This window comes from Ranitomeya variabilis, chromosome 5, assembly GCF_051348905.1.
Source record: "Ranitomeya variabilis isolate aRanVar5 chromosome 5, aRanVar5.hap1, whole genome shotgun sequence".
NCBI classification, from domain to species: domain Eukaryota; kingdom Metazoa; phylum Chordata; class Amphibia; order Anura; family Dendrobatidae; genus Ranitomeya; species Ranitomeya variabilis.
In genome coordinates, this window is record NC_135236.1 from 269,750,943 (window position 1) to 269,992,533 (window position 241,591).

At 43.8% G+C, this 241,591-nt stretch overlaps 2 protein-coding genes and 1 long non-coding RNA gene across 4 annotated transcripts; 2 read left to right on the forward strand and 1 right to left on the reverse strand.

Moving 5' to 3' along the window:
* The first annotated feature begins 3,291 nt into the window (after positions 1–3,291).
* Positions 3,292–53,177, forward strand: LOC143773605 (uncharacterized). Its single transcript, XR_013215254.1, has 5 exons — positions 3,292–3,404; positions 16,908–16,989; positions 28,886–28,967; positions 40,866–40,947; positions 52,779–53,177. It is a non-coding gene; the product is annotated as an uncharacterized LOC143773605 (long non-coding RNA).
* A 28,592-nt stretch (positions 53,178–81,769) lies between these two features.
* Positions 81,770–119,783, reverse strand: LOC143773606 (guanylyl cyclase-activating protein 1-like). Its single transcript, XM_077261002.1, has 4 exons — positions 119,291–119,783; positions 96,740–96,889; positions 83,320–83,410; positions 81,770–83,039 (listed from the first exon to the last, which is right to left on the reverse strand). Exons 1-4 carry the CDS (start codon positions 119,486–119,488, stop codon positions 82,912–82,914), a joined length of 567 nt encoding a protein of 188 aa, XP_077117117.1. The 5' UTR covers positions 119,489–119,783; the 3' UTR covers positions 81,770–82,911.
* A 23,223-nt stretch (positions 119,784–143,006) lies between these two features.
* On the forward strand, positions 143,007–197,596 carry GOLGB1 (golgin B1). 2 transcript variants are annotated; one of them, XM_077264284.1, is made up of 16 exons: positions 143,007–143,153; positions 144,637–144,740; positions 152,746–152,913; positions 155,342–155,455; positions 162,817–163,110; positions 170,698–170,793; positions 173,896–175,798; positions 182,102–182,163; positions 182,271–187,357; positions 187,455–189,243; positions 191,188–191,328; positions 191,955–192,086; positions 192,863–192,957; positions 193,824–193,949; positions 196,217–196,307; positions 196,899–197,596. In XM_077264284.1, exons 2-16 carry the CDS (start codon positions 144,654–144,656, stop codon positions 197,028–197,030), a joined length of 10,317 nt encoding a protein of 3,438 aa, XP_077120399.1. In that variant the 5' UTR covers positions 143,007–143,153; positions 144,637–144,653; the 3' UTR covers positions 197,031–197,596. The 2 variants fall into 2 exon arrangements, with proteins under 2 accessions (XP_077120399.1, XP_077120400.1); XM_077264285.1 differs by having other exon boundaries at positions 182,102–182,151.
* The last annotated feature ends 43,995 nt before the right edge of the window (positions 197,597–241,591 follow it).

Below are 241,591 nucleotides of genomic sequence, written 5' to 3' on the forward strand. Positions count from 1 at the left end.
GCGCCCTCCAGACCGACGCAGACGTGAGTGCTGGTCATGCAGAAAGGTGGGACACATGTCCAGAAATTGCCCTACCCGAGAAGAGCGGTGGCAGAGATCCGCTCACCCCTCTGAGGGTCCTGCTAACTGGAGGGAACGTCGCCCCTGGAGGGAATGGTACGGCAGGAAGAGAAGAGTTCCACCTAGGACAAGACAGTATCACAATGTCGGACACCAAGGAGAGGTGGAGAAGGTGTCAAGCATCTCTGGTGAAATGACTGCGCTGTCCCAACGCGTAAAGGCGAACCTGGTGGATCTACAGCCTGGGTCTGAAGGTTTTGTTGGTGAGACTCAGTCCGGAGGAAAGAAAGTGACGTTCACTCAAGAAGACCACCGAAGTGCTTTACTACCTTGCCCAGCACGAGTTCCCGAAGAAGGAGAGAAAGTGCCAAGTGTTCCTGCGACACTCATTTTCAAGGTCCGAGCCAATGAGAAGGAGAAACCACTGATGTCATCCCCTGAGGTGAAGAATGTGCTGGCTGTCAGCTCACCAGTTCCTGATCGGACAGGGGAAATGGAACAGCTGTGTGAGACAGGGCGTGTGGTTGAGAAGCCCTGGGTAGTGATGTCCGCAGAGCCCGGCGCAGATGACAAAGAGTCCGGCCTGCATGGTCTTAATTCATCTGACTCAAGCTTCGACGAGAATGCTCCTGTCAAAGAGAGGAGGAGCTATGGAGAAGAATTGCTTGTACTAAGCCCCCAGACTGAGGAACCCGAGCAAGAAGCCCCTACGCAAACACCTGCTACCGGCAAGGCTAAGAAGAAGAAGAAAAAGAAGAAGAGGACAGCAGTTGTTGATGAAGCAGAGAAAGCATATCTCAACCTGACTGATGAGCAGCTCCTAAACCATTTAGTCTGGGAGTATGTACAAGAAGAAAGGCAGAAGGAGATGCGAGAATCGCAGGTATCTGACTCCCCTCCAAAGAACAAAGAGAAGCACGAAGAGTCCTCGCCCGTGGAATAGCGAGCTTTAAGAGAGGGGGAATGTAAGGAGGTTGCTTTCCCTGCTCCTTGCCTGGAACCACTTAGCCAGACAGCTGGGTTGCTGGGGGGAAGACTTTCTGCCCTGGACAGAGGGGACGTGGTGACTGCTGGGAAAAGAGAGGGGAGTGGTCAGAAAAGTGCAGGAGAGAGAGCGCGCCAGAGAGGGGACAGCGTGCCAGAGAGAAAGCAGGCTGCAGCGCCGCGCTCCCCATGACAGAGTGCTCCCCGTGAGGGCACTAAGGCTGGAGTGAGAGTGGGGACTTGGAAGCCTCCATAATCTGAGAAGACTCTTTCCCTGACAGTGCAGAGACAGTGACTCAGTGCAGCCCTGGTGATCGCAGTCACAAGCAAAGATCCCTGAGTGTGATAAGTAACTGCCCAGTGTGTGTGTGACAATCGTTATTACAGAGAAGCTGCCAGGCGTACGGAGACTCCTGCAGCAGTGACGGAGAGACTGTTATTTCCTGGTTCCAGTTTCACTTTGTGAAGAGCAGGCTGCAGAGACTTAACCCCTGACTTTCCAGGAGACACAGAAAAGACCAGAATCTCAAGCCCTGCTGGTGACTGTATCCATGTTGGTAAAAGGACCCTCCAGTCAGGACCTCCCTGGGCTGATAAGTTACAAGAACACTCGTTAACCCTTTTGATTCCGCTTAACTGTTTACTGTTTTACTTGACTCTATTAACCCCATTTACTCCCTGCGAGGAGAATTCTACCCCTGTTAATAAATCCCTTTCAACAGTTGGTCTGTCTGTTCCGTGGTGACATACTCAGTACCTGCATCCTATTACATATACGATTGACAATGGATGGAGGAGCCAGCATGCTTAAGTAGAGGACTACTCAAGGAAAGTGAACACAGATGATTGCAGCACAGACACAACACGGATCAGTCTTAGACAGCAGCAAGTGTACGACTGACACTGGATGGAGGAGCCAGCATGCTTAAGTAGAGGACTACTCAAGGAAAGTGAACACAGATGAGTGCAGCACAGACCCAGCACGGATCAGTCTTACACAGGCAGTAGCAAGTATACAATTCAAACTGCATGTAGGAGCGAGCATTCTTAAGTAGAGGACTACTCAAGGAAAGTGAACACAGATGATTGCAGCACAGACCCAACATGGATCAGTCTTACACAGGCAACAGCAAGTGTACGATTGACAATGGATGAAGGAGCCAGCATGCTTAAGTAGAGGACTACTCTAGGAAAGTGGACACAGATGATTGCAGCACAGGCGGATCAGTCTTACACAGACAGCAAGTGTACCATTGATACTGGATGGAGGAGGCAGCATGCTTAAGCAGAGGACTACTCAAACAAAGTGAACACAGATGATTGCAGCACAGATCCAGTACGGATCAGTCTTACACATGCAGCAGCAAGTGTACGATTAACACTGGATGGAGGAGCCAGCATGCTTAAGTAGAGGACTGCTCAAGGAAAGTGAGCACAGATGATTGCAGCTCAGACCCAGCACAAACAAAACAGACTGACAACTTCTACAGAAATTAACATCGCAGACAGGAACAGAATGGAGATGGTGACACTATGGTCTGAATGAGCATTTCATTTACATTAGTCTGTGGACTGACTGACCTCAGCATTTATACTAGACTGTGGACTGATTGGCCACATCTTCAGTAGACCTTGGACTGACTGATCAAAACTTTTAACCTAGTCTTTGGATGAATGATCACAGCATTTACATTAGTTTGAATACTGACTGACCACAGCATTTGCACTTGTTTAAGGCCTACTGACCTCGTCATTTTCACTAGATTTTGACTGCCTGACCACATTTCCAGTAAAGTTTGAATTGCCTGACTATAATATTTACACTAGTCTAAGGACTGACTGACCACAGCATTTATGCTAGGTGTGCAATTTCTGAACACATTTCCAGTAGACCAGAAGACTATGGACTGAATGAACACGACATTTACACTAGAATGTGGACTAATAGACTACTTTTACAGCGGACTGTGGACTGGCGGACCAAAACTTTTACACTAGTTTATGGACTGACTGATCATAGCATTTACGCTAGGTTTGCATTAAATGACCACATTTCCAGTAGACTGTAGTCTGACTATAACATTTATAGAATACTGTAGAATGACTGAACATAATATATACTGGACAGTAAACTATCAAATGACTGACTACAGGATTCACAATAAACTGACCACAATCCTTCTACCTGAAATAAGTAATTTTGTCCCTAGTGTGTTATATTTTTCTTTGTGTGCAGCATGTAGCAGGAACATATTATCACACCTTTGACTATTTACAGGTGACTGACGCCGAGTGAGATGGTGAACGTGAAATTTTTCCTTGTGGATTTCAAGAAGAGAATTAGAAAAATCTCCTAACAGGTAATTAATATTCTTATTAATTACTGATAATTGTTGGTCTAGGCATAAGTTTTACGCCTGCCGGGGTGTAATAACACCTTCCTTGTACATGAGAATATATTGTTTGTGTTTTTCACATGTATATCTTCTATACACAACTCCTAGTATAACACAACCATATTTCAGGTACAGATGTAAGGAACATTTCTTCTCCTTATACTCTGTCTTCTAAAATAAGAAAACTTTCTTATGTTTCATAGAATAGGCTTGTTATCAGCGGTGTAACATTCAATGCCTCGATTACAAGAGACTGATCTCCTCATTTACGCTAGGCTGTGGAGCTACTGACCACAGCATTTCCACTAAACTGTGGACAGACTAACAACATTTACTCTAGACTGTTGACCGGCTGACCCCAGCATTTCCTTAAGGCCATGTGCACACGTTCAGGATTTTTTGCGTTTTTTTTGCGTTTTTTCGCCATAAAAACGTGAAAAAAACGCTTACATATGCCTCCCATTAGTTTCAGTGTATTCCGCATTTTTTGTGCAAATGTTGCATTTTTTTCCGCGAAAAAATCGCATCGCGGAAAAAAAAGCAACATGTTCATTAAAAATGCGGAATTGCGGGGATTCCGCACACCTAGGAGTGCATTGATCTGCTTACTTCTCGCACGGGGCTGTGCACACCATGCGGGAAGTAAGCAGATCATGTGCGGTTGGTACCCAGGGTGGAGGAGAGGAGACTCTCCTCCACGGACTGGGCACCATATAATTGGTAAAAAAAAAAGAATTAAAATAAAAAATAGTCCTATACTCACCCTCTGATGGCCCCCGAGGTGTTCCCGCCTCTCCGGTGCATGCTCTCTCTTCCGTTCCTATAGATGGTGTGGTTCAGGACCTGTGATGACGTCGCTGTCTTGTGATTGGTCGCGTGACCGCTCATGTGACTCACGCGCCCAATCACAAGCCGCGACGTCATCGAAGGTCCTGAACCACACCGGCATCTATAGGAACGGACGCCACTGAGGAGATCGGCTGTCTGCAGAGGGTGAGTATAACAATTTTTTTTATTTTTTTTATTATTTTTAAACATTCTATCTTTTACTAGTGATGCTGCATAAGCAGCATCTATAGTAAAAAGTTGGTCATACTTGTCAAACACTACGTTTGACAAGTGTGACCAACCTGTCAATCAGTTTTCCAAGCGATGCTACAGATCGCTTAGAAAACTTTAGCATTCTGCAAGCTAATTACGTTTGCAGAATGCTAAAACAACCGCAAAAAAACGGACAAAAAATGCGGATTTCTTGCAGAAAATTTCCGGTTTTCTTCAGGAAATTTCTGCAAGAAATCCGGACGTGTGCACATACCCTTAAGACTTTGAATCGGCTGACAACAACATTTACACTAGACTGTGAACCAACTGAACAAAGAATTTACCCTAGACTGTGGACTGATGGACCACAGCATTTAAACTAGATAGTAGACCCACTGACGACATCATTTACACTAGACTGTGGACTGACTGGCCACATTTACATCAGACTGTGGACTGACGGACAAAAAGTTTTACACTAGTCCATGGACTAACTGATCCAAGCATTTACAGTAGTCTAAGGACTGACTGAGCACAGCAATTATGCTACATGTGGAATTCTAGACCACATTTCCAGTACACCAAAAGACTATGGACTGAATGACCATAACATTTACAATAGACTGTAGACTGACTGGCCACGCATTTATGCTAGGTGTGGAATTTGTGACCACATTTCCAGTAGACTAGAAGACTATGGACTGAATGAACGCAACATTTACACTAGAATGTGGACTGACAGATCACTTTTACAGTGGACTCTGGACTGGCAGATCAAAAGTTTTACACTAGTTTATGGACTGATTTGCCATAGCATTTAGCTAGATGTGAAATTCCTGACCACATTTCCTGTAGACCAAAAGACTAGGTGTGATGCGAGTCACTATAGTAAATGTTAGCCCCAGAAGGGGAGAGAAAGACTACAAATAACAGAAAGAAAAAATATACACTACTTACTGAATAAGTAAAAGGAGGTTAAACAATCCGAGGCTAGGTCCAGGAAATGGTGCAGTACAACAAGGGGAAGTCAGAGACTTAAACCAATTTACTAGCCGAGGTCAGGAATACCAGAAAGACAAGACAGTTTACAGGGAGCAGGCACAAGAGAAGTGAGATCACAAGCAAAGAGTCTAAGTCCAGAAAGGGAATAGTGTCAGGCTGGGTCAGGCACAGAGCACAGAGGGATCAGACTTACACAGGCATCAGCAAGTGTACGATTGACACTGGATGGAGGAGCCAGCATGCTTAAAGAAGTTGTCCACTACTATAAAGTTTTTTTTTTTTTTTCATAAATCTTGCTATTATGGGCCAATGAAAACATCTACTGTGTTTATTTTAACAATATTACCTGTTATCATGCTGTAGCAGCACATCTTCAGTGCTGGATTCAGCTCTCATGGGGTTAATCGACTACTTCCTTATTGTGCCCTAATACTACAAGTTCCATGATGCTTTGCACTGTCCTCTAAGCCCGAATTTAGCACACCCACTCCAAAACACACCCAAACCCCTCCCTCCTCTCCCTCCTCTCTCTTCAGGCTGATGAGGAGAGGTCACATCTTGGTCACAAGCTGTAAAGCAGCACCAAGAACTGCACAACCATGGTGATCAAGCTTTTAGCTTTTTTTCTTTCTCATCTATTTCATAGTATATATAGTTTAGTATACATATGATATACTGTAAAGAGATCCTACTGCGTATATGTCTTAGATATGTAAATTACACAGTACATGTGTGGTTATATGTGTCCATCTACATACGCTTGTGTGCATGTATATATATTATGTGTGTTCTTATTTTACACTATTTGTGCTCATATACAGGAGAGGCCCCAGTTTCAGAAACAATATATGGGCCATTTGCAGAAATAACAGCTCATCCTAAGTCACAATTCCACCTGCTTTCGAGGTAGAAATGGCCCCCATTGCATTTTAGCTGCACAGATTGCACCAATATGCGATCACACCTTTTATATACACACCAATATATACTTCTATGTGTATGTATGGAATAAATTATTTATTCATATACATACACTTTAATATTTTGTTGCAGTGATATATACATACATATAGAACTTTGAAGGGTTTGTCCACTATTCTAACAACCCCCTCTCAGTCTATGTTTACTAGATTCCAGTGCCTGCACGTTCCAATAGTGTCGGCGCGGTGTCTCGCAGCGATTGTACCTGTGGTCAATCAGTGGCCGCATCACTCTCACCACCTTCTAAGCAAACTCATATCTGTAGGAAGTGAGTGTTGCTGCATTTTTTTTAAGAATTACCAAATGTAAGCCACTTCTTCCTAAGGCGAAGACAGTGAAGCAGCCACTGATTGTCCACAGGGTTCACATAATGACACTGACACAAATTCTCCGTGAGAGAAACCGTGGTGACAACATTGGGAGTATTCAAATCACATCCTTGTATTCACTCTGAGTGTAATATGAGTAACCAAAAATCTGCATTCACACTGAGAAATTACAGATTTGTAGACTGTAGTCTACACTGTGCATTTTATAGATTCAAAACAGTTTTAGTATCATATATTAAAGGGATTGTTCAGTACTTGTTCATTACTTTATATTTATGGTCTTTACTTTGGTTATGTCATCACTGGGATTGCGATAACCATATCTTCCACCCTCACCGATGATGCGTTTTTATAGAAAAAAAACTGAAAAAACACCCACCACCATCACGGTGATAAAGGGATCCAAACCCTAACCCTACCCCTAACCTCACCCCTAACCGTTTAATGAACATTTTCTGACATAGTGCTACGATATTTCAGTGCCACGTATTTCAGTGCCACGTATATAAGTGCCACGTATGTAAGTGCCACGTGCCACGTATGTAAGTGCTACGTGCCACGTGCCACGTATGTAAGTGCCACGTATGTAAGTTCCACGTGCCACGTATGTAAGTGCCACGTATGTAAGTGCCACGTATGTAAGTGCCACGGATTTAAGTGCCACGGATTTAAGTGCCACGTATGTAAGTGCCACGTGCCACGTATGTAAGTGCCACGTATGTAAGTGCCACGGATTTAAGTGCCACGTATGTAAGTGCCACGTATGTAAGTGCCACGTATGTAAGTGCCACGTATGTAAGTGCCACGTATGTGCCACGTGACACGTATTTCAGTGCCACGGATTTAAGTGCCACCTATTTCAGTGCCACGTATATAAGTGCCACGTGCCACGTATATAAGTGCCACGTATGCAAGTGCCACGTGCCACGTATTTAAGTGCCATGTATGCAAGTGCGATGTATGTAAGTGCCACGGATTTAAGTGCCACGGATTTAAATGCCACCTATGTAAGTGCCACGTATTTCAGTGCCACGTGCCACATATTTCAGTGCCACGTACGTAACTGCCACGTGCCACGTATTTCAGTGCCACGTATTAAAGTGCCATGTATTTCAGTCCCACTCCCGTGTAGCGGTGGGATATGGGGTAATAAGGGGTTAATGTCACCTTGCTATTGTAAGGTGACATTAAGCCGGGTTAATAACGGAGAGGCGTCAATAAGACGCCTATCCATTATTAATCCAATACTAAAAAAGGGTTAATGAAACACACACACATTAGGAAAAAGTATTTTAATATTCTTCATTTAACCATACTTACCATACTCCAGCACCTGCAAAAAAGTAAAATAATAAACCGTATACTACCTGTCCGCTGTAGTCCAATTAATAACGAGTGTCCCACGACGATCTCCCCTATAGAACAGTGACATTGGGTGGTGTCACTGCTCTATAGGACCCTCAGTGACACACTGACAGAAGACAATGGCTCCTGTAGTGCATCACTGAGGTTACTAAAGTTCACTGGTCTCACTTTATGGCAAAAAGCTGCGTGGGAACTTTCTCATACAGCATGCCATAAAGTGAGACTAGGGACTATTTTCTCACAGGGGTGTAGGAATACATTGTGGGGAATACATTGTGGAAGGATACCTTCCTCCCCTCATTGTGTTCCTGGAGCCCCTGGAGAGTGGTTGCATCAGCAGAGGCTCCTGCTCTCCACGGGAGATCGTCATGGGACACTTGTTTTAATTGGATTTCTGCGGATCAGGGAGTATATTGGTTGTTTATTATTTTAATATTTTTTACAGATGACAATGGCTTCGGGGATCAAAGTGACAAGTGATGGTGAGTATGTAATCTATGTTATATGTACTGTATGTCTGTTGTATGTACGTACTGTATGTGGCATGTTTCATGTCGCATGTCACATGTTGCATGTCGTCGCATGGTGCATGTCGCATGTTGTCGCATGGTGCATGTTGTCGCATGGTGCATGTTGACGCATGGTGCATGTCGACGCATGGTGCATGTCGTCGCATGGTGCGTGTTGCATGTCGTCGCATGGTGCATGTCTCATGTTGACGCATGGTGCATGTTGACGCATGGCGCATGTCGACGCATGGTGCATGTCGCATGTTGACGCATGTGCATGTCGTTGCATGGTGCATGTCGTCGCATGGTGCATGTCGCCGCATGGTGCATGTTGTTGCATGTCGTCGCATGGTGCATGTTGTCGCATGGTGCATGTTGTCGCATGGTGCATGTCGTCGCATGGCGCATGTCATCACATGGTGCAGGTCGCCGCATGGTGCATGTCGCATGTCGTCGCATGGTGCATGTCGTCGCATGGCGCATGTCGTTGCATGCCGCATGTCATTGCATGGTGCATGTCGTCACATGGTCATGTCGCATGTCGTCGCATGGTGCATGTCACATGGTGCATGTCGTCGCATGGTGCATGTCGTCGCATGGTGCATGTCGTCGCATGGTGCATGTGGTCGCATGGTGCATGTCGTCGAATGGTGCATGTCGCCGCATGGTGCATGTGTTGCATGGTGCATGTCGTCGCATGGTGCATGTGGTCGCATGTGGTCGCATGGTGCATGTGGTCGCATGGTGCATGTCATCGAATGGTGCATGTCGCCGCATGGTGCATGTGTCGCATGTCGCATGTCGTCGCATGGTGCATGTGTCGCATGGTGCATGTCGTCGCATGGTGCATGTCGTCGCATGGTGCATGTTGTCGCATGTCGTCGCATGGTGCATGTCGTCGCATGGTGTTGTATGTATGTATGTACTGTGTTTTTTTTTTTTTTTTACATTCAACACATTAGCCGGATGATGGGACTACTACTGTCCCATCATTGGCTAATGTGTCACTCACTGTCAGTGTAGCAGGCAGAGCCCGATGGGACTTGTAGTCCCATCGGACGATGCCTGCACACACACGCACAGCGCCGGCACACACACACACACGCACAGCGTCGGCACACGCACACACAGCGCCGGCACACACGCACACACAGCGCCGGCACACACACACACACAGCGCCGGCGGGCAGAAGCACCGGCGGTCACAAGCACCGGCGCCGGCGGGCACAAGCACCGGCGCCGGCGGGCACATGCACCGGCGGGCAGAAACACCGGCAGACCCCCGGCGACCGAAGCACAGCCCAGCCACACATCATGATCCCAGCACTGAGCAGTGAGCACACACAGCCCCGCCCGCCCCCAGCACAGCCCTGCAGGCACCCCCCAGCACCGCCCACAGCCCAGTCACTCTTGCTGAGTGACTGCTGACTGTGGGGGCTGGTCACGCCTGCTGCTGACGTCACGTCAATTTTCAGAGCCTGGAAATTGACGTGACGTCGGCGGAAATGAGCGGCGGCTGCAGTCTGGGGGTCATGTGACCCGGACTCAGCAGGAGGAATAGCGCCGCTCACAGGCGAAAACGTCAACAGAAGGTAATGGCACAATTCATTAGGGGCCCCGGGGGGATACATTGGGGGGTTAATTGAAAGTAGTGGACAACCCCTTTAAGTAGAGGACTACTCTAGGAAAGTGGACACAGATGATTGAAGCACAGACCCAGCACGGATCAGTCTTACAAAGGCAGCAGCAAGTGTACAACTGACACTGGATGGAGGAGCCAGCATGCTTAATTAGAGGACTACTCAAGGAAAGTGAACACAAAAGATTGCAGCACAGACCCAGCACGGATCAGTGTTACACAGGCATCAGCAAGTGTACGATTGACACTGGATGGAGGAGCCAGCATGCTTAAGTAGAGGACTACTCAAGGAAAGTGAACACAGATGATTGCAGCACAGACCTAGCATGGATCAGTCTTACACAGGCAGTAGCAAGTGTACGATTGACACTGGATGGAGGAGCCAGCATGCTTAAGTAGAGGACTACTCTAGGAAAGTGGACACACATGATTGCAGCACAGACCCAACATGGATCAGTCTTACACAGCCAGCAGCAAGTGTACGATTGACACTGGATGGAGGAGCCAGCATGCTTAAGTAGAGGACTACTCAAGGAAAGTGAACACAGATGATTGCAGCACAGACCCAACATGGATCAGTCTTAGACAGGCAACAGCAAGTGTACGATTGACAATGGATGGAGGAGCCAGCATGCTTAAGTAGAGGACTACTCTAGGAAAGTGGACACAGATGATTGCAGCACAGACGGATAAGTCTTACACAGACAGCAAGTGTACCATTGACACTGGATGGAGGAGGCACAATGCTTAAGCAGAGGACTATGCAGCGCCCCAGAGTCCTGGTCGTTGCAGTACTGTGGATCCGTCACTATGGGGAGCCATGGTGCGTTCGATGGCACTGAAGGAGTTCCTCTGAGCAGGTATCACAGACACCAATATGTTTCACAGCTGGGCCTCCGGGGGGAGCTAAGGGTTCTATTCATTAGGCCACTCCCCACCATAGTGGGTAAACTGGGGGTCAGGCAGGAAGTTAGAGGAGAAAGCTGACTGGATTGAACGAAGCAACACCTTGTGGCAGAGGGTGTTGTGGAGGAAGAGACAGTAGGGCCTCTGTCAGGGGTGGGATCCTGACAGAGGCTTGGCATTGGAAAGAACGTAATGGGACCGTGCCTGCTCAGCATAGCAGCGGTGCCCTAAGAAAGGACTAGAAGCGAGATAGATTGTGCTGAGTGAGAAACGAGATCAAGCGAAAGGAGAATACCAGTAGGGGTCATGCTGTAAGACCGGAGCAACATCCTACTGAGGCGCACTACCGGTGGCCGGAACGCCGAGGGAGTGGAATAGCATACAGCTTCAAGCCATACTCCAAACAGCGGCAGGGCAGTCAGTTTAAGGCGGGCTGTCTAACACATATCACCTATGAAGTCTTGGGGGGCAATTGCGGGAGAGGGGCGTCTCTAGGGTCCCGGAAGAACTCCAGGCCTACCTGACAAACGGGTGCCGTTCCAACCTGAATAACAGGGCGGGATGGAATACGAGAAGAACATCAAGTAATCGAGTTGTGAGGGAACTTAAGAAACAGACACAACCGTTGTGGGGTACTTTCCGTGAGCACAGCAGGGAAGGACTACAACACACAGCGCTAGAAGGAGGGCACTGATTTCCACCTGTGAGGAGAACTCTGGAGGTGCCATTGGACCGGTCGGACTTGCGCAGCCTGGTGAACCGTATTCTGGACTGAGGACTCAGAGATCTCCAGTAAAGAGGTAAAGAGACTGCAACCTGGTGTCCTCGTTATTTGCCGCGACCTGCACCGCTACACCACCATTAACCCCACTTATTGCATCGGACGTCCCCCACTGACAGACAGGGCCACGGACCGGGCCTAGCCACCGTGATAACCCCAGGACTGAGACTCAGAGGCCCGGCTCCGGGTACCCCTCGGCCCTGCGGCGGTGTGGGGGCGCTCCACAACTTGGCGTCACGAACAGGATCTACTTAAGCCTGAAGAATCAGGTCATGTGTGCCTTGGAACTGTGATTTATTGCGCTTGAATTGTACTTTATTGAAAAGACTGTGTGCTGCGCCAGTTGCCGCCAAAATCCGCCGCCATTGCAGCGCCGAGGAGAGCGCAGGAGGAGAAGAGGGGCGTGAGGTGGGCGTAGACAAGCTGGAGAGCGCGAACCACAATGGCCGCCCAGTCTAAGTATTTCTGTGTCCTGAGGACGTGCCCGTCAACAGCCGAGGTCCGCCTCCTGATCCTGGTCGGAGGGTGGAGACCATGGGGACGGGACCGCCCACGGAAGAGACCGCGGGAAAAAGACGAGGGAGAAGCGATAAAGATGGCCGCACGAGAAGACCCGTATGAGAAGGATCGGGCGCGGAGAAAGGTTGGACAGCCCAATGTAGCCCAGGATACGCCGTCGCTGCGGGAACTGACCCTAGCCGGATCAACGATGAGCCGACCTCCCCGGCCGCCGTCGGAAGAGAGCATAGCCGCGGCAGAGGCCCGGCAGGACGTCGCCCGCCTGGAGGCCGATGCCCGCGTGGTTGCTAGGCTGGGCCAGCCCACGGAGATCTGCTTGGCTTCAATGTCCTCTGCTTCTCCTAACTCGGCCGCGGCTGGAAATGCGCTGCAGACAACAGGCCTGAAGATAATGCCCGAGGTCGAACACCCGCGGCGCTTGATGGCTGCGTGGCGGAGCCGGCCCCAGCCTGCGGAGCCGGTCGATCTGCAGAGCACTCCGGAGATCCCGACATCACATTGGGGCGTAGTGGTGGCCTTTAACCCTCAGTGTGGAAGAGGAGTGATCCAAGAGATCGGGGAACCGGTGCAAGTCCGTGTAGACCGGGAGGAGGTGGAACCTTGCTGCGGGAGGTTCGATCGCGACCTGGAACCAGGCGATGCGGTGACTTATACCCGATGGAGGAGGGCTACGGGGGAAGCTGGCTGGATGGCACGAGGCGTGCAGCGGTGCACTGCCTTCCAGGCTGCTGCTGAAGCACCGGAAAAAGGTGACCCCAAAGGGAAGACAGCGGAGCCCGGCCCTGCGGAACCGCAAGAAGCCCAATCTCGCCGTGCCCCGGAGGGACGTATACGCCTGTCGACAAGGAGGACCTCCCGGCGAGGGATTTTATCATTGCTGGGACCAGAACCGCGTCCTGGCTCACCAGTGCGATCCGTTGGCCTGGTGAGACCGGACAGGAGACCACCTCCCGCTTCACAACAGTAAAGTATTACTGCTCTTTTATGAAAATGTAAATAGTTTTGTCCGTTAACTGTTTGTATACTGTTTGCTGCTAAACCCTTCAGGGTTAACTCTTTATGGATCCCTTAGTTGACCCGGGATCCCTATTGTTTGTTTTTCCTACCAGTTTTTGCATAAGTTTTACAAACTGAGAAATCATGAACAGTGCATGATCCAAACTTTCGTGTAAATAGTTTGCACCTTCTTAAAGGCGCTTTCTACTGGTTTTACTTAAAGACTCTTTGCGAAGATACCGTTCTGGAACCTTTGCTGAGCAAAGACTGGTAGGCTGAGAAGACGAGCTACCTCAGAAAGACTTGATCCCCTCTTAAGGGGGATGTGTGACCTAAACTTGAAAGTGATACTGTTTTAGAACCGTAATATGATGATGCTCTGGAAGAAATGTAACTGTTATGCATAAAGAAAAGTTATGTGTGTTTAATCTGTTTGAAATGTGAAACCTAGATAATGTTCTTTAAAAGGAAAGATGCAGAGAGCCCGTAGGGGAAGAATTAGAGTCCTGCATAGTTGAAAGAAAGGAAGTAATAACGAAGGTGAGGATAGAAGGTAAACCCTGAGTCCCCATAGAAAGTTAGTTCGTTACTAAGGACAGAGAGTGAACCCGTAGGGGTTAGGGAGCGAGTCCTTATAGGAGCCAAGTAGAGCCGGCTCAGTGTTCTCAAATTGAAAGTAAAGTTATGTTCTATACTATGTATAGTAGTTGAAAAGGCAGTAGGCCCTGGCTGAACGGGGCGGTCCTGTAACAGAAAGGAGAGGCAGTAGGTCTGGCGCCGATAGGACAGGCGGTCCTGCAGATTCCAAAGAAGGCGAATGAAAAGTTAGAATACCTTATAATGTGATTATAGGAAGGTCTTTAGTGGATTTAGAGTGTGAATCCTTAAAGGCAATGTTAAATTATTGTTCACAAAATTTGCACTTAGTAGAATACCCGGTTGGGTAATGAGAGTTAATTGGAGCCTGTTGCTATGATATTTAATTATGTTTGTAACGTTAAAAGTGTCCTCACCTCCCATAAAGGGAAGCCTGTTCAAGTATACTTATTGTTTTGCACTCAACAAAATTGTATGTCTTTTTGCTAACCTGTATTGTTGTTTTCTTCCCAGTCCCGGAGTACTGTGTTTAACCAGGGGGGAGTGCAGCGCCCCAGAGTCCTGGTCGTTGCAGTACTGTGGATCCGCCACTATGGGGAGCCATGGTGCGTTCGATGGCACTGAAGGAGTTCCTCTGAGCAGGTATCACAGACACCAATATGTTTCACAGCTGGGCCTCCGGGGGGAGCTAAGGGTTCTATTCATTAGGCCACTCCCCACCATAGTGGGTAAACTGGGGGTCAGGCTGGAAGTTAGAGGAGAAAGCTGACTGGATTGAACGAAGCAACACCTTGTGGCAGAGGGTGTTGTGGAGGAAGAGACAGTAGGGCCTCTGTCAGGGGTGGGATCCTGACAGAGGCTTGGCATTGGAAAGAACGTAACGGGACCGTGCCTGCTCAGCATAGCGGCGGTGCCCTAAGAAAGGACTAGAAGCGAGATAGATTGTGCTGAGTGAGAAACGAGATCAAGCGAAAGGAGAATACCAGTAGGGGTCATGCTGTAAGACCGGAGCAACATCCTACTGAGGCGCACTACCGGTGGCCGGAACGCCGAGGGAGTGGAATAGCATACAGCTTCAAGCCATACTCCAAACAGCGGCAGGGCAGTCAGTTTAAGGCGGGCTGTCTAACACATATCACCTATGAAGTCTTGGGGGGCAATTGCGGGAGAGGGGCGTCTCTAGGGTCCCGGAAGAACTCCAGGCCTACCTGACAAACGGGTGCTGTTCCAACCTGAATAACAGGGCGGGATGGAATACGAGAAGAACATCAAGTAATCGAGTTGTGAGGGAACTTAAGAAACAGACACAACCGTTGTGGGGTACTTTCCGTGAGCACAGCAGGGAAGGACTACAACACACAGCGCTAGAAGGAGGGCACTGATTTCCACCTGTGAGGAGAACTCTGGAGGTGCCATTGGACCGGTCGGACTTGCGCAGCCTGGTGAACCGTATTCTGGACTGAGGACTCAGAGATCTCCAGTAAAGAGGTAAAGAGACTGCAACCTGGTGTCCTCGTTATTTGCCGCGACCTGCACCGCTACACCACCATTAACCCCACTTATTGCATCGGACGTCCCCCACTGACAGACAGGGCCACGGACCGGGCCTAGCCACCGTGATAACCCCAGGACTGAGACTCAGAGGCCCGGCTCCGGGTACCCCTCGGCCCTGCGGCGGTGTGGGGGCGCTCCACAACTACTCAAAGAAAGTGAACACAGATGATTGCAGCACAGATCCAGCACGGATCAGTCTTACACATGCAGCAGCAAGTGTACGATTAACACTGGATGGGAGAGCCAGCATGCTTATGTAGAGGACTACTCAAGGAAAGTGAACACAAAACATTGCAGCACAGACCCAGCACGAATCAGTGTTACCAGGCATCAGCAAGTGTATGATTGACACTGGATGGAGAAGCCAGCATGCTTAAGTAGAGGACTGCTCAAGGAAAGTGAGCACAGATGATTGCAGCTCAGACCCAGCACAAACAAAACAGACTGATAACTTCTACAGAAATTAACATCGCAGACAGGAACAGAATGGAGATCGTGACACTATGGTCTGAATGAGCATTTCATTTACATTAGCCTGTGGACTGACTGACCTCAGCATTTATACTAGACTGTGGACTGATAGGCCACATCTTCAGTAGACCTTGGACTGACTGATCAAAACTTTTAATCTAGTCTTTGGATGAATGATCACAGCATTTACATTAGTTTGAATACTGACTGACCACAGCATTTGCACTTGTTTAAGGCCTACTGACCTCGTCATTTTCACTAGATTTTGACTGCCTGACCACATTTCCAGTAAAGTTTGAATTGCCTGACTATAATATTTACACTAGTCTAAGGACTGACTGACCACAGCATTTATGCTAGGTGTGCAATTTCTGAACACATTTCCAGTAGACCAGAAGACTATGGACTGAATGAACACGACAGTTACACTAGAATGTGGACTAATAGACTACTTTTACAGCGGACTGTGGAGTGGCGGACCACAACTTTTACACTAGTTTATGGACTGACTGATCATAGCATTTACGCTAGGTTTGCATTAAATGACCACATTTCCAGTAGACTGTAGTCTGACTATAACATTTATAGAATACTGTAGAATGACTGAACATAATATATACTGGACAGTAAACTATCAAATGACTGACTACAGGATTCACAATAAACTGACCACAATCCTTCTACCTGAAATAAGTAATTTTGTCCCTAGTGTGTTATATTTTTCTTTGTGTGCAGCATGTAGCAGGAACATATTATCACACCTTTGACTATTTACAGGTGACTGACGCCGAGTGAGATGGTGAACGTGAAATTTTTCCTTGTGGATTTCAAGAAGAGAATTAGAAAAATCTCCTAACAGGTAATTAATATTCTTATTAATTACTGATAATTGTTGGTCTAGGCATAAGTTCTACGCCTGCCGGGGTGTAATAACACCTTCCTTGTACATGAGAATATATTGTTTGTGTTTTTCACATGTATATCTTCTATACACAACTCCTAGTATAACACAACCATATTTCAGGTACAGATGTAAGGAACATTTCTTCTCCTTATCCTCTGTCTTCTAAAATAAGAAAACGTTCTTATGTTTCATAGAACAGGCTTGTTATCAGCGGTGTAACATTCAATGCCTCGATTACAAGAGACTGATCTCCTCATTTACGCTAGGCTGTGGAGCTACTGACCACAGCATTTCCACTAAACTGTGGACAGACTAACAACATTTACTCTAGACTGTTGACCGGCTGACCCCAGCATTTCCTTAAGGCCATGTGCACACGTTCAGGATTTTTTGCGTTTTTTTTGCGTTTTTTCGCTATAAAAACGTGATAAAAACGCGGAAAAAACGCTTACATATGCCTCCCATTAGTTTCAGTGTATTCCGCATTTTTTGTGCAAATGTTGCCTTTTTTTCCGCGAAAAAATCGCATCGCGGAAAAAAAAGCAACATGTTCATTAAAAATGCGGAATTGCGGGGATTCCGCACACCTAGGAGTGCATTGATCTGCTTACTTCCCGCACGGGGCTGTGCACACCATGCGGAAAGTAAGCAGATTATGTGCGGTTGGTACCCAGGGTGGAGGAGAGGAGACTCTCCTCCACGGACTGGGCACCATATAATTGGTAAAAAAAAAAAGAATTAAAATAAAAAATAGTCCTATACTCACCCTCTGATGGCCCCCGAAGTGTTCCCGCCTTTCCGGTGCATGCTCTCTCTTCCGTTCCTATAGATGGTGTGGTTCAGGACCTGTGATGACGTCGCTGTCTTGTGATTGGTCACGTGACCGCTCATGTGACTCACGCGACCAATCACAAGCCGCGACGTCATCGAAGGTCCTGAACCACACCGGCATCTATAGGAACGGACGCCGCTGAGGACATCGGCTGTGTGCAGAGGGTGAGTATAACCATTTTTTTTTTTTTTTTTTTTATTATTTTTAAACATTCTATCTTTTACTATAGATGCTGCATAAGCAGCATCTATAGTAAAAAGTTGGTCACACTTGTCAAACACTATGTTTGACAAGTGTAACCAACCTGTCAATCAGTTTTCCAAGCGATGCTACAGATCGCTTGGAAAACTTTAGCATTCTGCAAGCTAATTACGCTTGCAGAATGCTAAAAAAACACACAAAAAAAACGGGAAAAAAACGCAAAAAAAAATGCGGATTTCTTGCAGAAAATTTCCGGTTTTCTTCAGGAAATTTCTGCAAGAAATCCGGACGTGTGCACATACCCTTAGACTTTGAATCGGCTGACAACAACATTTACACTAGACTGTGAACCAACTGAACAAAGAATTTACCCTAGACTGTGGACTGATGGACCACAGCATTTAAACTAAATAGTAGACCCACTGACGACATCATTTACACTAGACTGTGGACTGACTGGCCACATTTACATCAGACTGTGGACTGACGGACAAAAAGTTTTACACTAGTCCATGGACTAACTGATCCAAGCATTTACAGTAGTCTAAGGACTGACTGAGCACAGCAATTATGCTTCATGTGGAATTCTAGACCACATTTCCAGTACACCAAAAGACTATGGACTGAATGACCATAACATTTACAATAGACTGTAGACTGACTGGCCACGCATTTATGCTAGGTGTGGAATTTCTGACCACATTTCCAGTAGACTAGAAGACTATGGACTGAATGAACGCAACATTTACACTAGAATGTGGACTGACAGATCACTTTTACAGTGGACTCTGGACTAGCGGATCAAAAGTTTTACACTAGTTTATGGACTGATTTGCCATAGCATTTAGCTAGATGTGAAATTCCTGACCACATTTCCTGTAGACCAAAAGACTATGTGTGATGCGAGTCACTATAGTAAATGTTAGCCCCAGAAGGGGAGAGAAAGACTACAAATAACAGAAAGAAAAAATATACACTACTTACTGAATAAGTAAAAGGAGGTTAAACAATCCGAGGCTAGGTCCAGGAAATGGTGCAGTACAACAAGGGGAAGTCAGAGACTTAAACCAATTTACTAGCCGAGGTCAGGAATACCAGAAAGACAAGACAGTTTACAGGGAGCAGGCACAAGAGAAGTCAGGTCACAAGCAAAGAGTCTAAGTCCAGAAAGGGAATAATGTCAGGCTGGGTCAGGCACAGAGCACAGAGGGATCAGACTTACACAGGCAGCAGAAAGTGTACGATTGACACTGGATGGAGGAGCCAGCATGCTTAAGTAGAGGATTACTCAAGGAAAGTGAACACATAATTGCAGCACAGACCTAGCACGGATCAGTCTTACACAGGCAGTAGCAAGTGTACGATTGACTCTGGATGGAGGAGCCAGCATGCTTAAGTAGAGGACTACTCAAGGAAAGTGAACACAAAAGATTAGAGCACAGACCCAGCAAGAATCAGTGTTACACAGGCATCAGCAAGTGTACAATTGACACTGGATGGAGGAGCCAGCATGCTTAAGTAGAGGACTACTCAAGGAAAGTGAACACAAAAGATTGCAGCACAGACCCAGCACGGATCAGTGTTACACAGGCATCAGCAAGTTTATGATTGACACTGGATGGAGGAGCCAGCATGCTTAAGTAGAGGACTACTCTAGGAAAGTGGACACAGATGATTGCAGCACAGACCCAGCACGGATTAGTCTTACACAGGCAGCAGCAATTGTACGATTCACACTGGATGGAGGAGCCAGCATGCTTATGTAGAGGACTACTCTAGGAAAGTGGACGCAGATGATTGAAGCACAGACCCAGCACGTATCAGTCTTACAAAGGCAGCAGCAAGTGTACGATTGACAATGGGTGGAGGAGCCAGCATGCTTAATTAGAGGACTACTCTAGGAAAGTGAACACAAAAGATTGCAGCACAGACCCAGCATGGATCAGTGTTACACAGGCATCAGCAAGTGTATGATTGATACTGGATGGAGGAGCCAGCATGCTTAAGTAGAGGACTACTCAAGGAAAGTGAACACATAATTGTAGCACAGACCTAGCACGGATCAGTCTTACACAGGCAGCAGCAATTGTACGATTCACAGTGGATGGAGGAGCCAGCATGGAAAGTGAACACAGAAGATTGCAGCACAGACACAGCACTGATCTGTCTTACACTGGCAGCAGGAAGTGTACGATTGACACTGGATGGAGGAGCCAGCATTCTTAAAGGGCCACTGTCACCCCCCCTCCAGCCGTTATAAACTAAAAGAGCCACCTTGTGCAGCAGTAATGCTGCATTCTAACAAGGTGGCTCTTTTAGTTTTAGGTTCAAGTATACCCCAAAAAAAGCAATTTGATACTTAGCCACCATTGCTGTCTCTAGCCAGGGAGGCGGCTCCTCTCTCCCCAGCTCGAAACGCTCCTCTGCCGTCACTCACATCTTCTTGGTTTTTCTGCGCCGCCCCCTCAGCGCTGTTTACGTTTTCAAACCGGCGCCTGCCTTTGGATGAATGATCACAGCATTAACATTAGTTTGAATACTGACTGACCACAGCATTTGCACTTGTTTAAGGCCTACTGACCTCGTCATTTTCACTAGATTTTGACTGCCTGACCACATTTCCAGTAAAGTTTGAATTGCCTGACTATAATATTTACACTAGTCTAAGGACTGACTGACCACAGCATTTATGCTAGGTGTGCAATTTCTGAACACATTTCCAGTAGACCAGAAGACTATGGACTGAATGAACACGACATTTACACTAGAATGTGGACTAATAGACTACTTTTACAGTGGACTGTGGACTGGCGGACCAAAACTTTTACACTAGTTTATGGATTGACTGATCATAGCATTTACGCTAGGTTTGCATTGTCTGGCCACATTTCCAGTAGACTGTAGTCTGACGTCTGACTTAGTGATGTGTCGTTCGCGAACGAGCCGACACAAAGAGCCGGCTCCCTGCAGTGAACGATGGGAGCCGGCACACCAGTGAGAGCCACTAAAATCCCTGAATGGCTCTCACTGGGCGTAAAATCCTGGGCTTCGGGGGGCGTAACTCCGCCCACCTGAGCAAAACCCCACCCACTCTTCAATTTAATTGGCTCTCTAAGAAGTGGGCGGAGTTTCTGCGGTAGGTGGGCGGAGTTTCGGACACATGAACAGGTACTCAATAGGGATCTAATACGATCCAAAAAGAGCCGGTTCACGAGCCGAAAGAGCCGGCTCTTTTTGGTGAGCGGAGCCATGAGAGCCGGATCACCAAAAAGAGCCGGACTGCCCATCACTAGTCTGACTATAACATTTATAGAATACTGTAGAATGACTGAACCAGTAGCGTAGCTACTGGGGGGGCAGAGGGGGCCATCGCCCCGGGCCCTGTCACATGAAGGGGCCCACCGGGAGCCAGGGCAGGGCCACTTCTGGGACGAGGCAGAACACCGCATAGGAGCAGAGCAGTATACTGTCTGCTCCCATCTGACAAGCTGCACGCTGCTCGCACAGTGGCCGGCTGCAGAGTCTCCCCCCTGCAGTGAATGGTTTCGCCCGTCTGACCTGATAATGAAGGTTTTCCGGCTGCAGTTTTCTTCACTCTGTGCACGCTGGGATTGGCTCAGGCACGCTGGGTCCTAGTGCCCACCTTGCATTTCACTTACACACTTCCTGGTCCTGCCTGCAGTGCAAACTTTATCAGTAAGTGCTGGGGATGGGACTTATTAGGTTTATTAAATTCAGGTATGTCAGTGTGAGACCGTTGGGGTATTGTGGGGGCTGAAAGTGAGTGAGGGGGAACAGGGTACAGAGGGGTGGATGTGAGATGATGGGGGTATTGGGGCTGAAGTGGGGGAGGGGGGCAGGTCACTGGGGGCTGAATATTATGTTTAGTTATGATATTATATGTACTCCATCATGTAATATTTGCTGTCTGGGGAGGCTGGAGATGGGGGGGTCGGGGGCTTTTGATACGGACCACCTGGGTCTTTTATGAGTATTAGTATAAGGAGCCCCCATACAGTAACCAAGAGCTGCATCACATTTATAGCACCACTCCAGCATTATTTTTCATCTCATTGCTGGGGCGGTGCTGATAATCCCCGTCCCCTGTCTGATACTCACCTTCTGGCGTTTTCATATGTTTTAGTCTCCGCTCGGCTCCGTCTCCTGCAGTTTGTGACCTGTCCGAGGCTCCAGTGTTTCATGGAACAGCGCAGAGGTCACCAATCAATGTGAGTCTGTGGGAGCCTCGTTCTGGCCTCTTCCTCACTCTCAGGCTATGTGCACACGGTGCGGATTAGCCGCTGCGGATCTGCAGCAGTTTTCCATCTGGTTTACAGTGCCATGTAAACCTATGGAAAACCAAATCCGCAGTGCCCATGGTGCAGAAAATACCGCCCGGAAACGCTGAGTTTTATTTTCTGCAGCATGTCAATTCTATTTGCGGATTCCGCAGCGTTTTACACCTGCTCCTGTATAGGAATCCGCAGGTGAAATCTGCACAAAAAACACAGGAAATCCGCGGGAAATTTGCACAAATCCGCAACAAGTGCACATAGCCTCATAGTCTTACATTGAGCGCCTGTGACATAGCTTCTACCTTCTGGCCAGTCAGAACTGCGCTCACAAGTTGGAGCAGCGACACTGCAGCAGTGCCACAAAATAGTGAATACGTCGGAGGATGAGTAAATGACCGGGGCATCCAAATCATGACAGGGAGCTGTAAGTCCATCATACTGTGTATAAGGGAGCTGTGGGCCCATCATACTGTGTATAAGGGAGCTGTGGGCCCATCACACTGTGTATACGGGAGCTGCCGGCCCATCATACTGTGTATAAGGGAGCTGCCGGCCCATCATACTGTGTATAAGAGAGCTGTGGGCCCATCATACTGTGTATAAGGGAGCTGCTGGCCCATCATACTGTGTATAAGGGAGCTGTGGGCCCATCATACTGTGTATAAGAGAGCTGTGGGCCCATCATACTGTCACTAACCCAAGAGATACAAAAGTATCAGAACACACCACTAGGGAATTATTAAAAAGTAACAAGTTTTATTGAAGATATCCACATATTAAAAACATAACAATAACAATGAACAAAGAAAGAAAAAAATATATAAATATATTAACACGAGGAAGGATGGTACCCGAGTAGAGTGAGCACAAATCTCAGAGAGAAAGGTAAAACATAGAACAGGTTATGGGAGTGAAATAGAAATAAGTCTCCATACTGGCCAATATAGACAATTAACCACCATCAAAAGTGCACGTGCAAAGAAAGCATGGAGAACTAGTACTTATCAATACATACCCATAAAATCCACTGTCCTAACTCTCAAAGGAAGCCCCGACGCGCGTTTCGCGTTCTTGCTTTATCAAGGGAAAACAGAATTGTGCGTGCTATGTCTCTCATAACTCCCCAGTTTATAAAGGACGCCAATTACCGTCACCACCAATGCAGCGTCGCGCATGGCACCGCCGCCCCCGGGTCTCAGCTGCAATTGTTTCCGGCACTCAAAATCGGCGTGCGGGGAGGAAATCCTCCATGACGTCACATCCGCACAGCCGATAATACAGAGGCCTTCAACAAAATGGTGACTCCCGGGCGCAGTGCGCATGCGCGTCGCCATATTATAAAGATCAAGCTACAAAGTCCTCCCAAAACCGCCAGATCGATCAGGCAACACCACTGAAAGGCACCATTCCAACCCGCACGGTAAAAGATTAACTTTATAGCAGACAGGGTAAAGTATAGAATATACCACCACCATGAATCGGAGTAACTAGATATTTAAAGGTACAGTAACATGTACATTTTCCTCTTGCATAGACAACGTCATATATCATTTAACAATACAACAAAGCATAAAAAATCAAAAAACAAAATAATAAGAGGAAAATAACATCATATGCCCTCAAAGATGGTACATATTAGTTCTCAAAGACGTTCTCCATGCCTCTATGTCCTCCAATTGATGATCAATATATAGTCCTTCCAGTTAATTAATCACGGAGTAGATGTTCTTAATCTATCCCAATAATATCAGGGCAATATGGAGATCAGATAATGCACAGCGGAAGGCATCCAGAACCAAGAAATATATTTCTGGGGAGATTTGATCCAAGATATTACTATAACAAAACATACAAAAAGAAAAATAAAGACATAAACACATAATTAAAAAGCAGAGATTTATAAAAATGGAGCAAAACTAAGTTTCTCGTTAAGTCCCACAGGGGACATGGTACCAAGTTCTACGGTCCACCTAGTTTCAGTTTGAGCCAATAACTGTTTTAGGTCACCCCCTCTAATCCCACCATGAATCCTATCAATGCCTCTAACCTTGAGGCCACGAGGGTCAGAGTTATGATATTGTAAGAAGTGTTTAGGTAGTGTTTTCAACAAACTAACATCTTCTACCTCTATCGCAGCTGAAATGTCCCTTGCGTGCTCTCTCACCCTAATGCGCAGCTCCCTAGTTGTCAGACCGATGTACATTTTGGAACAGGGACACTGCGCAAGATATATAACATATGAAGTAGTGCAAGATATATAATGCACAATGTTATATTCATGGGTCCCAGCAGCATTTGTGAAAGTCTTAGCTCTCACAATATTCGACAAATTACACGCCATACAATTCCCACATGGGAAACACCCCCATCTTTGTTTGGGGTTCCCGAAAAAACTTTTCTGTGGAGCCACATAGTGACTTCTCACCAATTGGTCCTTTAGGTTTTTACTCCTCCGTGCAGTGATAAGAGGTCTTGTAGAAATGTCCTTGTTCATTATGGAATCGGTCTGAAGAACAGGCCAATGCTTGGTCAGAATTTGACGCATGGCATCCCATTGACAGTTGTATGTAGATATAAATCTAGTATAAGTCCCACCGTTATCAGTCTTCCTGCCAGAATTACAAAGTAATTTCTGACGTGGAGTACATTTAGCGCGGTGATAGCCATGCTTGATATTTCTCTGACTATATCCTCTTTCAAGGAAACGATTTCGCAGATCTTTGGCCTGCTCCTCAAACCTATCCATAGTAGAACAAGTACGTTTTGCCCGGAGGAATTGACCAGTGGGGATGGCTTTGATAGTTGAGTAAGCATGCCCTGAGGAGGCGTGGAGAAAAGAATTAACAGAAGTCTTCTTTCTGAAGATGTCAGTATGGACAAACCCCAATCCATCAACCGACAATGCGATGTCCAAAAAATCAATCCTGCGTTCATTCCATTTGTATGTCAGTTGAATATTGTAAGGATTGGTGTTTAAAGTTAGCATAAACTTCTCCAAAACAGGGACCGGTCCCTGCCAAATAATTAAAAGATCGTCAATATAACAAAACCAGCACTGCACATGGTCAGCGGCGCATGCCCCATCCCCACGAAACACCTCCCTCTCCCAATAACCAAGGAAGAGGTTAGCGTAGGCGGGCGCACACGCCGCCCCCATGGCAGTGCCGCGTTTCTGCAAGTAAAACCGGTCCCTAAATGTGAAGAAATTATGGTATAGTACAAACTGTAATAATTCCAAAAGAAGATCAATAAAGGGTCTGCCCAGACTGCTCATCTCCAGAAAGTATCGTACGGCCTCAATACCATGTTGATGGTCAATACAGGTGTATAGGGACTCGACGTCCGCGGTGACAAAGAGCATATCAGAATCTAAGCAGAGGCCGTCAACCCTCACCAGGACGTCCGTAGAGTCCCTGACATAGGAGGGCAGCGTTTCGACCAAAGGTTTAAGATAGTAATCAATGAATTTACACACCGGGTCACACAGCCCTCCAATGCCAGAGACTATGGGACGCCCAGGTGGGTCGACCGGATCCTTATGAACTTTAGGGAGGAGGTAGAAGGTGGGGACCTTGGGAAATTTTGTCATTAACCCATCCAGGATTTTTTTAGGAATAAGTCCTTTTTCCCATGCCTGGATCAGAATAGTATCAAGCAGTTGTGAGAATGCGGTCAACGGATTCTGAGGGAGTAACGCATAATACTTTTTATCTTTAAGTTGTTTAAATGCTTCCTTCTCGTATTTATCTGTTGGCCAGATCACGACATTTCCCCCCTTGTCCGCTGGTTTAATAACAACGTCATCTAAAGATTTAAGTTGCTTTAAAGCACGTCTATGATCAGGACTAAGATTATCCCATCTTATTTTAGTTGGGATTTTCTTAAAATCTTCAGTCACCAGACGTGCAAAAATGTCAATCTGTGGACAAATGGACAAGGGGGGAAAGGTTCTAGATCTGGGCACAACAGCACTTGGGAATCCGACCGCATTGTCAGAATCCTGCTCATTAAGTAGGCCCTCCAGTACCTCCAAAGCCTCCAGCTCGATGTCACCGCGGACGTCGATAATCCCGTCAGGCCGATGATGTAACCTCCTCAGGACAAGCTTACGACAGAAGAGATTGAGATCTTTTACTGTTGTAAAATAATGGAAATTATTAGTGGGGGAAAAAGATAGACCATAACTAAGGACCTCCTCCTGCGCTGTAGATAAAATATGTGAGGAAAGGTTAATTACCTCCAGGCTATTCTGGGCGCTGCGAGTTTTCTTATAATATTGTTGTGGAGGGGTAGTTCTCCCTTTATTAAACTTATTATTTCTCTTGGGATTTCTAGTGCTTGAAGAATCAGATAGAGTTTCAATAGATGGAGTACTAGCACTTGGTCTTGGTTCATCTATAGACGTAAAAGATGACATCGACCCGGATCTTGACCTATTTGGTCTTCCAAATTTTTTACTCCTCCTCCATCTATATACCGTCTTATTCTGGGAGTCAAGATTGTCACGTTGGAACTTTCGGGACTTTGTATTGACAATTTCTTTTTCCCATTTTTGAAAGCATACTTCAAGATCTTTATTAAACTCCTCCAGTGCTGCTCCAGATAGTTCTTTTTTAAGGTCTTTTTGAACCTCTTCAATTTCTTTTTCAATATCTGTGAGCTTAGCATCATCTATCTGCATCAGGATCTCCATGAATCCTCTGGAGCAACCATCAGCCACTTTTTCCAATTTATCTTTCAACATTTCGTCGTTAACCACAAACGATGGAAATATCTGTACTCGCAGACCACGTGGAATTAGATTTTTAGATATATAGCATTCTAAAAACGCACGGTTCCACCAAACCTTAGTACGCCTATGAAGGAGATCCTTAAGACAGGCTATTTGCCCCTGCGTGTCTCTGCTATTTAAAACCAAACTCGGGTCGTCCTTAAATACCTCATTTAATTTATGAAGCCACGTTTGATCACGGGCTCGGTAATCCATATGTTTAGGATCAAAAGCTGTGAAAAACACAACAAAATTAGCATAAACAAAAATGTCCAAAAACATAATATTACTGCTCATAGGGTTCCTCCACCAGGATAGAAAATCCCACAAAGAGCATATATGGGGTGTGGAGAACTAGCACTAACCCAAGAGATACAAAAGTATCAGAACACACCACTAGGGAATTATTAAAAAGTAACAAGTTTTATTGAAGATAAATAACAATAACAATGAACAAAGAAAGATACTGTGTATAAGGGAGCTGTGGGCCCATCATACTGTGTATAAGGGAGCTGCGGGCCCATCATACTGTGTATAAGGGAGCTGCGGGCCCATCATACTGTGTATAAGGGAGCTGCTGGCCCTTCATACTGTGTATAAGGGAGCTGTGCACACATCATACTGTGTATAAGGGAGCTGCGGGTCCATCATACTGTGTATAAGGGAGCTGCTGGCCCATCATACTGTGTATAAGGGAGCTGCTGGCCCTTCATACTGTGTATAAGGGAGCTGTGCACACATCATACTGTGTATAAGGGAGCTGCGGGTCCATCATACTGTGTATAAGGGAGCTGCGGGTCCATCATACTGTGTATACGGGAGCTGCAAGTCCATCATACTGTGCATACGGGAGCTGCGGGCCCATCATACTGTGTATAAGGGAGCTGTGGGGGCCTGAGGGTATGTGTCCACGTTCAGGAAACGCTGCGTTTTTGACGCAGCGTTGAGCCGCAGCGTCAAAAACGCAGCGTCCAGATGTTACAGCATAGTGGAGGGGATTTAATGAAATCCCGTCTCCACTGTGCATTAAAAAACGCATGCGTTTTTCCCGCAAAAACGTACATGCGTTGCGTTTTATCAGAACGCAGCATGTTGCTACAATGAGCAAAACACGCAGGAACACCGCAGGTGACCTGCCAGTGACCTCAGGTGCATTTTTGGTCAGGATTTTACCTGCATAAAATCCTGACCAAAGCCTGAAGCAAACCTGACCGTGGACACATACCCTTAGACTGTGTATAGGGAAGCTTTAATCTCACCATACTGTGTATAATGGAGCAGTACATGGGGGAACTTAGGGGACATTATTAAATGTAAAGTGGGCACTTAAGCATTATTGTTATAGGGGCACTCAGAGTATTGTGACCATCAAAGTTGCATATGGTCACAATATGGCAGTAAAGTCAATGTTCGTTTTTGTATATAGATTTATTTTCAATAACAGTAGGGTCATATTCTGAGGTTCCCCTATATTCACAACTAGAGTGCGCAACCGTAGCTGTAATCGGGGTTAGCTGGTTAGGGGCCCACTCAGATGTTTCGCCCCCCCTAAGTTGAAACCCTAGCTACGCCTCTGGACTGAACATAATATATACTGTACAGTAAACTATCAAATGACTGACTACAGGATTCACAATAAACTGACCACAATCCGTATACCTGAAGTAAGTAATTTTGTCCCTAGTGTGTTATATTTTTCTTTGTGTGCAGCATGTAGCAGGAACATATTATCACACCTTTGACTATTTACAGGTGACTGACGCCGAGTGAGATGGTGAACGTGAAATTTTTCCTTGTGGATTTCAAGAAGAGAATTAGAAAAATCTCCTAACAGGTAATTAATATTCTTATTAATTACTGATAATTGTTGGTCTAGGCATAAGTTCTACGCCTGCCGGGGTGTAATAACACCTTCCTTGTACATGAGAATATATTGTTTGTGTTTTTCACATGTATATCTTCTATACACAACTCCTAGTATAACACAACCATATTTCAGGTACAGATGTAAGGAACATTTCTTCTCCTTATCCTCTGTCTTCTAAAATAAGAAAACGTTCTTATGTTTCATAGAATAGGCTTGTTATCAGCAGTGTAACATTCAATGCCTCGATTACAAGAGACTGATCTCCTCATTTACGCTAGGCTGTGGAGCTACTGACCACAGCATTTCCACTAAACTGTGGACAGACTAACAACATTTACTCTAGACTGTTGACCGGCTGACCCCAGCATTTCCTTAAGGCCATGTGCACACGTTCAGGATTTTTTGCGTTTTTTTTGCGTTTTTTCGCTATAAAAACGTGATAAAAACGCGGAAAAAACGCTTACATATGCCTCCCATTAGTTTCAGTGTATTCCGCATTTTTTGTGCAAATGTTGCCTTTTTTTCCGCGAAAAAATCGCATCGCGGAAAAAAAAGCAACATGTTCATTAAAAATGCGGAATTGCGGGGATTCCGCACACCTAGGAGTGCATTGATCTGCTTACTTCCCGCACGGGGCTGTGCACACCATGCGGAAAGTAAGCAGATTATGTGCGGTTGGTACCCAGGGTGGAGGAGAGGAGACTCTCCTCCACGGACTGGGCACCATATAATTGGTAAAAAAAAAAAGAATTAAAATAAAAAATAGTCCTATACTCACCCTCTGATGGCCCCCGAAGTGTTCCCGCCTTTCCGGTGCATGCTCTCTCTTCCGTTCCTATAGATGGTGTGGTTCAGGACCTGTGATGACGTCGCTGTCTTGTGATTGGTCACGTGACCGCTCATGTGACTCACGCGACCAATCACAAGCCGCGACGTCATCGAAGGTCCTGAACCACACCGGCATCTATAGGAACGGACGCCGCTGAGGACATCGGCTGTGTGCAGAGGGTGAGTATAACCATTTTTTTTTTTTTTTTTTTTTTATTATTTTTAAACATTCTATCTTTTACTATAGATGCTGCATAAGCAGCATCTATAGTAAAAAGTTGGTCACACTTGTCAAACACTATGTTTGACAAGTGTAACCAACCTGTCAATCAGTTTTCCAAGCGATGCTACAGATCGCTTGGAAAACTTTAGCATTCTGCAAGCTAATTACGCTTGCAGAATGCTAAAAAAACACACAAAAAAAACGGGAAAAAAACGCAAAAAAAAATGCGGATTTCTTGCAGAAAATTTCCGGTTTTCTTCAGGAAATTTCTGCAAGAAATCCGGACGTGTGCACATACCCTTAGACTTTGAATCGGCTGACAACAACATTTACACTAGACTGTGAACCAACTGAACAAAGAATTTACCCTAGACTGTGGACTGATGGACCACAGCATTTAAACTAAATAGTAGACCCACTGACGACATCATTTACACTAGACTGTGGACTGACTGGCCACATTTACATCAGACTGTGGACTGACGGACAAAAAGTTTTACACTAGTCCATGGACTAACTGATCCAAGCATTTACAGTAGTCTAAGGACTGACTGAGCACAGCAATTATGCTTCATGTGGAATTCTAGACCACATTTCCAGTACACCAAAAGACTATGGACTGAATGACCATAACATTTACAATAGACTGTAGACTGACTGGCCACGCATTTATGCTAGGTGTGGAATTTCTGACCACATTTCCAGTAGACTAGAAGACTATGGACTGAATGAACGCAACATTTACACTAGAATGTGGACTGACAGATCACTTTTACAGTGGACTCTGGACTAGCGGATCAAAAGTTTTACACTAGTTTATGGACTGATTTGCCATAGCATTTAGCTAGATGTGAAATTCCTGACCACATTTCCTGTAGACCAAAAGACTATGTGTGATGCGAGTCACTATAGTAAATGTTAGCCCCAGAAGGGGAGAGAAAGACTACAAATAACAGAAAGAAAAAATATACACTACTTACTGAATAAGTAAAAGGAGGTTAAACAATCCGAGGCTAGGTCCAGGAAATGGTGCAGTACAACAAGGGGAAGTCAGAGACTTAAACCAATTTACTAGCCGAGGTCAGGAATACCAGAAAGACAAGACAGTTTACAGGGAGCAGGCACAAGAGAAGTCAGGTCACAAGCAAAGAGTCTAAGTCCAGAAAGGGAATAATGTCAGGCTGGGTCAGGCACAGAGCACAGAGGGATCAGACTTACACAGGCAGCAGAAAGTGTACGATTGACACTGGATGGAGGAGCCAGCATGCTTAAGTAGAGGATTACTCAAGGAAAGTGAACACATAATTGCAGCACAGACCTAGCACGGATCAGTCTTACACAGGCAGTAGCAAGTGTACGATTGACTCTGGATGGAGGAGCCAGCATGCTTAAGTAGAGGACTACTCAAGGAAAGTGAACACAAAAGATTAGAGCACAGACCCAGCAAGAATCAGTGTTACACAGGCATCAGCAAGTGTACAATTGACACTGGATGGAGGAGCCAGCATGCTTAAGTAGAGGACTACTCAAGGAAAGTGAACACAAAAGATTGCAGCACAGACCCAGCACGGATCAGTGTTACACAGGCATCAGCAAGTTTATGATTGACACTGGATGGAGGAGCCAGCATGCTTAAGTAGAGGACTACTCTAGGAAAGTGGACACAGATGATTGCAGCACAGACCCAGCACGGATTAGTCTTACACAGGCAGCAGCAATTGTACGATTCACACTGGATGGAGGAGCCAGCATGCTTATGTAGAGGACTACTCTAGGAAAGTGGACACAGATGATTGAAGCACAGACCCAGCACGGATCAGTCTTACAAAGGCAGCAGCAAGTGTACGATTGACAATGGGTGGAGGAGCCAGCATGCTTAATTAGAGGACTACTCTAGGAAAGTGAACACAAAAGATTGCAGCACAGACCCAGCATGGATCAGTGTTACACAGGCATCAGCAAGTGTATGATTGATACTGGATGGAGGAGCCAGCATGCTTAAGTAGAGGACTACTCAAGGAAAGTGAACACATAATTGTAGCACAGACCTAGCACGGATCAGTCTTACACAGGCAGCAGCAATTGTACGATTCACAGTGGATGGAGGAGCCAGCATGGAAAGTGAACACAGAAGATTGCAGCACAGACACAGCACTGATCTGTCTTACACTGGCAGCAGGAAGTGTACGATTGACACTGGATGGAGGAGCCAGCATTCTTAAAGGGCCACTGTCACCCCCCCTCCAGCCGTTATAAACTAAAAGAGCCACCTTGTGCAGCAGTAATGCTGCATTCTAACAAGGTGGCTCTTTTAGTTTTAGGTTCAAGTATACCCCAAAAAAAGCAATTTGATACTTAGCCACCATTGCTGTCTCTAGCCAGGGAGGCGGCTCCTCTCTCCCCAGCTCGAAACGCTCCTCTGCCGTCACTCACATCTTCTTGGTTTTTCTGCGCCGCCCCCTCAGCGCTGTTTACGTTTTCAAACCGGCGCCTGCCTTTGGATGAATGATCACAGCATTAACATTAGTTTGAATACTGACTGACCACAGCATTTGCACTTGTTTAAGGCCTACTGACCTCGTCATTTTCACTAGATTTTGACTGCCTGACCACATTTCCAGTAAAGTTTGAATTGCCTGACTATAATATTTACACTAGTCTAAGGACTGACTGACCACAGCATTTATGCTAGGTGTGCAATTTCTGAACACATTTCCAGTAGACCAGAAGACTATGGACTGAATGAACACGACATTTACACTAGAATGTGGACTAATAGACTACTTTTACAGTGGACTGTGGACTGGCGGACCAAAACTTTTACACTAGTTTATGGATTGACTGATCATAGCATTTACGCTAGGTTTGCATTGTCTGGCCACATTTCCAGTAGACTGTAGTCTGACGTCTGACTTAGTGATGTGTCGTTCGCGAACGAGCCGACACAAAGAGCCGGCTCCCTGCAGTGAACGATGGGAGCCGGCACACCAGTGAGAGCCACTAAAATCCCTGAATGGCTCTCACTGGGCGTAAAATCCTGGGCTTCGGGGGGCGTAACTCCGCCCACCTGAGCAAAACCCCACCCACTCTTCAATTTAATTGGCTCTCTAAGAAGTGGGCGGAGTTTCTGCGGTAGGTGGGCGGAGTTTCGGACACATGAACAGGTACTCAATAGGGATCTAATACGATCCAAAAAGAGCCGGTTCACGAGCCGAAAGAGCCGGCTCTTTTTGGTGAGCGGAGCCATGAGAGCCGGATCACCAAAAAGAGCCGGACTGCCCATCACTAGTCTGACTATAACATTTATAGAATACTGTAGAATGACTGAACCAGTAGCGTAGCTACTGGGGGGGCAGAGGGGGCCATCGCCCCGGGCCCTGTCACATGAAGGGGCCCACCGGGAGCCAGGGCAGGGCCACTTCTGGGACGAGGCAGAACACCGCATAGGAGCAGAGCAGTATACTGTCTGCTCCCATCTGACAAGCTGCACGCTGCTCGCACAGTGGCCGGCTGCAGAGTCTCCCCCCTGCAGTGAATGGTTTCGCCCGTCTGACCTGATAATGAAGGTTTTCCGGCTGCAGTTTTCTTCACTCTGTGCACGCTGGGATTGGCTCAGGCACGCTGGGTCCTAGTGCCCACCTTGCATTTCACTTACACACTTCCTGGTCCTGCCTGCAGTGCAAACTTTATCAGTAAGTGCTGGGGATGGGACTTATTAGGTTTATTAAATTCAGGTATGTCAGTGTGAGACCGTTGGGGTATTGTGGGGGCTGAAAGTGAGTGAGGGGGAACAGGGTACAGAGGGGTGGATGTGAGATGATGGGGGTATTGGGGCTGAAGTGGGGGAGGGGGGCAGGTCACTGGGGGCTGAATATTATGTTTAGTTATGATATTATATGTACTCCATCATGTAATATTTGCTGTCTGGGGAGGCTGGAGATGGGGGGGTCGGGGGCTTTTGATACGGACCACCTGGGTCTTTTATGAGTATTAGTATAAGGAGCCCCCATACAGTAACCAAGAGCTGCATCACATTTATAGCACCACTCCAGCATTATTTTTCATCTCATTGCTGGGGCGGTGCTGATAATCCCCGTCCCCTGTCTGATACTCACCTTCTGGCGTTTTCATATGTTTTAGTCTCCGCTCGGCTCCGTCTCCTGCAGTTTGTGACCTGTCCGAGGCTCCAGTGTTTCATGGAACAGCGCAGAGGTCACCAATCAATGTGAGTCTGTGGGAGCCTCGTTCTGGCCTCTTCCTCACTCTCAGGCTATGTGCACACGGTGCGGATTAGCCGCTGCGGATCTGCAGCAGTTTTCCATCTGGTTTACAGTGCCATGTAAACCTATGGAAAACCAAATCCGCAGTGCCCATGGTGCAGAAAATACCGCCCGGAAACGCTGAGTTTTATTTTCTGCAGCATGTCAATTCTATTTGCGGATTCCGCAGCGTTTTACACCTGCTCCTGTATAGGAATCCGCAGGTGAAATCTGCACAAAAAACACAGGAAATCCGCGGGAAATTTGCACAAATCCGCAACAAGTGCACATAGCCTCATAGTCTTACATTGAGCGCCTGTGACATAGCTTCTACCTTCTGGCCAGTCAGAACTGCGCTCACAAGTTGGAGCAGCGACACTGCAGCAGTGCCACAAAATAGTGAATACGTCGGAGGATGAGTAAATGACCGGGGCATCCAAATCATGACAGGGAGCTGTAAGTCCATCATACTGTGTATAAGGGAGCTGTGGGCCCATCATACTGTGTATAAGGGAGCTGTGGGCCCATCACACTGTGTATACGGGAGCTGCCGGCCCATCATACTGTGTATAAGGGAGCTGCCGGCCCATCATACTGTGTATAAGAGAGCTGTGGGCCCATCATACTGTGTATAAGGGAGCTGCTGGCCCATCATACTGTGTATAAGGGAGCTGTGGGCCCATCATACTGTGTATAAGAGAGCTGTGGGCCCATCATACTGTCACTAACCCAAGAGATACAAAAGTATCAGAACACACCACTAGGGAATTATTAAAAAGTAACAAGTTTTATTGAAGATATCCACATATTAAAAACATAACAATAACAATGAACAAAGAAAGAAAAAAATATATAAATATATTAACACGAGGAAGGATGGTACCCGAGTAGAGTGAGCACAAATCTCAGAGAGAAAGGTAAAACATAGAACAGGTTATGGGAGTGAAATAGAAATAAGTCTCCATACTGGCCAATATAGACAATTAACCACCATCAAAAGTGCACGTGCAAAGAAAGCATGGAGAACTAGTACTTATCAATACATACCCATAAAATCCACTGTCCTAACTCTCAAAGGAAGCCCCGACGCGCGTTTCGCGTTCTTGCTTTATCAAGGGAAAACAGAATTGTGCGTGCTATGTCTCTCATAACTCCCCAGTTTATAAAGGACGCCAATTACCGTCACCACCAATGCAGCGTCGCGCATGGCACCGCCGCCCCCGGGTCTCAGCTGCAATTGTTTCCGGCACTCAAAATCGGCGTGCGGGGAGGAAATCCTCCATGACGTCACATCCGCACAGCCGATAATACAGAGGCCTTCAACAAAATGGTGACTCCCGGGCGCAGTGCGCATGCGCGTCGCCATATTATAAAGATCAAGCTACAAAGTCCTCCCAAAACCGCCAGATCGATCAGGCAACACCACTGAAAGGCACCATTCCAACCCGCACGGTAAAAGATTAACTTTATAGCAGACAGGGTAAAGTATAGAATATACCACCACCATGAATCGGAGTAACTAGATATTTAAAGGTACAGTAACATGTACATTTTCCTCTTGCATAGACAACGTCATATATCATTTAACAATACAACAAAGCATAAAAAATCAAAAAACAAAATAATAAGAGGAAAATAACATCATATGCCCTCAAAGATGGTACATATTAGTTCTCAAAGACGTTCTCCATGCCTCTATGTCCTCCAATTGATGATCAATATATAGTCCTTCCAGTTAATTAATCACGGAGTAGATGTTCTTAATCTATCCCAATAATATCAGGGCAATATGGAGATCAGATAATGCACAGCGGAAGGCATCCAGAACCAAGAAATATATTTCTGGGGAGATTTGATCCAAGATATTACTATAACAAAACATACAAAAAGAAAAATAAAGACATAAACACATAATTAAAAAGCAGAGATTTATAAAAATGGAGCAAAACTAAGTTTCTCGTTAAGTCCCACAGGGGACATGGTACCAAGTTCTACGGTCCACCTAGTTTCAGTTTGAGCCAATAACTGTTTTAGGTCACCCCCTCTAATCCCACCATGAATCCTATCAATGCCTCTAACCTTGAGGCCACGAGGGTCAGAGTTATGATATTGTAAGAAGTGTTTAGGTAGTGTTTTCAACAAACTAACATCTTCTACCTCTATCGCAGCTGAAATGTCCCTTGCGTGCTCTCTCACCCTAATGCGCAGCTCCCTAGTTGTCAGACCGATGTACATTTTGGAACAGGGACACTGCGCAAGATATATAACATATGAAGTAGTGCAAGATATATAATGCACAATGTTATATTCATGGGTCCCAGCAGCATTTGTGAAAGTCTTAGCTCTCACAATATTCGACAAATTACACGCCATACAATTCCCACATGGGAAACACCCCCATCTTTGTTTGGGGTTCCCGAAAAAACTTTTCTGTGGAGCCACATAGTGACTTCTCACCAATTGGTCCTTTAGGTTTTTACTCCTCCGTGCAGTGATAAGAGGTCTTGTAGAAATGTCCTTGTTCATTATGGAATCGGTCTGAAGAACAGGCCAATGCTTGGTCAGAATTTGACGCATGGCATCCCATTGACAGTTGTATGTAGATATAAATCTAGTATAAGTCCCACCGTTATCAGTCTTCCTGCCAGAATTACAAAGTAATTTCTGACGTGGAGTACATTTAGCGCGGTGATAGCCATGCTTGATATTTCTCTGACTATATCCTCTTTCAAGGAAACGATTTCGCAGATCTTTGGCCTGCTCCTCAAACCTATCCATAGTAGAACAAGTACGTTTTGCCCGGAGGAATTGACCAGTGGGGATGGCTTTGATAGTTGAGTAAGCATGCCCTGAGGAGGCGTGGAGAAAAGAATTAACAGAAGTCTTCTTTCTGAAGATGTCAGTATGGACAAACCCCAATCCATCAACCGACAATGCGATGTCCAAAAAATCAATCCTGCGTTCATTCCATTTGTATGTCAGTTGAATATTGTAAGGATTGGTGTTTAAAGTTAGCATAAACTTCTCCAAAACAGGGACCGGTCCCTGCCAAATAATTAAAAGATCGTCAATATAACAAAACCAGCACTGCACATGGTCAGCGGCGCATGCCCCATCCCCACGAAACACCTCCCTCTCCCAATAACCAAGGAAGAGGTTAGCGTAGGCGGGCGCACACGCCGCCCCCATGGCAGTGCCGCGTTTCTGCAAGTAAAACCGGTCCCTAAATGTGAAGAAATTATGGTATAGTACAAACTGTAATAATTCCAAAAGAAGATCAATAAAGGGTCTGCCCAGACTGCTCATCTCCAGAAAGTATCGTACGGCCTCAATACCATGTTGATGGTCAATACAGGTGTATAGGGACTCGACGTCCGCGGTGACAAAGAGCATATCAGAATCTAAGCAGAGGCCGTCAACCCTCACCAGGACGTCCGTAGAGTCCCTGACATAGGAGGGCAGCGTTTCGACCAAAGGTTTAAGATAGTAATCAATGAATTTACACACCGGGTCACACAGCCCTCCAATGCCAGAGACTATGGGACGCCCAGGTGGGTCGACCGGATCCTTATGAACTTTAGGGAGGAGGTAGAAGGTGGGGACCTTGGGAAATTTTGTCATTAACCCATCCAGGATTTTTTTAGGAATAAGTCCTTTTTCCCATGCCTGGATCAGAATAGTATCAAGCAGTTGTGAGAATGCGGTCAACGGATTCTGAGGGAGTAACGCATAATACTTTTTATCTTTAAGTTGTTTAAATGCTTCCTTCTCGTATTTATCTGTTGGCCAGATCACGACATTTCCCCCCTTGTCCGCTGGTTTAATAACAACGTCATCTAAAGATTTAAGTTGCTTTAAAGCACGTCTATGATCAGGACTAAGATTATCCCATCTTATTTTAGTTGGGATTTTCTTAAAATCTTCAGTCACCAGACGTGCAAAAATGTCAATCTGTGGACAAATGGACAAGGGGGGAAAGGTTCTAGATCTGGGCACAACAGCACTTGGGAATCCGACCGCATTGTCAGAATCCTGCTCATTAAGTAGGCCCTCCAGTACCTCCAAAGCCTCCAGCTCGATGTCACCGCGGACGTCGATAATCCCGTCAGGCCGATGATGTAACCTCCTCAGGACAAGCTTACGACAGAAGAGATTGAGATCTTTTACTGTTGTAAAATAATGGAAATTATTAGTGGGGGAAAAAGATAGACCATAACTAAGGACCTCCTCCTGCGCTGTAGATAAAATATGTGAGGAAAGGTTAATTACCTCCAGGCTATTCTGGGCGCTGCGAGTTTTCTTATAATATTGTTGTGGAGGGGTAGTTCTCCCTTTATTAAACTTATTATTTCTCTTGGGATTTCTAGTGCTTGAAGAATCAGATAGAGTTTCAATAGATGGAGTACTAGCACTTGGTCTTGGTTCATCTATAGACGTAAAAGATGACATCGACCCGGATCTTGACCTATTTGGTCTTCCAAATTTTTTACTCCTCCTCCATCTATATACCGTCTTATTCTGGGAGTCAAGATTGTCACGTTGGAACTTTCGGGACTTTGTATTGACAATTTCTTTTTCCCATTTTTGAAAGCATACTTCAAGATCTTTATTAAACTCCTCCAGTGCTGCTCCAGATAGTTCTTTTTTAAGGTCTTTTTGAACCTCTTCAATTTCTTTTTCAATATCTGTGAGCTTAGCATCATCTATCTGCATCAGGATCTCCATGAATCCTCTGGAGCAACCATCAGCCACTTTTTCCAATTTATCTTTCAACATTTCGTCGTTAACCACAAACGATGGAAATATCTGTACTCGCAGACCACGTGGAATTAGATTTTTAGATATATAGCATTCTAAAAACGCACGGTTCCACCAAACCTTAGTACGCCTATGAAGGAGATCCTTAAGACAGGCTATTTGCCCCTGCGTGTCTCTGCTATTTAAAACCAAACTCGGGTCGTCCTTAAATACCTCATTTAATTTATGAAGCCACGTTTGATCACGGGCTCGGTAATCCATATGTTTAGGATCAAAAGCTGTGAAAAACACAACAAAATTAGCATAAACAAAAATGTCCAAAAACATAATATTACTGCTCATAGGGTTCCTCCACCAGGATAGAAAATCCCACAAAGAGCATATATGGGGTGTGGAGAACTAGCACTAACCCAAGAGATACAAAAGTATCAGAACACACCACTAGGGAATTATTAAAAAGTAACAAGTTTTATTGAAGATAAATAACAATAACAATGAACAAAGAAAGATACTGTGTATAAGGGAGCTGTGGGCCCATCATACTGTGTATAAGGGAGCTGCGGGCCCATCATACTGTGTATAAGGGAGCTGCGGGCCCATCATACTGTGTATAAGGGAGCTGCTGGCCCTTCATACTGTGTATAAGGGAGCTGTGCACACATCATACTGTGTATAAGGGAGCTGCGGGTCCATCATACTGTGTATAAGGGAGCTGCTGGCCCATCATACTGTGTATAAGGGAGCTGCTGGCCCTTCATACTGTGTATAAGGGAGCTGTGCACACATCATACTGTGTATAAGGGAGCTGCGGGTCCATCATACTGTGTATAAGGGAGCTGCGGGTCCATCATACTGTGTATACGGGAGCTGCAAGTCCATCATACTGTGCATACGGGAGCTGCGGGCCCATCATACTGTGTATAAGGGAGCTGTGGGGGCCTGAGGGTATGTGTCCACGTTCAGGAAACGCTGCGTTTTTGACGCAGCGTTGAGCCGCAGCGTCAAAAACGCAGCGTCCAGATGTTACAGCATAGTGGAGGGGATTTAATGAAATCCCGTCTCCACTGTGCATTAAAAAACGCATGCGTTTTTCCCGCAAAAACGTACATGCGTTGCGTTTTATCAGAACGCAGCATGTTGCTACAATGAGCAAAACACGCAGGAACACCGCAGGTGACCTGCCAGTGACCTCAGGTGCATTTTTGGTCAGGATTTTACCTGCATAAAATCCTGACCAAAGCCTGAAGCAAACCTGACCGTGGACACATACCCTTAGACTGTGTATAGGGAAGCTTTAATCTCACCATACTGTGTATAATGGAGCAGTACATGGGGGAACTTAGGGGACATTATTAAATGTAAAGTGGGCACTTAAGCATTATTGTTATAGGGGCACTCAGAGTATTGTGACCATCAAAGTTGCATATGGTCACAATATGGCAGTAAAGTCAATGTTCGTTTTTGTATATAGATTTATTTTCAATAACAGTAGGGTCATATTCTGAGGTTCCCCTATATTCACAACTAGAGTGCGCAACCGTAGCTGTAATCGGGGTTAGCTGGTTAGGGGCCCACTCAGATGTTTCGCCCCCCCTAAGTTGAAACCCTAGCTACGCCTCTGGACTGAACATAATATATACTGTACAGTAAACTATCAAATGACTGACTACAGGATTCACAATAAACTGACCACAATCCGTATACCTGAAGTAAGTAATTTTGTCCCTAGTGTGTTATATTTTTCTTTGTGTGCAGCATGTAGCAGGAACATATTATCACACCTTTGACTATTTACAGGTGACTGACGCCGAGTGAGATGGTGAACGTGAAATTTTTCCTTGTGGATTTCAAGAAAAGAATTAGAAAAATCTCCTAACAGGTAATTAATATTCTTATTAATTACTGATAATTGTTGGTTTAGGCATAAGTTCTACGCATGCCGGGGTGTAATAACACCTTCCTGGTACATGAGAATATATTGTTTGTGTTTTTCACATGTATATCTTCTATACACAACTCCTAGTATAACACAACCATATTTCAGGTACAGATGTAAGGAACATTTCTTCTCCTTATCCTCTGTCTTCTAAAATAAGAAAACGTTCTTATGTTTCATAGAATAGGCTTGTTATCAGCGGTGTAACATTCAATGCCTCGATTACAAGAGACTGATCTCCTCATTTACGCTAGGCTGTGGAGCTACTGACCACAGCATTTCCACTAAACTGTGGACAGACTAACAACATTTACTCTAGACTGTTGACCGGCTGACCACAGCATTTCCTCTAGACTTTGAATCGGCTGACAACAACATTTACACTAGACTGTGGACTGATGGACCACAGCATTTAAACTAGATAGTAGACCCACTGACGACATCATTTACACTAGACTGTGGACTGACTGGCCACATTTACATCAGACTGTGGACTGACGGACAAAAAGTTTTACACTAGTCCATGGACTAACTGATCCAAGCATTTACAGTAGTCTAAGGACTGACTGAGCACAGCAATTATGCTACATGTGGAATTCTAGACCACATTTCCAGTACACCAAAAGACTATGGACTGAATGACCATAACATTTACAATAGACTGTAGACTGACTGGCCACGCATTTATGCTAGGTGTGGAATTTCTGACCACATTTCCAGTAGACTAGAAGACTATGGACTGAATGAACGCAACATTTACACTAGAATGTGGACTGACAGATCACTTTTACAGTGGACTCTGGACTGGCGGATCAAAAGTTTTACACTAGTTTATGGACTGATTTGCCATAGCATTTAGCTAGGTGTGAAATTTCTGACCACATTTCCTGTAGACCAAAAGACTATGTGTGATGCGAGTCACTATAGTAAATGTTAGCCCCAAAAGGGGAGAGAAAGACTACAAATAACAGAAAGAAAAAATTTACACTACTTACTGAATAAGTAAAAGGAGCTTAACCCCTTTCTGACCTCGGACGGGACAGTACATCCGAGGTCAGATCCCCTGCTTTGATGCAGGGCTCCGTGCTGAGCCCGCATCAAAGCCAGGACATGTCAGCTGTTTTGAACAGCTGACATGTGCCCTCAATAGCGGCGGATGAAATCGCGATTCACCCGATGCTATTAACTAGTTAAATGCCGCTGTCAAACGCAGACAGCGGCATTTAACCGGCGCTTCCGGCTGGAGTGCCGGAATTGAGCACATCGCCGACCCCCGTCACATGATCGGAGGTCGGCGATGCTTCAGAATAGTAACCATAGAGGTCCTTGAGACCTTTATGGTTACTGATTGCCGGTAGCTGTGAGCGCCACCCTGTGGTCGGCGCTCACAGCACACCTGCATTTCGGCTACATATCAGCGAACATCAGATCGCTGCTATGTAGCAGAGGCGATCGTGTTGTGCCTTCTTCTAGCCTCCCATGGAGGCTATTGAAGCATGGCAAAAGTTAAAAAAAAAAAGTAAAAAAAAATGTGAAAAAAATAAAAAAAATTTAAAAGTTTAAATCACCCCCCTTTCGCCCCATTCAAAATAAATCAATAAAAAAATAATCAAACCTACACATATTTGGTATCGCCGCGTTCAGAATCGCCCGAACTATCAATAAAGAAAAGCATTAACCTGATCGCTAAACGGCGTAACGAGAAAAAAATTTGAAACGCCAGAATTACGTTTTTTTGGTCGCTGCGACATTGCATTAAAATACAATAACGGGCGATCAAAAGAACGTATCTGCACCGAAATGGTATTATTAAAAACGCCGGCTCGGCACGCAAAAAATAAGCCCTCAACCGACCCCAGATCATGAATCTGATCATTTGGAATTTTTTTTCACCACTTAGATAAAAAATAACCTAGTCATGTTAGGTATCTATGAACTCGCACTGACCTGAAGAATCATAATGGCAGGTCAGTTTTAGCATTTAGTGAACCTAGCAAAAAAGTCAAACAAAAAACAAGTGTGGGACTGCACTTTTTTTGCAATTTCACCGCACTTGGAATTTTTTTCCCGTTTTCTAGTACACGATATGGTAAAACGAATGATTTGTCCCGCAAAAAATAAGCCCTCACATAGCCAAATTGACGGAAAAATAAAAAAGTTATGGCTCTGGGAAGGAGGGGAGCGAAAACCGAACACGGAAAAACTGAAAATCCCAAGGTCATGAAGGGGTTAAACAATCCGAGGCTAGGTCCAGGAAATGGTGTAGTACAACAAGGGGAAGTCAGAGACTTAAACCAATTTACTAGCCGAGGTCAGGAATACCAAAGACAAGACAGTTTACAGGGAGCAGGCACAAGAGAAGTCAGGTCACAAGCGGAAAGGGAATAATGTCAGGCTGGGTCAGGCACAGAGGGATCAGACTTACACAGGCAGCAGAAAGTGTACGATTGACACTGGATGGAGGAGCCAGCATACTTATGTAGAGGACTACTCAAGGAAAGTGAACACAGATGATTGCAGCACAGACCCAGCGCGGATCACTCTTACACAGGCAGCAGAAAGTGTACGATTGACACTGGATGGAGGAGCCAGCATACTTATGTAGAGGACTACTCAAGGAAAGTGAACACAGATGATTGCAGCACAGACCCAGCACGGATCAGTCTTACACAAGCAGCAGCAAGTGTACGACTGACACTGGATGGAGGAGCCAGCATGCTTACGTAGAAGACAACTCAAGGAAAGTGAACACAGATGATTGCAGCACAGATCAGTCTTACACTGGCAGCAGAAATTGTACGATTGACACTGGATGGAGGAGCCGGCATGCTTAAGTAGAGGACTACTGAAGGAAAGTGAACACATAATTGCAGCACAGACCCAGCACGGATCAGTCTTACACAGGCAGCAGCAATTGTACGATTCACACACTGGATGGAGGAGCCAGCATGCTTAAGTAGAGGACTTCTCTAGGAAAGTGGACACAGATGATTGCAGCACAGACCCAGCACGGATCAGTCTTGTTCTGTCCCCACATGAGGCAAATGGAGGTGTGAGTGACTAATAGGTGTTGTGAGAAAGATTCGTACCTTCAGTATTTCCTCGATATGAGGCAGACAGGACCAATGCTTTCCGAAGAGATGATGCACACCAGGGATTGTGCAATCCAGTCTTGTTTATTTGGAAATCTGGACATACAGCGTATAACTGGTAATACAGTACTTTCTCCAGAAATGCAGGTGTAGACAAGGTACAGTAAGATGTAGCACCAAGTATGACTGCAAGTGTGAGCAGCAAGAGAGTGTGTGTGGTCGAAAGACTGATGCCTTCCTAAGCTGGTTAAAGAGCGTCCTCTCACAACAGTAAGTAAACTGAAAATGAAATGGCTGCCAGAGGAAGAGAAGACTTGACCCTTGAACCGGATGTGAAAGACATGCCCACATGAATAAATGAATAACAAGCTGCCATGCAGAAAAGGGCCATTGGGTGGCAGCAGAGAAAACATAACATACATAGCATGAAGAACATAACTTACATGGAACAGCACACTCCCCGTCTGAAATTCCATTAGGGATTTCACTATATTAATGTCCTTGAAATAAAGTCCAACAACCTAAAAAAGGAAACCAAACATGCATGCAATGCAATAACAACTTTAAACAAGATAAGACATTAAGTCAGTTCCTGAGATAATCTTAAGGAAAACCCATCTTCGGATCAGATAAGCCGCACTAGGCCAAACTATCTCCGACCCAACTGTAATCCAATGGACAAATACTATAGCAGAGTTCTGTTCATGGTTTATCCTACTGGAATGTGATAAGTAGAGAGTGGTTTTTGGCAGACGTGCCAACCATGACAGTCTTTGTCTCCATGTGAGTTGAGATAAGATCTCGCAATGTGGACTAACCTTGCAATAGCCTTGACGAGTTTCATTCAATTGGAGAAGCGTTCGAAGCGCTGGCAACCGAGGGTGGAGGTTGGTTTAGTGTTCGTGGCCAGAACACTGACCTCGGAGCGGACTTCTGGATCATCATCCGGATCCTGGATGCTGAAGACTTCCTGGACACATTCACGTCCCTTCTGTTCCAGCAGAAACTTTGGACCTGAAAGCCAAGAAGATTTAGTAAAGGAATTTATAGACATAGGTCTAGTGGCATGGTTGGCTGGATTAAGTTCAGATGGGATATAGTGCCACTGTTCAGGTTTGGAAGACCTTCTTATTCTCTCAATGCTGTTACTGACATACACGTAGAAGCGCCTTGTTTGGTTGTAGATGTAACCCAAGACAACTTTGCTGTCGCTGTAGTATTGTATGTCATCTATGTGAGTGTCCAGCTCATGCTGAATAAAGTCTGCAAGTTCTACTGCAAGCACAGCCCCACATAGTTCCAGCCTGGGAATAGTGTGGTCAGGCTTGGGAGACAATTTAGCCTTGCCGAAAACGAAACCAACGTGTTCTTGATTGTCGGATCCCGTCACCTTCAGGTAGGCAACAGCTGCAATGGCCTCCGTGGATGCATCCGAGAACACATGGAGTTCCGTCCTAGTGCTGGCAGCAAGTGAGATTCTGGCGTAGCATCTCAGTATATGGATTTCATCCAAAGCACACAAAGACTGCTTCCAGGTTTCCCATTTCGATTCCTTATCAGGAGGTAGTGGGGTATCCCAGTCCTTGACGGTTTCGGATAGCTGTCTCAGAAGGGATTTACCTTGTATGGTAATTGGTGCCACGTATCCCAGTGGGTCATATAGACTATTTACCACTGACAGGACACCACGTTTAGTGAATGGTTTGTCTGCACTGTTGATTTGGAAACCGAAGGTGTCGGCTGACAGGTTCCACCTCAGGCCTAAGCTTCTCTGCACAGGCGGATGGTCTGGTCCTAGGTCTATGTCCTTGAATCCAGGTGCATGGTTACTTGACTCAAAGGCTTTCATGACAGCCAGGCTGTTTGAAGCAATTTTATGCAAACTAAGCTTAGCTCGGTACAGCATACGTTGGGTCCTTTTAAGTAGGTCGATTGCCGCTTCTTCTGTGGGTAGAGATTTTAGTCCATCATCTACGTAGAAGTCTTTCTCTACAAAGTCTCTGGCATCTGTTCCATACTCGGACTCTCCTTCTAGTGCGGTTCTCCGCAGGCCATAGGTTGCCACTGCGGGTGAAGGGCTGTTCCCGAATACGTGCACCCGCATGCGATACTCCACCATCTCTTTGCTGGGGTCATTGTCCTTGTACCACAGGAACCTGAGGAAATTCCTGTGGTCCTCTCTGACTATGAAACAGTGGAACATCTGTTCAATGTCGGCGGTGATGGCAATGGGCTCTTTCCTGAACCTCATCAACACTCCTACTAGGTTGTTTGTCAGATTAGGACCTGTGAGGAGGACATCGTTGAGAGATACGCCTTGATGTTTGGCACTTGAATCAAAGACAACTCTAATTTGTTTAGGTTTCTTCGGGTGATATACCCCAAATGAGGGTAGGTACCAGCACTCCTCGTTTTCCTTTAAGGGAGGCGCTGGCTCCGCATGGTTGTTATGGAATATTTTGCCCATAAAGGTGACGATGTGTTCTTTCATCTCTGGTTTATTGCTTAGTGTGCGCTGGAGAGAGTTGAATCTGGACAAGGCTTGTTCACAATTGTTCGGGAGCCTTACCCTGGTAGCTCGGAAGGGTAAGGGAAAAACCCAGTGATTGGTCTTGTCCTTAAAGAACTCATTGTCCATTATCCTGACAAATTCCTTGTCTTCCATAGACGGGGCTACTTTGTTGTCATCCTTAGTGGTACGAAACACCGATTTTCCCAAGTCGTCTGCATAGGGAGAAGGGATAACATCAGGCAGCTGTACAGGATCTGGAAGCTTTTCCTTCACCTCATAGTGATGAGGACATGGTTTGCAGAAAGTAGTGCGCCCGTCTCGGCGTACGTAGGTCTTAAAGGAATGGACTCCTGTTAGGTCCAAGCATACATTTCCTATGACTACCCACCCCAAGTCAAGTCTCTGGGCGTAGGGGGCATAGTCAGGTGCTGCTGGTTCAATACTGACAGAAAGAAGGACTCGTCTGGCTACCCAAAATGTTGATGATCTAACCTTCATTAAAATGAACCAATCATGGATTTCTAATTATTTTGCCCCACCTTCCCCTGCTGACACTTAGCTTTCCTTTAAAAATATCTTGCTTTTGGACTCGTCTTAATGACTGCTCCAATTTCTCCATTTGCAGCCGCTGTATGTCCAGCATGGCCCATTTTTACACCTCCCTAAATGGGTTGACTCCCCCCAAGGGGCCGTGGGCACCACTTGGCGCAAGCACCCGTGCGAGTGGCGTTTGGCTGAACAGGTGGGTGTGCCCACTTTTGGGCGACGGCACTGGCACAGGGTCCCTCATAGTACAATGAAGTGTCTCTGGCGGTGGTGGTGCACACCCAACGTCAGACACACCGTCGTAACATAAAGGGCCCTGGGCCAGTACCGCCGCCCATGAGAGAGTGTCCCCCCCCAGCTCAAACAGTGCTCTACCACATGCAAAATTACCTCTCACTGCTCCACCACTGTTTAGTCTGTGCTGTAAAATCCTTCAATGGCACTGCCAATACCAATTTCTTGACATGATTGATGCTATTTAAAATATTCATGGGCCCTGTCCTACATTTACACCAGTTAATACTTTGCGCCAACTACCACTGTCTGCAAGTCAGCAGAAGAGCCCACCCCTGTACCTTGGTATGCCACCAGTTTGTTTGTTAATTTTTTTTTGCCAGACATTAACCTCACTTTATTATTTTGGCCTACTAACTGTGTCAGACACTCCTTACAGTTGTCCTCCACTGAACAAAGCTAGGCCGCCTGCATACTCCTGTAACCGATTTTTAACTGCATTTTGCCTATTCCTTTTTTGGCCCTACTAACTGTGTCTGCCCCTCGGTGCAATCGTCCTCCGCTGACCACACCAATGCTGCCTGTGTACCCCTGTAGCCAAATTTAAACTGCATAGAGGCTGGTTTTTTAGTTTAGGCCTAGGAAGTCTGTCTGCGGTCCCTCCTTGCAATCGTCCTCCGCTGACCACACCAATGCTGCCTGTGTACCCCTGTAGCCTAATTTAAACTGCATAGAGGCTGTTTTTTTACTTTAGGCCTAGGAAGTCTGTCTGCGGTCCCTCCTTGCAATCGTCTTCCGCTGACCACACCAATGCTGCCTGTGTACCCCTGTAGCCAAATTTAAACTGCATAGAGGCTGTTTTTTTAGTTTAGGCCTAGGAAGTCTGTCTGCGGTCCCTCCTTGCAATCGCCCTCCGCTGACCACACCAATGCTGCCTGTGTACCCCTGTAGCCTAATTTAAACTGCAGAGAGGCTGTTTTTTTACTTTAGGCCAAGGAAGTCTGTCTGCGGTCCCTCCTTGCAATCGTCCTCCGCTGACCACACCAATGCTGCCTGTGTACCCCTGTAGCCTAATTTAAACTGCATAGAGGCTGGTTTTTTATTTTAGGCCTAGGAAGTCTGTCTGCGGTCCCTCCTTGCAATCATCCTCTGCTGACCACACCAATGCTGCCTGTGTACCCCTGTAGCCTATTTTAAACTGCATAGAGCCTACTTTCCATTGTTGGCCTACTACCTGTGTCTGTCTCAGCCAGTCCACACCTTACAGTTGTCCTCCACTGAACAAAGCTATGCCGCCTGTGTACTCCTGTTACCAATTTTGAACTGCATTTAGCCTACTTACTTACTTGTGCCTAGTAACTGTGTAAGCCTCTCATAACAGTTGTCCTCCCACGCTGAAATAAGCTAGGCCGCCAGGTTAGTTCTGCTAGCAGTTTTGAAATGCATTTAGCCACCTTTCTTTATTGTAGGCCTCTGTCTGTCTGTCTGTCTGTGCCACAGATTACAACTGTCCCCCGCTGAAACAAGCTAGGCCGCCTGGTTTGTCCTGCTAGCAGTTTTGAACAGCATTTAGCCACCTTTTTAATTGTAGGCCTCTGTCTGTCTGTCTGTCTGCACCACACATTACACTTACAACTGTCCCCCGCTGTAAAAAGCTAGGCGGCCTGTGTACACCTCTTACCAATTTAGAATAGCATTTAGCCAACTTACTTATTTGGGCCTAGTAACTGTGTCAGACTCTCACAACAGTTGTCCTCCACCGCTGAACCCAGCTATGCCACCTGTATACTCCTTTTACCAATTTTGAACTTAATATAGTCTTCCTTTTTATTTTAGGCCTACTTACTGTGTCAGAGCCACTAATTACACATGCCCTCCTCCGCTGAACCACGCTATGCCGCCTGTGTACTCCACTTACCAATTTTGAACTGCATTTTGCCTAATTACTTATTTAGGCCTACTTATTGTGTCTGTCTCCCATTACAGTTGTCCTCCACTGAATAAAGCTGAGCTTCAATCTTCAGGCTTTCGGCCTACATTTTAAATATTAAACTGCAATTGGCCTACTTGTTTGGTTGGGCCCTAGTAACGGTGTCTGCTGCCCCTCGCTTGTCTCCTCCACTGAATAAAGCTGAGCTTCAATCTTCAGGCTCTCATTAATTGGTTGTTGTTAATATAACACTGCAGTTGGCCTACAAGTGTGGTTGGGGCCTACTAACGGTGTCTGCCGCTCCAAGGTGTTCTCCAGGTTTACTTGCCTGAGCTTCAATCTTCAGGCTCTCATTAAGTAGTTGTTTATCTAACACAGCAGTTGGCCTACTAGTGTGGTTGGGGCCTACTAACGGTGTCTGCCGCTCCAAGGTGTTCTCCAGGTTTACTTGCCTGAGCTTCAATCTTCAGGCTCTCATTAAGTGGTTGTTGTTGATATAACACTGCAGTTGGCCTACTAGTGTGGTTGGGGCCTACTAACGGTGTCTGCCGCTCCACAGTGTTCTCCAGGTTTACTTGCCTGAGCTTCAATCTTCAGGCTCTCATTAAGTAGTTGTTTATCTAACACAGCAGTTGGCCTACTAGTGTGGTTGGGGCCTACTAACGGTGTCTGCCGCTCCTTGGTGTTCTCCACTGAACAGAGCTGAGCTTCAATCTTCAGGCTCTCATTAAGTTGTTGTTGATATAACACTGCAGTTGGCCTACTATTTTGGTTGGGCCTAGTAACGGTGTCTGCCGCACCTTGGTGTTGTCCTGTGTTATTTTCCAGAGCTTCAATCTTCAGGCTTTCGGCCTACATTTTAAATATTAAACTGCTATTGGCCAACTCGTTTGGTTGGGCCCTAGTAACGGTATTTGCTGCCCCTCGCTTGTCTCCTCCACTGAATAAAGCTGAGCTTCAATCTTAAGGCTCTCATTAAGTAGTTGTTGTTAATATAACACTGCAGTTGGCCTACTAGTGTGGTTGGGGCCTACTAACGGTGTCTGCCGCTCCAAGGTGTTCTAAAGGTTTACTTGCCTGAGCTTCAATCTTCCGGCTCTCATTAAGTAGTTGTTTATCTAACACTGCAGTTGGCCTACTAGTGTGGTTGGGCCCTACTAACGTTGTCTGCCGCTCCAGGGTTTTCTCCTGTTTGGATTTCCAGAGCTTCAATCTTCAGGCTTTCGGCCTACATTTTAAATATTAAACTGCTATTGGCCAACTCGTTTGGTTGGGCCCTAGTAACGGTGTCTGCTGCCCCTCGCTTGTCTCCTCCACTGAATAAAGCTGAGCTTCAGTCTTAAAGCTCTCATTATTTAGTTGTTGTTAACATAACACTGCAGTTGGCCTACTAGTGTGGTTGAGGCCTACTAACGGTGTCTGCCGCTCCAAGGTGTTCTACAGGTTAACTTGCCTGAGCTTCAATCTTCAGGCTCTCATTAAGTAGTTGTTTATCTAACACTGCAGTTGGCCTATAAGTGTGGTTGGTTTTTTCAAATGTATTATTTAGCCTTCTGACCGTGCACTCCGCCTCCTAGTCACAGGTGTTTTAATTGCAGCAGGTCCATTACCCCTCCACAGAGAGTGAGAATGCTAGTCTAAGAAGAGGTTTTCATAGGTACCCATTCAGATGGAGACGTTTATTCTCAGCGAGGAAAGGAAAGCGTAGGACCTGGTATAAGAGAGATGCCTTAAAGTGGCTACCAGGTACACATAAAATTGGCCATTTTTATGCGCTAAACGCTTTCATTTTTCATATTTCTAGTGCAGTAATGCAGTTCAATTTTCGTGTTTCATGTTTGCATGTTTCAGCGCTGCAGTGTGCTGCCTTATTTGCTTGACTAGTGTGGTTGGGGCCTACTAACGGTGTCTGCCGCTCCTTGGTGTTCTCCACTGAACAGAGCTGAGCTTCAATCTTCAGGCTCTCATTAAGTTGTTGTTGATATAACACTGCAGTTGGCCTACTATTTTGGTTGGGCCTAGTAACGGTGTCTGCCGCACCTTGGTGTTGTCCTGTGTTATTTTCTAGAGCTTCAATGTTCTGGCTTTCGGCCTATATTTGTAATATTAAACTGCATTGGGCCTACTAGTGTGGTTGGGCCCTTAAAACGGTGTCTGCCGCTCCTGGGTTTTCTCCTGTTTTGTTTTCACGAGCTTCAATGTTCAGGCTTTCGGCCTACATTTTAAACTGCATTTGGCCTACTACTTTGGTTGGGCCTAGTAACGGTGTCTGCCGCACCTTGGTGTTGTCCTGTGTTATTTTCCTGAGATTCAATCTTCAGGCTTTCGGCCTATATTTGTAATATTAAACTGCATTGGGCCTACTAGTGTGGTTGGGCCCTTAAAACGGTGTCTGTCGCTCCTGGGTTTTCTACTCCACTGAACAAAGCTATGCCGCCTGGTTAGTCCTGTTACCAATTTTGAACTGCATTTAGCCCACTTTATTATTGGGGCCTATATCTGTGTTTCCTCCTCGTCCTGCCCATCGCCCTGCCAGTGCTAGATGAGTCTTGTGGTACATTGACCCAGACCACTACATTCCCCTTGCACGCTACACAGCCACAATCTGACCCTGCTGAAAGTCAGGTTCCCCTTCCCGCATACTATACCACCTTACACAGGGACAAAGAGGAAGGTGCAGATGAAAGTGCAGGTTCCTTCATCAGGTGGGGGGGCATACTCGTTGGCGACATCACTGGCACAGGGCCCCTCAGAGTACGCAAAAGTGTCGCTGCCGGTGGGAGGCGCCCCCGCCGTGCAAACACACCGCCGTACTTTGAGGGGCCCAGTGCCAGTGCCAATGCGAACGAGTGGGCCCCCCCCTGCTTGCTCAGGATCACAGCACTTGCAAACTTGAAATACTTACCTCTAACTGCTCCACCGCCGTGACGTAGTCCACGTTTCCTGGGCCCACTAAAAACTTGAACCAGCCCTACCCCCCACAACTTTAGCCAAATGACCCCCAATTTCCAATGCCTAACTATTATTATAAAGTAAATTAAGATTGACAAGCTTCAGTAACAAGAATGGATGTTTTTACCATTAAAATGGGCACTGTAGGTGTTTTCCTGGCCTCCACTCACTGCCGACTATGCTTCCCCATTGACTTGCATTGGGTTTCGTGTTTCGGTCGATCCCCGACTTTTGGCGATAATCGGACGATTACACTCGACTCAACTTTTGACAAAGTCGGGTTTCGCGAAACCCGACTCGATCCTAAAAAAGTGAAAGTTGCTCAACCCTAGTTACAACCACATGACTTACATGAAAATATGAGTTTCGCTCCATTCCTCTGAGTCCTTCATCCTGTTGTTTTTATCACACCCATCCTATTTCACTTTTAACATTACTTGTTAATTTTCATTTGTTTTCATTGTTCCTTTTATATACTATCACATTATTTCATTCTCCATGTGTTGAGTGTTCTTTCAGTTGAGATGGCCGTTCCCTGAAGGGATGTCAGTTGAAGGTGCCTTATTCTTATTCGATACCTACAAGGACATTTACATCTCTGAAGGGATGCCTGTTGGGAGAAGATATCTGAAACAAGTGAAGTTCTTCTTTATGTCCATCTGGAACCCACAAGGACATTTGCACTCTATACAACCATATATGCATTATGAAATATGTGCTCTTATCAAATGTGATCTATTTTATTGCGATCAGTTTGATTTATCTGGTACTCGACTATAGGTATTACCATTAACATACTATGTACATATGTATCCTATACAGTTTTTTTAAATGATATTATATTTATATTTATATTAGATTATTATGAGTGAAGACTCATATACTTTTTCACTCAACATTATTATATTGGCGCAATCTCATTTTATTACATTGTTTCCCTCACTTTGTTCTTGTTGTCATTTTCTCTTATATATATTTCTTCACTAACGATTTCTCATATTTTTATTGCTATTTTATATTGCTTTGTACTCACATTATTCATATACATGTATATTTAATACAGGTCTATTCTCTATAATTTACTATGATGGGCTTTGATGGGTTTACATGTATTTAGGTACTACAGGCTTCTCCTTCATACTTGTTTAAGATGGGTAGTAGTTACCACATTGCCCATAGTCTTTTACTTTGTTGTATATACTTTTGCAAATAATTTTGTATATTATGGGCTTTCTTGATGCACACACTCTTTCACAACATGATATTGATAAATCTTTAAAATTCTGTAGCATATCCCCTACTTTCCTTCACAGGCTTCTCTTTTCGGATACTTATCTTTAGTTTGTAATGGATCCGGCACACTCGCGTGTCGTCGTGCTGGGTGGGCGCATTCCTGGTAGTATCTCCGATGGTCAGTGCTCTGGTTATGTGACCTGACTCGTGATCACGTGACCATGCGGGCACGTTCTCGTGTTGCGTGATCGGCTATGACACCCCCGTACAGACGTCATTGGTTGGTGTCTGAGTGGCATAAATAAACTACAGGGAATAGCCTGTCTGGCATTGTGATTCTGTCCTGAGGGGCATTAATTATAATAAGAATATGATATGTGATCCATCCTCTACCTCAATTTGAAACTTAATACACCTTACAGTTAGTCCATTCATGTGTATCTACTAGCTGATTGGTTGGTTCAGGATATAAAGGGTTGCTCTTGATGGTGTGATGCCACCCCCGGAAGAAGGCAGTGCGTCGGGGTTTTCGCCTTCAGATTGGCACCATATTCCTGCATAGGTATAGTCTCTCATTTTTGTCATTATCTTGCATGAGTTGTCCATAATTTGCCATACGATGATTCTGTGACTGTACATATAGAATCAATGGTATGGCTAGCACTGATTTATCTACACTCACCGGCCACTTTATTAGGTACACCTGTCCAACTTCTTGTTAACACTTAATTTCTAATCAGCCAATCACATGGCGGCAACTCAGTGCATTTAGGCATGTAGACATGGTCAAGACAATCTCCTGCAGTTCAAACCGAGCATCAGTATGGGGAAGAAAGGTGATTTGAGTGCCTTTGAACGTGGCATGGTTGTTGGTGCCAGAAGGGCTGGTCTGAGTATTTCAGAAACTGCTGATCTACTGGGATTTTCACGCACAACCATCTCTAGGGTTTACAGAGAATGGTCCGAAAAAGAAAAAAAATCCAGTGAGCGGCAGTTCTGTGGGCGGAAATGCCTTGTTGATGCCAGAGGTCAGAGGAGAATGGGCAGACTGGTTCGAGCTGATAGAAAGGCAACAGTGACTCAAATCGCCACCCGTTACAACCAAGGTAGGCCTAAGAGCATCTCTGAACGCACAGTGCGTCGAACTTTGAGGCAGATGGGCTACAGCAGCAGAAGACCACACCGGGTACCACTCCTTTCAGCTAAGAACAGGAAACTGAGGCTACAATTTGTACAAGCTCATCGAAATTGGACAGTAGAAGATTGGAAAAACGTTGCTTGGTCTGATGAGTCTCGATTTCTGCTGCGACATTCGGATGGTAGGGTCAGAATTTGACGTAAACAACATGAAAGCATGGATCCATCCTGCCTTGTATGGAGCATCTTTGGGACGTGCAGCCGACAAATCTGCGGCAACTGTGTGATGCCATCATGTCAGTATGGACCAAAATCTCTGAGGAATGCTTCCAGCACCTTGTTGAATCTATGCCACGAAGAATTGAGGCAGTTCTGAAGGCAAAAGGGGGTCCAACCCGTTACTAGCATGGTGTACCTAATAAAGTGGCCGGTGAGTGTAGTTATACCCAATATATACAGCATGGATAAGCCACTGATGGCAATATAACTGTTATCATTTGATAGGTCAGATGACATTATGTTTTTTGTTGTCTGTAGTGATCTATATAAAGGTGCATCTCACAAAATTAGAATATCATCAAAAAGTTAATTTCAGTTCTTCAGCACAAAAAGTGAAACTCATATATTATATAGAGTCATTACAAACAGTGATCTATTTCAAGTGTTTATTTCTGTTTATGTTGATGATTATGACTTACAGCCAATGAAAATCTAAAAGTCATTATCTCAGTAGATTAGAATAATTAGCCAAAAACATCTGCAAAGGCTTCCTAAGCATTTAAAAAGGCCCCTTAGTTTGTTTCAGTATGCTCCAAAATCATGGGGAAGACTGCTGACTTGGCAGATGTCCAGAAGGCTGTCATTGACACACTCCACAAGGAGGGTAAGCCACAAAAGGTAATTGCTAAAGAAGCTGGCTGTTCACAAAGTGCTGTACCCAAGCATATTAATGGAAAGTTGAGTGGAAGGAAAAAGTGTGGTAGAAAAAGGTACACAAGCAACCGGGATAACCGCAGCCTTGAAAGGATTGTTAAGAAAAGGTCATTCAAACATTTGGGGGAGATTGTCAAGGAGTGGACTACTGCTGGGGTCATTGCTTCAAGAGCCACCCAGTGGCGTACCCAGGGGGGGGCAGCCGGGGCATGTGCCCCGGGCGCAGCCGGCAGGGGGGTGCCAGCGGGCCGCATGATGATGTGGCGGTCCAAGGAGGCTCCTCGTCGAGTCATACCCAGGGGTCGGCAGGGGAGGGGGAGCTGGGGCTGTCTAATTATACTCACCTGCTCCAGGTACGGTCCCTGCAGGTCCCTGGCTCCCCAACGCCCCAGCTTCTTCCTGTACTGTGGTCACATGGTACCGCTCATTACAGTAATTAATATGCGGCTCCACCTCCCAAAGGGGTGGAGCCGCATATTCATTACTGTAATGAGCGGTAATGGTGACCGCTCAGTACAGGAAGAAGCTGTCGGCGCCAGGGAAGCAGGGACTGCACCCGTGCCAGGAGCAGGTGAGTATAACGGGGAGGGGAGCGCAGCGCGATATTCACCTGCTCCTCGTTCCGGGCGCTGCGACGTCTTTAGCATCTTCTGCAGTGACGCTGAGGTCAGAGGGCGTGGTGATGTAGTTAGTGCGCGCCCTCTGCCTGAAAGTCAGTGCAGAAGATGGAGCGGCGGCTGGAACGTGGAGCAGGTGAATATTGAAAGTGCCGGGGGCCTGAGCGACGGAGAGGTGAGTATGTGATTTTTTTTATCACAGCAACAGCAAATAGGGCAAGTGTCTGTATGGGGCATCTTATGGGGCCATAACGTTTGTGCAGCACTATATGGCACAAGTGTCTGTATGGAGCATCTTATGGGGCCATAACGTTTATGCAGCACTATAATGGGGCAAGAGTCTTTATAGAGCATCTTATGGGGCCATAACGTTTGTGCAGCACTATAATGGGGCAAGTGTCTGTATGGAGCATCTTATGGGGCCATAATGTTTATGCAGCACTATATGGGGCAAGTGTCTGCATGGGGCCATAATCAACGTTTGTGCAGCACTATATGGGGCAAGTGTCTGTACGGAGCATCTTATGGGGCCATAATTAACGTTTGTACAGCACTATATGGGGCAAATATCTTTATGGAGCATCTTATGGGGCCATAATCAACGTTTCTGCAGCACTATACAGGGCAAATGTCTCTATGGAGCATCTTATGGGGCCATAATCAACGTTTCTGCAACACTATATGGCGCAAATATCTTTATGGAGCATCTTATGGGGCCATAATCAACGTTTCTGCAGCACTATATTGGGCAAATGTGTCTATGGAGCATCTTATGGGGCCATTATTAACCTTTATGCAGGATTATATGGGGCTCCTGATTCAATATGGATATTCAAAAACACTTAACCTACTGATGTCTCAATTAATTTTACTTTTATTGGTATCTATTTTAACATTATGGGGATTCAGGAATGTACCTTGGCTTGGTCATACTGTTTCAATAGAGTTAAGGTTCAAATGGGGGAGGTTTGGGGGGGGGGGGGGGCGCCAAACTGATCCTTTGCCCCGGGTGCAGGAGAGGCTAGATACACCTCTGGAGCCACCACACATATATATTCATAGATATCTCAGAAGAAGATGACATACAGTCTAAAGTAGAAAAACATCAAATCTTTATTATTAAAAATATTACACCAGGCATGAAGAGATGAAAACAACAGATAAAAAGTAAGAAAAAAGCTGCACAGGCAATGGCAGGAGGCCTGTGACAGGAGGTCAGATAATCACTAAAGTGGTGGGCAAAGCTCAGAGTGTGCTATCTGGCCATTACACAAGCTTAGTGCCCGGCACACTTCCATATTGCAGTATGTTAGGTCTGCATGCTCAATGCCGTGGCCATATAACAATAACAATCTAACAGCAAATGCTTGATTCTGAGAGCCAACAGCGCCACACAATAGATGAAATAAGCAGAGCACATAACATAACAAATAATAAATAATTACCCACCGCAATCAAAGGAGACTCTCCTGGCACACGCCTCCGCCCCAACGCGCGTTTCGGTGAACAACCTTTGTCAGGGGGCACTGAACTAACACAGACGCGTGTCTTAAGAAGTAATGACCCCGTAAGTATCCAGCGCACAGGTACCGGAAGTAGAGGAGCGCTGCCATGACAACGCCAACGCTTAGCGCGCACCGGCCCCATGGTGAGGGGAGGAGACCACGGGGGCCCAACGTGATCGCCAACACCCACCCGAGATCGGAAAGCGCGCATGCGCAGCGTGCCAGGCAAAACGCTCAACCACAAGAAGGTAAGCGTACTGATAAGATACCACCAGAAATTAAACATCGTGCTCTATGGCTGCCAGATCAAACCGGTAGATGGTGCCAACAACTGAAATACTCAACGATCTGAAACTTATTATACGGCTGTAAGGCAGGTGCTGGTAACCCCAATAGAATATAAAACAGGGGGAGCATAACATAACACACAGGCTGTCACAACATAAATCGCAGCCAACTACTTAATGTGGAACAACTGAAGGAATACAACTCCTCCAGATTAACAGTGATATCCGTAAAAATCGCACAGACATATAACAGCCGTGCTACAAGATCATAAAATGCAAAAAGGCATACGGCGGACATCATCATTAACTATTGCTCTATCAATAACAGCTTGCACGTTACAGGCATCAGAATAAATAAATGGGCTGAAGCTTGGACACATAGTATTATTAGTCCACAAACACAGTATAAACATATCAATCTATCATAGAATCACAAGGTCAGTCCATAAGTTATTCCATTTCACCCCAGGTGGGGCTGCGATCCATAATACGATGCCTCATGTGCTTCCTCCAGCCGAAACAGAAGACACCATCAGATGAGCAGCTTCTATCACATCACAACGGACGGGGTAAGACACGGGTCAAAACTAGGAAAAAACTAGGAAAAAATATATAACAGTTAAAAACAGGAATAAAAACAGGGATAAAACCAAAATGCCGAATGCAACCCTTCTCAAACGCTATTCCTGCGCGCAACTAGATACCAGTGTTCACAAAAATGGGGCATAACTAATATTCTCATTTAACCCTGCTGGATGGACCGTATGTAAGGTCCAGATCCATCTCGATTCGATTTGTGCAAGGCGTTGAAAAGTCCCACCACCTCGAATGCCCACTTCCAAAGAATCAATACCCCTTATTTTTAGGAGACTTGCATCACAGTCGTGAAATTGCTTGAAGTGGCGCGGTAACGTTTTTAGTGTGGAAACATCAGTCTCCTCGGCCGCTGCGGTGATGCCCAACACATGTTCTCTCACACGTATCTTAAATTGTCTTGTCAAAAAACCAAGAGAAAAGGAGGCATGTATAAATTGGGGATCACCACATCCAAGATTATATAAATATAATAAATTTTATTAAATATAACAAGCACAAAAACACTGCACAGAACTTTAAAAGCACATAAAACCACCAAAAAACATGGTAAATACAAAGACCCATAATAGGGTCTATAACCCTGGTTCAAAACACATCCCCATACATGAATTACGTATTCAACACCTGATGAAGTGCACTGAATATAAGTATATTATGCAATCCCAAAGGCTAAAATGATGATACAGACGTACACTTACATATAAACAAGGAATACCCCATCCAGTGCAAGACTGAGCCCCGATCCCTACAAAATGTCAAGGGATTCTAGGGAAGCAAAAAAAGGGGGGTAGAGAACCAGGGCATAGAATCACCCAACGCGTGTCGCCAGAAAAATCTGGCTTCCTCAGGGGCATTGAATGCAGAGAGGTGCCCGTGTTATAAATACCTGTTGATTGTACAAGGCTGAAAGCAGCTGGTGCCTGGTATGCAAGATGTAAAGCATGGCGCCGATACTGAGCGAGGAAAACCGGAAGTTGCAGAAAACGCCGGCGTCTGCGCAGTATAGTGAGATTACTCTGATAAGGAGTTCCCTGGTTGTGGGCCATCCAAAGCTGCGCATGCGCCCATAGATACTAGAGAATGCCGGCGTCTGCGCAATGCAGCAAGGCTGCAGAAGAGGGGAGAAGATTCTCCTATTGCGGATAGCTGGCAAGTGCGCATGCGCCGGTTGGCGCCTGCGCACTATATGCCAGAGAAAATAATAAGTCCGCATATGGACTCTCGGCCGAGAGTATTGAAAAGAACAAGACCTCTAACGGATACAAAGGATCCGGGATGAAACAGTTGTATATATTACATAAGGGACATAGGGCAGGGACTTGTCTACCTATTGAAACAAGGAGGAAGATCATTTGGGGGATAAGAAAGGTTTTTATATGTGTGTATATGTATACACATAAACACTAAATAATGTCTCTGAGGGGTATGTATGGAAAATACACCAGTAATACATACACTTTCTTCAACTGTAAAAGCCGCTCTATGGGCGCATGCGCAGCTTTGGATGGCCCACAACCAGGGAACTCCTTATCAGAGTAATCTCACTATACTGCGCAGACGCCGGCGTTTTCTGCAACTTCCGGTTTTCCTCGCTCAGTATCGGCGCCATGCTTTACATCTTGCATACCAGGCACCAGCTGCTTTCAGCCTTGTACAATCAACAGGTATTTATAACACGGGCACCTCTCTGCATTCAATGCCCCTGAGGAAGCCAGATTTTTCTGGCGACACGCGTTGGGTGATTCTATGCCCTGGTTCTCTACCCCCCTTTTTTTGCTTCCCTAGAATCCCTTGACATTTTGTAGGGATCGGGGCTCAGTCTTGCACTGGATGGGGTATTCCTTGTTTATATGTAAGTGTACGTCTGTATCATCATTTTAGCCTTTGGGATTGCATAATATACTTATATTCAGTGCACTTCATCAGGTGTTGAATACGTAATTCATGTATGGGGATGTGTTTTGAACCAAGGTTATAGACCCTATTATGGGTCTTTGTATTTACCATGTTTTTTGGTGGTTTTATGTGCTTTTAAAGTTCTGTGCAGTGTTTTTGTGCTTGTTATATTTAATAAAATTTATTATATTTATATGATCTTGGATGTGGTGATCCCCAATTTATACATGCCTCCTTTTCTCTTGGTTTTTTGACTTATATATATTTGTGGCATGTGATGGGAGATCCCTTGTAGTGGTGCCCGCCTATCTCTATTTTTAAATTGTCTTGTCGTCATCCCGATGTAGATTTTATTACAGGGACAGACAGCATAGTAGATTATATTCTTACTAGTACATGTGATTCTCTTACGAATAGTGAATTGCCGGGACCTGTCCGAATTAGAGAAGACATTAGTGCGTTCAATGTTTGGGCAAGCAACGCAGCGGCCACAAGGGCCACATCCCATCCTTGCCACTGCAGAGTCCAAAAAGGTACGTACTGGAGCACTAGTATAGTGACTGTGCACCAGCATATCTCGCAGATTCCTAGCCCGTCTTACCGCAATACTCACATTTTTCGGAATATACCGTGATACAATAGGATCCGCTGTCAGAACGTGCCATGATTTAGCTAGCACCTTCTTCATAAGTGGAAATTGTGAATGATAATTCATCACGAAACGTACAATCTCTTGATCCGGCCTAACCTTCCTTTCATACAATAGGGTCAATAGGGTATGCCTCGATGTATGTCGGGCCCTATTGAAGGCTTTCTTAATGTTACGCTTACTATGCCCACGTGCCAATAGCCTTTCACTTAGGTCATCCGCTTGTTCCAAGAACGACTCCTCCGTGGAGCATAGCCTACGCAGGCGAAGAAACTGCCCAGTGGGAATAGCACGTATGACATGACTGGGATGGTAGGAGGATGCATGCAATAAAGAATTTGTTGATGAGGGTTTGCGGTAGATGTCAGTCTGCAATTCCTCATTACAATCCCTTTTGATGAGAACATCGAGGAACTCAATAGTATCCTTATCAAATCTAAAGGTAAGTGCAATATTCTGATCATTGGTGTTCAGTGAGGTGATGAATTCCTGAAGACCTATTGGTGAACCCTGCCAGATCATAAGTATGTTGTCGATGTACCGCGCCCAAAAAAGGACGTGGCACATCGACGACAGCTGATCAGGCAGGGGGAGGTCCCTCTCCCACAGCCCCAGGAACAGATTGGCGTAAGCCGGGGCGAAGGGAGCCCCCATGGCTGTTCCCTGGAGCTGCAGGAAGAAGGACCCCTTGAAAACAAAAAAATTGTGAGTCAAAGAAAATTCCAATAGCCTGTAGATAAGACCAACTAGATCCCTAGGTAAATTAGACATCCCCAAGAAAAAATCCACAGCCCGCAACCCATCATGATGTCTGATGCTGGTGTACAGTGATTCAACATCAGCTGTCACCAGCATCTCATCCTCTTCCCAATGTATACTGTCAATTCGCCTCAATAGATCACCGGTGTCCCTAAGAAATGAGGGTAGGCTCTCCACTAAGGGTTGTAATTTAGAGTCAATCCACTGGTTGACCTTTTCCAAATAATTGCCCCTTCCTGATACAATGGGGCGGCCAGGGGGCGTCTGCATGTCCTTATGGATTTTAGGTAAAAGATAGAAAGTGGGAATTGTAGGCTCATTCACCACCAAGGCCGAAGCTAATTCACTCGTGATTATTCTCTCCTCCCTGGCGTTTTTAATGATGTCATTGAGTTGACGAGAATAGGCGGACAATGGGTTAAACGTAAGCTTTTTGTAGCATGTGCTATTATGTAACTGGTGATAAACCTCAGTCTCATATAGAGCCTTAGGCCAGATCACTACGTTTCCCCCCTTGTCCGCCGGTTTAAACACCACGTCAGGGAGGCTCCGTAGGACATGCAAACGCCCCCGTTCCCCACCAGAAAGATTGTCCCTATAGATGTGTCGTGGAATCTCTAAAAAGTCTTTGGTAACCAATTGTACAAACAAATCCACATTCGGACAAGAGGCAAGGGGAGGAAATTTTTTAGACCGTGGGCGAATTGACACAGGAATCCTACCTCCTTCAGGGGTACTGTGTTCAATGGCGAGCTCCTCCAAAGTACGCAGAGCTACCTGCTCTTCCTCTGTGGGAAATAATGTAGCTAAGTTACCATCAAAAAAATGTTTTTTAAAAACTAACGTTCTGGCAAATAAGTGGAGGTCCTTCACCGCACCAAAGACATCGAAAGGTGCCGCCGGAGAAAAAGATAGACCCTTCTCCAATAGTGCCAGGTCCGTATCAGTGAACTGGTGAGAGCTCAAGTTAATTACCTTATTGTTACGTCTCCTTTTCTCCAATGCATAATTGTCTCGTCTATAAGGGTGGAATGTAAATTCCTTTTGATTCCGTGTGGTCATTCCTGATCTTGTCATCATAGATGAACCTGAACGATCAGAGATATCACTTGCTGATGATATTGATGTCTGTGACGGAGTTCGTCTGATCTGTTCCTCCTGCTGTCTATTTTTTCTCCAAAGATATACTCTGTTCGTATCATAATCACGTCGGTCTCTGTTAAGCTTAGTAGTCTGTGTATCTTGAATTTTCATAACAACACCCTCTATAATTTTCTCAATATGTTCACCAAGTTTACCAATCTGGTCCGGTGTACCACTCGTTTTAAGGTCATTCTCTATTTGCTTAATTGAGGTGTCTAGTTGTGTAATAGTTTTCCTATTGAACTCATTCAGAAGTCTCATCAGTGTGTTAGAGCACATATTGCATGCCTCCTCCCAACCAGCTATCAGAGTAGTATCCTCAACCGGAAATGTTGGCACAACCCGGACCCGTAAACCTCTCGGTATCATATTTCTGGCGAGGTATTTATCCAGGAACATGCAATTCCACCACAGCTTAGTCCTTTTTACAATCATATTTTGAAGGGTTAACACTTGGTCATCTCACTTGTGATCACTGGTCTGTTGCGAGGTGGTCCCATCACCTCCAAATACCTGATCAATATGAGACAGCCAGGCAATTTCCTTGGCTTTGAAGTCCATACCTATAAGAAATACTGTGCAAAACACAGAAAGACATAAATACCCACTCAAGGTTAGATACTGCATGGTACAAAAATCCTAATATATAATAAGTACCAAAAACATAAGACCATATCTTGACTGATCATCGTATAGCCTAGATATCTCAGAAAAAAGATGACATACAGTCTAAAGTAGAAAAACATCAAATCTTTATTATTAAAAATATTACACCAGGCATGAAGAGATGAAAACAACAGAAAAAAAGTAAGAAAAAAGCTGCACAGGCAATGGCAGGAGGCCTGTGACAGGAGGTCAGATAATCACTAAAGTGGTGGGCAAAGCTCAGAGTGTGCTATCTGGCCATTACACAAGCTTAGTGCCCGGCACACTTCCATATTGCAGTATGTTAGGTCTGCATGCTAAATGCCGTGGCCATATAACAATAACAATCTAACAGCAAATGCTTGATTCTGAGAGCCAACAGCGCCACACAATAGATGAAATAAGCAGAGCACATAACAAATAATAAATAATTACCGCAATCAAAGGAGACTCTCCTGGCACACGCCTCCGCCCCAATGCGCGTTTCGGTGAACAACCTTCGTCAGGGGGCACTGAACTAACACAGACGCGTGTCTTAAGAAGTAATGACCCCGGAAGTATCCAGCGCACAGGTACCGGAAGAGAGTTAAGGTTCAAATGGGGGAGGTTTGGGGGGGGGGGCCGCCAAACTGATCCTTTGCCCCGGGTGCAGGAGAGGCTAGATACACCTCTGGAGCCACCACACATATATATATCCATGACATGGTCTACAAGTGTCGTATTCCTTGTGTTAAGCCACTCATGACCAATAGACAATATCAGAAGCGTCTTACCTGGGCCAAGGAGAAAAAGAACTGGACTGTTGCTCAGTGGTCCAAGGTGTTGTTTTCAGATTAAAGTAAATTTTGCATTTCATTTGGTAATCAAGGTCCCAGAGTCTGGAGGAAGAGTGGAGAGGCCACAATCCAAGCTGTTTGAGGTCCAATGTAAAGTTTCCACAATCAGTGATGGTTTGGGGAGCCATGTCATCTCCTGGGGTAGGTCCACTGTGTTTTATCAAAACCAATGTCAGCGCAGCCGTCTACCAGCAAATTTTAGAGCACCTCATACTTCCCTCTGCTGACAAACTTTTTGGAGATGAAAATGTAATTCTCCTGCAGGACTTGACAACTATCCACACTACCAAAAGTACTAATACCTAGTTTAAAAACAACAGTATCACTGTGCTTGATTGGCCAGCAAACTCGCCTGACCTTAACCCCATAGAGCATCTATGACGTATTGTCAAGAGGAAGATAAGGGACACCAGACCCAACAATGCAGTTGAGCTGAAGGCTGCTATCAAAGGAACCTGGGCTTCCATAACACCTCAGCAGTGCCACAGGCTGATCGCCTCCATGCCAAGCAGCATTGATGCAGTAATTGATGCAAAAGGAGCCCCGACCAAGTACTTAGTGCATTTACTGAACATACATTTCAGTAGGCCAACATTTCAGATTTTAAAATCATTTTTCAAACTGGTGTTATAAAGTATTCTAATTTACTGAGATAATGATGTTTGGGTTTTTATCGGCTGTAAGCCATAATCATCAATATTAACCGAAATAAACACTTGAAATAGATCACTCTGTTTGTAATGACTCTATATAATATGAGTTTCACTTTTTGTATAGAAGAACTGAAATAAATTAACTTTTTGATGATATTCTAATTTCCTGGGAAGCACCTGTATGTGGGAATGTGGCGCCACCTTGTGGTTTCCCACTATTTTATATGTTTTAAACTAATTTGTGTTTATATTATTAATAAAAATGTGATATTTGGTTTATAAGTATGGTTCTTTTGTACACTTTTTTTCTACATGATTTATGTTGTACTGTGTATTGAACCCTTCATTTTGTGCATACGGAACATTTAATCTGACACATCCACGTGCTTTTTTAATATTTGTGAGGTGACTTTGGACACATTTGCTAGATTGAGCAGCCTGTCTACAGCGACTCTATAGATTCAGCAGCCTGTCTACAGTGACTATAGATTCAACAGCCTGTCTACAGCGACTCTACAGATTCAGCAACCTGCCTACAGCGACTGTATAGATTCAGCAGCCTGCCTACAGCGACTCTATAGATTCAGCAGCCTGCCTACAGCGACTCTATAGACTCAGCAGCCTGTCTACAGAGACTCTATAGATTCAGCAGCCTGTCTACAGTGACTCTATAGATTCAGCAGCCTGTCTACAGCGACTCTACAGATTCATCAGCCTGTCTACAGTAACTCTATAGATTCAGCAGCCTGTCTACAGTGACTCTATAGATTCAGCAGCCTGTCTACAGTGACTCTACAGATTCAGCAGCCTGTCTACAGTGACTCTATAGATTCAACAGCCTGTCTACAGCGACTCTACAGATTCAGTAGCCTGTCTACAGTGACTCTATAGATTCAGCAGCCTGTCTACAGTGACCCTATAGATTCAGCAGCCTGCCTACAGAGACTCTGTAGATTCAGCAGCCTGTCTACAGCGACTCTACAGATTCAGCAGCCTGTCTACATTGACTATATAGATTCAGCAGCCTGTCTACAGTGACTCTATAGATTCAGCAGCCTGTCTACAGTGACTCTATAGATTCAGCAGCCTGCCTACAGAGACTCTATAGATTCAGCAGCCTGTCTACAGTGACTCTACAGATTCAGCAGCCTGCCTACAGCGATTCTATAGATTCAGCAGCCTGCCTACAGCGACTCTATAGATTCAGCAGCCTGTCTACAGTGACTCTATAGATTCAGCAGCCTGCCTACAGCGACTCTATAGATTCAGCAGCCTGCCTACAGAGACTCTATAGATTCAGCAGCCTGTCTACAGTGACTCTATAGATTCAGCAGCCTGTCTACAGCGACTCTACAGATTCATCAGCCTGTCTACAGTAATTCTATAGATTCAGCAGCCTGTCTACAGTGACTCTATAGATTCAGCAGCCTGTCTACAGCGACTCTACAGATTCATCAGCCTGTCTACAGTAACTCTATAGATTCAGCAGCCTGTCTACAGTGACTCTACAGATTCAGCAGCCTGTCTACAGTGACTCTATAGATTCAACAGCCTGTCTACAGCGACTCTACAGATTCAGTAGCCTGTCTACAGTGACTCTATAGATTCAGCAGCCTGTCTACAGCGACTCTACAGATTCAGCAGCCTGTCTACAGTGACTCTATAGATTCAGCAGCCTGTCTACAGTGACTCTATAGATTCAGCAGCCTGCCTACAGAGACTCTGTAGATCCAGCAGCCTGTCTACAGCGACTCTACAGATTCAGCAGCCTGTCTACATTGACTCTATAGATTCAGCAGCCTGCCTACAGAGACTCTGTAGATCCAGCAGCCTGTCTACAGCGACTCTACAGATTCAGCAGCCTGTCTACATTGACTCTATAGATTCAGCAGCCTGCCTACAGAGACTCTATAGATTCAGCAGCCTGTCTACAGTGACTCTATAGATTCAGCAGCCTGCCTACAGCGACTCTATAGATTCAGCAGCCTGTCTACAGCGACTCTACAGATTCAGCAGCCTGTCTACATTGACTCTATAGATTCAGCAGCCTGCCTACAGAGACTCTATAGATTCAGCAGCCTGTCTACAGTGACTCTATAGATTCAGCAGCCTGCCTACAGCGACTCTACAGATTCAGCAGCCTGTCTACATTGACTCTATAGATTCAGCAGCCTGCCTACAGAGACTCTATAGATTCAGCAGCCTGCCTACAGCGACTCTATAGATTCAGCAGCCTGCCTACAGCGACTCTATAGATTCAGCAGCCTGTCTACAGCGACTCTATAGATTCAGCAGCCTGCCTACAGCGACTCTATAGATTCAGCAGCCTGCCTACAGAGACTCTATAGATTCAGCAGCCTGTCTACAGTGACTCTATAGATTCAGCAGCCTGTCTACAGCGACTCTACAGATTCATCAGCCTGTCTACAGTAATTCTATAGATTCAGCAGCCTGCCTACAGTGACTCTATAGATTCAGCAGCTTGTCTACAGCGACTCTACAGATTCATCAGCCTGTCTACAGTAACTCTATAGATTCAGCAGCCTGTCTACAGTGACTCTATAGATTCAGCAGCCGGTCTACAGTGACTCTACAGATTCAGCAGCCTGTCTACAGTGACTCTATAGATTCAACAGCCTGTCTACAGCGACTCTACAGATTCAGTAGCCTGTCTACAGTGACTCTATAGATTCAGCAGCCTGTCTACAGCGACTCTACAGATTCAGCAGCCTGTCTACAGTGACTCTATAGATTCAGCAGCCTGTCTACAGTGACTCTATAGATTCAGCAGCCTGCCTACAGAGACTCTGTAGATCCAGCAGCCTGTCTACAGCGACTCTACAGATTCAGCAGCCTGTCTACATTGACTCTATAGATTCAGCAGCCTGCCTACAGAGACTCTGTAGATCCAGCAGCCTGTCTACAGCGACTCTACAGATTCAGCAGCCTGTCTACATTGACTCTATAGATTCAGCAGCCTGCCTACAGAGACTCTATAGATTCAGCAGCCTGTCTACAGTGACTCTATAGATTCAGCAGCCTGCCTACAGCGACTCTATAGATTCAGCAGCCTGCCTACAGCGACTCTATAGATTCAGCAGCCTGTCTACAGCGACTCTATAGATTCAGCAGCCTGCCTACAGCGACTCTATAGATTCAGCAGCCTGCCTACAGAGACTCTATAGATTCAGCAGCCTGTCTACAGTGACTCTATAGATTCAGCAGCCTGTCTACAGCGACTCTACAGATTCATCAGCCTGTCTACAGTAATTCTATAGATTCAGCAGCCTTTCTACAGTGACTATAGATTCAGCAGCCTGTCTACAGCGACTCTACAGATTCATCAGCCTGTCTACAGTAACTCTATAGATTCAGCAGCCTGTCTACAGTGACTCTATAGATTCAGCAGCCTGTCTACAGTGACTCTACAGATTCAGCAGCCTGTCTACAGTGACTCTATAGATTCAACAGCCTGTCTACAGCGACTCTACAGATTCAGTAGCCTGTCTACAGTGACTCTATAGATTCAGCAGCCTGTCTACAGTGACTCTACAGATTCAGCAGCCTGTCTACAGTGACTCTATAGATTCAGCAGCTTGTCCACAGTGACTCTATAGATTCAGCAGCCTGTCTACAGTGACTCTATAGATTCAGCAGCCTGTCTACAGTGACTCTACAGATTAAACAGCCTGCCTACAGAGACTCTATAGATTCAGCAGCCTGTCTACAGTGACTCTATAGATTCAGCAGCCTGTCTACAGCGACTCTACAGATTCAGCAGCCTGTCTACAGTAACTCTATAGATTCAGCAGCCTGTCTACAGTGACTCTATAGATTCAGCAGCCTGTCTACAGTGACTCTATAGATTCAGCAGCCTGTCTACAGTGACTCTACAGATTCAGCAGCCTGTCTACAGTGACTCTATAGATTCAACAGCCTATCTAAAGCGACTCTACAGATTCAGTAGCCTGTCTACAGTGACTCTATAGATTCAGCAGCCTGTCTACAGCGACTCTACAGATTCAGCAGCCTGTCTACAGCGACTCTATAGATTCAGCAGCCTGTCTACAGTGACTCTATAGATTCAGCAGCCTGTCTACAGCGACTCTACAGATTCATCAGCCTGTCTACAGTAATGCTATAGATTCAGCAGCCTTTCTACAGTGACTCTATAGATTCAGCAGCCTGTCTACAGCGACTCTACAGATTCATCAGCCTGTCTACAGTAACTCTATAGATTCAGCAGCCTGTCTACAGTGACTCTATAGATTCAGCAGCCTGTCTACAGTGACTCTACAGATTCAGCAGCCTGTCTACAGTGACTCTATAGATTCAACAGCCTGTCTACAGCGACTCTACAGATTCAGTAGCCTGTCTACAGTGACTCTATAGATTCAGCAGCCTGTCTACAGCGACTCTACAGATTCAGCAGCCTGTCTACAGTGACTCTATAGATTCAGCAGCTTGTCTACAGTGACTCTATAGATTCAGCAGCCTGCCTACAGAGACTCTGTAGATTCAGCAGCCTGTCTACAGCGACTCTACAGATTCAGCAGCCTGTCTACATTGACTCTATAGATTCAGCAGCCTGTCTACAGTGACTCTATAGATTCAGCAGCCTGTCTACAGTGACTCTACAGATTAAACAGCCTGCCTACAGAGACTCTATAGATTCAGCAGCCTGTCTACAGTGACTCTATAGATTCAGCAGCCTGTCTACAGCGACTCTACAGATTCAGCAGCCTGTCTACAGTAACTCTATAGATTCAGCAGCCTGTCTACAGTGACTCTATAGATTCAGCAGCCTGTCTACAGTGACTCTATAGATTCAGCAGCCTGTCTACAGTGACTCTACAGATTCAGCAGCCTGTCTACAGTGACTCTATAGATTCAACAGCCTGTCTAAAGCGACTCTACAGATTCAGTAGCCTGTCTACAGTGACTCTATAGATTCAGCAGCCTGTCTACAGCGACTCTACAGATTCAGCAGCCTGTCTACAGCGACTCTACAGATTCAGCAGCCTGTCTACAGTGACTCTATAGATTCAACAGCCTGTCTACAGCGACTCTACAGATTCAGTAGCCTGTCTACAGTGACTCTATAGATTCAGCAGCCTGTCTACAGCGACTCTACAGATTCAGCAGCCTGTCTACAGTGACTCTATAGATTCAGCAGCCTGTCTACAGTGACTCTATAGATTCAGCAGCCTGTCTACATTGACTCTATAGATTCAGCAGCCTGTCTACATTGACTCTACAGATTCAGCAGCCTGTCTACATTGACTCTATAGATTCAGCAGCCTGCTTACAGAGACTCTGTAGATCCAGCAGCCTGTCTACAGCGACTCTACAGATTCAGCAGCCTGTCTACATTGACTCTATAGATTCAGCAGCCTGCCTACAGAGACTCTATAGATTCAGCAGCCTGTCTACAGTGACTCTATAGATTCAGCAGCCTGCCTACAGCGACTCTATAGATTCAGCAGCCTGCCTACAGCGACTCTATAGATTCAGCAGCCTGTCTACAGTGACTCTATAGATTCAGCAGCCTGTCTACAGTGACTCTACAGATTAAACAGCCTGTCTACAGCTACTCTACAGATTCAGTAGCCTGCCTACAGCGACTCTATAGATTCAGCACCCTTCCTACAGCGACTCTATAGATTCAGCAGCCTGTCTACAGCGACTCTATAGATTCAGCAGCCTGTCTACAGTGACTCTATAGATTCAGCAGCCTGTCTACAGTGACTCTATAGATTCAGCAGCCTGTCTACAGTGACTCTACAGATTAAACAGCCTGCCTACAGAGACTCTATAGATTCAGCAGCCTGTCTACAGTGACTCTATAGATTCAGCAGCCTGTCTACAGCGACTCTACAGATTCAGCAGCCTGTCTACAGTAACTCTATAGATTCAGCAGCCTGTCTACAGTGACTCTATAGATTCAGCAGCCTGTCTACAGTGACTCTATAGATTCAGCAGCCTGTCTACAGTGACTCTACAGATTCAGCAGCCTGTCTACATTGACTCTATAGATTCAGCAGCCTGTCTACATTGACTCTACAGATTCAGCAGCCTGTCTACATTGACTCTATAGATTCAGCAGCCTGCTTACAGAGACTCTGTAGATCCAGCAGCCTGTCTACAGCGACTCTACAGATTCAGCAGCCTGTCTACATTGACTCTATAGATTCAGCAGCCTGCCTACAGAGACTCTATAGATTCAGCAGCCTGTCTACAGTGACTCTATAGATTCAGCAGCCTGCCTACAGCGACTCTATAGATTCAGCAGCCTGCCTACAGCGACTCTATAGATTCAGCAGCCTGTCTACAGTGACTCTATAGATTCAGCAGCCTGTCTACAGTGACTCTACAGATTAAACAGCCTGTCTACAGCTACTCTACAGATTCAGTAGCCTGCCTACAGCGACTCTATAGATTCAGCACCCTTCCTACAGCGACTCTATAGATTCAGCAGCCTGTCTACAGCGACTCTATAGATTCAGCAGCCTGCCTACAGAGACTCTATAGATTCAGCAGCCTGTCTACAGTGACTCTATAGATTCAGCAGCCTGTCTACAGTGACTCTATAGATTCAGCAGCCTGTCTACAGTGACTCTACAGATTAAACAGCCTGCCTACAGAGACTCTATAGATTCAACAGCCTGTCTACAGTGACTCTATAGATTCAGCAGCCTGTCTACAGCGACTCTACAGATTCAGCAGCCTGTCTACAGTAACTCTATAGATTCAGCAGCCTGTCTACAGTGACTCTATAGATTCAGCAGCCTGTCTACAGTGACTCTATAGATTCAGCAGCCTGTCTACAGTGACTCTATAGATTCAGCAGCCTGTCTACAGTGACTCTATAGATTCAACAGCCTGTCTACAGCGACTCTACAGATTCAGTAGCCTGCCTACAGCGACTCTATAGATTCAGCACCCTTCCTACAGCGACTCTATAGATTCAGCAGCCTGTCTACAGCGACTCTATAGATTCAGCAGCCTGCCTACAGAGACTCTATAGATTCAGCAGCCTGTCTACAGTGACTCTATAGATTCAGCAGCCTGTCTACAGTGACTCTATAGATTCAGCAGCCTGTCTACAGTGACTCTACAGATTAAACAGCCTGCCTACAGAGACTCTATAGATTCAGCAGCCTGTCTACAGTGACTCTATAGATTCAGCAGCCTGTCTACAGCGACTCTACAGATTCAGCAGCCTGTCTACAGCGACTCTACAGATTCAGCAGCCTGTCTACAGTGACTCTATAGATTCAACAGCCTGTCTACAGCGACTCTACAGATTCAGTAGCCTTTCTACAGTGACTCTATAGATTCAGCAGCCTGTCTACAGCGACTCTACAGATTCAGCAGCCTGTCTACAGTGACTCTATAGATTCAGCAGCCTGTCTACAGTGACTCTATAGATTCAGCAGCCTGTCTACATTGACTCTATAGATTCAGCAGCCTGTCTACATTGACTCTATAGATTCAGCAGCCTGCCTACAGAGACTCTATAGATTCAGCAGCCTGTCTACAGTGACTCTATAGATTCAGCAGCCTGCTTACAGAGACTCTGCAGATCCAGCAGCCTGTCTACAGCGACTCTACAGATTCAGCAGCCTGTCTACATTGACTCTATAGATTCAGCAGCCTGCCTACAGAGACTCTATAGATTCAGCAGCCTGTCTACAGTGACTCTATAGATTCAGCAGCCTGCCTACAGCGACTCTATAGATTCAGCAGCCTGCCTACAGCGACTCTATAGATTCAGCAGCCTGTCTACAGTGACTCTATAGATTCAGCAGCCTGTCTACAGTGACTCTACAGATTAAACAGCCTGTCTACAGCCACTCTACAGATTCAGTAGCCTGCCTACAGCGACTCTATAGATTCAGCACCCCTCCTACAGCGACTCTATAGATTCAGCAGCCTGTCTACAGTGACTCTATAGATTCAGCAGCCTGCCTACAGAGACTCTATAGATTCAGCAGCCTGTCTACAGTGACTCTATAGATTCAGCAGCCTGTCTACAGCGACTCTACAGATTCAGCAGCCTGTCTACAGTGACTCTATAGATTCAGCAGCCTGTCTACAGTGACTCTATAGATTCAGCAGCCTGCCTACAGAGACTCTATAGATTCAGCAGCCTGTCTACAGTGACTCTACAGGTTAAACTGCCTGTCTACAGCCACTCTACAGATTCAGTAGCCTGTCTACAGTGACTCTATAGATTCAACAGCCTGTCTACAGCGACTCTACAGATTCAGTAGCCTGTCTACAGTGACTCTATAGATTCAGCAGCCTGTCTACAGTGACTCTACAGATTCAGCAGCCTGTCTACAGTGACTCTATAGATTCAGCAGCCTGTCTAAAGTGACTCTACAGATTCAGTAGCCTGTCTACAGTGACTCTATAGATTCAGCAGCCTGTCTACAGTGACTATAGATTCAGCAGCCTGTCTACAGTGACTATAGATTCAGGAGCCTGTCTACGGTGATTCTATAGATTTAGCAGCCTGTCTACAGTGACTCTATAGATTCAGCAGCATGTCTACAATGACTATAGATTCAGGAGCCTGTCTACGGTGATTCTATAGATTTAGCAGCCTGTCTACAGTGACTCTACAGATTTAGCAGCCTGTCTACAGTGACTGTATAGATTGAGCAGACTGTATACAGTGACTCTATAGATTCAGCAGCATGTCTACAATGACTATAGATTCAGGAGCCTGTCTACGGTGATTCTATAGATTCAGCAGCCTGTCTACAGCGACTCTACAGATTCAGTAGCCTGTCTAAAGAGACTCTATAGATTCAGCAGCCTGTCTAAAGTGACTGTATAGATTGAGCAGACTGTATACAGTGACTCTATAGATTCATCAGACTGTCTACAGTGACTATAGATTCAGGAGCCCGTCTACAGTGACACTATAGAGTCATATTTGTTCAGCAGCCTGTCTAAGGTGACTTTATAGATTCAGCAGCCTGTTCACAGCAACTCTACAGATTCAGCAGCCTGTTCACAGCAACTCTACAGATTCAGCAGCTTGTCTACAGTGATGCTATAGGTAAAGCAGTCTGTCTACAGTGCCTATAGTGATACAGTGCTGCAAAGTTCTTACCTTGTAAAATACATATACAGCTACCATCCTTTAATGTTCTGTATTATGTACGTACTGTATATAAGATCATTCATGGGTTATTGATGAACATCACTAATGACCTAATAGTAATTTGTCTATATTCAAGTTCAACCATTGAAACAATCTCACAATCCAGCTATGACAGAAAGCTACATGTGGTCAGGCTATCACAAGGTGCAGTAATAATTATCTTTTTTTTTCTTCCCTACTATTTCCGCAGTTTTTGAGAATGGTTCATTTATAGAGATGGTAGGACCCCTGGATGTTCGGTAGCGGCGGGTTCGGCCAAACAGTTAAAAAAAAGTTCGGGTTTCAGTACCAGATCAGTAATAATAATAATAATTTTTATTTATATAGCTCCAACATATTTCGCAGCGCTTTACAACTTAAAGAGGGGACTTATACAGACAATAGACATTACAGCATAACAGAAATCACAGTTCAAAACAGATACCAGGAGGAATGAGGGCCCTGCTCGCAAGCTTACAACCTATGAGGAAACGGGGAGACACGAGAGGTGGATGGTAACAATTGCTTTAGTTATTTGGACCAGCCATAGTGTAAGGCTCGGGTGTTCATGTAAAGCTGCATGAACCAGTTATCAGCCTAAGTATGTAACAGTACAGACACAGAGTGCTATTAACTGCATAAAGTGTATGAGAACATGATGCGAGGAACCTTTTTTTTTTGTTTTTTTTTAATGGGCCACACAGGGATAGTGGTGGTAGGCCAATCTGAACAAATGAGTTTTTAGGGCACTCTTAAAACTGTGGGAATTGGGGATTAATCGTATTAACCTAGGTAGTGCATTCCAAAGAATCGGCGCAGCACGTGTAAAGTCTTGGAGACGGGAGTGGGAGGTTCTGATTATTGAGGATGCTAACCTGAGGTCATTAGCGGAGCAGAGGGCACGGGTAGGGTGGTAGACTGAGACCAGAGAGGAGATGTAGGGTGCTGAGCCATGGAGTGCTTTGTGGATGAGGTTTTGTACTGGATTCTGGAGTGGATGGGTAGCCAGTGTAATGACTGGCACAAGGTAGAGGCATCGGTGTAACGGTTGGTGAGGAATATGATCCTGGCAGCAGCATTCAGGACAGATTGGAGCAGGGAGAGTTTGGTAAGGGGGAGGCCGATTAGTAGAGAGTTACAATAGTCCAGACGAGAATGAATAAGTGAGACAGTAAGAGTTTTTGCAGAGTCGAAAGTAAGAAAAGGGCGAATTCTAGAAATGTTTTTGAGATGCAGATAAGAAGAGCGAGCCAGTGATCGGATGTGGGGGGGGTGAATGAAAGCTCGGAATCAAGGATGACCCCAAGGCAGCGGGCATGTTGCTTTGGAGTAATGGTGGAACCGCACACGGAGATGGCAATGTCAGGCAAAGGTAGGTTAGTAGAGGGAGAGAACAAGAGGAGTTCAGTTTTTGACAGGTTCAGTTTCAGATAGAGGGAGGACATGATGTTAGAGACAGCGGTAAGACAATCACTGGTGTTTTCTAAGAAGGTCGGCGTGAAAGCTGGAGAAGAGGTGTATAATTGGGTGTCGTCAGCATAGAGATGGTACTGGAAACCAAATCTACTGATTGTTTGTCCAATAGGGGCAGTATACAAAGAGAAGAGGAGGGGGCCTAGGACTGATCCTTGAGGAACCCCAACAGTAAGGGGAAGGTGAGAGGAGGAGGAACGAGCAAAACATACAGTGAAGGATCAGTCAGAGAGATAGGAGGAGAACCAAGAGAGAACGGTGTCCTTGAGGCCGATGGAGCGGAGCATAATGAGGAGGAGCTGATGATCCACAGTGTCGAATGCTGTGGAGAGATCCAAGAGAATTAGCATGGAGTAGTGACCATTAGATTTAGCTGTTAGTAGGTCATTAGAGACTTTAGTGAGGGCAGTTTCAGTAGAGTGTAAAGAGCGGAAGCCAGATTGAAGAGGGTCGAGAAGAGAGTTATCTGAGAGATAGCGGGTAAGACAGGAGTGGACCAGGCGTTCGAGGAGCAAAGAGATGAAGGGAATATTAGAGACAGTTCAATTTCCGTGTTTCATGTTTGCATGTGCTAGCGCTGCAGTGTGCTGCCTTATTTGCTTGACTGTATAGGAGTTGGTGACTCTAAGGTTCAGCACCTGTTCACACTTAGTCTATGTTTGGATGTGACGGTCAGTTTTTTCAAATGTATTACTTAGCCTTCTGACCGAGCACTCCGCCTCCTAGTCACAGGTGTTTTAATTGCAACAGGTCCAGTACCCCTCCACAGAGAGAGAGAATGTTGTCTAAGAAGAGGTTTTCTTTGGAACCCATTCAGATGGAGACGTTTATTCTCAGCGAGGAAAGGAAAGCGTAGGACCTGGTATAAGAGAGATGCCGTAAAGTGGCTACCAGGTACACATAAAATTGGCCTTTATTATGCGCTAAACGCTCTCATTTTTCATATTTCTAGTGCAGTAATGCAGTTCAATTTCCGTGTTTCATGTTTGCATGTGTTAGCGCTGCAGTGTGCTGCCTTATTTGCTTGACTGTATAGGAGTTGGTGACTCTAAGGTTCAGCACCTGTTCACACTTAGTCTATGTTTGGATGTGACGGTCAGTTTTTTCAAATGTATTATTTAGCCTTCTGACCGTGCACTCCGCCTCCTAGTCACAGGTGTTTTAATTGCAACAGGTCCAGTACCCCTCCACAGAGAGAGAGAATGTTGTCTAAGAAGAGGTTTTCATAGGTACCCATTCAGATGGAGACATTTATTCTCAGCGAGGAAAGGAAAGCGTAGGACCTGGTATAAGAGAGATGCCGTAAAGTGGCTACCAGGTACACATAAAATTGGCCTTTATTATGTGCTAAACGCTCTCATTTTTCATATTTCTAGTGCAGTAATGCAGTTCAATTTCCATGTTTAATGTTTGCATGTGTTAGCGCTGCTGTGTGCTGCCTTATTTGCTTGAAGGTCTATAATTAGCGGCACAATTTTGGTCGAGGGAGGGTTTTTTAAGTAATGGATGTATGATGGCATGCTTAAATGAGGAGGGAAAAATACCGGAAGTGAGGGAAAGGTTGAATATTTTTGTTAGGTGAGAGGTGACAGCCGGGGAAAGGGACTGGAGGAGATGTGACGGAATGGGGTCACTGGTGCAAGTGGTCGGGCGAGAAGATGCAAGGAGCCTGCTTACTTCTTCTTCTGTAACTGGTTCAAAGTCAGAGAGTGAACTAGATGCAGTGGGGGAGGGAGGACAGTGCATGGTATGAAGAGATTGGGAGATGATTTCCTGTCGAATGTGGTCAATTTTTTCTTTGAAGTAATTGGCCAGATCGTCAGCGCGGAGATCTGTGGTTGGGGCCTGCTCTCTTGGGTTAAGTAGGGACTGGAAAGTGTCAAAGAGACATTTAGGGTTATTGGACAGCGAGGTGATGAGGGTGTTGAAATAGGTTTGTTTGGAGAGGTGAAGGGCAGAGTTGTATGTTTTTAGCATGAACTTATAATGGATGAAATCTTTAGGTAGATTAGATTTTCTCCACAGACAATCGGCGCACCTGGAGCACCGCTGCAGGAAACGTGTTTGCAGCGTGTGCCACGGTTGTCGCCGGCTGTGCCGAGTTGTTCTATGTATAGGAGGTGCAGCTTCATCCAGGGCACTTTGCAGGGTTTCATTGTAATGCTTCAGAGCAGAATCAGGACATGAGATGGAGAAGATTGGGGCTAATGAGGACTGCAAGTTCTTCATAAGTTTCTGGGTGTTAATGGCCTGTATGTTTCTATAAGTGTGGAAAGTGGGGGTGACCTGAGCGGGATGGCAGTTCTTGATAGAGAATGAAAGAAGGTTGTGGTCAGAGAGCAGGAGAGGGGAGTTTGGGAAATCATCCAGTGAGCAAAGCCGGGAGAAGACCAAGTCAAGGGAGTTTCCATCTTCATGCGTTGGAGAGTTAGTATGCTGCAAGAGGCTGAAACAGTACCCGAACCCTAACCCGGACACCTTTCACTTGAATGGGGGACCCGATCAGAGTGTTTGACATGCTGTCATTTGCATGACAGCACGGCAAACACTGCTTCTGATCAGTGGTAAAACCATTACCGCTGGACAGACTGGTGCGGTTCCTGTGCTGTCAAATGACAGCACGAGCCCACAGCTGTGATCAGAGGTATAAAGTTTACCTCCGGTCACTGGCATGGGCTGATCGAACTACGTCTGCTGCTGCTAATAACAATGAGAGCAGGCACCTATGCTCTAAATAAATAAAAAAAAAACTGTGTGGGTTCCCCTGTATTTTCGATAACCAGCCAGGCTAAACTGACAGCTGAGGGCTGCAGCCCTCAGCTGTCAGTGTTAACAAGGCTGGTTGTCAAGAATAGAGGGGTCCCCATGCTGTTTTTTTTAATGATTTAAATAAATCATTTTAAAAAATGGCGTGGGGTCCCCCCATTTTTGACAACCTGCCTTGCTAAAGCAGACAGCTGGGGGCTGGTATTCTCAGGCTGGTAAAGGGTTATGGATATTGACTCCCCATCTAATAGATGCATCAATTCTGGCGCTTTGCCTGGCTTTTTTCACTTACATTGTAAGGGTTTATATTTATGGGGTTGATGTCACTTTGTATTATCTGGTGACATCAAGCCCATGGATTAGTAACAGCAAGAATAAATTATTTTATTTGAAATAAAAACAAAACACACTTTTCCTGATAGACACCGCTCCATTACTATTCTGTGGGATTGATGTCACTAGACAATACAAACATGGCATCAACCCCAAAAATATGCACCCCGAATGCCACCGCTGGAAGGCAAGTGACAAGAGCTGGGCAAAGTGCCAAAATTGGCACATGTAAGAGATGTGCCTTTTCTGGTCAGCTGCGGGCTGCCATTTTTATGCTGGGGGGGTCAATATTCATGGCCTTTTACCAGTCTGAGAATACCAGCCCCGAGCTGTCTGCTTTAGCAAGGCTGGTTGTGAAAAATGGGGGAAATCCCACGTCGTTTTTTAAAATTATTTAAATAATTGAAAAAACAGCCTGGGGAACCCTCTATACTTGATAACCTACCTTGCTAACACTGACAACTTAGGGTTGCAGCCCCCAGCTGTCCTGTACTCTTGGCTGATACAGGATCCTCTGTTTTGACAACTACATGCACTCATTGTATATATGGGCAAAGGATGACCTGGTAAATGTACTAATTAACTACTTCATCAAGGTTTATTTCTCTACATCCTAACATCGCTTTCAATTGATCGTGGGAAGTTCACTAAGCAATAGAAGTAATGCCTTATGTCCTCCATTTACAGTGAATTGTTCTCCCCTTTAAATTGTGGCTGTTCCATTTATTGTATCCCTCACTGTTGCCCCTCTTGTTTTCCATTTTTTGTAAGGACCTTTGGACCACTGTATGTGGCATAGCCAAGCAACACTTATTGTGTAAGGGCTAAACAGTACTATGCTGCAAGTCGCTGAGCTCCTCAGAACAACTTGTAGTAATGATAATAATTGCTGTCTTTGGAGACTTGCTCAGAAAACACTGTAGTGCCGATCCACGTAAGCAATGTCTCCCCACTTCGGAGCATCCTCATACTTTGTTGGCTTACTATAAAACTAAGTTTTCACATATCTAGGTATCTGTTTAAGTGTCTAGTATACCACTATGATTGCCATTATAAACTGTGCCAGTTCCCAACAGAGACTTATAAGGCCAATATAAATAGCGTCTCTGGGCGTATTTAGTAGAGTCGATACTCGTGAATGAGTGTTCATGAATCATGAGGGCAGGTGCAGACCATATTTTTTGGGACAACTGCGATCCGAGGAAACATTGGTTCTCGTTCAGATCAATGTTAGTCTATGGTGCAGTGCAAATGTCCAATGTTTTCCTTGGACACAGTCTGTCAGAGAAAAAATATCAGAGCATGCTCGAGTTTGATCTGATATTCATACTAGACTCGGCCATGCATGTCAATGAGTCCATGGAAACCACTGACCTTCATTCAGGTGACATCTGGGTTCAGTCCAATTTCCATGGACTGACACAATGGTGAAGAGGTAGACTCTCCACCTTCTCCTCATCTGAGAGAATCAGATCACACTATGATCAAAAGCTGATCATAATTTGGTCAGAATGTGATTTGCATAATTGGCCCGATTCTCTTGGATGAGAAAATACACAATTATCTGCACTTAGTCTTAAGGTACCGTTACACTAAACGACTTACCAACGATCACGACCAGCGATACGACCTGGCCGTGATCGTTGGTAAGTCGTTGTGTGGTCGCTGGGGAGCTGTCACACAGACAGCTCTCTCCAGCGACCAACGATCAGGGGAACGACTTCGGCATCGTTGAAACTGTCTTCAACGATGCCGAAGTCCCCCTGCAGCACCCGGGTAACCAGGGTAAACATCGGGTTACTAAGTGCAGGGCCACGCTTAGTAACCCAATATTTACCCTGGTTACCATTGTAAAAGTTAAAAAAAAAACACTACATACTCACATTCTGATGTCTGTCACGTCCCCCGCCGGCGCCCACAGGGTTAAAACTACTTTCGACAGGAGCACTGCTAATATGCAAGCGCTGCTGCCGAGAGCTTCCCTGCACTGAATGTGTCAGCGCCCTGAGCGCCGGCAGTAACAGCGGTGACGTCACCGCTGTGCTCTGCTTTACGGCAGGCGCTTTACGGCCGGCGCTGACACATTCAGTGCAGGGAAGCTCTCGGCAGCAGCGCATGCATATTAGCAGCGCTCCTGCCAAAAGCAGTTTTAACCCTGTGGACGCCAGGGGACGTGACAGACATCAGAATGTGAGTATGTACTGTTTTTTTTTTAACGTTTACAATCGTAACCAGGGTAAATATCGGGTTACTAAGCGCGGCGATATTTACCCTGGTTACAAGTGAACACATCACTGGATCAGCGTCACACACACCGATCCAGCGATGACAGCAGGTGATCAGTGCCGAAATAAAGTTCTGGACTTCTAGCTCCGACCAGCGATATCACAGCGGGATCCAGATCGCTGCTGCGTGTCAAACACAACGAGATCGCTATCCAGGACGCTGCAACGTCACGGATCGTTGTCGTTCTCGTTATAAAGTTGCTGAGTGTGACGGTACCTTAAGAATGCTCATTTGTGGCTTATCAGCTTAAACAAACATGACGACAATCAAAACAAGCAAAACACTGTTTCAACCACTGAGTGAATAGTTCATGTTGGCTTTAAAATCATTGTTATCGGCTGCACAATATTCTGTGTTGCTGAAAACATGATATTTTTTTATGCACAGAACGATTGTATTAGCAATCGTTCTATGGCACAGAATTCTGGTCGTCCTATAAACAGGCTGTTATGATGACCAATTTTCTTGTACATTGCCAATCATCATTTGGTTAATGGCTGTGGTTGTCAGGTGCAAATGTACTTTTACACATAAGATAGTGCTAAAACACAGGACATTTGTATTCTTTTTATGATATTTACAGTTTATTTATAGAAAGCAGCCATTTATGTACAGCTTACAAAGGCACAAACATACAAAAATCACAAAGACAGAATGCCCAATGGAGAGCACTCTTAAGTACTATCCAACACATACTGTGATTGCCCACTCTCCTTATTGGTATAGTCAACGGTGAAACCACTAAACGTTATTTAAAGATGGAAATTCAAAAATAATACAATTAATCACATCATTTCATACACATTATTTACACTCTGTGTTACCATTGTAAATGCATATATCAACTGCATAATCATTTGAATGCTGTCAAAGATTGTTTCCAATGTGCTGCTAGTCCTTCTCTGTCATACTTTAACATAATTCATAATCTCTGTTGAGAGTTTTTTGAAAATTGGGGAAAAATAGTGCATCTTTGCTACAACATGACTGCAGTGTGTGAACTCCTTAAAGGGGTAATCACATATTTGACAATTATTGCAGAACTTCAGTTTTCCGACCAGCACCCATCTCCAAAACAGGGTTCCCTTAATGGGAATACCTATTTGAAGGATACTTCAGGCACAAATGATGCAAGGGGTTATGCTCAGTGCCCAATTAATCAGAGAGGGGGTCCATGATTTCAATGTATGATAGTTGTATCATGGCCCACCCCCTCATGCCTGGCACTAGGCATAACACATTTATTCAGTTTTGCCTCGAGTGCTGCCTTTAAAGAAACATACCTGCAGACTTGTTGCAACATGCCACAAACAAGTACCCACAGTACATCCATATCATACATTTAGAAATCTTCCTGGTTTGTTGAACACTAGATCCTTATCGATAGTGAAAGCTACTCATTAACATTGCATAATGGATCAGACCTTTATTAACTATAGTAATTGGATAGATATTTTTGGTAGCTATGCACAAGCTATGAGTCAACTCATTGCTTATGTTATTCCATATTGACACCCATGTAATGTCCCATCTACCTTGACATGGTACCAGACATCTGAAAGGAGTGGGTACTGGCACATAGACTTCATTTGCACTGAATCCATAATTTTAACTGGATAGCTGATGACTCTTTAATGACTTTTTCTAATATGCACAGTGAGTCTTAACTTCTCATGTCATCTGCAAAATATACCCTGAACCATCTCAAACATAAACCTATCCTTGACTCCTAGAAATCACACACTGTGCCTTCGGTTGTTTATCATGGTCACTATGTGGGTCAAGTCCAGACTCTTCATCATCACATCCATAAATTCTTCATCTTTACGAGCACCCTCCACAAATTCCTCCAGAGACAGCTCCCCTGTGAAGAAAAAGTGTTTAGTTCATACAATAATAAAGACACATGGACAAGGTGGTTGTGCCTAAACTGCCTACTGCTGCCACCTTCCTTCAACACTAGGCAGATTGCAATTATTCTGCATACAACCTGATGGCCAGCTCCTGAGGACATGGTCCTTGTTCTTCCATCCTACTCCTTGTAATTGAATATTGTTGCAGTTTTCTTTCTTTTATTATTTTAGATGATAATTGAATGTCGACATAGCCCCCTAATTTTCTCTGTAAAGGTAAATAATTCTTACCATCTCCATTGACATCAATCTTGTCAAAAACCCGATTAGTAAACTCTTCTGCAGTGCTGTCTTGATCGCAGCCATTAATCGCCCGCACTGCCTGCAAAAGAAAAGGAAAAACAAATCAACTTTTGATAAGGAATTACTATGATCACCAGATTTCGGTAACAGCCCATCCAATCCACATAGGCAAATAAATAAAACCACATGACACAGGGAAAAAGTATTGCACACGCTTACTGAAATGTATTTAGTACAAAAGCCTTTGTTGGCGATGACAGCTTCAAGACACTTCGTGTATAGAGAAACTAGTCGCATGCATTGCTCAGGTGTGATTTTGGCCCACAAACACTCTTCAAATCCTAAAGGTTCCATGGGCTCATTCTATGAACTCTGAGCTTTAGTTCCTTCCATAAATTTTCTCTTGGATTCAGGTCAGCTCATTGGCTGGACCATTCTAGCAGCGTCATTTTTTTTCTATGAAACCAATTGAGAGTTTCCTTAGCTGTGTGTTTGGGATGATTGTCTTTCCGAAATGTCTACCCTTGTTTCTTCTTCATCATCCTGGTAGATAGCAGATATTTATATCAAGAATGTCTCAGTACATTTGTTCATTCATCTTTTCTTTTCATACTTTTTGTTCAGCAATTGAGTCTTGCGTGGGGAGCGTGCATACAGGCCATGGAGGTCGAGTGCATTACTTAAAGTTTTCTTTGAAACACTTGTACCTGCTGATTCCATGTCTTTCTGTAGCTGTGTACAGGTGGTCCTTGGCTCTTGGACAACTCTTCCGTTAATTATTTTCACTCCACTGTCTGAAATCTTGCAGGGAGCACCTGGTCATGGTGAAATGCTGTTCTTTCCACTATCGGATTTTGGCCCCAATAGTGCTCACAAGAACCTTTGACTTCCTGACTAACGCCTTTAATAATGTTCACATAGAGGCAGGGAGGCTGTTAAGGTAAGCGTTAAATTACTGCCACATGTACGCCTCCAATGAACTCAAATTATCTCATTTAACTTAAGATGGCTCCTAACGCTATTAAATAGCTTTCTGGAATTTCTCAAGCCATTTAAAAGTGCAGTCATCTAGGTTTATGTAAAACTCTGACCCACTGAAATTGTGATTAGAGAATTCTAAATTAAATGATCTGCCCATAAACATTTGTTAGAACAATTGCTTTTGTCATGTACAAAGTAGATATACAAGACAACTAGAGTAAACTATGGTTCTGTGAGGTGGAATCTGTGGTGGAGATAAATATGAATTTTATTACCTTCAATCTAAGTCTATGTAAACTTTTGACTTCAGCAGTATGTGATGGCCTCATTTTAACTAGTTTACATTGCAACTTGCATTTTTGTCTAATGTAAAGTAAAGCTTGTCAGTCATGCATAAAAATTTGCATAAACCTTATAATGCCATATAAAGGAAGTCAGTTTGTATGTTTCATTAGGGAAAAGATACAGCAATCCGATGACATTGAAGAAGCGCATGGATCTTAATTGTAGCTGATTTCTTACTTAGCTTTAAATACCCACGTTACTAGGTCACATTCAAATTAATCTCCATATATCTGTTCTTTGGAAGATTAAGACACTTAGTAGGAGCGGATTAATGATATCTAGGCTTAAGAGCAGGGCGGCTCAACAACCACCTTGAGACGTGACTAAACATCTTCTACAGGCCAGATGAAATCGATTTGAAGCAGAAATTAGGCTGGGTTCATACGGTACGATACGATACGATACACTTTATTGATCCCGTGGGAAATTATGGTATGAACCCAGCCTAATTTCTGCTTCAAATCGATTTCATCTGGCCTGTATGCCTGAAAACTACCTATATGCCTGAAAACTACTACAACCCATGGTCCTATAAGAGCAGGGAAATATAAAATGTTTGGGTAGGTTTAAGTTTCCTTTAAAAAAAAATAAAAAATAAAATATATATATATATATATATATATATATATATATATATATATATATATATATACTGTATATATCTCAAAATTAGGGACTAACAGTGGGTATACTTTTCCTAAGCTAAAATTAAGTATAGTTAAAATGATCCTGTTCCTTGCTTCCTTGCTCGAAAGAAATGTGTTAAGAACCTAGTAAAAATCCATGAGCTCCCCTGATTGTGCCATTTCTATCACCTTGCCCTGGGTCAATCAATTGCAGAGATATTCACATTTGTTGCTTTAGGAGAGCAGTTTGTCTGATCTTTTCTCACAGTCGAACTGTAGTGTCAAATCAAATCAAATCAAATCAAAGAAGCTTTATTGGCAGGACCAAATAAACATCAGTTTTGCCAAAGCACAAGTACAATAGGGAATAGGGAGCAGGGACTGTGGGGATAATGGGTGAGGACTGCGGGGACGATGGATGGGGTGCAGGGTGGGGGTAAGGACGTCCATGGCATATCATGGTTGTCTTTCTCGCAGTCTATGGCAAGCGCTCACATACTGGGCTGCTATCTCCACCGCGCTCTCTTCTTCCCCCAGCAGGATATATGTTTTCTCTTCCTCCTTCATGGAGCTGAAATCCGGGAAGAGATGTGAGAGTCTCCTGAAGTGAATGTCCCTCACTGCTGAGTATTTGGGGCAGTGTAGCAGGAAGTGGGTCTCATCCTCCAGGGTCTCCAGGTCACAGTGTAGGCACAGTCTGTCTTCTCTGGGCTTGTAGCTCTGTCTGTGCCGGCCGACCTCGATGGCCAGATTGTGGGCGCTGAGTCTATACCGGCTCAGGATCTGGCGGTCTCTGGGATCTGAGAGTTTCTCCAGATATGGGGCCAGTCTGTAGTCTCTCTGTAGACTCTGGTACACGGTCAGTTTCTGTGAGCTGCTGATTTCGTTCCTCCAGACACTGACGTACCTCTCCTGCCCCTCCTCTACCATCTTCCTGATTGTGGCTTTTGTCGAGTTGTTTTGGTTGACGGTTCGGGCAGGTTGGGTTTGGGTGAGCTGTTCTGGGGGTCCTGGTTTGTGGGGACCACCTATATGTAGCATGGCTTTATGGTGATGGGAGCTTGGGTTGCTACTCTGCAGGTGAGCCTGAAAGGACAGCACCCTCTTCAGGACAGATAGGTGCAGTGGGAATCTGCCCAGCTCAGCTCGGCAGGCATTGTTGGTGGTGCTCCGATGGACCTGAAGAAGGTGTTTACAGAATTCCAGGTGGAATATTTCTGTTGGACTGGAATCCCACTTTGACCAGTCTGGGTATGTGTGAGGGCCCCAGACTTCACTGCCGTATAGGAGGATTGGGGTGATTATGGCATCGAAGATTTTTAGCCAGACCCTCACTGGTGGCTTCAGATGATAGAGCTTCCTTCGGATGGCATAGAAGGTTTTGCAGGCCTTGTCTTTCAGTATCTCTATGGCTTGTTTGAAGCTCCCTGACCGGTGAATTTCCAGGCCCAGGTAGGTATATTTGTCCATTTCTGTAAGAGCGCAGTTGTTTAGCATGAATGGAAGGTGCTGGTTCGGTCTTGGCTTTCTCTTCTGGAACACCATGATGTTGGTTTTCTTTGCATTGACCGGTAGAGCCCATGTGGAGCTGAATTTCTCCAGGATTTTCAGGTTGTCTTGAAGACCTTTCTCAGTTGGTGACAGCAGCAATAGGTCATCTGCATACAGCAAGAATTTCACCTGGGCATTATGGAGTGTGAGACCTGGTGCCGTGGAAGATTCCAGAGTGGTGGCCAGCTCATTGATGTAGATATTGAAGAGCGTTGGGCTTAGGGTGCAGCCCTGTCTGACTCCGCGGCTCTGCTGGAAATCAGCCGTTCTTCTACCGTTCACACTCACACTGCAGCGGTTCTCGGTGTAGGAGCTTTTGATGACATCGTAGGTCTTTCCTCCTATTCCACTCTCCAGCAGTTTCAGTAACAGGCCTGGGTGCCACACTGAGTCAAAAGCCTTTCTGAAATCCACAAAACAAGCGTATATCTTCCCGTGCTTAGTGTTGTGGACGTGGCTCTGAATGAGGCTGTGCAGGGTGTAGATGTGGTCGGTAGTGCGATGGTTTGGCATGAACCCTGCTTGGCTTTTGCTGAGGACGTTATGCTCGGTGAGGAAATTAAGGATCCTTTTGTTCAGGATGCTATTGAACAGTTTCCCCAGGTTGCTGCTGACACATATGCCTCTGTAGTTGGCAGGGTCGTACCTGTCCCCACTCTTGTGGATGGGTGTGATGAGGCCTTGATTCCAGGTACGAGGAAAGTAGCCAGCACTCAGCACAATATTGAACAATTTGACCATTGCTGCATGTATTTCTGGTGGGCTGTACTTCAGCATTTCTGGTGGGATTCCATCTGGGCCACTGGCTTTTCTACACCTTATGGAAGATATTCTCTCTGTAACTTCCTGAAGTGTGATTGGTGTATCCAGTGGGTTTTGGAAATGTTTGACTTTTTCCTCCATAGCTTTTAGTTTTTCTGTTATGTTTTTCTGTTCTTGGTTTAGTTCTTCCTTCGGGATGTCTTTGTAGAGGTCTCTGAAGTACTGAAGCCAGATATTGCCATTTTGGATATGGATGATGTTCTTCTTGTTTTTTGTGCCCATGTGGTTCCATAGTTCCCAGAAGGAGTTGTCCTGGAGGGCGTCTTCCAGTTGGTTAAGTTTGGTGGAGATGTAACTTTGTTTCTTCCTCTTGAGGATGGTTTTGTATTGCCTTTGTATGGTGTCATAGGCATCCCTCAGACCCGGATGGTTGGGGTCTCTGTGTTTTTTGTTTGAGGCTGTTCTCAGGGTCTTCCGTATGGTTTTACATTCTCTGTCAAACCAACCATTGGTCTGTTTTTCTTTTGGCCTTTTATAGTTGACTTTTTTCAGGTCGGACAGTTCGGCCATGGTGTAGAATATATCGTTGAGGTCTTTTGTAGCTTGGTTCACTCCTTCTGGGTTAGGCTTGTACTCGTAGTTGTAGAAGTGGTGGAGCATCCGCTGTATTCTGTGTCTGCTGGGAGCCTCTTGATATTTTATTGCTGACGCCTTGGACCATTTATAGGATGGAGGCAGGTTGAAGAGGCCGCTCTGCTGAGGCTTTTGTGCTGATGGTTTCTCTGTAGATTTTATGTACAGAAGAAGTTGGCTGTGATCTGCCAGGTGCGTTTGTGGGGTGTCTCTGTAATCTTCTCTTGGGATGTGCGCTTTCATGCCTCCCATCCAGATGCTGCAGGTGGTCTGCAAGAAGAGATCTTACATACTATGCTCCAAAAGCATTAAAGCACACTCCAACATTTTTATATTGCACCGTTGGAGTGGTGCTTTAAATGTAATTTCCCCGTACCTGGTCATATACTGACCTGCCACCTTTATCTTTTTCCAGGTCACTCCCGTCCGTCTCCGGCAAAAAGTGACCAGTGTTTCATGGAGCGCGATGGAGGTCACTTTTCAGCACATCTCTGTAAGAGCCTTGTTCTGGCTCTCATAGAGTTGCATTGAGTTCTTGCGTCATAACTTCTGACTTTCAGCTATTCAGAAGTTATGGGCACAAGATGGCGCTGCGGGACCCGAGCAGCATCGGTAAAAGGTGAAGGTGCTGGAAGGCAAGTATAAGAATGGGGGCAGGGGTCTTACATTTAAAGCGCAACTCCAGTGATGAAAGAAAAACCCACTGGAGTGGTGCTTTAAATCTTAATTTCTCTGCAATGGAGTGACGCGCAAAATGGAAGGAAGCAGAAGAATTTCTGAAGGTATTTTTTGGAGCAAGTGACAGCTCCTCTTTAAATTCTAGGCAATACAAAGTTTCTAGGCTACATTGGCAATTAGTGGAAGCAGCAAAAGTGCACCATAATACTGCCACGTGCCGTGTCCTAAAGGCAATGTTACAGGAGTAATCCATATTGATATATGCTGTGTAAGGTGTTTTAATTTGTCTAAATAGAGCACGCAGCTATAATATTTTTGCATTTTAATTTTAATAACAAAATAAAAATGTACAGAAGTATAACATTACTATACATGTTGTGTGGTAGACATAAGTCAAAAATTGGCAGATCGGGATAATATTTATTTGGAGGTTACAAAAAAGAGTGGGTACCTTAAAAAAAGAATCTCTTTTCAATACTCATTTTTGGAAAACAAACATTTGCAAAATGTTATTTGAAAAAAAAGAGAACCATATTTCATACAAAGAATGAAAAAGTAAGTATAAGTGATGTGAAACTGACAATAATATTATATATTATATACATAAGGAACAAATGCTGTAAATTTAGGGCACTACCGTACATGTTTGTCACAGTCAGGGTGTTCCTGTACAGTGCGGGACTCAGGAACTGGGCCTGTTCCATACAGGGCAGATGTCAGCTATGTATTACAGCTAGAATAAAAGCTATCAGCACTAGCCATAATTGCTGCAGGTGAATTATTGAAATGCCACCATCAATCTCTGACGTCACTTGCTGTTGGATTGCCTGCTGAATACTGAATAGTGATGAGCGAGTGTACTCGTTGCTCGGGTTTTCCAGAGCACGCTCGGGTGATCTCCAAGTATTGTTAGTTCTCGGAGATTTAGTTTTCCTTGCCGCAGCTGCATGATTTACAGCTGATAGACAGGCTGAGTACATATGGGGGGGTTGCCTGGTTGCTAGGGAATCCCCACATGTATTTAAGCTATGTAGCAGCTGTAAATCATGCAGCTGAGGTGACGAAAACTAAATCTACGAGAACTAACAATGCTCGGAGATCACCCGAGCGTGCTCTGGAAAACCCCAGCAACGAGTATACTCGCTCATCACTACTGCTGAAGGCTCTGTTGCTGCTTTCTTGCTCTTCCTCTGAACCTCAACTGTAAGCTGCTTTTTAAAAGAAACTGCAATTTATACTATATCCTGCAATACTGTTGTATGTAGTCCATAATATAAGCGATCACAAATTAAAGTACCTTAGGGGGGACTAAAAATAAAGTGAACAACAATTGTAAAAAAATATGAAGAAAATAAAAAATATAGAAGTTTAGATCAACCCCCATTTCCGGGTTTTAAAGTAAAGAAATTAAAAAATAATAATAAACAGAATTGGCATCACCTCATCCATAAAAGTATTTAAAAAAATGTCAAAAAGCCAGATTTGAGATTTTCCAGTCTTCGCAATTCCCCCCCCCCAAAAAAAAATGCAACTAACAGTGTTCTATATGTCCTATATACCCCAAATTGGTATAAATAAAACCTCAAATCGACATGCAACAAAATAAGCCCTCTCGCAGCTTCATCAACAGAAAAAATACTAAAAAAACCTAGTAAAATAAAAAAGAACACTATACAAGTTTGATATTGACTAGTGATGAGCGAGTGTGATCGTTACTCGAGTTTTCCGAGCATGGTCTTGACCTATTGGGGTACAAATTCTGTGAGCATATATAAAAAAGCTGCACAAAAATGTAAATTAAAAAAAAAGTTGCAAAAAGTTCCACAGCATAAAAAAAATCATATAAAATGCATTTTATTGCATACATGTAAGAAGTAATACTACAAAAATGTACACATAATAGGTATCTAAAAAAATCACCTGGAGAATTCACTCAATCGGTAATTTGTATTGAAACATGAACAGTAAAAAAAAAATTAAAAATAAACCAAAAATGGCATTTTTACAGGATAAAGTATAAACAAAAAACTAAACCAAAAATCACTTTTACGACATTTGTGTCTCCCCAAAAATGATTTCAATTGCACAGTAATTTATATCTACCCCAAAGTAGTGCTAAAAACTAATACAATTTGTTGCACATAAGGGTTTGCTCACACTGGCAAGCACACTAGGACTCGCTCCAATGTTATACTATGGAGAAGTGCTGACTAGCGCTTTTTTTCTAATGCTAAGTCGGAATGAGAAAAAAATTGTTGCATGATGCTATTGGCAGCGCATACGGGCCATCCAAGTTTATGGGAGCAGGGAAAACATCGGACTGCACTCAGATGTCATCTGAGTTCAGTCCGATATACGAAGACTCACAGAATAAAGAAGATGGTGAAATTAAGTTCTCCATCTTCTCTGCCCCTGTGATCCGATTCTTGAATGTAAGAGAATCGGATCACAGTTAAATGACACTCTGATCACGCTTGCAGCAGAGTTTGAGCCGAGGATCATTTGCATATATCCGATTCTCTCTCATGGAAGAATCAACGGATGTGTGATCGTCAGTGTGACCGAACCCTGATCGTCAGTGTGAGCAAACCCTGATCGTCAGTGTGAGCAAACCCTAAAAGAAAGTCTCAAGCAGCCACATCAGGGGAAAATGGAGAAATGACGGCTGCTGAAAAGTAGAGAGAAAAAAAACTAAAAAAAATGGTTGGCCACTAAACTCATAGAATGTTTTGATGGATAATTTCTGTATTTTCTCGTTCTAGCAAAACGCAGTATAATTGAAATATTGGCAATACTGGATCTCTGACAGTAGAATTGTAGTGCTGACCCTCAAATTTACATGTACATTGTTAGCTGATCAATATCAGATATTCTATGGAGATCTGACACCTGAAGGCTATGTGCACACGTTTCGGATTGGGGTGCAGAATTTTCTGCACAAAATCCGCATCTCCTGGCAGAAAACGCAGGTGCTGATTTAACGCATTTTTTATGCGGATTTTGTGCATTTTTGTTGCGGATTTTATGCGTTTTTTACCCCTGTGGATTTCTATAATGGCAGGGTTCAGAAACGCTGCAGTTCCGCACAAAAGTGACATGCTACTACTTTTGATCCGCAGCGGTTTTCATGCGGATTTTTCCGCACCATTAGCACAGCATTTTTTTTTCTATTGATTTACATTGTACTGTAAATCACGTTGCAGAACTGCAGCGTTTCTGCACGGAAAAAAACGATGCGGATCCGCACTAAATCCGCATCGTGTGCACATAGCCTAAACCTCCACCCATTAACAGTTATCAGCTCTGGTGGTGGCCAAATGCAAACAAAGCACAGAGATGGAACTACGCTGTGTAGTGGCCTTTCTTGGGTTTTGCAGATTAGCTCCTATTGACTTCAGTAGGAAATGAGGTGCAGTATCTGAGAATGGCAACTACACAGTAGACGGAGCAGTGCGGTTTCATTTTTGTATGCTGTTCACATTGCCGCAGCTGATAACGCCAGATCTGTATTGTGCTGGGTTTCAGAACCATCTGATATTGAGTAATTTTTAACAACTACAGGATAAGGCATGAAACACAGAATCCCTGATATTTCACATCCCTGTTATTGATGATCTTTGTTTAATTTACTTAAAATACTCCATTGCAGAAACAGTATACATCCTATTTTAACTGCTTTGAAAAACACATTTTGATACAGGAAAGAAATATATCTTGGTACCGTGTTAGCCAGTAGATAGAAAAATATTTAGAATTGAGAGTCCTCAGTGGTTGATACCTTTTAATGGCTAACTGAAAAGATGGTAACAAATTGCAAGCTTTCGATACTACATACGTCTCTTCATCAGGCAAAGACTAAAACAAATTCTGAAGAATCACATATTTATGCACAACATAGTATAGAGAAAAAAAAAAAAGAGGGGGAAAAAAACCATGGATAAGCCAAGTGACATGAAGCAGAATTACCATGGGTGATAAACAGTTATGTCCATAAATACTGGGCCAATTCTTAGATAAGGATTGTTTTATTGTCCTGTGATTAGGGTCTCTGTTGTGATGACCCCACATGGTCTGATGGGCAAGTTCATTAGTTGTAGTTAGTTGATGTAAAAAGACATAAATCCATGTGACACATTCATTCCTGCAGTTAGTGTCAAAGGTCGTCATCAGTTTATATTCCCAGACTCTCCTGTCTTTCTGCGATTTGAAGTTACCCTTTAATACAGGTAATTTCATGTCAATAATGTTATGATTTGGGAGACAGAAATGTATTGCCACAGGTAGATCCATTCTTTTTTCTCTTATTGTATGGCGGTGAGAGTTCATCCTTGTTCTCAGTTTCTGCCCTGTCTCCCCCACATACAGACCCCCCAGTTGGACATTTAGTACAAATGATTAGGTACACCACATTAGAAGTGACGCAGCTGAAAGTACCTGGTATCTTGTAGTCCTGATGTGAATTGGGAATCTTAATCTTGTCCGTGGTCATTATAAATGGACAGGTTTTACATTTTTTCTGGTTGCAAGGAAAGGTACCTGCAGCTGTTGGAGAGGACAGGGAGCTCTTGACAATGATGCTTCTTAGATTTGGGGGATGCCTAAAACACAGTAGTGGGGGGTCTGGAAAAATGGATTGTAAGCGGGCATCTTTTTGCAGTAAAGGTTGTAATTTCCATGCAGCTCCCCTTAGCGCCTCCAGATTTGGATTGTAGGTAACTACTAGAGGTACCCGGTTATTTTCTTCTTTAGTTTTGTAATGTAGCAGGTGATTCCTTGATATTCTGGTGGCTCTTGTGATCTGATTTTCAATTGTTCTTGGATGGTAGCCCTGATTCAAAAATGTCTTTCTGAGGCGACCAAGGTGTTCATCTCTATCCATTGGGTTGGAACATATACGATTGTATCTGATGGCTTGGCTGTAGACAATGGAGTTTTTTATGTGTTTTGGATGGAAACTGTCCCATTTAAGGTATGTTGGATGGTCGATTGGCTTCTGATACAGGGATGTCTCTATTTTATTGTTCTGCAGCTTAATGATGGTGTCCAGAAAGTTAATTTCAGTGCAATTTTCTTTGCCTGATGAAGAGACGTATGTAGTCTCGAAAGCTTGCAATTTGTTACCATCTTTTCAGTTAGCCATTAAAAGGTATCAACCACTGAGGACTCTCAATTCTAAATATTTTGAAAAACACAGTCAAGTATGTTTTTTTAATACAAGTCTACCCATAAAATAGTACACTAGGCAGTATTATATTCTCATTATTTTTTGTCAATGGCAGACATATGCTAAGGAGACATTACCCCCCCCAAAAAAAAAAAAAAAAAAGAAGAAAAATAAAGAAATCCAGAGATATACTAAAAAAATATTATTGAAGGCACTGATGTCACATTGACAGCATGCATGGCAGCCAATCAGTGAACTCAGCGACTCTGAAGGGGGTGTTCCGTCTACACGGGCAGAGTGGCTGAGATACCTGATTGGCTGTCACACTGTCGGCGTGACTGTAGGGAGGTGTAGTTGCTGTGTACAGCCATTGAAAAATTTGTGCTGAAATAATGCATTTTGTTGTTTTGCACATTCACAGTAATGCATGTTTAGTAATCTGCATTGTCATGTGATGAAGTTGTAGTCTGCCCAGCAACAGGCAATTAGTAGGGATAGACAGAGTTAATAGTTGGGACTAGTCCAGAATGGAACGAGCTACATAGGGACACAGGACATGATTTCCTGGTACTGAGGCAAAGAGAGCACAGTATCCAGCAGCACCAGACCTAAGGTCTGATAGTTAGCAGATTCACATGTTAATGGGTGTTCATGTGGCAAGAGGGAGACTAAAGACCCAGATAGTAATATTCTGAGGAGAGGAAAGAAACAGGTAAGCTGAGTTGCAGACAGGAGGCTTAAAAGGAAAAAAGTGGACTGAGGCCTGGACCTGGAAGCCCATCAGGACGGTGTGGAGTTTTAACTGAGAAGTAACAGAAGGCAAAAGTAAAGAAAAGCAAGAGGAAGAGAATACATATAGCATTGTAGCTACTAAGCGTCTATAGTGAAGGAAGCCACATAGTTGCCATATTGGAACACATCCTCTCCTACGGAGAAATTAAAGGACGTGTTGCTACAGGATGGAGTCTGACTCTTGTGGACTGGACTTTGGAAGTGCAATTGAGAAGTGATACAAAGAACCCCTCCCCATGGGGTCCTAATTAGTCAGCTGAGAACTGAGAGTAGCTGTGAGGCGTAGAGTTACACCTTGACCCATGCAATCCCTAAGGCCGGTTTCACACGTCAGTGATTCCGGTACGTGAGGTGACAGTTTCCTCACGTACCGGAGACACTGACACACGTAGACCCATAAAAATCAATGCATCTGTTCAGATGTCATTGATTTTTTGCGGACCGTGTCTCTGTGTGCCAAACACGGAGACATGTCAGTGTTCGTGGGAGCGCACGTTTTACACGGACCCAATAGAGTCAATGGGTCCGCGTAAAACACGGACCTCACACGGACATTCTCCGTCTGGGGTCCGTGTGCGTGCAGGAGACAGCGCTACAGTAAGCGCTGTCCCCCCCACATGGTGCTGAAGCCGCGATTCATATGTTCCCTGTAGCAGCGTTTGCTGCAGAGAAAATATGAATAATAGTGTTAAAAATAAAGATTTAGGTGTCCGCCGCCCCCCCACCCCCTGTGCGCCCCCCCCCCCGCTGGTCAGAAAATACTTACCCGCTCCCTCGCTCCTTCCTGGTCTGGCCGCGCCTCCTACTGTATGCGGTCACGTGGGGCCGATCATTTACAATCATGAATAGTCGGCTCCGCCCCTATGGGAGGTGGAGCCACATATTCATGACTGTAAATGATCGGCCCCACGTGACCGCATGCAGGAGAAGCCGCGGCCAGACCAGGAAGCAGCGAGGGAGCGGGTAAGTATTTTCTGACCAGCGGGGGGGCGCACAGGGGGTGGGGGGGCGGCGGACACCTAAATCTTTATTTTTAACACTATTCTTCATATTTTCTCTGCAGCAAACGCTGCTGCAGGGAAGATATGAATCGCAGCTTCAGCACCATGCAGAGTGGGTACCACACGCTCCGTGTGGTACCCACTCGCCATACGGGCGGCACACGTGTGCCGCACGTATGGCCTCCGTGAGTTCCCAGGCACACGGACACGGATAACTCCGGTACCGATTTATTCCGGTACCGGAATTATCTGGACGTGTGGGACAGCCCTAAGGAGAACTATGGAAGCTCCCAAGCTAGTTTGCTGGGCTGTAGTGAGAACAGAGAGAGACAGTATAACATTGCATGTGAAGGCAAAATGTACAATTCTGCTTACTGCTAAAGAAACGACCACCATGTACAAGGTTTAGTAAAAATAAGTTTGTTTTTTAACTGTGGTCTCCCTCACTAATCTCCATAACATCTGGTCCTGGTCAGCCAAATACAGCGGTACCTTGTGGTCTGCAGAGGCACATCGCCAAAGTAACACAAGTCCACACAACCAGCCAGGACCCCCGTTTTCATGCAGTGTGCCGTGGCGAGGAAGATGAGTACCTTGCCTAGGGCTACAGCCCAGCGCCACATTAAATGACATCAGGATGGTAGCCAATGCAAGACAACAGGAGCATAGCCAGAAATTCAACGCAGGACCCAAGGATGGTGAGATAAGTGCGGTTTATTTGTTTTTTATAACAAACTGCAGCCGGGGACCAAGATTTCATAAATTTACTATGACAGTAAAATATATAGGAAATATCTTAACACACAAAAATATATGAGAGAACAAAGAACAGCCTAGGTATAGAAAGTAGGTTCAAAGATACAACATTCGCTTACCTTAATTATATTAAGAAGTTCATGTCGGTCAATGCAGCCATTTCCGTCCACATCATAAAGTTTGAAATACCAACGTAGTTTTTGTTCAATCTTTCCCCTGAGAACAAGGCTAAGTGCAGCCACATACTCCATGAAGTCTATATATCCATCCTGTAATAATTAGACATATAGATGAATAGGTAAGCAATTTTAACATTGTAAGTGTGAACATGTAAAGTCATTAACTAACTAATTAATTAATTAAAATATGCATGACATTTTTTAACGTCGATAATTCTAAAGTCCGAAAAAGAAGGTAGAAATATGCCAAGGTGTTTTCACTAAAAAGTGGCGTATTTTGCCACATGTCATTATGTCACAAAAATTGTGAGCTTTTACACTTTTGAAACATTGGTTGTAATATAGATGTGGTTAGCCAGAAAAATAGGTTGGACCATGCTTGGATAAAAAGACCTGGCTAGACCTCCAGGACTGCAGACCAGAACGAATCACCTCATAGGCCTATATGAGGCAATTGGGCCTTGTCTTCTGATCAGAGCAGGATCCATGGTTCACGGACGTGTGAAACCAGCCTAAGCCATATTTATGAATTGAGATGTTTGAAACATAACAAAAAAGGCCACAATTCTCATTCCAGTAGAGGGGTGTAGCAAAAACTAAAACATCTATAGATAGAAGTGCCACAATGTGGGACATTTATCAAACATTGGGAGACACTTCCTGACTCCATTCATGATAAATCTCTCCCAAAATTTATACCTGCATTTGCACTAAAATTGGTAACATTTCCTGGTTTTAGGCTTAAAAAAATAAAACAGTTTAAAAGTTCTTGGCTATAATTCCACCTTGTGCACTGCACCCACTTTTTCAACTTTTGGTCCATTTTCTGTGTAAAATTGAGGTTCATGATGAAATCTATAAAGGCTTGTCTCATACAAATAGTGAAAGGCGCGTCAGGAAGTTGGTGGGTGAGCGTCCATGTACTAAGTCTCTTACATATCCTGATCATTATTTGCATTATCGCACTTTTCAGGACGTTTTATTAGTGCCATCACTTAAATCTTATGTATACACATTTTATATCTCGTCCTTGATTACTCCTATATCTTTGTGATATGTACCTTTTATATACCTTCTATTTTGATTGTTGGTACTTACATTTACTTTCCCTTATTATTAGGTATTAAGGGTACTGTTCACTTCATTTACCAAACAAGTATTTCTCAATATCTTCAGGTCAACCATTTTTTCAATCCTGTCCTACTTTCCGCATATCTGTGTTTGCTATGTGGGATTTTTATCTTTCCTACTTTTTTCCCTTGTTTTCATTGTAATTTATAAAGATTTACACTATTTATATTGAACCACTTCCCAGCACAATTTTTTCTTTATTTGGTTTTGGAACATATACCCTGCCTTGGATTACAACCTTTTTCATCCAAATTTATTCTGCAGTAGGGCAACAACCTTAAACATACATACAATATCATTAAGAACTATCTTTAGCATAGAAAAGAACAAGGAGTCCTGGAAATGATGACATGGCCCCCCAGAGACCTGATCATCAAGTCTGTGTAATTACATGAAGAGAAAGAAGGATTTGCCCAAGTCACCATCCACAGTGGGTTAGCTCTCCGTGTTTTTGGAGGAACCATGCGGGGTTCCTTCAAAATATGATTTGCTATAGATCTCTCTTGTTCATTAACTTTGCATTTTGTTAAAAAAAAAAAAAGTTTTTCTAATTCACTATGTCACTTTTCTCTTATGGAAGCATTGCAGGACCTTAGGTATCCATGGTTACAACAACTAGCAACTAGCTATCTAACTTATATCAGTGGTCGTAACCATGGATACATAAGGTCCTGCAATTCCTGCACATGAGGAAAGAAACCTAGCGAATCAGAAAAACTATACTACATTTCAAATTGGAGGTATTTACTAATATTATTATTACGCCTAATACATATTGGGATAGGATCTTGGAAATTGGAATACCCCTTTAATTGATAAAATTGATAATTAGTACAGTATTTAAATTATGCAAATTGTCAACTCTCACTTATGGGTGTGATTGGGCATTTTCTCTTGTGCCACCCATAAGGCCCAGCGTCTCTGACTTCACATTACCAGTTGCTTTTAAAATTAAATATTAGCTCAAATGATTTTGTGTTACAATCAGGCTACTGGTGTCTTACATCTCCTCAATATGTAGCTTGTACCATGTGGTTTTTCATTAGTATAAGCAGCAATACAAATAAAATAATGTCAGTCTGTGGACTAAAGCTCTGCCACGCAGATTCAATCTGTAGGAAGTAAAAATACCTGCTCACTACAAGTGACAAAAATGGTATATTATCATCTTTCTATTCACTTCACACCAAAGGAATTCCATAAATGTCACTTTTTAAATAAAAACAATTCTACATTAATTATCTATAGAAATATTTAGTAAAAAGTGTGGATTTCCCATTCTCACCTATTTCAATCAGCTCTTTATAAAAATTATTTTGAAGTGCTCTCTTTAGCTTTATTGTGGTCTGGTTGGAAAATGGAACAACAAATAGAATAGTATGGACTTAACGAAGATAGTGAACAAGCCATAACCCTAACGGGTTAATTAAGGCCTGAAACTTTGGTCAAAGTTATCTGAGCACACAGATTTCCAAGGATGCTCAAACTTTTGCAACAGCCTATGTTCCTTTTTGTCATTTTTAAAATGTAAAAAATGAAAAAAAATTATATAATAATCAGTGTGTATATATATACTGTGTGTACTGTGTGTACAGCTCCAAAATTTTCAGTTTGTCTGATTTTTTGTCTTTATAGGTATATTTTTGAGTAAAATGTAAATTGTTCTTTTAGTCTATAAACTTATGACAACATGTCTCCGGATTTCCGAGCAATAAATTTAGTATTTTTTTTCTGACAAAGAAAAATGTTCACAATGAAAAAAACCCCCCCAGTGCTTTCAGACCTCAAATAATGCAAAGAAAACAAGTTCATAATCATTTAGAAACAACAATACTAATGTTTTAACTCAGGAAGAGTTCAGAAATCAATATTTTGTGGAATAACCATGATTTTTAATTACAGCTTTCATGCGTCTTGACATGCTTTCCACCAGTCTTTCACACTGCTTCTGGCGCAAACATTTAAAGCAGTTCTTCTTTGTTTGATGGCTTGTGACTATCCATCATCCTCTTGATTACATTCCAGAGGTTTTCAATGGGGTTCACGTCTGGAGATTGGGCTGCCCATGACAGGGTTTTGATGTGGTGGTCTCTTAATTTTTGCCAGCGCTATATATTTAAAAATACAATGAAAATTTGTCTTCTTTAACCCCTTAAGCCCCGAGGGTGGTTTGCACGTTAATGACCGGGCCAATTTTTACAATTCTGACCACTGTCTCTTTATGAGGTTATAACTCTGGATTGCTTCAACGGATCTTGGCAATTCTGACACTGTTTTCTTGTGACATATTGTACTTCATGATAGTGGTAAAATTTATTCGATATAACTTGCGTTTATTTGTGAAAAAAATGTAAATTTGGCAAAAGTTTTGAAAATTTCGCAATTTTCCAACTCTGAATTTTTATGCCCTTAAATCACAGAGATATGTCATGCAAAATACTTAATAAGTAACATTTCTCACATGTCTACTTTACATCAGCACAATTTTGGAACCAACATTTTTTTTTGTTAGGGAGTTATAAGGGTTAAAAGTTGACCAGCAATTTCTCATTTTTACAACACCATTTTTTTTAGGGACCACATCTCATTTGAAGTCATTTTGAGGAGTCTATATGATAGAAAATACCCAAGTGTGACACCATTCTCAAAACTGCACCCCTCAAGGTGCTCAAAACCACATTCAAGAAGTTTATTAACCCCTCAGGTGTTTCACAGGAATTTTTGGAATGTTTAAATAAAAATGAACATTTAACTTTTTTTCACACAAAATTTATTTCAGCTCCAATTTGTTTTATTTTACCAAGGGTAACAGGAGAAAATGGACCCCAAAAGTTGTTGTACAATTTGTCCTGAGTACGCTGATACCCCATATGTGGGGGTAAACCACTGATTGGGCGCATGGCAGAGCTCGGATGTTACGTTTGCAGAGCCCCTGATGTGCGTAAACATTGAACCCCCCCACAAGTGATACCATTTTGGAAAGTAGACCCCCTAAGGAACTTATCTAGATGTGTGGTGAGCACTTTGACCCAACAAGTGCTTCACAGAAGTTTATAATGCAGAGCCGTAAAAATAAAAAATCATGTTTTTTCACAAAAATGATCTTTTCACCTCCAATTTTTCATTTTCCCAAGGGTAAGAGAAGAAATTGGACCCCAAAAGTTGTTGTGCAATTTGTCCTGAGTACGCTGATACCCCACATGTGGGGGTAAACGACTGTTTGGGCGCATGGCAGAGCTTGGAAGGGAAGGAGCGCCATTTGACTTTTCAATGCAAAATTGACTGGAATTGAGATGGGACACCATGTCTCGTTTGGAGAGCCCCTGATGTGCCTAACCATTAAAAACCCCCACAAGTGACACCATGTTGGAAAGTAGACCCCCTAAGGAACTTATCTAGATGTGTTTTGAGAGCTTTGAACCCCCAAGTGTTTCACTACAGTTTACAACGCAGAGCCGTGAAAATAAAAAATCTTTTTTTCCCACAAAAATGATTTTTAGCCCCCCAAATTTTTATTTTCCCAAGGATAACAAGAGAACTTGGACCCCAAAAGTTGTTGTCCAATTTGTCCCGAGTACGCTGATACTCCATATGTTGGGGTAAACTACTGTTTGGGCGCACGGGAGAGCTCGGAATGGAAGGAGCACTGTTTTATCTTTTCAACGCAGAATTGGCTGGAATTGAGATTGGACGCATGTCGCGTTTGGAGAGCCCCTGATGTGCCTGAACAGTGGAAACTCCTCAATTCTACCTGAAACCCTAATCCAAACACACCCCTAACCCTAATCCCAACGGTAACCCTAACCACACCCCTAACCCTGACACACCCCTAACCCTAATCCCAACCATAAATGTAATCCAAACCCTAACCCTAACTTTAGCCCCAACCCTAACCCTAACTTTAGCCCCAACCCTAACCTTAACCCTAGCCCTAACCCTAGCCCTAACCCTAACGGGAAAATGGAAATAAATATTTTTTTTTAATTTTATTATTTTTCCCTAACTAAGGGGGTGATGAAGGGGGGTTTGATTTACTTTTATAGTTTTTTTTATATCGGATTTTCATGATTGGCAGCTGTCACACACTAAAAGACGCTTTTTATAGCAAAAAAGTTTTTGCGTCTCCACATTTGGAGACCTATAATTTTTCCATATTTTGGTCCACAGAGTCATGTGAGGTCTTGTTTTTTGCGGGACGAGTTGACGTTTTTATTGGTATCATTTTCGGACACTTGACAGTTTTTGATCGCTTTTTATTCCGATTTTTCTGAGGCAGAATGACCAAAAACCAGCTATTCATGAATTTCTTTTGGGGGAGGCGTTTATACCGTTCCACGTTTGGTAAAATTGATAAAGCAGCTTTATTCATCGGGTCAGTACGATTACAGCGATATCTCATTTATATTTTTGTGCTTTTATACGATAAAAGCTATTTTATAGAAAAAATAATTATTTTGGCATTGCTTTATTCTGAGGACTATAACTTTTTTATTTTTTTGCTTATGATGCTGTATGGTGGCTTGTTTTTTGCGGGACAAGATGACGTTTTCAGCGGTATCATGCTTATTTATATCCATCTTTTTGTTCGCGTGTTATTCCACTTTTTGTTCAGCGGTATGATAATAAAGCGTTGTTTTTTGGCTCGTTTTTTTTTTTTCTTACGGTGTTCACTGAAGGGGTTAACTAGTGGGACAGTTTTATAGGTTGGGTCGTTACGGACGCGGCGATACTAAATATGTGTACTTTTATTAGTTTTTTTTAAAATTTAGATAAAGAAATGTATTTATGGGAATAATATATTTTTTTTTTCTTTATTTAGGAATTTTTTTAATGTTTTTTTTACACATGTGGAATTTTTTTTTTTTACTTTGTCCCGTGGGGGACATCACAGATCGCTTATCAGCGCCTGCAGTGGACCCGGAAGTAATCCCTGCAGGACCCGGATGCAGCCCCGCAGCCATTTTGGTTCCGGGGCCTGCAGGGATAGGAGGTAAGAGACGCTCGGAGCAACGCGATCACATCGCATTGCTCCGGGGGTCTCAGGGAAGCCCGCACGGAGCCCCCTCCCTGTGCGATGCTTCCCTATACCGCCGGAACACTGCGATCATGTTTGATCGCAGTGTGCCGGGGGTTAATGTGCCGGGGGCGGTCCGTGACCGCTCCTGGCACATAGTGCCGGATGTCAGCTGCGATAGTCAGCTGACACCCGGCCGCGATCGGCCACGCTCCCCCCGTGAGCGTGGCCAATCGCATATGACATACTATCCAGTCGGTGGGAATTAAGGCCCACCCCACCTCGACGGGATAGTACGTCATATGGGATTAAGGGGTTAACTTTAGGCCTTTTAGAGATCGTTTCCTCTTCAACTTGCTTAACTATTCACAATAACAGTAATTTTAACCAGGGGTGCCCAAACTCTTGCATGACACTATATGCCTAGTTCATTGTCTTTAGAAACAATGTGAATTTCTCTGGAAAGTAATTAATGAGGCCAAAAACTAGATGCTGAGAACAAAAATAGTATTTGGAAAATATTTACTTGGGGAATGCGAATTCAAACAAAAGTATTTGTTCGATCACCTGTGATATATAACATTATGAACCAGTATGCTATTTTGTATTTATGGCACATTCTGTGCAACCTTTTCCTTTGCATATGAATGTGTTATGTCTCACTCGGAGAGACACTGGCACAATGCTTAGACTGTGCACAGGTCCTAATAAAGAGCCTCTTGACAAAGTCCATCTTTGAAAGCCAAAATAAATTTGGGGTATATATGCTGACATTATAAAAAATGATATATATGTGTGTATATAGTGTATGTATATATTTGGGGGGATATACTGAACAGGGACCCAGGAGTTAAAGGGGCCCACTAACTTTATATCTCCAAAGCAGCAAGCAGCTTTAGTCATAGACACACAATTGGACGGCAAACTGCCATATCCTGTTCTTGCACAGGGGCCCCCTTCTGTCTGTGTTGATCACTGACACAGATGCTTCTCACAAAATTAGAATATCATCAAAAAGTTAATTTCATTTCTTCAATACAAAAAGTGAAACTCATATATTATATAGAGTCATTACAAACAGAGTGATCTATTTCATGTATTTATTTCTGTTAAAGTTGATGATTATGGCTTACAGCCAATGAAAACCTAAAAGTCATTATCTCAGTAAATTAGAATGATTAACAAAAACACTTGCAAAGGTTTCCTAAGCATTTAAAAAGGTCCCTTAGTTAGTTTCAGTTGTCTCCACAATCATGGTGAAGACTGTTGACTTGACAGATGTCCAGAAGGCAGCCATTAACACACTCCACAAGGCGGGTAATCCACAAAAAGTCATTGCTAAAGAAACTGGCTGTTTAAGGTTTGAGGTTGAATGTGGAGCAGGTGTGTTAAATTTGGTGTTATCGCTCTTACACACTCTCATATTGGTCACTGGACATTCAGCATGGCACCTCATGGCAAAGAACTCTTAGGATCTGAAAAAAAAGAATTGTTGCTCTACATGAAGATGGCCGAGGCTATAAGAAGATTGCCAACACCCTGACACTGATCTGCAGCCCGGTGGCCAAGACCATACAGCGGTTTAACAAGACAGGTTGCATTCAGAGCTGGCCTCGCCATGGTCTACCAAACAAGTGAGTGCACGTGCTCAGCATCATGTCCAGAGGTTGTTTTGTCAGAATAGATGAGTATGAATGCTGCCAGCACTGCTGCTGAGGTTAAAGGGGTGGGGGTTCAGCCTATCAGTGTTCAGACCATATGCCACTGCACACTGCAACACACTGCTCTGTCATCCCAGAAGGAAGCCTCTTCTAAAGATTATGCACAAGAAAAATTCAAACACTTTGCTGATGGTGTCAAGTGTGTGTGATGGCAACATGTTCTGTGACATCCAGAAGCAGAGCATGATCCTCTCCCTTCAAAAACTGAGTTGCAGGGCACTATTAAAACATGATAACAACCCACGAACACACCTCCAAGACTACCACTGCCTTGCTAAAGAAACTGAGGGTAAAGGTGCTGGACAGTCCAAGCATGTCTCCAGACCTAAACGTAAGATGGAGGAGCACAAGGTCTCTAACATCTACCAGCTCCGTGATGTCGTCATGGAGGAGTGGAAGAGGATTCTAGTGGCAACCTGTGAAGCTCTAGTGAAGTCCATGCCCAATAGAGTTAAGGCAGTGCTTGAAAATAATGGTGGCCACACAAAATATTGACACTTATGCACAATTTGGCCATTTTCACTTAGGGATGTGCTCACTTTTGTTGCCAGCGGTCTAGACATTAATGGCTGTGTGTTGAGTTATTTAGAAGGCACATCAAATATACACTGTTATACAAGTTGTACACTGACTACTTACATTGTATCAAAGTGTCATATCTGCAATGTTGTCCCATGAAAAGATAGAATAAAATATTTACAAAAATGTGAGGGGTGCACTCACTTTTCTGAGATACTTCATGTACAGTTAAAACCAGAAGTTTACATACACTATATAAAAAGAAATATATGCATCTTTTTCTCAATATCTGACATGAAATCAGAATAAACCTTTCCCGTTTTAGGTCAGTTAGGATTACCATAATTATTAATATTTGCCAAATGCCAGAATAATGAGAGAATGTTTTAAGGCATTTTTATTAGTTACTGCAAAGTCAAAAGTTTACATACATTTCATTAGTATTTGGTACCATTGCCTTTAAACTGAATGACTTGGGTCAAACGTTTGGGATATCCTTCCACGAGCTTCTCACAATAGTTGGTAGGAATTTGGGTCCATTCCTTCTGACAAAACTGGTGTAACTCATCCAGGTTTGTAGGTCACCTTACTCGAACCTGCCTTTTCAGCTTTGCCCATATATTTTCAATAGGATTGAGATAAGGGCTTTGTGATGGCCACTCCAAAACATTGACTTTGTTATCCCTAAGCCACTTTGTTACCATTTTGGCAGCATTCTTCAGGTCATTGTCCGTTTGGAAGACCCATTTCCGCTCAAGCTTTAACTTCCTGGCTGATGTCTTGACATGTTGCTTCAGTATTACCACATAATCTTCTTTTCTCATGATGCCATCTATTTTCTGAAGTGCACCAGTCCCTTATGCAGAAAAACAACCCACAACATGATGATACCACCCCCGTGTTTCACAGTTGGGATGGTGTTCTTTGGCTTCCAAGCTTCTCCTTTTTTCTTTCAAACGTAACAATGGTCATTATGCCCAAAAAGTTCCATTTTAGTTTCATCAGACCACAGGACATGTCTAAAAAAAAGCTATTTGTTCCTGTGTGCGTTTGCAAACATTAATCTTTCTTTTTATGTTTCTTTTGGATTAATTGCTTCTTCCTGGCAGAGGGGCCTTTCAGTCCATGTTGATACAGTACTCGTTTCATTGAGGATATTGACACAATCTTACCAACGTCCACCATCATCTTCACAAGGTCTTTTTCTTTTGTCTTTGGATTGATATGCACCTTCAGGAATCTTGAAATTGTACCCAAGGTTGAGCCAGACTTGTGCATGTTCACAGTTCTCTTCCTGATATCTTGGCTGATTTCTTTAGACTTTCCCATGATACAAAACAAAGAAGCAGTGTGTTTCAGGTGTGCATTAAAATACATCCACAGGTGTGTCTCTAATTAACTCAGATGTTGCCACAAAAACAGAGTCACAAGCGTCCAAACACATGACATCATCATATGGGCAGTCCAGAATTGTTTAAAGGGAAAGTAATCTTAGTTTATATAATCTTTTGACGTTGCAGTAAGTAATAAAAATGTCCTAACACATTATCGCTTTTATTAATCTGGCATTTTGCAAATAATAATTATGGTAATCCTAATTGATCTAAAATGGCAAAGGTTTATTCCGATTTCATGTCAGATATTGAGAAAAACATGCATATGTGTCTTTTTATATAGTGCAAAAGACAGATTTTAATTTTTTGTTTTCAGTCTCCCCTATCTCACTACCTACAGATATATATATGAAATCAGTACATGTGTTAGATCACCATCATTAAAAAGTTTATATGTTCTCCCTATGCTTCCTTGGGTTTCACTAGTCGCCTCACACACAAAAATATACTAAGAAGTTAATTGGTTTCCCATAAAATTGACCAATGTGTTTGTCTAAAAATAGGATAAAAGTAAGCCTGATTGCGGATAAGAGTTTGATGGAAATGGTGACAAACTCTGTACAAAGTTACAGAATATGTGAGCACCATATAAGGGTTGTGGTGCCAAAGGGCATCTATAGACAGGAATTAAAGAAATGAAATGCCCCAGTAACTGTGCACCCTCCCAAAGGTGCTTTAGAGATTTGCCATTGAACATAAAGAGCCAATATGGCGAACCTTGTACAGATATACAAATTTATTTAGCTTTTATGCCTGTATTTTGTTTTATAATGATGCCAAAGAGGAAAAACAGAGTTGGTATTTTCAGTTTGTCCTCTGTTCACATCTTGATCGGAATATATAGAGAGGAACCCAATGCACAAAAAAAACACATGGGCCTCGATTTGTCATTTGTGGGAGGCGGTGGGGGGGACTGGTAGCTTTAAATTATTATTTTTTTTGTCTTATGGTACTTGTTGCAGGTTTTTGTGCAAATTTTTTATAATGATGCACGTGATATATGAATTTTGCGTACAATTAAAACTTTTCTTTATTTTTATCTGTGATCTGTTTAGTGATGACTGTTTAGTACAAAAACTGGCATGTTCCACTAAAATGGGGCACAATTTGAGCAAAAATTTGTGCCACACATAAAATAAACACTAGGGAAATCTGGAGTACTTTTGCACAAAAATGTGTGATTATTAAATTGGCACAGTTGGTGAATCAGCTGAAAAATATCAGAAAATCCCAAATCTCACCCACACTGGTGAATATATATATATATATATATATATATATATATATATATATATATATATATATATATATATATATATATATATATATATATACAGGTCCTTCTCAAAAAATTAGCATATAGTGTTAAATTTCATTATTTACCATAATGTAATGATTACAATTAAACTTTCATATATTATAGATTCATTATCCACCAACTGAAATTTGTCAGGTCTTTTATTGTTTTAATACTGATGATTTTGGCCTACAACTCCTGATAACCCAAAAAACCTGTCTCAATAAATTAGCATATCAAGAAAAGGTTCTCTAAACGACCTATTACCCTAATCTTCTGAATCAACTAATTAACTCTAAACACATGCAAAAGATACCTGAGGCTTTTAAAAACTCCCTGCCTGGTTCATTACTCAAAACCCCCATCATGGGTAAGACTAGCGACCTGACAGATGTCAAGAAGGCCATCATTGACACCCTCAAGCAAGAGGGTAAGACCCAGAAAGAAATTTCTCAACAAATAGGCTGTTCCCAGAGTGCTGTATCAAGGCACCTCAATGGTAAGTCTGTTGGAAGGAAACAATGTGGCAGAAAACGCTGTACAACGAGAAGAGGTGACCGGACCCTGAGGAAGATTGTGGAGAAGGACCGATTCCAGACCTTGGGGAACCTGAGGAAGCAGTGGACTGAGTCTGGTGTGGAAACATCCAGAGCCACCGTGCACAGGCGTGTGCAGGAAATGGGCTACAGGTGCCGCATTCCCCAGGTAAAGCCACTTTTGAACCATAAACAGCGGCAGAAGCGCCTGACCTGGGCTACAGAGAAGCAGCACTGGACTGTTGCTAAGTGGTCCCAAGTACTTTTTTCTGATGAAAGCAAATTTTGCATGTCATTCGGAAATCAAGGTGCCAGAGTCTGGAGGAAGACTGGGGAGAAGGAAATGCCAAAATGCCTGAAGTCCAGTGTCAAGTACCCAGTCAGTGATGGTGTGGGGTGCCATGTCAGCTGCTGGTGTTGGTCCACTGTGTTTCATCAAGGGCAGGGTCAATGCAGCTAGCTATCAGGAGATTTTGGAGCACTTCATGCTTCCTGGCACCTGCTCACAGTGCCAAAACCACTGGTAAATGGTTTACTGACCATGGTATTACTGTGCTCAATTGGCCTGCCAACTCTCCTGACCTGAACCCCATAGAGAATCTGTGGGATATTGTGAAGAGAAAGTTGAGAGACGCAAGACCCAACACTCTGGATGAGCTTAAGGCCGCTATTGAAGCATCCTGGGCCTCCATAACATCTCAGCAGTGTCACAGGCTGATTGCCTCCATGCCACGCCACATTGAAGCAGTCATTTCTGCCAAAGGATTCCCGACCAAGTATTGAGTGCATAACTGAACATTATTATTTGATGGTTTTTTTGTTTGTTATTAAAAAACACTTTTATTTGATTGGACGGGTGAAATATGCTAATTTATTGAGACAGGTTTTTTGGGTTATCAGGAGTTGTATGCCAAAATCATCAGGATTAAAACAATAAAAGACCTGACAAATTTCAGTTGGTGGATAATGAATCTATAATATATGAAAGTTTAATTGTAATCATTACATTATGGTAAATAATGAAATTTAACACTATATGCTAATTTTTTGAGAAGGACCTGTATATATATATATTTTTTTTTTTCTATTTTTTTTTTTTAAGTAAATAATGTTATTTTAGAAAAGTCACAAAATAAAATTATTAGATGCAAATCGCAAAAAGGGGAAAAACACCAGAAGCTGAGCACAAAAGGCACTAATGAAATGACTTGGGCCCACTGTGGACAGCTAGCTTCACTAGTGTTTTGCACTAGGTATGCACATTGATGGTCATAGTCTTTTACAACTGAAAGGAAAAAATGGGACCAGAGTACAAAGGGCTGAGTGATTAATGTTGACATCAATTTATCTTTTGGTCTATGCGCTAGAAAGGCCCAAAATACCTTGAGAATTAAAGGTTTAAAATAAAAAGACTAAATTGTCTACTCTTATTAAGACTTCTTTGCAATGATGTGACCTCTCTGATTTAGTTACGTAACTTAGTCAGAAAGACACAAGTCTATAAAAGCTGTCCACAACCTGTCCCCTCATTACATCTCTTACGTAATCTCCTACTATCTCCCCGCACGTAATCGCCAGTCCTCACAAGACCTCCTTTTTTAGCTCTTGCCTTGCCTGCTTGTCACGCAATCATCTTAAAGAATAAAAGAGAATTGCGCAAGTCATCTTGAAGTCTCTACCCCAATTAAATAGACCTTCAACCACTCTTTCAAACCTTAAAATGCAAAAACACCTTATAAAAAAACACCACTTCAGAAAAGCCTACAATCTACAATAACCCTACTACCACTACACCGCTATATGAGCAGCTTCTACGGCTTCTATCCTCAACTAATGTCTGCTTCCCTTGTAGATTGTAATCCCTCGTGGGCAGGGTTCACTCTCTCTATACCAGTCTCTCATATATTTAGCCATGTTTAATTGTACTGGTTGTGTATCTTGTGTTTTATACATATTTTTTATGAAACCTATGTACATAAGCATGTACGGTGCCCTTAAATTAAGGGCACTAAAAAATAATAATCATAACACGCTGCTATCCTGCACTGATGATCAAAAGATTAACCATTAAAAAACAATTGCTCCTCCTGGATTCAAAGTTTCCCCATCTAAACAAAACCCTTACTCGCTCAATCTGACTTGTTTAACTTCACTGTCATAATCAACTATAAAACGTGCATTCTACATTCCTACGATGAGCTGAAAACAAAACTCTCCCTCTCTTACATTATTTCAATATATTAAAATTATGCACTTTGCCTCATCGTTATTCCACGGTCTACAGACCTCCATTCCTACCTCCTTTGAAAGATGCAAGAATAGTTCAACAACAAGAGGTTTAATATCTAGTATTTACAATATTCTACAGGCTCCAGACACAGATTCCCTAACTAGACACTCTTATATGCTCAAATGGGAGGACTATCTGGGTAAAACACTGACCGTGGTAGAATGGAGAAATGTTTGGACCAGAGCAGCCAAGACTGCATCTTGTACTTCATACAAAGAAAATTAGTACAAAATCCTTCATGTCTGGTACCATATGCCTGAATTTTTACATAAAATGGACCCATCTATTCCTTCCCTTTGCTGGCATTGCGTCCTGTCTAGAGGTTCTATATTTCACATTTTTTGGGACTGTCCACGGATTAAACCGTTCTGGGTGATAGTCCAACTCCTCACTAAGCAAGTTTTTGGAGTGGCTCTCCCATTAAGTCCTCAGCTCTTTCTATTAAATATTTTCCTTGAATTCATATCCAAGAGATCCATTACATTGCTTTTACGTATGTTAACAGCAGCACGCTGTTTCATTGCCTACCACTGGAAGCAAAGCTCTCAACCTTCCCAACTAGATCTATATTCTCCAATCAAGGATATCAGGAACCTTGAATACCGGGCAGCCCTTAATGAGAATACTGTAGAGAGATATAACCTTGGTTAGTCTCCTTGGGTTTCCTTTTGGGCCATGTTAAATATATGACCTCTATGAGATGGCTAGAACTAGGTCGTAACATGCCACATCATTTCCCCCCTTTCATTTTGTCTAAGTCTGTGTGTTTGGTTATAAAATTTTACTCTTTATCTACTTGAAAATGTTTAACTATTACTATAGTATAAGATTGGTTGTTAACCTATAAATGATAGTGAAAAATCTAAAATGCTTAATTAATTTTTCTTTCCTGTAAAATTTGAAATCTTTTCAATAAAAATTACAATTTAAAAAAACAAAGCCCTTAGGTTTTGTTCATGCACTGCATCTTTTTTCTTCCACGTTTTTCAATGGAAAAAAATGCTGCAATTTACAATATTACCAAAATGAATGAGATTTCTGAAATCTCATGCACATGCTAGCTACTTTTCCCTTGCAGATTTGAACCATCAAAATGTTTTTTTTTTCAATTCTGCAGACTCTTTCAGCGTTTCTGTAACATTTTTGAACCCATTATGGGTAAAAACGCAATAAGAAACACATTTAAAAAAAAAGTATTTAACTCATTTTTTCAGACAGTACTTTGGTTTTTGGTGCAGAAAAATCTGAACAAGATGAAGAAACTATCACTTATATTTTGTTATATTGTATCTTTGTTGGTGATTCATTGAACAAGTTTTCCAATGTGTGACAGCGTGAAACAGTAGACAGTGGGAAGGAGCTGCACACCTAAAGGCATATGGAGATGCTTCAAATGGAATTTAATTGCCAGGATTTTATATCTATTGCTTAAGCATAGTAAGTACAGTATTACATAACGTTTCAGGTGAAGAAGACCAGGATGCCTTGATAGAGATGGATCCTGCTTGCCCTTGTTTGGGGAAGCTCACTCCACACCCTGGATCACCTTATCCTACATGCAGTGAACACAGCCTATGCATTGGATGAAGGGTTTTTCACTAAAAACGTTATGCAATACTCTACTTACTGCGGTGTAACCAATGGATATGAAATACTGTCAATAAAGGCACATGGAGATGCTGCAAATAGAATTTATTAACAGTATTTCAGCTACACCGCAGTAAGTACAGTATTAAAGTGTCATGTAAAAGTTTGGCCACCCCTGGTCAAAATTACTGTTACTGTGAACAGTTAAAGGGAACCTATCACCCCGTTTTTTAAAGATTAGATAAAAATAGTGTGAAATAGGGGCAGAGCTGGGCTTTACATTAGTGCCTCTTTGGTGCCTTTACACCCCTGTTAGGCTGCCGAAATACCTAAGTGAAGTGTCCGTTTTGACCTGTCACTCAAGCTGGTTAGGTCGGATGGGCGTGGTCACAGCGCTGTTTGTCCCCCAGGATCCTGCTCATCATTACGTTGGTGGCGTAGTGGTGTGCGCATGTCCAGCAGATGAATCCACTGCCCAGGAGATGAATAGCGGCGCGGTCTTCACTATTCAGCCGTTTACCGGTGGGCGCGGCCATCTCCATCTGCGCACGCGCGGAATCCCGCGGCCATTTTCCTGAAGCCCCTGGCAGCAGAGCGCTCCATCTGCGCAGGCGCGGCCACAGGAAAGATGGCCGTGCCCACCGGTAAACGGCTGAATAGCGAAGACCAGCGCCGCTATTCATCTCCTGGGCAGTGGATTCATCTGCTGGACATGCGCACACCACTACGCCACCAACGTAATGATGAGCAGGATCCTGGGGGACAAACAGCGCTGTGACCACGCCCATCCGACCTGACCAGCTTGAGTGACAGGTCAAAACGGACACTTCACTAAGGTATTTCGGCAGCCTAACAGGGGTGTAAAGGCACCAAAGAGGCACTAATGTAAAGCCCAGCTCTGCCCCTATTTCACACTATTTTTATCTAATCTTTAAAAAACGGGGTGATAGGTTCCCTTTAAGCAAGTTGAAGTTGAAATGATTTCTAAAAGGCCTAAAGTTAAAGATTGCATATGTCCTTTGTATGTTAGGTAAAAAAACATATTGTCATTGTTTAAATGTTAAAAATTACAAAAAAGAAAATGGGACTATGTAAAAGTTTGAACACCCTTGTAGATTTGTGTGCTCAGATAACTTTGACTAAGGTTTCAGACTTTAATTGGCCTGTTAGGGTTATGGCTTGTTCAATATCCTCGTTAGGTCCATACTATTCCATTTGTTATTCAATTTTCTAACCAGACCACAATAAATCTTAAATCTAAAGAGAGCATTTCAAAATAATTTTATATAGAGCTGATGGAAATAGGTGAGAATGGGAAACCCATACTTTTTACTAAATATTTCTACAGCAAATTAATGTAGAAAGGCCAGGTGAGGCAAATTTCCCAGCTTTATAAAAACCCAAAATCCAAATAATTGAACAACAGGGTCTTGATAAACAAAGAAAAACAAATAGCCCTAAAAAATACCTATTCATATTAATTATTAAAAGTTTAAAAAAAAAAATACTTTCCTAAAAATAGGGAAAGTTGAGGATCTATACTGTAGATGTCAGTGACGTAAAAAAATTGATTGGTGAAAAAATTTTTGTATACCAAAGAACATCACGCCAACCATTAAGCATGGGGGTGAGTCAATCATGCTTTGGGGTTATGTTGCAGCCAATGGAAAGGGGAACATTTCAAGGGTACAGGGAAGAAAAAAGCTGAAGTTGAAAAGAGGATGGCTTCTACAAATATATAATGATCTTAAACACAGGTCAAAATTAACAATAGACTACCTCAAAAGCTGAAGGTTTTACAATGGCCCTCACAGTCCCCTGATCTGAACATCATTGAAAATCTGTGGCTAGACCTCAAAATAGCAGTGTATGCAACATGACCCAGGAATGTCACAGAACTGGAAGAATGGATGAAAATCCCCCAAACAAGAATAGATGACTCTTACTTTCAAAAGGGGGTGCTATCCATGCAGGGAGCCCAAACATTTGCTTTCGCCCATTTTCTTTTTTGTAATTTTTAAAGTGTAACAGATAAAAAAAATATTTTGTTTTGCCTAAAATATAAAGGAAATGCGTCATCTTTAACTTTAGGCCTTTTACAGATCAATTTATCTTCAACTTGTTTAACTTTTCACAATAACAGTAATTTTGACCAGGGGTGCCCAAACTTTCAACCCCTTTCTGACATTTGATGTACTATCCCATCGAGGTGACCTGGGCCCGTATGACCATTGACGGTATAGTGCATCATACGCGATCAGCCGCGCTCACAGGGGAATGCGGACGATCGCGGCCGGGTGTCAGATGACTATCACAGCTGACACCATGTGCTAGGAGCGGTCACGGACCGCTCCCGGCACTTTAACCCCTGGAACACTGCGATCAAACAAGATCGCATTGTTCCGGAGGCATAGGGAAGCATCGCGCATGGAGGGAGCTCCCTGCCTGCTTCTCTGAGACCCTCAGAACAAGGCAATGTGATTGCCTTATTCCAAGGGTCTCTTCCCTGCAGACCCCCGGATCCAAGATGGCCGTGGGGTCCTTCTGGGTCCTGCAGGGAGGTGGCTTGTCAGTGCCTGCTGAGAGCAGGACCTGAGATGCCTCCTTCACTGCCTGTCAGATCGCTGATCTGACACAGTGCTGTGCAAAGTGTCAGATCAGCGATATGACACTATATAGTGATGTCCCACCCTGGGACAAAGTAAAAAAGTTTTAAAAAAAATTAACATGTGTAAAAATAATTTTTTTTAAATTCCTAAATAAAGAAAAATAAATAAATATTTTTCCAGAAAATACATTTCTTTATGTAAATAGAAAACAACAATAAAAGTAAACATATTTAGTATCGCCCTGTCCGTAATGACCCGACCTATAAAACTGTCCCACTAGTTAACCCGTTTAGTGAACCCCTTAAAAAAGTCAAAGAAACAATGCTTTATCATCATACCGCCGAACAAAACGTGGAATAACACGCAATCAAAAAGACGTATATAAATAAACGTGGTACTGCTGAAAACGACATCTTGTACCACAAAAAACAATCCACCATACAGCATCATCAGCAAAAAATTTAAAAAGTTATAGCTCGCAGAATAAAGCAATGCAAAAATAATTATTTTTTTATATAAAATTGTTTTTATTGTATAAAAGCACCAGAACATAAAAAAATATAAATGAGGTATCGCTGTAATCATACTAAACCGAAGAATAAAGCTGCTTTATCAATTTTACCAAACGAGGAACGGTATAAACGTCCCCCAAAAGAAATTCATGAATTGCCGGTTTTTGTTTATGCTGCATCCCAAAAATAATAATAAAAAGCGATCAAAAAAATGTCATGTGCCCGAACATGGTACCAATAAAAATGTCAACTCGTCCCGCAAAAAATAAGACCTCAAATGACTCTGTGGGCCAAAATATGGAAAAATTATAGCTCTCAAACTGTGGTGATGCAAAAGTCTTTTAGCGTGTGACAGCTGCCAAACATAAAAACCCACTATAAATAGTAAATCAAACTCCTATTTATCACCCCCTTAGCTAGGGAAAAATAATAAAATATAAAAATGTATTTATTTCCATTTTTCCATTAGGGTTAGGGCTAAAGTTAGGGTTGGGGCTAAAGCTAGGGTTAGGGTTGAGGCTAATGCTAGGGTTAGGTTTGGGGCTAAGTTAGGTTTGGGGCTAAAGTTAGGATTAGGGTTGGGATTAGGGTTGTGTTAGGGTTAGGTTTGTGGTTAGGGTTATGGTTAGAATTAGGGGTGTGTTGGGGTTAGGGATGGAGTTAGAATTGGGGGGGTTTCACTGTTTAGGCACATTAGGCACTCTCCAAACGCGACATGACGCCCGCAGACCATTCCATCAAAGTCTGCATTCTAAAACATCACTACTTCCCTTCCAAGCCCCAACATGTGCCCATATAGTAGCTTTCTCCCAAGTATGGAGTATGAGCGTACTCAGGACAAATTGAACAACAACTTTTGGGGTCCAATTTCTCCTGTCACCCTTGGGAAAATAAAAAATTGGGGACTAAAAGATCATGTTTTTGGAAAAAATATTTTTTTTTATTTTCACACTCTGGCATTATAAATAGTGATGAGCGAATATACTAGTTGCTTGGATTTTCCTGAGCATGCTCGGGTGGTCTCCGAGTATTTGTGACTGCTCAGAGATTTAGATTTTGCTGACTCAGCTGAATGATTTACTAAATCTTCGAGCAGTCGCAAATACTCTGAGACGACCTGAGCGTGCTTGGGAAAACCCGAGCAACGAGTATACTCGCTCATCACTAGTTATAAACTTTAGTGAAACACCTGGGGGGGTTCAAAGTTCTCACCACACATCTAGACAAGTTCCTTGGGGGTCTAGTTTCCAAAATGGGGTTACTTGTGGGGGTTTCCACTGTTCAGGCACATCAGGGGCTCTCCAAATGTGACATGGTGTCCAATCTCAATTCCAGCCAATTTTGCGTTGAAAAAGTCAAACGGCGCTCCTTCCCTTCTGAGCTCTGCCATGAACCCAAACAGTGGTTTTCCCCCACATATGAGGTATCAGTGTACTCAGGACAAATTGCGCAATAACTTTTGGGGTCTTGTTACCCTTGGGAAAATAAAAATTGGAGGGGAAAAGATCATTTTTATGGAAAACTATGATTTTTTTTTACGGCTCTACGTTATAAACGTCTGTAAAGCCCTTTGGGGTTTGAAGTGCTCACCACACATCTAGATAATTTCCTTAGGGGGGTCTAGTTTCCAAAATGGTGTAATTTGTGAGGGGTTTCCACTGTTTAGGCACATCAGGGGCTCTCCAAACTCGACATGGCATCCAGCCAATTCTGCGTTGAAAAAGTCAAATGGCGCTCCTTCCCATCTGAGCTCATCCATGCGCCCAAACAGTGGTTTACCCCCACATAAGTGGTATCAGCATACTCAAGACAAATCGCACAATAACTTTTAGGGTCCTATTACCCTTGGGAAAATAAATTTTGGGGTGAAAAGATCATTTTTATGGAAAAAAATTATTTTTTTTAATTTTGTGGCTGTACGTTATAAACTTCTGTGAAGCCCTTGGGGATTCAAATCTCTCACCACAGATCTAGATAAGTTCCTTGGGGGGTCTAGTTTCCAAAATGGGGTCACTTGTGGGGGGTTTCCACTGTTTAGGCACATCAGGGGATCTCCAAATGTGACATGGCATCCGATCTCAATTCCAGCCAGCTTTGCGTTGAAAAAGTCAAACGGTGCTCCTTCCCTTTCGTGCTCTGCCATGTGCCGAAATAGTGGTTACCCCCCACATATGGGGTATCAGCGTACTCGGAACAAATTGGACAATAACTTTCCGGGTCCAATTTGTCCTGTTACCCTTTGTAAAATATAAAAATTGGACCTGAAGTAATTTTTTTGTGAAAAAAAGTTAAATGTTCATATTTTTTAAACATTCCAAAAATTCCTGTGAAGCTCCAGAAGGGTTAATAAACTTCTTGAATGTGGTTTTGCACACCTTGAGGGGTGCACTTTTTAGAATGGTGTCACTTTTGGGTATTTTCTATCATATAGACCCCTCAAAAAATGGTGTTGTAAAAATGAGAATTCAACTTAAAAGCCTTCCTAAAAAATTTTGGTTCCAAAATTATGCTGATGTAAAGTAGACAAGTATTTTGTGTGACATATCTGTGTGATTTAAGGGCATGAAAATTCAATGTTGAAAAGTTGAAAAATTTTCTAAATTTTTGCTAGATTTCCATTTTCTTACAAATAATCGCAAGTCACATCAAAGAAATTTTACCACTATCATGAAGTACAATATGTCACGAGAAAACAGTGTCAGAATCACTAGGATGCATGGAAGCATTTTAGAGTTATTACCTCATAAAGGGAGTGTTCAGAATTGTAAAAATTGGCCGGCTCATTAACGTGCAAACCACCCTTGGGGGTAAAGGGGTTAAATGCCACAGTACGTAAAGTTTTAAGTGAACAACCCATCATCCGACGCATAGGCTATGCTCACTGCAAAAAGGGTAAAGTGATCCAGGGTGCGGGGTGAGCTTCCCCCCAACAAGGCCACCAGGATCCCAAGGACAACCAGAAGCCCACTCTGCACCCTGGATCACTTTACAGTGAACATAGCCTATACATCTCATGACGGGTCTTCACCTGAAACATTATGTAATACTGTACTTACCGCAGGTACACAATGGATATGAAATACTGCCAATACATTCTATTTGAAGCATCTCCACATGCCTTTAGGTGCGCAGCTCCTTTCTATCTGTAATTTGCTGAATGTGCCACCTACCCGTTTGATAAGAGAGTTCCATAGTGTCACTGTTGGGGAAGTAAACAATACCGGTCTATAGGGTGATACCTTTATTCCTCTACCTGTAGAGGATGCCTCCTTGTCATTGCTGCAGGACTAGGTAGAAATACTGAAGATCATTAAGCAGACCTCTGTATTGTCCATTGGTCTATTTCTATATAGTGTATAAAATTCAGTGCCTCAAACTGTACAAAATATTTCTATTGTACTGTAGAGAGGCAAAATCATGTTGTCACCACTTGCATGTATGACTAATTGACGGAAATGATAAGTACTAAATTATGGATAAAGCACATCTAGCTCTGTGATATAATTCATGGCTAAACAACTCGATATTTAGAAAATATGATGTACAGTCGTATCTGTATTTTTTCCATTGGTAGCTTTAGTATATAGCTGGGTATAATAATATATATGAATATAAATATAATAGTTTATAAACTGTTTAGACAAATTCTTCATGAAACGCCCAATAATACACAATATATGTCATAATTATTATCTCCTGAGTGAACAAACAAGCCAGAGCCATCATTACAAACTAAAGGCAACCAGACGAGTTGTGCTCCCTTTGATCAGAGGAATGATTCTATGTACAGCAGAATGTAAGTAATTGATATTTGCCAATTAATAGGTTGCATTGAAGAAAGAGTAGAACGTAAGATTCTATAGAACAGTACATGATCTTACCTTATTCATATCAAACGTACGAAACATTTGCTCTATGTAGCTATTGGCTTCTCCACTAAGTCCTCGCAAACCGAAGAACTGCTTGAATTCATGTAGGGTTAGCTGTCCTGATGGACATTCAGTCATGAACTTCTTGTACCAGTGGTGGATTTCCACTGCCTGCAGGTCATCCACCGTAGAGCTGCTTGAACTACCCATTACTTTTATGTTTTATTTCTTTCTAGAAGTAGATTTTTGTTGCGGCTACAATCGCTATTTACAGCTCTTGAGGCTTTCTTCGAAAGGTAAAGGCTTGTGTTTCGGCAGAAGAATAAGTTAGGATGTGTCAACTGATTAAGCAATTACACTTATGCTTTAAGTCCAGATAATTCTTTCAGCTTCTTTGTTCTATTTTGATAGCAGATAAAAATAACTTAGGGTGTTCTGTATTCTGGGGTCTCTCCGTTACTGGCAGTCCCCTCAGCACAGATCCCCTACTATGGGTCTTTCAAAAGTGTTGTATAGTGGCTTTTAAACTGACCCCGGTATGTCTTGGCAGTCACAGGATGCTTAATCCAACCTGATGCCATCCAAAGAAGGAATGTATTCATGTACCATGTTAAGATATTAACAGTGTCAAGGTTAATCTTGGTCTTTACAAGATTACAAGACTCCTGTCAGAGTCCCTGATATGTTTGTCTCAGGGTATTCCTTGTCCCATAAAAAATATGTTTCATAACACTATAAAGTGAATTCAGTCTCTGCTACATATAACAGGAAAAGGCATTATCATCCATATAAGATGTATTATATTGATGTATTATATTACATGATATCTAGGACAATATAAAAAAGTAATTTAATTTTATGCAAAAAATTAAAAAAAATCAAACACATAATAAACATAATATAAAACATAGGTATATTATATGGCCATACTAATGATGTACAGTTCAGATAATCCAAGATCCAGGGTAAACTTTACAAGCGGTACTGAACTCAGAATATCAGATCATAGCTGCTCAGGTTAATCGGATAAATCTTTTCTCCACCTAAAAATAGTCTTGGATGGAAACTTAAATAGCTGGAGAATTATGAGACTAGAGTACGGTTGAGATATACATCCCTTAAGACAGAGAAGCATTGCCTGCTTGGGCGCCACATTTTCAGATTGAACTGATTTAAAGAGAGTCTGTCAGCATTATCCCCCTTCTCAACTGTTAAATGCTCATGTTGATATCTGAAAGATAATATCATCCACACCTTTATCGATGCATTCTGTAGCTCTCTGATAAAAAAAAAATACTGTTTAAATTTGTGTCCAAAAAAAAAGATAAAAGGCTTAACCCCTTCACCCCCAAGGGTGGTTTGCACGTTAATGACCAGGCCAATTTTTACAATTCTGACCACTGTCCCTTTATGAGGTTATAACTCTGGAACGTTTCAACGGATCTTGGCGATTCTGACATTGTTTTCTCGTGACATATTGTACTTCATGATAGTGGTAAAATGTCTTAGATATAACTTGCGTTTATTTGTGAAAAAAACGGATATTTGGCAAAAATTTTGAAAATTTCGCAATTTTCCAACTTTGAATTTTTATGCCCTTAAATCACAGACATATGTCACGCAAAATACTTAATAAGTAACATTTCCCACATGTCTACTTTACATAAGCACAATTTTGGAACCAAATTTTTTTTTTGTTAGGGAGTTATAAGGGTTAAAAGTTGACCAGAAATTTCTCATTTTTACAACACCATTTTTTTTTAGGGACCACATCTCATTTGAAGTCATTTTGAGGGGTCTATATGACAGAAAATACCCAAGTGTGAAACCATTCTAAAAACTGCACCGCTCAAGGTGCTCAAAACCACATTCAAGAAGTTTATTAACCCTTCAGGTGTTTCTCAGGAATTTTTGGAATGTTTAAATAAAAATGAACATTTAACTTTTTTTCACACAAAATTTAATTCAGCTCCAATTTGTTTTATTTTACCAAGGGTAACAGGAGAAAATGGACCCCAAAAGTTGTTGTACAATTTGTCCTGAGTACGCTGAGACCCCATATGTGGGTGTAAACCATTGTTTGGGCGCAGGGCAGAGCTTGGAAGGGAAGGAGCGCCATTTGACTTTTCAATGCAAAATTGACTGGAATTGAGATGGGACGCCATGTTGCGTTTGGAGAGCCCCTGATGTGCCTAAACATTGAAAACCCCCACAAGTGACACCATTTTGGAAAGTAGACCCCTTAAGGAACTTATCTAGATGTGTGTTGAGCACTTTGACCCAACAAGTGCTTCACAGAAGTTTATAATGCAGAGCCGTAAAAATAAAAAATCATATTTTTTCACAAAAATGATCTTTTCGCCCCCATTTTTTTATTTTCCCAAGGGTAAGAAAAGAAATTAGACCACAAAAGTTGTTGTGCAATTTGTCCTGAGTACGAAGATACTCCATATGTGGGGGTAAACCACTGTTTGGGCGCATAGCAGAGCTCGGAAGGGAAGGAGCGCTATTTTACTTTTCAATGCAAAATTGACTGGAATTAAGATGGGACGCCATGTTGCGTTTGGAGAGCCCCTGATGTGCCTAAACATTGAAACCCCCCACAAGTGACATCATTTTGGAAAGTAGACCCCCTATGGAACTTACCTAGATGTGTTTTGAGAGCTTTGAACCCCCAAGTGTTTCACTACAGTTTATAATGCAGAGCCGTGAAAATAAAAATTCCTTTTTTTTTTCACAGAAATGATTTTTTAGCCCCCAGCTTTGTATTTTTACAAGGGTAACATAATAAATTGGACCCCAAAAGTTGTTTTCCAGTTTGTCCTGAGTACGCTGATACCCCATATGTGGGGGGGAACCACTGTTTGGGCGCACGGCAGAGCTCGGAAGGGAAGGAGCGCCATTTGGAATGCAGACTTAAATGGATTGGTCTGCAGGTGTCACGTTGCATTTGCAGAGCCCCTGATGTACCCAAACAGTAGAAACCCCCCACAAGTGACCCCAAATTGGAAACTAGACCTCCCAAGGAACTTATCTAGATGTGTTGTGAGAACTTTGAACCCCCAAGTGTTTCACTACAGTTTATAACGCAGAGCCGTGAAAATATATATATATTTTTTTTCACAAAAATGATTTTTTTAGCCCCCAGTTTTGTATTTTCACAAGGGTAACAGGATAAATTGGACCCCAAAAGTTGTTGTCCAATTTGTCCTGTGTACGCCGATACCCCATATGTGGGTGTAAACCACTGTTTGGGCGCATGGCAGAGCTCGGAAGGGAAGGAGCGCCGTTTGGAATGCAGACTTAGATGGATTGGTCTGCAGGCGTCACGTTGCATTTGCTGAGCCCCTGATGTACCTAAACAGTAGAAACCCCCCACAAGTGACCCCATATTGGAAATTAGACCCCCCAAGGAACTTATCTAGATGTGTTGTGAAAACTTTGAACCCCCAAGTGTTTCACTACAGTTTACAACGCAGAGCCGTGAAAATAAAAAATCTTTTTTTTCCCACAAAACTTATTTTTTAGCCCCCAGTTTTGTATTTTCCCAAGGGTAACAGGAGAAATTGGACCCCAAAAGATGTTGTCCAATTTGTCCTGAGTACGCCGATACCCCATATGTTGGGGTAAACCCCTGTTCGGGTACACGGGAGAGCTCTGAAGGGAAGGAGCACTGTTTTACTTTTTCAACGCAGAATTGTCTGGAATTGAGATCGGATACTTCTCCCGTTTGGAGAGCCCCTGATGTGCCTAAACAGTGGAAACCCCCCAATTATAACTGAAACCCTAATCCAAACACACCCCTTACCCTAATCCCAACGGTAACCCTAACCACACCCCTAACCCTGACACACCCCTAACCCTAATCCCAACCCTATTCCCAACCGTAAATGTAATCCAAACCCTAACCCTAACTTTAGCCCCAACCCTAACTGTAGCCTTAACCCTAGCCCCAACCCTAGCCCTAACCCTAGCCCTAATCCTAGCAATAACCCTAATCCTAGCAATAACCCTAGCCCTAACCCTAGCAATAACCCTAGCAATAACCCTAGCCCTAACCCTAGCAATAACCCTAGCCCTAACCCTAGCCGTAACCCTAGCCCTAACCCTAACGGGAAAATGGAAATAAATACATTTTTTTTATTTTTTTATTTTTCCCTAACTAAGGGAGTGATGAAGGGGGGTTTGATTTACTTTTATAGCGGGTTATTTAGCGGATTTTTATGATTGGCAGCCGTCACACACTGAAAGACGCTTTTTATTGCAAAAAATATTTTTTGTGTTACCACATTTTGAGAGCTATAATTTTTCCATATTTGAGTCCACAAAGTCATGTGAGGTCTTGTTTTTTGCGGGACGAGTTGACGTTTTTATTGGTAACATTTTCGGTCACATGACATTTTTTGATCGCTTTTTATTCCGATTTTTGTGAGGCAGAATGATCAAAAACCAGCTATTCATGAATTTCTTTTGGGGGAGGCGTTTATACCGTTCCGCGTTTGGTAAAATTGATAAAGAAGTTTTATTCTTCAGGTCAGTACGATTACAGCGATACCTCATTTATATCATTTTTTTATGTTTTGGCGCTTTAATATGATAAAAGCTATTTTATAGAAAAAATAATTATTTTGGTATCGCTTTATTCTCAGGACTATAACTTTTTTATTTTTTTGCTGATGATGCTGTATGGCGGCTCGTTTTTTGCGGGACAAGATGACGTTTTCAGCGGTACCATGGTTATTTATATTCGTCTTTTTGATCGCATGTTATTCCACTTTTTGTTTGGCGGTATGGTAATAAAGCGTTGTTTTTTGCCTCGTTTTTTTTTTTTTTTCTCACGGTGTTTACTGACGGGGTTAACTATTGGGGCAGTTTTATAGGTTGGGTCGTTACGGACGCGGCGATACTAAATATGTGTACTTTTATTGTTTGTTTTTTCTTATTTAGATAAAGAAATGTATTTATGGGAATAATATATATTTTTTTTTCTTTATTTAGGAATTTTATTTTTTATTTATTTTTGTACACATGTGGAAATTTTTTTTTTTTACTTTTTTACTTTGTCCCAGGGGGGACATTACAGATCAGTGATCTGACAGTGTGCACAGCACTCTGTCAGATCTGCGATCTGCTGTGCAGGGCTGCAGGCTTACCAGAGCCTGCTCTGAGCAGGCACTCGGTAAGCCACCTCCCTCCCTGCAGGACCCGGATGCCGCGGCCATCTTGGATCCGGGACCTGCGGCGAGGAGGGAGGTAGGAGACCCTCGGAGCAACGCGATCACATCGCGTTGCTCAGGGGTTCTCAGGGAAGCCCGCAGGGAGCCCCCTCCCTGCGCGATGCTTTCCTATACCGCCGGCACACCGCGATCATGTTTGATCGCGGTGTGCCGGGGGTTAATGTGCCGGGGGCGGTCCGTGACCGCTCCTGGCACATAGTGCCGGATGTCAGCTGCGATATGCAGCTGACACCCGGCCGCGATCGGCCGCGCTCCCCCCGAGAGCGCGGCCGATCGTGTATGACGTACTATCCCGTCAGTGGTCATACGGGCCCACCCCACCTCGACGGGATAGTACGTCAGATGTCAGAAAGGGGTTAAAGGGGTTTTAGAATATTATGTTTATTTATATAGCACCATTGATTCCATGGTGCTGTACATGAGAAGGGGCTACATACAAATTTCAGATATCACAGTAAACAAACTACCAATGACAGACTGATACAGAGGGGAGAGGACCCTGACCTTGCGGGCTTACATTCTACAGGATTATGGGGAAGGAGACAGTAGGTAGGGTGGTTGCAGCAGTTCCGGTGTTGGTGAGGCGGCTGCTCTATTTGTGGTGAGGAGGCAGCGGGGTCAGTGCAGGATGTAAGCTTTCTTAAAGAGATGGGTTTTCAGGTTCCATTTGAAGGATCCAAATGTCGTTGATAGTCGGACGTGTTGGGGCAAAGAATTCCAGAGGACGGGGAATATTCGGGAGAAGTCTTGGAGGCAGTTGGGTGAGGAGTGAATTAGTGTGGAGGAGAGAAAGAGGTCTTGGGAGGACCGGAGATTACGTGAGGGAAGATATCGGGAGATTAGTTCAGAGATACAGAGATATAAGGATACATAAAAATAAGTTCCACAATTGAATGTGCTAAAAAAAATGTTTCTGTGCTGAGATAATCTTATAAATGTGCCCCTGCTGTGTACTGTGTGATGGCTGGGTCTGACTGTGCAGGAACATGGTCTGATCACACCACATCTCCTGGCCAGATGAGGAAGTAAAAGAATATGCAGACAGGACAGCGTGGGATTACAGATGATTCTTTCCGGGAGGTAAAAAAAATAGATTTAAAACAGGCAGGGAAATCTTTTTCCTTATAGAAACCTGTAGCTGCGATCCCATGCTGTCCTGTCTGTATCCTTTCGTTTGCTTCCTCCCCTGGCCAGCAGATTTGGTATTATCAGACCCACCTTCCGCTATTAGATTTGTTAACAGGTACATGGATGCAACAGAGCAGAAAATAAAGAAACAGTGCCAACAACTATTTTTTTATTAGCACAATCAAGGGTGTACCTATGGCACAATATTGGCAGATATTGCAAATGGTGAAAATGAAGCAATCATGTTGCAAGTAAAATACAGCAATACCAAAAAACAAGATATTAACACAATGATACTCATACACTATCGTTCTAGTATTACAATTAAACAGCTGTTAATGTCAGTGATGTCTTAGTCCTAATTCCCCAACCTAAAGGGCACCATCGTCACTCTCTAGGCATCAAAAGACATAACACAGGCCCTAACAGGGGTCAACAATAGGGTTGAGCGAAACGGGTCGGCCATTTTCAGAAGTCGCCGACTTTTGGCAAAGTCGGGTTTCATGAAACCCGACCCGACCCCTGTGTGGGGTCGGCCATGAGGTCGGCGATCTTCTGAATCTGGTATCGGAATTCCGACTGTTGTGATTTTGCTTTTTGCTCCCTCTAGTGGTCATTAGTGATTTGACTCTGGAGCGTCTGTCTTTTTCTATATCCTCACCTGGGCCGTTAGTTCAGGGGCGTTGCTATATAAGCTCCCTGGACCTTCAGTTCAATGCCTGGCATCGTTGAAATCAGAGCTAATCTGTTGTGCTCTTGTCCTCTGATCCTGGTTCCTGTTTTTCAAGCTAAGTCTGCTTCTTTGCTTTTTGCTTTTGTTTTGTTTGGTATTTTTGTCCAGCTTGTTCCTATCTGTATCCTGACCTTTGCTGGAAGCTCTAGGGGGCTGGTGTTCTCCCCCCGGACCGTTAGACGGTTCGGGGGTTCTTGAATCTCCAGCGTGGATTTTTATAGGGTTTTTGTTGACCAGATAAGTTATCTTGCTATATTCTGCTATTAGTAAGCTGGCCTCTCTTTGCTGAACCTGGTTCATTTCTGTGTTTGTCATTTCCTCTTACCTCACCGTTATTATTTGTGGGGGGCTTGTATCTTGCTTTGGGGTCCCTTTCTCTGGAGGCAAGAGAGGTCTTTGTTTTCTTCTCCTAGGGGTAGTTAGATTCTCCGGCTGGCGCGAGTCATCTAGCGATCACCGTAGGCATGATCCCCGGCTACTTCTAGTGTTGGCGTTAGGAGTAGCTATTTGGTCAACCCAGTTACCACAGCCCTATGAGCTGGATTTTTGTATCTTGCAGACTTACACGTTCCTCTGAGACCCTGTCCACTGGGGTCATAACAGTATGCCAGGCCAGTATTAAATGTGTAATGCATTGCAGAAGTGGGATTATAAGAAAGAAAATTTTGAGTTTTTTTTTCTTTTCCCCTTTACCTCAGAGTGGCTTAAGCTTGCTGCAGACATGAATGTCCAGACCTTGATTACAAGTGTGGACCAGCTTGCCGCTCGTGTGCAGGGTATACAAGATTATGTTACCAGAAATCCTAGGTCTGAACCCAAGATTCCGATTCCTGAACTGTTTTCAGGAGACCGATTTAAGTTTAGGAATTTAAGGAATAATTGTAAATTATTTTTGTCCCTGAAACCTTGTTCGTCTGGAGACTCTGCTCAACAAGTAAAAATTGTTATTTCATTCTTACGGGGTGACCCTCAGGATTGGGCTTTTTCGTTGGCGCCAGGAGATCCGGCATTGGCTGATATTGATGCGTTTTTTCTGGCGCTCGGTTTACTTTATGAGGAACCCAATCTTGAGATTCAGGCAGAGAAAGCCTTGCTGGCTATGTCTCAGGGCCAGGACGAGGCTGAGGTGTATTGCCAAAAATTTCGGAAATGGTCCGTGCTGACACATTGGAACGAGTGTGCACTGGCCGCTAATTTTAGAAATGGCCTTTCTGAGGCCATTAAGAATGTTATGGTGGGTTTTCCCATTCCCACAGGTCTGAATGATACCATGTCCCTGGCTATTCAAATTGACCGGCGGTTGCGGGAGCGCAAAACCGCAAATTCCCTCATGTTGTTGTCTGAACAGACACCTGATGTGATGCAATGTGATAGAAAAACCGCAAATTCCCTCATGGTGTTGTCTGAACGGACACCTGATTTGATGCAATGTGATAGAATCCTGACTAGAAATGAGAGGAAAATTCATAGACGCCGGAATGGCTTGTGCTACTACTGTGGTGATTCTACACATGTTATCTCAGCATGCTCTAAACGTATATCTAAGGTTGTTAGTCCTGTCACCGTTGGTAATTTGCATCCTAAGTTTATTCTGTCTGTAACTTTGATTTGCTCACTGTCATCTTATCCTGTCATGGCGTTTGTAGATTCAGGTGCTGCCCTGAGTCTTATGGATCTCTCATTTGCTAAGCGCTGTGGTTTTATTCTTGAACCATTAGAAAATCCTATCCCTCTTAGGGGTATTGATGCTACGCCATTGGCAGAAAATAAGCCGCAGTATTGGACACAGGTTACCATGTGCATGACTCCTGAACACCGCGAGGTGATACGTTTTCTCGTTCTACATAAAATGCATGATTTGGTTGTTTTGGGGCTGCCATGGTTACAGACCCATAATCCAGTCCTTGACTGGAAGGCTATGTCAGTGTCTAGTTGGGGCTGTCGTGGTATTCATGAGGATTCCCTGCCTGTGTCTATTGCTTCTTCTACGCCTTCGGAAGTTCCGGAGTACTTGTCTGATTATCAGGATGTCTTTAGCGAGTCCAGGTCCAGTGCATTGCCTCCTCATAGGGAATGTGACTGTGCAATAGATTTGATTCCAGGCAGTAAATTTCCTAAGGGAAGACTGTTTAATCTGTCGATACCTGAACATACCGCTATGCGTTCATATATCAAGGAGTCTCTGGAGAAAGGACACATCCGTCCGTCTTCTTCCCCTCTTGGTGCGGGATTCTTTTTTGTGGCTAAAAAGGACGGATCTTTGAGGCCTTGTATTGACTATCGGCTTTTAAATAAGATCACTGTCAAATTTCAGTATCCTTTGCCGCTGTTGTCTGACTTGTTTGCCCGGATTAAAGGTGCCAAGTGGTTTACCAAGATAGACCTTCGTGGTGCGTACAACCTTGTGCGCATTAAGCAAGGGGATGAATGGAAAACCGCATTCAATACGCCCGAAGGTCATTTTGAGTACTTGGTGATGCCTTTTGGGCTCTCTAATGCCCCTTCAGTTTTTCAGTCCTTTATGCATGACATTTTCCGGAACTATCTGGATAAATTTCTGATCGTTTATCTGGATGATATTCTGGTTTTTTCTGATAATTGGGACTCGCATGTGGAGCAGGTCAGGATGGTCTTTAAAATTTTGCGTGAAAATTCTTTGTTTGTCAAGGGCTCAAAGTGTCTTTTTGGTGTACAGAAGGTTCCCTTTTTGGGGTTCATTTTTTCCCCTTCTGCTGTGGAGATGGACCCAGTCAAGGTCCGAGCTATTCTTGATTGGACTCAGCCCTCGTCAGTTAAGAGTCTTCAGAAGTTCTTGGGTTTCGCTAACTTCTACCGTCGTTTTATCGCTAACTTTTCTAGCATTGTGAAACCTTTGACGGATATGACCAAGAAGGGCTCCGATGTGGTTAATTGGGCTCCTGCTGCCGTGGAGGCTTTCCAGGAGTTGAAACGTCGGTTTACTTCGGCGCCTGTTTTGTGCCAGCCTGATGTCTCGCTTCCCTTTCAAGTTGAGGTGGATGCTTCAGAGATTGGAGCAGGGGCCGTTTTGTCGCAGAGAGGCCCTGGTTGCTCTGTTATGAGACCTTGCGCCTTTTTCTCTAGGAAGTTTTCGCCTGCGGAGCGAAATTATGATGTGGGCAATCGGGAGTTGTTGGCCATGAAATGGGCATTTGAGGAGTGGCGTCATTGGCTCGAGGGTGCTAAGCATCGTGTGGTGGTCTTGACTGATCACAAAAATCTGATGTATCTCGAGTCTGCTAGACGCCTGAATCCTAGACAGGCCCGCTGGTCATTGTTTTTCTCCCGTTTTGACTTTGTTGTCTCGTATTTACCAGGTTCAAAGAATGTGAAGGCCGATGCTCTTTCCAGGAGCTTTGTGCCTGATGCTCCTGGAGTCGCTGAACCTGTTGGTATTCTTAAGGATGGTATTATCTTGTCAGCTATTTCTCCAGATCTGCGACGTGTGTTGCAGAGATTTCAGGCTGATAGGCCTGATTCTTGTCCACCTGACAGACTGTTTGTGCCTGATAAGTGGACCAGCAGAGTCATTTCCGAGGTTCATTCCTCGGTGTTGGCAGGTCACCCAGGAATTTTTGGCACCAGAGATCTGGTGGCCAGATCCTTTTGGTGGCCTTCCTTGTCTAGGGATGTGCGGTCATTTGTACAGTCCTGTGGGACTTGTGCTCGAGCTAAGCCTTGCTGTTCTCGTGCCAGCGGGTTGCTCTTGCCCTTGCCTGTCCCTAAGAGACCTTGGACACATATCTCCATGGATTTCATTTCTGATCTTCCGGTGTCTCAGGGCATGTCTGTTATCTGGGTGATATGTGATCGCTTCTCCAAGATGGTCCATTTGGTTCCTTTGCCTAAGCTGCCTTCCTCTTCCGATCTGGTTCCTGTGTTTTTCCAGAACGTGGTTCGTTTGCACGGCATCCCTGAGAATATTGTGTCAGACAGAGGATCCCAGTTCGTTTCCAGATTCTGGCGATCCTTTTGTAGTAGGATGGGCATTGACTTGTCGTTTTCGTCTGCTTTCCATCCTCAGACTAATGGACAGACGGAGCGAACTAATCAGACTTTGGAGGCTTATTTGAGGTGTTTTGTCTCTGCTGATCAGGACGATTGGGTGACCTTCTTGCCGTTAGCTGAGTTTGCCCTTAATAATCGGGCTAGTTCCGCCACCTTGGTTTCGCCGTTTTTCTGCAACTCTGGTTTCCACCCTCGTTTTTCTTCGGGTCATGTGGAACCTTCTGACTGCCCTGGGGTGGATTCTGTGGTGGATAGGTTGCAGCGGATCTGGAATCTTGTGGTGGACAACTTGAAGTTGTCACAGGAGAGGGCTCAGCGCTTTGCCAACCGCCGCCGCGGTGTGGGTCCCCGACTACGTGTTGGGGATTTGGTGTGGCTTTCTTCCCGCTTTGTTCCTATGAAGGTTTCCTCTCCCAAATTTAAACCTCGTTTTATTGGTCCTTACAAGATATTGGAAATTCTTAATCCTGTATCCTTTCGCCTGGATCTTCCTGTGTCGTTTGCTATCCACAACGTGTTTCATAGGTCCTTGTTGCGGCGGTACGTTGTGCCTGTGGTTCCTTCTGCTGAGCCTCCTGCTCCGGTGTTGGTTGAGGGCGAGTTGGAGTACGTGGTGGAGAAGATCTTGGATTCTCGTCTCTCCAGGCGGAGGCTTCAGTACCTGGTCAAGTGGAAGGGCTATGGTCAGGAAGATAATTCCTGGGTGGTAGCCTCTGATGTTCATGCGGCCGATTTAGTTCGTGCCTTTCACGCCGCTCATCCTGATCGCCCTGGTGGTCGTGGTGAGGGTTCGGTGACCCCTCACTAAGGGGGGGGTACTGTTGTGATTTTGCTTTTTGCTCCCTCTAGTGGTCATTAGTGATTTGACTCTGGAGCGTCTGTCTTTTTCTATATCCTCACCTGGGCCGTTAGTTCAGGGGCGTTGCTATATAAGCTCCCTGGACCTTCAGTTCAATGCCTGGCATCGTTGAAATCAGAGCTAATCTGTTGTGCTCTTGTCCTCTGATCCTGGTTCCTGTTTTTCAAGCTAAGTCTGCTTCTTTGCTTTTTGCTTTTGTTTTGTTTGGTATTTTTGTCCAGCTTGTTCCTATCTGTATCCTGACCTTTGCTGGAAGCTCTAGGGGGCTGGTGTTCTCCCCCCGGACCGTTAGACGGTTCGGGGGTTCTTGAATCTCCAGCGTGGATTTTTATAGGGTTTTTGTTGACCAGATAAGTTATCTTGCTATATTCTGCTATTAGTAAGCTGGCCTCTCTTTGCTGAACCTGGTTCATTTCTGTGTTTGTCATTTCCTCTTACCTCACCGTTATTATTTGTGGGAGGGTTGTATCTTGCTTTGGGGTCCCTTTCTCTGGAGGCAAGAGAGGTCTTTGTTTTCTTCTCCTAGGGGTAGTTAGATTCTCCGGCTGGCGCGAGTCATCTAGCGATCACCGTAGGCATGATCCCCGGCTACTTCTAGTGTTGGCGTTAGGAGTAGCTATTTGGTCAACCCAGTTACCACAGCCCTATGAGCTGGATTTTTGTATCTTGCAGACTTACACGTTCCTCTGAGACCCTGTCCACTGGGGTCATAACATCCGATACCGAGTTCCGATATGTTTGCGATATCGGAAATCGGTATCGGAATCCACATTTAAGTGTAAAATAAAGAATTAAAATAAAAAATATTGATATACTCACCTCTTCGGAGGCCCCTGGACATCGCCGCTGGTAACTGGCAGCCTTCTTTGCTTAAAATGAGCGCGTTTACGGCCTTCCATGACGTCACGGCTTCTGATTGGTCGCGTGCCGCTCATGTGACCGCCACGCGACCAATCACAAGCCGTGACATAATTCTCAGGTCCTAAATTCCTCATTCTAGGAATTTAGGACCTGAGAATTACGTCACGGCTTGTGATTGGTCGCGTGGCGGTCACATGGGCGGCCGCGACCAATCACAAGCCGTGACGTCATCTAAGGCCCTTCACGCGCTCATTCTTAAGAAGGAAGGCTGCCGGAAAGAAGCAGGGCGCGTCCGAGGGTGAGTATATACCTAATACGCGAAAAAAACGCGAAAAATCCTGAACGTGTGCACATGGCCTGACTCTCATAGACAATATGCAAATTGCCTCTTCTGAGAAAAAGAGGACTTAAACTCTATAGCGCCACCTGTTGGAAGTAGCGATCCTACAAGTCACAATCAACCCTTTAACGAGTCGTGCAATATGACTTAGGATAAAAAACAAATCAGTATCTCAATTCGCAGACACGGTGTTTCAGGCTGTTGGCCCTCGTCAGTGCGAAGCATGAGAACTAATTTGGCCAGGTGAGAGGCTCTGGACTGGGGTCTAAGGGGTATTCGTTTCTCCTTATGGAGAGTGACATACCATCTCTGGCTTGTCAAGGTAAGGAGGCTTATTCGCCGTGCAATGCTCCTCTGGGAAAAATATGCAAATTGCCTCTTCTGAGAAAACTTCCAACAGGTGGTGCTATAGAGTTTAAGTCCTCTTTTTCTCAGAAGAGGCAATTTGCATATTATATTTCCCACATTGCACGGCGAATAAGCCTCCTTACCTTGACAAGCCAGAGATGGTAAGTCACTCTCCATAAGGAGAAACGTTACCCCTTAGATCTCATAGACAACACAGCAGTGCTCAGCTAAGCCATCTGTCCCTGTGTATGAAGGACTCAAGAAAGATAGCGGCCAGGCAAACCATCAGCCAAACAATTGTTTGGCCAACAGCCATAAATTATTTATGGAAAGCCACTACTTGGGCCACCCTATTTTTACATGAAGTAGTCCTTCTTCTAACATAAAAATACAATGGCTTCAATTCATACATAATGGTGTTTTTCTCTATGGTCTTGATGAGGGGACACACGCCTCTTAATGAATTAGGAGAGGTATAAAGTGGCATTTGCCCTGCCACAAATCTTATTCCACTAAGGAACACCACCACTCATCGTGAGAAACAGAGGTCGCCATACCCAGTCACAACCAGCTCCGCCCACTTTGTCAGAGTTGGGCAAAAACGCCATGAAAACTCCAAAAATCGCAAAATATGTGTGTGCAGGCTTGTGATGCGCAAACATTTGGCAAATTTTCAAAGCTTTTTACTCTAGTTTTCTGGCTTTACTGAATCGGGGCACATATACCCACCTCCCACAGCGGCACCATCTCAGCGATACCTGCACTGGGGTATGTACACCGCTCAAAAAAATAAAGGGAACACTTAAACAACAGAATCTAAGGGTACCGTCACACAGTGCCATTTTCATCGCTACGACGGTACGATTCGTGACGTTCTAGCGATATCGTTACGATATCGTTGTGTCTGACACGCAGCAGCGATCAGGGACCCCGCTGAGAATCGTACGTCGTAGCAGATCGTTTGGAACTTTCTTTCGTCGCTTGATCACCCGCTGACATCGCTGGATCGTTGTGTGTGACACCGATCCAGCGATGTGTTCGCTTGTAACCAGGGTAAACATCGGGTAACTAAGCGCAGGGCCGCGCTTAGTAACCCGATGTTTACCCTGGTTACCAGCGTAAACGTAAAAAAAAAAAAACACTACATACTCACATTCCGGTGTCTGTCCTCCGGCGTCTCAGCTTCTCTGCACTGTGAGCGCCTGCCGGCCGGAAAGCGAACACAGCGGTGACGTCTGACGTCACCGCTGTGCTTTCCGGCTATGGTGCTTACACAGTGCAGAGAAGCAGAACGCCGGGGGACAGACACCGGAATGTAAGTATGTACTGTTTGTTTTTTTTACGTTTACGCTGGTAACCAGGGTAAACATCGGGTTACTAAGCGCGGCCCTGCGCTTAGTAACCCGATGTTTACTCTGGTTACCCGGGGACTTCGGCATCGCTCCAGCGCCGTGATTGCAAAGTGTGACCGCAGTCTACGACGCTGGAGCGATAATCATACGATGCTGCGACGTCACGGATCGTGCCGTTGTAGCGATGAAAATGGCACTGTGTGACGGTACCCTAACTCCAAGTAAATCAAACTTCTGTGAAATCAAACTGTCCACTTAGGAAGCAACACTGTTTGACAATCAATTTCACATGCTGTTGTGCAAATGGAATAGACAACAGATGGAAATTATTGGCAATTATCAAGACATACTCAATAAAGGAGTGGTTCTGCAGGTGGGGACCACAGACCACATCACATGTGTCTGCACAAACGGTTAGAAACCAACTCCATGAGGATGGTCTGAGTGCCCGACGTCCACAGATGGGGGTTGTGCTCACAGCCCAACACCATGCAGGAAGCTTGGCATTTGCCACAGAACACCAGGATTGGCAAATTCGCCACTGGTGCCCTGTGCTCTTCACAGATGAAAGCAGGTTCACACTGAGCACATGTGACAGATGTGACAGTCTGGAGACGCCGTGGAGAGCGATCTGCTGCCTGCAACATCCTTCAGCATGACCGGTTTTGGCAGTGGGTCTGTAATGGGGTGGGGTGGCATTTCTTTGGAGGGCCGCACAGCCCTCCATGTGCTCGCCAGAGGTAGCCTATTGGGTACCGAGATGAGATCCTCAGACCCCTTGTCAGACCATATGCTGGTGCGGTTGGCCCTGGGTTCCTCCTAATGCAGGACAATGCCAGACCTCATGTGGCTGGAGTGTGTCAGCAGTTCCTGCAAGATGAAGGCATTGAAGCTATGGACTGGCCCGCCCATTCCCCAGACCTAAATCCGATTGAACACATCTGGAACATCATGTCTCGCACCTTCCACAACGTCACGTTGCACCACAGACTGTCCAGTAGTTGGCGGATGCTTTAGTCCAGGTCTGGGAGGAGATCCCTCAGGAGACCATCCGCCACCTCATCAGGAGCATGCCCAGGCGTTGTAGGGAGGTCATACAGGCACATGGAGGCCACACACAATACTGAGCATCTTTTCCTTGTCATGAGACAGTTCCACTGAAGTTGGATCAACCTGTAATTTGATTTTCCACTTTGATGATTTTGAGTATCATTCCAAATCCAGACCTCCATGGGATATTAATTTTGATTTACATTGATAATTGTTATGTTTTATTGTTCTGAACACATTCCACTATGCAATGAATAAAAATTTGCAACTGGAATATTTCATTCAGAGATATCTAGGATGTGGTATTTTAGTGTTCCCTTTCTTTTTTTGAGCAGTGTATATATTTGTGATGCGATGTCTGCCACATGAGCTTTGCAGCAATCAGCAGTCGCTATTGTTCTGCTGCGCTCTCATTTCTAGTGATGAGCGAGTGTACTCGTTGCTCGGGTGACCTCTGAGTATTTATGACGGCTCAGATTTAGATTTAATCGGGGCAGCTGAATGATTTACAGCTACTACCCAGCCTGAGTACAGGCGGGGGTTGCCTGGTTGCTAGGGAATCCCCACATGTAATCAAGCAGGATAGTAGTTGTAAATCATTCAGCTGCCGCGATGAAATCTACCGTAAATCTCCGAGCAGTCATAAATACTCGGAGGTCACCGAAGCACGCTCGATAAAACCCGTGCAAGGAGTACTCGCTCACCACTACTCACTTCCCTTGGAAGAATGTCAAACAGAATGAGAGCATAGCAGCGCAATAAGGGCTGCTGATTGTCTGCAGGGCTCATTAAGCATATGGGTATGTTCACACGTGGCGTTTTTGCTGCGCTTTTTTCTGCAGTAAAACCTGCTCTCCAAGCAGTGAAAAAAAAGCAGATTTTGCTGTTTTTTTGTGTGTTTGCTGCTGCGTTTTGGTCATGCTACATTTGTCTCTTGTGCATGCTGGTAAAGTTAAGTGACAAACAAAATCTGATTCTATTTCATAAGGTTTTGACACAAAAAAACTTGATACCTGCATTTTTGCTATCTTTTTTCAGCATTTTTTCACCACCCATTCCTTTCAATGGGTGAAAAACACTGAAAAAAACTGAAAGTGACATTCTGCAAAACTATGCAAAGCACAAAATGCTGAGGACAAAAAAAACAAGGTGCGTGCATGAGATTTCTGGTATCTCAAAGGCTTTGCTGGTACTGTAAAACGCAGCTGAAAATTTCCACCAAAAAATGCAAGAAAAACGTTCCATGTGAACATGCCCTAACAATGTGACTTGAGCCCTGGCACAGACATTGCTGGAATGATGCCGGCGCGGGAGGTGAGTGTATAGTGGCTTTCTTTTAGAAGGGGGGCATTTTATTTACAGGAACTCTATCAGCACAGAATGACTGTGCAAACTAAGTACAGGGGCTCGGTGCATCATTGCGGGGGCCAGTCATTTATATACACGTTCCCACTTACTTATTTTCCATCTATATAAACCCCCCCTCTTCTTTGATTGACAGCTCAGGCTTCCTAGAGCCAGAGAATGAAGGTGATATCGGGAAACCAAGCAGATGGCAAGGAGTATATAAATGATTGGCTCTGAACACCAAGGTGGGACTGGGCTGTCTGAGGCCCAGAGGAGAATTGACCCTAGGGGCCCACCCCACAGATATCTGTCAGCCATTATCCCCGATATAGTGGAGCATCGACTGCAAAACACCAGCGGCTCCTGCACATCTACTGTGAGCCCCATAACTGGGATGTATAATTACGGTAGTTTGCATTAAAGCGATTCTATAGCTAAAACAAGTTATTACCGATCCATGGGCTCCACAGGATAGGTAATCAGTGGGGTCCAACCATTGAAAACTGCACAGATCACAAGAATTGGGAAGTTTTATCACTGGTAGACAAAAGGTTGATTCCAGCTCCAAAAAGATGTCTTGAATAAAATTAAATCCTTTATTGGTGCATATTTAAAAAGACACAGGCTGTATTACTCTCCATAATAAAGACGGGAAACGAGCTACGCGTTTCGATCTATTACAGATCTTTGTCAGAGCTACATAGACACAGACATACCAACATTTTAAAACTGCCACCAACCAATCAGCATAGAGTGCAAAAACATGTGACTTAAGGTCCTTCTAATGCAATACAAAATTATTTTAAAAACAACATTTCTATGCAAAATTTATCAAAATATAAATATATATAAAAATAAAAAAGATAGAAAAAAGAAAAATAAACAGCTCATAAATATGATGTTAATAATGGTACATTAACTCGTTGCGTTTATTAAGACCGGCTGGAAACCGGGTATTCAAGTAATAAATCCAAAAGGCTTCACGTGTGAGAAGACAGCGTTTGAAATTCCCACCTCGCTGGGGTTTATTAACACGTTCAATACCGTATGCCAAAAAATATTTAGTGCTGCAAGCATGTTGAGTAATAAAATGTTTGGATGCAGCTGAAACTGATCGGGAAGAGTTACCCCCATTTTCAATGTCATATAAGTGTTCATTGATCCGTACTTTCAACTTGCGTGAAGTACAGCCAACATATGACAATTGACACATAGTGCAGTCAATTTTATATACCACGAAAGCAGTGTTACAATTAATATATTGTTTAATAATAAAGTTTTTTGATTTATCCGAATTTGTGAATGACTTATTGACTGACGTGTGAGCACATATCTTGCATCTATTACTGCCGCATTTATAAAACCCGTTATAATTCAACCATGTTTTGTTCATGTTTTTATCTGAACGGAACATACTTGGAGAAATTCTGTTACCTATAGTGGCAGCCCGTCTAGATATTACATTAATTCCTGTGTCAAGAATTCTCGCCAGACTTGGATCCTCATAAAGGATAGGTAGGAATTTATTGATAAGATTTTTAATTTTGCTGAATTGAGGGCTGAATTGGAAACAAATAAAAGGTTTTTTATTTCTGGTTCTATTTGTTGGATTTAAAACAGGTTCATTTGTAATGATCGGTGTAATTAAATCGTTGCGATCTCTATGATCAACAATTTTACGTGCCCTATTTAACATCCAATACGGATAGCTGCGGCGTTTTAATTTGTTAGATGCCATATCAATTTCATTTTTTAAAACTACATTGTCACTGCAATTTCTCTTGACTCTAACGAACTCGCCAACTGGTATAGATTGAATAGTATGCATGGGGTGTCCACTAAAAAAACGCATGCGGCGCAAAACGCTGCGTTTTTTGTTCAAAACGCAACTGCGTTTTTGTTTGCGTTGTGCGTTGCGGCGACGACGCTGCGGCGCACAACGCAAATGTGAACGTAGCCTAACCTCTCTAACTCACCTCTTCCTGACCACAATCTACTCACATTCTTTTCCCTCTCCACTCCTTGTCTACAATACCCACCTCACAAACTTGCACACCCTCGCAGAAATCTTAAACACATTGGTCTACATTCACTCTCTGAATCGCTCCTCCCTCTCACAGACATAAGTTCCCTACACAATGCGGATGACGCTGCCGCTCTATAACACCACAATAGCTGCAGCTTTGGAATCTCTTGCCCCTCTCACACATACCAAAGCTCGCAAAATCAACAGACAGCCCTGGCACACTAGCCTGACCGAATAACTGAGGCGAGCTTCCAGGGCTGCTGAGCGGAGATGGAAAAAATCCAACTCCAATGAGCACTTCATCGCATTCAAACAGTCCCTCACTACTTTCAAGACCACACTCGCCACAGCAAAACAAACCTACTTCTCATCTCTCATATCCTCCCTGTCTCACAACCCTAAACAGTTATTCAACACCTTCAACTCTCTCCTCCATCCCCCAGCACCTCCTCCCTCCCCACTCATCTCAGATGAAGACTTTGCCTCATTTTTCAAGCAGAAGATTGAGAACATCAGAGACAGTTTTAGTTGACAACCCCCAGAGCCCTTCCTCCCAACTACCCAGCCCTCCACCTCCAAAACCAACTTCTCCACCATTACAGAAGATCGACTCTCCACCCTACTCTCAAGATCGCATCTCACCACCTGTGCACTTGACCCGATCCCTTCCCACTTCATCCCAGACCTCGCCACAGTCTTCATCCCAACTCTAACCCATCTCTTCAACCTATCACTAACTGGTGTTTTCCCCTCAAGCTTTAAACATGCCTCAATCACACCTATCCTCAAAAAGCCCTCTCTTGACCCATCCTCCGTATCTAGCTATCGCCCTATAACACTCCTCCCCTATGCCTCAAAACTACTGGAACAACACATCCATCTTGAACTGTCCTCCCATCTATCTAATTGCTCCCTCTTCGAGCGATTACAATCAGGCTTCCGGTCACACCACTCCACTGAAACTGCCCTAAGGTCACCAATGACCTATTAACCGCCAAGAGCAAGCGACACTACTCTATCCTCCTCCTCCTGGACCTGTCCTCTGCCTTTGACACAGTGGACCATTCCCTATTACTACAGACCCTCTCATCCCTTGGCATCACAGACTTGGCCCTATCCTGGATCTCATCATACCTAACTGACCGAACATTCAGCGTCTCCCATTCACACACCACCTCCTTACCTCGCCCCCTATCTGTCGGAGTCCCGCAAGGTTCAGTTCTAGGGCCCCTGCTCTTCTCCATTTACACGTTTGGCCTGGGACAGCTCATAGAATCTCACGGTTTTCAGTATCAGCTCTATGCTGACGACACACAGAACTACATCTCTGGACCAGATATCACCACCCTACTAACCAGAATCCCTCAATGTCTATCCGCTATTTCATCCTTCTTCTCCGCTAGATTTCTAAAACTTAACATGGACAAAACAGAATTCATTGTCTTTCCCCCATCTCACGCGACCCCCCCAACGAACCTATCCATTACACTAAACGGCTGCCCACTCTCCCCAGGCCCACAAGCTCGCTGCTTCGGGGTAATCCTTGACACTGATCTCTCCTTCAAGCCGCATATCCAAGCCCTTTCCACTTCCTGCCGCCTTCAACTCAAAAATATTTCACGGATCCGTACATTCCTAAACCAAGAATCTGAAAAAAAAACCCTAGTCCATGCCCTCATTATCTCCCGCCTCGACTACTGTAACCTCCTGCTCTGTGGCCTCCCCTCTAACACTCTCGCACCCCTCCAATCTATTCTAAACTCAGCTGCCCGACTAATCCACCTGTCCCCCCCGCTATTCCCCGGCCTCTCCCTTCTGTCAATCCCTTCACTGGCTCCCCATTACCCAGAGACTCCAGTACAAAAGCCTAACCATGACATACAAAGCCATCCATAACCTGTCTCCTCCATACATCTGTGACCTCATCTCCTGGTACTTTCCTGCACGCAACCTCCGATCCTCACAAGATCTCCTTCTCTACTCCCCTCTTATCTCCTCTTCCCACAATCGCATACAAGATTTCTCTCGCGCATCACCCCTACTCTGGAACTCTCTACCACAACATATCAGACTTTCACCTACCATCGAAACCTTCAAAAAGAACCTGAAGACCTACCTCTTCCGGCAAGCCTACAACCTGCAGTAACCACCAATCAACCAAGCCACTGCACGACCAGCTCTATCCTCACCTACTGTATCCTCACCCATCCCTTGTAGATTTTGAGCCCTAGCGGGCAGGGTCCTTTCTCCTCCTGTACCAGCTGTGACTTGTATTAAGATTATTGTACTTGTTTTTATTATGTACACCCCTCCTCACATGTAAAGCGCCATGGAATAAATGGCGCTATAATAATAAATAATAATATAGTGTGTAATGTACAGGTAATGCAGTGATCACAAGTGACCTTATACACAGGAGCTCTGTATATGGTGTCAGTGTACAGGTAATACAGGGAACACCAGTGACATTATGTACAGGAGCTTTGTATATAGTGTATAGGTTGCGTGTACCAGTGACATCACTTGGTGAAATCCTTCATCTTCGCTTTTCTTCTTCATCAGCACAGACTGCCATCACTTCTTATAGCCAGGACTCATCTCTGCAGAAAAAAAACACAGTCACGAATAGCTGACCTCTTCTAGCGCATATTGTACACTTTTTCCCAGATTTATACACTATGCCAGATGAAGAAAAAAAGCGACATATTGCCGCAGTAACAGGACCTCCCTTGTGTTTCCCCCATGGAAACAGTGTCCTAAATTAAGTAAATGATTATTAATTATAAGTAAATTATATTACAGCAGTAATAATATCTCCTAATTGCCCCCTACAGTAATTATGTCCCCCACTTGCAACCAGAAACTAATAATGTATGTTCCTCATTCTGTCCCTCATACAGTAATTAAGTCACTCATCATGGCCTCCTCTATTTAATAATGTAACCCATCCTGGGCCCCTATGTCTCTTGTCCATCCTGCCCCCATATGTCCATCATAGCCCCCATATGTCCCTGGTTTATCCTGGCCCATATGTTCCTTGTCCATCCTGTCCCCCATATGTCCATCATAGCCCCCATATGTCCCTTGTCCATCCTGTCCCCCATATGTCCATCCTGGCCCCCATATGTCCCTTGTCCATCCTGTCCCCCATATGTCCATCCTAGCCCCCATATGTCCCTGGTCTGGCCCATATGTTCCTTGTCCATTCTGGCCCCCATATGTCCATCATAGCCCCCATATGTCCCTTGTCCATCCTGGCCTCCATATGTCCATATTGCCCATATATTATATGTATGCCCCTTGTCCTGGTCCCCGCATCATGCTGCACCCACAGTAGAAAAAAAGATTCCCTTACCTGCCTGCGCTCTCACACCGCCCTCCTCTTGCAGATTCGTTGCGCTCATGTTAAAATGGCCACCGACCTAGCAGAGGCCAGCGACTGACGTGAGTGCGCCCCTGACAGGAAACGCATGACAGTGACATCATACGTTGGCGACATCATACACACCATCAGCGATCATCGTGATGTGGCGAGTCAGCTAAAGAACGTTGCGGGAGTTCTCGCCTGCATGTTTAAAGGACCCATGCCCCTAAAAAAATGCAGGCTTTTTTTTACGCTCTCGTCCGCAGCAAGGTCCCCCGGGGGTACCCCACCATGCCAGTCTGACCCTGCACAGCGCCTGTACTCGGTTTGAACAGTCATTCTGTGCTGACAGAGAATGTTTAAAAAAGGAGACAACCCCTTTAAGCGTCCTGATGTGGCAGTATGTTACACAGTCTCCCAGCACAGAACTCTGCAGCAATTCACAGCACATATGGCCAGTATGTAACGCTCCATCCACACTTAGCAAAACAGCAGTGCAGCCCCACATGCCCTCCCTCAGGTCCCTCTGCCATTGGGGCTATGGAGAGTCCGGCGCACACGTGATCAGAGCATTTTATAGGACACGATCTTGTGAGTTGATTCCTGCAGACGCCTGAGCTCCGGTTTCCCTGTACAGTTCTCCATTTTAGAAGCCATAGTTGCGTCTCCTAGTAACGCATGCCTGTCATTCCTCCACTTGACTGCATCAGTACTGCACCGGGTCTGTGCGCAGCCTCCTATCCCCGCGCAGTACGCAGGTGCGGGGCCCGAGGCTCTACCTGCTCACGGATAGCTGCAGAGTCACCGCCTGTGATTGGCCGGAGAGTGGGCACGCCCACAAACACGCCCCCTTTTGGAAGCTCAGCTCTTAGGTCGTGACGTCATTGTTTTTACTAGCGATCCCCGTCTTCTGATTGCTCCTCATATGGCAGTGGGGCGGGGGGACTATACAATAGATGTAATTGGTCAACGTCTAAAGTACGACACACCTACTGGGCGGGGAAAGCAGAGGTCCTTCGCACTGATTGGATAGCTACTTAGAAGGAGGTGGAATTCTGATTTCATCCGGAAGTGCTGCGCTGCTGATGTGGCCAGAGGCGGAGCCGCAAGCAAGGGAGACGCGAAGCCATCAGTGTGATCGGAGCCGTACACGAGCCCCCCGGAGAGAGGAGTAGGGCACACAGTCAGGGTGGTCCGGGGAGAGGTAAAGCTAATGGTGGCCCCGGGCTCTCATCACAGTGTACACCCGTCACTCCACCGCTGCCCCTTCAGTACATGGCACTGCCGCAGCCTGGCACAGTGACACTGGTGGGACCAGGCTATTGCTACCCCCACTGCCTGCTGTATTATTGGGGCTACCCTCAGTGTGTTCCCCGGCGCTGCTGTCTGTGACCTGTAGAATGTGTCCGTCTCCCTGAGGTCCTGCTCACTCCTCGCCCCAGTGTGGGCACTGCCACTGCGTGCCATGTACACTGTGCCCGTGTCCTGAAGCCGGCTCCACACGTGGCACAATGGGGGTCACCTCATCACTGTAAATGGGTAAAATTGCCAAGAGTTTGCTATAAACGGGGAACGTAGCATTTTACCTCTTATCGAAAATCCTCTGGAGTCTGGAGAACCGAGGGATTATTAATTTTATGGTTGCCTGGGTTACTAGACACCATGCAGTCAATCAACAGTGACTAGTCTCCTAGGCAAGTAGTGGAGCGCTTACCAGGTCTGCTCTTTCCAACCAGATCTGTCGCCGCCTCCCCTTGCGCGCCCCTGTCGCCGCCCCCCCTTGCGCCCCTGTGTCGCCGCCCCCCTTGCGCGCCCCTGTGTCGCCGCCCCCCCTTGCGCGCCCCTGTGTCGCTGCCCCCCCTTGGGCCCCTGTGTCGCCGCGCGCCCCTGTGTCGCCGCCCCCCCCTTGCGCGCCCCTGTGTCGCCGCCCCCCCCCTTGCGCGCGCCTGTGTTGCCGTCCCCCCCTTGCGCGCCTCTGTGTCGCCGCCCCCCTGCGCGCCTCTGTGTCTCTGCCCCCCCTTGCGCGCCCCTGTGTCGCCGCCCCCCCTTGCACGCGCCTGTGTCGCCGTCCCCCCCTTGCGCGCGCCTGTGTTGCCGTCCCCCCTGCGCTCCTGTGTCGCCGCAGAGACCAACAGAACTGTTAATCATCAAGAGCGCCTCTCCCGTTGACAAGCTTAAATGTTATCGTTTTTCCAGAGTGACTGTAACCCACAACGCCCTTGTACCCACTGCACGTGGCGCTGCCGTCAGATTGGCACAGATTCCCAGCCTGTTGGTGCTAGAAGCCTAGATAATATTTGTGCCTCCTTTATTCTCCACAATCCTGTCACTCCACCAGATTCCCGCGGCTCGGGCGGGTGTTTGGGGCAAAGACCTACGTTTGCCTTCCAGCTAGTCGGCCGCCCACTGCCCATCATGTCCTCAGAGATCCTCCCTGTGGGGATCCTGCACATTCTAATGACACATAATGGCATACACGATAATTACACACATTTCCGGAATATGACTGAGGGCTTTGATGACCACTTTTTATTATTGTTGATACTTCCTTTTATGAAAAAAAACACATTTACACATCGTTCAAGATGTCAAATTAGTAATAAAAATAAAAATCTGTACAGAAATGTTCTTTGATTGAGATGGAGATGTAATTTCTCAGTGACTAATGGGCCCCCATTGTATTTTAGGCTGGATTCAGCTCGGAATGTTCAGCCGTCTTTCTGGGATCGCCAACACCGTCCTTCATGAGCTTTCCGGTGATGGCGAAGGATCTGACAACGCGACGAGCCCTGTAAGTTATAATGAGAATGGACAGGATGGGAGACCGAAGTGTTAGTAAAATGACTCGCAAACATTGTTAGTCCTCTTGTGTTCTTCTACTCCTCTGTGTACCCCATCAGTTAGCTAGTTGCTAGGGGTTCTAACTGTGGATACCTAAGGTTCTGCAAAGCCTGCACTTGAGGAAAGACTTAGCAAATCAGAAAAACTATACAACATTTCTAGTTGGGAGGTATTTGCTAATATTATTTTTATTATTTCACCTACTGTACTACATATTGGGATAGGATCTTGGAGATGGGAGTACCCCTTAAGGGGAACCTGTCAGCAGGATTGTAACCTACAGGCAGTATCAGGTCGGCACCATTATACTGATTAATGATACCTTGGTTGGTCAAATCCGTCTTGTGGTTGTTGTTTAATCTTTGTTTTCAGTTCAGTTAATGATATCGTGCTCCAGGGCGGCTTGTGGTGCTCTGCTGAGATATTCATAATGCAGACTACTGACAGATCACTGATCCCTCACTGACCCGCCCTCTAATTTGCATAATGAATATCTGTATATACTTAAAAAAAAAACCTTCTGTGGGCAGGTGGCAGAATATCTGTATATACTTAAAAAAAACAAAAAAAAAAAACACTTCTGTGGGCAGGTGGCAGCCTCGCTCAATACAAGTGTGAGTGAGGCCGGACACAGTCTAGTCTAAATGTGGCCAGAAGTATGCAAATTGTATATTTGTGGTCACATGACTGTCCCACTCCCGGTGTAAACACCCGAGAATCCCCACAGCATGAAGAGTGCGTGATGTGAGGATTCGCCAGTCTACAGTTACATAGAGTGAATACAGACTTGTAGCCTAGAGCCGGACAACCCCTTTAATTCTTGGCGGGGTTAGCCAACTGCCAATGTGTATGGGCTTCAAAACTGCCCCCTTCCAGGTGATTTCAGTGATCATAAGTAAGGAGCAGTTGGAATCCAGTCCTCCAATATTAGCTCAGCAGTCTGATCACTTATCTACAGCTAATGCCATATACTAGTTTAATTTCCAAACCTCATTTTTACATTTAGTTAATGGTTGACAGTGACATATTGTGACCTAGAAAATTAGGTGTTGTAAACATTCTGGCAAATGGCCATGTTTTGTATTAACCGGCTTATTTCATCTTTTTCCTACACTTGTTTCTGACCTAGTTGCAATTTTTTTCAATTAAATTGTAAGACATTTACAAAAAGTGAAGCCGTTCTTTGTCACTGCTCCATGCATTGTTTCCCCATATAGCCGAGCAATGTGTACCTGGTTTATAAAACAATAGGAAGCATTGTCCCTGCAGAGTAGATCGCTGATCGCATTAATTAGGGTACCGTCTCACAAAACGATTTACCAACGATCACGACCAGCGATACGACCTGGCCATGATCGTTGGTAAGTCGTTGTGTGGTCGCTGGGGAGCTGTCACACAGACAGCTCTCCAGCGACCAACGATGCCGAGGTCCCCGGGTAACCAGGGTAAACATCGGGTTACTAAGCGCAGGGCCGCGCTTAGTAACCCGATGTTTACCCTGGTTACCGTCGTAAATGTAAAAAAAAAAAAAAACAGTACATACTCACATTCCGGTGTCCGTGAGGTCCCTTGCCGTCTGCTTCCCGCACTGACTGACTGCCGGCCGTAAAGTGAAAGCAGATCACAGCGGTGACGTCACCGCTATGCTCTGCTTTCACTTTACGGCCGGCAGCCAGTCAGTGCGGGAAGCAGACGGCAAGGGACCTGACGGACACCGGAATGTGAGTATGTACTGTTTGTTTTTTTTACATTTACGACGGTAACCAGGGTAAACATCGGGTTACTAAGCGCGGCCCTGCGCTTAGTAACCCGATGTTTACCCTGGTTACAAGCGAACGCATCATTGGATCGGTGTCACACACACCGATCCAACGATGACAGCGGGAGATCCAGCGACGAAAGAAAGTTCCAAACGATCTGCTACGACGTACGATTGTCAGCAGGGTCCCTGATCGCTGCTGCGTGTCAGACACAGCGATATCGTATGGATATCCCTGGAACGTCACGGATCGTGCTGTCGTAGCGATCAAAGTGCCACTGTGAGACGGTACCCTTATTCCTGTTCCACAGCACAATGGCAGCATGGTTTACTTGGTAACATGGCAATAGATAAGGAGACGTAATAAGAAAGTGCATAAGTGCAAATATTAACATCCCTCTGTATTTTAGATGTAGACTGTTAAAGGGGTTGTCCATTTTAAGCAATAGGTTTTATGATAAAAAATAAGTTCCACAAAAATAATGTTCCGGTGCTGAGATAATCTTATAAATGTACCCCTTCTGTGTACTGTGTAATGGCTGTGTCTGACCGTACAGGAACATGGTCTGATCATACCAGAAGAAAGTATACAGGACAGCAGGGGATCACAGCTGATTCTTTTTGTGAAGTAAAAAATTTGCCTGGTTGTAAAACGGCAGTAAAATGTTTTACCTCACAGAAATATGTTCCACATCCAGTTGTGTAAAAAAATATATATATATATATTTCAAGATGTGATGATTAAAATGCACTTTGTTCATGGGACAATCCCTTTAACTGTAGGCAGGGTGTATGCTAAAGCCATTGCCCATGAAGAATTTTCTCAGAAACACTGTTTAAAAACCATCAGGGAAATATTTTACCGCACAGAAAGAATCAGCTGCGATCCAATGACAACTGGGAAATTTCATTTTAAGGTACCTTCACACTAAGCGACTTTGCAGCGAGAACGACAGCGATCCGTGACGTTGCAGCGTCCTGGATAGCGATCTCGTTGTGTTTGACACGCAGCAGCGATCTGGATCCCGCTGTGATATCGCTGGTCGGAGCTAGAAGTCCAGAACTTTATTTCGTCGCTGATCACCCGCTGTCATCGCTAGATCGGCGTGTGTGACGCCGATCCAGCGATGTGTTCACTTGTAACCAGGGTAAACATCGGGTTACTAAGCGCAGGGCCGCGCTTAGGGTATGTGTCCACGTTCAGGAAACGCTGCGTTTTTCCGCAGCGTCAAAAACGCAGCGTCCAGATGTTACAGCATAGTGGAGGGGATTTCATGAAATCCCGACTCCACTATGCGTTAAACGCATGCGTTTTTGCCGCGAAAACGCACATGCGGTGCGTTTTTTCAAAACGCAGCATGTTGCTACAATGAGCAAAACGCAGGCACACCGCAGGTGACCTCAGGTGCAGTTTTGGTCAGGATTTTACTTGCATAAAATCCTGACCAAAGCCTGAAGCAAGCCTGAACGTGGACACATACCCTTAGTAACCCGATATTTACCCTGGTTACCATTGTAAAAGTAAAAAAAAAAAAAAACACTACATAATCACCTTCTGATGTCTGTCACGTCCCCCGGCATCCACAGGGTTACGCGCTGCTGCTCTGAGCTTCCTGCACTGAATGTGTCAGCGACGGCAGTAAAGCAGAGCACAGCGGTGACGTCACCGCTGGGTCATTCCATATCAAGTGATCCAAATATGAATATTTTTTTTACCTGACGTCTTTAGATTTTTTTTTATTTTTTGTTTTTATGAAGTACAACTTTAGTTAATTACAAATTAAAAGTTTAGAATTTTTTTCTTCATCAGTTAATTTTTTACAGATTTTTAAAGTTTTGAAAAAGCGCGGATTTTGGCCTGGTATGGCTTTACATTTTTTATCATATCTCGGGCTAGAATTAAGATATAGAGGTGGGAGAGGCATCATTTTTCTCAGAACGGTACCGGCTTTCATTTGATATGTCACAAGACTATGTTTCTTTATATTTTGTTTTGGAGAAATCAAATTAAATATTTTGATGCGCAATTCTGAAAAAAACGTATGTTTTAAAATTGTGAAAACATGCATGTGTGTTACTTGTGTCCTTGTTTATATTTGTACAGGGATTCAACTTGGGATCTATCACATTTGTATTTTTTTTTTAAGCCTTGAATCATCTGATTTTATGTTTGTGTGAGTTTCTTCCTTTTTTCTTTTCAAATTACAACTGACTGCATTCAACATTTATATGTAACAATAAAGGAACACAAAAAACAAATACCGAAGTGCCAGAATAAATACATCTTAATCATCATAACACAACTTGCTCAGCATTTTCAACCTGAATTCATTGAACAAGCCAAAAGAAAAAAGGTGATCATATCCTCAAGTGTGATTCTCTAAATACAGTCTCATCCTGATTATATGTTAAAAACAAGATTAAAATAACCAATATTTCTACCACCTATTTATACATGGAACAATTTTTTTTCTACTATATCACTAAACATGTCATTTCTGAAGTGTTTAAGAAGAATAGTCCAGCAGTTAAATCCTCGTACTATAAAATATGAACTAATCAAACAATTAATAGTAGATTTTTACACTGGCCTGTTATCATCAATGTGTCCCTTCTAGTGGGTGAAATGTCATCTTGCCCATAAGCGCTCACTAGTAATGGCCGTTTCCTTCTGTGTCAGAGTATGTGCGGCTGTCATGGTGCTCGGCTCCACCTGAGTTATATCTGATTTTTGTTCACTTTTACAATGTCTGATTTTCTTGGATACACAAAGGACGGCGCTGGACGAGACGGTGCAGAAAAGTCACTTATACGTCTTCATTTTCACAATCTTTGGAGAGTCCAGTAGCCGCCAGCGCCGATCATATTCACAGGTCGCATCACCAGTTGTGTCATCCATTGCTGATCTTGTGCCGCCTTCTACCACTTCATGGACGTCACTGTCTTTATTTCCACTACATGTGATGACAGTCCGGTATTGCTGAGTCCCTGTGATGGGTTCTGCTTCCTGTAACCGATATAACAAACTCTCCTCCTCTTCGTAGGCCTGGTTCGTACAATACATGAACTGGATGTTAAGAGTATTTTTCTCCCTCCATTTGAGGAGTTGCCTGGGTGATAAGATTTGGTGTGAATACGGCCTCTGGAGTTGCCGGCCTGTCACCTGCTCTGTAGTCACCGTCTACCCCTGGTCATTCTCAGCCCTAACAAAGCTTCTCCTCTGTCCTCTCCTGCTTCTAATACTCTGTAACATAATAAATAATACCGTAATATCTAGCAATCATGGATTATTTGGTAAATATAGACCTCACACTGTTAGACCACAGGCTGAGCAGATCTGAAATCAAGATTTTTGAACTGACACTGTAATAGTTTTATTTTTTAAAATATGATCCCATCATGATCCCAGCTTGTATTTTGGTACAGATGTGAACAGGAGCATAGCAGGCACATGTGCAGTTTTTGAAATTTTTATATTAAACGTTTTTTTCGGAAATGCGTTTTAAAGTTTTGCGCTTGCGTTCGCATAGGTAAAATATTATCAAAGATACTCTTGTGACATATCTGGTGAAAGCCTGTACAGTTCTGAGTAGAATGGTGTTTATTTTGTTTCTCTATCTCTTTTCTAGCCTGAGTTATGGGGAGAAATGTAAAGGCAGGCAACACCGAAATTCACACTTTTTCCGAACTTTGAAAATCAATAAAAAATAAAAAAAAATCTAGAATTTTTTTTTTCCTCACATTTTGCATTCTCTGACACACTATTACCAAATAACAAAATCTCAAAAGAATTAAAAATATAGTGGTAAAAATCATTGGTTCACTTGACATGGAATGACCCCGCTGTGCTCTGCCGGCGCTGACACATTCAGTAACCCGATGTTTACCCTGGTTACCCGGGTGCTGCAGGGGGACTTCGGCATCGTTGAAGACCGTTTCAACGATGCCGAAGTCGTTCCCCTGATCGTTGGTCGCTGGAGAGAGCTGTCTGTGTGACAGCTCCCCAGCGACCTAAACAGCGACGCTGCAGCGATCGGCTTGTTGTCTATATCGCTGCAGCGTCGCTGAGTGTGACAGTACCTTTAGTCCAAGATCTATTGTTAAAATATACTTTGTTCACAGGAAAACCCCTTTAAGGTCTGTTTACATGGACCGACCATCTTTTCAATCTGACTGCTGATCAGTACACTTGTACTGTTTACACAGGCAGATAAAAGCAAACGATGCGCTAGTGCATGTAGGCTGCCATTGTTCTTGACCCTGCGCTCCCTGTTTACACAGGATGATGCTCCATCATTTCACCTGATGAACAAACGTTTTGCTTGTTGATCGCTAGCCTGTTTACACAGTAAGATATTGTGAAACAAGGGTTTTTAACAGCTATTGTTCACAATTATCTTGCAGTGTAAAGGCCCCGTCTCACACAGCGACGCTGCAGCGATACAGACAACGATGCTGATCGCTGCAGCGTCGCTGTGTGGTCGCTGGGGAGCTGTCACACAGACAGCTCTCTCCAGCGACCAACGATCAGGGGAACGACTTCGGCATCGTTGAAACTGTCTTCAACGATGCCGAAGTCCCCCTGCAGCACCCGGGTAACCAGGGTAAACATCGGGTTACTAAGCGCAGGGCCGCGCTTAGTAACCCGATGTTTACCCTGGTTACCAGCGTAAATGTAAAAAAAAAAAAACACTACATACTCACCATCTGATGTCCGTCAGGTCCCTTGCCGTCTGCTTCCTGCTCTGACTGAGCCGCCGTACAGTGAGAGCAGAGCGCAGCGGTGATGTCACTGCTGTGCTCTCACTTTACGGCGGCACTCAGAGCAGGAAGCAGACGGCAAGGGACCTGACGGACATCAGATGGTGAGTATGTACTGTTTGTTTGTTTTTTTTACATTTACGCTGGTAACCAGGGTAAACATCGGGTTACTAAGCGCGGCCCTGCGCTTAGTAACCCGATGTTTACCCTGGTTACCAGTGAAGACATCGCTGGATCAGTGTCACACACACCGATTCAGCGATGTCAGCGGGACCTCAACGACCAAAAAAAGGTCCAGGCCATTCTGACACGACCAGCGATCTCGCAGCAGGGGCCTGATCGCTGGTACGTGTCACACATAGCGAGATCGCTACTGAGGTCGCTGTTGCGTCACAAAACTTGTGACTCAGCAGCGATCTCGCTAGCGATCTCGCTATGTGAGACGGGGCCTTAAATGCCTCTCTACAGATCCTATGCAATTTAGGCTACTTTCACACTTGCATCTTATGGCGTACGTCGCAATGCGTCGTTTTGGAGAAAAAACGCATCCTGCAAAGTTGCATGCCGGATGCGTTTTTTCTCCATAGACTTGCATTAGCGACGCATTGCAACGGATTGCCACACGTCACATCCGTCGTGCAACAGATGCGCCGTGTTTTGGTGGACCGTTGGCACAAAAAATGTTCCATGTAACGTTTTTTTGTGCGTCGCATCCGCCATTTTGACCGCGCATGTGTGGCCGAAACTCCGCCCCCTCCTCCCCAGAACTCACAATGGGGCAGCGGATGCACTGAAAAACAGCATCCGTTGCCCACGTCTTGCAGTTATTTCACAGCGTCCGTCGGTACGTCGGCCCGACGCATTGCGACGGGCCCATACCGACGGAAGTGTGAAAGAAGCCTTAGACGACGTAAATTCACTGTGGCTCCTGCTGGATGATAAATTTGGTGCACTTTTAGACGCTTGTAGAATTGTACACAACCTATTGGTTGGTTTAGTTTACACCAATATCTTGTGCCAGAATTTTGGCTTAATTTTCATTCGAGGAGTTAGAAGTGCAGCCATTTTTTATTTGGCTATGCCAACTTGCTGGTGAGGCAGAAATGATATCTAAAACGCGTGATAACTTTGGATTGATGGAGGTCTAAGATCTGCACTATTCCCGAAAAATGGGCTCTGAAATTCCTTGACAAGTGGGCCTCCATATGACATGTATTCTTACAGGAATGGTAGATATCCGAGCGTTGTACCTTATTTTGACGGGGAATTTCAGAGCTGCTACTTGTCACCTCTACTGGGAGATGATGACTTTACATTTTGGAGAGGAGAAATGGTTGAAATACTGCAGTTGGACTTGTGATCAATCCTGATCCTGAGTGGACCTTGGGAATAGAGTCTTGACTTGTCCATTGTAAGTGTGTTCTTCTGTGTTCAGGACCCTGGACCAGACTCTGGACCTGCGGAGGACATGTCAGAGGACCAGATTGAAAGATTGGCTCATTACGAACAGCTGGTGGTGCAGCTGAAAGACTTGATCCAGCAGAAGGATGTGGAGATACAGCACAAAGATGAAGAGCTTCAGAAGAAGGAAAGTCAGATCAAGGTACAGACCTGTGTGAGGTGACTGCTATCTCTTCACAACAAAGGTCCTTTTTCTTCTAGTGTTTGTAGAGTGAAAGGGAACCTGTCAGCAGATTTTGCCGATATAAGATACGGCCATCACCTTTCAGGGCTTATATACATCATTCTATAATGCTGTAGATAAGCCCCCGGTCCGACCTTAAAGATAAGAATAATAAGTTTCATTATACTCACCCGGGGGGTGGTCCGGTCCAATGGGTGTCGCAGGTCCTGGTCCGGTGCCTCCCATCTTCTTGTGATGCCGCCCTTTTACTTCTTCATTGCTCCCCGACATCGCGCTCTTGTGCAGGCGTACTTATCTGTCCTGCTGAGGGCAGAGCAAAGTACTGCAGTGCGTAGGATAACGATACGCTCCTGTAATATTACTGGGTCTATGCTGCCTGGTGTAAAGCTGTGCAGATCAGTGCATTGTTGGCCCATGTTCAGTTCTTTTTTTCCCCCCTCTCATATCTTTCTCTTTCTCTCGTATCCTTCTTGCATTGTTTGCATATCCTGGAGCACATTGTTTTCTACATAGACCCTTGTCTTCAGATTTGGCGGGACAAACTGACCGTGCCCTGCTGTGTGTTCAGCACTCTACATTAATTCCACACCAGTTATTGTTGTATACTACTATTTTTTTTTTCTTTTTTTTACATTACACAGTATATTAAAGGGAATCTGTCAGGTAATTTTTTGTGTAAGTATACTAATAATATCCTGAAATAGGGTATGGGCAGCTGTTTGAGGATATGCAACTTTTATTTCTGTACGTGGCCCCCGCTGTTTTACTGTAAGCCCCGGACAATTTTATAATCTCGCAGCGGCAAGTCAAGTGTATGTAAATGTGAAATGAATATTCAGCCCTTCCCCCGGCCATAATCCTGCCCACCCCTCCCGGCCGGTGTCAATGATTCAGTCAGACTGCTAAGTTACTCGCCCAAGGATCGCACCGCAATGCTCGGACTGGCCCTCTGCTCTCTTGACCTGAGACTGTCAGCTGCACAGAAATACATGTCACGCTGGCTCAGGTCAGGAGAGCAGACGGCCAGTCCAAGCATTGCGGTGCGATCCTCGGGCGAGTAACTCAGCTGTCTGACTGCATCAGTGACGCCTGCATAGAGGTGGGCGGGATTATCGGTGGGTGAAGGGGTGAATAAAGGGCTATCCAAGCCTTATTTCAGGATACTCTTGGTGTACTACACAAAAATGACCAGACAGACCCCTTTTAACACCCCCCTGACATTCACCATATGTTTCTACAGATCGGCTGGCCAGGAGCGCTGCTGACTGTGCTATGTGCATGGTACTGGTGAGCCCGCACATCTACCTCCTGTATCCAGCTGGGATCAGGGGTGGCTCTGGCTCCTCCCAGCTGATTAACACCTTAGATGCTGGATCATCCAAACTACTAGGCAGACTGATAGTTTTCCTCCTGTTATGCCATTGGCAGGCCTGCAATGTGGTCACGGGAAGCCACTGTGTTTCCATGGCAGCTGGTGCCTAGTGAAGGTATGCCAAATCTGAAAAAACTTGGCACTCTAGATGAATAATTATCATATGCAAAAGGTTTATTGATGTGCATCCATAAAGGCAAGTCGAACGTTTTCGGTCCACATCCGGACCTTCATCAGAACAGATATAAGAGATATGGTGCAGGGAGAAACTTTAATCCTGTCTCTATAAATTCCAATATTGGTAGGGTAGCCTGGATGCAGCAAGAAGTCCTGTCCACGTAGGCGCACGTGTGATGCGACCGGAGTCGCTGGGTAAATGGCACTTCCCAACCCTCCCTTCGCAAAAAAAAAAGGAAAAAACATTGGCAAAATGTTTTATGTGTTTTGTGCATATGGAAACAAGTCATATGTTCTCCATATTGTTAGCAATGAAAACTGCAGCTCATCCTGCAAAGTATTGGTCCTTCTCTCTGGAACTGATGACGTTATGGTTCACACAAAATGGCTTCAGGTGTCAATTATTACTTTCCATGGGGTTTCCAGCATGTGGGGTCGGCTGTTCTCCTAGGAGGTTTGGGGTGTTTATATTCCTAGTTCTAGCACTGACTACTTATGCAAATCATAACTATTTAGCCCTAGGAGCCAAGGAATTGGCCGTGTATACAAGCAATTTGTAAGTGCTATTTGCTGTGATTTCTAGGGTTCCTTGGGCTGCTTCTGAAACGTTTTGTAACTTCAAAGTTTTCTATTAAGCCATAAATGAGGAAAAAATGCCTTCTAGATGAGGGAAGCAGCACAGAGGGTAACCTCTGATATTAGTCATTTACTTATCCATAGGCTTCATGTGATGATGGCGGCATATGGAAGTCATTAAGTGTACAAACCTGTAGTGTCTGACTCATTTTGTCAAATATGTAATGGGATTTTCTCCCATTTATTGGTGTTGTGTTCTAGTCCGAGAGAGAAGCCTCCGATGCGAAATTTACCAAACTGAAACTTCAGGCGAAAGCTAAAGTGACAACTCTGAACAAGCAGATTGAAGAGCTGAAGAAAACGGCCAGTGACCAGGTAGCTGCACGTACAGGACGTATTTCTGTGTTGTTGACATTCTTGTCAAAAGTAGGTTTGAGGAAGTTGTGGGGGGCACAGCGATACGTCACCATTCATATCTGTACAGAAGGTTCCGTTACAAAGCTCCTTCAGTTTCCATCACTTTAACTCAAAAAACCTTTAATCCATTTTTTTTTTTTTTAATCATTTTTTTATTTTTTATTGTGTGATGAGATCCAATGGGTTATGGAAAGCTGGGGATTTTTCTTTGACTTAAAAAGGATATCCGTGACTTAAAAATAAAAAAGCTTAAAAAAAAAAGAATAAAAAAAAAAAAAAGTGTGTAGTTGCTAACAGAGGCAACTACCTCCCTGTTGTACTTGGCTCTGGTCATTGACTGCTCCTGCCAGAGATTCAGCTACTCCCTAACAGAGCGGTAGTTTCTCTTCCTGTTGACAGGGCAGGATTACTTTTGTCAGGCTGATTGACAGCCAGCTTCCACTGCCTACTTGGGGGAAGTGAGCTGTCAATCAGCATGTCACCAGTAGTCCTGCCCTGTCAACAGGAAGAGAAACTACTGTTCTGTTGACAAGGAGTAGCTGAATCTCTGGCCTGGAGTGGTCAATTACAGGAGCTGGGTACAACAGGCAGTAGTTGCCTCTGTTGTCAGCTACATGCCTTTAAAAAAAAAAAAAAAATGTTGTTTTTTTTTTTCTTAATTTAAAGACCCGGATATCTCCTTTAACCAGTTTTATAGGACCCATGGATTTGCAGAACACTTGGATGCAGCAAATAAGCCCAACAAGGAGTTAAACTCTATGCATAGGCTGATTAGGTGCACACCCTTCTGATAAATTAGAGGGGTAATATCACTCTCTTTCTAAACCTATTACCCTACTTATAATAGAAATCCATCTGCTGGCCCTAAAAAACGTTCTATCAACATAAATGGAAGTGATTACCACTGAAAAGGATTTTACTTTTAATGAAGACTTATCTAATATATAAAGCTGAATGTGTGTATGTGTGAATGTCCTGGATTGGCATCTGAACCGTCGCAGCTACAGGCACAAAATTTTGCACAGTCACACGTCTGGACCCCGAGAGCGTCAAAGCTATGTTGTGAGGTGAAATTTTAACCCCGCGCTTTCCAATTCACCAAACAATTTTGCCCCTATCTACATAATGGGGAAAAAATGAAAGGAAAAGTGTTGGAGGCAAATTAACAGCTGCCAGATGTGAACAAGGGGGACTTAAAGAATGAGAGCGATGGCGCCAAAGAGTATATACTGTACAGTTGCTAAGGTGGGGCCCCGACATGGGATAATCACCACACCACCACGGGGATATGAACACACACACAAAATGCGCCACACACTACCACGTGCTCGAACACATATACCACCCTCAGCGCACATTTCACCACACATACACCAACCTCGCCACATAAAAGTCGAAACACAAAAGTCGCCGCTCAAAACTCGCCACGCGCAAAACTCTCCACATGCAAAACTCGCCACACGTGCAAAACTCACCTCATGGAAAACTCGCCACACGCAAAACTTGCACACGCGGAAAAATTGCCACATGCACAAAAGTTGCAACACATGCAAAAGTTGCCTCACACAAAACTTGCACATACTCAAAAGGCACCACACATAAAACTCGCCACGCGCAAAACTCGCCATGCGCAAAACTTGCTGCACACAACTTGCTACACTAACCTGTCACATGCAACTCGACACACAAAAAGTTGCTACACGCATGTCGCCACACAAAGCTCATCTCACAAAAGTCGCTACATGCATGTCGCCACACGCAACTCAACACACACAACTTGACACACGAAACTCGCCCTAAAACACACACAAGTCTGGTATTATCCTTCAAAAATAAAAATCTGATTAATAAGCAGACAAACTACAAGAGCAACAAATGTACCATATAGGAATCCGGCAGCTGTCAGTCACATGACCAGTCTATTATGTGTATGTGTGAGCTAATATATACTGCCAGGGGGTGGGCTTACTGTTGGCTGGGGATTTATCAGGCTGCCAATTTAGCTTACAAATACTGAGGTAAAAATACTGACCAAATAACGTGTGAACGAGGTCTAATACAGGAGGAGATGACATACAGATATATACTATATACAGGAGGAGATGACACACAGATATATACTATATACAGGAGAGATGACACACAGGTATATACTATATAGAGGAGGAGATGACATCCAGGTACATACTACATACAGGAGGAGATGACATACAGGTATATACTATATACAGGAGCAGATTACCTACAGGTATATGGTATATACAGGAGGAGATGACATACAGGTATATGCTATGTATAGGAGGAGATGACATACAGGTATATACTATATACAGGAGGAGATGACACACAGATATATACTATATATATAGGTGAGATGACACACAGGTATATACTATATACAGGAGGAGATTACATACAGGTATATACTATATATAGGAGGAGATGACATACAGGTATATACTATATACAGGGGAGATGACATACAGGTATATACTATATACAGGAGATGACATACAGGTGTATACTATATATAAGGGAGATGACAAACATGTATATACTGAGGTGAAAATGAGAGGTGTGAGGTGAAAATGAAAAGGTGTGAGTGCAAAATGAGAGGAGTGAGGGAAAATAGTGGAGTGATCGGAAAATTACAGATGTGAGGTCGAAATGACAAGTGTTAGGGGGCAATGAGAGGAGTGAGGGGGAAAATAAGGAGTGAGGGGGAAAATGAGAGGTGTGAGGGAGAAAATGAGAGATGTGAGGGGGAAAATGAAAGATGTGATGGGGAAAATGAGAGGCGTGATGGGAAAAAAAGAGAAGTGAGGTGCTATAACTAACCACAGATATTTACTATGCCCAGGCAACACCGGGCTCTTCAGCTAGTCTAATATATAAAGCTGAATGTGTGTGTATGTATGTATGTATGTATGTATGTCCGGGATTGGCATCTGCACCGTCGCAGCTACAGCCACAAAATTTTGCACAGTCACACATCTGGACCCCGAGAGCGTCATAGGCTATGTTGTGAGGCGAAATTTTAACCCTGCGCGTTCCAATTCACCAAACAATTTTGCCCCTATCTGCATAATGGGGAAAAAGTGAAAGGAAAAGGCAAATTGACATCTGCCAGATGTGAACAAGGGGGACTTAAAGAATGAGAGCGATGGCGCCAAAGAGTATATACCGTACAGTTGCTAAAGTGGGGCCCCGACATGGGATACTCACCACACACGGGGATATGAACACACACACAAAATGCGCCACACACTACCACGTGCTTGAACACACATACCACCCTCAGCACACATTTCACCACACATACACCAACCTCGCCACATAAAAGTCGAAACACAAAACTCGCCACACGCAAAACTCGCCACATGCAAAACTCGCCACATGCAAAACTCGCCACACGTGCAAAACTAGGCTCACGCAAAACTAGCCACACGTGCAAAACTCACCTCATGGAAAACTCGCCAGACGCAAAACTTGCACAAGCGGAAAAATTGCCACATGCACAAAAGTTGCAACGCATGCAAAAGTTGCCTCACACAAAACTTGCACATACTCAAAACGCACCACACATAAAACTCGCCATGTGCAAAACTTGCTGCACACAACTTGTCGCCACACAAAACTCATCTCACAAAAGTCGCTCCATGCATGTCGCCACACGCAACTCAAAACACACAACTTGACATATGAAACTCGCCCTAAAACACACACTAGTCTGGTATTATCCTTCAAAAATAAAAATCTGATTAATGAACAGACAAACTACAAGAGCAACAAATGTACTATATAGGAAATACAGCAGCTGTCAGTCATATGACCTGTCTATTATGTGTATGTGTAAGCTAATATATACTGCCAGGGGGGAGGGCTTCCTGTTGGCTGAGGATTTATCAGGCTGCCAATTTAGCTTACAAATACTGAGGTAAAAATACTGATCAAATAACGTGTGAACGAGGTCTAATACAGGAGGAGATGACACACAGGTATATACTATACACAGTAGCAGATGACACACAGGTATATACTACACTATGTTCCAAATTATTATGCAAATTACATTTTTATCAGATTTTCCTAAATGGTCGGTGCAAATGACAGTCAGTCTAATAAAAGTCATCACCCGTTAGGTTATACATCGAATTTTATTGAAGAAACCTCCCAATGATAACAGTATAATCTCCAAAATGAATAAAAACTCAAAATGCACTGTTCCAAATTATTATGCACAGTAGAATTTTTATACATTTGATATGTTTTCAAGAACTGAAAATGCTCATTTGTGGAATTTGCAGCATTAGGAGGTCACATTCACTGAACAAAAAAGCTATTTAACGCCAAAACATCTCAACAGGCCAAGTTACATGTTAACATAGGGCCCTTCTTTGATGTCACCTTCACAATTCTTGCATCCATTGAACTTGTGAGTTTTTGGAGAGTTTCTGCTTGTATTTCTTTGCATGAAGTCAGAATAGCGTCCCAGAGCTGCTGTTTTTATGTGAACTGTCTCCCACCCTCATAGATCTTTTGCTTTATGATACTCCAAAGGTTCTCTATAGGGTTGAGGTCAGGGGAAGATGGTGGCCACACCATGAGTTTATCTCCTTTTATGTCCATAGCAGCCAATGACTCAGAGGTATTCTTTGCAGCATGAGATGGGGCATTGTCAGCATGAAGATGATTTTGCTCCTGAAGGCACGTTTCTGCTTTTTAGACTATAGAAGAAAGTTGTCAGTCAGAGACTCTATATACTTTGCAGAGGTCATTTTCACACCTTCAGGAACCTTAAAGGGCCTTACAAGCTGTTTCCCATGATTCCGGCCCAAAACATGACTCCTCCACCTCCTCGCTGACGTTGCAGCCTTGTTGGGACATGGTGGCCATCCACCAACCATCCACTACTCCATCCATCTGGACCATCCAGGGTTGCGCAACACTTATCAGTAAACAAGACTGTTTGGAAATTAGTCTTCATGCATGTGTGGGCCCAATACAACCATTTCTGCTTGTGAACACTGTTTAAGGGTGGCCGAATAGTAGGTTTATGCACCACAGCAAACCTTTGAAGGAGCCTACACCTTGAGGTTTGAGGGACTCCAGAGACACCAGCAGCTTCAAATATCTGTTTGCTGCTTTGTAATGGCTTTTTAGCAGCTACTCTCTTAATCCGATGAACTTGCCTGGCAGAAATCTTCCTCATTATGCCTTTATCAGCACAAACACATTTGTGCTCAGATACAGCCACAAATCTCTTAACAGTACGATGATCACGCTTATGTTTTTGGAAAATTTCTAATGTTTTCATCCCTTCACCAAGGCATTGCACTATTTGATGCTTTTCAGCAGCAGAGAGATCCTTTTTCTTTCCCATGTTACTTGAAAACTGTGACCTGCTTAATAATGTGGAACATCATTTTTAAGTAGTTTTCCTTTAATTAGAATCACCTGGAAAACCAATTATCACATGTGTTTAAGATTGATTTCAGTGATCCATTGAGCCCTGAGACACAATACCATCCACGAGTTTATTTGAAAAACAAAACCATTAAATCTTTGACACTTAAATCCAATTTGCATAATAATTTGGAACACCGTGTATATACAGGAGGAGATGACTTACAGGTATATACTGTATACAGGAGGAGATGACATACAGGTATATACTATATACAGGAGGAGATGACATACAGGTATATACTATACACAGGAGCAGATGACACACAGGTATATACTATATACAGGAGGAGATGACATACAGGTATATACTATATATAGGAGGAGATGACACAAGTATATACTATATACAGGAGCAGATGACACACAAGTATATACTATATAAAGGAGTAGATGACACAGCTATATACTATATACAGGAGGAGATGACATACAGGTATATACTATATACAGGAGGAGATGACACACAGGTATATACTATATACAGGAGCAGATGACACACAAGTATATACTATATACAGGAGATGACATACAGGTATATACTATATATAGGAAGAGATGACATACAGGTATATACTATATATAGGAGGAGATGACATACAGGTATATACTATATACAGGAGGAGATGACATACAGGAATACACTATATAAAAGAGGAGATGACACATAGATATATAGAGGAGGAGATGACATACAGCAGGTATATACTTTATACAGGGGAGATGACATACAGGTATATACTATATATAGGAGGAGATGACATACAGGTATATACTATATATAGGAGGAGATGACATACAGGTATATACTATATACGGGAGGAGATGACACATAGGTATATACAGGAGGAGATGACATACAGCAGGTATATACTATTTTCAGGAGAGATGACACTGGTATATACTATATACAGGGGAGATGACATACAGGTATATACTCTATACAGGAGATAACATATTGGTATATACTATATATAAGGGAGATGACAAACATGTATATACTGAGGTGAAAATGAGAGGTGTGAGGTGAAAATGAGAGGTGTGAGGGAAAATAGTGGAGTGATCGGAAAATGACAGATGTGAGGTCGAAATGACAAGTGTTAGGGGGAATGAGAGGAGTGAGGGGGAAAATGAGGTGTGAGGGAGAAAATGAGAGATGTGAGGGGGAAAATGAGAGGCGTGATGGGAAAATAAGAGAAGTGAGATGCTATAACTAACCACAGATATATACTATGCCCAGGCAACGCCGGGCTCTTTAGCTAGTTATTTATAAAAATGATAGTAGATGAAATGATAAAACATTTTTTTTTTATTTTTTTTTTTAAATGTGATTAGCAAATCGGATGATTTCACTTAGTAGCACAGAGATGCAGGTCAAAGAGTAAGTGGGTGAGATTCTCTTCTCTCAGAGATGCTGTCTCTGCAAGGGAAGCTGCTTCTGCACAGCAATGTGGAGCCTCGTGCTCAGGTCTGGCAGGATCTTCAGTGTTTCATTGTTTTGTCCATTTGATAGTCCATAAAATATAATGGAGAGGCCAAGATGGGATTGCAGTTGCTTTGTCCTCCTGCCCCTTTTCCTAATTATTTAAAGTATATCATAGTATCTCCTTTTACATTCCAAAGTTTTCCTAGAAGTAGTAGGTCCTCTTTAAGTTGGTTTCATGCTACAAGATGTCTCTTTTGATGACATTTTTGTCTTGCCTTTGTTAAGTAGTTATTTGTGTTAGAATCTACTTTTTTTAACATGGTAAGGTTTTGTTTTGGTTATTTTGCATTGATTTTGTTGTTCTGTCCTGATTTTATTGTTTGTTTTTTTATTTTTATTTTTTTATTTGCTTGTATTTTGTAAACAGGGAAGTCAAGGTGAAAGTGAAGAGAAAAGGAGCAGTGGACAAAATAAATCCTCAAATAGTGTTCAGGATAATGAAGAAACCATCTTAAAACTCCAAGATGACCTCAATGAACTTACAAGGCAGTTACATGAGAGTCAAAGTAACATCACTGTCCTCACAAAACAACTTTCTGAAAGTCAAGAAACAATTGCTGGTCTGACAAACCAGCTTCAGGACAGTCAGGAAATTGGGCTGGAGCTCACAAAATCCCTCCAGGAAAGAGAGAATGTTGCCAAAAGTGTTCAAGAGCTTGAAGTAAGACCACAATAACCACAAGATTCATATTCTGCTATATATGTACTTAGATTATTTATCGTAGAAAGTTTAGACTAGTTGGACAGAGGGTTCCCGACGGCTTATCCTCTCCCGCTACCCTGGATTCACAGGTCTCTCGCTACGTGCATTTATAGGGAGTGACCTGTCATTCCAGGACAGCAGGTGGGAAGACATCTCCGGAACCCGACTAGTCAATGGGACAGCATGTATCAGCTGTCATGTTTCCTTTAAGGTTTTTGAAAACAATTACTAGTTTTCCATGCAATCATGGTTTTGAGTTAGAATGGTTATCTGGAAACTGTACTTGGTAGTGTATGCTAAAGATTCAGTGGTCTAACCTCATAACTACTAAATGTCATAAATTTACAGTATGTGGTTCTGCTTTTTAACCCTGCGCTATAGTAAATTTACTGTACTAGGTTAAAGCTGCTCCTCCAACCTTCCAGTTTGCTGGCTACATAGCGCTCAGTGAGCACTTTGTAGTTGTGGTGTACTGAAGTGTTGTCATCACTGAAGCTTCTGTAGGACCTGGCGAGCACATAATCACTGGGTGTCTACCGGCATAGCGGAGCTGCGGAGTCCTAGTAGACCCTGATAACCTCTGCCACTGACTTGTCACTTTACCCTCTTACTAGGACTCCTCTATATGCCCCAGTAACTGTTGGGAAATAAAGGAGATCAGTAATTAAAAAAATATTTTCCATTAATCTTTGATCGCTTAGACAACAAAAAATTATGTGCAAAAAATAACTAAAGTAATAAATAAAACTTCCCCACTGCAAAAAACTGTGTATTTTTCATATAAAATGTATTACATGTAAGAAAAAAAACAAACAAAACTTAAATATATTAGGTATGGTAATTACATAACCAAAATAACCTGGAAATTTTATTCAACAGATTATTTAGTGTGAAACATGAACAGTAAAAAATATAAAATAAACCAAAAAGGGTTATTTTCTATATTTATGTTGCAAATTAATTCAGTATTCATATGTACTGTAATAAGCAGGCACTGGGATGCAGTAATACAAATGCTGCAGAGCAGGGATAAACTATATTTAATTATTTAACAGTGGGGAAAAATCACAGGGAGATAGTAGGGTAAACAAAAAGTACAAGGGTAAAACTGAATAAATGTTGGTTAACTAAACAGTCTCTTGTAAACGGTTCCACTTATCGTGACTGTAGCCTGTCACTCTCTGAATGCCCCATGGAGCGCAGAATGCCGGCAGTGTTCGGTGTAATGTCTGCTGGTGTCCTCGTCTAGCACATGGTCCTTCTGGCTGCAGCGGGCAGTCTCCGGTTCTACCCGCTGAGCCTCTAGTCCATATACAGTGGGGCAAAAAAGTATTTAGTCAGTCAGCAAAAGTGCAAGTTCCACCACTTAAAAAGATGAGAGGCGTCTGTAATTTACATCATAGGTAGACCTCAACTATGGGAGACAAACTGAGAAAAAAAAATCCAGAAAATCACATTGTCTGTTTTTTTAACATTTTATTTGCATATTATGGTGGAAAATAAGTATTTGGTCAGAAACAAACAATCAAGATTTCTGGCTCTCACAGACCTGTAACTTCTTCTTTAAGAGTCTCCTCTTTCCTCCACTCATTACCTGTAGTAATGGCACCTGTTTAAACTTGTTATCAGTATAAAAAGACACCTGTGCACACCCTCAAACAGTCTGACTCCAAACTCCACTATGGTGAAGACCAAAGAGCTGTCAAAGGACACCAGAAACAAAATTGTAGCCCTGCACCAGGCTGGGAAGACTGAATCTGCAATAGCCAACCAGCTTGGAGTGAAGAAATCAACAGTGGGAGCAATAATTAGAAAATGGAAGACATACAAGACCACTGATAATCTCCCTCGATCTGGGGCTCCACGCAAAATCCCACGCCGTGGGGTCAGAATGATCACAAGAACGGTGAGCAAAAATCCCAGAACCACGCGGGGGGACCAGTGAATGAACTGCAGAGAGCTGGGACCAATGTAACAAGGCCTACCATAAGTAACACACTACGCCACCATGGACTCAGATCCTGCAGTGCCAGACGTGTCCCACTGCTTAAGCCAGTACATGTCCGGGCCCGTCTGAAGTTTGCTAGAGAGCATTTGGATGATCCAGAGGAGTTTTGGGAGAATGTCCTATGGTCTGATGAAACCAAACTGGAACTGTTTGGTAGAAACACAACTTGTCGTGTTTGGAGGAAAAAGAATACTGAGTTGCATCCATCAAACACAATACCTACTGTAAAGCATGGTGGTGGAAACATCATGCTTTGGGGCTGTTTCTCTGCAAAGGGGTCAGGACGACTGATTCTGGTACATGAAAGAATGAATGGGGCCATATATCGTGAGATTTTGAGTGCAAACCTCCTTCCATCAGCAAGGGCATTGAAGATGAAACGTGGCTGGGTCTTTCAACATGACAATGATCCAAAGCACACCGCCAGGGCAACGAAGGAGTGGCTTCGTAAGAAGCATTTCAAGGTCCTGGAGTGGCCTAGCCAGTCTCCAGATCTCAACCCTATAGAAAACCTTTGGAGGGAGTTGAAAGTCCGTGTTGCCAAGCGAAAAGCCAAAAACATCACTGCTCTAGAGGAGATCTGCATGGAGGAATGGGCCAACATACCAACAACAGTGTGTGGCAACCTTGTGAAGACTTACAGAAAACGTTTGACCTCTGTCATTGCCAACAAAGGATATATTACAAAGTATTGAGATGAAATTTTGTTTCTGACCAAATACTTATTTTCCACCATAATATGCAAATAAAATGTTAAAAAAACAGACAATGTGATTTTCTGGATTTTTTTTTCTCAGTTTGTCTCCCATAGTTGAGGTCTACCTATGATGTAAATTACAGATGCCTCTCATCTTTTTAAGTGGTGGAACTTGCACTTTTGCTGACTGACTAAATACTTTTTTGCCCCACTGTATTTGTGAAGTAAGAGAGTAGAGCTCCCCAAACGATTCCTCTCGGCGCGGGTCTCCTTAAATAGCCGCTGTGACCTGAAGGGCTGCGCGGCAATGTTTTACCCAGTGTGCACCTCTCTGGATATCGGCCGACACCCAGACGTCTGTACTGCAATGCTCCGTCGATCGCATGCTCCCCTGCACACCCGCCGGTTTGGATGAGTCCCTCACTAATGCTGTCTTTCTCATCACTCCCCTCTCCACCGGCTTTCCAGTTTTCACCAGCGCCTCTTATTCCAGACCAAGACTCTGTCCCCCGAGTCTCAGAGCTGTCCCGCGAATAGGTGGTGCATCATGGTGCTTAAGTTCCTGAAACTTAGTCTGCACCAGTCGATGGAGAGTCTGCAATGCCAATGTTCCTTCCAGGAGTCTCCTCCACATCAAGTTCCTAATCTCTGTTATGGCCAGGACGTTCGTGTGTCATCCTGGAGAGGGTGTCTGCATGAGTATTCTCGGCCTTGGCCCTATAAACAATCTTGTACCGATACAAGCCATGCGGACAAACCCCCCCCCCCCCCCCCCCCCCTTCGTTGCTCCAGGGCCCCTAGCTTTACATTCTCAAGGTGGGCTAAGGGGTTGTTGTCCAATCTCACCAAAACCTCTGATCTGGATAAGTACTCCGTGAACTTCTCAGTATGGGCCAGCAGCTCCAACTTGAAGGAGCTATAATTGTCCTGATTTCGCTCTGAATCATGTAGGGACCGGCTCGCGTAGGCTACCACCCGTTCTTTTTCTCCTTGTACCTACGACTGCTCCCAGGCCATGTAGACTCCCATCAGTGTGAAGGATGAATGGCTGTGAAAAATCAGCATAAGCAAGTATGGGGGCTTCGGAGAGGGCCATTTTCAAGGTTCGAAAGGATTCTTCTTGCCGGTCTCCCCACTGGATGATCTAGTTATTCGAGCCGGCCAACATTCCCTTCAGCAGTTCCAGCAAGGGGTTCGCTATACGGCTGAAGTTTTTCAGTAATAGCCAGTAAGCCCTAGGAAAGCCCGTACATCTTTCACCATCTTAGGAGTGGGCCATTCTTGCACCGTTGCCACTTTCTCTCATGCAGGTTTTAATCCTTCACTTGACACACTATGCCCCAAATGCTCAGTTTGCTTACGGAAAAGATGACATTTCTGTGGCTTCACCTTCAGGCCATGATTCTGCAACCGGCTCAACACTTGTTCTAGCTGCTGCAGGTGCTTCTCAAAGGTGGGAGCGTAAATGATGTCATCAAGGTAGCCTCAAAATTAAAATCTCCCAAAATTGCTCCATTAAGCGCTGGAATGTCACTGGAGCGTTAGTCAGGCCAAAGGGCATGCAATTGAACTCGAACAGTCATATGGGCAGTACAAATGCCGTTTTCAGCCGGTCATGTTCTGCCATTGGCACCTGCCAGTACCCGCTGGTCAGATCGAGGGTTGAAAAATACTTAGCCCATCCCAGGGCAGAGAGGGACTCCTCAATTCGAGGTGACGGATAAGAGTCCCGCACAGTGCAGGCGTTCAGCCACCTATAATCGACACAGAACCGCAGAGTCCCGTCTTTTTTTTCAGACTAGCACAATGGAAGCCACCCACGGACTCTGACTCTCTCGTATTACTCCACTTTACAGCACATGAGCCAGCATCTCCTTTACCTCCTTGTACATCTGGGGGGGGGGGAGAGAGTATGTGGTGAAATCTCTCTGGTGCGGTACTCCCAGTAGGAATTTAATGAGTGACGGTCTGAGTGCAACCGAAGTCCTCTTCATGGCGGGCAAAAACATACTTACAGCGCTCCAGTACATCCTCTGCTTGCTGCACTTGTTGAGGTGACAGTCCCGTCAATTCTGCCCACCTCCATTCTAAAATTCTACGACCTTTCTGGATGCCAGGCGGAGACTCCGATGTGACTTTAACTGCTAGAGTCCAGGGATCCCTCGCACAACGGCCAGTTGTACTACTTTGGGTGGCATTAGCTTCTCCGGCATTCCCAGGATCTTGGCCATCTCACTCTTGGGTAAAAGAGTAATACTGTTGGTCCCCAGGTTGATGCACCGCACTACAACGTTGTTGTCTTGAACTGGGGCTAGTGTTCGAGCAGCGAGCAATCCAGGGGGTATTTGGTCCATCGCTGCTGGCTTGATCTGCACCTCCACTCCCTCCAGAGGAGTACAAGCTCGCACTTGCAACGTGAGCACAGTTTGGCCGGGTGGTAAAGTAATCTTTGCAGCCGCCGGCACCATTACCTTTCCCAGGACTCTTCTGATGTTTCCTGGGCTTGAGCTGCTCGGGTTAGCTTCTGAAACACCTTCCATTGGTGGGTTCGTGGGCGCCATTGGTTCAAGAAAGGTCCCTGCGGCTCACTAATCAGTTGTTGTCCCATCTCCTTCAGCCTGTTGATCCCCAGAGTCATTACGGGTCCACGACTGGCATCTCCTGTGACCAACACGACCCCTTTGCGGCCTACATCCTTCCCGCATACTTTAATCTCCATCTAGACCACTCCTGCGATCAGAATAGGCAACTGATTGGCCACTGTTAGGCCTCTTTCAAACATCAGTTTTTTGCCATCGGTCACAATCCGTCAACTTTTGAAAAAAACAGACCCATCGCAGATTGTGAATAACTGATGAAACGGATCCGTTTTTTGCCGGAACCGACTAGCTGATCCGGCTAATTGGATTCTAAAAAAATCGAAGCATGCTCTGTTAAAAAAAAAACGTAATCCGTCGCCGGATTCCATCATTTGCTTCCATAGGCTTCCATTCTAGCAAACGACAGACGGCAACGGATCAGTCGCTGTCCATTTTTAAGACCGACACAAAAAACGTTACTATTTCCGTTGTCTCTGGCCACCGGACAAACAATTTTCAACGGATCCGTCGAACGACGGATGAAACGTGAGGCAATCTGTCACTAATAAAAGTCTGAGAAAAAAAACGGATCCGGCGGCATCAGTCACCGGATCCATGTGTGTTTTGGTTTTTTTTTAATTCTGATTGCGACTGATGGCAAAAAACTGATGTGTGAAAAGGGCCTGCTTCCAGCAGAGTAGTCACTTGTGACCAGGTGTCGATCAAGCAGTCATTCCCACATCTTCCCTTTTTGTAATATGCGCATGTACCTCCTGCAACGCATCGATATATTGCGTCACTGTCTCCCCATCTCATTGGACGTGACCAAACGCATGCACAACTCTCTAACGTTAGTGGGGCCCCCGTGCATCTCTTCCAAAACCTGGATCACTTCTTCAAACGTTTCCCGCTCATGTGAAGGGTGGAACATTACATAACACCGGGCCTCGCCATCTAGTGCCATGAACGCTATATCCGCCTGTAACATAGGGGTCATAAGGTGCATTCGCAGCATGCTCCTGACCCGTTCAGTCCAGTCCTACAATATCATGTTATCTCCCCTAAATTTCTATAGATTACTAACCATTGCTCCCAATGGCAAACTGGACCTGGAGGCACCCATAGTGGACTGGTCTGCAGCATCTGTATCCCCGGACTGCATCCTGCTGGCTATGCCAAATGTAATAGGCAGGCACTGGAATGCAGTAACACAAATGATGCAGAGCAGGGATAAACTATATTTAATTATTTAATAGTGGGAAAACTTCTTGGAGGGAGATAGTAGGGTAAACAAAAAGTACAAAGGTAAAACTGAATAAACGTTGGTTAACTAACAGTCTCTTTGTTAACGGTTCCACTTATCATGACTCTGTAGCCTGTCACTCGCTGAAGGCACCCTGGATCGTAGAATGCCGGCGATGTTCGGTGTAATGTCTGCTGGTGTCCTCGCCTAGCACACAGTCCTTCTTCTGGCGGGCGGTCTCCGGTTCTAACCGCTGAGCCCCTAGTCCATATATTTGTGGAGTAAGAGAGTAGCGCTCCCCACAAGATTCCTCTTGGCGCTAGTCTCCTTAAGCAGCCTCTGTGACCAGAAGGGCTGCACTGCAATGTTTTACTGAGCATGCGCCTCTCTGGATATCGGCCGACACCTGGACGTCTGTACTGCAATGCTTCGTCGATCGCAAGCTCCCCTGTGCACCCACCGGTTTCGGTGAGTCCCTCACTATGCCGCCCTTTGTCTTTACACCGCGGCCTGTCGCTCCCCTCTCAGCGTCTGTACCTCATGAGCGTTCTGGCGGGAAGACTGCTTCCGTTGCCACGCAACCCATTTTACCTCACACTGACTGGCCATGCCCCTTTCACCCTGGTTACTAGCTCGCTTAGGCTGCAATCTCGGTCCCCCCCAGGAATAGGAGGTTTGACCCCAGCAGTACCGGACCTAGTGCTTCAGCAGCTCTGGAAGCCCAGTCTTCCCTTCTACAGTACCACAAAGTAGTGCAAAAATAATAAAATGTGTTGTCCATAAAACAAAGGCTCATAAAGTCAAATGGGTGAAAAAAAAAAATTATTGCTGCTATAAAGAGAGGCAAAGCTGGGGAAAAAGTGGCTTGGTCATTTAATAAGGTGCTTACATAATATGTTTGTGGTTTAATCAGTGTTTCATTAGTTTGTCATTTCTCTGTAAGAAAAAACACAAGTTGTTTTGTTTATTTCTTATATTATTATTTTAATAATGAGGCTTATGATCATTTTGTGTACAGAGGACACTGGAGGAAAAGAATGAAGCCCTCCATTCCCGAAATCAGGTAGTAGAGATGTTGGAGCAAGAATTACAGAGTGCTGAGTTTCAGAAGCGGGTAAGTAGTCTCCCTTTTTTGCATTTTATATTATGGTACAGGGCAGGTGATTCCTGGAGGATCCATAAATGGCTGTAATGTTGGCCCTATGAATTGTGGAAGCTGAATTTACTTGTTTTTGTTCCTTTAAAGCGAACCTGTCAGGATTTTGCGTAGTCAACTACAGACACTGTCAGGTTGGCAGTGTTAAACTGATTAAAATGATACCTAGAATGAAGAAATCCATCTTGTGCTTCTTGTGTAATCAGTATTAAAAGTTTTCGGTTAATGAGATGCTCGTGCTCCGGAGAAGGACTGTAGGCAGAGTCTTATGGTCCTGCTCTAAGCCAGAGAAACCAAGGAAAGACTCTGCCCACAGACCGCCTCGAAACACAAACATGTTCCTCATCATAGAGGCAGAGAGAGAAGACCGTTTGTGCTTCGGGCGGTCTGTGGGCAGGTCTCTCCTTGGTTTCTCTGGCTTAGAGCAGGAAGGTAAAACTCTGCCTACAGTCCTGCCCCGGAGCATGAGCATATCATTAACTGAAAACTTCTAACACTGATTACACAAGACTGATTTCTTATCAGTTGGACACATCAGCCACGACCAGTGTTGGTACCGACTATTGTAGTTTAACCCCTTAAATGCTGCTGTCAATAGTGACTACAGCATGTAGGTGGTTGATAGTGTGACGGCTTCCTCTTTAACCCCATCGAAACCCTGAGATCTCGATCATGTGGTCCTGATGTTGGCGATGGCAATTCATAGCCAAATAATGACCTTAAAGTCTGCCGACTACAGTGGCCTGTTCAGAAGATATCAACATTTAGGTGGTAAAAATAAATTTCTTCATTCCTGTTATGCATTTTTGCATTAATTCTTGGAAAGTACCTGAAGGGTTATTAAACTACATGAAGCAATTTTGAACATGTTGAGGGGCGCTGTTCTTAAACTGGTATCACTTTTGGGGGTTTCCAATATATACGATTCCCAAAGTCATTTAAAAACTTAATAGGTCCCTAAAGAAATAAGTTTTGTAAATTTCCTTGAAAAAAATGAAAAATTGCTGCTACATTTTTTTAAACCTAAGATGCAAAAAAAATAAAACCTTTTACAAATGGTGCTGATGTAAAGCAGACATGAGGGAAATGTTATTTATTAACGTTTTGTTTGATATGACTATCTGGATTAAAGGGATAATCATTCAAACTTCAAAAATTTCTGATCTTTTTATAAATAAACGCAGAAAATATCAACATAAATTTTTCATTTATCAAAAAGTACAATGTGTCACGAAAAAAAGTCTCAATCAATGAGATTCATTGAAGTGTTCCAGAGTTACTACTACAAAAAGTGACACGTGTCACATTTAAAAAAAAAATTTGGCCCGGTCACTAAGGAGTTAACTGCCAACCTGACAATGCCTGTAGTTTACTTAGCAAAATTTTTCTGACAGGTTCGTTTTAAGTAAAAGTAGAATGGAACCAATTATATTTTAAGAATTGAAACAAAATTGTGGCTGTGAATAAAAAAAAAATATAGGTATCTAAACTACTAGCATACTTCAGTATTATCGTCATCATGTTTAAAGGCTACCTGAACATGAATAGGTGCTCTTGTAAATTTGTAACAAAATAATATTTCAAAGGGGTGTTCCTCGAAATAATAAAGAAAATGATTGAAAAATACACTACTATGAATGAATTGCCAAACAATTATTTTTTCACACTCCTCTTGTCCAGGTGGAAATTATTTATTTTTTCCACGGCTGCCCTCATTAGTGAAGACAAGACCTGCCCCTAAACACAAAGCAGGAGATGTTGTGCCAGTCCAGCGAGCTGTATACCTATGTGAGCCTTTCTGCCTTCTCTGATTGTTAGCTATGAGGAGAGACCTGCATCTGACTGTGAGGATGTGTGTAGGGAACAGCTGAGATTAACTATAAAAGTCAGCAGTTGTGGAGAGGAAGGGGCGAGGTGCAGGCTCAGGTAGAAAAAGGACATCAAACCAAGCCTGGATCATCCCTTCCTTCATCCTTCCACTCCACAACTTCTGAAGTGTCCACTTCATTTATGGATACAGAAAATGTCATCTTAGCTATAATCTGTACTCATTCTCTCCTGTAAGTTTTCTGTCTTTCCTCATAGCTAACCACCAGAGAAGGCTCTCTAATGACACAACACATCTTGCCATGTTTCATACAAAAAAGAAGAAAAAATGCGATGGTGCACTCACCGGTCCTGTGAAAACAATCCTTTATTTCGGCATGTGCAGGAAAAGACAAGGGAGAACAGAGACAAGAAAGACGACGGCTGTTTCGCACGGCTGCGCTTCCACGGGTCCTAATCGCATTTTTTCTTCTTTTTTGTATGAATCATCGTATACTATTGGATGTAGTGCACCCGAGGGTCCGTATTATCAGTTTTGGCACAATAGCAGTGGCAGCAAACGGTTGGGACTATGACTATTTGAGGTTCAGCAGTGCCACGCACCTTCTTTTACATATGACATCTTGCCATGTGTTTAGGGTGGGTTTTCCATATACCAATGTGTTTGCAGCAATGAAAAATAAAATCAATCAAATTAATAATTATGCCCTAGACAAAATGAGTATGTATTAATAATAAACCTTTTTTTTCATTTATTTTACGGAGTGCTCTATTCTAAATAATCATATCAGTCACTTCAAATTCCAATGTATAGGAGCAGCAAGATGGAACTCTATTTAGTTAAATCCTTCAGTTCGATATTGTTCATAATTCAATATTGTCTTGTCAGAAAACAATCTATATGCAGTGGGTATTTAGAATTTTTTACGTCACCTTTTCCACATTAAATGTAGCTAATCTCTTTTTCAATGGATCCAAATAAACAGACAGATGTCATTATAGTAAATGGACAAAGTTAGGGTATAGTTTTTTTTAAACCCGAGTAGTGATGCAGAATGTTCTGTTCTTGCTGTCAAAAATAATGGAATATTTAACAGAAACGCCAAAGTCCCAAACAACGATGTGAACAGTCTTATTTGTTTTTTCTCTCTCTTATGCGTAATTTTTTTTTATTATATAACTTACTCCTCGTCATGGGTCAATACATTCTAACTTATTTGCTTACTTTTATAGGTTCTGTCTGAGCAGTTTCGGGAGATGGAACAGGAATTGATATCTCTGAGAGAATCTCTAGTTATTGAACAAAAAGGAAGCTCTCAACAAGCTAACCTGTACAAAGATGTGTTAGAGGAGAAAAGTGTTTTATGCAAGCAATTACAGGAAGCTCTTGATAAAGAAAAAGAAGCATCATGTGAGATGGAAAATCTGAAATCACAACTACAAAAGGCTAAAGAGCAACTGGATGCTACACCACAGCCTGGCTTGGGACAAATTCATGCAGAATTAGATAGAGGAGCACAAGAGGAGCTAGAAATATTGAGAGCAGAGCTGGAGAAAGAGAAGGGAGCTCAGGAGGCATTGCAGCGGTTAAGTGAAGAGCTTCAAAAAGAGAGAGGTGCCCAGGAAGAATTGCAGCATTTAAAAGAAGAGTTTGAAAAGGAGAAGAATGCTCATGAAGAATTACACCAACTAATGAAAGAGTTTGGAAAGAAGAAGTGTGCCCAGGAAGAATTACAACAACTAAGGGAGGAGCTAGAAAAGGAGAAGGGTGCCCTGCTAGAACTACAACAACTAAGGGAGGAGCTAGGAAAGGAGAAGGGAGCCCAGGAAGAATTACAACAACTAAGGGAGGAGCTAGAAAAGGAGAAGGGTGCCCTGCTAGAACTACAACAACTAAGGGAGGAGCTAGGAAAGGAGAAGGGAGCCCAGGAAGAATTACAACAACTAAGGGAGGAGCTAGAAAAGGAGAAGGGTGCCCTGCTAGAACTACAACAACTAAGGGAGGAGCTAGGTAAGGAGAAGGGAGCCCAGGAAGAATTGCAACAACTAAGAGAAGAGCTAGAAAAGGAGAAGGGTGCCCTGCCAGATCTACAACAACTAAGGGAGGAGCTAGAAAAGGAGAAGGGAGCCCAGGAAGAGTTGCAACAACTAAGAGAGGAGCTAGAAAAGGAGAAGGGTGCTCAGGAAGAATTAAAACAACTAAAGGAAGAACTTGAAAAGCAGACAGGTGCTCATGAAGAATTGAAACCGCTCAAAGGAGAGCAAGAAATGGAGAAAGGTGTCCAGGAAGAATTGCAGCAACTAAGAGGAGAGCAAGAAAAAGAGAAGGGTGTTCATGAAGAATTGCAACAACTTAGGAAAGAGTTAGAAAAGGAGAAGGGTAATCGAGAGGAGTTGCTGAAACTAAGGGAAGAATTTGAAAAGAATAAAGGTGCCCAGGAAGAGTTGCAACAGCTAAGAAGAGAGCTAGAAAAGGAGAAGGTTGCCCAGGAGGAATTGCAACAACTAAGAGATGAGCTGGAAAAGGAGAAGGGTGCCCAAGTTGACTTGCAGAAACTAAAAGAACAGCTTGAAAAGATAAAGGTTGATCAGGAGGAGTTGAAGCAAGTAAAATCAGAACTGGAGCAACAGAAAGAAACTCAAAAACAGTGTGAGGTAGAGCTGGAAAGGTTGAACAAAGCTAATGAGGAGCTACTGGTTAAAACAAAAGGAGAGCAAGGTCCAGACAACATAAATAAATCTGAAGTCCATATAGAAATGGAAAAAGTGCAAATTGAGCTAGAAATGGAAAATAAAAAACAAGACGAGTTATCTAGACTGAAAGAAAAACTAAAAATAGTAAAGGAATCCCTCAAAGAATTTGATAATGTGAAACAAGAGTTTGAAAGAGGGCAGAAAACGCTGAGTGAATTGGAGATGCTGAAACAAGAGATGCATTTAATGAGAGAAGCACAAGATGAGTTGAGTAAATTGCAAGCAGAGCAACGCCATGTCAAAAAACATATAGAGCAAAGTGGTGTGGGTTTTACATATCTAACCGGACAGGGGTTAACTCAAGAGGAGCCAGGAATGCATGAAAAGGAAGAAACCTTGGTCTCATTTGCAAACCTCAATACCCAGCATGACGCATTAACAGGTAAGCTGCTTAAAAAAATATAACTTTTATTGATGAAAATAACTTAACTTTTCAAAAAAGTCTTGATTAAAAATATCCAGTTTCCTCCTACGCCTCATTGGGGGACACAGGACCATGGGTGTTATGCTGCTGCCACTAGGAGGACACTAAGTAGACAGAAAGATTAACTCCTCCTCTGCAGTATACACCCCTTCACTGGATACAATTTCAACCAGTTCTTGCTTAGTGTCTGTAGGAGGCACGTGGGTCTTTTTTTTCAGACCCCAACTTTATTTTTAATTTTATGTAAATTTTTAATTTTTTATCTAACGGAGTGAAGGGGGCGACGGGTCCTTTTTTCATAGGGTCCGCTCTCCCCCGAACCAACAACAGGCGAGCACGGCGAGTATACCTCCCCGTCCCTCTCCTGCGACGTATGGCGCACGAAAAACTTGCGCCGGGGCAACGGTTCCTCCTTGGTCCCGAATTTCCCCAACCCCCTCCAGGACCCCGCAATAGAGCAATGTGCTCTGGAAGATGAATGCAGTCCGGAGGGGATGTTGTGCCGCAGCCCCCCTTTGCTATAGCAAAGCAGCGTGGATGCATCAGGGGCCTCTCCATCCCCATCCAGGGTGCATGGATTGAGTACACACCCTCACAGAAGCGCCCTGCAGACCTGTGAGAACCGGGACAACTGCGGCTGTAAGTACTCCTTCAGGAGACTCTCCCCCTGCTCCCCCGTTTGCGGCAGCGATGCGGTCCGGGTCCCCAGGGAGAGGCGCCGCCGACCGGGGGTCGGTGGTGCTCGGCGGCGCTCCGTCGCGGCCGCCGCCGCACATCGCCGGCAGGCCCCAAAAATTTAGTCCCCGGCTTCTCAGCCGGAGTAGGCCGCAGTGGGTAAAATCTCCTCCCATGGCCGTAGCTCCACCCCCTACATCGGCGCTTCTCGTCTGGGACGAGAAGCGCCCTCCAAATCTCGGGGGCCATGTTTCCTCTCTCCCTCTGCACGGAGCCCACGCTTCTACAGCGCTCCAAGGAGAACAAAGAACCGCCATATCTCTCTCTGGGGACACAGACAGGACCGTGGGTAAGCTGCTTCAAGAAAGCTTAACCCCTTCCCTGCGTATACTGCCCGCTCTGTCTCCAAAGGCACCATGTCTCAATCCAAGGAGACAAAAAAGGGTAACAAGAAGCACACAGTGTTTTTCACTGTATGTGCCACTTGCAATGCGGCCCTGCCCCAAGCCCACACTAGCCCTTTGTGTGCAGATTGTGTCTCGCCCCCTGTGCAGCCGCTTCTTGCCGCCGCCGGTACTGTTGCCGATGCCGCAGCCGTCGACCCTGTAGAGCCTAGCCCCCCTGAGTGGGCAACCTCTCTGTCACGATCTGTGGCTTCCCTAGCCAGGGCAATTGACTCCCTCCGGGGCCCCTCTCCAGGTCGGACCGTGGAGGATTCAGACGACGGTATGGATCCGTCTACCAGCAGGGGACGTACCCGGTCACTTTCTACCCGGGGCTCTAAAAAACGTGTTCACGTTTCATCCCCTGATCATGAGCTAGCGGGCCCTTCAGTACCTGCAAGCTCTGCTTCCCGGTCCCCTTCCCCAAACTCGGATGACTCTGAATATGAGTCCGACATTGCCTACGTTCAGGACTCCCCCCTCCTCACAAGAGTCTCTCGACTCTCTCATCGAGGCGGTCAACCAGACCCTGAAGGTGACTGAGGACTCCGTATCGGAACCCGAACACGCGGTGTCTTTCAAAAGGACTAAACGTGTTCAAAAGGTTTTTGTCACTCACCCTCACTTCAAGGAGATTGTACAAAAACATAGGGATCGCCCAGATAAACGTTTTATGGGACAAAAGTCCATCGAGGCCAAATACCCTTTTTCTCGGGAATTAGTCAAGGACTGGCTGCAGTCTCCCTCAGTGGACCCTGCTGTGTCACACCTCGCGTCCAAGACCATCCTGTCTCTTTCGGACGGTTCCTCTGTTAAGAACCCCTCAGATCGCCAGATTGATTATCTGGCTCGCTCCGCCTTCGAGGCCACAGGAGCGTCTCTCTTCCCATCCTTCGCCGCCTCTTGGGTGGCTAAGGCTATGGTCTCTTGGACCGAGACTCTTTCCTCTAACATCCAAGCCAGTGACTTACCTCCAGAAGCCAGCATCCTGGTTAACCAGATAGCGCAGGCCGGAGACTTCATAGTCAACGCCTCTATGGACGCAGCCAATTGCGCTGCACAGGCAGCCGCCAATGCAATCTCCATCAGGAGAGCCCTGTGGCTCAGGGATTGGCGAGCAGATTCGGCTTCCAAGCGTTCTCTAACAGCCCTGCCTTACCAGGCGGGTCGGTTATTTGGAGAAAAATTGGACCAAATGATCTCGGATGCTACCGGAGGGAAAAGTAAATTTCTCCCCCAGCAAAAACCTACCCGGCCCTTTCGGTACCAACAGCAACCTCCATTTCGGCCTTTTCGGCCCAATACCAACTGGTCTTCTACATCCTCTACCCCCGCATCAGGACGAGGTTCGCGCGGTGGCCGAGGCACCCAGGTCTCTTACAGACCTAATCGTAACTGGAAACCCAGGCCTAAACCACCCGGGTCTAAGGGATCCACATCCCATGGATCCTCCGCCCAATGACTCCTTGCATCATCCGGTGGGCACCAACAAAGTAGGCGGACGTCTGCTCTTGTTCCGTCAAGCCTGGCTCTCAGTCGTTTCCGACGAGTGGGTCAGAGAACTGGTGTCCACCGGATACAAAATAGAATTTTCCTCCCCCCCCCCCTACGCGCTTCTTCCAGTCTTGCCCTCAAAGGTCAAAGGCCACAGCGTTTCTCCAGGCAATACGGGCACTACAAAGGGACGGAGTCATCATTCCGGTCCCCCTAGAACAAAGATTCAAGGGTTTCTATTCGAATCTATTCGTGGTCCCAAAGAAGGACGGATCTCTACATCCGATCCTAGACCTGAAGCTACTAAACAGATTCGTAAAAATCCGACACTTCAGGATGGAATCCCTCCGTTCTGTGGTCGCGTCTATGGAAAAACGAGAATTCCTGGCATCCATAGACATCAAGGATGCCTACCTGCACATACCGATCTTCCCTCCACATCAGCAGTTCCTCCGCTTCGCTTTTCGCGGGGAGCACTTCCAATTTGTGGCCTTGCCCTTCGGTCTCGCCACCGCTCCCAGAGTCTTCACGAAGGTCATGGCGGCTGCCATGGCCATTCTTCATTCCAGGGGAGTGGTGGTAATTCCGTACCTGGATGACCTACTGATAAAGGGTCCTTCCTACCCAGCGTGCGAAGAGTCCGTCGTTCTCACGGTGGATACTCTTTCTCGCCTGGGATGGAAGATAAACTTCGAAAAATCTTTTCCAATTCCGGCTCAACAAATCTCCTTCCTGGGGATGATACTGGACACTTCCCGCGGTCTGGTCATACTCCCTCAAGACAAGGCCTTGGCCTTACAGCAGGGAGCCCAGAGTCTTTCCCGTCCAGTCTCCCACTCCATTCGTGCCAGCATGCGAGTTCTCGGGCAGATGGTAGCTGCCATGGAAGCGGTCCCATTTGCGCAGTTTCACCTCCGTCCCCTGCAGCATGCGCTACTGTCGGCTTGCGACGGCAACCCGTCCTCCCTCGACCGCCGATTCATCCTGTCCCCACGGGTCAGGAAGACCCTCAGGTGGTGGACGCTGAAGTCCTCCCTAACCCAGGGAAGGTCCTTTCTCCCAGTACGGTGGCTGGTGGTGACCACCGATGCCAGTCTCATAGGCTGGGGAGCGGTCTTCACCCATCACACAGCCCAGGGGCGGTGGTCCACTCAAGAGTCTCGCCTTGCCATCAATATCCTCGAGATTCGAGCGATCAGGCTAGCATTGTTCCAGTTTCACCGCCTTCTGGCGGGTCACCCAGTCAGAATCCAGTCCGACAACGCCACGGCCGTGGCGTACATCAACCGTCAGGGCGGAACCCGCAGCAGGACGGCTATGCTCGAGGTGTCTCACATCCTTCATTGGGCGGAGTCAAACCATTCGCCCATCTCAGCGATCCACATTCCAGGTGTGGAGAATTGGGCGGCGGACTTCCTCAGCCGCCAGGGCCTCGCCTCCGGAGAGTGGTCCCTTCACCCGGAGGTCTTCCAGCAGATTTGCCATCGCTGGGGGACCCCGGATGTGGATCTCATGGCTTCCAGGATGAACAACAAGGTTCATCAGTTCTTTGCTCGGCCCCTCGACCCACGGGCCCTCGGAGTAGACGCCCTGGTCTTGCCTTGGCGCCAATTCCGCCTCCCGTACATTTTTCCTCCTCTTCCCCTGCTACCGAGGGTCATCAAAAAGATCAGGGCAGAGGGGGTACCAGTGATTCTCGTCGCGCCAGAATGGCCGCGTCGGGCATGGTACGCCGAACTGGTTCAGCTGGTAGCCGATGTCCCCTGGCGTCTTCCAGATCGCGTGGATCTTCTTTCACAGGGCCCGATTTACCACCAGAACTCAGGGGCCCTGTCTTTGACGGCTTGGCCGTTGAGTCCTGGATTCTAGGCCAAGCGGGTTTCACTCCCAAGGTGTCCTCCACCATGATCAGAGCTAGGAAACCTGTTTCCATGCGCAGTTACCACCGTACCTGGCGAATTTTTTTATCATGGTGCGATGCACAGGGACGATCTCCTCTGGTATTTTCTATCCCTTCCATACTGGAGTTTCTTCAGTCCGGACTAGAGTCGGGACTTGCCCTTAGCTCCCTAAAGGGTCAGGTTTCGGCATTGTCAGTCCTTTTCCAGCGGAAGATTGCCAATAGGTTGCCGGTGAAAACTTTCTTCCAGGGAGTTTCCCGTGTGGCGCCTCCCTACAAATCGCCCTTGGATCCGTGGGATCTTAATTTAGTTCTCGGAGCTCTTCAGGAGACTCCCTTCGAACCGCTACAGGACGTTTCCTTGACCTTCCTTTCTTGGAAGGTAGTCTTCCTAGTAGCCATTACGTCCATCAGAAGGGTTTCGGAGTTGGCTGCACTCTCCTGCCGCCCTCCCTTTCTAATTTTTCATCCAGACAAGGCGGTATTGAGGACCTCTCCCACCTTTTTGCCCAAGGTCGTCTCCTCTTTCCACCTCAATGAGGAGATTGTTCTGCCTTCGTTCTGCCCGGCACCAGTCCATCGCATCGAAAAGGCTCTACACACTCTTGATGTGGTGAGGGCTCTTCGTCGGTACGTCTCGAGGACGGCTCCCTTCCGCACGACGGACGTCCTGTTCGTACTTCCAGAGGGGCCCAGGAAGGGTTCCCCTGCTTCAAAAGCCACTCTGGCTAAATGGATTCGGTCAGCCATTCAAGAATCCTATCGTGTCAAAGGTGTTCCTATCCCAGCTGGGTTCAAGGCCCATTCTACTCGGTCGGTGGGCGCCTCGTGGGCCATTCGGCACCAGGCGTCAGCACAGCAGGTCTGCAAGGCTGCGACGTGGTCCAGTTTGCACACTTTTACCAAGCATTACCACATTCATTCTATCTCTTCTGCAGACGCCGCCCTTGGCAGGCTCATTCTGCAAGCGGCAGTTCCTTAAGCCGTAAGCCAGTGGTACATGGGGTATTAGCATATTGCTCCCCACCCAGGGACTGCTTTTGTACGTCCCATGGTCCTGTGTCCCCCAATGAGGTGTAGGAGAAAAGGAGATTTTTGTGTACTCACCGTAAAATCTTTTTCTCCGAGCTACTCATTGGGGGACACAGCACCCACCCTGTTAGCCTATTTTTTGGCTTGTTGTTACTTCTTGGTTTTGACATAGTTGTCTTTGTTCATGCTCCTACTGCTTTACTACCGAACTGGTTGAAATTGTATCCAGTGAAGGGGTGTATACTGCAGAGGAGGAGTTAATCTTTCTGTCTACTTAGTGTCCTCCTAGTGGCAGCAGCATAACACCCATGGTCCTGTGTCCCCCAATGAGTAGCTCGGAGAAAAAGATTTTACGGTGAGTACACAAAAATCTCCTTTTTATGTCTACAATGCCTATTAATGTGTTTCACTGATTTCCAGACTACAAATAAACACGGTGTGTAGAGTAATTGTACAATTATCTTCAACCACTTTGCCCTCTCTTCTTGCTAACCTCAAGACAATGAACTCTAAAGTTCAATTTCTTTTAGAACCATTTTCACCATCTAAATTTGGACTCTAGATTTTGAGCATTATAGGTGACCCATCTGTTGTAACACAATTTTGATATGCAATAGAAAAATATCAAGGGTTTTTAGCGTATTTTTCCTTTTATCAGAAAGCTAATGACCTTTCCATGTTCTGAAATATAATATTTTAAAAAATCTTGTTTCATAGGTGAAAATTCTATTATCCTATCATCTACAGAAGTATGTAAGGAATCAGAGGTGAGCCACCAGGTGAAGTACTGGTATAAATTTTGAATGTATGTACAATTACTGCATGTGCAATTTTTATATACTGTACAGTTATCAATAGCATAAAAATTTCCTTTTTCATTTTTCAGAAAGTGCAATCTACTGTTTTGAATGTCCAAACTAGTTCAGTGTCTCAGGAGCTTGTTCTTAATGTTACCAGTGAAGATTTAAAGGAAAAACAACTGTCTATCCTAATGATGGACCTGCTAGATACTCAAGAAGAAATAAATAGACTCAAAGGAGAACTACCTTTGGAAGGAAACTTGAATGAATGTGCATTAAGTGAGCAAGCTATAGAAAAAAACCAGAATGTATCAGAGGAAGCTGACTCGTGTATTCAAACGCATGACCCTTCTGATCTCGCTTACCAGAATGTTACTACAGACAATGATGATGATAATGAAATTCTTTTAATGAAAAAAATGGTTAAAGAGCTTCAAAGTCAAATAGAGACTGTAACATCTGAGAAAGAGCAAATCTCATTAAAACTTGAGACCATTCTAAACAAAGAGAATACTGTTGAAGGTTTGTCCACATATGAGCTTTTAGAGACTGAAAAGCAACAGCTGACAGTCTATGAAAGTCAACATATACTTGTAGAGCAAGTAAAGAGTTTAGAAAATGAGTCAAAGTCTAAAGACTTAAAGATCATTGCTTTACAGAAAGACCTAGACCATATGAATCAACTATTGTCTGAGAGGAATGAACTTTCAAAACTACAAGTAACCCAGTTAGAAAATAAGGAGCAGCACATTGAAAGCCTAAACGAAATACTTGGCCTTAGTCAAACTAAGGAGGAGAGACTTTCTGAAGAACTTGCCTCTAATGAGCGTGAAAAAGTCTTACTTCAAGAACTGCTTTCACAAAAAACATCAGAGATTCAAGGCCTTCAAGAATCTATTTCTGAGAAGGATCGACAAGTTGAAGAGATAAGCCACAGCTTATCTGATAAGGTGGTCATTCTAAATGAGGAAAAATACTCAATGAGCAAGGAAATAAAATCCCTGAAGGAACAGTTGAACGCGAACATCCAAGATCAAAATGGAATTGGGGAAGAATTAATACAGACATTAAGAACAGAAAATACAGAAATCCATTTACAAGTGGAAAAGGTTACTAACGAGAAATGTCATCTTCAGGAAATGTTTGAGGCTATTCAAAGTGAGTTTGCAGAGTTGAATAGTCATTTGGAAACTGCAAAATTGACCCTTGCCCAAAACGAAGAAATGATTAAGATTGCACAGGAAGAGCAGGAAGTACTGCATATGCAATTACAAGATCAGAAATGTGAACTTTCAAAGAAAGAAAAGGAATTTGAGGAGCTTCAAATTCAATTAGATCTTCAGAGGTATAACCATGTGCAAGAGCTACAAGTTCTAACTGAGGAACAACAAAATAGTTTAGAAGTAATTAATGGTTTGCAAGGAGAAAAATGTATTTTAGAGAGTCAGCTACAGTCTTACATAAACAATTCAGAACATGATACGAGAGAGGTGGGATTAAAAGAGACGGAGGAGCATCAGACTCGACTAGAGGGTTACAAAAAAGAGATTGAACAGCTAAAGAGAAAGTTACAAGCTGCACTAACAAGTCGAAAAGAGCTAAATCGCAAAATCTCTAAACTAGAAAAACAAATGGTAAATTCTGCAGTTAATCAGGACAAAGACTTTACTGTTAGTGGTGATGTTGATGTGAAAGCCTTTGAAGAGATATCTGAGCAAAGCATTACAGATTGTCTAAAAAAGCAACTGTCTGAAAAGGAATCTGATCTGGAAACTGCCCAGAAAGAACTGGCTGAAAAAAGTGCAGCTAATGTGCAGTATCAACACTTGATTGAAGAACTAACGTTAGAGCTAAAAGCTAAATCAAGTCAAATTGATTCTTTAAAAATGGATAAAACATCAGCAGAATCTTACATTTCAGATACAGTAAATGCTGTAGATCAAGATGCAAGAATTCAACTTGAAAATGCAATTGCAACTCTCGAGGAAGACAAAGAAATATTACAAAAAAAAGTACAAGAGGTGTTGAATTCTCGCAGAGATACCATTAAGAAAGCACAAGAGAAAGACCGGCACCACCGTGAACAGCTAAAGCAACAGAAAGAAGACTTTAATCTCTTGCAAGAAAAGTATGAAAAACTACAATTAAATCAAAAGTCTTATCAAATGAATGAAGTAAGTCTTGAAGAGAGCAGTACACAAACTATGAGGCCAGGAAAATCACAAAATACCAATACTAATATTTTTGAAGATGCTATTTCAGTGGATGTTTCAGGTGAAAATGCTGAAGAATCACACTGGGAATCGGACTGGGTAGATTTTTCACCTGCAAGTATTGTGGACCCTGTAGCCCACAAACCTGCTATTTTAGAGGCGACAAGTACAGACTACCAAATGCAGATGGAAGTCTTTCAATCCCCAAAAAATGAACTGGAATGTAAGGCTTTGCAACTAGAAGAAAAACTAAATGTCAGTTTGGAAGAGATTTCACATATGCAGAATACTATAGAACAATTAAATAGAGAGCTACAAGTTGCAAAGGAAAAAAATCTGAATTTAGAAGTGCATGTATCTACCCTGAAAGAAGAGATGGAAAGTAGTAACCAGGAAACATCTCGGCTGAATGAAGTTAACATAGGGCGTTTAAAGGAAGAATTAATAGAAAAGGTGGAGCATATTGGACAACTTCACAAGGAGCTAGAAGTTGTAAATGGAGCTCTTAAAAGTGCAAATATTTTGTTGGCTGAGAAAGATGATGCTATACTATCTCTTCAAACTGAAGTAGAAGTTAGGGCTAAAGAGCATGAAGAACTCCACAAAAAACTTGAAGTGCAGTCTCTTGAATCACAAAATAAGCTGGATGAAGAGGTGGAGGAAGCAAAGGGCAAGCAGCAGCTTCAAAGAAAGCTTCAGGCTGCACTGATCTCTAGAAAAGAAGCTCTTAAAGAAAACAAGAGTTTAAAACTAAAATTGGACACTGTTTCAAATCTCAAGGATGACTTGTCTAAAAGATTACAACGTTCAGAGGATCTGGTTAACCAACTAAGTGTTGAAAAAGACTCTTTGCTTAAGACATTATCTGCTCAGAAAGAAGAAAGAGACAGAATTATTTTTGAAATTGAGAACCGTTTACGGGAAAACCAAAATTTGGAAGCATCTTGTGAAAGCTTTAAACTAGTTTTGTCCGGTATCACACAAGAAAAAGAAGATTTAGGAAGAGAGTTGGAAACTTTAAAGTTGTCTCAAGTTTCAGAGATCTCTGAGTGGCAAGAAAGGCTTACAGACCTGCAAAAGGAATATGAGACCCTGCTACAGTCTTATGAAAATGTGAGTAATGAAACTGATAGGATGAAACGTGCAATGGAAACGGTGAGACAGGAAAAGCAAGAGTTATTTAGTCAAATAAAAACTGTGGAGGCTAAAAAGAAAGAAGTAGAGAAGCAACTGGAAGAGGCTGAACAGGAGATTGAAAATATTAAAGAAAAAATGAGGAAATTTGCCAAATCTAAGCAACAAAAAATACTTGAACTGGAAGAAGAAAATGACCGATTAAGAGGAGAATTGCAACCAGTAGTGGGAGAGCAGCAGAATACTAGTACAGAAACTTCAGGACTAAAAGAAGAGCTAGATAGGCTCCACTCAGAAAACCGTAGTCTTTTACTTCAGTTAGAACAGGTAACGTCTGAAAAAGATAATGTAGCGCAAGAAACTGAATCACTAAGACTACAATTGCATAATGTTGAGTCTAATGTTCAAATGAGTCTGCAGGAACAGACATCTGAAATACATGAAGAGGTTATAATTAAAAATGAGGTTGAAGTGATGTGCTCACAGATCATGGGAAATGAACAGCAGCCTTATGTAGAGGTGGCTACAAAACACAATATAACCCAAACTCAAGAATCCTTGGAGGAAAATTCACAAATGAAGGAACTGATACAAAAACTTGAATGCAATGCTAATATCAGGCAAAATGAAATGGAGAGAATGAATGGAGAAATCAAGGTTTTGATGGAGAAGAACTTAAATTTGGAGACTCTGCTCAAAGAAGGACAAAATAGGGTTGCTAAAATGGAAATAGAAATTGTACAGTTGGAAAAGAAACATCAAGTAACCGTTGGTGACCTGGATGAAGTCAGCAGGCAGAAACGTGCAATTGAGCTTGAGAAAGACGAGCTAGAAGAGAGGCTAATGAACCAGATGGCTGAGCTCAATGGAAGCATTGGAAATTTCCAGCAAGATGCAATGGATTTGGAGGTAAAAAATGACAGCCTACTAAAAGAAATAGAAAACCTTAAACTCCAGTTAGAAGAGGAAACACGACAGCTAGAAAGACAGAAGATTGACGCTCTGTCAGAGGCACAAAAAGAGTATGTGGAAAAGTTAAAGTCTGCTAATCAGAGTGCAAAAGGCAGGAAAACACAATCAAAGGAGCTTCAGGAGCTGCTCAAAGAAAAGCAGCAAGAAGTTCGACACTTGCAAAAAGATTGCATACAATATCAAGAGACTATCAGTGGTTTAGAAAGGGCAATTAAGGCGCTTGAATTTGAGTACAATAAATGTGAAAAAGAAAAATTGGTCTCTAACGATAAAATAATTAAAGCAATGGAGGAGGCAAACAAGGCTCGGGATGATCTAACATCTTTTCGTGTGCTTCTTGATGACACACAAAGTGAGGCAGCAAGGGTCCTGGCGGAAAACCTGAAACTGAAAGATGAAATGCGGATCATAGCTGAAAATACAACAGTATTGTTGAAAATGAAAGAGGAAGATATGGAAAAGAGGCTTCATACTGAGCGAGACAAACATGTGAAACAAGTCTCAAATTTACAAGAGAAGATAAATGTGCTACAACAAGAAAAAGAACACCTTGAGGGGTCTATTGTCAATTTACAGAGCCAGATAAGGGAAAAGCACCAGGAAATGAAGAACTTACAGGGTGAATTAAATCAAAATATAGCTAAGCTTGCAGCTTTTACTCGTAGTATGTGTTCTTTGCAAAATGATAGAGATCGCGTTATAGAAGAATCCAAAAAGTGGAGTGAGAAGTTAACTGATGCAATGCATAAAAAGGACATTGAGATAAACGACAAAGAGAAAGTTTGTGAGGATCTTAAAAATAAGTTGCTACATATCACAACCCAAGTTGAAAAGCTTAAGGCTGAGGTAACCAGGTATGATATATTTTATTTCTAATTCTTATACTTAAATTATGCCTTTAAAGTAATTTTTACTTATTCCTCTTTCGTCTATTGTACCTTTTATTTCCAGAATTCACTCAGAGAATAAGGAACTTGTCACAAACCAGCAGACAGAAACTGAAGTCCACCTAAAAACGAGAGACTCTCTGTTGGAGGAGAAGGCAATTCTTTCATCCTCTTTGGAGGAAGAGCAGAAGATGCACAGTACCTGTCTGCAGGAACTGAAACTGCGCACCCAGGAAGCAAATGATCGTCAGAATCAGTTGGATGCCCTTGAAGTAAAAGTAAACCAGATTACATCTGAAAATAAGAACCTTTTGGAAGCGTTAAAAAGATTAGAGACAGAAGTCCAAAACTGGAAGTTGCATAATGAGCAGATTCAGAGTGATCTTCAGGCTTCCAAATCTTTGACAGAAAAGTTGCACAAAGAATTGGAGCAAAAGGAGCAAGATGTGGTGCAGCTGTTAAATTCACACGATGAAGCTGTGAGTACAGCCGTTAATGAGCTGCAAGATGTACATGCTATCGAATGCAAGACCTTGCAAGATAGACTTAAAGAAACTGAAAAAGAGACATTAGACATGCAGGACAAATTAAAACAATTAAAGACTCAATTAAAAACTTCGCAAGACGAGGTTGGCCAAACTAAAGGTCAACTAGACTCCTTTACTAAGTCTATGTGCTCCCTACAGGAGGAGAGAGAACGTGTATTAGGTGAATATCAACAGTTGGAGCAGCGCCATCTTGATGCAATTCTTGCCAAAGATGGTCTAATTCAAGAGGCAGCAGCAGAGAGTAACAAGCTACGTGAAGAATTAAGACTCCTTCGTAGTCGTACCGATGATTTAAATGCACAAAATGCTAAATTGAATGCTCAGCTGACTCGCTACCGGGAGGACTTGAAGGAGCTTATTTCATTGAAGGACTCTCAACTTAAACAGCTTCTGGGTGAAAAATTGCAGGAGATTGAAAGCCTAAGACATGAGCAAAGTAACCAAGAGCAGCAGTTGAATCAAGAAAAAGGCCAACGAGAGATTTTACAACAGGAGCTAGATGAAAGCAAGCTAGAAAAGCAGAAAATGCTGGAAGAGATTGATAACCTAAAACTATATGTATCTCAACTGCAAACTGAAATTGGGACACAAGGAAACCAGCTTGAACAGGCCAAGCAAGAGATGCAGCATTTAAAAGACGAACTGAAAAAGATGCAAACCGAGTTGACGCATTTACAAGAGGAAAGCTCTCGCATCCAATTAGAAGCAGAACAGCGAGTACAGCGTGCAGAAGATGAACTAAATAAGAAGTTAAAGAGCATGCAGCATGATACTGGAGTCTTGCGTAACGAGACAGAAACTGCAGAGGAACGAGTAGCCGAGCTTGCAAGAGATCTTATGGAATCGGAACAGCGATTGCTAACTGCAAATGAAGAAATATCTGGTCTAAAAGCTCAGCTACAGTCATTTGGCGGCTCAATGAGGTCTTTGCAGGACAGTCATGATTTAGCTCAGGAAGAAATACAAAGACTGCAGGAGCAACTGACAGAAGTATCTGTCCTGAATACTGAGCTTAGTTCTGTAAACACAGAAAAGGACCGCCTCACCACTATGTTATCTGAAAGCAAGGAACAGCAATATGACTTGGAAAAGCAGCTTAATGATATAACTAATACTTTACAATCAAGGGAAGAAGAAATGTCTAGGATCACATCTGAACTTCACATCTCGCAGACACAGATACAAGATATGTCCAAGGCAATGGCTGGTCTGCAGGAAGATCATCACAGATTGCAGAGCACCTTGAAGGCCCCACGCAAAGAAACTGAAAGACGTCTGCAGAGTCCTTCTCAAACAGAAGTAAAGGTATGGTAGAAAACAAGAAAATAACAGTACCTTGATCTTGTAAATGAAAAGTGGACTTAAAATAATGCAAGTTACTAAAAGTACATATAGTAGAATGCAGAGAAAGTTGAAAAGAGATAATGTGCCTCTGCCAAAAAATGCACTCCATGGACATTTTTGGCGGAGAGGTGCATAACAGTTGTGAGAAACTCATCTTAATGAATTAGGCACATTTTACTCCATCGCTACCTTCATTAAGAATGGCATAAAAAACACCAGTCTTAAAAGACAATGGGTCCAATTCGTTATTTTAGGCTTTATACTTGTACTACAGGGACATTAATTTTGTTGAATTTCCCAGGCGAGCTTAGCCACATTTTGTCCCATCCAAACCTCACTCCCTTCGATGAAGCTATCAGTGCTAATATAAACCATTTTCTAAGATTTCAAGTCGTTTTATGGTACAAAACTGGTGAAAGGCACCTTAAGAATAAAAAGATGAAATGTGTTGGATAAACTGGTGGAGAAAATGGGAGGATTCTTAGTGTCCTTGGTCAAGTCCAAGTAGACCGGAGAAAAATCTATTTGGCTCATCCATGTTAGTAGAAATTAGCATTGACCGAAGAGCAATTGTATAAAACCAAGACACTATATAATATATAGCAATTAAAATATTAAATTCATGATTTTTACTTTTAATCCCTTAATGACCGCCGATACCCCTTTTAACAGTGGTAATTAAGGGTACTTCTGCCTCAGCACCGGGTTTTAACGGCGCTGAGAAATAAGTGTATAGCACCCCTCCACCCAGAGTCGGAATTTCTCCGGGGTCTCAGCTACCAATTGGTATCTGAGTCCCAAGAGAACATGATTCGGGTCGGTTTTTATCGCTGTTAACGAAATAACGGTGACCGCAAAAAAAAAGTCTGATTTCCCCCCCCGACCTCCGATGTCCCTGCAATCTCTCATGAAATAAAACCTCCCTTTATCACCCCCTTAGTTAAGTAAAAATGATGAAATAAAAAATACATTTATTTCCATTTCTCCATTAGTTGGGCTAAAGTGAGCTGGGGTTAGGTTTGGGGTTAGAATTGGGGGGTTCACTGTTTAGGTGCATCAGGGGGTCTCCAAACGTGACATGGCGCCACCATTGATTCCAGCCAATTTTGCGTTCAAAAAATCAAACGGTGCTCCCTCCCTTCTGAGCCCTGCCATGCACCCAAACAGTGGCTTTTCCCCACATATGGGGTATCTGCGTACTTGGGAGAAATTGCACAACAAATTTTGTGGTCCATTTTCTTCTGATACCCTCTAAACTCACTTCAAGTGTGAGGTGGTCCCTAAAAAAATAGTTTTGCAAATTTTGTTGGAAAAATGAGAAATTGCTGTTCAACCTTTAACCCTTATAACGTCCTAGCAAAAAAAATTGTTTTCAAAATTTTGTTGATGTAAAGTTGACATGTAGGAAATGTTATTTATTAACTATTTTGTATGACACCACTCTCTGATCTAAGAGCACAAAAATTAAAAGTTTGAAAATTGCAACATTTTCTAAATTTTTGCCAAACTTCCATTTTTTTCATAAATAAACGCAAGTTATATCAAAGAAATTTTATGGCTAACATGAAGTACAATATGTCACGAAAAAACAGTCTCAGAATCGGTGAGATCCGTTGAAGCGTTCCAGAGTTATAACCTCATAAAGGGACAGTGGTCAGAATTGTAAAAATTGGCCTGGTCATTAAGTACCAAATTGGCTCTGTCACTAAGGAGTTAAAGACGTTAATGTAGAAAATATTGAAGTCCTCGGGAGTTAGTAGTTATGCCTAGTGCAGGGCCTGAGTGGATGAAGCTTGACACTGGGATTCTCTTTGGTATTTTGAATCTGTTTTTCACTGCCCTTCCATGACCATAGACGTGCTCCACTAAGCAAGAAGACAGTAATTCATGCAATTTATCTTTCAGATCTCCAGTAATGAGGCTAAGGACTCAGTTGAAGAGCTTCAAAAGATGCAGACAGAGGTGCAAAACGTGCACACCCAGCTCAGTGAAACGCTTACACAAGTGCACCATAAGGAACTCCGGATCCAACAGCTAAACTCAAAGGTCAGATATGAAATGACTCTGGATGTTAAAAAGTATTTCCATTTATTTGTTCATGGCACTTACACAAAACAAGTCATCAGATTATGTCCCGTGATTTTACAATCTTTGTCTCTGTCAATAGCAAAAAAATGTACTAGCCTAGTAAAAAAAAAAATTTTGGAAATGCATTTTCATAAATTTGTCCTTTAATAGTCCATTACCTATAATTTCTACACATAACTGAACAATGAACATTCACATCGGTAACTGCTTCAACTACTTGCTTAAGTTTGGTAGTAATTCTTGTTTTGCTATCAGATTTATTGGCTTTTTTGAAGGTCATCTTCAGAAAACTGCCAGTCGATCGCAAAGCCACAGTGGCTGAGAGACTTCTACACTTGTCATAACCAATATGACAGCACTTCCTAGAAAACAATAATTAAAAAGCCCTATTACAATTGAGTAAAAATGCCATTTTTTTCTGTAAGAAACCCAGTTGCCTAACTTCATGTAACACACACACACAGTGCTATGTACAATTTTAAGTGTTGAGTAGAAATCCTCTGGAAGAGTTTCTGTGAATTGCTGGACTATTATGCCTTTGCCTTCTTGTCTGGGCCTCTTATAATTGTGTTTTTTCTTTGCAGCTTTCTCAGATATTTGAAGAGAAGAATGCTTTATCTCTGCAATTGCGTGGCAGCAGCCAACACCTGCGAGATGCTAATGGTCGCTGTTCATCTCTTGAAAGACAACTTCAAGAATTACAGCAGAAGAACTTGGTAAAAAATGCCAAAATTTCTTAGAAACACCAATACAACATTTAATAGTTAAAAAGGAGTAGAAAAATTGTAAAGAATCTAGTTCACAGTTGAAAATGATGTGCTGGACAAAGCCAAAGTCCTTAATGAATATCTATCTTAAGCCATTTTCTTAAAGGGTCATTGCTACCATGGCCAGAAAAAGGCATATCTCTTTGGTATACGCTTACCAAATTGTCTATGCCCAGATCCTGCTGGCCATGTCGGAATTAACAAGCAGCCTAAAGTGTGTGGGGTAGAACCAGGGCTGTGGGGTCGGTAAACTAAACCTCAGACTCCACAATTTCCCTGACTCCCGACCCCACAGCACTGGTCACTACTGAGCATGTGCATAAAGTGCAGCACAGATTCATCTCAACTAGAACCCAAGATCCATAGATCAGGAGCAGAACTGACATTTATAGGACATTTCATAACTTTCCCAACTTTTTATGAAAAAACATTTACATCACATCCTGCACTGTACTACTGTACCGAATGTATTATATATTTTAGGAGTCTGAGTCAGTCCATTTTATACCGACTCCACCAAAATGGACACCGACTCAGACTCAACAGCCCTGGGTACAACTCAATGCTTTAACGGTAGAAATCAGACAGGTTGGATGTCGACATCCCTGATCGCTTGTTTTCGGCTGATCCTTGTCTGCATGTGATGTCAGGAGAGGTTGTTTTATTTGTAGAGACAGCTTGAATTTGGATCCGTATTGTTATAATCTTCTTACTGTATAATGTAGGAAGCTTTGCCAAGTGATTCAGCCCCTGGAGCCCCACAGGAGAAGAAGGAACCTCAGACCGAGACTGATCAGCAACTGCTGGAACTACATGAAAGGTGGGTTGTTCCTCATTAGCACATCATTCACACTGTATGGCCAGTATACAGGACTGTATGTACTGTTCTGTGCATTCTATTTATCCTGTTAAGGGCCAGGTGATTTTTAGTTTTTGCACTTGTTTTTTTTTTTTTTTTCTCCCCCTGTCTTCCAGGAGCTAGCTATAACTTTTAACTTTGGGTGAAAAAAAACTGTGTTTAATTAGGGGAAAAAAAATGTAATTCTGCCACTGTTTTCTTGTTTTCATAGCGTTCATTGTCCAATTCTGGTAGTTGTGTATTGTTTGTTTTTTTGTCATTCATGGTGTTAACCGAGTTATTTAATTGTATATTATGCTAGAATAGATTTTTACAGATGTGGTGATATCACATATTATTTATAACGGCGTGGGGGGGGGGAAGGGGCTGACTCAGATTTTTATACTTCTTTTTTTTTTTTTTTTTTTTTTTTTTTTTTAAGCCTTATAATGTATTGCAGTATTCAGTATAACTCAAGGCCTCAAAGGAAGCTCAGCTGCAGGTTGGCCTTTATAGTTGTGACATCATGGCAAGTTTGGAGGTCTTCAGCAGACTCCCGCCTGCCATGGCAACTCATCAGCACCCCGGGATGCAGGCTCTGAAAGAGGATCTCTCATGTGAAAAATCATTATTAACCTGCTGATATGAATTAGGCACATGTTTTAACACATATTCGTTTTTTAGTTTCAGACATTTGACCACAAATTTTCCAACCAGGAAAGTAATTTTTAAGCAGTAGTTGTAAATGTACTAATTTTTTTTTCTTATCTGAAAAGTATTTGAAACTCATCTGTTTTGGGTTTTTTTAATCGCTTTCATTATATATTTAATATTGTCTCTATACACAGGTATTTGGAAATAAAGCAGCAGAATACTGAACAAGAGCAAGTGAGGTCGGTTCTGGAACAACAACTGAGAGAAGAGCGACAGAGATCAGAGTGCAGGATTCAGGAACTAGAGGAAAATCTGAGCATGTGAGTACAATACTAAGAAGAAATAATGGGCCCCTGGCAAGAACAATACATGGGGCCTCTGCAGTCCAGTAGCACTTCCTAATGCACAATTCCAACTGCTTTGCAGGTAGCATTGGGCCCCCTTAGCTCTTGGGCCCCTGTGCGATTGCACCGGTTTCTGATATGTCCGCATCTGATACTAATAACAAATGCAAAAAAAAGAATGCAATAGAAAGTGACCATTAATTTTTGCCGTGTAATAATTAAAGATTCCAGCATCCGCAGTGGTATCACAAAATGTTAAAACCTGACTTTTAATGCGTAAATTTAAAAATGTATAAGAACAAACATGTTAATAAAAAAAGGGGGAGTGGTGGGGGGTGTACAAGGGGAGGGACAGGTTGACAAGTTTCGAGCTAGCAGCTCTTAGTTCTGGGCTGGCTAAAACTAGGTCAGGACTAAGGCTATGTGCACACGTTGCGGATTAGACTTAGGAATTTCTGGTGTGGATTCTGCCTCTCCTGGCAGAAAACGCACCTGCGGATTTGTCGTGTTTTTGTGCGTTTTTGCTGCGGTTTTCTTGCGGATTTGCTGCGTTTTTTACCCCTGCGGTTTTCTATAAAGGAATGGGTACAAAAACGCTGCAGATTCACAAAAAAGAAGTGCCATGCTACTTCTTTTAAACCGCAGCGTTTCCGCAGCGGATTTTCCGCAAAGTGTGCACAGCATTTTTTTTTTTTCTCATTGATTTACATTGTACTGTAAATCACTTGCGGATCTGCAGCGTTTCTGCACCTCAAAAAACGCTGCGGATCCGCAGAGAATCCGCAACGTGTGCACATACCCTAACAGTTTCTAGCTTGAAACGTGCCGACCCGTGACCCGTGTCCCCATCCCCAACACCCACCCTTTTTTTATTAACCTGTTTGTTCTTATACACTTTAACATTTATGCAGTAAAAGTCAGGTTTTAACATATTTTTTCATACTACTGCGGATGCTGGAATCTTTCATCCTTCTGCTGCTCTCTGCCAGAAGCCGGTCTGGAGTCAGTGTGCTGCACTTTTTTGATGGGAGGTAATTATTTCCACACTTGGTAAGCTGAACTTCCCACTTCCTCATATTTGTATATTGATTTTTGCCATTTTACACCAGCTCCAACACTCCAGGGAACTGGCCAATTGCTGCAGTTCTAAATCGCTAGACTCAGCCGCTTGTGATGTCTATATCAGCAGAGCTGATGAGCCCGTGATGGGTTGCAGCGGTCATGTGAGCTACAATCATGACTTTACCAATGTAGCATCTCAACAAAGAGCAGGAGCAGTATCGAAGCGATAGTGCTGGGTATGGTGATTAATGCCGGGTTTGATGTTTTAATTGATAACAGAAGAGGTATATCCCCTTATTAACCAGCAGTACAACTTAAAACTGAGATATAAGAGAATATCATCAACCAACAGTGGCAATCCAGCAGCTGTACACAATAGCTGACACCCTGCTGTATCCGTCACGATCAGTGTTGGCACCGACCATGGCGTTTAGCCCCTTAGATACTACTGTTAAGGCCGGGATCATACATACGCGAGATACGGCCGAGTCTCGCAGGTGAAAACCCAGCTCTGGCGCTAGCACTCCGGAGCGGAGCGTGCGGCCGCACAGCAATACATGGAGCTTCACGATCCGCTCCCAAGTGCCGACGCCAGAGGAGGGTTTTCACCTGCGAGACTCGACCGTATCTCGCGTATGTGTGATCCCGGCCTAATACTGACTTAGACATCTAGATGCTTAGAGAAACTCCTGCCAAGCTCAACGATCATAACTGATCTGCTCACTTGGTGTGATGGGTTTACAGCTGACCACAGAGCAGGGCTGAAGTGGTTTCCAACTGACCATGGAGCAGGGCTGAAACAGGAGAAGGAGAAAAATCTCCTCAGCTGATGGAGCTGGTATGAAGCAGGGTAAAAAAAAAAGAAGCCCATTCTGCTCAATGTTCAACAGCCCGAGTGAGAAGATCCGCTCTGCTCTTACACAATGCTGCTCTAACATTGCTCAGACACGTTTCTCGATTAGTGTGTCTTCTAATGCATGCTTTGGACAGATCACCTCTAAAATATGTGACTGGGGCCATATGTGGACACCTTCTCCGAGAACCTATTAAAAACCTATCATACCGTAATAGAGCATATAATAAACATCATGCCATATAAACATGAGATTAAACTGCGCTGGTAATGGCTTGGTATGCCATGTCTGTGTTCATACAATCGCTTATCTCCTGTCTCCTTACAGGCTGAGATCACAAGATTGGTCAGCTCCTCAGGACCCCGCACCACATGAAATGTCACTGCTGATTGAAACCCATGGGACCACAAGTGTTAAGGTAGATGCTTGGAGTAACCTTTCAATTGTCTATTTTTGTCATGTCCTTCCAAAGAGTGAATGGTTTTATATTCTCTATGTTGCAGGGTTCTTTTCATAATCATAAATGGTTAAAATTGCAACACTTTTTAAAACACCTTTTGTGATTTCAATGTATTAAAAATCCTCACAATGTTTAATTTTGTTTCCTGCTCATTGCCGAAGCTCTTTGCTATAGAGCTTGTAAGAACTGCTCTGCAGATGGCTAGAACACTTCAGTGCTAGTACGCTTCCTTGTTGCCGCAAAGGCAAAGTTGCCTCCGCTTGCTTGTTGGAGATAGCACAGTTTGAGCGAGCAGCGCAACCATGACACTGGTCCGAACTGATCACACCATCCCACCTAATGTTAAGACAACTCCTTATTAGCCATTTACTCACCCTCTTAATAATGTTTTCCAGTTAGCTAAAGTTCTACCTAATAGAATATTTTCTACAAATACTTTTGTAAAAAGTAAACGAATGAGAATTTACATGAAAATGTGAAACAAAGTTTTCCATATTTGCTGTTGATGTGTGCTTCTTTTATTCATCTTTTATCTCTTCACGTCTACAGACTCGGAGCTCGTCTTTACGGAGATTTCTTCGGTTTCTCTTTTGTTCTCGAAACAAGGCACCCCTGCTCTTCTCCATTTACCTACTTCTCATCCATGCACTGCTGCTCCTGTGCTTTACTGGACACCTATGAGAGAATACACCTCCACATGATGACCCAGGGGAACATTAGAACCTACATGCTGCATAAGATCAGGAAATGACCTAAAATCACAATTGGTGCCAATCAGTGAAGCTGTTCTGTCACATGGCTGGACCCATACAGGACATGGTGGTATTAGTTCAGGGCTACAGCACAAAAGACCCTCATCAGTATGGGCAGAGGAGCAGGACACAAGTGTTCTCCATGATGTGTTCGCTCTCAACAAGATAATGTCCTTAGTTAGAAATGGAATCCTTCCCAGTTCACCTTTGATGCCTTCTCCGCAACCAAAAGCCTGACGTTTAGCTCCTTGTGATTTCTGGAAATCATTTACTCTTCTGGGCGTTTTATGGCCTTTCATCTGTGCTTTTCTAGCAGTATGATTATATAAAAAAAAATGAAAAATCTTTTGTGCAATTATCTGTAAATAATTTTGTATTAAGACTGTCATGTATAAATCTACATAATCTACTCCCTTTAGGGAATCTTTAAACTTATTTATTATAATTATTTGATGAAGACCATGATCATTCATTCCTATAAATGGTATATGTATTTTAGTGGCTATTTGTTTTGTTGTTTTTTCGTCCAGATTTCGCCCTCTTCGGTTTGTTTCTTCTTCCTCAGGAGGAATGTTTTATGATCGTGTCTCGTAGTTTTTAATGACGAGTGTTACTGATTTGGGTCTAGGCCCGTGCTACAGTACAAAGGAGTGTACAAAGCCGTAGCTGCTAGTGGTCCATTTAGATAGGTCGATAATCGGGGGAAAAAAAATTGATTACTCCTGAATATTGGCTCATGCAAACGCAAAGAGGTTGTCAGTGGGTTGCAAGCATTTTGTCTAAAGTTCAGTTGTCAACCAACCAGTAAAGGCAGTAGTGTAGTGGCCCATTTACACGAGCCAATAATTGGCGAACGAGCGTTCATAGATTCCAGATGCTAATCGGGTGTTTTGATTTTTATACATGCACAAAAATCATTAACGGCAGCATATGAATCCATGTAAACTAGGGTTACACAACCTGTGTCTTGGGGGGCACATGCCGCCCACTAATGCGCTCAGCCATCTGCATAGTATCTGGTCACATTTATTTTCCATGTCATGGAGAAGACCATTTGCACCATTAGGACAGGTAATTACAAATGACGCGCTGTGTGGTCATGTGTCGGACAGCCATATTTTGGAGTATGTGAGCCATGATTCCTAAAGAACAGAAGAGAGTAGATAAGGTGAAGGAATGGTCATGCAGGAGCTCCGCTATATTCATATTGTACCTTATGGGAGAAGGGAAGCGCTGTTTCAGCATCTGGCACATACAATGCAGTGAGCTGTATGGACGGTCTCTTCCTTTAAACCCCTCTGTCTTCCTGATAGGTGGGAGCCCAATAAATGGAACCTGCACCTAGTAGATATTTATGGCACATACTTTTAATGCATATTACAAGTATCCTAAGGCAGTTTGTTGTCAGGTCAGACTCCTAGCATGGTCCGCAATATTACCAATGTAGCCCTTGACCTCAAAAATGTTGCGCTTTCCTGGTCTAGACAAATGATGTGCTGCCGATAACATGCACGGTGTTTGAGGACAGAACAATTGTTAATACGATCGTTCTGTCCCCGTCATTGCTTGTCAGCCAGTGTAAGCAAACAAGCACCAAACTACTTGTGTGTAGTCGATCAGCGCTCGTTACTGGCCTGACACAAGTCCGTGTAAATCGACCATTACTCCAGAGGATCGCACTGCTTTGAAATATATCTGATTACAGCTTTATAAATTATATTATGTGTAATAACCAAATATTCGAGGCTTTCGGTCTGCCAGCTGAAGGCTTATTGTTATTCGTGACCCCTACTTAACTGCTATTTTTAGTAGAAAGGAAACTGTGGGCTTTTATTGGACCTCGTGTATCAAATCACTTGCTGACCATAGCAGCCAATCAGAATGTGGCTTTTATAATCCTGAAAGTGTCTGATAAGTAAGAAAAGGTGGGTTACTATGAACATTATGCCTTCTACTATAATGTGGTAACATTTCTGTGGGCTTTACCCTAAACGGCATTTACCTTTTGGGTTCTTGGTGCACTTTAAAAGCCGCGCTGTGACAAGGGTTAAGAAACTGATGTCATATTGCGCCATTGTAACAGCTTACAAGGGATGATCTTAGCTGTGTACTATGAGGTTTACCTTCTGCACGAAGTCTTGTGTATATGCTGTATTCATGTTTGCATCGTTCTTCATGCACTTGAACACTTTCCAATTAACAGAACTTAAATGGCATTAAGACCTTTGCAACCATTTTTTTTTTGTTGTCCCAGTGCATCTTAAATTAAAATTTTAGTAACCTTGCAATAAGTCTTGAAAATGCTCTCGGCAGACTTATGCATTTTCATGGCAAAAGACAACAAAATCTTTACAATTTGATTGTGCTCTCATACTCTATTCCATTTGTTGCCAAGTTCACGCTTACATGGTCAGTACGCTTCCAAGAATTAGGGCACAGATGCAAGGGTCAGACTACACTGGGTTTGATTGTAGTCTGTTACCATGGAGACGTATAGGTTTATATCCAGTATTAACTGTATGATCAAAACAAATGGAATTTTTTAATCAAGACACATTGCAATGTTACTTCAAATCTATTGCCACTGTTGGGCTGTGTCTGGATGGCAGTTCAACCGTTTTTCAGTAAACAAAGATACACTGCATCATGGGTAAAAGTGGTGCTGTTTCTGGGCTAAAACAAATAGTATACAGCACTATGCAAGTGTTTTAGGCAGGTGTGGGGAAAAAATCCAGCTCACCATAGTTGTAGTCCCTGGAGGCTCGGAGCACGGAAACACTGTGTCAAGGCGTGAGGAATGCAGGAAATAGAAAAAAATCCAGCTCAACGAGGTGGTGAAAAAGCAAAGTCTTGGTACTTTATTCACTTCATATCAAAAAATAGAGGATAAAACAACAGCACAATATAATTAAAAACACTATCTACGCGTTTCTGGTGACATAGCACCCTTAGTCATGACTAAGGGTGCTATGTCACCAGAAACGCGTAGATAGTGTTTTTAATTATATTGTGCTGTTGTTTTATCCTCTATTTTTTGATATGAAGTGAATAAAGTACCAAGACTTTGCTTTTTCACCACCTCGTTGAGCTGGATTTTTTTTCTATTTCCGGAAAAAAATGCTGCAAAGTCAAAATACTGTAAAAAAAGAAAAATAGTGCTAATAGTTTGCATTTTAATGATTCATAAAAACTAAGTGAATGAAAAAAGAGAAATATAAATCAAATCAATGGTGTGACCAGCCTTTTGCCTTTAAAACAACATCAAATCATCAATTCTTCTAGGTACACTTGTACACAGCTTTTGAAGGAACTGAGCAGACATGTTGTGCCAAACATCTTGGAGAACTGACCACAGAACTTCTGTGGATGTAAACTTTTGCAGTTGTTTCTGTCTCTTCATGTAATCCCACACAGACTCTCTGGTGTTGAGATCGGAGATCTGTCTGGGCCAAATCCTCACTTTCAGGACTCCTTGTTATTCTTTACGCTAAAGACAGTTCTTGATGACATTGGCTGTATGTTTGGGGTGACTGTCCTGCTGCAGAATAAACTTGGAGCCAATCAGATTCCTCCCTAACGATACTATATGATTGATAAGTAGCTACCGGTATTTCTTAGCATTTAGAGCTCCAAGAAATTGACATAATTGAGGTGTGTTGAACCTGTGGTCAGCCAAGGAAACTTATAAGTAAATGCAAGGAGGCATCTGATTTAGCTCCAAATTTATTCTGCAGCAGGAAAATAGTCCCAAACATATAGCAAATGTGATTAAGAACGATCTTCAGCGTAAACAAGAACAATGAGTCCTAGAAGTGATGATATGGCCTCCACAGAACCCTGATCTCAATATTATCGAGTCTGTGTGTGATTACATGAAGAGATGGATTGTTCAAGCCTACAGCCACAAATCTGTGGTTATTTCTTTAAGATATTTGGAACAACCTCCCTCCCTAGTTCCTTCAAAAACCTTGTATAAGTGTTCCTAGAAGAATTGTTTCTTTGATGCTATTTTGAAGGCAAAAGAGGTCACACCAAATATTGCTTTGATTTTTTAAAGGATATTTACTTTCTTGCATTTTTTTCAACACCTGTCTACAACTTTTTGCACAGTGCTGTAAATTCCTTTTCCTAACGATGTTCATTATTTGTGCATCTGATTTTTAAGTACTCCTTACTTTTGATTTGATGCTTACTTTTTCAGTGTTCCGATGCATTCATAGCCCTTTTTACAGTCAGCTTGCCTCCAACCAAGGGTTGACAGTGAATTTTTTTCCCTTTATCAACACTGAATTTCTTAATAAACTATTTATACTTGTTTATATGGACAATATTCTATCTGATGGGTAATAAGGGTGTAATGCAATGGTTTAATTTACTTGATTGAGGGATTTGATATCCTCTTAATTAGAAAATGAGACTGTACAGCTTTGATATCATTTCTATGTTTCCAAAACAAACTGTAATGTGGTATAATGTAAATTAATAAAATTCCGTTAATCCAAGCTCTAACTCAGACTTTTTCTAATGCAAACGCTCTCATTTTTATGAGCCTTGACGAGAAGACCAGATTTGGGAAAAACCTGAAACGCAAGACTTAAAAGGGTTGTCCACTACTCTAGCAAATCCTTCTCAATCATTCTATTTCGGCCATGTCTGTAATGTCCAAAGCAGGTGAGAGTAAAGTGGCCACTTACTGGCTGCAGGGCTCACGTGACATAAAATAAATGTCCCAGGAGACCAGGTGCCAAAATGGCTGGAACTGTGACGACACCAGAGATGCAAATAGCGGCTATTATTTTACATGGGGGAAACATTGATTGAGAAGGGTATTATGAGTAGTGGAAACCCCCTTTATTGCTTCTCTTTGTATGACTATACACACACACAACCTCTCATTCCATTATGTATGGGCAGCCCTGGCAATTGAAATCACACAGGCCCATACTGTCACTGTCCCCAAGCACCAGATGGGATTTATTACTAATATTACCCTGGATGGAGGAAAGCAAGATTTACTACAAGACCAATATACTATAATGATACCCGTGGCCTGCTGGGGTTACTGACAGTCAGCGACTTTGTGCTTCGTCACAACTCTGAACAGTATGGGAGTCTTGAGAACACTGACTCTGTTATCAACGTTGCAGACAAGGCGGCCCACAACCAGGCAGGCCCTTCTGGCATTTGCCAGATGGCCAGTCTGGCGCTGTGTATGGGATATCTCTTCACTTCTGGGGCTATGATAGGATTATCGTATAAATAATTGCCTGTGATTTCTGTGTAACCATGTGAAATTTTAATTATCGATAAAATGTATTTAAAAAAACAAACAAAAGGAAATAGCTAAGTAACCTGTTTAGATGAGACATTAAAAAAATCAATATATAAGGAAATCCAAAACTCCATTTATTTCAAGAATGTTTTACTTTGACATAGTAAACGAGGTATTTGGATGAGTTGATGTACCCTAGATGGACAAAATTAATGGGACACCTGTGTGACATTACACCTGCAGAAGCTTTTGCATCACATTCTGAATCAGTAGGCATCGTTATGGAGTTGTCCCTTCCTCCTTTTGCAGCTTTAACAGCTTTTGGTTTTCTACAAGATTTTGCAGGGTGCCTATGGGAGTTTTACTCATTCATCATGAAAAGCAGTTGTGAGGTCAGTTATTGATGGATTTGAGGTTTGGCACACAATCTTTCTTCTAGTTAATCCTAAAGGTGTTTACAAGGGTTGACGTCAAGGCTCTGTGAAGGCCAGTAAAGTTCTTCCACACCAAATTTGCCCAACAATGCCTTTATGGACCTTGCTTTCTACACTTTGGCACGGTAATTCTGGAAGAGAAAAGGGTGTTCCACAAAGTTGGAAATATACAATTTTCAAACGTGTTGGAACATTGAAACATTAAAATTTCCGTTTGCGGCAACATTTACGAACTTACCAGCTGGCACAGGAATTGTACTCCTGGCATTCGCCAAAACCAGATTTGTCCATCAGACTGTCAGATCGAGAAGCATCATGTTACTTCGTAGAATACCTTCCATTGCACCTGAGTCCAGTGATGGTGTGTTTTATGCTATCCAATACTAGTCATTGTGCTTGGAGGTATAAGGCTTACATGCAGCTACTTGGGCATGGAAACCCATGCCATGAGGCACCCTTTGCACAATTTTTTTTTGTGCTTAGGTTAATGGCAGAGGTTTGATGCTCCACAGATAGAGTATATATGTAGTACACTGCTCAAAAAAAAATAAAGGGAACACTAAAATCCCACATCCTAGATATCACTGAATGAAATATTCCAGTTGTAAATCTTTATTCATTACATAGTGGAATGTGTTGAGAACAATAAAACCTAAAATGATTAACGTAAATCAACTAATATCCCACGGAGGTCTGGAGTTGGAATGATGTCCCAAATCAAAGTGCAAAATGAAGTTACAGGCTGATCCAACTTTAGTGGAAATGCCTCAAGACAAGGAAATGATGCTCAGTAGTGTGTGTGGCCTCCACTTGCCTGTATGATCTCCCTACAACGCCTGGTCATGCTCCTGATGAGGCGGCGGATGGTCTCCTGAGGGATCTCCCAGACCTGGACTAAAGCATCCACCAACTCCTGGACAGTCTGTGGTGCAACATGACCTTGGTGGATGGTGTGGGACATGATGTCCCAGATGTGTTCAGTCGGATTCAGGTGTGAGGAACGGGTGGGCCAGTCTATGGCTTCAATGCCTTCATCTTGCAGGAACTGCTGACATACTCCAGCCACATGAGGTCTGGCATTGTCCTGCATTAGGAAGAACCCAGGCCAACTGCACCAGCGTATGGTCTCACAAGGGGTCTGAGGATCTCATCTCGGTACCTAATGGCAGTTGGCACATGGAGGGCTGTGCGGCCCTCCAAAAAAAATGCCACCCCACACCATTACTGACCCACTGCCAAAACCAGTCATGCTGAAGGAAGTTGCAGGCAGCAGATCGCTCTCCATGGCGTCTCCAGACTCTGTCACGTCTGTCACATGTGCTCAGTGTGAACCTTCTTTCATCTGTGAAGAGCACAGGGCGCCAGTGGCGAATTTGCTAATCCTGGTGTTCTGTGGCAAATGCCAAGCGTCCTGCACGGTGTTGGGCTGTGAGTACAACCCCCATCTGTGGACGTCGGCCAGTCAGACCATCCTCATGGAGTCTGTTTCTAACCATTTGTGCAGACACATGCATGTTTGTAGCCTGCTGGAGGTCATTTTGCAGGGCTCTGACAGGCACATCAAAGGGAGGGAGTCCAACATCGGCATACTATTACGCCCGATGTCGGAAAGGGGTTAATGCAAATAGCCTATTTTACTTAATGGGTGCAGAAGTGAAGCAGGAAATCTGCAACATCAAAAACTCACCAAAAGCTCAGAGTGGGAACGTAACCTAATGCTGGTGGGTTGGAGAGCATGGGAGACCTGCTGTGAGATTCACTTTGTCATTGGTCACTTGTCCACTATCTGATCTGTTTAGAGAGGACAGAACAAATCAACGGAATTCCTGTTTCAAACAGAAGCAGAGGGGTCCAATTAATTTATTAGTATGAGAACTAAATCTCTGAACACTAACAAATACGCGGAGACCACCCGAGCAACGAGTATACTCACTCACTGAGCCGGACTGGCCACCTGGCAATTCTGGCAAATGCCAGAAGGGCCTGTCTGGTTGTGGGCCGCCTTGTCTGCCATGTTGTTAACAGAATCGGTGTTCTCAAGATACCCATACTGTTAAGAGCAGTGACAAAGCACAAAGATGCTGACTCCGTCACTTACCCCAGCCGCCACGGGTATCACTGGAAATTTTGGTCTTGTAGTAAATCTTGCTTTCCTCCATCCAGGGTAATATTAGTAATATATCCCCATCTGGTGCTTGGGGACGGGGACAACATGGGCCTGTGTGATTTCAAATGCCAGGACTGAATTTCAGTCCCAGTCCGTATCTGCTCACTCATCACTAGCCCGCATCCCTGTCATTTTTTTTTATTAGTGGGTGGATATGTGTGCATCATGTCACAACAATTACATGTGCCGGTTTTACTAATCAGAAGAAGCATCAGGGATGTCTGCAAGTAAGTTGAGATTCGCTGTTTTGATTTTTGTTTTTCTTTTGATCGAGCTCTCCTTCCTCTGTTAGCACCCAAAAGTTCTCTGATAATTTATCTAATCATGTTCACTCATCTCTATTTATAACCCATTTTAACAGGGTGGAAGCAAGCAGGTGCACAATATCCAGCTTTTTCTTTCCTGCACTAGATGGCGATATTGGCATAATTCACTATAAAAGCCTTTGCAACAAAATGTTAGGAAAATGTTGTTTGCGTAAGTATTAGGTCATTTATGAATTCAACGTATTCAAAGGTATAAAGTAAGATTTTAATTTCTTATAAAAAATAAAACACCTGTTGTAAAGAAAAAGAAAACTGGTTCCTCCAAAAAAAAACCAAAAAAAAACATTTCATACCCCCCAACTGTCCTGGATCTAGTGGGACACTCATGAATTTGGAAAGCTGTCCTGTGAGGTCAGGGGTAGGTCCCAACTTCACCTGTATCTGTGTCATCAGAACATGGATACAATTGAATCAGCTCCATGTACCGCGTGCTACACAGAGCTGATTGGTCCACTTTCCATCTAGGTAGAGCCTGTAGGTCCTGCAAGGACCGTCATGTCACATGATCTGAAAGTTTTGGCAGGTTTTCAGACTGGCAGCAGAGACTAGAAGAAACGGTGTTGTGAGAGGCAAATTTGCATCATACTGTGTGTGGGGAATTTGGAGGCATCATACTATGTAGAGGAACTGTGTGGACATCATTACATTGGTGCTGGGACTACTGAGGCATCATTCTATGTCTGTGGGGGTTGTGATGTGATATTCTGTAAATGGGACCCGGTGCGACATCATATGTTGAGGGAGTATGTAAGAGCATCATTGTGTGGCGGAATGTACTGTTTGGGGGGACTGTTCTATGGGGGCATCATACTGTGTATGTGAGGATGAACTGTGGGGCCATTATACTGCGTGTTTAGGTATGAACTGTGGGGACATCATACTATGTGTGGACGGTATGCTGTGTGTAGGTTACTGTGAGGACATCATACTATGTGTGGGGACTATGGAGCATCATTATGTAATTGGAATACTGTGGGGGCAACATATACTGCCTTGGGGGTATGTAGGGGAATCATATTTTGTGGGTAATATACTGCATGTGGGGGGGATGTTCTGTGGGGCCATTATACTGTGGGGACACCATACTGTGTAAGGGCATTATGTTGTGTGTGGGGGACTATGGAGGCGTCATACTGTCTGCAGACAAATTTAATGTGTGGGGGAATCATGCTGTGTGCTGGGGGACTAGACTATGCAAGCATTATACTATGTGTAGTGGCTATTATACTGTGTTTGAGGCAATGCACTGCCAGGGGGTATCACACTGTGTGAAGGAAAATGTACTTTGGGGGATTCATAATGTATGTAAAGGGTATATAAGGGGCATCATATTATATGGGGGGCGTTAACAAGGTAACATACTGTTTGGAAACAATAATTAGATTCGGTGCGGGTGCATATAAAGGAATGGGTAGGGTAACGGAAATGACGCAGTGCAAAATGTTAATTGCTATGTATGTTACACAGTATACAGCGGGTGAAATACAGTGGGGGAAATAAATATTTGATCCCTTGCTGATTTTGTAAGTTTGCCCACTGACAAAGACATGAACAGTCTATAATTTTAAGGTAAATAACCAACCACATAACAAAAGAGAGCATGTCGGCTGCTGTCGATGGTGAAGTGATTACGAAAGAGCTGGCTGCAGCATTGGTAGTTAAAGAGCCTACTATCCCTACGTTCTATCTCCTCCCTAAAATACACAAAAACATCAGTGTTCCCCCTGGGCGCCCAATTGTGTCAGGACGGGGGAATTTCCTGGAGAATATTAATAAATGGATTGATTCCATTCTACAGCCGTTGGTGGTGGGTCTTCCTTCCTTCCTCAAGGACACGACACAGCTGCTCCGGACAGTCGACGGTCTTTTCCTCGATCCGGACACCCTTCTAGCTACAGCTGATGTCGAGTCCTTATACACGAATATCCGTCATCATGACGGATTACGTGCTGTTAAATTCTTTTTGGACACATCCGATTACTCCTCCAGATTCAGGGCTTTTGTTCTAGAGGTGTTAGAGTTTACTCTCACCCATAACTTTTTTACTTTTAAGGGGTCCCTCTACCTTCAGCTCTTTTGCCCCCTCATATGCTAATTTGTTCCTGGGGCTGTGGGAGAGGGACCTCTTCCTGTCGGATGAGCGGCCGTCGTCGGTGGACTGCGTCCTGCTCTGGGCGCGGTACATCGACGACGTCTTTCTCATCTGGCAGGGTACCTCTTCGTCTTTGGGTTCGTTCTTTGAGAGAGTCAATAACAATGACCAGAATATACGCCTTACCGTCAAACAACATCGTGATGAAATTTAATTTCTTGATGTGACCTTGTATAGAGAGTCTGATGGTAAAATTGGTACCAACATAAGCCCACATCCACTAACATGCTGCTACATGCCTCCTCCTCGCACCCTGGTCACATGATTCGTGCTGTACCCGTGGGCCAATTTTTACGCCTTCGACGTATTTGTTCCACACAAGCGTCGTTTGAGGTGGAAGCCGAGAATCTTAGCCAGCGGTTTTATGAAAGGGGATACAGCCGTAGGGCCATTAAGAGGGCCTATCATAGGGCTAAGTGGTCAAATAGAGATTCCTTACTATATCGGACCCGCACGGACACTAATGACGCTAACGTGATGAGGTTTGTCACTAACTTCAACACTCAATCGGAGTCGGTGCGTGCCGCCCTTACGAAAGCATGGCCCATCTTGATGACTGACAATACCATCGCCAAAATTATTCCTAAAAAGCCCGCTATCACTTTTCGTCGTGCAAAAAACTTGCGGGATCGGCTGATACGTAGCCACTATAAGAGTGTCCCCCCTAGAACATTCCTTGATGACATCCCTGTCAGGAGTGGCTGTAGGCCTTGTGGGCGCTGTGTCGCCTGTAGAAATATGGAGTACAGTGACTCATTTGTTGACTCCTCTGGCCATAACAGATTTAAAATTGAGAAGTCAATAACTTGTGAGTCTAGGAATGTTGTGTACTATGCCACCTGTCCGTGTTACGACACGCCAACTTAAGGTGCGGGTCAGGGAGCACGTACGCGGCATTGAGTTGGCCAGCGAACAGGAGGACTTAGCCCTCCTGAAAACAATACCTAAGCACTTCAAGATACATCACATGTGCAACAGCAAGGGACTTCGTGTAAAGGGTATTGACACCATAGATCTGGGTATTCGAGGGGGCAATATTTCTCAGCGCCTGGCTCAATTAGTCTCGATGGATCTGGACCCTCGGTACAGTCCATCCACGGGGTCTTAATGAGCATTTCAATTTGTCATCCTTCTTGTGATCTCCTCCTTCCTTACATCTGTGCAGGACGCCGCTTTGGTTATGTTGTTTTTATTTTTATTTTTATTCATTTTTTGTTTCTATGTAATTGTGACTAATTTATACATTATTTATATTTTAGGTCTAGTTGTGTTGTTTTTTCTTCTGTCGGTATCTTGGCACTTTTGTGGACATATGGACATTTTCTGGCTTTGGGACACCTTGTATTACCCATTATACTGATGGCTGTCGTTATGGAATATACGTGGGCGTTATACATCAATAGCCCCTACTCGACGTGGAGGATACAAGTAGCTGAATATCCTGAATCATCATATGATAGCAAGCTTTTTATAGCGAATATATAAATTAATATCAGACTCTGGTTAGAATGCCTTGTTTTCTCTACGTTACTTATAGATACAGAGTCCATTATTCAGTTTGTACAGCCTCATATGTGAAGTACTGGATCGGATGTCCCCCCTCTCCTTTGTTGATATTATGTCTGTTAAATATGTTTATGTCTGTAATTGCTTGTTATATGTCCGCTTTTTATTATTTTTTATTTGTTATGTTATTCACTTATACCTTTGTTGCTTTAATTTGGTATAGCGGTTCTTCCCTCTTCCAAAATGGCGGCTCTAGTATCTGCATGCCTTTTGCGCATGCGCGGACCTATCTTCCTGTCGTTCCGTTGGACTGCGCCTGCGCTGCTACACGCTCACCGCTGGGTGACACAGGGCCCTGTGTCGGCGCAGTGGGTGGCGGTGTGCGGCGCATTCGCGGTCGTGCAGCGTGACGGGACACGGCCGCTCTATTGTGTGTGTTAATTTTGAGGGGTACGCTCATAGGTTACCTTGGCAACAATGAGTCACTCCCGGTTTTTGTATGTATAAAACGGCACACTTGATCTCCCTCACCACTCCCCCTGAGGAAGGTTTAATTACCGAAACGTGCGTCGGGGAGGGCGCACGGACCCTGGATACATTTCACCCGCCTGTCCCACTAGAGGTAATGTACACTTGTTATAACTATTTGAACTTGGACCTCTGGTCTTGTTATGTGGATGTCGGGGTTAACATCTCATCAGTATAGCAGAATGGGATTGTAGTTATCTTAACCCCTTGCTTATTACTATTTTCTGTATGGGTGTATGTTTTGTTCCCGGCTCCGTGCGCCCTTAGTATGCTCTCTAGTGGTGTCTGTGCACACCCCACAGCATTGTGACTCACCTGTTTCTTATATTTTATGTATGTATACATGTTTTAATAAATGTTGTGCAATAATAAAATTTAATATTTTTATATACATTATTATTCTGATTTTTTTGGTCGTTTGCTTGGGTCCCTGTGATCCATAACTCTTTCTCTATAATTTTAAGGGTAGATTAATTTTAACACTGAGAGACAGAATATCAACAATAAAATCCAGAAAATCACATTGAATAATTTCTATAAATGTGTTTGCATTTTGCAGTGTCTTTGTGAGTGGGCAAACTTGCAAAATCAGCAAGGGATCAAATACTTATTTCCCTCACTGTAAGTATTGAACACAACACCAATTTTTTAAGTAAATATATTTCTAAAGGTACCGTCACACTAAGCGACGCTGCAGCGATACAGACAACGATGCCGATCGCTGCAGCGTCGCTGTTTGGTCGCTGGAGAGCTGTCACACAGACCGCTCTCCAGCGACCAACGATGCCGAGGTCCCTGGGTAACCAGGGTAAACATCGGGTTGCTAAGCGCAGGGCCGCGCTTAGTAACCCGATGTTTACCCTGGTTACCAGTGTAAAATGTAAAAAAAACAAACAGTACATACTCACCTTCGCGTCCCCCGGCGTCCGCTTCCTGCACTGACTGAGTGCCGGCCCTAACAGCAGAGCGGTGACGTCACCGCTGTGCTGTACTTTCACTTTACGGCCGGCGCTCAGTCAGTGCAGGAAGCGGACGCCAGGGGACGCGAAGGTGAGTATGTACTGTTTGTTTTTTTACATTTTACACTGGTAACCAGGGTAAACATCGGGTTACTAAGCGCGACCCTGCGCTTAGTAACCCGATATTTACCCTGGTTACCACTGTAAAACATTGCTGGTATCGTTGCTTTTGCTGTCAAACACAACGATACACGGCGATCTGACGACCAAATAAAGTTCTGAACTTTAATCAACGACCAGCAATACAGCAGGATCCTGATCGCTGCTGCGTGTCAAACACAACGATATCGCTATCCAGGACGCTGCAACGTCACGGATCGCTATCGTTATTGTTGGAAAGTCGCTTAGTGTGAAGGTTAGTGTTGAGCGATACCGTCCGATACTTGAAAGTATCGCCCGATACCGGCAAAGTATCGGATCTAATCCGATACCGATACCCGATACCAATACAAGTCAATGGGACTCAAGTATCGGACGGTATCCCTGATGGTTCCCAGGGTCTGAAGGAGAGGAAACTCTCCTTCAGGCCCTGGGATCCATATTAATGTGTAAAATAAAGAATTAAAATAAAAAATATTGCTATACTCACCTCTCCGACGCAGCCTGGACCTCACCGAGGGAACCGGCAGCGTTCTTTACTTAAAATGCGCGCGTTTACTTCCTTCCGTGACGTCACGGCTTGTGATTGGTCGCGTGCCGCCCAATCACAGCAAGCCGTGACGTAATTTTCAGGTCCTCAATGCCTAATTCTAGGCATTCAGGATTTTAAAATTACGTTACGGCTTGTGATTGGTCGCGTCGCGGTCACATGGGCGACGCGACCAATCACAAGCCGTGACGTCACGGGAGGCAGGAAACGCGCGCATTTTAAAATTACGTCACGGCTTGTGATTGGTTGCGTGCCGCCCATGTGACCGCGACGCGACCAATCACAGCAAGCCGTGACGTAATTTCAGGTCCTGAATGCAGAATTAGGCATACAGGACCTGAAATTACGTCACGGCTTTCTGTGATTGGTCGCGTCGCGGTCACATGGGCGGCACGCAACCAATCACAAGCCGTGACGTCACGGAAGGAAGTAAACGCGCGCATTTTAAGCAAAGAACGCTGCCGGTTCCCTCGGTGAGGTCCAGGCTGCGTCAGAGAGGTGAGTATAGCAATATTTTTTATTTTAATTCTTTATTTTACACATTAATGTTGTTTCGATACCGATACCCGATACCACAAAAGTATCGGATCTCGGTATCGGAATTCCGATACCCGCAAGTATCGGCCGATACCCGATACTTGCGGTATCGGAATGCTCAACACTAGTGAAGGTACCTTAAAGGTGCTATTGACAGAAGAGTTGTCCAAGAGCAAGGACTACCTGTGGAGAGCTACAGAAAGACCTGGAATCAGCAGGCACAATTGTTTCAAAGAAGACAATAAATAATACACCCCACCTTCATGATTTGTAAGCACGATCACCTCACAAGACTCCATTGCTGAACAAAATTCATGTTCAAGGGCATTTACAGTTTGCTAAACAACATTTAGACAAGCCTGCAAAATACTGGGAGAATATTGTCTGGTCCAATTAGTCCAAAATTTAATTTTAGATGGTCATAATACCATATTTGGAGGCCAAAAGGTACTGCAAATCATCCTAAAAACACCATACCAACAGTAAACTTTGGAGATTGGGACATCATGGTGTGGGGTTGTTTTTCAGCATACGGCATTGGCAAACTTCATCTAATTAAAGGAACGATGAACAAATAAATGTACCGAGACATTCTTGATAAAAATCTGCTGCCATCTACCAGGATAATAAAGATGAAACAAGTGTGGACAGCCAAAGGAGCTCTCAATTGGTTTCAGAGAAAAAATAAAGCTGCTAGAATGGCCCAGACAATCATCTGACCTGAATCCAATAGAGAATTTATGGAAATAACTAAAGTTCATAGAAGGAGCCCACAGACCCTACAGGATTTGAAGAGTATTTATGTGGAAGAATGGTCCTAAAATCACAACTGAGCCATGCATGTGACTAGTTTCTCCATGCAGGAGGGGCCTTTAAGCTGTCATCACCAACAAAGGCTTTTGTACAAAGTGTTAAATACTTTTTCAGTAAGGGTGTTCAATATTTTCAGCTTACACATCTTGTTTGTACTAGAATTGCTTATGATGTCCATGATATCCCTACAAATTATTACTTTGGCTGTGCTCATACAGGTGGTATGCTGTATATATGGTAAACATGCCGAAAGGGAATTTGCTTTTGAATGCATGCATTCAACCTAATACGCTCCCTATTAATTGAGACACATCCCTTCTTTCTGTGCTCCTTGTGCCTAACTCATTTTCAAATAATATGCAAAACACGGCACTCTGCTGGATGGTGAGATATGGTGCTCAAGTAGGGTCTCCAACCCGTCAATCAATGTATACAATAAACTTGGCACTCAAATCGGTTGTAAGATGAAGTTAATTGACTTTATTGCACGTCCCAGATACAGTTTCAACAGTTAAACGTTTTCGGTCCCACTGGACCTTCTTCAGAACAATTTCCAATTTATCTGGTTAAGCTGGTTACAGCGTGTTGAAGGAAAAGTCACCTTATAACGATAAACTGTGGAGCAATGCAATAAATGAGAAAACGAAGGGTCTCTAGGCGTACTAAGCCGCTAATGGAGTCTATGGCCCATGATCAGGATGAGGAGCTCAGATCTGCGTGGCACTGGATCGCCAGTGAGGGACGTAACTCATTTTCAAGTCTGATGTGATGTTGGCCAATAAACAAACATATAGCACTGGCTTGCCAATCAGAAATTGTACCCACAGTCAAGCCCAGAATTGATAGGTAGTAACCATGCAGGGTGCTCAAACATTTGCTTCATCATCCTTTTTATTATTGTTAATCCCTTCATCTCCAAGCCAGTTTTCACCTTCATGACCAGGCCAAATTTTACAATTCTGAACCTGTATCACTTTATAGGGTAATAATTCTGGAACGCTTCAACGGATCCCCTTGATACTGAGAATGTTTTATCGTGACATATTGTAGTTCATGATGGTGGTAAAAACTTGTTTGATATGACTTGTGTTTATTTGTAAAAATATCGGAAATTTGTTGACAATGTTGCAATTTTCAAACCTTTACTTCTTATGCCCTGAAACCAGAAAGTTATTTCACACAAAATAATCAATAAATAACATTTACCACATATCTACTTTACATCTGAATCATTTTATAAAAACATATTTTTTGTTAGTAAGTTAAAAGGGTTAAAAATTGATCAACAATTTATCCGATGAAGGACAAAAACCCAAAACACAGTATCTGCAGTTTGAGATTTTGATTTGACTTTTATCCAAAGTCATATGTCAAGGCTCATTAACCCCTTCATGACCTTGGGATTTTCCGTGTTCATTTTTCACTCCCCTCCTTCCCAGAGCCATAACTTTTTTATTTTTCCGTCAATTTGGCTATGTGAGGGCTTATTTTTTGCGGGACGAGTTGTACTTTTGAACGACATCATTGGTTTTAGCATGTCGTGTACTAGAAAACGGGAAATAAATTCTAAGTGCGGTGAAATTGCAAAAAAAGTGCAATCCCACACTGGTTTTTTGATTGGCTTTTTTGCTAGGTTCACTAAATGCTAAAACTGACCTGCCATTATGATTCTCCAGGTCAGTACGAGTTCATAGACACCTAACATGACTAGGTTCTTTTTTATCTAAGTGGTGAAAAAAAATTCCAAACTTTGCTAAAAAAACAAAACAAAAAAAATTGAGCCATTTTCCGATATCCACAGCGTTTCCATTTTTCATGATCTGGGGTTGGTTGAGGGCTTATTTTTTGTGTGCCGAGCTGGCGTTTTTAATGATACCATTTTGGTGCAGATACGTTCTTTTGATCACCCGTTATTGCATTTTAATGCAATGTCGTGGCTACCAAGAAAACGTAATTCTGGCGTTTCGATTTTTTTTTTCGCTACGCTGTTTAGCGATCAGGTTAATGTTTTTTTTTTTATTGATAGATCGGGCGATTCTGAACGCGGCGATACCAAATATGTGTAGATTTGATTTTTTTTTTTTAATTGATTTATTTTGAATGGGGCGAAAGGGGGGTGATTTAAACTTTTATATTTTTTAAATTTTTTTCAAATTTTTTAACTTTTTTTTAACTTTTGCCATGCTTCAATAGCCTCCATAAGAGGCTAGAAGCTGGCACAACGCGATCGCCTCTGCTACATAGCAGTGATCTTATGTTCGCTGCTATGTAGCAGAAAATCAGGTGTGCTGTGAGCGCCGACCACAGGGTGGCACTCACAGCTACCGTGCATCAGTAACCATAGAGGTCTCAAGGACCTCTATGGTTACAATGGAGAAGCATCGCCGACCTCCGATAATGTGACGGGGGTCGGCGATGCACTTATTTCTGGCCGCCCGGCCGGAAGCGGTAGTTAAATGCCACTGTCTGCGTTTGACAGCGGCATTTAACTAGTTAATAGGCGCGGGCAGATCGCAATTCTGCCCGCGCCTATTATGGGCACATGTCAGCTGTTCAAAACAGCTGACATGTCCCGGCTTTGATGCGGGCTCACCACCGGAGCCCGCATCAAAGCGGGGCTTCTGACCTCGGACGGGATAGTACGTCCGAGGTCAGAAAGGGGTTAAATGGTCGATATTGACTTGTAGGATTGCTGCTTCCAACAGGTTTCACAAGATTTCCAGTCCTCTTCCTCTCTGAAAAGACAATTTGCATATTTAATTTCCCAGAGGAGCATGCAAGGCATTTAAGTCTCCTCATACTGGTGTGCCAGACCTGTCATTTCACTCTCCATAAGGAGAAAACTTACCCCTTAGATCCAAGTCTTACCCTCTCATCCAGCCAAATCAGATCTAATACTTTGCACTGACTAGGGGCAATACCCTAGAGCACCGTCTCTGTAAATTGAGATTTTGATTTTATCCTACGTTATATTGCAAGGCTCGTTAAAAGGTTGATTTTGATGTGTAGGATTGCAACTCTCTGAAGAGACAATGTGCATATTCATTTTTACAACAAAATGTACAAAATCTTTTTTTTTAGGGACCACATCACATTTGAAGTGACTTTAGGGGGCATATATGTCAGAAAATACCCAATAGTGACACCATTCTAAAAACTACACCCCTCAAAGTCCTCAAAAACACATTGAAGAAGTTTATTAACCCTTCAGGTGCTTCACAGGAATTAATGCAATGTGGAAGAAAAAAATGAATATTTCCCTTTTTTCCACAAAAATTTTACTTTAGCATCAATTTTTTTTATTTTTTTTTACAAGGGTAACAGGAGAAAATCAACCCCAAATTTTTTTGTGCAATTTCTCCTAAGTACACCAATACCCCATATGTGGGGGATAACTACTGTTTGGACTCATGGCAGGGCTTGGAAGGGACCATTTTACTTTTTGAATGCAAAAATGACTAGAATCGAGAGCAGACGCTATGTCTCATTTGGAGAGCCCCCAATGTGCTTAAACAGTGGAAATCCCTAAAGGAATGTATCTAAATGTGTGGTGAGCACCTTCACAGAATTTAATAAGTAGAGCCGTGAAAATAAAAAAAAAATCTCATTTGTTCCGACAAAGTGTTCTTTTAGCTACACATTTTGCATTTTCACAAGGGTAACAGGAGAAAATCCACCATAAATTTGATGTGCCATTTCTCCTGAGTACGCCGATACCCAATATGTACTGGAAAACTAGTGTTTGGGTGCACAACATTGCTCGAAACGGGAGGAGAGCTATTTGACTATTTGAACGCACAAATGGCAGGATTCGTTAGCAGATGCCATGTCGAGTGACATTAGCTTGGAAGCTGGACCCCTCAAGAAATTTATCTAGATGTGTGGTGAACAGTTTGAACGCCAATGTGATTCACAGAAGTTTATAGCATTGAACTGTGAAAATGAAAAAATAAAATTTTCCTGCAAAAATGTTGGTTTTGCCCAAAGGTTTTTATGTTCACAAGAGTAACAGGACAAAATGGACAATACAATTTATTGTGCAATTTCTCCTGAGTACACCGATACCCCATGTGTGGTCGAAAACTACTTTTGAGGCACAGTGCAAAGCTCAGAAGGGAAGAGGCACCATATTGGAGTTCAGATTTTGCTGGAATGGTTTGAGTGTGCCATGTCATATTAGTAGAGCCTCTGAGGTGTCACAACAACAGAAACCCCCTATAAGTGACCTCATTTTGCAAATTACACCTCTCAATCAATTCATCTAGAGATGCAGTGAGCATGTTGATACCACATGTGCCTCACAGAAATTTATACCATGGGCGGTGGAGAAAGAGCAATTACATTTTTACTGTTAAAATGTTGTTTTAGCCCCAAATTTTTTATTTTTATAAGGGATAATAGGACAACATGGACCTCTCAAATTGTTGTGCAATTTTTCTTGAGTACGCAAATACCCTAGATGTAATCAGGAACTATTTTTGAGGCACAGTGCAAAACTCAGAAGGGAAGGAGTGTCATAATTCAGTGGAGATTTAATTCTTATTGTTTGTGGGTGCCATGACCCAATGGGGGAACCCCCAATAAGTGATCCCATTTTACAAACTACATCTCTCAATGAATTAATCTAGGTGTGCAGTGATCATATTGACACCACGGGTGAGTAACAGAATTTTATGATATTGGGCAATGAAGAAAAAATAATTACATTTTTACCACAAACATTTTCTTTTAGCCCCAGATTTTACATTTTCAAAAGGGAAAATGGATAGAAATGGTACCAAAATTTGTCCCACATTAACTGCTGTACATGGAAATAACCTATATGTAGCTGTACAGTACTGCCTAGCCACAAGGCGAGACTCAAGAGGGACGGAGCGCTATTTGCCTCCTGGAGTGCAGATTTTTGTAGAATAGTTTACAGACTCCATATACAGAGTCCCTAAATGCTAGAAGAGCAGAATAACCCCTCAAGTGACCGCATTTTGGAAATTATACCCATTTGGGAGTTCATCTACAGGTCTCATGATGATTTGACTCCATGGGTGTTTTCCAGAAACAAGCAGCAGTGGATGTTGCTGAGTGAAAATTGCAAATCTGCTATTGTAGTGCCCAGTACAATGTGGTGCCCAATACATTATGACCAGCTCGTGCTTCTGGAGACATGCAACCGTAAATTAGGCGGGCCCTCATTACTACAGAAATGCGAAACCGTGTGCTTTAGGCACACTGTGAGGCTCAGAAAGGGGTATTTGGATTTGGAAGGTCAGAATTTGCTAAGTTTCTTTTAGGGGGTGAGGAGCCACAGCGCTTTTCCAGAGCCTTTGTACTACCAGTAACGTGGAAGCCATCTATATTTCGATTAAGAGAAGACGGACTTGAGTGGGGACTTGATTTTTTGTGGATTGAGTTGAAGCTTTTATTGGAAACATTTTATATAACATCTGGGATCACATTTGAACGGTTCTCTACGCTGAGCACTTATATCGGGGGTTCCATCTAAATCTCTAAATTACGTGATTCAGATAAAACCCCTGAGGGATCCATTCACTATAATGAGGCAGCAGAGTTACTCTAGACTCTGTCTGGACTCTGTCTGGCCTCTGTTCAGCGGTGTCCTTTTCAGAAGTGCATAAATCTGCACTCCTATACACGCTTTAGAAAAACGGACACCGCTGGATCATAGGTCAGGCGGCATCCACAGTGTCTCTATCTGACTCATTATAAGGAATCATCCGCCGGCGGTTCCGTCTGAATCACATATTTAGACATTTATGCGGAAACACCGGTCTAAGCGAACAGCACAGAGTGCACTGCGATCTTTGAAGGCAGAATAAACAAATCAATAGCAGGTCAAGAATTGGTGTTTTATTTACTTTTTATGCTGTTCCTTGTGCAATATAAGTGATTAGATGACTATATTCTTCAGGTGTGTGCAATTTCAGCTATACTAGATTTATATAGTTTTTTTTATGTTTGACTGCTGTCACACACTGGAAGACATCATTGTATATGGTCCCCCAGCCTGGTATATGCTCCCCCAGCCTGTTACAGTATATGCTCCTCCATCCTGGTATATTTTCTTCCAGCCTGGTATATGCTCCCCCAGCCTTGTCCCCCTTCCTATGCATACTAAGAATAATATGGGAAGCCAATAAAAAAAGAGGGATCACCATAATAAAGTACATGATTTCATTTAGACACAATTAAAGACATTGGTAACTACAGAAAAATACCCATAAGTCAAAATAGGATGCCAAAAAAGTGGAATATTGGATAAACAACAAGGAGCAGATTTTATTAAGTAAAAGTAGAAATTCAATCATAGCTACAATGTAAACAAGGTGACTTCTCAAGGCTTGAGAAAGGCTCATTCAGAGCCGAAACGTCGCTGCACAGACATGTGGTCTGATTAAACTCTGCACAGTCATATGGAAAATGGAGTGCTGCCTTCTTTTTTGGACTTTATATATATATATATGTATATATATATATATATATATATATATATATATATATATATATATATATATATAGTAGCGTTTCACCCGCTACGGGTCTTGGGGATACTCACTTGGCAGCAGGATAAACACTTCAGGCACGATATCTCACACATATCAGTCCATATGGTTTATTCAAACCCCACATAAATCAGACAGGGTACAGTCCATTTCATTACAGCCATGAAACATTAGACAGTTCACGTAGCAGATAGGCTTCTCTGCTGTATATTATAATCCCGTTGTCCGGGGTTACCTCTCAGAAGTTCCACTCCTTACACTGACTTAAGGTCAGTCCCAGGTCTTCAACACAGACCGTCCAGGTCTACGGTCTCCAGGTGCTTCCAGGACGACTCCACTCCCAGGAGTCTCCAACACCAACCGTCCGTGCTATGTCCAGCACGCAGGCTCTCCAGCCTGGAATGGTCTCTGTGTGCTTCCATGACGTCCCCACTTGGAACCGTCCAACACATAGGCCATTCTGCAGTGTCCTGCCAGGACACACGGAAGTGTGTCCACCCTGACAGACACTCACACACTCACTCAATCTCTCCTACCATGTGCTACACACCTCCTTTACATAGGTGTAACCACACCCAGGTACCTGTCACATGGCTAGTCGGGTGAGCGTGACATCACCACAGGTCCTTACACACAAAACCATCTTATGTGTTCAGACATGCCTCTTCAGCTGGGTTTGTAGGTGACTGAACCCACCCATCTCTGCGATACATACCATCCATCATTCACATGACCAGTCGCTATGCTACATATTCCCCCCCTCTGCCTAAAGCCGTGGGGCTTTGGCACTTTCTATTACCCGACCAGAGATCCTTCTCTGTCGTCCCTGACAGTCAAATCGTCTGTCAACCATTTCCGTCACACGCTTTGATAAGGACGACCCCTTGTCATTTCTTCTGCTACAGGATCTCCCGCTTAGGTCACTGAGCCCTGAGCTAAGTGAGGAGTCACTGCCTCTAACTCTTCCATCTGGCATCAACATCTTAATGGGAGTCACCACCACCCAATCGGTCATCCTGTAACCTGCAGTCGCCCCTCACACAGGTCACAATTTCTGTTATGGCTACCCCTGCCATCCTGACGTTACCTTGGGGAGCACTATCCTTCCCCTGTGTCAGTGCCTCCGTCCGCACAACCTCGTACTCAGTTCTAGTGGTTGCTTCTGGTAATGACACATCACAGTCACCCCCCCGGAGTTTGTGTCATACCCCACAGTACGGTGAACCCTCAAGTTCCTTTCTAACAGGGTGTCAGCTTCACAGGCTCTATTTACCAGATCACTGTCAGTCATTTCGGTGTACACATTTGGTGACATCATGTCGGTAAGTTGGGCAGACGAACCCTTCACACTGGTCACCCCGATGTCTGACCCGTCAATTTTGGGACCCATTACTGACTTAACGTATGCCCCTGCAACAGTAATGAGACTTCCATCCTCCAGCTGTAGAGGAACCCCCTCCTCCCACAAGTCTGAGGATAACTTACAGTCTGGCCTACTATCCAATGATGCATTCACCACCGCCTCTTTTTTCCGCCATCCCTATTCGGGTTACCGCCCCTTTTGGGACTCCGCCCCCTTTAGGGTCACTACCCCTTTTTGGACTCCACCCCCTTTTGGGCAACTACGCTCTTTTGGGTTACCGCCCCCTTTTGGGACTCCGCCCCTTTTTTGGGAAACCACCATTTGGCAGAACTCAACCCCTTTTCTTGGAAACCACCATTTGGCAGAACTCCACCCCTTTTCTTGGAAACCACCATTTGGCGGAACTCCACCTCTTTTCTTGGAAACCACCATTTGGCGGAACTCCACCCCTTTTCTTGGAAACCACCATTTGGCGGAACTCCACCCCTTTTAGGGACCCCACCCCTTCCCTCGGGTACACCCTGTGGACTTCCCACAGTACTCTCAGGCCCCAGTTCGCACAGCACACCAATGTGACTCTGGCCCTTTAAGAGTCTGCACGCTCTAAACCAGTAATGTCTTTTTTTTTTTTCTCTTTGCTGCAACTGTAGCTAGACTTCACAAGGCTCTGCACCGCAAACTTCGTGGACCCACTGATCCACAGCAAGCCGCTTGTCACCTTCGTGGACCCGCCGATCCACAGCAAGCCGCTTGTCACCTTCGTGACCCCACCGAGCCACCGCAAACTTTGTGACCTCACCGAGCCACAGCAAGCTGACTCTCAGGAAAAAAAAACTCAGTCTCTCACTGACCCCGGTCAGAACAACACAGATTTCAGTCTGTTACACACCCGGCTTTAGAGAGTATGAAAGGCTAGCACTCGACAAACGTGGAAGTGACGGTGCAGGTGAACGGAACCCGTGGTCCTCTCAGTCATAAAGTATATAATCACTGCACTCGTACGATGAAGATACTTGATTCATGTGAATAATTTTATTGAGAAAATGTTCAGGTGAAGCGATAAGTACAAATAATTTTATTGAGAAAATGTTCAGGTGAAGCGATAAGTACAAAACGTTTCGGCCAACCCGTGGACTTGTTCACTAATTCGCTGAAACAAATAAAATAAAACATAGTAAATAACTATATACCTAGTATAGACAATAATACATATATACATATATACAATATACAATTTTGAACACATGTCATAGCCGTATGTTGAGAAAAAGGGGGAAGAAGGCCACATAGTATCGTACCATCAATAAGGAACAACCAATAACGGACAACCACGGAAAAAGAAGAGGTTTCAGAAAGGCACAATAGATTTCAAGAGGAGACGGTAGAGATTGAAATTTAAGCATACCCTTAGGTAGAAGTTCCTTTCTTTTCTCTAGAGTGTGTAAATAGTGCTGCTAGGATATCAGCCAAAAGGTGAAGGTAGGTAAACCTGCAAGGGGTAATAGGAAAAAAGGAGAGAGTCGCACAGTAGTATAACTGGTAATGGTGTGGTATAAGATAAGATCAAAGGCCCTGGACATGGCGGGCATGCGTGTGTGTACACAAGCCAGAGGCTATATTGTTACACTGATTAATAAACTAACGAGGCTTAAGGAATATTTATCACCTTAATATTATTGATACCGTGGCTGCCGTAGTGAGGAGCAGGTAGGTATGCGCATCAATGGCTGTAAGGGTAGATATAGACACACTAAATATTATCATCTATTGGCAACATCTAGGTGGTGGATCAAAATAGCAATAGCTACCTGTTTGTTTGAGAAGCCTGGCGGAGCAAATGTCTGTTGCTTTAAAATAGTTAGACCAGTAATCTGGGGGAGTCTGTACGACTGAAAGGAGACGGGTAATGCGAGAATATAAACATACATTCTAAATTGTCCATTGACAATGTATATGCAGCAGCTCAAAAGAAAGAGGGAACACTACCTCTTTGTTTATGGAGCCATTGTACTTATCGCTTCACCTGAACATTTTCTCAATAAAATTATTCACATGAATCAAGTATCTTCATCGTACGAGTGCAGTGATTATATACTTTACACACCCGGCTTTAACACAGCCCAAATATAGTTTCTCACTGATCCCGATCAGCATAATACACAGTTTTCAGACCGTCACCCGTTGGCAACTTCACGGGTTCCTGGACACCCCTCGGCCTCAGAGGTGCCCAGACACAACAGTTTTCTCACTGACCCCAGTCAGTATTTACACACGGTTTTCAAGACCGTTACCCATCATTGCCGCACAGGTTCCTGGGACCCTCTTCTCCTCGAAGGTATCCCACCAATAACAATTCTCACTGACCCCGTTCAGTATTTACTCACGGTTTTCAAGACCGCCCACTCTTCTGGCTCAGACCAGCCAGCGCTGCAACTTGTGCTCTTCGGATCTTTGCCCGCATTCGAAACACCAATTGTAGCGTTTCACCCGCTACGGGTCTTGGGGATACTCACTTGGCAGCAGGATAAACACTTCAGGCACGATATCTCACACATATCAGTCCATATGGTTTATTCAAACTCAGCATAAACCAGACAGGGTACAGTCCATTTCATTACAGCCATGAAACATTAGACAGTTCACGTAGCAGATAGGCTTCTCTGCTGTATATTATAATCCCGTTGTCTGGGGTTACCTCTCAGAAGTTCCACTCCTTACACTGACTTAAGGTCAGTCCCAGGTCCTCAACACAGACCGTCCAGGTCTACGGTCTCCAGGTGCTTCCAGGATGACTCCACTCCCAGGAGTCTCCAACACCAACCGTCCGTGCTATGTCCAGCACGCAGGCTCTCCAGCCTGGAATGGTCTCTGTGTGCTTCCAGGACGTCCCCACTTGGAACCGTCCAACACACAGGCCATTCTGCAGTGTCCTGCCAGGACACACGGAAGTGTGTCCACCCTGACAGACACTCACACACTCACTCAATCTCTCCTACCATGTGCTACACACACCTCCTTTACATAGGTGTAACCACACCCAGGTACCTGTCACATGGCTAGTCAGGTGAGCGTGACATCACCACAGGTCCTTACACACAAAACCATCTTACGTGTTCAGACACGCCTCTTTGGCTGGGTTTGTAGGTGACTGAACCCACCCATCTCTGCGATACATACCATCCATCATTCACATGACCAGTCGCTATGCTACAATATATATATACACACAGTGGGGAAAAAAGTATTTAGTCAGCCACCAATTGTGGAAGTTCTCCCACTTAAAAAGATGAGAGAGACCTGTAATTGACATCATAGGTAGACCACTACTATGAGAGTCAAAACGAGAAAGCAAATCCGGAAAATCACCTTGTCTGATTTGGCAAGATTTATTTTGCAAATTATGGTGGAAAATTAGTATTTGGTCATTAACAAAAGTTCATCTCAATATTTTGCTATATATCCTTTGTTGGCAACGACAGAGGTCAAACATTTTCTGTAAGTCTTCACACACTGGCGCACACTGTTGGTGGTATGTTGGCCCATTCCTCCATGCAGATCTCCTCTAGAGCAGTGATGTTTTGGGTCTGTCGCTGGGCAACACAGACTTTCAACTCCCTCCAAAAGTTTTCTATGGGGTAGGCCACTCCAGGACCTTCATATATTTCTTACAAAGCCACTCCTTCGTTGCCCTGGCGGTGTGTTTGGGATCATAATCATGCTGAAAGACCCATCCACGTTTCATCTTCAATGCCCTTGCTGATGGAAGGAGGTTTGCACTCAAAATCTCACAATACATGGCCCCATTCATTCTTTTATATAAACGGATCAGTCGTCCCGGTCCCTTTGCAGAGAAACAACCCCAAAGCATGATGTTGCCACCCACATGCTTCACAGTAGGTATGGTGTTCTTTGGATGCAACTCAGCATTCTGTCTCCTCCAAACATGATGTGTTTTGTTTCTACCAAACAGTTCTACTTTGGTTTCATCAGACCATATGACATTCTCCCAATACTCTTCTGGATAATCCAAATGCTCTCTAGCAAACTTCAGACAGGCCCGGAAATGTACTGGCTTAAGCAGGGAGACACGTCTGGCAATGCAGGATCTGAGTCCCTGCAGCGAAGTGTGTTACTGATGGCAGCCTTTGTTATGGTGGTCCCAACTTTATGTAGGTCATTCACTAGGTCCCCCCATGTGGTTCTGGGATTTTTGCTCACCATTCTTGTGATCATTTTGACCTCACGGGGTGAAATCTTGTGTGGAGCCCCAGATCGAGGGAGATTATCAGTGGAATTTTATGTCTTCCATTTTCTTATTATTGCTCCCACAGTTGATTTCATCACACCAAGCTGCTTGCCCATTGCAGATTCAGTCTTCCCAGCCTGGTGCCGGGCTACAATTTTGTTTCTGGTGTCCTTCGACAGCTCTTTGGTCTTCACCATAGTGGATTTTGAAGTGTGACTGTTTGAGGTTGTGGACAGGTGTCTTTTATACTGATAACAAGTTCAAACAGGTGCCATTACCACAGATAATGAGTGGAGGACAGAGGAGCCTCTTAAAGAAGTTATAGGTCTGTGAGTGCCAGAAATCTTGCATGTTTTTAGGTGACCAAATACTTATTTTCCACCATAATTTGCCAAATAAATCCTGCCAAAATGAACAAGGTGATTTTCTGGATTTGTTTTCTCATTTTGAATCTCATAGTTGCGGTCTACCAATGATGTCAATTACAGGCATTTCTCATCTTTTTAAGTGGGAGAACTTGCACAATTGGTGGTTGACTAAATACTTTTTTCCCCACTGTATATATTGTGAAATAGCGCTTACTGAATGTATTAGGGGACAGTCACTTAGCCACGGGATTCAGTCACACAGGCACGATTTTCCCTATTAAACAGTCCATGCGGTTTATTATGCAGTCATAAACTGAGTCATGCACAGTTCATTATATACTTCACGGAACACAATAGGTACCAACAGATGACATTAATTTGCAGCTTTAACTTAGATACTTCATATACGGCTTTAACTCACTGTTCAGACACTACACCCGCCAGTCCTCCTTGACTAGTTCCCGGGGGGTTGTACATACGCCGTATCAATGTATCTACTCATATAGCACACACGACATTGGTTCGCAGTCTCTAAACACGCCGGACCTCACTTCGTCCAGTTACCGTGGGAGACCACACAGTTCATTACTGACCCTCATCAGTGCACACAGTTCCCCATACTCTGGGTTACCTTCCAGGAGCTCCTGCTCCACACGCTGACTCCTGTCAGTGCTCTCTCTCCCAGGGAAGCTGCCGAACTGGGATCACCGTCCCAGACAAGGCCTGCTCACCAGGCCACCTGACAGTCCAGATCCTCAGATGGATGGTAGCTCCCCAATGCAGTGCCATCACAGACTCTGCATACATGGCCACTCCATGCGCTATTCAGGAAGTCCTACTCCCAGGATCTTCCAACACAGGATGTGCTATTCAGGAAGTCCTACTCCCAAGAACTTTCAACACAGGCCTTCAGATCCAATGCATCTCAGTGCGCTATTCAGGGATCTCCCAACACACAAGCCTTCAGGACCTACACACTCTCTCATGTGATCATACCATGGTCACATTATGTAGTTGTAACCACTCCCATAGATGGAAGGTGTGTGTGTGGGAGGTGTGTCACCATCTCATTATCACCATTACAGTTACGCCTCCATGTGTATCCTGAGGAGCACATACAGCGCCCCCTAGCTGCAGCATGGGTCACTGCATCACTATATATATATATACAGTGGGGCAAAAAAGTATTTAGTCAGTCAGCAATAGTGCAAGTTCCACCACTTAAAAAGATGAGAGGCGTCTGTAATTTACATCATAGGTAGACCTCATCTATGGGAGACAAACTGAGAAAAAAAAATCCAGAAAATCACATTGTCTGTTTTTTTTATCATTTTATTTGCATATTATGGTGGAAAATAAGTATTTGGTCAGAAACAAAAAATCAAGATTTCTGGCTCTCACAGACCTGTAACTTCTTCTTTAAGAGTCTCCTCTTTCCTCCACTCATTACCTGTAGTAATGGCACCTGTTTAAACTTGTTATCAGTATAAAAAGACACCTGTGCACACCCTCAAACAGTCTGACTCCAAACTCCACTATGGTGAAGACCAAAGAGCTGTCAAAGGACACCAGAAACAAAATTGTAGCCCTGCACCAGGCTGGGAAGACTGAATCTGCAATAGCCAACCAGCTTGGAGTGAAGAGATCAACAGTGGGAGCAATAATTAGAAAATGGAAGACATTCAAGACCACTGATAATCTCCCTCGATCTGGGGCTCCAAGCAAAATCCCACCCCGTGGGGTCAGAATGATCACAAGAACGGTGAGCAAAAATCCCAGAACCACGCGGGGTGACCTAGTGAATGAACTGCAGAGAGCTGGGACCAATGTAACAAGGCCTACCATAAGTAACACACTACGCCACCATGGACTCAGATCCTGCAGTGCCAGACGTGTCCCACTGCTTAAGCCAGTACATGTCCGGGCCCGTCTGAAGTTTGCTAGAGAGCATTTGGATGATCCAGAGGAGTTTTGGGAGAATGTCCTATGGTCTGATGAAACCAAACTGGAACTGTTTGGTAGAAACACAACTTGTCATGTTTGGAGGAAAAAGAATACTGAGTTGCATCCATCCAACACCATACCTACTGTAAAGCATGGTGGTGGAAACATCATGCTTTGGGGCTGTTTCTCTGCAAAGGGGCCAGGACGACTGATCCGGGTACATGAAAGAATGAATGGTGCCATGTATCGTGAGATTTTGAGTGCAAACCTCCTTCCATCAGCAAGGGCATTGAAGATGAAACGTGGCTGGGTCTTTCAACATGACAATGATCCAAAGCACACCGCCAGGGCAACGAAGGAGTGGCTTCGTAAGAAGCATTTCAAGGTCCTGGAGTGGCCTAGACAGTCTCCAGATCTCAACCCTATAGAAAACCTTTGGAGGGAGTTGAAAGTCCGTGTTGCCAAGCGAAAAGCCAAAAACATCACTGCTCTAGAGGAGATCTGCATGGAGGAATGGGCCAACATACCAACAACAGTGTGTGGCAACCTTGTGAAGACTTACAGAAAACGTTTGACCTCTGTCATTGCCAACAAAGGATATATTACAAAGTATTGAGATGAAATTTTGTTTCTGACCAAATACTTATTTTCCACCATAATATGCAAATAAAATGATAAAAAAACAGACAATGTGATTTTCTGGATTTTTTTTTTCTCAGTTTGTCTCCCATAGTTGAGGTCTACCTATGATGTAAATTACAGACGCCTCTCATCTTTTTAAGTGGTGTAACTTGCACTATTGCTGACTGACGAAATACTTTTTTGCCCCACTGTATATATATATATATATATATATATATATATATACACCATAAATAATGTCAGTAATGACTACCAGCTGGCAGGTGGTGAATGGAGTCGGCATCAGGAGTTCGGCTGGTCACCTAGATTTAATGCACAGTGTCTTTCTTGCTCTGTGCTGAGCAGCCCGCCTGATCTAATGGTATGGGTGTCACTAACAGGCTGTAAGCCAGACACTGCATACTACATCTGTGTGACTGACTGGTGCTCTATACAATGCTTATCAGTGTGCAATTCTTATACAGTAGGTACGGAAAGTATTCATAGCCCTTTAAATTTTTCACTCTTTGTTTCATTGCAGCCATTTGGTAAATTCAAAACAGTTCATTTTTTTCTCATTAATGAACACTCTGCACCCCATCTTGACTGAAAAAAACATAAATGTAGAAATTTTTGCAAATTTATTAAAAAAGAAAAACTGAAATATCACATGGTCATAAGTATTCAGACCCTTTGCTCAGACATATTTAAGTCACATGCTGTCCTTTTCCTGTTGTGAACCTCCTTGAGATGGTTATACTCCTTCATTGGAGTCCAGCTGTGTTTAATTAAACTGATAGGACTTGATTTGGAAAGGCACACACCTGTCTATATAAGAATTCACAGCTTGCTCACAGTGCATGGCAGACCAAATGAGAATCATGAGGTCAAAGAGCTCAGAGACAGTGTGAAGTGTGAAACAGAGCAGAATCATAATAGTGCATATATTTGTCATGGCTCGATTTGGGGATTCGATCTACTGACCTGTTGCTGCATGGTTTGTTCCCTGTCTGCTGAGCTGAGCTATTGCCTATTCTTCCCTGTCCAAATGCTGATGGTTTCAACAGTCTTTGTTCCTCTTTCTTGTTTTGCTCCTCTCCAGGTTTTCCAATTTTTTGCTTTGGTCTGCAATAGCACATTCTGGGTTGGGTTTTATATGTTCATCCTTTGTTGCGCTTCTTTGCTGGCTATACCTCTAGGTAGATATGGGTTTAGGAATTCTAGCCTTTCATCTAACGGTTTTACCTTGCACGGTGAACACCAGTTGAATTCCTGCAGTGAGTCTGTATATCCCTTTCTGCCATCCGACGTACTATTCCGTCCATGTGACCTGGGACAGAATAGTGCTGTGCAAAGTGTGAGATCAGCGATCTGACTTTATGCAATATTGTCCCATCCTGGGAGAATGTAAAACAAGTAACAAAACATATTATACTGTGTAAAAATATATATTTTTTAAATTCCTAAATAAAGAAAAAATAAATAAATATTGTTCCAATAAATACATTACTTTATGTAAATAATAAAAAACAATAAAAGTACACATATATAGTATTGCCGCGTCCGTAACAACCCGACCTATAAAACTGTCCCACTAGCTAACCCCTTCAGTGAATACCGTGAAAAAATGATAAAAAACAACGCTTTATCATCATACCGCCAAACAAAAAGTGGAATAACACGCGATCAAAAAGACGGAAATAAAGAATCATGGTACCACTGAAAACGTCATCTTGTTCCGCAAAAAATCAGCCACCGTACAGCGTTATCAGAGAAAAAAAAAAAGTTATAGCTCTCAGAATAAAGCAATGCAAAAACAATTATTTTTTATATAAAATAGTTTTTTTTGTATAAAAGCGCCAATACATTAAAAAAAAATGAGGTATCGCTGTAATCGTGCTGACCTGAAGAATAAAACTGCCTTATCAGTTTTACCACACGCGGAACGGTATAAACACCCGACCCAAAAGAAATTCATGAATTGCTGGTTTTTGTTCATTTTGCCTCCCAAAAATCATAATAAAAAGCGATCAAAAAATGTTATGTGCCCGAAAATGGTACCAATAAAAACATCAACTCGTCCCTCAATAAACAAGACCTCACATGACTCTGTGGGCCAAAATATGGAAAAATTATAGCTCTCAAAATGTGGTGATGCAAAAACAAATTTTTGCAATAAAAAGCATCTTTTAGCATGTGACAGCTGCCAAACATAAAAACCCGATATAAAAACCCGCTATAAAAAGTAAATCAAATGCCCCTTTATCACCCCCTTAGTTAGGGAAAAAGAATACAATAAAAAAAGTATTTATTTCCATTTTCCCGTTAGGGTTAGGGCTAGGGTTAGGGTTGGGGCTAAAGTTAGGGTTAGGGTCAGGGTTGGGATTACGTTTATGGTTGGGATTAGGGTAAGGGTTGGGATTAGGGTTAGGGGTGTGTCAGGGTTAGGGGTGTGGTTAGGGTTATGGTTAAAGTTGGGATTAGGGTTAGGGGTGTGTTGGGGTTAGGGTTGGAGTTAGAATTGGTGGGTTTCCACTGTTTAGGCACATCAGGAGCTCTCCAAATGCAACATGACGTCCGATCTCAATTCCAGCCAATTTTGTATTGAAAAATCAAATGTTGCTCCTTTCCTTCTGAGCTCTGCCGTTTGCTCAAACAATGGTTTGCCCCCACATATGGGGTATCAGCGCACTCCGGATAAATTGGACAACGACTTTTGTTGTCCAATTTCTCCTGTTACCCTTGTGTAAATAAAAATTTGGGAGATAAAAAATCATTTTTGTGGGAAATGGTGTCACTTTTGGGTATTTTCTATCATATAGACCCCTCAAACTGACTTCAAATGTGATGTGGCCCTTAAAAAAAATGGTGTTGTAAAAATGAGAAATTGCTGGTCATCTTTTAACCCTTATAACTCCAAAAACAAAAAAAAATTTGGTTCCAAAATTGTGCTGATATAAAGTAGACATGTGGAAAATGCTACTTATTGAGTATTTTGTGTGACATATCTGTGTAATTTAAGCGCATGAAAATTCAAAGTTGGAAAATTGTGAAATTTTCTAAATTTTCACCAAATTTCCGTTTTTTTTACAAATAAACGCAAGTCATATCAAATAAATTTTACCATTATCATGAAGAATTATAACTTCATAAAGGGACAGTGGTCAGAATTGTAAAAATTGGCCTGGTCATTAACTTTCAAACCACCCTTGGGGTTAAGGGCTTAATTTGCTTCCCAATTCCTCTTCCTTTCACCACTTTAGTTTTCTGTGAGGTTATTCTTGTTCTGTTTACTTTTGGTTCTCCTATATGAATGTGATAATTTTCTCTCTCTGGGTTCTGCATTTTACTGTACATTTTCCTCTCCTCTTGCTGGCAGTGTGTTGCGGCCTCCCCTCTGGTTCTTTAGGAGGAACAAGAAGCACTTCAATAGCCTTTCTGGGAGCGAGATCTGAGGTGGAGTTTTTGAGTTGTGCGGCTAGGGTCTTTCTAGTCTGTAGAGAGACCATTTGGGTGTGGGTGTGACGTCTCCCTGTAGTAGGTCTTCCCTTTTTCTGTTACCTGTCAGTGTATGTCTTGCTCTTAACAATATTATGCACTGTTAGGAGTTACATACCCTTCTTAGTTTCAATCATAGTCCAAAAAAAATTAACGGCATACACTAGCCTTTAAGAACATTAAACCACTACTCAGCAAAACCCTGCATAAGGCATTTCTTCGCCATTGCATATCTTCCAAATACTCACTCTCTGTGCACTCCCTTTAATCACTCTTATTTGTCACACATGCATGTGGTGCATGTGGTCTGTGGACCCACTGTGCCATGCCATAGACCAGACTTACCCTCGAGGAGCATGACTAAGAAGCTACCTTGGTGTTCACTGGAGCCACTAGTGGTGAAGTCAGGCTTGTGCGGCAGGCCGCTGCCAGGTGCCACTCCAAGGCCACGTCCAGCAGTAGCAGCTGACCCCGAGGGTTAAAGCCATTTATTCAGATCCTGGACAGGGCAGGATGGCCTCTAGGACAGGTTCAAACTGTGCAGACAGGACTGCCACCTATGACGGGTTCAGACTGTGCTGATAGGATGGCCACTTCGGACAGGTTCAGAGTGTGCAGTCTCCGGATAGCAGAGAGGTCGGCCACATCTACAGATTCAGACTGTGCAGTCTGCGGATAGCAGACGGCACAGCCACAGGGATAGGAGACTGTGCAGTCTCCAGAAAGTTCAAGTGCCGCCGATGCAGTTTCAGGGTATAGACACTGCAGAAGCGGTCACTCGAAGAAGGACTAACTATACTGGACTAATGGGACACAGGATACGGGAACAAGTTTAACAGACTAAGGATGGGGGCCCTGGCAACATACAGTTGCACACACCTAACACTAAACTATAGTTTTTGCTCAGGCACCCCCCCGATTGTGGAGGGTGCCTTTTATACAAGGTGCCTTCCAGCTATTGGCTGGGGACAACTTGCAAGTGCACACATTAATTAAATGCTTCCCAGCTGTTAGCTGGGAGCATTTTACCATGTTCTCGCACTTCCCCTTTTAAAACAGGGACGCGCACGCACTAGGCATGCCGCCGGGACACAGTGCGGTGTGCACAGCAGCAGAAAGCAGGAGACAGGAGCACGCCGGGGGCCACGCCGAGGACCGAGAAAGCCGGCGTCCCTGCACAGAAGGACAAGGGGACACTGTGCAGGGGCGTCGGCAATAGCGCTATATATATATCTCAGACAATACAATAGAACACAGAAGCATTAAAGGAGCATTAGTATGTCATTAATGAACATACCTAAGGTAACATTATATTATCTAGCACCAATATATTGCCGGCAATGCAGAACATATATATGGTAAAAGGAAGAGATGAAGTCCAGCGCTTTGATTACAGACTACAAAAACTGTTTATTTCAAGAACATGGAAAATATAAAACCACAATCTCCAGCATGAAACGTCAATGCGTTTTGACCTTGACTATAGAAATTTATTTAAAGAACATGGAAAATTTAAAACAGCAATCTCAACCATTAAGAGGCAACGCTTTCAAAGTCTAAAGCCAAAATGCGTTGGTTTTAATGCCGCTTTATATTTTTCATGTTTCTGAAATAAATGCAAGTTTTTAGTTTCAACAAGTTTTTATTTTCAAGATAAATCCAGAATGCTTTACAACAAAATCCCACGCAGGGGAGTATACTTAAATATTATCAAAATTCAGAATAACTTTCATGGTATTTAAACAATACAAATAAACACATAGACAAAGACAGGTAAATGGAAAGAACAAGAAGGAAGGGGGGGGGGGGGCATAAGAGATCCATAACTGCATCATAGTGGTACCAATTAATCAATCAATGGTCAGGTATAAGGAGCGAGTCCAATAGAAACCATCAGATATTAGATTAGCCTCATAGAGATAATGTTAAAGCCTGATCAAGATTACTGTTAGAATTCCTTTCAATCCACGGTCTCCACACTTTATAATATGACTCCCAGGAGTCCTCTCTTGTAGCTTGTATTCGTTCACATAGCATGATAGTATTCATCTTGTCAATTACTGGGGAGAGAGATAGGGTAGCTGTTTTCCATTTCGCTGCAATGTGCAGCTTAGCAGCAAGAAATAGTTGATTAACTAAATTATGGAGCTTGTTGGAGAAGCCCGGGTATCTGGCCCCCAGTAGGAACACTGTTTCTTCTAACTGGATCGCCCCACCATACAGCTCCTCTACAATAGATTTGATTTTTGACCAAAAGGCGGACACGACCGGGCAATCCCACCACGTATGCCTCAGATCTCCCAGGGCACCACACCCTCTGAAACACCGATCCGATATGTTTGAGAAGATAGCATGTAGCTTGCTCGGGACTAGATATGTTCTATGTAGAAGTTTGATAGACGTCTCAACTATAGAAGTCTGGAGACTGCCCTTAGTGAGGGAGCAACAACATTTTTGCCAATCAGATGGGGACATTATCTTATTGAAGTCATTTTCCCACTGTATCATATATTTAAGTTTTACATCTTCTGGTATTGCATTTAGGTTCGAATAAATTAAAGAGATAGCTCCCCCGCCCAGTGGGTCACTTAAGCATATTTGTTCATAACCCGATGGGCGGTGGGTGGTACCATGTCTGTCACGATTCTCAATGGCGAGAGAACATAGCCCAGCATATATGAGAACTAGCTCTTGGAAGATGGAAACTATACTGACCATGAACTAAACCTGCCGCACAGCTAGAAGTGGCCGGGTAGCATGCCTACGTTTTTTAACCCCAGATGCCCAGCGCCAGCCGGAGAACTACCTAATCCTAGCAGAGGAAAAGACAGTCCTGGCTCACCTCTAGAGAAATTTTCCCAAAAGGCAGACAGAGGCCCCCACATATATTGGCGGTGATTTTAGATGAAATGACAAACGTAGTATGAAAATAGGTTTAGCAAAATCGAGGTCCGCTTTCTAGATAGCAGGAAGACAGAAAGGACACTTTCATGGTCAGCAGAAAACCCTATCAAAACACCATCCAGAAATTCCTTTAAGACTCTAGCATTAACTCATAACACCAGAGTGGCAATTTCCGATCACAAGAGCTTTCCAGACACAGTAACGAAACAGCAGCTGTGAACAGGAACAAAATGCAAAAACACACAAGGACAAAAGTCCAACTTAGCTGGGAGTTGTCTAGTAGCAGGAACAAGCACAGAAGGCTTCTGATTACATTGTTGACCGGCAAGAAACTGACAGAGGAGCAAGGTTATATAGCGACTCCCGCATCCTGATAGGAGCAGGTGAACAGAGGGGATGATGCACACAAGTTCAATTCCACAAGTGGCCACCGGGGGAGCCCAGAATCCAATTTCACAACAGTACCCCCCCCTCAAGGAGGGGGCACCGAACCCTCACCAGAACCACCAGGGCGATCAGGATGAGCCCTATGAAAGGCACGGACAAGATCGGAGGCATGAACATCAGAGGCAGTGACCCAAGAATTATCCTCCTGACCGTATCCCTTCCATTTGACCAGATACTGGAGTCTCCGTCTGGAAACACGAGAGTCTAAGATCTTTTCCACAACGTACTCCAACTCACCCTCAACCAACACCGGAGCAGGAGGCTCAACGGAAGGCACAACCGGTACCTCATACCTGCGCAACAATGACCGATGAAAAACATTATGAATCGAAAAGGATGCAGGGAGGTCCAAACGGAAGGACACAGGGTTAAGAATCTCCAATATCTTGTACGGGCCGATGAACCGAGGCTTAAACTTAGGAGAAGAAACCCTCATAGGGACAAAACGAGAAGACAACCACACCAAGTCCCCAACACAAAGCCGAGGACCAACACGACGACGGCGGTTGGCAAAAAGCTGAGTCTTCTCCTGGGACAACTTCAAATTGTCCACCACCTGCCCCCAAATCTGATGCAACCTCTCCACCACAGCATCCACTCCAGGACAATCCGAAGATTCCACTTGACCGGAGGAAAATCGAGGATGAAACCCCAAATTACAGAAAAACGGGGACACCAAGGTGGCAGAGCTGGCCCGATTATTGAGGGCGAACTCCGCCAAAGGCAAAAAAGCAACCCAATCATCCTGATCCGCAGACACAAAACACCTCAAATATGTCTCCAAGGTCTGATTAGTCCGCTCGGTCTGGCCATTAGTCTGAGAATGGAAAGCAGACGAAAAAGACAAATCTATGCCCATCCTAGCACAGAATGCCCGCCAAAATCTAGACACGAATTGGGTCCCTCTGTCAGAAACGATATTCTCAGGAATACCATGCAAACGAACAACATTTTGAAAAAACAGAGGAACCAACTCGGAAGAAGAAGGCAACTTAGGCAAGGGAACCAGATGGACCATCTTAGAGAAACGGTCACACACCACCCAGATGACAGACATCTTCTGAGAAACAGGCAGATCCGAAATAAAATCCATCGAGATGTGCGTCCAAGGCCTCTTCGGGATAGGCAAGGGCAACAACAATCCACTAGCCCGAGAACAACAAGGCTTGGCCCGAGCACAAACGTCACAAGACTGCACAAAGCCTCGCACATCTCGTGACAGGGAAGGCCACCAGAAGGACCTTGCCACCAAATCCCTGGTACCAAAGATTCCAGGATGACCTGCCAACGCAGAAGAATGAACCTCAGAGATGACTCTACTGGTCCAATCATCAGGAACAAACAGTCTACCAGGTGGGCAACGATCAGGTCTATCCGCCTGAAACTCCTGCAAGGCCCGCCGCAGGTCTGGAGAAACGGCAGACAATATCACTCCATCTTTAAGGATACCTGTGGGCTCAGAATTACCAGGGGAGTCAGGCTCAAAACTCCTAGAAAGGGCATCCGCCTTAACATTCTTAGAACCCGGTAGGTACGACACCACAAAATTAAACCGAGAGAAAAACAACGACCAGCGCGCCTGTCTAGGATTCAGGCACCTGGCAGACTCAAGGTAAATTAAATTTTTGTGGTCAGTCAATACCACCACCTGATGTCTGGCCCCCTCAAGCCAGTGACGCCACTCCTCAAAAGCCCACTTCATGGCCAAAAGCTCCCGATTCCCAATATCATAATTCCGCTCGGCGGGCGAAAATTTACGGGAAAAAAAAGCACAAGGTCTCATCACGGAGCAGTCGGAACTTCTCTGCGACAACACCGCCCCAGCTCCGATTTCAGAAGCGTCGACCTCAACCTGAAAAGGAAGAGCAACATCAGGCTGACGCAACACTGGGGCGGAAGAAAAGCGGCGCTTGAGCTCCCGAAAGGCCTCCACAGCATCAGGGGACCAATCAGCAACATCAGCACCCTTCTTAGTCAAATCAGTCAATGGTTTTACAACATCAGAAAAACCAGCAATAAATCGACGATAAAAGTTAGCAAAGCCCAAAAATTTCTGAAGACTCTTAAGAGAAGAGGGTTGCGTCCAATCACCAATAGCCTGAACCTTGACAGGATCCATCTCGATGGAAGAGGGGGAAAAAATGTATCCCAAGAAAGAAATCTTTTGAACCCCAAAAACACACTTAGAACCCTTCACACACAAGGAATTAGACCGCAAAACCTGAAAAACCCTCCTGACCTGCTGGACATGAGAGTCCCAGTCATCCGAAAAAATCAGAATATCATCCAGATACACAATCATAAATTTATCCAAATAATCGCGGAAAATGTCATGCATAAAGGACTGGAAGACTGAAGGGGCATTAGAAAGACCAAAAGGCATCACCAAATACTCAAAATGGCCCTCGGGCGTATTAAATGCGGTTTTCCACTCATCCCCCTGCTTGATTCGCACCAAATTATACGCCCCACGGAGATCAATCTTAGAGAACCACTTGGCCCCCTTTATACGAGCAAACAAATCAGTAAGCAGTGGTAACGGATATTGATATTTAACCGTGATTTTATTCAAAAGTCGATAATCAATACACGGCCTCAAAGAGCCGTCTTTCTTAGACACAAAGAAAAAACCGGCTCCTAAGGGAGATGACGAAGGACGAATATGTCCCTTTTCCAAGGACTCCTTTATATATTCTCGCATAGCAGCGTGTTCAGGCACAGACAGATTAAATAAACGACCCTTAGGGTATTTACTACCCGGAATCAAGTCTATGGCACAATCGCACTCCCGGTGCGGAGGTAGTGAACCAACCTTGGGTTCTTCAAAAACGTCACGAAAGTCAGACAAGAATTCAGGAATCTCAGAGGGAATAGATGATGAAATGGAAACCAAAGGTACGTCCCCATGAGTTCCTTTACATCCCCAGCTTAACACAGACATAGCTCTCCAGTCGAGGACTGGGTTATGAGATTGCAGCCATGGCAATCCCAGCACCAAAACATCATGTAGATTATACAGCACCAGAAAGCGAATAACCTCCTGGTGATCCGGATTAACACGCATAGTCACTTGTGTCCAGTATTGTGGTTTATTACTAGCCAATGGGGTGGAGTCAATCCCTTTCAGAGGTATCGGAGCCTCCAGTGGCTCCAAATCATACCCACAGCGTTTGGCAAAGGACCAATCCATAAGACTCAAAGCAGCGCCAGAGTCGACATAGGCGTCCGCGGTAATAGATGACAAAGAACAAATCAGGGTCACAGATAGAATAAACTTAGACTGTAAAGTGCTAATTGAAACAGACTTGTCAGGCTTCTTAGTACGCTTAAAGCATGCTGATATAACATGAGTTGAATCACCACAATAGAAGCACAACCCATTTTTTCGTCTAAAATTCTGCCGCTCGCTTCTGGACAGAATTCTATCACATTGCATATTTTCTGGCGTTTTCTCAGTAGACACCGCCAAATGGTGCACAGGTTTGCGCTCCCGCAAACGCCTATCGATCTGAATAGCCATCGTCATGGACTCATTCAGACTCGCAGGCACAGGGAACCCCACCATAACATCCTTAATGGCATCAGAGAGACCTTCTCTGAAAATCACCGCCAGGGCGCACTCATTCCACTGAGTAAGCACAGACCATTTGCGGAATTTTTGGCAGTATATTTCAGCTTCATCTTGCCCCTGAGACAAGGACATCAAGGCCTTTTCCGCCTGAAGCTCTAAATGAGGTTCCTCATAAAGCAACCCCAAGGCCAGAAAAAACGCATCCACATTGAGCAACGCAGGATCCCCTGGTGCCAATGCAAAAGCCCAGTCTTGAGGGTCGCCCCGGAGCAAGGAAATTACAATCCTGACCTGCTGTGCAGGGTCTCCGGCAGAGCGAGACTTCAGGGACAAAAACAATTTGCAATTATTTTTAAAATTTTGAAAGTGAGATCTATTCCCCGAGAAGAATTCAGGCAAAGGAATTCTAGGCTCAGACATAGGTGCATGAACAACAAAATCTTGCAAATGTTGTACCTTTGTGGCGAGATTATTCAAACCTGTAGCTACACTCTGAAGATCCATTTGAAACAGGTGAACACAGAGCCATTCAAGGATTAGAAGGAGAGAAAGAGAGGAAGGCTGCAGTATAGGCAGACTAGCAAGTGATTCAATTAAGAGCACACTCAGAACTAGAGGAAAAAAAAAAAAAATTGTAGCAGACTTCTTTTTTCTCTCCTTTCTCAGCCAGTAATTTAACCCTTTTTTGGGCCGGTCAAACTGTCATGATTCTCAATGGCGAGAGAACATAGCCCAGCATATATGAGAACTAGCTCTTGGAAGATGGAAACTATACTGACCATGAACTAAACCTGCCGCACAACTAGAAGTGGCCGGGTAGCATGCCTACGTTTTTTAACCCTAGATGCCCAGCGCCAGCCGGAGAACTACCTAATCCTAGCAGAGGAAAAGACAGTCCTGGCTCACCTCTAGAGAAATTTTCCCAAAAGGCAGACAGAGGCCCCCACATACAGGTCCTTCTCAAAAAATTAGCATATAGTGTTAAATTTCATTATTTACCATAATGTAATGATTACAATTAAACTTTCATATATTATAGATTCATTATCCACCAACTGAAATTTGTCAGGTCTTTTATTGTTTTAATACTGATGATTTTGGCATACAACTCCTGATAACCCAAAAAACCTGTCTCAATAAATTAGCATATTTCAACCGGCCAATCAAATAAAAGTGTTTTTTAATAACAAACAAAAAAACCATCAAATAATAATGTTCAGTTATGCACTCAATACTTGGTCGGGAATCCTTTGGCAGAAATGACTGCTACAATGCGGCGTGGCATGGAGGCAATCAGCCTGTGACACTGCTGAGATGTTATGGAGGCCCAGGATGCTTCAATAGCGGCCTTAAGCTCATCCAGAGTGTTGGGTCTTGCGTCTCTCAACTTTCTCTTCACAATATCCCACAGATTCTCTATGGGGTTCAGGTCAGGAGAGTTGGCTGGCCAATTGAGCACAGTAATACCATGGTCAGTAAACCATTTACCAGTGGTTTTGGCACTGTGAGCAGGTGCCAGGTCGTGCTGGAAAATGAAATCTTCATCTCCATAAAGCATTTCAGCCGATGGAAGCATGAAGTGCTCCAAAATCTCCTGATAGCTAGCTGCATTGACCCTGCCCTTGATGAAACACAGTGGACCAACACCAGCAGCTGACATGGCACCCCACACCATCACTGACTGTGGGTACTTGACACTGGACTTCCGGCATTTTGGCATTTCCTTCTCCCCAGTCTTCCTCCAGACTCTGGCACCTTGATTTCCGAATGACATGCAAAATTTGCTTTCATCAGAAAAAAGTACTTGGGACCACTTAGCAACAGTCCAGTGCTGGTTCTCTGTAGCCCAGGTCAGGCGCTTCTGCCGCTGTTTATGGTTCAAAAGTGGCTTTACCTGGGGAATGCGGCACCTGTAGCCCATTTCCTGCACACGCCTGTGCATGGTGGCTCTGGATGTTTCCACACCAGACTCAGTCCACTGCTTCCTCAGGTTCCCCAAGGCCTCTTCTCGTTGTACAGCGTTTTCTGCCACATTGTTTCCTTCCAACAGACTTACCATTGAGGTGCCTTGATACAGCACTCTGGGAACAGCCTATTTGTTGAGAAATTTCTTTCTGGGTCTTACCCTCTTGCTTGAGGGTGTCAATGATGGCCTTCTTGACATCTGTCAGGTCGCTAGTCTTACTCATGATGGGGGTTTTGAGTAATGAACCAGGCAGGGAGTTTTTAAAAGCCTCAGGTATCTTTTGCATGTGTTTAGAGTTAATTAGTTGATTCAGAAGATTAGGGTAATAGGTCGTTTAGAGAACCTTTTCTTGATATGCTAATTTATTGAGACAGGTTTTTTGGGTTATCAGAAGTTGTATGCCAAAATCATCAGTATTAAAACAATAAAAGACCTGACAAATTTCAGTTGGTGGATAATGAATCTATAATATATGAAAGTTTAATTGTAATCATTACATTATGGTAAATAATGAAATTTAACACTATATGCTAATTTTTTGAGAAGGACCTGTATATTGGCGGTGATTTTAGATGAAATGACAAACGTAGTATGAAAATAGGTTTAGCAAAATCGAGGTCCGCTTTCTAGATAGCAGGAAGACAGAAAGGACACTTTCATGGTCAGCAGAAAACCCTATCAAAACACCATCCAGAAATTCCTTTAAGACTCTAGCATTAACTCATAACACCAGAGTGGCAATTTCCGATCACAAGAGCTTTCCAGACACAGTAACGAAACAGCAGCTGTGAACAGGAACAAAATGCAAAAACACACAAGGACAAAAGTCCAACTTAGCTGGGAGTTGTCTAGTAGCAGGAACAAGCACAGAAGGCTTCTGATTACATTGTTGACCGGCAAGAAACTGACAGAGGAGCAAGGTTATATAGCGACTCCCGCATCCTGATAGGAGCAGGTGAACAGAGGGGATGATGCACACAAGTTCAATTCCACAAGTGGCCACCGGGGGAGCCCAGAATCCAATTTCACAACACATGTCCCAGTATCTGTTCAGCTAAATGAAAAATTTGGATGATACGCAATATTTCAGAGCTTGGTGGAGAGTATTTTTGGATGAACTCATGCTTGGTAAGTAGAGTGTTAAATGGTGAGGTAAGCTGTTTAAGGGTAATTAAACCCCTAGATGTCCACCAACTGAAAGGGCGAGGATCCAACCCTGGGGAGAAAGCTGGATTGTGAAAAATATGTGTCATTAAGGAGGACCTGGATTGTAGGGAGTGTTTAAATCTCTCCTTCCTCCACAGCATCAGGGAGTGTGCTGTAAAAGGGGCTGACTTATGAATCCCTTTCGGGAGTCTCTGCAACGTCCACATGAGGCCAGGAAGGGTGAATGGGGATAGGAGGTGAGATTCGAGATTCACCCATCTGGGAGTGCTGTGTTTGTCCGCATTAGCACTTATTAGCGGGGCTAGTTGGGCCGCTCTATAATATAAGATGAAGTTGGGTAGGGACAGACCTCCCCGTCTTCTGTTAATAAACATAGTCTTAATCCTTATTCTAGGCCTCTTCCCCTGCCATATGAATTTAGAAATCATGTTGTGAATATCTAGCAACGTTTTGGCAGGGAGAGGAATGGGCAGG

What these genes read in the sequence shown, in the direction of transcription:
- LOC143773606 (XM_077261002.1), bottom strand. Translation starts at nt 119,488, where the DNA reads ATGGGTAGTTCAAGCAGCTCTACGGTGGATGACCTGCAGGCAGTGGAA. An exon ending in GTACGTTTGATATGAATAAG is followed by an intron (nt 96,890 to 119,290) that starts GTAAGATCATGT and finishes TAATTATTACAG; the next exon opens with GATGGATATATAGACTTCAT. An exon ending in GATTGATGTCAATGGAGATG is followed by an intron (nt 83,040 to 83,319) that starts GTAAGAATTATT and finishes TTTTCTTCACAG; the next exon opens with GGGAGCTGTCTCTGGAGGAA.
- GOLGB1 (XM_077264284.1), top strand. Translation starts at nt 144,654, where the DNA reads ATGTTCAGCCGTCTTTCTGGGATCGCCAACACCGTCCTTCATGAGCTT. An exon ending in AGAAGGAAAGTCAGATCAAG is followed by an intron (nt 152,914 to 155,341) that starts GTACAGACCTGT and finishes GTTGTGTTCTAG; the next exon opens with TCCGAGAGAGAAGCCTCCGA. An exon ending in CTAGAGGAAAATCTGAGCAT is followed by an intron (nt 193,950 to 196,216) that starts GTGAGTACAATA and finishes GTCTCCTTACAG; the next exon opens with GCTGAGATCACAAGATTGGT.